This window comes from Heloderma suspectum, chromosome 5 (assembly GCF_057233095.1).
Source record: "Heloderma suspectum isolate Gila_16-S chromosome 5, 16-S_ref, whole genome shotgun sequence".
NCBI classification, from domain to species: Eukaryota; Metazoa; Chordata; class Lepidosauria; order Squamata; family Helodermatidae; genus Heloderma; species Heloderma suspectum.
In genome coordinates, this window is record NC_139462.1 from 64,142,697 (window position 1) to 64,431,054 (window position 288,358).

The 288,358-nt window shown below is 43.1% G+C and overlaps 2 protein-coding genes and 1 pseudogene across 4 annotated transcripts in view; 1 reads left to right on the forward strand and 2 right to left on the reverse strand.

Annotated features, from left to right (window-relative positions):
* Positions 1-56,320: 56,320 nt before the first annotated feature.
* On the reverse strand, positions 56,321-189,751 carry IQCM (IQ motif containing M). Its single transcript, XM_084859766.1, has 11 exons — positions 189,475-189,751; positions 181,836-181,926; positions 174,466-174,536; positions 161,664-161,788; positions 150,876-150,949; positions 132,419-132,608; positions 131,194-131,338; positions 127,376-127,510; positions 90,264-90,422; positions 57,918-58,031; positions 56,321-56,451 (listed from the first exon to the last, which is right to left on the reverse strand). Exons 1-11 carry the CDS (start codon positions 189,749-189,751, stop codon positions 56,321-56,323), a joined length of 1,512 nt encoding a protein of 503 aa, XP_084715892.1.
* On the reverse strand, positions 177,867-181,027 carry LOC146343953 (uncharacterized; annotated as a pseudogene).
* Positions 189,752-275,884: 86,133 nt separating the features above from the next.
* DCLK2 (doublecortin like kinase 2) overlaps positions 275,885-288,358 on the forward strand; it is a 126,938-nt gene continuing 114,464 nt past the window's right edge. For 2 of the 3 annotated variants that reach the window (XM_084856256.1, XM_084856254.1), the window contains exon 1: positions 276,011-277,391. In XM_084856256.1, the coding sequence (XP_084712382.1) occupies positions 276,968-277,391 (424 nt within the window). In that variant the 5' untranslated portion in view covers positions 276,011-276,967. Of the gene's footprint in view, positions 277,392-288,358 lie in introns of all 3 variants that reach the window. The other variant, XM_084856253.1, reaches the window with a different exon arrangement.

The window sequence follows — 288,358 nt, forward strand, 5'->3', positions numbered from 1 at the left end:
AAGATGAGTCACGCAGTGCTATCCCTAAACTATAAATCTATAGTTTACCATATGGGAAGGGATTGCTCATTCTTTTCCAGCTTGAAATGTGGATGGGGAACACACATTCCTTCTTGGTGTTAGGCTAATGTTCATGCACAACATTTCGTTGAATATGTTATCTCTGTATTGGATTGAATAAAAGGACAAAGAAAGAAAGGGGGACTAAGATGCATCTTGTGATCAGAACAAGTGACCTGATTCCCTTGTTTAGGGGCCAGGTAGACCACAGTTAATTTATTTTCTTAATTCAGTAGCTCCATATTTGTGTCCAGACAACCCTGACCTTGTCCATTAAATGGCAAACCCAGGTTGCTTTAAAATTGTGGCATTTTGCTATATAATCAGTAGAGAATTCATGGAAATTCTATGACTGATGGAGATAGATTATGACATAGGACCAGTTGTATCTGGAAGAGGTTGCCATTAAGGACATTTGGAAGAAGAGAAGAGTGTCCTTGTGATTGGCATTGCTGCAAACTGGATTTGGCTGCTTTAGGACAGAAGCACTTTGCAATAGTGACAAATTGCTTTGCAGCAATTTGGGAAATGTTGAAATATGGGCTTGCTAAAATATAACCTTGGGATAAGAAATGTGAAAATCCTAGATAATGCATCTGTATTTTTCCTTTTGCAGTCAAAAGCTAAAGGATCTGTCAACCCATGCTCACTCATACTAGAAGATCTTAGTCATTCAAGCAGCTTACGAACAGCTTTCTTCATGTCAGTGAGATTGCTTGCGAAAGTCTGTGGGAGGGGACAATATGGCCATGTAATGATATGCTAACTCACTGGCTTAAATATGTAACAGACGGATAGTCTGGAAAGCAGCAGGAAAAAAATGCTCCTTGCAGAAGATATAAATTTGAAATTCAAAGTCAAATATAATCATTTCAGAATTTTAATTCAAATATCGTGAATCTGTTCATGTCAACTGTGAAATATACACCCACAATACAATGTTAGAAGGTGACTCTGGAGGGGCTTCCTGTCCAACAGGATCCTAAAAGCACGGATAGGGTAGATCCCTGTGGTCCACCTCAGCTTACGCTTTCAAGGCTTATTACACAGCACTAAAGTACAGCACTAACTTTTCTGAAAATACATTGGTTCAAATTGTCCCTGACAATTTCCATGTGCTTAAGCACTTTGCCACCAATATAAACCATTTTCCATTTGTGCAGCAGTTCCCCTGGATTTTGGCTGAAATAAATCCCAGATCATCACAACACAAGACAGTTAGAGGGCTTCTCTTCCAAGCTATGTAATCATATAGTAAATGTACTACAATATTGTAGCAGCTACAGGTGTTAGCTAGGATATTACACAGATGCTCAGTCCAGACTATGTTTGCCTACACCCATCGGTGTCTCCATCGTGCCTGTGGTCATGATTGCATTACAGATGATGGAAAATTGGCTCCAATTTGAGGCCAGATTTTGGTGGTGTACTTAGTTCCCATGCCGGCTCCAGGTTTTTGAGGGCCTTTGGGCAAGACGCCCCCAAGGGCCCCCCTCCCCCAGGGAGTCTCCCTTCTTACCAGCTGCTATTGTGCCTCATCCTTATTCTTATCATTGCAACCACTTGTTTGCTTGACAGGCAGGCAGCCAGTGAGGCAGCAGGCTGTGGCATCTACCGTTCCTCCTTCTCACCACTACTGTGGTCCAGGCCAGAGCAAGAGGCAGGTGAACAAGCAAGTTGCAATGGTGAAGAGGAGAGGAGACACAAGTCCAGGGGGGCTCTTGTCAGAGGGCTCCTGCTGGGGTGCGGGCCTTTGGAGGATGTCCAGCCACGTCTACCCTTGATGTCAGCTTCATTTAATTCCCATCAAAATCAATGGGACTTAAGAGCAATTGAAATAGTATAGATCCAAACCACCACTTTCAATTGAGAGCTGTATGTTTCCTTGGTCATGAACAGCTGCAAAATCCCATTGATTCTAACCTCATCCTTGTGAACACAGGAAGCAGCCTTAAACTGTGTCCTGCTATGGCTGGATCAGGTTCAGGTTAAACTAAAGGGCAACCCAAAAGCAAGTCAATCAACAGGAAAGGGTCAAATGCACAGTTTTATCAGGCAAGAGGGAGCAATCCAAAAGAGAGGTCTCAAGAGCAGCCAAGGTCAAACCACAGATAAACAGTCAGATACCATATGCAATCCAAGAAGCAGAGTCAAGCAGGAGTCCAAGGCCAGTAGGCCAGTAAAGCCTTCAACTGAAGGCTTTACTGAGCCCCAGCCAGGACTCAGCTGCAGAACCTCAGAGCTGTCTGGTCAGAGCCCTACTCATGAGAAGTCACTTTCTCCTATCCTTCCTTGGGCGAGCGCTCCTTCTCATGGGAGCCCTACTGGCCTGTCGCTTGAGGTGACAATGCTCCTGGGGGCCAGGGGGATGCTAAGCCTCTGCCTCTGTCTCAGAGGCAGAGTCCCCTCCCCCTGCAGGGATGGACCTGCAGCCATCTCCCCCAAGGGCCCAGGCTCCCCCTGGTCTGGTGACAGTGACTGATCTGGGCTGCCCTTGGTTTCTGGGAGCTCCACGTCTTCTTCTGAGGAGGATTCCTCTAGTGGGAGCATGACATACTGAGTCAGACGATTGGTCCATCTAGCCCTGTAGTGTCTAGTGTCTGGCAGCAGCTCTCCTAGGCTTTAGACAGGAGTCTTTCCCAGCACTACCTGGTGGGACTTTTTGTATGCAAAGCATTTGTTTTACTACTAAGTTATAGTTCCTCCTCCTCCTCCTCCTCCTCCTCCTCCTCCTCCTCCTTCTTCTTTGTGTATTTGGCACTATTTGTAAAGCCCTGGAAAGAAGAACACAGGCAATCTTCAGTTCATATTGCTAAATATAAATATATGCTTACCTGGAAAGGCTACAACATGGAGCACACAATGGCCTGGTTCACACACAACATCTAACGCTGCCTCCCATGCGCTCATTGCTTCCAGTTTACATGTGGCTTTGGGTTGTTGTTATGATAGCAAAACCTGGTGCTCTGGGCTGTTAGGGTGAAACAACCCAGAGTTTTAACCCAACAACAAACCAAGTGGAAGTGGGTGCGCTGGTGGGAGCCAGCATGCTCGCTCACTCCCACATGCTCACAAACAACCCAATGCTGGATGTTAATGCTGGATTGATTGATTGATTGATTGATTGTGCAAACTGGGCCAATGGAGTTCAGTCCTCATGCAGCACTTTTACAGTTAATCTTCCAACTGCAGATGGACTTTTCAGGCTTAGTAACAGTTTCAGCTAAAATGAAGCAACAAGGAGATTAGATAAAGCATCAGAAATTATGGTGGCCTACCCCTCCAAGGCCTTCTTCCCTTCAAATCTTAAACGTAATTCATTTGTGAGCAAAAGACAGGGCATATATTATCCAGTTTACAAGATTTTTTAAAGTAATGGCTATATCCAGCATCTCTAATCCAGATGGAAACCTGCTATACTGATTAGAGCTAATGCTCATGCTGTAACACCAGAAACAAGTTTCAAAAATTAAGTTGGGAAGCACATAAATCAAACCTAAAATGTCCAGTCCAAAGACCTTCATTTTTCATGAAATATAGATTAAAATCACTGAGCAAATAAGTTCCCTGCATGCTGGGCAATGACAGGAAAAAAAGTTTAAACTGTCAAAAAGTTTTACTGTTAGCACTGTATAAATATGCTTTCTTATCAGACGGTCTGGTAATAAAAGGAAAAATGCCACTCTGTCAATTGGTTTCACTCGCATGAGATTACCAAGAGATTAAAGATAGATAGATAGATAGATAGATAGATAGATAGATAGACAGACAGACAGACAGACAGACAGACAGACAGACAAAGATTTTTTTTGGTCTATCCAAGAGTTAATATGATTGAATGTTCCTCTGTTCAAAATGTATATAACCATTACCAATAATTTCCATGTACTTAACCTCAGATCTATTAGATGTAATTCATCAGCAGCCACAGCAAATGGGTTTGCTGTATTTTAAGGCTCTGGGTTTCAATCTAAATTGCTTTCTGAATAAGTTAGTGTGAATGTTTTCAAACAGTATTAGACATTCTGGGGGGGAAAAAGCATTACTTTTTAAAGAAGAAGCTTCAAGTATGTGATCACACCTGAAAATAGAAACTTCTATTAAGAAATTTATTTTAAAAGGCTTCAGAGAAACACCATTGTACAGCAAACATATAAAAGGATTTCAAGGAATGGTTAGATGGAGTAATAAACTCACAATCTAAGGGCCAAAGAAAGATGAGATGTGGGATCCATGATTGGGTCTCTCAATATGTACATCTATCCCAGGGGTGTTGCACTTCTTTCAGCCCATGGGCCAGATTCAATTTCGGACAAGCTCTCGGGCTGCATTCCAGTGGTAGGTAAGGCCAGTGGCAAAGGGGGAAGGGTCAAAATATCAAAACTACAAAAAATGCCACCAATAGCTGGAGCTCTCTGGGCAGTTCACAACAATTAAAATCATAAAAGATCACAGAATAAAATATAGATGATAAAACACAAAATAAAGTTTCAAAGTTTAAAACTACAATATACAAATCAAAATAACCAAATAGAAGCTACCAGCAGTGCAAACATTTAAAATGCAATACCAGAAGAAAGCAAACTGAAAAACTAAAGTACCTGGGAGAATAAAAAGGGTCTTTACAATAAATAAATAAATAAATAAATATTGAATAAATAAATAAATAATTAAATAAATGTAACATTAAATAACATTGACTCAATATTAATAAATATTAAATTGAACATTAAATAAATAGATATTAGGAGGAGAAAACAAACGTGCACAAGCCCAGAAGCCACCAAATGATCATTGGGTGAAGGAAAGAATGCATTCAGGGGAAAAAGCCATGGCTATCTGGGGAAGGCCGGCGGGCCCATTTGAGATTCAGCACCCCTGGCCTAGCCCAACGCATGCTTTCAGAGCTCAACTGGTGGCGTGGTTTGATGGTCAGCAAGCAAGCCTTGACCCCCAACATCCCTGTGTGTGTGTGGGCAGTTTTAAAGGCCTTGGCATGTTTAGCGGTAACATCTCCAGCATTATAAAACTGAAGGGTGGTGTAGCAAAGAAATTGAGTATTTTAGCTCGGGGGGGGGAGGGGTTGTCTGAGATTGATTCCCCTTTTCTACTGCTAAAACAACCCTCCCCCAGAACCACTGCTGTAAAATCAGAGCTCCACCATCACTTTCATGTTCTTTTTTTTTTTAAATCAGGAGATCTGACCATGGATCTCTTGTGCGACATCACTTTTGGCCCTAAAAGGAATCGCTCATCTAATTTAATTATTGCTTATCCTTGATTTCTTGCAATGCCATCTAGTTATTTTACTTATATATTTTTCTGTCTGGATAAAGATGATTCAAATCTTAAAGAATGAATAAACAAAGAAATAAATTTACTTAGCTATATTTCCCCTAGTTCATGAAATGGGGAAACAGACCATGATCACTTTACAGATTGACTTTGCTTTACATTCTGATTTTACTTTCTGATTCAAGTACTCTAATTCCTAGTGTAGCAAGGGATGGGGCTATAAAATTATTTTCATTCCTAAAGCTTTAGATAGTCTGCAGAGATGACATTGAACTGTCCATTATATTTCAGATAGATGGATTAATCCTGTTATAGCAGTATGCTTCTTTTGCCATCTCTTCTACAAATTTGGTGGGTCAATTTGCACATCAGATGAGGGGAGAGCTATTAAGTGATAAATACATTATTTGGAATTGTGCTCTTTAATTTGTTTTATTTTTAATATTACCCAGAGAACTATTGTCACTGAGTGACTGATAAATGTAACAAATAAATAAGAAGAAAAGCTTAGGGGTTTGAGACCCCAGACATTCACATTTGAAAAATGAAACATTGTAGAGAGGACTATATGATAAACAGAGGGTTGATTCATGCAATTATAAGGCCCATGGTAGACAGTTGAAAACCCAGTGTGAGCATTAGTTGCCTGTTTATTGTCATTGGCTTGTGTGTAGCTGCTGCCTCATACACGATTCAGCTTTTTGCTCACCATTGCAAAAGTTGTTATTTGCGCACTGCGGCAAAGTATGTTCGATTCTGCATGCCTCCTGTTCCCATCACCACCACCACTGCTGGGTGGCTTAAATCTGCCTCATACCAGAGTTGTTGGGGAGCTGTCCAACAGGTCAGGAAGTAAGATCTCCTCAAGAGCGAGGGACCTGTCCAACAGGTTACAGGGAGCTGAGCTAGATTGGATCAACAGTCACTAGGCATTAACTGAGGGGTGTTATAGCTGGCCCTGCTGGCCCACCCCTTCCTGGAGCATCATCAGGTCCCTGATCCATTGGTTGTGATTTCTTTCTCCCAAGTATGGCTCATAGAAAGGAGGCCTTGTGCTGCCAAACTGGCCCTGCCCCTCCTGGTCTGTACCTCCAGTTGAGCCTACCACTATATCTCCTCCTGGCATCCTGGGACTAAATTGGAGGATCTAAAAATGAAAGGTGGGGCCAATCAGAATGTAAATCTGTGTCCTTCCTGAATGGGCCACCTTTCTGAGTAGTAATCTCAGCTGGTTCATTTCCACTGACACCTCTTGAGCCTCAGATGTGCTTGGGCCAGCAATGGTGTCATCCTCCTCCTCTGAGGATGTCTCATCTGGTTCTGGAACAGGAAGCGGGTGTGGCATAACAACATGGTTGTGCATAACTGGTTGAACATTGGTAGGGCACTGGAGCCCTACTTAAAGCAGTTTTCTCAGATGCTACCATATGCAAAGTGGTCTTATGAATTAGCCAGTAGCAGTGTGGCACTGGAAATGTGACTTTCCAACACTTGAATACCAGCATGCCGGTATTCAACACTTGAATACCGGTATTCAACATTTGAATACCAGCATGTAACATCTACTGTTAATATAGTTTACCAGCAGGTGTTGCTGGTTCATGTGCTTACTAGCAGCTGTCTGTTACTTTGAGGGAATGCAGAAAGGGAGTGGGTTGGGGCTTCATAGTCCAGCTGCCATCTGGGAGTGACCAATAATGCCCAGTATGGGTGAAGACGGATGAGATCATTGGTCCACACTGGGTTCGCTGACTCCTGCCCAGGACATCTGCAGCATGCAGCCCCAGTCTACCTCCACTTCTTCTACTGGTGACCAGAAGCATCCACAGTGACCGTATTTCTGGCCACTATTCAGTGGCAACAGACATGTGGTACACCAGGCATGGGCAGCTTGGGGTCTTCCAGATATATTGGCCTATAGCTCCCATCAATCGTAGCCAGCATAGCCAATGGTGAGGAATCATGGGCATTATAGGCCAAAACATCTAGAGGCCCACAGGTTACCCACCCCTGTTGTACACTCTACCTCACACCCACATGAACATACCACCACTGTAATCACCCCAGAGAAATGAGACATCAGAGAGGAGCAGCACTAGGACATGTCAATGTGAATGTTACTGAAGTAGGTCTCGCTCTCTCTAACACAATGCAATTCATTCAAACCAGGTACGTTGGTGAAAGCTTGCCCACTTTACTAAGATGGATAGCTAAACTATAAGGGCTTCTGCAGGAACAAAATGTGACTGTTGTCAGAGTTGTGTAAATGAATGTACCATTTTTGCCCAAATTTCAGTTAATCTTTCAACACATTTCCAGGTGATGATGATGATGTTCCAGAAACAGACATTCCCCCCGTCCCCACCTTTCCTTATGTCCTAAGTGGGCGGTCAGCTGCATACACAAAAAGTAGTTGTAACACACAGTGCAATTAGAATGTGGTGTGGAGAAACCTATTTGACTTCGTGATGAAACAGCTGATGTGAGGGGGGAAATATTGCTACATTTATTTTAGCTGGATTTGAAGTTGACATTAATCACTGGTACTTTGAGTAAAGTGCAGAGCGCACAGCCGGCATGAGGAGTATATTAATAGACAGTACAGACAAAAATCAGTTTATTTTTCATCTGTAAACAAAGGTTCTCATCTTGGCCAACCCAAATACCATTTGGCAGTGGAGTGTGAATGTCTGTACGAAACATTGTTCCCTATATTAAAATAACCCTATTCTCCCATTTTGATCACACCCCTAGCTTTTCTGTATTCTTTCCTTCCTTTGCCAGATTTATGTACTCCTGTGAGGAATTGTTCTCTGAAGTCTGTTTTGACAGCAAACATGCATAGGAAATGCACAGGGTCCCTCTTCATGCCTGCCATCCACTCACACATACTCACGTTCCACCTCTCCTTCAACATGTGCCAAAGGAAAAACATGTTTTATTTGCAAAAGCACTCCAAACCATAGTTTTTGTACCATCAGAGATAATAATTCCTTTCCTGAATAAGGTGTTCCTTTGTGTTTTGGGACAGCCTTTCCTAACAACTGCAAATTTGAGTGTGTTGTTTATGAATAAAACATACTTTTTCTTTAGCACTTCTTGAGCTTCACCTCCTTTTTGGGGTTGGAAGTGGCACTGCCTCCCCCTCCCCCTTACTTTATTTTCCCCACCTTCTAGCCCAGGGATGGGCAAATTGTAGCCCTCCAGTTGTTTTGATCTACAACTCATATCAGCCATAGATAGCATGGACAGTGATGAGGGATGATGGGAGTTGTAGGCCCACTGCTGGTTTCTCTCCTCCACTTGCAAAACTGAGGGTTTGTTTTGCTTGCAAAGGGGGAGAGGGTCCTATGCCATATTTTGCTAGCAGCTCTTGTGAGTCCTTGCAAAATGCCTCAAGATTTTCTGGGCATTTACGAGGATTGCTTACGAAGCCCAGGTAGTTTTTGAGTCCATCCCAAGTACTGGATTGCCGACTGCTGTTATAAAACGGCATCCCTGGGCTGCATTTTGAGGGAGAGAGGGAAATTTCAATTTGTTCCCTTTTCAAACGCCCCTCATAATCAGAATGTTTTAGGCTGCACACATACCAAATGTCAGCTTTCTGTCAGTTGTGGAAAATACCTTAATGCTTTTGAATCTGATACCTCCATCAGGGAGTCGGTCAGTCACTTCGTCCGTGAGTCACTAAGGCTTGTCCTCAGATTTATGATCTGGAGACAACTGTATGGGACAAAGCATCACCATCCTTTAATGTATGTGACTCTGACTACAGAACGGACATGCTTGTTTGTGTTTCAAAATACTATTCTCCATTTATGCCACCAAATCCTACATATGTTTACTCAGAAATAAGCTCCGCTGCATTCAGTGTGGCTTACTCCCGGGAAAATATTGGAGCTTCTGAATATCTAGCACAGTTCTGGCTTTTGTTAGGAACTGCAAAACTATGAAAGCAGCATAGGAAGCTGCTTTATAATGAGTCAGACCATCGGGCTATGGAGCTCTGCATTGTCTACACTGACTGGCACCAGCTCTCCAGGGTTTCAGCCAGAGGTCATTCCTAGTCCTACTTGGTGATGCTAGGGATTGAACCTGAGACCTTTTGCATGGAAAGTATGTGCTCTACCGCTGAACTATGTCACTTCATGGGGGTGGGGGGGTAGTGTTTGAAAGTTCACCTCAACATACTCATCAGACATTTTCTTTTACTAAAATGCTTTCCACTCTCTGTCTATCTGTCTGTCTGTCTTTTTTACTAAAAAGCTCCAGTGGAGTATATTCCTGACACTAAATGGTTTAACTAAAATATAGACATTTCTGCGAGTGGTTAAGTTTGTTATCTCTGGCTACAAACCCAGATTATAGAAACCTCAGTGGGCTTGTCATACATCCAAAGAATGAAAATCTTAAACTCCACTTGTCATTAAATCCAGATGTTGGTTAGCTGAAAGTGCATAAACTGATTATTCTCTTTTCCTTGTGGTGCATAATATATTAAATCCTCACTGTTGTTTTTAACAAATGGGCATAGCTGCAATGCAACAGTGAATGAAACATCTTGAAAAGAAAGTGCTTTGAAGTTCCCATGCAATTGTGCAAAATGGAAGGCCAAACCTCATTGTGTTTAATGGGATATAACAATGAGGAATCTTTGAGTATAATCAGCGCTGCATTTTGAGCTGCATAAAGGATTGCCATATAGCTGAGGAAGAAAAGGTACTTATTTGGGCGAGAGACATGGTGGGAAAAGGAGACCACCAGCTAGGGATGCTGCAGACATCTGCAAAAACAGATATCCCTGGTAAACTTTGGGGGTTTGCTGCATCAGGGATTTTCTCTGCAACGCCCACCACGTTAGAAATTAGCTAGATTTTTGTTTTGAAGAAGTGACCCGGAACCTAACAAGACATGATATTAAATGTGTCACATGAAGTTGCATTTATTTTTTCTTTTTATTATTAATAGCTGCTGGGGGGGAGGGGACAACTTTGCCCTGGTCCCAATGAAAATAATGCATTCTGAAGCTTCTTGTTTAACACCAGAAGGGAAACTTCCACTGGTGCCAATGGGAGGTTCCCTCTCAGGACTAATTGCAGCTTTGGGAGGGGGGTGATTTTCATTGGGACCTTGGTAGGGGAGGAAAGGGTCAATCACCCCTTCCCCATGTGCTGTCCTCCCGCAGCTTTAACAATAAAAAACACAAACACAACTTCAAGTGACATGTTTAGCATCATGTCTAATTTGTCCCAGTTGTAATATCCTCATCCCCAGCTTAAATGAAATTTAAGTATAGCTGCATTTCCATTCTTCATTTGCTCTCTTGTTCCTTCCCTCCTTCTGTTTTATTATTCTTGTCTTTCCCATTCCTCTCCTCCCTATGTTATCTTCCTCCCTTATGGTTAATATTTAGACAGTAAGCTCCTTGGGACAGACCTTTGATTATAAAGCTCTGTAAAGTACCATTTAAATTGATAGATATTTGTGTATATTTGTATACATAAGGTTGGATCCAAGATCTGCCTTCCACAAGAGAAAAGGAAGGTTTTCTGCCTTCCTGCCCACTTATGGGGGATCCCCCCTCTCCACACACTCACCACAGCTTACCCCTTTCAGCAGGGTCTCCTTACTCTTTGTGCAGCATTTTCAGATGGATGGAAGGGCTACCATGGGAAGGAAGGGGTGGGGAAGTCCATTTCCATCAGCACAGTTGATCCAGCATAAATCCAGACCCAACTCATAATATTTGATGTAGCTTATTCTCTCTCTCTCTCTCTCTCTCTCTCTCTCTCTATATATATATATATATATATGTATTGAAGATGCAGCATACTGTGTACGTATTTAGACCCATGCAAACATTTGATCCATGTATCACCTGTCTTAGCAATTACAACAAAATAAATGTAATGGAACTGACAGCATTTTCAAGTCCTTGCCAATCTCTACAGCTCTTGAAAACCGCCAAAAAAGCTAAAACTAAAGACATTGTAAAACTAGGGGCAGCAATGGGCTGGAAGCAAAGGCTTTGGGGCTTCTTGAGAAAACATCAGGAGAATATTTGAAATGTAGACCATTGCTACAAATAAAATCTCTGAGCAACTCAGTTGTGTTTTAACAACTCGATTGACTGAGTCAAATTTGTGCATTGGTTCTGTCCTCATCTCCAGACTCACAGTAGAGGATAGTTTGCAATCAGTGATTTACATGAAAAAAATGTAGGACAGGTGGTGAGCCAGGAGCTGATGTGATTCAATACATGTCCATGTGGATTCAACCAAGAGATTTCAAGATGTCATAGCTGCTGAAACTCTTTGGCCATGCAGTAGCATACCAGCCAGTTCAAACTTCCAATAAACTGTTGCAAAAAATACGGAGAGTACTTTGTATTCCTCTATAGTTCAGAATGGAGGAAAAAAATATTTCTGTTTCTTTCTGCAGACATGACTCAAATCTAAAGTCTGGTCAGTGTTAAAACCTATCATTTCTTTGTTCAGTAATAGCATCCAGTTACTATAGTATTGAAGGAATAAGATCAAAAAAGTAGCATTAAATGCAACTATCAAGTTACAAAATATATTTTAATTAGGGATGTATGAATGTGTTTCATTTTCTACAAGTTCATTTTGGATTTTTCAGTATCAGTTTGCCATTTGGGGGAGAAAAAGTCCACGTGAAAATTCATGCAGATTTTTGTATTCTAGGAGAACTGCATACAAAATGGCGTACATTAGGAGAAATATGTATACACATTCAATACTTTTTTGCATGCATTTCTCCTAATGTATGCATTTTTGATATGCATTTTTGAATTGGAGAACTTCACCACAAAATCTGGAGAAGTCTGAAAATTGCAGGATAATTGTGTTCAGGTAGGCATTTTAATCTGGGAACTGCAAATTAGGTTGGTTGATATTAACATGTGAACCAGACAAATTTCTACCCATCCCTAATTTTAATAGCCTTAGGCTTAAGCAAAGTTGCTTACCAAGTTACTTATACATATCTTGTGTGCTGTACTTCACCGCATCTGTGAAGTGGTATATCAACACCTTTTGTCATCAGCATACTCAGTGCCAGCAAAAAGAAGCACAAAAGGCAACGATTAGTGTTATCATACATAGGAATGCTTAACTACCACAGAAGTAAATATTCCAGGAAGTCTCCTAACCAAACTGGCTGCAAGTAATGTATTTTCTTGCCTTGAATATATCAACACAGATATTGGGGGTGGGAGATATGATCCTTCACACAACCTCAGAACATAAGGCTGGTGCACAGTAACTATGAAATAGCTGCCAAAACCAGCTTCCCTGTGGTGACTGCTATAATATGTAGAATGGCTTATGATATGAATCACCAGCATTATATGGCCTATTGGCTGGACTATTATAATGTGCTCATCCTTGAAAAGAGTCTTGAAACTTCAATTGGTTCAAAATGCCACTGCCCAACTACTAACTGGGGCTGTTCAGATAGACCATATTACTCCAGTATGGCTTCTTCTAAGGTTCATTCTGTCTTACTAAGCTTTTAAAGTTCTTTGAGAGTGCCAACAAGCATGTGTATGGGAATGATTCAGTAGACATTGTATACTTGGACTTCTGAAAAGCTTATTACAAAGTCGCTCACCAAAGGCTCCTGAACAAACTTAGCAGGCATGGGATAAGAGGGTAAGTCCTCCTATAGGCTGGTAGTTGGTTAAAGGACAGGAAGCATTTTTAATTCTGTGATTGTTATATTTTTATTGTATTTTAATGTATTGTTTTGTTATTCTAGCAAATTCTAATTGTCCTTGTAAACTGCCCTGAGTGCCATTTTTTGGTAGAAAGGCAGGGTACAAATCAAATAAATAAGTATAGAGCAGGAATAAATGGACACTTTTCACAATGGAGGGATGTAAGAAATGGGATCCCCCAAGATCTGTATTGGGATTGGCACTTTTTAACATTCAATAAATTATTTGGAGTTGTAAGTGAGCAGTGAGGTTGCCAAGTTTTCAAATGACACCAAATTATTCAGGGTGGCAACAACAAAAAAGGGACTGCTAAGAGCTCCAAAAGGATCTCTCGAAGCCAGATGAATGGGCAACAAAATGGCAAAATGATCCAATGTAAGTGGGAAGTGATGCACATCGGGGCAGGGGGGAATCTAACTTCAGGCAATGATGGGGGGCTGAGCTTGTGGTGACTGGGAAAGAGAACTTGGGGTCATGGAGCATAGTGTAATTAAAACATCAACCCAGTGTGCAGCAGCTGTGTGAAAAGGGCATATTCCATTCTAGGGATGATTAGGAATGGGAAACTGCCAATATTATAATGTCTTTATATAAATTGATGGGGTGACCACACTTAGAATACTCTCTGTGCACAGTTCTGGTGGTCACCATATCGCAAAAAGGGTATTGTATTGCTGGAAAAGGTTCAGAAAAGTGCAGCCAGAATGATCAGGGGGCTGGAGCAACTTCCCCATGAAGAATGATTACAAAGCCTGGGGATTTTAAGTTTAGAAAAAGTCATGTAAGAAAAGACATGATAGAAGTTTATAAAAGTATGCATGGTGTAAAGAAAGTGGATAGGGAGCAGATTTTCTTCCTCTCTCATAATACTATAACCCGGGGTCATCCCATGAAGCTGAATGGTGGGAGTTTCAGGACAAATAAAAAGAACATACTTCTTCATGAAGCACATAGTTAAACTATGAAATTGGCTACCACAAGATGTAGTGGTGGCCATCAGCTTGGGAGGTTTTAAAAGGGATTAGACTAATTCATGGAGGAAAAGGCTATCAGTGGCTGCTAGACCTGATGGCTATATATTACTTCCAAATTCAGAGGCAGCATGTGCCTCTGAAAGCTCGCTGCTGTGAAACATGAGCAGGAGGGTGCTATTGCACTCACATCCTCCTTGTAGGCTTCCCAGAGGCACGTGACTGGCCACCGTTCTGGACTAGACAGGCCTTTGGTCTGATCCAGCAGGGTTGCTCTTATGTGCTTATGACAGTGCCACACCCTGACCACTTACAGTGATCAGTGTTCTGCTGAGTAAGAAGAGTATGTGATGAAATGAACTGTTCATAGATATTGGGTGTGTTTTGAAAAGTTGTGTATGGTTATATAAATGGATATATTACTGTTTGGGAAGTAATTTGGAATCCTGCATCTGACTGACAAACGTAACCAGTGTGTGAAGGGAAATCTCTTCTAGAATCTTAGGAGGGAAAGCAGGTATTGATGGTTTGGAAAGTCAGTTGGGAAATGACAACTGAATAGTAGAAGAGGGTTATTAGGAAGACTAGAGCCTGATTTGGGCATTCCCCGTCACATGATTACAGTCTCATGCCCGGTTCATGTGGTCAAGCACCACATTTAACGACCTTATAAAGCCTTACAACATTCAGTCCCAACTCCCACCAGCCAGAGTGGCTTCTGTCAGGCCATGATCACTGGCAGTCCCAAAGCCAGCCTAAAAGTTGGAGGGGTCAGAAAAGTAGGGGGGCAGTTCATCTGTTTTGCAGGCCTTTTAAACACCAAACCGTACACTGTTTTTTAATTGTTTGTTAAAAAAAAAATAGAGGGGCAGAGAAAGTTTTGGGGGAACCAGCCCACCAACACACACACCCCAGCCCACCCCTGGCTACAGGCCCAAACACTGGTAAGTGACTGCTGCACAGAGGTCAGTGCATGGGTTAAGAACTTACTCATCAAAAATGATGTTGGGCTGCTTGGAAGTCCATTTTGTGAACCCAGTGTCTTGTTTACATTGGCTATGATTCTTCTTGTTTTACTGTTTCCATGGTCTTTCCATTGAGAGTGGAAAACCAGCTGTGAATAGAGAGAACATTAATTTTAGTGGGAAAATGTGAATTCGAATTCCCAACCCTCTAAAGTATGTATACAATCCAAAATCCAGTATGAACACTACATTTTAAAACCCAGTGTTTTGAATTTTAGGTGGATTTAAGCTCATCATATGTTTTTAAGTGTCAGTGCTCAGGTTTTGGTGACCTTATTTAGTTCAAGCAAAACAGGTAGAATTGGAATTTAATTCACAAAAATTGATAGCCTGGGCTTTTAAAATGTAATAGACTTTCTGCTTATGTTGAGAGTGTTGTTATCATTATCATCAATGATCATCATCGAGTTGGAAGGTACCTCAAAGGTCATCTAGTCCAGCCCGATGCCAATTCAGGAAATCCACTGCTACAGCCTCCCTGTTAGGTGGCCATACAACTTCTGCTTAACAGTCTCTAACAAGTGAGAATCTACCACCTTCTGAGGTAGTCTCTTCCACTGTTGAACAGTTCATACTATTAGGAAGTTCTTCCTAATATTGGGAGGACAAACTTTTGAACTTGTTTACTCAGTGTGCTAAAATGTGTTAAATATATGGAAAATAAATACATAAGACCATTTGGTGTAGAAGATGGGAGCCCATATACAGAAAGTGACTAAACTGGCAGTTGAATCTAGTGCACTGGTGACAGGACAGCACCTACCACTGCACTCAAGGGAAGCAGATTAGTTTAGGGGGTGCAGGCAGACCACATGGTGTACACAGCTCTTTCCGCCAACACCTTGTTGCCTGAGGCAGCCATCTCATTCTGCGTAGTGGTAGGGCTGTCGCTGAACGTTAATGGCAGCTGGTGAAGTGATGTACTGGGGAGGAAGAAAATCCCACCATTAAGAATGGGGTGGGTGGGAAGGGTCCTGACATTCTTTCCAATGGGCATCACAAGGTGGCAGCACAAGTATGGGAGCTGCTCAGTCAGCACCATGAAGGCTCATGGGTAGGGTTGGTGCGGGCACCCAATTCCATCCGGGAATCCGGCGGACCCCCTCCCCACCCACACCCCTGAGCCATGCTTGCCAAGCCCCTGCTTGCCCCCTGCCTGTGCTCGCCGAGCCACCTGGACGCACCTGGGTAGCCTTGTCAAGCTCCGCAATTGCCATTTTTTTAAAAAAAATGGTGATCGTGAAAATGTGCATATTTGCATATATGCAAAATGAAGGCGTGAATTGTCCATATATGCAAGGTTACAGGCATTTGCTTCCCTGTAATCTTGTGTACATGGGCCATTTGTGGCCCCATTTTGCATATACGTGAAAATGCACATGTTCAGTATATGCAAAATGGGGCCATGAATGGCCCATACACACAAGATTACAGGCAAGCAAATGCCTGTAATCTTGCATATGCGGGCAATTCATGGCCCCATTTTGCATCTGTTTGTTTATTTATTTATAACATTTGTATCCCATCCTATATCGTTAAGATTTCAGGGCAGCATCCAGATAAAATCAGTTTAAACAGTGTAAAACAATAAGTAATTTGAATAGCTAAAAATCTACTAAATCATTAAGCTAGCCAATACCAATTTAAAATCTAAAACAATAAAACAGTTCAAACAGTGTGCAAACTCAGGGAATCCAATTAACTCTTTTAAAAACTCTTTTTAAACTCTTGGTAAAAAGCCATATTTTAACTTGATGTCGAAGTGAAACCAGTGTCTGCACCAATCGGGCCTCCAAAGGGAGGGCATTCCACAACTGGGGTGCCACAGCAGAAAAAGCCCTCTCCCACATCCCAGAGTAGTATATTCACATCTGCACATTTTCACCATCCCCTTCCCCCCCCCCCCAAAATGGCAATCGCAGAGCTCGACGAGGCTGCCGAGGTGAGTGAGGGCGGCTTGGTGAGTGGCGGGGAGCTCGAGCACAGGTCCGGGTGTGTGTGAGTGGGGTAGGGTCTGAGCAAATGTCCAGAGAACCTGGAGGGGGGGTGCCATCCCTTCTCATGGATGCCCACTGGCTAACATGGCCTGCACCTGTGCTAAACACTGCTAGCCAGTCACTAGCGATGCACCTACACGGTGCTAACCTATCAGTCCTCATTCATCTGCCACCTCATGATTCCATCACTAAGGGCATCCTCTTCAGTCACTGCTCAGCAATGGGGGATACTTACTTTGTAGAACACCATTTCACTGGCCGCTGCTTCTCACAAATACTTACTAACCGGGCCTTCGTTAATGAAGCCTTAGACTAGGGTTGTCCATCACAAGGAAATCCGGCTCCATTTTGGGCCCGACCTATGCATGTGACACCCCTGGCTCAGCTTGCACTTGCAAGCCAAACCAGGGTTACTTCCTGAAAGCCGGAAACAAAAAAACACCTGAAAATCCATGTGCTGGCCCAAGCTGCCAGGCGCCAAGCCGGGCCACCTCGCAGGTGAGTGAGCCAGAGTCCAGGAGGCCGAGCTGGTGAAGACTCACCGAGCTCCACCCTCCCAGATTTCTCCAGCATCCCTAGCCTAGACTTATGTAATGAGTAACAAGGATGGTACTAGGGATGGCGGAGAATTCCACCACTGACACCAATGAGGCTGGATTTTTAGAATCCACCCCCCCCCGGAGTCTGTGGCAGAACGGACCGCTCCCCTCCACCACCCTGTGGAGTTCGCGCTGGCCGGATCCTACCTGCCGCCACCAGGTCCGGGTCCGTCCGCTGCCAGACTGCAGACGCCAATAGCATCCGCTATGCCATTTGCGTCCCTGCTCTTTGCTGTGATAGGCTACCTAAATCTTTACGTAGCCTATCGCGCGAAGGAACAGGGATGCAAATGGTGTATTTGCATCCCTGTTCCTTTGCGCGATAGGCTACATAAAGATTTACATGGCCTATCGCAGCAAAGAGCAGGGACACAAATGGCGTCCGCTACGCCGGATGCCATTTGCGTCCACAATCTGGCAGTCCAGCAGCGGACGGACCCGGCCAGTGGCTCTGCGGACTCGCCGCGGAGCCGGCCATGGAGGATTGTGCGGGGGAGGAACAGATCGCCTCCCCCCCCCCGTGGACCCCCTGGCAGACTCGGGTAGGTGGGGTTCATACACCCCTAGATGGTACAAAGAACAAAAGGTATAATTAAACAAGAAAAAAGGAAGTTGAACCATCTAGAAAGAGTTATATCTTATCTATTTCCACATGGCAAACAATCCCCACTATGGTGGTTATTATTTTATTTATTCATTTTATTACATTTCTATACCACCCTATATCTGAAGCTCTCTAGGTGGTTCACAGAACAAAACTTAAAACCATAACATACAATAACATAGTTATTTCACTCCAAAAAACGGTATCCCTTTTTGGTTAGGCACATTGTCATAATCATATGTTTAGCGCACCAGGAATGAAGGTGTATTTATTATTCCTATCATGTTTTCTTTTATTATTTACCATATTGAGCCTCCAGTATAGCTATAGCTATACAGTCCTGACATTTTTCTTAGCCCACCTGATCTGCCTGTTTCTCATGAAGCCTCACTCCTCAGTCCATGTCTCTGATGTAGCACAGCATAATGTTGCCTTGTATTGCAGAGCATAAAACTCAGGTAGGGACGCTGTGTATACAATGTGTGTGAGAGGAATCAAAATAAGGCAAATCAATGGATTAATGAAGATGAAATGACAGCTGCTCTACTTGGCATGATACTTCTGTGCCTCCCAGTTAGTTCAAGCACGTAAAAGTAGTCTGCAAGGACCTTTTTTTCCCTGTAATGTTATACAGGGTATAGAAACTTCACTCCGGAGATAATTTCCCCAATTAAATTAAGCATATAATTTTTTTTAACCAATGACTTGACTTTCAGTCATATGGCATCTGCGTTAGATTACTACAGTATTCCAGATATTAAATCAAAGACAGTGTTAGGAACAAGAGCAGATTATATCTGAGCCTAAGTTGAAAACCAAGGTGCCCCAGTGGCTTCCTTATGCCAAATGGAAACCAGTTGCTGCACTCATTTTGACACAATGAGATTTTCCTCCTAAAAAATTTGCATGGCTGGTATGTGTGTTGGGGGACAAATCCTGGCACAACTGAAATTATTCTTCAGAACTGTAAATGGAGAAAAAATATCCTGCCCTCTTCAGATTAACCAAATGGGCATGTTACATAGAAGCATCCAGAGGTTTCCACCCACTTTGTGTCATGTGACCTTAAGTCCAGACTGATGAGTTTAAGCTGTGGCCAAAGAACATGTGCCTTTGCTCAGGGCTGTCCTTTGATGACCAGTGGTCAAATGCGGCACTGAACTACTGAAAAGAGACAGAGCACAAAACTAGTGGTATGCGTCAACCACAGGTTTTGATTCATACCCTACTTCAGCAGTTTAGAAAGCAGCTTCAGTTGGTGTGGACCGGTACAGAGGCTGCCCAATTTGACCCAGTTTAAAGGCAATTAGCCTTTAAATCTTCATGTTTAAAAAAGGGAACTGCTAAAAACATTTTTGTCATAATTGGATGAAATTTGCAGGCACAATTACTAGGGATGTATGAAACCCCCCTTACCTGGCTCCACCAGGTTCCTCTGGGGGGGGGAGGTGCTCCGTCCCTCCCCTCGGAATCCTCGCCGGGGTGGAGGCACTCCGCACTTCCCCCCCGGAATCCTGGCCAGCCGGCTCCGCTCCGTGGGGATTCCGCAGAGCCACCGGCCGGCTCCGCCAGCAGCCGGACATCCGGCCGCTGGCTAGCAGGGACGCAAATGGCGGCGGCCGTAGCCACCGCCGTTTGCGTCCCTGTATTCAGCTGTGATAGGCTACGTAAAGACTTACGTAGCCTATCACGTCTGGGTTAAAACAAAAAAAAAACAATGCGTACGCAAATGGCAGCGGCTACGGCCGCCGCCATTTGCGTTCCTTATTTTTGGCCATCTTAGTCTACGTAAATATTTACGTAGACTAAGACAGTGAAACTAAGCGGGACTGCAAATAGCGTAGCGGACGCTATTTGCGTTCCCCTTTATTTTCACCGTCTTAGTCTACATAAATATTTACGTAGACTAAGACAACCAAAAATAGGGAATGCAAATGGCAGCGGCCATAGCCGCTGCCATTTGCATACACATTTTGTTGTTGTTGTTGTTTTAACCCAGACATGATAGGCTACGTAAGTCTTTACGTAGCCTATCACGAATGGGGGGGGGGGAGACTGCAAATGTACGCGTAAGTACGCGTTTTTGTTTTTTTTAACCCAGACATGATAGGCTACGTAAGTCTTTACATAGCCTATCATGAATGGGGGGGGGCTGCAAATGGCAGCGGCGGCAGCTGGTCAGAAGACCAGCCGCTGCTGCCGCCGCCGAAGCTGCCGCTGGAGCCGCTGCCACCCAGAACATCCGCCCCAGGTAAGTCTCGTCCCGGGGGGGATCCACGGGGGGGCGGGGTGGTGGCAGGCCGTTCCGCCATGGAGTTCGGGGGGCCGAATGCACTGGCATTCGGCCTAGCCGAGATCTGTGGCAAAATTCTCTGACATCCCTACAATTACCCCCTCTGAGGGGAGGAAGCTTGCCAAATTCCATACAGATAGGTGTAGGGAAGCTTGCCAAATTCCATACAGATAGGTATAGGGACTTTTGTGCAAGAGTAACCTTTACAATTTGAGGGTTTGTTTGTTTTTTAACGGGGGGGGGGAATTGGTATGAAAACAATATCATAGAAGAGGCCCTAGAGAAAAAACCTGCAAAATTTCAGAAGGGTCACTTCGGGGATTTGTGTTAGGTGCATGGGTTAAAATGGGATTGACTTCCCCATCTCCTGTGGTTTTGTGGGCAATTTGCATGCATAAATTGTACAGGTGCTTCTAAGTACATAACCTGTAAAATTTCAGAAGGATAAATGCAGGGTGTGTGTGTGCAAGAGCAGCTGTTATATTTGGGGGATTTTTTAAAAACAAGATTTGCTTACCCCTCCCCTGACTTTTTAGGGGCAATTTCTAGGAAAATGACATACATACATCATAGTGGTGCACCTAGGGAAGAAACCTACAAAATTCCAAAAGGATAAGTGCAGCAAAGGTCGTGAAAATGGAGTCATTAAAATTGCGGGGGGAGAAGGGGATTTGATTCTCTCTCTCTCTCTCTCTCACACACACACACGCACGCACGCACGCACTCACAGCAAACAGTTTTAGGATTTTGTTTTGTTTTCTGCTAATTTGACAGCACCAAAGTCAAACAAACTTAAAGTCCTTCATCCTTGATGGAATGGATGGATGACACTTTATTGAGAAAATATATTAAAGTGTACATGGTAGAGCTGGTAAAAATACAGGAACAACCTCTGAGGTAATTTCCCTCCCAAAAGCAATGTGATAGGAAGTAAAAAGGTGAGCCCTGACAAAGTTTATTCCCTGGTTGGAAACTAGAGCTGCCAGTCACAAAACTACATGCCCTTCTCTCCATCCTAACATTTTCCTCATAGGGAAAGGTTTGAGGAGAAATTATCAATTTTTGCAGATACACTGTATTAGGGATGTCAGAGAATTCCGCCACGGATCTTGGGGAGGCCGAATGCCAAAGCATTCGGCCCCCCAAAATCGGTGGCGGAACAGTCTGCCACCCCCCCGCCCACCCCCCGGGACAAGACTTACCTGGGGCGGATCTTCCAGGCGGCGGCTCCAGCGGCTCCAGCGGCGGTTCGGCAGTGGCAGCTGCTGCGGCCGGTCTTCCAACCGGCTGCCGCTGCTGCCATTTCCAGTTTAAAAAAAAAAAAAAAGACGTGATAGGCTACGTAAAGATTTACGTAGCCTATCACAGCTAGGTTTAAAAAAAAAAAACCGTGATAGGCTACGTAAATGTTTACGTAGCCTATCACGGCTGACTTAAAAAAAAAAAAAAAAAAAACAAGGCACATACGCAAATCATTTGCGTTCCTTATTTTGGCACGTCTTAGTTTACGTCAAGATTTACGTAGACTAAGACGGCGAAAATAAGGGGAACGGAAATAGCGTAGCATCCACTACGCTATTTGCGTTCCCCTTATTTTCACCGTCTTAGTCTACGTAAATCTTGACGTAGACTAAGACGTGCCAAAATAAGGAACGCAAATGGCGGTGGCCGTGGCCACTGCCATTTGCGTACGCGCGTTGTTTTTTTGGTTTTATAAGTCAGCCGTGATAGGCTACGTAAACATTTACGTAGCCTATCACGGCTGACTGCAGGGACGCAAACGGCGGCGGCTATGGCCACTGCCATTTGCGTCCCTGCTAGCCAGCGGCCGGATGTCTGGCTGCTGGTGGAGCCGGCCAGCGGCTCCGCAGAATCCCTGCGGAGCACAGCCGGCTGGCCAGGATTCCAGGGGGGGAGGAATGGAGCGCCTCCCCCCCGTCCAGGATTCCAGGGGGAGGGACGGAGCTCCTCCCCCCCCCACCATCAACATAATCCATGAAAGGTAAGTGACTTTCATACATCCCTACACTGTATATGTCTCTGACTGAGTTTGGACAATAATGTAGAGGGAAGAAGCCATTGTGGCTTCTCCCCCTTCCCCCGTATGTCCTACACGTGCAACCACCATTGAATAATTCCCCACGCTGTAGCATGGGTTGTAACTGGCAAATAGAGGGAGAAAACGTGGAGGCAGTGACAGACTTTGTCTTTCTAGGCGCAAAGATTACTGCAGACGCTGACTGCAGCCAGGAAATCAGAAGACGTTTACTTCTTGGGAGGAGAGCAATGACAAATCTTGATAAAATAGTGAAGAGCAGAGACATCACACTGACAACAAAGGTCCGCATAGTGAAAGCAATGGTCTTCCCCGTAGTAACCTATGGCTGCGAGAGCTGGACCATAAGGAAGGCTGAGCGAATGAAGATAGATGCTTTTAAACTGTGGTAATGGAGGAAAATTCTGAGAGTGCCTTGGACTGCAAGAAGATCAAACCAGTCCATACTCCAGGAAATAAAGCCAGACTGCTCACTTGAGGTAAGGATATTCAAGGCAAAACTGAAGTACTTTGGCCACATCATGAGAAGACAGGATACCCTGGAGAAGATGCTGATGCTAGGGAAAGTGGAAGGCAAAAGGAAGAGGGGCCGACCAAGGGCAAGATGGATGGATGATATTCTGGAGGTGACGGACTCGACCTTGGGGGAGCTGGGGGTGGCGACGGCCGACAGGAAGCTCTGGCGTGGGCTGGTCCATGAAGTCACGAAGAGTCAGAAGCGACTGAACGAATAAACAACAAGCATGGGTTGGTGTGTCATCCCCAGCATGCAGCACGGCAGGGTTAGCTTTGCACCCACCCTTCAATCCATGATGTGCAGTAAAGGTTGTAGGGTGAGTACGAAGCTAACCCACCACACCGCGTGCCGGGTTCAGACAACACGCCAACCCGTGCTGCTGTGTGGGGAATGATGCAAATGGTGGTCACATGCAGAGTACGCATTTGGATGTGGGAAGCCATAATGGCTTCTTCCCCCTACACAATCATCCAGACACCCTGTCTGTGTCCCTCTGAATCACTCCTGAAGCTTTGGAATGACCCAGATGCCCTTTGGGGCAATTTAAAGGACCAAATCTATCCAAAACAGCTCGAAGGGATGCTTCTGGATTCGTCCGAATCTAGTACACATCTCTACATAACAGTGGGAACAACTGAACCTCTTGTGTGCACCACAAAGGTCAGTGTCATAATGCCCCCAGGGCATTTCATTATTGTTAGGATTGCCAGGTCTTCTCGCCAAGTCTCCAAACTTGCAAGTAGCTGTTGAAGAGAGATGAAGACTTCTCTTCTTTCAACCATTTTGTCATGGCTGTGCATTTGTAAGAAGCAGCTTTTCTCGACTCTTCTCCATTCTCAAAAAGATCTCAAGATTCCTGAAATTAATATTGCAGGGTTAGTGAGGAGACCACAGTCACCTACCCTTTAGATGCTGAGTTCCTTCAATCCTGATGCTGCAGTAGAGTATTTTAGAAAATTCACCATGTGAGCAGTACATTTTGTCATTTCTTCTTGACAGCCCCAGACCATTCCAAAATTGATGATGATGATGATATTACACTCATTTCTCAGTTTTGCATTTCAGAGGCCCAATTTGAACATAATGCTGGACATGTAAGGAAAACATACCGGTGCAGCATTCCACACAGCTGGTGTCTTATTTAAAATAGACTGTCTTATCTGTTTTTGCATTCTTAACACACCAAGATCCATGCCCCAGGAGACCACCACATTGGTATGCTAACATGGCATATATAGCAGCTGAAGGCCTGGATTAAACAAGATAATAGTTGCATGTACTGTAGGACAGGTCCGCCTCAAGAAATATTTCAATTGGGCCAAAGATGCTCTCAATGATATACATCTAAGTCTCTCTTACTGTGAGAGCCCTGAAGAACATGAAGGGCTACATACACACCAACCATATTTCAGTTTCACCCAAATCCCAGTTTTGCAACATCCCTATTTAAATTTTAAACTACTGAGCAAGTGAAGCAAAAAAGGGTTGTTGTTTTTTTAGTTCTTTGGACATTCTGCTGTAAAGCAGCAGTAGTTTCTTATTAGCCATATAAAAAAACCCTCACAGGTTCTCTCTGAAATTAGCATAGTTCAGTATGGACAGGAAAAAAATCATTAATATAAGTTACAGACATAAAAATAAAGAGCAGTAAACAATCAGCTTGCCCAATTATGGATTGGGTACTCTGTCTAACAAAGGACTCACGAAGATCACACAATGAAAAATATCAGAGCTAAGAGATTTCTTAAAGGAGAACTGTAAACAGTCTGCTCACAAAAGCAGGCATCAAAGGTGTACAATAATAGCAGCTGCACAATTTTTATGGAAGATTTTTTAATAATAAGGTGCCATGTGTTTTCTACAAACAAGATCTACTTAAATAAACATGTTACAAACCCAGCAGGACCACTCTGAGGATAAGTGGAATGTAAACAGAAGGGGAGGTGTTCCCTGATGGACATTCAAATGGTCAGATTAGAAGAACCAGAGAACTATGACATTTCAGGGATGCCTGAAATGTTAATTTTATGCTTCATTTTCTGATATCTCTGTTACTAGAGTTTATGTAGCATCACTCACCATCAATTAAAGCACAGCTTTAAGTTGGTAGGAATGTGTGGGTATGTCCCTCCATAGTTGAAAAGATTTTATTGGAAATAAAACAGAGAAAGACAGGGGGAAGAAAACAGGGTTAAGAGCAAAGACAGAAGAACTAACATAACAGCACTTTTAAATTTAATTCCCAGTTTGAACATGGGGACTATTTAACTTGTTTTGAAATACTTTTCTTTGGAAAACTACTAATAGTCTTTTGCCTTCCAAATTAGAGCCAGAAAGGGTGGGGGGAACCACTTGGCCTTTTTCCTTGTGCTGCACTGTCAATACCCATTTGCCAATAGCCAAGTAAGGCTGCAATCCTATACTCACTTATCTGGGGGTAACACTGAACTCAGTGGGACTTACTTTTGAGTAGAGATGTATAAAATTCCACTTTTTGAGACCTACAATGTGCATGAAGCCCCCTGCCTTTGATCCACCATTTTGGAATCACTAATCTAGATTACATGACATGCATGGAGGTCAATGGAGCTTTCCTACTCCTAGTGGCTGGCAAATAACAATGGCCACAATCCACCAGAGTTACATGTGCTTATGTCCATTTTAACTAATAGATTTCCAGGGCGGTCCTATGCATGTCTACTTGGACATAAGCCCCACTATGTTTAATGGGGCTTGCTCCCAGGTTAAACAGACTTAAGTGCATTTAACTCCAAGTTTTTTCACTGAGGTTGTGCCAAATGGTTCCCTAGTTCAGTTTTCAGATCAAAGGTGGTGATTTCCAGGAGGCAGAAGGATGGACGGATTGTGTGCCACTCACCAGATTCCACTGGCCAGCTGCCCCTGCTCGCCACTTGCAACAGGTTGCCAGGACCAATCCCTCGCGGAGCCGCCATTTTGCATAAAATTGTATAAAATGGCCATTTATGCCTGTGATCTTGCATAAATGTTCACTTTACGGCTACCATTTGCATAAAATCGGCCTTTACCAAAGGGGCCAAGCCACCATTTTGTGGTTAAGCAAGGGACCGGGGATCCCCATGCTTGCCCAACTTGGGGTGTACCGAGTCAAACAAATGCAGGGATCCATGAACTGGTGTCTGGGGGGCCAAGCCAGAGATTTCTCGCTGGGCCTCGAGCCCCAGCTGGACACCCGCGACATCCCTAGAAATATTCTCCCTCCTTTTGTTGTTGTTGTTTATTCGGTCAGTCGCTTCCGACTCTTTGTGACTTCATGGACCAGCCCATGGAAAACTTCCCAAAGAAAAAGAAAACCAAGAAGGCGTTTTCAAACTTCTGTCCATAGTTCTTCCAGGACCCTATCTACTAAATCTAGTCCCTTAAATCTATTCTTCACCTCCACTGCATATTCATGAGGAATATTAGTGAGCTCATATCTAACTGATCTGTGGGTCTTCCCTATTCTCTTTAGTCTGATTCTAAACTGTGCAATAAGAAGTTCGTGAACTGAACTACAATCAGCTCCAGGTCTTGTTTTTACCAACTGCATAGATGTCCGCCACCTTTGGCTACAAAGGATGTAGTCAATCTGATTTCGGTGTCGACCGTCTGGTGAAGTCCATGTATAAAGTCGTCTCTTAGGTTGTTGGAAGAGAGTGTTTGTTATGCACAGTAAGTTGTCTTGGCAAAATTCTATCAGCCTATGTCCTACTTCATTTTGTTCTCCCAAACCATGCTTGTCTGTAATTCCAGGTGTCGTTTGACTACCTACCTTAGCATTCCAGTCTCCTGTAATGAAAATAACATCTTTGTTTGGCGTATTATCCAGTAGGTGCTGCAGATCCTCATAGAACTGATCTACTTCTGCTTCTTCAGCATCTGTGGTTGGGGCGTATATTTGGAGCACTGTGATGTTAAATGGCTTTCCCTGAATTCGAATTGAGATCATTCTGTCATTTTTTGGATTGTATCCAAGCACTGTTTTAGCCACTTAATTATTAATTATGAAGGCTACTCCATTTCTTCTGTGGTCCTCTTGTCCACAGTAGTAGATCTGGTGGTCATTTGATGTGAAGTGGCCCATTCCAGTCCATTTCAGTTCACTGACACCCCAAATGTCAATATTTAATCTTGACATCTCCCCAATAACCACATCCCATTTGCCCTGGCTCATAGATCTTACATTCCAGGTTCCTATGGTGTGTTGATCTTTAGAACATCAGATTCGTCATTCACCACCAGCACCATCGGCTGCTAGCCGTCCTTTCGGCTTTGAGCTAGCTGCATCATCACATCTGGGGCTAGTTGAACTAATCCTCTGTTCCTCCTCAGTAGCATTTTGACCATCTTCCGACCTGGGAGTCTCATCTTCCGATGGTATACCGACATATCTCTGGTTGTACTGATCCATTTAGTTTTCATGGCAAGAATACTGGGGTGGGTTGCCATTTCCTTCCCCAGGGATCGTATTTAGTCTGACCTCTCCGCCATGACCTTCCCGTCTTTGGTGTCCCTTCACGGTTTAGCTCATGACGTCATTGAGGTGCTCAAGCTCCAGCACCACGACAAGGTAACGCTCTCCTTTGCTGGAGATTCTCCCTCCTTCCCACCACCATTTTTGTGAGCATGTCTACATTTTCTTCAATCCTGGTTACTCCTATTATTGTCGCCTCCCTGTTTTTGCTTTAGCACAATTTTCCCTTTAATTCTTATATAGTCTTCTTCTAGGGTTAGTCACATGGGTAATCCCAGCTATTTGGGGATCTCATAGTGAATGGGGTGGTAGTGTGACTATGGAGCTAGATTTGGCTACATTATTACTTTACTGAGAGCAAAAGAAGCCAACTGAGAGTGTAGGGCAGGGCTAGGCAACATGGTGCCCCTGTGCTCCAGCGTGCCCCCAGACACTTTACTTGGCTCCCACCAAGGTGCTCTACCCCACCTGCTTTTTAAAAAATGAACTCATTTTTCTTACTAGCAGCTGGGATTGCTGTGAAATAGGTTTTTGTTGGTGCTAAAAACTGTGGGTTCAAAGTATGTTGGGGCTCAGACCCCACCTCTGCCCCACTTCAGTCTTCTGGGCTGTTTATTTGTTGTTTGCCATGCCTCCCATGGCAGCCATTTTGTGGTGGCTGGACAGTTTCTGAATTGCCAGATGTGCCCATGGACCAAAAAGGTTGCCTACTTCTGGTGTAGGGAATGCTTCATGCACCAGTGTCATGATTTATCCCAAGGTTCAGCAACCTGGTGCTTTCCAGATGTTTTGGTCTACACCTCCCATAATTCCTGACCATTGGCCATTCTGGCTGAGGCTGGTGGGAGATGTAGTCCAAAACATCCTAAGGGCACCAGGTTGCTTACCCCCCATGTATCCCAACCAATCAAGGATGAAGTCATAGTATTATGTTGCCAATCACAGTTGGCTATGTGCTGACATCACTGATAGCAAATAAAGCTAATTTGGAAAGAGAGCAATGCCTCCTGAATTGGTAAACACAATCACTGAAAAATCACCAAAAACGGGGCACCATTCAAACTGCCAAAAATGTTCATGTAAAGCAGTTCATTCTTGAAAAACAGTGAGTTGGTGAAAAACAAGTTTTCACAGAAGAAGGTAAGCTTCCCACAATGCAATGGTCAAAATAACATTGGCCAGAACTCATAACTGCATTATCATCCCCATTGTCTTCCATATTAAAAACAATCACATCTGACATGACAGAAGAAGACTCAAGTGTGCTTTTAAACATCTTATGTGAAAGCAGAATCCCCTGAAATGGCTTGTGGTGATTGATTTCAATGGCTTTAAATGTTCTTAACTGAGGGTTTGATTGTGGCCTGTATTTTAGTAAATTAGCCTTTTCTAGGAGTTGCCACATTTTTCTGTTAGATCTTTTGACACCTGTTTCTTCTGTGCTGGGATATTTTCAACAAGTACTGATAATTGCAAAACAAAGAAAGGCTCATGTTGCAGAAAAACTATGAAGAAGATTTATAAATGAATTATTTGTATTTGTTTGTTCAGTCATAATCTCAGGCTCATGGCAGATAACATAGATTTTTAAAAATAATGTATTTATACATTATGACAAAGGGCCCCAAATGCAACTGTAGTTGTACATCTGGTCATGTATGCAACACTTAGTGCCCCCAGAATAGGACTGTAATCCATCCATTTCAATGAGTCCTGAATGAGCCTAGTGACCACATGCATAATACATCCACATTGGTTCTGCATACAGAAAGACTGCAGGTTTCCTTTGCTGGATTGTGGTGAAAGGATTTTTGAAAGTTACAGAAAAATGACTGCAGTTGTAATTACTTTCCTTGGTATAAACTGAAAGTCACCTTGGGGACCTTATTTGGGCCAAAAGGCAACTCATACATTGAGAAATCAGTCAATCAATCATACACAAACTTAGGGCACCATATTATCAGGATGTCCGTCAGCCTCCTAACTCAGAGGCTGATGGGCATCCTATGCAGAGTGGGAGGAGCGCGGAGGCAGTCTTCACCTCCGCACTCCTCCCACTCTGAATTTTCACTAGACGGGCTCTTTTGCCAGTCTAGCTGCAGCTTGGCTGAATAGGACGGAAGGAGGCTGAAGGATCTTTCATAAGCCCACCTCCCCAGTTGCCTCCCATCCCCACCCACAGAATCGCCTCCTTTCCCATCTCTCCAAGGTCGCTTTTGTGACCTTGGAGATGCAGCCCGCCGGCTGTGAGAGGGAGGGGAGCTAAGACTCCTGGGTCCAAGGTTGAGCACTGACTCCAACCTCGGATCCAGGAATCCAAAATATCCTAGACACTGTCTAGGATTGCTCCCTAAAAAGGAAAATCAGCATTCAACATTGCACAGAAATGTTCTAGAAATACAGGAGGCTTTCCCCTTCAGAAAGTCACCATCCAAATGTAGAGCGAGACAGAAATGATGACAAATGGGGTGGGGCCGGCATGCTTCCCGTCATCATGTGTTTAGGATGTATACTTTCCTAATATCAGAAAAGGGTTAAAGTTTTTATGTATTTCTGGAAATGCAATATTTCAAAATGCTGTTTTCTGCCTAAAATGCTGTTATTGGTAAACATGTAGCTCTGTGTACATACCTCAAAACAGAATATAATATGGTAGGCTGGGCACCTTTCACCCATACCTTTGTGCATTCAAAACATTTAGTCTTTTCTCACCTTGCAATGGAACAACGTACATGTTTTCCTAAGAAATGCTGACCTGGATTAATTAACAAACAGAGGGATATCTTTCACTTTTGCTTATCCTTAGAAGCTCTGGTGCAACTGAATATGAACATTAAGCTTTTGGACAGAGTACAGTCTGTGAATGGAGGAACTGTAGAATAGGTAGTTTTTGCATGTACAGTACTTCCATTGACAACCAATCTGGAAGTTGATCAGATATGAATGGAAGACTCAGAGTAAATCAGGTTTTCATGTCCTCAGTTGAGTCTGGATTGGCTCCAGGAGCTAATCTGATGTCAATGAAAGGACTATACTGTGTTCACTTAGAGATACTGTTGCTGTAAAGGCTGCCTGTCTGGATTTTAACTGGGGAACTAAGAACAACGTGGAATGATTATATGTTAATGCATCTACGGAAGCTTCTGTCTGTTTTGTAACCATGAAAGATCAGAGGTTAAAATGAACACGAACACACACACACACGTACGTACATACATACATACATATATATTCTGGCCTTTGCCTTTCAGACAAATACTTTACTTTCAGACATGACTCAACATTTATAGGGTTTTAAGTCATACTCAAAACCCAAAGAAGTTTCCCATCGTACAAGAAGCATTGCTGGTTGAGCTACAAATCAATATTTTGCACCCACATAGGGGAAAAGGAGAGTATAAGAAAGGAGACTCACCACACGGAAGAAAAATGGAGAACTTCCAACATCTTGTGTTTTGGCAGGAGCCTTGGCTCACCTGATGGGGGAGCCTGGGAGGACGAATGGTGCTGACAGAGCCCTGTTACAGATAGCTAACATTACCCTTAGTCATTCCCCTGGGGAAAGGTGCAGCTCTACATATGCAGGGCTCTTCCTAGGGATGTACAAAAGTCACTTACCTTTCTGCGGATTCTGTTCATGGTGGGGGGGGAGGCGTTCCATCCCTCCCCCCGGAATCCTCGACGGGGGGGGAGGCGATCCGGTTCTCCCCCCCGGAATCCTTGACGGCCGGCTGTGCTCCGCGGCAGCTCTGAGGAGCAGCTGGCCAGGGCCGTCCGCAGCCGGATTTCCAGCCGCGGAGGGCTTTGGGTAAAAAAAAAAAAACGCGTATACAAATGGCGGCGGCTATGGCCGCCGCCATCTGCGTTCCTTATTTTTCTTCGTCTTAGTCAATATTTTTCTTCGTCTTAGTCAATATTTACGTAGACTAAGACGAAGAAAAGAAAGGGGAATGCAAATAGCGTAGTGGGCGCTATTTGCGTTCCCCTCTCTTTTCTTCATCTTAGTCTACGTAAATATTGACATAGACTAAGACGAAGAAAAATAAGGAACGCAAATGGCAGCAGCCGTAGCCGCCACCATTTGCATACGCGGGATTTTTTTGTTTTTTGTTTTTACCCAGACGTGATAGGCTTCATAAATCTTTACGTAGCCTATCATGTCTATGGGGAAAAAACAAAAAACGAAACACAGACTGCAAATGGCAGTGGCGGCAGCCAGTCGGAAGACCACTGGAGCTGCCGCCATCCGGAACATCTGCCCCAGGTAAGTCTTGTCCCGGGTGCGGGGGGGTGGCAGGCCGTTCCGCGATGGATTTCGGGGGGCCGAATGCACTGGCATTCGGCCTCACCGAGATCTGTCGCGGAATTCTCTGACATCCCTAGCTCTTCCTCATGACTGGTGACCCTGGCTGGCTCAAGGAAGATCTCAAAGAAGAGCGTTATGTGGATACAGCTGTACATGTGTGTGCAGGGCCCTTAATGCCAAATGTGTGGTGTGGCTAGTGGCCATGTTGGCATTTGAAGGTCTGGCCAATGAGTTATCCTGCTCCCCTCTCATGCATTTGGTGAACACAGGAGGGGCAGATTCTTGAACACTCCTTTACTCTCTTTCCTTCACTGTGTTATTCCATCTCAGTATTCTCATATCTTGTCCAAGACCTTTTTTCTATGCCAAAGAAGCCAACCACTTTTTATCCACTGCATGTCTCAATTCCTGTGATCATTTTAGTTGCTCATATTTGCAATCTTTAAAAAAAAAAAAAATCAACAAGGAGGGGGAACCTTGCAACCATAAATTCCCTCTTTAGAGAATACATACAAACAAAATAACTGGTTGTCATAATTTATATTTTAACAGTGCAGCATACTGTGGTATAAGACACTCTGCCACATCTGGGGAGATGGGTTCTATATAAATATGCAAATAAAGACCTAGCAAGGTGAACCACACAGGCATGTCCCAGTTCAGAGGGAGATTGCGGAAGCCTTCCGGTCATGGATTTCTCTTTTTAAACTTTGTTAAATACGAAGCATGCAGCTGATCTTCATCCTTTTGTTACCTTGATGTAAACATGTGGGGCTGTGATCCAGACTGGGAGGTTAAAGCCTTCCTACCCTGTCACTCCCCCCCCAATTCAATTCTTTTAGAAAGGAAAAACCATGCCATTGGTGCCAATTGAGGGTGTTTTTTTTTTCTTTTTTTAGTCCTTCCCCAGGGTTGGAGGGTGAATTTAGGGGGAAAGTTAACCCTCCCTTACTCAAGCCAACGGTCCCAATCTGGATCAAGGGCCTATGTGCTTACTTCAAGGTTAAACATGCTGAGGATCAGCCGTATGCTGTATATTTAATAGCAATGTGCCAAAATTTTATCCCACATTGTTTTCAACCATTCTCATTCAATTTGATAGAAAAGAAATTGCTTTCAAAAATAAATTCAATGGTGAAGAAAATTTCGTAAAAAATCGCATGGGTTGAGTTCAGGATTCTTGTGCTTCCCTTACTTAGGAGTAAGGGCAGAGAAGTGTGCACAAGTGTCCTGTATTTCCTTGTACAATCATCTCTCTGGCGGCCAGTAGCCTCCTCAGCTTCCCACGCCTCAGTTAAAGCCTGGAGAAGACATCATGAGGTGATTCCTCCCACAGGTGTTTTTTTTCACATCAGGAAACACAGGCAACCTGGGAGGTTGCAAAGCAATGGAGAGCTGTGTAATAGACAGAAAACACACACAGCAGCCACGCCTGCCTTGCAGTGATTAAGTAAACTCAAAAACATCACAAAAATAAATGATAAAACATCCTGAGAATGAGGCAGAACAATGGAAGCCTTTTTAAGGGGGAAAGAAACCTTTCAGGGAAGTAGAGGACAGATTTAGGCACAGCACTCTTCCTTAGAGCTAGACAGAACACTGGTCCCCTCACACCTGCATGGTGGTGGATGCAAAATGGGGCCAGCCTGACACTGTTGTGTTATAGTGGCTACACACACACAAAACTCTTACAAAAAGTTAAAAAGTTGTGCCAGAACTCTTGCCAGTAGTGAGACCTACCTGTGAGAAACTGTTGAGAATTTCTCCTCTCTCTGAAGAAATTCAGTGAAATTGTCCCCGCGATTTCTCTGCCCGCAAATAAGGTGGAGAACTTCGAGAGGCCATTTCTGTACAGCTCTAGTATTTAACGTAGTGACTAGTTTAGCCCTCCTAGGAAGGAGAGAATGCCGCCATCTTCCATAGGTATAATAGTTAATTCTTGTCAGCTGTCACTGCATTTTCCTTCAAGAAAATTTGTGTTTGATTGCATGTATATTCCACCCTTTCTTGAAAGGAGCAAGGAATAAATTCATTCTTAGCTGTTCTTTTGTTCTGAGCTTACATTTTACATGTCAGTGACCTTCAAAACTTTCAGAATAAACACAACTTTAAATGTCTTGCTCGGTTTGCACACATAGCCATGCTTCGTTGTTATTGGATACATATCTTTAAATTAATCAGTTTTATGTGAACAGGCACCATTTTTAGCTCTCAAAAATCTGGCATAGGGTAATCAACTGTGCAGAAAAAAACAAGCCAGGCTTGCTGCTCTTGTGCTGCAGCTTGATATGTTTGATGTGTGGGGATTAGCAGTCATAAACATACTTCTGGAAATGTGTGGACAGAAAAAGTACTTCGAAGCTGTGATCTGAGGCAGAGTTGTGACAGGCGGGGAAGAAATGCTTACCTCCGTCACTTACCCTCCATCACTTCTCTGCTCTGAATTCCTCTCCTACCGAACTGCTTTTAGAAGAGCAGGCTTCTGAAAAGCAGTCTCAGCAGGCTCGGTTACATATGCCTAACGTCATTAAACCCTGAAACGAAGCCTAAATGCATGTAACTATATTTGCTGGCATACTTGCTTATTTCCCCATTTGCTTTGCTCCTTTTCATTTCCCCACTACCCAAAGTGAGATTGAAAACGTTTTTGCTTATGTTGCTCAGTAAAGTTCAACATATTCTGTTATATTGACGGTGCAATATGAATCATAATTATTTGTCATGTTAAAAGTTGTCAGCGTTTTCCCTTACAGTAAAAGAGTCCTCAGAATGCAGAGCATATTTTAAGTCTGGTCATCAGCACACAATATATATCTCAGCACTTAAATCCAAGTACAGTTCTTTGCAAGCACCTTTGTTATACAGGGCTGGATTTTTATGGGAACGGAAGAGAGTGGGGCCCTCTGGTGTTTCTGATCTGTGAATATTTATACAACTTAAACTTTTCCACTGTCAACATGTAGACTGTATTCCACTTTAAAACGATATTTCAGTGAGGGATGTAATATAATGCTGGGTAGAAGTCTACTGGATAAACCTTTAGCTTTCAAACTGTGCATACATCCTGGAAAATCCCAATACAGAATACAGATTTCCTATCCACCCATCTCCAATATCTGGCACTGTGGTTATCTTAATCTGTGTGACTAAATCCCTAATGGCCTGATTCTGATTTGCTGCACCAACATGTCACCTGCCCCATTAACCAAAACAGCATTATAAATAGAATTCATTTACAGACTGAAACTCCTTAAAGTAGTGGCTACCAAACATTTTAGGCTGGGTCGCTCTCTTTTTGCAAATACCTAACATGTGTTCTCTGTGGAGTATAGCCCGGTTCTGTTAAACAGTGCTGCTGTGTTCTCAAGGGACTGTACTTGATGTAAGTTGTATGTGTGTGCAGCTAACAGGGAGTGGGGCTGCTGTGTGGTGTTCATTGCTTCTTTGTTCTCATACTGTTATCCTTTGGTGTCAGGGGTGTGGTGGTGGGGGGTCTCACCAGGACGAAAACCCGGGACTTTTTTGGGAGCCAGGTCTCAGCCGGGGCCCTCGCACTCCCAGCCTACCACTGTGGGGCAGGCGGCTGGAAGAGCCTGAGATGCTGTTGTGAGTGGGCACTGCTGCTGCTGCTGGCGACGGCAGCTGGAGCAGCTCCCTGTGGCCGTGGGCACCAGGTTGGCACAAGGCTACAAAGCAAGAGAGCCGTTGTCACTGTGGGAAGAAGAAAGGGAGATGGGGGCTTGCGTGGTATGTTTGTTTCCCTCCTTCGTCTTGGCTGTCTGCATGGAGAGCACGCCCGACTTTGCACACTCCCTTTCCTCCGTTCCCCTCCTTGCCCTCCTCTTGATCCTGCCTTTCTCCCCTCCCCCCATGTGGAACTAGAGAGCTTGGAAGAAAAACAAAAGCTCCAGCCAGGAGGAGAAAGAGAGGAGGAGGAGGCTGGGCCTTGAAAGCTCCTTCAGCCTTTCTGTGTTTTTCCTTCTGCTTTTCCCTGTGTGCCTAGTGGGAGGGAAATTGGGGAAGGTGGAGTCTGTCTCTGTTGTGCCACTGCACAGTACATGGTCTTGAGGAGGTTACATTTAAAAAAAAGGCAGGAGCAGGCCCCTAGAAGTTAAAAACTCATGGATTCCCGACAGGCCTCTTTGATTTCTATAATAACAAAACAGCCTGTTTGGCTGTTGCATCTGAAAGAGGCAGTGAGTCAGTTTATATCTCTTTCTTGAGTGTGTGTGTGTGTGCGTATGAGAGAGTGCATCAATGTGTGTTTGTTTTCTGTGTCTGTGCACTGTATTTTGTAAAAGGAGAAGCTTGTGTCTGTATTTGAGTTTTCTACCATGGAAGAGATATATGTCTTTTGCTTCCAGGAAAGCATGGAAGATGATTTCCAGGAAAGCATGTAGTGAAAAATGTTTTTGCATTATTATTGTACATTGCTGACTCTGTCATGTGTATGTATGTGTGTATGTTGTGTGTGAGTTCAGTACTGGGGGCAGAGTAGGAGGCTCACTGGAGACAGCAACTCTGGGGCCCATCATGGACTTAAGCTGGCCCTTTCTGTGTGGCTTTGAGGATATCATCATTAGCAGTGGCAGTAGCCATTGTTTCTCGAACAAGAGAATGTGGGTCCAGAGGAGTGCTTTTGTGTACTGTGATTTCCCCAAGGTTGAGACATTGCTCAGAAGGCCACATAAAGAGTTGGATACAGACTTAGTCTTGCTTAGAATAGACTCACTGAAATCAATGGGGAAAGTTAGTCATGACTTATGACTATCTTAAGGTCCTCTGATTTTAGTGAGTCTACTCTAAGCATGACTAAGTCTGGATCCAGCTAAAACACCACAAGAGATGACTGAACTATGGATTCTGGACTCAGGAGAAAAAATCACCCTATGAAGTCAGTGGTCATAGAGACTACAGAATGTTGAAAGAAACCGAAACAGTGATCAACAATCCAGACTGCTGCTTTAGGGAGAATATAGCAAGATGTGTTTCTGGCACTGTGGGTGATCAGTTGGAACTTCTGGAAGCTATTACTGCCTTCTTCTTGCTGAATCTCGAAAAGACATGCCCTCATCCTGAATTCATTGCTCAACAGAACTCCAAAATGACTAAAATATCATTTTTATTGTATAACCTTACAAAGTTGTATACTCTTAGAAGGGGGCATGGCTGTGAGGGGGCATGGCTGTGACAATCATGAAGGGATCTTGCACTTCTGAATTTGCCACTACACTACTGTTGGGTGTCCAAATAAAGTTAGTGGAGACCGTATGCTGTCTTGGTGTGAAGCCTATGCTTAATAGAAATTGTTCAGTTCACGTTTGTATGAGAACTTGCCAAATTTGTACTACCTGGATCTGTTCCCAAACGGAAACACAATTAAATGTCGGCATCTGCACTTTCCCGAAGTTTGTGATCGAAAAGTTGCACATCAAAAAGACACATAAATGTATATAGTACTGAAAAGTGCAAGCTTATGTGGAAAGGGGACAGAACAAACTTAACTTTGGAAAAATGAGCAAAGGGGGCAAAATTGAGCTTGACAGATTCATCCATCCGTAATACTTGCCTACCTTCACCCCACAATCCCACTTTGCATCAACACAAACTGCAGGCAGGCCCCCTCCCTTCAATATCCCAGCTTCCCCCTCTTGATGTTGCCACAAACACCAGGCTGCTGCAGCTCCAGTTCTTCGCCGCTCAGCCCCATCAGTACCAATTGCTCCAAACTGCAGTTACGTGACCCTAGTAGTCCCCTACAAACCTATACACATTTGCTTCTGGCTTCAGGACAGCAAGGCTGGCCCAAGACATTTTGCTGCCTGAGGCAAAGAACAAGGTTGTGCCCCCTCCCATTCTGTCTATAAAAGCTAACTGGACAGGCAGTTGAATCTTCCTTCAACACTGGTGATGGGACAGTGTCCTATGCCACATCTGAAGACACCAGGCTAGCTTAGGGAGTGCAGGCCAGTCTGCATGGCACACAGTTCTCTCCTCCAATGCCTTGCTGCTGTCTCCCAGGATCTGCCACTTGAGGCAGTCACCTCACCCTGCCTAATGGTAGGGCCAGGCCTGCTGGGCAGTCTTCACACTCATCTTCCTCAAGTCTTGAAACCTGTATTTGGTCAAGCAGACTAATTTCAGCATCACACTGCAAACTACACTTTTTCTTTTATGTACAGACAGCTAAATCCTATCTTATTTTCTGGAGGAGGAACACCATAAATAAAGAAATGGAATGATTTGCCCACTCCACCACACTTATACACACACTGTGCACCAATTCAAAGAGCAGTAGGGATGGCGGAGAAATCTGCCACGGACTCCACTGAGGCTGGATTCTTTAGAATCCGGCCCCCTGGAGTCAGTGGCGGAACAGACTACCCCCCCACCCCGCGGAATCCCCCCCCCCGGACAGATCTTACCTGGTCGTTGGCTATCCAGTCCGTCTTCAGCTGCCTCAGCCAGCCACTGCCCCTTCTGCGGATGCAAATGGTGGCTGGCATAGTGGCCACCATTTGCATCCCTGCTCTTTGCTGTGATAGGCTACATAAATACTTATGTAGCCTATCACGGCCTAAGGCAGGGACACAAATGGCGGCCGCTATGCTGGCTGCCAATTGCAGCCGCAGCCCAGCAGCGGCTGGAAGTCCGGCTGCGGCTGGCTCCGGCTGGAGGCTCCATGGCCTTGCTGCAGAGCGGAGCCAGCTGGGGAGGATTCTGGGGGGGAGGGATGGATCGCCTCCCCCCCCAAGTGGACACCCCCCAGCGGATTGGTGAGTGGGGTTCGTACACCCCTAAAGAGCAGTCAGGATATGGTTCTCCACACTGGAGATCACGAGGAACGTATTATAAAATATTAATATCCTCAGAAATTTCTTTCCCAGGTAAGGGGGGATAGAGAGGTAGAGGAGAGCAGAGTATCACTCAAGGCACAGGAACCTGAGCATTGACTGTGCCCTATGGTTTTCCCTGAAAAAACATTAGATAGATTAGATAGATAGATAGATAGATAGATAGATAGATAGATAGATAGATCCAATCTACACTTATGGTTTTTTTCGCTTCCAATGAGGTTTCACCGCTCATCTTTCACACTTCGCAGGCCCTGCCTCGAATTGGGACCGGAATTTCCCACTTCTGTGCTACCGCTTTCAATACCATGATATCCTGGTATTTCCCATTCATGTGCTCTGCTCTTCTGTGTTCATTACCTTATATGGTTGTAGTCCCCTCCCACGCCTGTCCATATACGGCGGTGTTTGTATTCCCTCCTATTCAGTCACAGCTCTAGATGCCCTCATCCGGTCTTCCGGCTACTGATAGCATAGCTTCCTTAACACTGGAAGTTTTATCACCAACCAGCAGAGGGCTAGAGGTACAGGCTCTTGTCTGATCTGGGAAGCTCAGCCAGGTCAGCCCTGGTCAGAATTTTGGGTGGGCAACCACCAGGAAATTAGGCTTCAGGGGGTTGTTCTCTCCCTCCAAATAACACTATCTTTTACCTCCTTCTATCCCCTGCTTTGGCTTTTTTAAAAAAAAATTAAGGATCACAACTGAGTGCCTTTAGACACTCTGCCTTCCCCCATCCTAGCTTAACTGGTGCTGTAATGTTTTCTCGAGGCCCCAATCCTGGGCACTCACTTACTCGGGAGTAAGCCACACTGAACTCAATAGAACTTACTACTGAGTAGACATAAGATCACCCTGTAAGTGATCTTTAAAAAAAAAAAATTAAGGCATTATCTTCAAATCTTCAGAACTTCAAATCTTCGAAGAGTAGGGCTTTTCCAGCCTGATGTCCCCATGCACAAGCATAAATTTCTTCTCTGGGCAGTCTTCGAAGACACAAGCAGCCCCCCCCCCCGACCTGAGTGTCTCCTGCCTCTGCATTTCTCAATCAGAGCATTTCTCAATTGCATTTCTCAATCAGAGGGAGCAGAGGGTAAAATGCCTCCCTTCAAAACCCACCCTATCAAGCTCAGAAGTAACGTCCTCTTTTGTTCCAGAGCACCCTATGGGGCTCAATGGGGCTTACTCAAGGCTTGCAGACTTACAGAGTGATCTTATGTGTACTCAGTAGCAAGTTCCATTGAGTTAAATGTGGCTTACTCCCGAATACATGAGTACCCAGGATTGGGGCTGCAAGAAAACATTACAGCACCAGTTAAGCTACCGGGAGAAGGTGGGGGGAAGGGTGGGGGAAGGCAGTGTGTGTAAAGGCACTCAGTTGTGGCCCTTAATTTTTTTTTTTTTTAAGCCAAAGCAGGGGATAGAAGGAGGTAAAAGTCAATGTCATTTGAAGGGAGAGAACAACCCCTTGCTCAGTGCAGGAAGCCTGATTCCCAGGCGGTGGCCCATCCAAAATTCTGACCAGGGCCGACCATGCTGAGCTTCCAAGATCAGACAAGAGCATGCACCTCAAGCTATTTCCTTGCTGGTGATAAAGCTTTGAGTGCTGAGGGACCTATGCAATGTCAACTCACGGTCTTCGAAGCTGCGCAGCTTTGAAGCTTTGAAGATGCTAGCAGCCCCCCCCCCAAAGCTGAGCACTGGGTGCCGTCGCCGCTGCCCCTCTTCCTCGCACTGGCTGCAAAGGGCTGGTGTGGGGAAAAGAGCATCAGCAAACACCCCCCAGCCTCTCGCCCTGGCCTCCAGCAGGTGGGGGGAGAGAAGAAGATAGGTGCCTCCTTCTTCCCTCCACCCCCACCTGCTACAGCGGCGGCAGCAAGGGACAAGCTCTCACTGGGCTTTGAGCCTCAACAGGATGCTCACACCATCCCTACACACACACAAACACACACACGGATAGAGGAAGAAAGGGATGGTGGGCGGGGAATCAGCAAAAACAGGGAGAGTTTCTGCTCCTCCAATGAGAGCCGCTGTCTTTAAGAGCAGGAAAACAGCACAGCTCGTGCATTCGATCAAGAACCTCAATGGGGAAAATGGGTGAGTGTGGATAATCACATTTTAATGCAAGTACGTTTAACCCGACAACACCCCGACTTCGTTGTGATGGAGGGCACAATGTAGATCGGCCCATAGATAGATGATACACACACAGAGAGAGGTGCATTGAACACCAGGCTGAACTGTCTGGATGGTCAGGACCTCCTTGAGTGAAAGATGTCAAAAATAAAATGACTTTTTTTTCCACAACAGAAAACTCACCAAAGAGGTGTGAACATGGGCCAGTTTTTCTGAGAACAGAAACAAGTGAGATTTCAGTGAAGCCAAAAGCAATTTTATATATGGAGAAAAAGGGGCTCTGTCCTCTGAATCATTACTCAAGCACAAGCAATACCATAGATGTAGCCCACAACAATAGTTTAATGGATGATATGGCTTTCCAGTTTCATAAGTCACACAGGAGTCTTAAACAGTATTAAGTTATTAACTGCAGTAGAGTGGTGCACTTTAATACTCTTAGAGAGCAATCCTATGACCGCTAGTCAGTGGCTAGATGGCCATAGGATATCTGGTTTTCCAGGAAGTGACCTCAGAGCGTGTGCTCCAAGGTCGGTTCCCAGAGAACTGACCTTTCCTCACTTCCGCGCTGCCTCCGGGGCAGCACGGAACAGCCCTGTCCTCCATGCTTGCAAGAGGAGCACAGAGCAGCTGAGAAGGGGCATTCCCACAGGGCGTTCCAGGGTGGGGAGGGCGGAAATGCCTGTATGACACATCCAATGTATGACACATCCAATGTGTCATACAGCAGCCTCCTTCCCCACTCGGCCCTCCTGTGGCTAGACAGCCAAAATTGGCTGTCTAGCCGAAAATTCAGGGCACAAGGAGCACGGAGGGAATGATCTCCTCTGTGCTTCTCCTGCCCTGCATTGGATAGGCGGTCGGAGGCCGCCACCTATCTGAATAGGATTGTGCCCTTAAACACAGAGAACGATCAGAAACTTATTAAAATGATCTAACTTGTGGATAACATTGTTACTTTTTCTTTGTTAATGGTTTTAGGAGCTTTTGGGAGGCCACTGTGAGAAAGTGATAAGGAGAAGAGTTAGATCCAGACATCAGACCTCATAACAATGTGCTTTCACAGTTGCTTAAAAGTCATGGAGCAGCTGCACTGAAATTGTAAAATCTGCAGTTTTGGTATGCCAATGATTTTCAGTTGGCCTTAGTCATAAAACAACACACTTTTTATGGAAGTTCTCTGCAAGCTAGAAAAACACATCCAGACTGATGAAAATCCAAACCAGAGAAGCAGAGAGTTCTGCTGAGATGATTAGAGAACTATTTACAAAATAATTCATTTTAACAATCCTCCTTGTTATGATTTATCTGATGAATCCATTTTCCCCACAGATGCAAAACTAGATGGAAAAGTAGCTGTCAAGTAAAATATTACTTTTTAGTATACCATATCTGTTAGTGAAAACTCTTCTTGACTATTATAAACATTGACCATTAAAAACAATATTCTTAATCTAAGGCCTGCTTCACACAAAAATGGCTGACCGTGGTAGCTACTTGAAATTGCATCCATGTGATGGCTGCTCCACACAGCAAGACACTTGAGTGCAGCAAGTGGCCTGCAACTGATTGCAGCAACATTGCCTGTCTCTGTGCTGCGGCTGCCATATAAGAGTCCATGTTGATTGGTTTGGGGGGCAGCATGAAGATAACCCCATGGTGAATAATAGCCTTCTTTCTGAGGATATTAAGCTTTAACATTTGGCATAATTTTAACATGAGAGTACTTGCAAAGAAGCAACAACCAAGTAAATTCTGATATAGTATTGTCATGTGGGAGGACTATACCACATTGGTTTCTGAATTGGTCCTATTTGGGGTTCCAGATAAGCATTTCCCTTCCCATTCAAAATATAATAGTTCTGTGAAAAAGCAAAGAGTAGGGGCTATAAAGTTCCTTGATTACTGAATTCCTTTAAGGGTGCAATCGTATGCATGTTTAGACAGAAAAACAGTCCTACAACTCCCGGCCAGGAACATTTTTTGCCTAAACATGCATAGGATTGTGCCCTAAATCACTTAAGCTGCAGTGCTGTGCACATTACTTCGGATAGTAAGTCCTATTGAACGTCTTTGTGGGCCTGACTTCTGAGTAAACATGCATATGATTCAGCTGCACGTTGCAGTTGATTCCCACCACTTGGCAACTGCAAATAATCACTCGGGGGGAGGGGGATATTCATTGTACCCACCTGTTCAGGTGTTCATTTGTATCCAAATGAACACATGGATGGGGTTGATCAGTCACACTTACCAGCCCTGCCTCTGACCTACACATGTTCAGGGGGTATGTTTTCATGGAGCCTGCACATGTGCATATAGGCTCTTATATGCACCATCAATGGAGGGTCCAAGATCACCCATATATAGCACCTACAAGAAGCTATACATATTCAGGTGTATGTAAACAGACTCCAGGCAAATGTGACTCTTGAATGTGTGGAAGTGTGTGATGTAGTACAGATGAACACTGAACAGTTGATAAGAGCATTTTGCATGGTCCCAAGACTTGTAGTATCAAGAAATATGTGCTTAGGGTGGGCTGTAGTACTGACTATACTAGACTAATGTTGCAAATGATTATAGGCATATTTACGCACAAGAAACCTGACTCTTATTTTACTGTGAGGTTAGTTTGCATTATCTGCAACATACAAGTTTCTGCTTCTTCCACTCTAATATTAGAAGCATTTTCTATGGCTGGACTGTTCGGAGGCAACCAAAGACGAATGACAGTGTTTTGCTTTCTGCCACCCATCAAATACTGTAGTTCCCTTTCCTCTAAAACTGCAGTTTCCCATTTGATGGTAGTGACTATGCAACTTTGTATATAAGGGTCATTAAGAAACTGACCAAGCAAACCTAAACCTTTTGAACAATGGAGGGGAACCAGAAACAAAAGCAAGAATATAGCAAGCACAGCCAACAGTAATAATTGCCAATTTCTATAAGGAGGATTTATGTCCGTATGTATGTTCATAGCGCAGTACGTCAGAGTGAAGAAATACAAAATAGACAAGTTGACTTTCAGAACTGTGCTTTCATGCAACACCAGTTCCCAGGCAGTTTGTCAGTACAGACAACGGAGCTCCCTGTGCACATTAAACAGGAGGTCTGAGTAAGTCAGCTGAGTAAAATCAGCACAGAAAACTAATACATACACTGCAAATTGCCAAGTACAAGCAGAGTACAAAGTATATCCATCAGGACATATTTTTATTTCAATACATTCAATGTGTTAATTAATACATTTGCGGATAAACTGAGCTGCTGTACAAGTTAACCACTTCATAATGCTTTAAAGATCCAGCACCTAAGTAATTTCAGTTGATTTCTTTTTGTTTCTGTAGCATGTACATAAAGGACACATTAAGGTCTAGTATATTCTGCACTTAGAGCAGAGTGAAAATAGGTTCTAAATATAGTGCCTACTTGAACACAAGATAGATGTTGCAGAACAGCGTAGAGCCTGGAGGCACAGTGTCAAGGAATCAGTGGGAAAATCTCTTGATGCAATTTTTCTGACAACAAATTATAATGTTAAAGGTACCGAGATAGGATTCTAAATTGAAACGTGTGTCGTTATTCATGCAGGTTCACCTTCTTATGTCATACAGAACTGAAATGATACAAATCTGCTTTCCCGACACTTATTTTAAATTTAAAAAATATAGAGTGCTCTGTGCATGTTTTCTGGGGAGAGGGGGCACAAAGGGGGCCATCCTGATCTACTGAGATTACGAGAGCATTTGCCATTTTTATCAAAATTGCTGCTGGTGAAATGGCATGTAGCTATGAGGAGTGTAAAAAGCATCCATGACACGATAAATAATATATAACAATCTGCATCAAAGAAGCACTTTTCACTAGATTATGAGCCTGATCAGAGAATAGGAGGGCTTAACAGTAAGGGTGCAATCCTATGCATGTTTAGACAGAAAAAGGTCCTACAGCACACAGCTTTCTCCAGCTGGCTGGGGAATGGTGGAAGTGGTAGGACTTTTTTCTGTCTAAACATGCATAGGATTGTGCTCTAAGTGCAGGGCTGATCGTTGCCAGGAAATCTGGCACTTTTGGGGCTCACCGGATTTCTGCAGCGCCCCCAACTCTGCTTGCATTCACAAGCCAAGCTGCCAATTTCTTCCCAAAATCCAGGAACATTGTGGGGGGGGGGGGCAGTTAAAAACGTAAATAGCAATTTGCACAACCTGCAGCCTCAATTTGCGTAGTTTGTGCAAATTTTGGCTGTAATTTTGTGCAAATTTTGGCCATAAATTGTGCAAATTATGCAGATCGCAGCCACAATTTGTGCAAATTATGCAATTTACAGCTGTAATTTGTGCAAATTGCTATTTACATTTCCAGCCCCCCCGCCCCCCAAAAAACATGATTTGGCCCAACTCGATGCAGAGCCAAAGTCCAGGGGGCCGAGCTGATGGAAAACTTGGCACGCTCCACCATCACCCTGAAAGATTCCTCTGGCATCCCTACCTAAGCCTCTCAGTATCAGTTGTGTGGAGGCAACAACAGAAGACACCTGTGGCCTCCATGTTCTACTTCTGCACTTCCCAGAGGCATCTGGTAGGCTATTCTAGTAAACAGGATGCTGGATTAGATGAATCTTTCACCTGATCCAGTAGAGCAGTTCTTATATCCTTATGTTATGCCTGCCATGACCCCAGAGAGTGGATGCTAGTTCACATTCCTATCTGCATTACAAAATGGATAGGAATACACATCCCCATCCATGCTGTGCTGTGCTGATGGGGAGCACATTTATTCGATACACATTGCATTAAAGATGGCCATCTAATCAGCCTAATTATTTGTTGAGCGCTGTACATGCAGTTTCAAATCCAGTGTTAGGAACCAAATGCAGAGCCACAGGGTAGTATCCAACTGTGTCCCAGTGCAAGCACTAATGAAGCTGCGCTAGTATAAACTAATGCTTGTGCAATGTAACTAGTGCTTGCTAGGGCAATGGGAAAAAGCTGCAATTTGCCCTAGCAAAAGCTAGTTACATTGTGCAAATATTGGTTTATGCTTATACGACATCATTAGTGCTAGCACTGAGACAGTTGGATACTACCCATGACTTCTAGTTATGTGCTTCAGGAAATCCATAGATGCAGCACCCTATTAGGAGCATATAGATCCCAAACTAGGAAGGCGATTCATCCATTCTACACACAGTTCTACAATGCTGAATTAGGGATGGGATGTGTTTATTTTGCATTTTCACTAGTTTCATGTGATCAACGAAACTATAAATAGACATCAAAATGCTATGATATGATAGCAAAAGTCTTCATAAAAGAAAATTCGCACTGAGTTGCTATTAATATGCCACATATAATACATGGTTGAAGAACATTTTTGAAACTTGACAATACCATGATTTTTGAGAATAGCATGTATTTTTACACTTTTAGCACATATTTCTACTAAAGACTATTTTCTACGTAAGTACACAAGGATGAATTTTATGTTATATAATGATATAGTTCTCAGTAGAACAATCTGCTAAGAACTTCGTTCACATTACTAATAATATGGACTACTTGCCTTTATATGGCACACAGAAAATGTGTATATCACAAGCCATTTCTAATTGATGTGATAAACTCACAGTGGTATCCTAAGCATGTTTACTAAGAAGTAAGTCCCATTAAGCCCAATAGGGCTTACTCCCTAATAAATGTGCTTAGGATTGTAGCCTCAAGGAGGTCCACATGACATTTGGGACCATCGGCTGCATTCTTGTTTTATGATTGGGGATTTCAGCTTTGACAATGAGGGATGTGCAGTGGGGGGGGGGGTGCCTGGAATCACTATTGCTTTGTTTCTGGCAGCCCCATTCATGTTGTTCTTCATTCGTTTTAGAGAAAAGAATGCACACCCCTAATGGCAACTTCCTTGCCCATCAAAGCTTCAAAATTACTTATGTAAAGTTAGTATAGTTGGTATTCATGGATGCTGGACTCACAGGTGAGAGGGGAAAGTGGCAAAATGTTATGGCAGAGCAAATTACCTCCTGTCACAAAGCAATCAGGTCAAACATACCATTTCCCTGGCGGGCTGAGCCATCCCTGAGTGAAAGGCCAAAAAGGACACCACACAGGCTTTGTATTATGGAAATGAGGTGGGAGAAATAATCAGGGGCCCAGAAGACTTTCTGTAATGAGGAGAGCAGATTTAACACTTTGCCAGTGGTACCAAATAAATTAAATATGAATAGGGTGATTTGCATAAACTTGTTTCAGATCATGCAGTAAACTCATTTTGTGAGGACTTTTGCCTCACTCATAGTATAGATATTTATACCACTAGCAACATCCAATATAATGATATAGTCACATTTCTCTCAGCTATAGGGGTAAATGTTGAACAGTTCCACTATAAAAACAAGCCCAGGAGTTCCTCTGTTGGTATAGTTCATGGAATCTTAAGCTAAAAATAGCTTAAAGGAATCATTGTTGGTTTTGTTTCGTTTTTAAGACTGTTTGAGTCCTTCACAGCAGAAAAATAACAGCTTTTGCTGAGAAACTAAACAATGGGCAACTGAGGAGAATATTGGGAGATGATATCTTGCAAAAAAAAAATAGACTTACATCTGCACAGAAAAGCAAACAGCTCAAGGAATATCTCAAAATAAGGATACCATCTGCACAGGAGAGTATAAATAGCTCAAGGGGTATCTCAAAACAAGGACAGACTTCTGAAACAGGCAGTTTGGAAGAAAATGTCTTTTATAGCTTTTTTTACAAAAGGATAATGTACTGCCACAGAACATGAGCATGTACAACTCTTTGCAATAGAGGAGAGGCAAGGCTTGAAAGCATTGAAAGATTAAACTGGATTTCTGCCCCACAGGCTGAAATAAACTAACAGCATTCAGTAAATTTATGTAAGGTGGACCTTATGGCTGTTTCTCATTTCCTGAGCTGGAATACCTGTAGAAAGCACTAACAAGAGGCACATTTTGAAGGAGAGAACTGCAAGATACATGAAACGTATCGTTTCCATTACTGTAATTCATGCTAGTGTAGCAGAATGAACCAAAATTTCTATGAACAGACTTCTGCTGATTTCCAGTGGGTAGACAAAGATAATGTTTAATATGAAGGCATCACAGGAAGGACTAGTTTTCATGGTATATTACTGGTGCTCAGTAGTATGTTGTAGGCAGATGTCCATGCTGGTAGAACTGAGCAGAATCACTAGAAGCTTTTAATCATTCATGCGCTGCAAACCTGCACCCTCTTTCATCAATGCTGCATAGAGCGTTGAAGATGGACAGAGTTCATCCATTCTGCTGGGGATAGAGAGAAAGGAACACGTCCCCATGTTGCCTAGCAACAATGGGATGCTTCCCTCCTTCCATCACAGTGCTGGAAGAGAGGAGGAGTCACCCACTTGCCTATGCAGTATGGAGGGATACCTCCCTCTCTTCCTGCACTATACAGCAGTCTTGTGAGCCACCATGGCACAGCACAGAAAGATAGAGATAGTTGTCTTGGTGCCTAGGGAACTGGGTGATTCTCCCTTGTCTTCCAGCTCTGTTTGTCTTCCAAGATGACTCGCGTCTTCCATGGCTGTGACTTTTGTAGACACCACTGAAACAAATGTTAGAAGTTTACAAAAGTCACAGCTGCAGGAGACACGGGGAGCAAGGGTGTTCAGGAGGAATTTTGTGCCTGTCCATTTTGCTCTGAAATATCACAATTCACCTCAGTACTACAGGCCAATGAAATGGTGGGGGTGGGGGGCAAAGTGCCCATCTGAATCCACCCTTTGATTTACTATCATTTAAGGCATTTTACTTTTAACTGGCTTTTTTAAAATACATGTATGCAACAAATTCAAATAACAGCAGTCAACATGGTCTCGACCAAAGGGAGATAAGCAAACATTTCTCTCAGAAAACTAAATAAATCTCTGTCATGTCCATTTATCAAGGACGTTTATCAAACATTAAACATGAGCTCTTGTCATATTTTCTATACCAAGATCTCATCCAAATCTTCTGGTCTTTCTAAAAGTCCAGTTAAGAAGCTTCCTCTCTAAATCTAACATAGTATATTTATTTAGATAATAGTAAGTAACTCTCAAACTTTGGAGAGGCAATGGAGAGGGAATCAGTATTTTTCCAAAATGAAGCATTCAAGATTTTCGCTGCTGGAATTAAATTTAAATCCACAGCTGAGGGGCCATAGGATTTGATGAAGCCCTGCAATGCTGGCAGAACTCAAGATATGCCTCCAGAACAAAAGATATGCCAATGGAACTGCCCAGATACATCAGCGGAGCTGTTCCACCAGTGAAGAGATTGCCAGCAGAACAGTAAAAGTGAATAGTGTCTTGGGCAGGGGCGGGGCATGGGGCAAGAGCAGAATTATGCCATATACTATGCTCCTCCAGACCATGGTCATGGCCCTGCTGAATGCAGAACTTTACAACAGCCCTAGACCTGGCACAAAGGGTTTCTTCCCACTGACTTCAATGGGAGGGATTTCAAAAATAATAATAGACAAATATGCCTCACATCAATGACCATCCCATCCACATCACCACAACAGAGCATACAGTACAGTGTAATTCAGAATCCAGTCATAGCTAGGGATGTCAGAGAATTTTGCCTCGGATCTTGGTGAGGCCGAATGCCAGTGCATTCGACCCCCCGAAATCTGTGGCAGAATGGCCTGCCACCCCCCCACCCGCCCACGGATTCCCCCTGGGATGAGACTTACCTGGGGCGGATGTTCCGGGTGGCGGTGGCTGCGGCGGCTCCAGCGGCTGGTCTTCCGACCAGCTGCCACCACCACCATTTGCAGTCTAAAGGTGTTTTTTTGTTTTTTTTTACAGGGACGTGATAGGCTACGTAAAGATTTACGTAGCCTATCATGGCTGGGTTAAAAAAAAAAAGTACGCAAATGGCGGCGGCTACAGCCGCCGCCATTTGCATTCCTTATTTTTCGCCATCTTAGTCTACGTAAATATTTACATAGACTATTACGGCGAAAACAAAGGGGAATGCAAATAGCGTAGCGGGCGCTATTTGCGTTCCTTTTTGATTCGCCATTTTAGCCTACATAAATATTTACATAGTCTAAAATGGCGAATCAAAAAGGGATGCAAATAGTGCCCGCTACGCTATTTGCGTTCCCCTTTGTTTTCACCGTAATAGTCTATGTAAATATTTACGTAGACTAAGATGGAGAAAAATAAGGAACACAAATGGCCGCGGCCGTAGCCGCCGCCATTTGCGTACGCAGTTTTTTGTTTTTGTTTTACCCAGAGCCCTCCACGGCCGGAAATCCGGCTGCGGATGGCTCTGGCCTGGGCTAGGCCTGGCTGGCTGCTCCGCGGAGCCGCCGCGGAGCACAGCCGGCCATCGAGGATTCTGGGGGGGAGGAACGGATCGCCTCTCCCCCGGTCGAGGATTCCGGGGGGAGGGACAGAACGCCTCCTCCCCATAAACATAATCCGCGGAAAGGTAAGTGACTTTCGTACATCCCTAGTCATAGCACCCTGATGTATCAAGCTGATACAGGAAGACTTAGATAACTAAAATGACAGGGCTATATATCTCTGGGCCCAGGTCTCGCACACCAAGAGCTCATAAGGGTAAATTTTAAGTGATCAGAAACACTCCCAAGAACACTACCAGAAACCCCTACCTCAGTATTCCAGAAACAAATACCTAACACCACTACACTTCAACAACTAGGGAAATGAAAATTTTCTTCCAAAAAGGGGGATTAAGAGTTGAGGAAAGGGAGGGGGAGCAGGAGGTGGGTATCAGGCTGGGAAGGCGAACAAGGTATATATACAACAAGAGGGGGCAGCAGGGTAGGAAGGAGGCAAATGGCCCTTCCACACAAAGCACAACCAAGACAGCCAGCTGGACTGCCTACACACATACTGGCAGCGCAGGATAAGGTCCATCTGCCTCTGCACTGCTGCACAATCATCCAGTGTGGAAGGATGCCTATCTTGGTTGAGGGTCTGCTGGAGATGGTCCCCCAGGTGATGCAGGCTTCACAGATAGTCATCAATGTCAGACAGGTGCCACTGGATCTCTGTCCTCCTGCCCAAGGTGGTCCAGAGGAGAGACAGGATTTGGGGCTGCCCTGCCCAGATCCCCTACTGAGAAGCCAGCTGGCCAGGGCAATCCATATTGTCTTCTCAGTGGGGAGAATACAATCAAGGCCTCAACCCTATGCATCAAGCAGTGCACCTCATGTCTCTTCTGAGCCCTGGTTCCTGGGGGTGGGGGGAGAAAGGGTGCCCTCCCCATGCTCTGTGGGGATGTCTACCATTTTTCCCATTTGGGGGGATTTTCCGAGCAGTGTTTGTTTACCCTCAACTCCCAGATAGGGTGAGTATAGGATATGGCAGCTGTTCCACCAGTTTAATAGGGTGTACCTCCCCACCCCTGACATAGAGTATAGGATTGCTCTGTCCATATCTTTTCAGCTTGTGCACTCGTTCAAATGTTTTTAGGTTATACAAGTAAGAATTTGGGTTGATTATAGATAACCAGCTTATCAAGAGGAAAATGTGGGGACATTTATAATCAATCAATCAATCAATCTGCTCATTTCTTGAATGGGTTCAATGCAGATAACCATAATTGGCTTTGTACTATTCAGTCTCTCATTACTTACTTGTTTTGTTGCAATTGAGTGAAGGTGTTAGTTCAACAAACCCCCATCCCACCCCAATGCATTGACTCAGCATTTTGTCACTATTTCCTGGTTGTTTGTTTATGGAGATATTTATTCAGTTCTTGCTGTGTTAGAAGTTAATTCATACTGATAATACAGTTGTTTGCATAGGTTTCCAAATATAATACGCTATGTTTTCCATAAAAAATATCCTCATTTGGTGGGGGCGGGGAGCTGAAGTTGTTCTGGTTAAATATAGTTTTTGGGGGGAAAGCTCTGGTTTAAATAAATGTTTTGTATTAAATTGATTGTACACCTGTGAGGGAGGGGTGTGTTTAAACAATTCCTATTGTGCAAAACTGAAATCATCCACACGCGTTCCTTTTGCAAATGCAAATGGAAGAGTAGATTTCCCCCCATTTGTTCTTCCTTTAAAAAATGTTGGACCGACTAGTAGGGACGTATGGATTGTGTAAAATCCATTTCATTGGTGTTTCATGGAGTGTCATGCACCTTTCGTTCCATCATCCACTCATCAATAGAACTGAAATATTTTTGTTTCTGAATTTGCGCAAATTGGCATGTGTGCAAATTCGCATGTGCAAAAATGTGCAAATCCCCCCAAAATGCACATTTTCATGCTTAGGCATGGGGGGAAATGCGCATTTTTGGCCGGGGTTTTTTATTTTGCACATTTTTCAATGACAAAATTTGCGTAAAATTCTGGAAAGTTAGAAAACCAATCTGCAAATCCATGGAATCCACCCAACAGGGGAAAAGCCAGTCCACTGCAGAATCCATGGGTCAGATTCATGCAAATCCAAACTCATCTGGTTCCATTGCAGATTTCTCAGACATCCCTACCTATAGGTAGGTCCTATGGGGGTGGGGGTGGGGGGTTGTTAAAAAAACAACAATTTTTAAAGCTGCAACCTGGGAGAAAGCCCCATTGAACTCAAGTGGACTTACTTCTAAGTAGATGTGTACAGAACTGACTGTAAACATTAAAAAAAGAGATTAATGACATACACAAACACATACTGCTTAATTTCTCCTCACACAACACATACATAACAAACATAACTTCAGAGATACTAGAGACTACCGATTCCTAGTTTTAAAAAGTCACATGCGCCAAAAATAAAATAGAAAAATTAAAGTATCTTATGAAAACTAAGTATTTAATACTAAGATTATTTTTTTAAAAAAATTGACCTTGCAAGTATTCAAACTGGAATTGTGGAAAACAGAGAAAAAAACTGGAAAAACATGCCATTCCTAAATAAGACAATTCTAGACATGAAAATTTATAGCTTGGGGTATTAGCATTCCCAGTCAAAGCCACCAGTCGTGGATTGTGTGGGGAGCACTTAATTGGGTCTGGTTGGAAAGAGAACAAATTAGACACGCAGACTTAGCTGGGATAATAAATTGGCCACAACTTTATTGGCTTTCACTTGAATAGGCTTGGTGGCAGCATAGGGCATGGATCCTGTCATCGGTCAGCCCACCTGCTCTCTGATTCCCCCTTCCTGGCCCGCATGCCAGGAGTGCTAGTGGCCAGTGGCACACCACAGCATAGACCGCTAATGTGAACCCCTTTCCACCTCCCCAGACATGGCCAGTTTGCAGCTCCCATACCAGTCTGGTCTTGGTGCCACGTCCCCTAGGTCCTTTACAGGAATCACCACCATGGGGGAGCAGGGAGCCCAATCCTTCTCTCCCTCACCAATGGATCCAGCCTAATGCCCATCATGCCCACATTGTTATGACAAATGTTATAAAATGAAGCACCCACAAAGAATGTACTGATAGTCCAGATCAACTTATTTACAATGGAATTAAGCTTGCAATGGGGAAGGCGAAAAACCCTGCACTGTCTTTGCCAATTGGTATCCAGGTAAAATTCCTTCCCAGCCCTATTAACTGGTGACTACTTCTGCCACTGCAAGACATCTTACTACCCGGAGCAGGTGGGTGGGGAAGTCAGCAACTGAAATCCTGCAGCTGCATGGGAGGGCTGCTTTTTGGGCCTCAGGTTGAACTGGAGTGAGAACAAAGGAGATCTCATTCTGGCGGGTCTACCCTTTGGCCCCACCCCCACCAAGCACATTGGAGTGCTGATTGGCTCAGCAGTCTTCTCCCTGGGAAGGCACTGATGTTGCGGCTGTGCAGCTGCTCCTCACCAGCCTTTCCTCCCCTCATTGCCAGTCCATGTGCTCCCACAAATCATGGCTCCCTGGTAAGAAGGGAACTTGGCTTACTAATGCATATGACCATCCAACAAGGAAAATGTGAGGAAGCCTTCTAATTTTGTATATACCACAACATTCATGCATTCTTGTGTATTGTGTGGAGGGGCAGGGGGATGATTACATCACACTGCAGAATATGCTGCTATATCTGTTTCCACACAAAAATTAGCACAATTCTAATAATCTCCACTACAGTATTTTCTACTTTTTCCAAAAAAGCTCCATATCATTAAATGTGGAGAGAATTTATTTTGAGGATCAGTATTCTCCATGAATCAGAGTGTGTTTGTGCTCAGCATATCCTAATGGGTAGAAGGATGCGTGGAAAGGGACTATAGTGCTATGGCAGGGCATGCTACATGCATGCTTTGCATGTAGAAGGTCCTGTGGTCAATTCTTGACATCTCCACATACTAGGATCTCAGCAGGGCTAGCTAGACTCCTGTCTGGATCCTGATGAGACACTCCATATAGTACTGGAATGGATGAACCAATGATCTCCCACGTAGCTTCATGTTTTCTAGATCCAGTCTCCATGCAGGCTGTGTGCCTACTTGGTAGAGAGTGGAGGCAGTGGGGAGTAGCAGAGAGGGCCCAGTCTGCACTGATCAAACTGTAGAGGCCTCCAGATGCTGGCACAGGCCAATGACATCAAAGACCGATGTCAGTGCTTGAGCCTTCTGACCAGGTGTAGCAAGACTGAACATAGTGGTTGGAACCTGCCATAGATTCCCAGTGAGTCCCGATAAAAATCTGCTTCCATTTCCACCAAGGTATCCCAAATGTATTGCCAGATTTTTCTTTGGGCAGAATTAAGTAGTGTCTTCTGCCAAGAAGACTTACAAGTCTTGGCAGAGATAAATAATGGCAATACCTGAAATAAGAATATTTTTGCCAAGAGCAGTATCATCAGAAGGGCAAATCTGCCAAATCACAACATGCCAATTTGTGATCTGATTCCAGATCCTTATGACTTCTTTTTTAATGAATGAGGCAGATCCTTTTTTTTTTTGTAATGAATGGGTTAATCCTAATAAGATTACTTACGTTAGGTAATAATTTAACTGTAGACAACTTAATGAGTTCTTTTTTCCATTTTCTGTTAAAGAGCTTAGCTAAGGCACATACATTTCTGTGTCAATGGAATTTGATTCAGCATGTTTTCTTTCTTTTTTTCTTTTGTCAGATGTAACTACTTGTAGAAAAGTGGAGGGATCTTAAGATTCTTTTAAAAATCAGCCATCTATGACAATGTGGAATTATTTTTATGTTAAGATAGCTTCCCTTTTAATATTGAGCAGGAACACTATTGATGAGATGGTACAAAATTTGGGAAACTCCAGAAAATATAATAAACCTAAATGGTGACTTTGAAACCTTGAACAGAATTCTTTTTATTATTTTGCATTTGGAGGGGATTGTTTATGAACCTAATATGGGTTTAAGTATTGAAAAAAGATCAGTCAGAAACAGTGCTTTTGAACTCAGTCGGGTCACAGGAACTTTCTCCATACTCCATTCTAATTTGCAGTTTTGCTATAATAAAAGCCCCAGATATATTGCTACTGTCTAGACATTTTATCTGAAACAAGTGTCCTTCGTAATCCCAGAGGACTTTTCTATTTTATTTCCAGTAAATCAAAGTCCGTGAAGAGCTTTGGTTCTTATTAAGACATACCCTTCACAGTCCAGTGATTGCCAACAGTGGCAAACCACTGACAGTTCATTTACATATAAGTGATGACTTCCATCAGGTAGTTGGCTCAAAAAACTACAATGGACATTCAGAGAGCATATCCAATATTTCTTGCTCTTTGATGAGGATCAAGTGCCAATTTATTTATAGAAAACTGACTATTGAAAGGTAAAGGCTTCTCTTTACTGACCTTACACTGTCTTTTTACAGCTTTAGACTGCAATCCCATACACAGTAGAGCTCAGTGCAGTTACTTCTGAGTAGACATGCATAGGACTGTGCTGGAAGGGTATATATTGTTAGAGAACTAAATGGAAGGGTGGGGGGGTTAATTTTAAAAAACACACAGAGCAATGTTGAAATCAAAAGGCAGAAATAGTGCTGTAACATTTCATGGGCAAAACATGGGCACATTTATTTGGTAGTATACATTACCATAGAGTAAGCCAAAAACAAAATAGTAGGGTCTACTGCTGATCCAAATGAATAAGCACTGGATGTTCTACAAAGTAGGTTTCTAAATCATACCAATATTGTTTCTAACAATATAGGAATTCTGTGGATGGGATGGACACAAGAGTGGTGTTTCCTTTTCTTCTGTTTCTACAGCACGCTCTCTAACAATGAAACACTTTCCATTGTATACTGGGGAAATTTCCTCAGATAAACTGAAGTTAGAACTAAGGTTGCAATCCAGTATAATTATAATCAACCAGATATTGCCATTTATTTCAACTGGGTATGAACAGCATCCTGTATTAGTCACTGTCTCCTGAAAAAACTGATTTGTCAGCCTCACATTCTTTCCTCTTCCTCTCACGAATTGATGCAGCTACTAAAGCTCCAGCGATTCGAATATCAGCTGCTTTTAATGCTGGATGTCCATTCACTGTAACACAGAATCAACAGATTTATTGGTAAGTGAAGAGTGTACAAATAATGATCCATCTAAGCTGAACTCATTGTGGACAAAGGCAACTGTGGTGATAGATTATTTATATGAAGTGCTGTGGAAGTTCTATAGATTTCATCTTTACAAAGCTAATGGTTTTTATTGCAACAAAATCTGTCATAAGCCTAATCAACATAAAATATATGTATTTTTAATAAAAGATTGTTTCTGCATCTTTTATCCACTCACAAAAATATTCACTTTGCTGATGTCAAAGTATGTTTGACTGTTACAAAAATGTTACTATGGCCTTGAACCCCACTTTGCCACGGGGTTTTCAAAGGCCCTAGAATGTGACAGGAATCTTAGTATGGCTTATATATGCCATCATTTCTAAAAGGAAGTGATATCACTCCTTGGGGGGAGGTGTGCACACATACGCCTATATGAGTGAGAGAGCGTTATGTATAAGCCTTCATTCCCCAAGACAAGGTAAACTATGCATTTTAAAATAGTTTGCTATCCTTGATTTTTTCCATGACCTTTTTAGGACACCTGAGAAAGTAAAAAAGCAAAACAAAGTACAAATGTTATTTCAGCAATGGCAGAAAAGTAACCGTGAGCAGCTTAATAATGCTTAGCAAATGGTACAAACTATTAGATGCAGGACAAGAAAAAAAAGATGATGCAGCAGAAAGGCAGGCAACTAAGTGGTTGACCCTATCTTCCTCTAGAGGGCAGGAGAGATTCTCCAGACATAGAAAACTTGTGAGCCGGTGTTGTGACAGCAAGTTCTCTATAATTAAAACTGACCTGAGCCTAAAAGCAAAAACCCTGCACAAGTGTAGGCTGAGCAGAACTTGAGGTTTAGCTGTCCTTTCTTCAAACCCACCAGATAATACACTAGCCCACACGGCAGTTAGGCAGGACAGGAGTGGAAGTGCTAGAACAATCCTGCAACAATTTAAATCTGGTTCTCCATCATAAAAGGAAAGATTTCATCTAAATGTTATGAGACCTCACATCCTTTACCTTGGTGTGGAAGTAATAACCTCTGCAGAAATGAAGACATGGCAACACAAAATTGAAGCGGTTCATACTCTGTATGGCTGTGACTGTTCTCCCCTATGCAGGCAAAGCTCTTGAATAAAAGCAGAGCTGAACTGTGGATATATAAGCATGCATGTTGCATAGCCAATTCTTTTCTTTGCCCAAGTAAAATGGTTCTAATAACTTCACTGTCTGAACATGTCCAGATGAGAGAAGTTTTCCAGTACACTTCAGCAGACCTTTCATGAACACTCCAAGAATCTGCACTGCGTGTTAGGGCTATGAGCTGAAGTTAAGATGGGAGATGCAGGTGTTGGGCCATATGAACCACAGTGGTGATGCACCAGTATAGAAGAACAAGCCTTGCTGAGGAACAATCAGCATGGCATCTGCAAATGGGAATCTTGCCTCACCAACTTTTGAGAATTCTTTGATGTCAATAAACATGTAGATAGGGCTGAGCAAGTAGAGTTTCCATTCTGAGAAGTGAGCAGGAGGTTCCCCAAGGTTCTGTACTGGGGTTGGTGCTATTTAACATAAATACATTATACGGAGTCAGGGATGAACAATAGCCAAATTTGCCGATGGCACCAGTTTATGCAAGATAAATCTCCATTCCCCAGTCAGACTACAAAACATTCCAAAAGGATTTCTCCAGCCTGGTTGAATATATCACGAAATGGCGATGAAAATCAACGTAAGGAAATGCAGTTGCCAAGTGACTGAGACAAATTAATTCTTATTTCACAAATATGTCAGTGGGGTTTGCACAGCCTACAATAGTTCACTAAAGAAACCTTTGGAAACATAGTAGAAAACTCACTAAAAACATCTGGTCATTATGCTATAGCTGAGAAAGATACATACTTATTGTCTGTGACTATTGGGAAAGGGAATGTAAATAAAACAACAAGTACCATAATATTGTTACACAAACCTCTGTGTGTCTACATTTGGAAAACTGTGCTCAGTTTGGTTACCAGATCTCAGAAAGCATATTGCAGAAAAGTATTTTCTGTTTCTGTAGAAAATATACAAAAAGGGCTATAAGATCCAAAGGATGGAGTGTCTTTCCTTCAAAAGGCTTAAGAGGCTGAGAATTTTTTTCTTTAAGGGGCAAAGACAACTCAATGAAGACATGGCAGACATGTTAAAAACAGGAGTGATGTGGAACAAGTGAATAAAGGGAAATCAATGTTCAGGGCCTCTAACACTACTTATCAGGGCCATCCAATGAAATTGATTAGTAGTACATTTAGGTCAAACAAAAAGAAGCATTTCTTCATGCAGTGCCTGAATAACACAGGATTAATTTTCACAAAATGTGATGGCTACTAGCTGAGATGGCTTTTCAAAAGGGCCTGAACACATTCACGAAGGAGAGGTCTATCAGTTACCATCCAAAAATGGAACCTCCGCATTCTGGGGCAATCCTTCTCCATTTAGCAGATGCTGGTGAAAAATAACAGGAGGTATCTATCTCCATTGTGTCCTGTTTTTGAAATTCCAGGCTCATCTGTCTGGCTACTGCTAGAGGCAACATGTTGGACTACCATATAATCTAGGAGATTTTTTAAAAAATTAAATCTATGTAAAAATCAGCCCAAACCAAAAGGGGGTACTGGAAAATCAGAATGATGAAAGAATAAAGGAACGGAAACAGATGGAAGACATAACTGCAAGAAGCCATGGACTAAAAACTCTTTTGGCAGTATGTGTGGGAAATTAAAGATAATTCTATAAAAGATTCTAGTAGCAATTATGAGGATATAATCTGTTACCAAAATGTGGCTTGAGATGTTTGAGAAAAATAACGTATATTGTGGGGGGGGGGGAAATAGTTAAAATTCTTACATGGTATTTAAGGTTCTTTTGAATAACTTGTTTGTGAGACGTTGTTAGTGACAGATGAATGAACACACACATGGTTCAATTTGTAATCAGGGTCAAAAAATTTATCTGTTTTGCCAGTGAATTGGAAAATAGCTCAAGCCCTATGTAGGCTTTGAATAGAGTTGTATAAGAAATTCATTTCAATTCATTTTTGATCAGGATTTACCCAGTTCATAGCTTCCAGACTGAACATGGAGTCAGACACAATCTGCAGTCAAAGTCCGTACATTTCCAAGCTTGCAATGTGATTTGTGGACCAGAAAATTGCATTCAACAGCATGTGTACATTTGAAAAATGTGCATGAAAAATGCACCCAAATAGACTTTAATCAATAGGAAGAGAATGCATACATTTCAAAGCTGCATCCAAATTATGTGTAAATTTAGAAAAATATGCATGAAAATACACACAGATTTTCATGCAAAAACAAAAAAACAAAACTTGCAATCTGATATGGACTTGGGTTGGAACGAGCTTCAAGATGGAATTCAGAGAATTTCAGTGAGCTCAAGTTTTGCTGATTCACACATCCCTAGCATTGAGCTGCTCACATCAAGGGCTAAAAGTGGGAAGGGCATGTGGGTGCCCACACAACCCACAACCCCCAATAGCCCTGTCCCCTCCTGCTATTTGGAAGGAAGGCTGAAGGGGGCTTGGGTGCAAACTTGCATCCCCTCCCCTGCAGAGGGCTTTAGTCCAGTCCAATCCCTTCCCCAAGCCCCCTGCCCCTCTCCACCCCCTTCACCTAGAATCAACCACTGCTCCAGCAGTGGTGGGAGATAGGGAGGCATACTCCCCCTCTCGGACACCTGGAAGGGCTGCATTAACCAACCCCCCTTCTTTTGCTTTGCAGTCTTGGGTGTCAGGGGCCTACATCCACAACCATTGCCAGCCCTTACAGGGGCACCTACTCACAGAGGCAACCAAATGGGCCCTTTTCCATGTCCCAAGAGAGCCCAGCCTCAGCAGGTATTCTCTCACTCCAGTTGACAGGAAGCTACCCCCAAGCTCTAGTGCAATGACCATGCTTGGCCATTCTTTTCCCATCAGCCCTGCAAGGGAAGCTCCAGCCCTGTAATGCACTATGCCAAACCCATTTACAAGATGACCCTTAGCCAGCGAACATCAGCATAGGGGGTATAAGTCAATGCTAGCCAGATGCCCAACCATCCTTGGTGCAAATCACAGCCACCCATTCTCTCGATGGTGGGATTCTCTTTCACTGCTGGATTCCTGAGGCTCTGAGCTCAAACCATCTCTATCAGATGTGATGTCATCTGAGACTGTCCTCACCATCAGCTACCTGCTGTACCACTTAGTTACACTGCAGCCCATGTCTCTGTGCTGTGGCTCCCCACTGCCCAGAAGTCTTGTTTCCCAATGCAACTGCCACCACTGTTCACACTGGGCTGAGCAGCCCCACAGCTCACAGCTCCTGAGATGACCTGAAACGTCTGCTGGGGGCTGCTCAGTTTAAATGCCAGTCAGTGTCTGCCACCGGTTCGCCAAGATCATGCAAGGCAGACACAGCCAAACAGAGTCTCCCCATGCTATCATGCATGAGGCAGGCATGGCCAGCTATCAGGACTGCTGTTTGCCTCCCTCCTCTTGGCCCACCCACCACAGAGGGGAAAGGAATCATATTTGTATGCTTCTGGATTTACTTACTATGCTGCAAAAAACTAACTTTTATTTATTTTTAAAGTCCATATCTTGCCACATGGTTCCAAGGAAGCTTATGCCACATATTCAGCATCTTAACTTCATCATCTTATATAATCAATCAATTTATACATAAACAAATTTCCTGTTTAAGAACAGCAATGGAACAAATGTACAGGTTTCAAGTAGTGAAGTTAAAAAACACACATACAAGTTCTCACACAGTCAAGTTTACATTTTAGGTATTGTGAATTGATCCTTAAGCTACAAAACTAGCTGTTTTATATGGCTGGATATATAATCCCCTTGAATATGTATTAAGGAATAATGCTAAAATTCTATTAACCTTAATAGGAACTTTACAAGGGAATTCACACTTAATGTGGATTCAACACAGCATTTAAAATGCATTAGCAAGAGGAAAAAGAAGCAAATACTCATTATTCTTTAGGCAGCTGAGATGCAAGATAAGATAACTATTTATCAAGAAGTGAGATGACATTTGTGCAGGACCAATAAGTAAATATTTGGGAATAGAATAGTTTTAGCACAACTGCAGTTGTTATGGCTAAGTATGTTATAAATATTACTGATTGTGTTGGTACAACGTTAACAAAAGTCAGATTAGTTAAGACACATATGCATGTGAATACATATCTATTTCCCATACAATAGAATACATATCTATTTCCCATATTTCTATATTTTCCAGTGAAATATACTGAGGGTGGATGGATAATGAATTCTATGTCAGTTTTTTTAAAGTACTGAATTGATATGTCTCAATCTCTGACTAAGCTGCTATTTAGAAGAAAAATGCAAAACGTAACTATCTGCTTGCTTTGATTCTTTCTAAAAAAAATTTGGATGACAAGATTCTGATGCCATCCAATAGAAAGAACAGCAAATTCAAGAGTATGGCTAATTTCAAAGGCCAGTTTTAGCATCTAAGTGTGGTTTGTCCCTACATAGTTCTCATATATCAGTACCACCCCATGTTGCCATGGTGTCAGTAGTAGGGATGGCAGTAAAATTTGTTTGATTTGTATTTTAATATAAACCAACCTAGAGTGCAATTCTATTCATGTTTAGACAGACAAAAGTCCTACAACTCCCAGCATTCCCCAGCCAGCCGTGCTGGGAGTTGTCGGGGAATGCTGGGAGTTGTTGCATGTCTGTCTGTCTGAACATGCATAGCATTACAGCTCTAATTCGCATGTCCTGTCCTAATACGCAAACCAGAATGCAATTATCCTTTCATTTTCATACTTCTCCAACTGTTGCAATGCAGTTCTCCAATCAAAAATGCATACAAAAATGTGTACTTCAGGAAAAATTGCATTAAAATGCATATATTAGAGAAAATTGCATACAAAGAGGCATATATTAAGAGAAACTGCTTCAAAAATACACATAGTAGGAAAAATTACAGACAAAAATGAATACTTTAAAAAACACATTTGCAAACCAATGCACAACCAGGTCAGAATGAATTTGTGTTTGGAAAAATGTGAACAGTATAGAAAGCGAAACAGGCAGATTTGTCCATTCCAAGTTTCTACTACTTCCACAACCTGCAAAACAGCTAGCCAATGGGCTCTTCCCATCCTTGTCTTTTGGCCACTCTGCAGCTCAGGCTGGTCACAGGATGGTATCAGCATTCCACCCAGGATCAGTGAAGACCCAGAGGGGTGGTGAGCATCATAACCTAGTGTACTAGAAGAACATGGAAAGACCACTTGCCCTCCCAAACCATTTATTAACAGGCTTTATCCAAACCTATATAAAGCCTGTTGCAAAGACAACTTTCAGTTGCCAAAAAAGAGTATGCAATTAGTATTTGAAATAATTGTGATTACATTTAGTGCTAATATTAGCACTTCTAAAAAGAACAATAATCCCAAACTGCATTATTGTCAAGGCCACTCAGCTGGTGATACAAAGCAGTGGATGACTGATCTTGATTGTTCCTTACATTATGATGCTCTGCACAAACAGCACTCTGTCACCCTTATATAAATGTAAAGTGCATCAGAATTAGTATTTATATAGTAGCATTGATAAGAATTTCATGCTTCTTTTGGGCTGCCTTGTTGTAACAGAAACAAGCTACTGCAATATTTTCAGTACATATCCATTAACACAAACTTTTAGCTAATGAGACTCTTTTGTTACATGCACTGATGATGTGAAGATTACATTCTCCTCTCAGTAGTTTAAACGCTTCCCTTAAAGTTTCAGTCAGAAATGTTCTTAATTAAGAAAGTGCCAGTGTTGGTTCAAGAAAATAAAAATGACACTCATCCATTTGCACTGACACTATTAGGACTTTGTCGACACTAGAATTAATAACTATGCACCATATATGTAAACCTGTGAGCTTCATGTGATAAAAAATATATATGGTGAGTGAGAGTTATGATCTTTAAAATGTCAATCATGACATGTTTATGCTACGAAGTGTACAAATTCACATAGAAGGTATGGAAACTTTAATTAATACTACCTATGCCTTCCATAAGCAAATCATATAATCCCCAGATTGATTTGAAGCCCAAATTGAGGGGCACATCTCAGAAAATTGGTGCACTGGTACAGAATACTAGAAACATATGAAGCTTCCTTATACAGGTCAGACTATTTGTCCATCTAGTACAGCCCAATACTGTTTACTTTGACTGGCATCTGACAGCAGACCTCTAGGGTCTCAGGCAGAAGTGTTTTCCTGCGATGCCAGGAATTGAACCTGAGAACTTCTGCGTGCAAACTGTATGTTCTACCCCTTGGTTATGGCTGCTCCCAAATACTTGTGGGGAAAGTAACATTCATAAATAATTGAGCTAATTACAAGAAGAGCAGGGAGGGACTCACCCATCATGACCTCTGATATATATTCTTTCTTAAGCCTGGATACATTCTTTCCCAGGGCTGGCCCAAGACATTTTGCTGTCTGAGGCAGAGAGCAACATGGTGCCCTCTCCTGTTCCATGTACAAAAGCTGACTGGGCTGTTTCTTCAACACTGACAATGGGACAGCATCCTCCACAGCACCTGAAGGAAGCAGGCTAGCTTAGGGGTCACAGGGCACACTGCATGGCCCACAGCTCTCTCCTCCAACACCTTGCTGCCACCTCCCAGCATCGTCTTCCTGAGGAGACTGCTTCACTCTGCCTAATGGTAGGGCCAGCCCTGTTCTTTCCTAAACCTCCTAGTGATTTGGTAGCATTACCAGGTGATCTGGCAGGTTTGATAGCTGGGCCTGAGAAGTTGTCAGTAATGAGCAGGGCTGCAGCACAACCTGCACGCAGCCCTTTTAACAGCCTCCCCCCAAGGGTGCCCTGACCACTGCCAAATCCCCTTCCCCCACCAATTTCCCCACTTCCTCTACTCTGTACTCCCTCCACCAGAGATCCTGATACAGATAATTCTTTCCTCACCACTGTTAGCAGTGAGGAAAGAACCATCTGTATTAGGATCATGTGTGTGTGTGCTCATGGGCATGCAGCCCCTGACCCCCAAACCAGCATCATATGTGGTCCTTGGGGCTGAAAAGGTTGTGCACCCCTGGTCAAGAGGGAGGCCCCTCCTCCATAATAGAATCAGGCTGGAGAGAGCACAGCTTCCCTGACAGTTGGGACATCAGTTTCAGAATGACAATCTGCATGAATAGGGGTAGAGAATTCACCAGCTTCTTTCTTTCATGCTTTCTCCTCATGAGTAAGCACTACACATGAAGAGGGCGAGTGTGGATACGTGCATTAGCTCCGTCTCCCTCCCTCCCCATTCTTGTCACCCTCTACACATGGAGAGTGACTGACTGCAAAGGACAGCTTCTTTCCTGATTTTCCAGCATTCTAAAATCTCGGGGAGAGCCTCCACAGATAGAGGAAACTACCTTTGTAGACAGTTAACAAGAGCAGTGATGGAGGAGGCAGAGGTATCACACTCCTCTCCCTCCCCCCTTCTTGCATTTAGAATTAAATTACATTTCTTTATGCAAACACAAATGCTAAGGAATGGTGGCAATAGCCAAATTACAGGGCTATTTTTACAAGATAGTTATATGATGAAACAGACTGTGTCCCAGACCAAAGAACTGGAAGCTTAGCGGGAGGATGTTATTTATCCAGAGAGCTCATAGCATTCTTCTAGCTTTAAAATAGAGCTCCTTTTTTCCAGCTCCCATCCTTTAAAACTAAATCCCATCATTCTGGAGAGAACAAATAAAGACTAGTTTTCCTTGGCCAAACTGAGCATTAAAGTAACAAGAATAAATTCATTCATGGGTTTACAATAAAGCATCTCTGAATTGTGTTCTGGGTTTGTTTGTTTTTCACCCAGGAAAACGCCCTTGTAAATGCAATTCATTATATTTGCTTAGGAATCACTGCAGTTTTTATTTCTTCGACAGAAATATCAGATGTAACCTTAAAATCAGAGTCACTCGAGTATCTATTTCTGCCACACATATATCTTAATGTAAAAGGTCTGCCATTCCTATTTTTTTCAACTCACCTTTTAAAATACTGTATAATTCAGCTTGTATAATGAGATCACATTTTCCATTCAACCCATGCAGGAACAAATACCATACCATATTGCAGATTTTATCATTAAGTTTCCAATGTTAAAAAAAGATGTTAGTGTAAAATTCTTTATTTAGGCATCAGTTACTGACTCAAGGCCCTATTCATTATGCAATATATTTGAATTTCTAAAGCCATACAAAGCAGTATTCTACCATATGTTCATGAATTCAGTCATTGCAACTACATATATATATAATCAGTCAGGACCAGCCCTACCATCAGGCAGACTGAGGCAACCACCTCAGGCAGCTGATTTTGAGTGTCATGAAGAGGCAGCAAAAGCATGCGGAAGAATAACCCGCATGCCCCCTCCTCTGAGTGCCCCCTCAATGTGAAGCTCAAAGAAGCTTTTTCAGTGGAGGCCCCACAGATGTGGAATACTCTCCCTAGCGAAGCTCACTTGATGCCCACACTACTGTCCTTCCAGCGTAGGCTAAGATTTTTTTTGTTATCCTGTGCCTTTTAAGGTCCTTACCTTACCACAAAGGTAAGTCCTGTCTCACTAACCTTTTAGAGTTCTTTGAGAGTATCAATAAACATGTGGACAGGGGTGATCTGGTAGACATTGTTTACTTGGACTTCCAAAAGACTTTTGACAAAGTCACTCACCAAAGACTCCTGAGCAAACTTAGCAGTCATGGAATAAGAGGACAGATCCTCTTATGGATCAGTAACTGATTAAAGAACAGACAGCAGAGAGTAGGAATAAATGGTAAATTCTCCCAATGGAGGGAAGTAAATAGTGGGGTCCCACAGGGATCTGTATTAGGACCAATGCTTTTCAACCTGTTCATAACTGATCTAGAATTAGGAGTGAGCAGTGAAGTGGCCAAGTCTGCGAATGATACCACATTATTTAGCATGGTTAAAACAAAAAGGGATTGTGAAGAGCTCCAGAAGGATATCTCCAAACTGGGAGAATGGGCATCTGAATGGCAAATGTGGTTCAGTGTAAGCAAGTGTAAAGTGATGCACGTTGGGGCAAAAAATCCCAACTTCAAGTATAGCCTGATGGGATCTGAGTTAGCAGTTACTGACCATGAAAGAAATCTTGGGTTGTGGTGGACAGCTCAATGAAGATGTCAACCCAGTGTGAGGCTGCTGTAAAAAAACGGCAAACTCCATGTTAGGCATAATTAGAAAAGGGATTGAGAATAAAACTGCCAACATCATACTGCCCCTATACAAATCTATGGTGCGACCACGCTTGGGCCATGTTTCCACGAAAATGGAAGGGCAAAGCAAACAAAGGTTAACTGGAGTTTTCATGAAATTGGCATGGCTCCATGAAGGACTGCACCACTCCATTATAGATCCCTGACAGAAACATACTTCCAGGTGGGGTGGGGGGATTGGAAGTGAACGTCACCAGACTGGTAGGGGCTGCTCAACCAATAGGAGAGGCTCCCCCCTCCAGGCTTTACTCCCCTTAATGGCAATCTCAGGAACAAGCCTCACTGACCACAATGGGATTTACTTCTCAGTAGACTTCCCAGACGAATGCCCCATTCCACCCATTTTTTCCCCTTTCCCTCTAAATAACAGGCTACCACATTAGCAGGCACCCCAGAATAAATGTGCTATAGCGTGATAGCATAAATGCGTGTTAGTGCCATTTCATGATAGAGCGATGGCAAGATACTGACCTGGAGGGTATGCACCTTGGCATGTAATATAAAAAGGCTGAACTATGAAGCTTGGAAAAGGGGACCAAAGGACACAAAGGAATATTAGCCATGGATCCTCCCCAAGTGTAGTTCTGGGGAAGCGACCTGAGATAAATTTTATTTTCAGGCTGTAGTGGGAGTACTAGCTTGCCCACGATAGCATGTTTATATGCACTAGTGATCTTGCACTTATTTTCAATGTATTTTGCTGCTCCAAAACAGGGTTGAAAGTTCCAGAAAACAGAGCGGGAAAGGGTTGGGTCAGTGAGGTCACAGGCAGGTCAGTGACACGCCCCCATGGGCAGGGCTACACGCCCCCACGGGCAGGACTATGATACCGATTCAAGTGCGGGTGATGGAACACACCCCAACAGGACTGTAACCGAGCTGAAGTAAAGAGGAAAAGTTGGACTATAACCAGTCTCCGAAGAACCAGTTTTTCCACGATAAACTCCGGGATGCCTGCTGGATGGCCATGACATCATGTAAACCACATGACCTCAACACACAGCCAGGCTGGAGTAAATTGCCATTAGAAACACACCCTTGGAATGCTGTGTCCAGTTCTGGTCACCACACCTCAAAAAAGATATTGTAGAGCTGGAAAAAGCGCAGAAAAGGGCAACTAAAATGATCAAAAGGCTGGAGCATCTCCCCTATGAGAAAAGGTTACGACAGGTGGGATTATTTAGCTTGGAAAAAAGGAGGGTAGGGTAAGGAGAGACATGATAGAGGTCTACAAAATTATGCATGGTGTGGAGAATGTGGATAAGGAGACATTTTTCTCCCTCTCTCAAAATACTAGAAACTGGGGTCATCCTATGAAACTGATTGGTGGGAGATTCAGGACAAATAAAAGGAAGTACTTCTTCACACAGCATATAGCTAAACTATGGAACTTGCTACCACAAGATGTAGTGTTGGCCACCAGTTAGGATGGCTTTAAAAGGGGGCTGGAGAAATTCCTGGAGGAAAAGGCTATCAATGGCTACTAGTCTTGATGGCTATGTGCTACCTCCAGGACCAGAGGCAGTGAGCCTACCTACACCAGTTCCTGGGGAACATGGGCAGGAGGGTGCTGATGCACTTGTGTCCTGCTTGTGGGTTCCTGGTTGACAGCTGGTTGGCTACTGTGGGAACAGAATGCTGGACTAGATGGGCTCTTGGTCTGATCCAGCATGGCTCTTCTTATGTTCTTATATCCTGTTATTTCAGCCCGCTTGACACTGATGGTGGTTTTAGCTCCTTAGCTACTGGCTGTTTTTATCTCCTGCAATTAGTATTATATTATTTTTTGTTGGTATTTATGTAGTTGGGTGTTTATGCTGGGTAGGATTTTAAGGATTTATTCTGAGATTTTTAAAAATGCATTATTCTAATTCTAATGTACAAACTGAAAATTTTCCTATGCAAATGACCCTATGCAAATTAACATAATTTACACTGGAAGTTTTTCCCATTCAAAATTTTCCAGAAAACCCACATCAATGACCACATATCCCAGAATTCCTGACAATTATCCATGCTGACTGGGGCTGATGGGAACTGAAGTAAAAAAACATCTGGAGGGCACCAGGTTGGAGAAGACTGACCAAAACTCCACATACAAATAGAGCAGAAGACAAGGTCCTTCTTTTACCAGAGGTTAATCCAGGGGTGGACATATTCAGGAGATCTGGGGGCCATTTTGTCCTCCATGCTCCTTTCCCTGTGGGCCACAGTCCACGGGGTGCCCTCCCCCTGACAAAAAGAGCTAAATCGCAATTTGGGGGGGGGTAGGTCTGGCATGCATGCGCCCGAGGAATGTGAGCACTGGCCACAATCAAGAAATGTTTAAGCATGGCTGCATCTTATTCTAATGGATATAATTTATTTAGGTATTTAACTATGCACTGAAAAGCACACAGAGCTTTCAGTGGCTCATATGCCTAATGTGCAAAACAGAGGAAATTAAGCAGACCTAGATTCTATTTAAATCAATGGGGCTTAAGCAGTTAATGGTGGACTGGTGTCACATTGATTTCAATGGTGCTCAAAGATGCTTACATTTTTCCCAGCTTGTGCATAATGTGTTGGTTTCTGATGAGAAGAACATCTATAGATCTCAAAATGAAAATTTTACATTCAACAGCTTTGGAACTAGAAAGAAACATCCTGTTAGATGCAAGTATGGTGGTATATATTATCAGTCAAATCCACAAGGTGAACTATTAAACAAGTTGGTGTATTAAAGGGATATTTTGTACATAAGGCAATTACTATTTACTTTGGCGTTTTCAAAAGAATGCTTGCTGACACTTCTTGAGGACACAAGAGACACTGTTGCTAATACAAGCTTCTTAATGATTTCTTTTACCTTAGGCCAAATCCCGTAAACCTCCACCCCACCCCAGGCAAATTTACCCACAGCCAGGTTCATTTCTTGGGTACAGTATTCCTCTACATTGGAGTTCCTCCTGTTGTACCAGTGGCTGCTTGGAACTAGGGATGTCAGAGAATTTCGCCACGATTCTCGGGGAGGCCGAATGCCAGCGCATTCGGCCCCCCGAAATCGGTGGCGAAACGGTCTGCGCCCCCGCCCCCCCCGGGACAGGACTTATCTTGGGCGAATCTCCCTGGCGCCGGCGGCTCCGGCGGCGGTTCGGCAGTGGCGGCTGCGGCAGCCAGTCTTCCGACCGGCTGCCACCGCCACCATTTCCAGTAAAACAAAAAACAAAAACAAAAAAACGTGATCTTTACGTAGCCTATCACGGCTAGATTTTTTAAAAATACCGTGATAGGCTACGTAAATGTTTACGTAGCCTATCACAGCTGAGTAAAACAAAAAACCGCGCGTACGCAAATGGCGGCGCCCATGGGCGCCCCCATTTGCGTTCCTTATTTTGGCACGTCTAGTCTACGTAAACATTTACGTAGACTATGGCGAAAATAAGGGGAACGCAAATAGTGTAGACGTTTAAATGTTTACGTAGACTAGACGTGCCAAAATAAGGAACGCAAATGGCGGCGCCCTTGGGCGCTGCCATTTGCGTACGCGCGGTTTTTTGTTTTTTGTTTTACTCAACCGTGATAGGCTACGTAAACATTTATGTAGCCTATCATGGCTGACTGCAGGGACGCAAACGGCGGCGGCTACGGCCGCTGCCATTTGCAGACCCGGCCGGCCAGGATTCGCGGCGGGAGGGACGGGGCGCCTCCTCCCCAGCCAGAATTTCGGGGGGGAGGGACGGAGCACCTCCCCCCCACCGCGAATCAATTTCGTCATAAGGTAAGTGACTTTCATACATCCCTAGTTGGAACACAGGTCTTTAACATATTAACAATGCTGGGCCTCAAGTTTATACAGATACATTATAGCCTCACAGAGGCCTCACAAAGCTCCCAAACTTTAATGAACAACAGTTTTTTAACATGGCATTTCTTCACACAGTCAGACTGGGATGATATTGATTTAGCAGAGTTTATTTCCAAACACAGGCTTGGATCAAATGCTCCCCTTGCGCGGGTGGCCCAGGCCCACCGGTGGCACTGCACACCCAGCCCCTACCAGTGGTGGCCATGATGTAGCTCTTCTGGGGACAAGCACCGAAACAAGCGGAAATGCTCATTTCTGGAAGGAGCAGGTTTCATCCCTTCCAGAAACAAGAGTTTCCACTCATTTCGTCATTTGCCCCCAGGAGCACTACATCATAGCCACCAGTGGTAGGGGCCACACGCGCGCGCTATTGGCAGGCCTGGAACACCCATGCAAGGGCAGCATTGGATCCAACCCACAATGTTTAGCATGGTGGTTTAAAAGTTAAGAAATGATGTTAAAAACAGAAATGCATCAATATACTGAAAAACATATTTTACAGGTGATGATACTACTGGTACTAATTTGTGCTGAAATTTAGGAAGGATCAATCAACAACTGTGCAGGGGGGCTAAGAACATATTGATTCTCTGAGAAAGGGGCTTAGAACAGAGAATGAGAGGCATGGGAAATTATCCATGGTGCCACAAATCTAATCTGCATCTCTTTTTCTGGAATACACAGGGTTATTTGAGTGTTTCCACCTGAGGAAGAATGAAGAGGCAAGGATGCGGCAGTATAATATTTATAGAGGTGTTTATCAAGTGCAAGGAACCTAGTAACTTATTCTATTCAGATATATAGTCTATCATTATATAGTCTTGCAATAAATACTAAATATGTTTCCAAGCTCAAATTAAAAGGCAGCAATGAATAGCGTACTGGTGAATCTTCTGGAAATCAATCTTGTCACTTGTTTTTACATTCCAGAGACTACAAGTATGAATCACAGATTTGACATTCCTAAATTTATTGAATTGACTGCAGATTTGAAGCTGTTCTTCTGTCTGATTCGTCAGGAAACAGTTGTCTCAGAAGGGGGGAAAACATACTACTGCTACTTTCACCAAAACTGTAATTGCATACTGTCACAAATGGATATGTTATGCTCACTACTTTTTTAAAAAGCATATTGTTTTGGTTAAAATATCAGTATAATTTGCTTGAGTTTGCCATTTTCAATAGCTATCCCCATTGTTCTAATTCTTCAGAACTTTCCTTCAGAACTTTCTGGATACAAAACTAACCATTTCAGTATTATTCATAGTGTATGAATACTAGTGTCCAGTGCACAAAAAATACTGTAATTCTGTACAGAATGCAGCAACCATACTATTGGCTGAGGCCTGTTTTTTTAATCATATAACTCTGCTGTTATGCCATCTTCATTGGCTCCCAGTTTGTTTCCAAGCCCACTTCTTTGTCATGGTTTGACCTTTAAAACCCTAAGTGGTTTGGGAAAGGGCTGAGCCAAAATGCCTCCCCTTTCTGCCACTCAAAAATAGAGGGATATTTCCAGTGGTGACACAACAGTGAAAGCAGTGATCTTCTTGGTAGCTACTGGCTGCCACTGTACCCCCAAATCACCCCCTCTGAGCCACAGAGCATCACAAAGCATCATTACAAAGAAGGTTCTGGGAGGAATCCAGTTGCTGTGCTAGGTCATCACATAGCATCACTTGGAGTCGGGTAGGTTGGCCATGTGTCCTACTTTGCTGAGCACAGTCCTCTATTTGAAGGTGTCCTTTCTTTGAAAGGTTGTCCTGTCCAATTCCAGTTTAATGATAAAGAACCATAAGAACTGTTGGCCATCTCCACTCTTTTAAATTTTCTTTTTTTAATGTGCTGGTTTTTATTGTTGCTTGTTTGTTTTTATTGTGCTTAATGTAATTGTTAGTCACCCCCAGGGTCCCATGTGTGAGTGAAAAAATAAAGTGGGATAAAATACTGAAAAAATAAATAATACAATTCCTTTGTCACATTAATGAATGTTTTGAGGTTATTGCACTAGCACCTATTTAAAGGACAGCTGTCTTTGACAGTTATTACAAAGGAGTCCAAGGTTACTGATTTGGAATAAAACTTAATGGACTCGATGCAATCCTATTCAAAGGGAGCCCCATAGGACATAACAGCACCCTGTCCAAGCCACCCCCATCCTCCATGACATGCCCAGATACTGAGCTAAGCTGTTATTGGGAATAGGAGACCTGTGTACATCTCCCATAGCCCTAACCTATTCAACCCTTTCCTGGTTGAATAGACCATTCCTGATTAGGGAATGCTAGCTTCAAGTTTGTTGAAATAAATAGGATCATAGCAGAGGCAATGGTTTGAAAACTGTAGTTTACATTTTGCACTTTAAATATTTTAGAGAACAAATAGTAATGCCATGTTTCTTTTAAGCATGCAGAATGCAAATTATGTTAAAATAATATTCAGGGGCTGAGAAAGTGATTTTGGCTATATTCTTCCCTGAATGCATATATTGAGCGAGAGAGATACACACTCTTCAGCTATCAAGATACTACTAGACTAGTGCAAATATATCTTATTCCATCCACTGTCTTTGTATAAGTCACAAATGTTTCCCTTTCTGCTATCAGACCACTGTATTCCTCTTAACCTTTTCATTTTTTTAATTTATTTACAATATTTATATAACACACCACATCTAATCAGATTCCAGAGCAGTGAACAATAAAAGATAAAAGGAATAAAACCACATATTAAACATTTTTAAAAAACAGAATACCAATAAAAACTGTGGCTGGTCAATCAAGGAAGGCTTGTTGAAATAAAGATGTCTTCAGCACATGCCAAAAACAACACAATGTTGGTGCCTGCCTGACCTCCAGAGGCAGAGAGTTCCACAGAAAGAGAGCCACCACACTGAAGCCTCTGCTCCTGGTGGTCCATGCAGAACCACCAGGAGCATCCCATCTGATGACCTTAGTGACCTAGCAGGTTGATAAAGGAGAAGACGCTCTCTCAAGTATCCTGGTCCCAAATTGTTCAGGGCTTTATACACTAGTGGCAGAACCTTAAAGCTGGCCTAATAGCAGTTAGGCAGCCAGTGCAGTTCCCTCAGCAAAGGAGTTACATGCTGAAAAGGGGCAGCTCCTGCCAACAGCCCAACAACTGCATTCTGCACAACCTCCAGCGTCCAGAAAGCCTTAAGGGCAGCCCCACATAGAGCACATTCAGTAATCCAGGCTTGAGATTAATAGTGCCTGTACCACTGTGGCCAAGCTATCCCTGTCCAGGAGAGGCTATAGCTGGCATACCACCTGAAACTGGTAAAAGGTTGACCAGTTGGGCTTCCAGCAACAGTGATGGATCTAGAAGTAACTATGAACCTGAACTTTCAAAGGTAGTGCAACCCATCCAGAACAACCAATAAGCCTATCTCCCAGATGCAGGAACCACTCATCCACAGGGCTTCTATCTTGCCAGGATTCAGCTTCAGTTTATTGGCCCTAATCCAGCACATCACTGAGTCTAGGCACTGATCCAGGGCTTGCACAGCCTCACCTGATTCAGAAGTCACAGAGGCTGAATCTACACATAGCAGTTTTACTGTTATCATACTGCAATGATAACTATTGGTGCACATGACACCAATGGACACCAATAGTTACCACTGCAGTATGATAATGGTATAACCACTATGTGTAGATTCAGCCAGGGAGACAGAGCTGTGTCTCATCAGCATACTAATGGCACTTGGCTCCAAATCCCACAATGACCACCCCCAGTGGCTTCATATAGATGTTAAACAACACTGGGGGCAAGATAGCCTCTTGTGGAACCCGACAGCTCAAGGGGCAAGGAATGATCATCCAATGTTTTATGAATTACATACAGCAAAATAAACATTATTAAAATGCCAAATCTGATGAATTTACAGTTAAATACATTTTATTCTCCTAAAATACAGAAATGCAGCAGCACCTATAATAATTTTGAATATTGTGTATGTATGGAAGATGAGGTAGAATTATATTAGGAGAGTATCAATTCATATATTTGCAAGCAAATTCGAATGAGGGGGAAATGCTTGACTTTCTCTTCTCTGCAAACTAATTTCAGCCGTTCTGCACACAGAACATGTATGTGTTGGGATGGGTGGAAATTTGTAGAAGGACTTTTGTGAAATGCAAAAGATCTCAAGTGAGTGGAAAGGTAATTTTGCAATATAATGAGAAATCAACCTAGTGAGTCAGTTACCAAACACTTCAGAAAATATAAAGTGAATACTTAAAACACATCCTAAAACTGTATACATGCATATCCTCTAAAGCAGGCATGGGGAACCTGTTGTCCTCCAGATGTTGTTGGACTGCAACTTCCCTCATCACTGGCTATGCTGGCTAGTGCTGATGGGAATTGCAATCCACCAACATCTGGAGGCCTACACATCCCCCACTCTTCTCTAAAGCCATCTATCTCGCACACAACTACCCTGAATGATCTACTTCAACTTTTGCCAAAGTTTTCTGGATCAGAGCCTAGCTGTGTAGATCTGTACTCTCTCCCCTCCCAACCCTCTGTCCGCGACTACAAGAAGCAAAACTGGCATGCATTACAAGAACAAGATTAAAATTCAGAACACTGAAGTCTGTCTGCCTGACATAGTTCTACAGCAATACTAACAAAAACATAAGCAGACAGTCACACTGATTTAGAGAACTATGTGGGCAACAGAAGGCTGCCTACTCTCACCATCTCACCATACCCGGACCCTGAACCTGAGGTCTACATGGAAAAGAAAGTGCAGGGGGACAAGAAATGCCAACAAGGCAGCATGGGGAAACCACTGTTACTCCAGCACCTTCAGACCCCAATGTTCTAGCTGCAGCACTGGTGGACTCCACACCATTGCCTAGTCTCCCAACTGCATTCTGGACCCTGCCTTGTCATCCCCAGAGCAGAGGAAGCAGAGGTGATGATGAGCCAGTTTGGAACTCCAAGGCTGCTGGTGGAGTGCCCAGCTAGCTGCATGAGATGAGATTCCTCAGGAGGAGGGGGAAGCTCATTTAAGTACCTGCCTGGAAGGGGTGGAGCCTCTAGCTCCTATATAGGCTGTCAGACTAAATAAGGTCATTAAGGTCATTGATGCAGACCCTCCTTTGGGTCTTTCTGCCAGGCCTCAAGTTCCTCCTTGTGATCAGTCAGCTACAGGGTTTGTATCCTCTAACCCTTCCGGAACGGGGGATAGACACCTTGCATGCTTTTCCACCCATGGAGTGCCTAATAATGCCCACATTGTCTAAGAATGTGTCTTTATTGGGATACCTTTGGAGAAAGACATACAATTAGATATACTGTTTTGCCAGATTGCACATTTAAAAATGCAAATAGCAGTCACTGGGGATGGGGGCGGTCAAATAATTATTGGGATTGCATCAGGTGGGGAGGGGGAGTTTAACCCTTTCCTCCCCTGCTGTGATCCTGACAAAAATAACTCCACCCAAGCTGCTATTTGCATTGGGAGCAAAGCTCCCATTGATGCCACTGGCATCACAGAACTGCATTTAAAAGGTCATTTATGCGCATGTTCATGAATTCACCACCACAACTGGAGTTTAACACTGTGAGGTATCTTTTCAGCACGTGGCACCCAAACCAGTTAGCCATCATGAGAGGAATATATTTTCTCCTCATCTGAATGTCACGGAAAATGTAATCTGGCATGATGTAAACAAGATTTATAGAATATTGTTAAAATAAACACATACCCTAGTTGTGAGTACTTTAATTGCCGGAGATCATTTTAAATATGATAAAAAGGCTTTCATGAGTCGCTACAGAGACCACGTACTGCTTCAGTTCTGCTCCTTAAAACATCTTGTAAAGATTAAGAGGCTCTATTGCGCTCATTTCACACGCCAGCAAGGTTATGCTCAAAATCCTACAAGCTAGGCTTCAGCACTATGCGAACCGAGAACTACCGGAAGTACAAGCTAGGTTTCGAAGAGGCAGAAGAACTAGAGATCAAATCGTCAACTTTCGCTGGATCATGGAGAAAGCAACAGAATTCCAGAAAAACGTCTATTTCTGCTTCATTGACTACGCTAAAGCCTTTGATTGTGATTGTGTGGATCACAACAAACTGTGGCAAATTCTGAAAGAGATGAGAGTACCAGACCACCTTACCTGTCTCCTGAGAAACCTGTACGAGGGTCAAGAAGCAACAGACATGGAACAACCAATTGGTTCAAAATTGGGAAAGGAGTACGACAAGGCTGCATATTGTCGCCCTGCTTATTTAACTTATATGCAGAATACATCATGAGAAACGCTGGGTTGGATGAATCACAGGTCGGAATTAAGATTGCCGGGAGAATTATCAACAACCTCAGATACGCAGATGATACCACCCTAATGGCAGAAAGCAAAGAGGATCTAAAGAGCCTCTTGTTGAGGGTGAAAGAGGAGAGTGCAAAAGCTGGTTTGAAACTCAGCATGAAAAAAACAAAGATCATGGCATCTGGCCCCATCACTTCCTGGCATATGGAAGGGGAAGAAATGGAAGCAGTGACAGATTTTATTTTCTTGGGCTCCAAGATCACCGCAGATGGTGACTGTAGCCATGAAATTAAAAAGACGCTTGCTCCTTGGGGGGGAAAGCTATGGCAAACCTAGACAGCATAGTAAGAAGCAGAGACATCACCTTGCTGACAAAGGTCTGTCTAATCAAAGCTATGGTTTTCCCAGTAGTAATGTAGGGCTGTGACAGCTGGACTATAAGGAAGGCTGAGCGCCGAAGAATTGATGCTTTCGAACTGTGGTGCTGGAGAAGACTCTTACGAGTCCCCTGGACTGCAAGGAGGTCAAACCAGTCCATACTAAAGGAAATCAACCCTGAGTGCTCATTGGAAGGACAGATACTGAAGCTGAAGCTCCAATATTTTGGCCACCTAATGCGAAGAGAAAACTCTCTGGAAAAGACCCTGATGCTGGGAAAGACTGAAGGCCAAAGGAGAAGGGGACGGCAGAGGATGAGATGGCTAGATAGCATCACTGATGCAATGAATATGGACTTGAGCACGCTCCGGGAGAGAGCGCAGTACAGGAAGGCCTGTCGTGCTATGGTCCATGGGGTCACGAAGAGTCGGACACGACTGAACAACTGAACAACAGCAACACTGTGTTCCTTTAATGTGTGTCCTTATGTCTGAGATTCCATCTTGTAACAAAAACAGCACAATTATCAGAATATTTATATGGTAAGCACTCTCCACTTCTTCCCCTGAAAAGAACTCGCAGGCCCAGTGTCAGCATTCAACAAGGTTGGGCAAGTGTTGGGGCCCCAAGCTCCCAGAGGGCTCAGCTCAGTTGATGCTGGCACCACTTTCTAAATATATATATATATATATATATATATATATATATATATATTTAAGGGCCTAGAGCTGAGAGAAATGCTAAGCTGGGCAGCTGCTATGGCAGCCACTTTCCTTCCCCCTGAGGCCTGTGGGCCTTGTCCCTGATGTTCTGTGATGCTACATCAGGGCCCAGTTGCATTGTCGAGGAATGAAAATGGTAGCTCCTTCTCTCAGCAACCTGACCCTAAAATTAAAAAAATAATAAAGTTAAGGAGGTGCCAGCATCATCACCCATTGGGACTGCTGCTTGTCTTGCCACTGCCCACCCCTACCACTCAGTAAGCTTGCTAGGAGGTACACAAGGGTGGCACTAGGGGGGCAGAGGCTGGAGGGCACAGTGCCAGGGCCTTCACAAAGGTGGTGCTAGCTATGTGTCCAGGTGTATCACAACAGGACTTACAGTGCAATTTTATGCATGTTTACTCAGAAGTAAGCCCCAATATGTTCAATGGGGCTTACTCCCAGCCTATAGGATTACAGCTTGAGTGTCCTTGGGATGAAAAAGGACACTGGAAATATATGATGTCTTTCTAATATTTACAAATATTAACAAGCAGATTCTTAAAATTAAGCAGGACCACCTCGGATATTACATTAGCAACTGCACGCCTAGAATGCCTGTTTCAGCCACCTCCAACTAAATACTCTTGAGCTCCCTGTCTCTGCCCACATTCAAACTCCAAAACTGCTTTTCTTCTTTAAATTTGTATTTATTATTAAATTTAGAGGGAAAGCTCTACAACATTTAGTTATGATGTATAATTCATTTTGAAAAGAATAGCCCAATTATTTTTCTAATCTTATTCTAACAGTAATTCTACTTCTCTCCCCCAACAAAATAATCAATATTTGACTTTACCAGTCAGTCTGTACCAGGCAAGCCAGGAAACGGAGGAACTAATATTTTGCCCGCCTGCGGTTCTACCTATAAAACTAATTATTACTAATTTTCATCTACTAATGAAAATTAGTCACAGCCAATTGCTCTAAAATGTAGTGTGCAATTGACATTGAGAAGATCCACATATTACAAATAAAAAGTAACAAATTTAGACAGAAATGACATCTTAATGGACAGAGTAAATATAAGTACAGATCATCCCCTTTCAAGTAACGAGAGGCAATTCTGAATGTACACAAGTGGCGTACATGCTGAAGTCAAGACAAGACTTTATAGGCTGCCACCAAAAGCAGCCACCTCATGTTTGCTTTTCATCTTTCTCCTTTTTTTCTTTTTTTTTTACAAAGCCCCACCTCCCACAAGTGGCAGCCAATGGAGTGCAATAGGGCAAGAAAACACAGGGTTGGATCCAGAGTTTCCGTAAACTGATCTCTGTTCATGGGATATTCCCAATGGAGGAAATGGGGACAGGATTTTCACCAGTTCCTCCTTCCTCCTCCAGCCCCCTCTGCCTCCCAAGAACCTGCTCTGGAGGGTTGTGGGAGACTGCATAATGCTGTAGAGGGAATGGGGAACTGGCAAAAAATCACTTCTGACATCCTTCCTCTAGCAGGAGCCTCCACTGGATCCAAGTCCCTTCTGCAAATGGAGGGAGCCCTGCCAGTGACAGAAGAGCACCTCTGGATCCAACCCACACCATCGTGAAAGTACATTACCTACTTTGTAGTACTAGATAGAGGAGGGAGGAAGAAGAAATATGGGCATCCATTTCAGGCAACAGCCACACAGCTCTTGCAATGTCTAATTCTAGTCTAAGTCTTGAATTTTATCTGACCAAATGATCTCTAAAAGTGCCATTCAATGTATGTTCACTCCAATATAAGTCCCATTGATTTCAGTGACGCTCCCAGGTACATGGGTATGGGTATAGGTATACAGTATAAAACTACTACAAAATATAAAATCTGTAAATAAGTGTCCAGTTCTTTCCTGTACAAACTACTGAGAGTTTATAGAAGTCACTGAAGCAGAATCAAGAAACAAAGGAAGTCTGGGACTTGCGTCGGTATTTTCAGAATTAATAGTAAAACATATAAGAAATATTCAGGGCTATCTTTCCAGCAATGTTTACAGGAAGAGAAGCTGCTGTGCCACAGAAGAATTTTCTTTAATAGACTAATCTCTTTTCAAGGCAACTGCTGCAATTCTCTTGTCAAGTAGTTTAATAACCACTGTAACTCAGAAAGATACAATATTCAGTCGTGTAGGGTAGAAAATCCAGAAAGACTTCCTGAAGAAGACCTTGCTGTCTACAAACAATGCTAGCAAACACCCACCATTCCAGGTTTAAGGGTAGGAGAAGACAAGTAAAGGTCTCCAGTTCCTGCTTGAGAGAAGACAGTTCATCCTCATAATCTCTTACCTTGGTCCTTTCCCTTGGAATCCAGGGGGCTGTTGACAATCCCCAAGGACTAACTGGAACCAGCCACAGGCTGAATCCCACACTAAAGTTCCAAATGTATTCCAGATTACCAATGCATCTCTAGTCTTCCTCTTGCCCAAAGCTCCAGCTGGCAAGGAGTCAGGGCCGAAGCATGATTGGAGGGGGTACGCTTTATGGGGGCCCAGCCCAGGCTGCAATCCCATTACCATGAGAGGGGGAAATGAGACTAAATTGTAGATCACACTTGAAGATATTTGTGGAAACTTACGTCCCTGTATCTGTGTACCTGTTATCCAGTTTTGTGAGATTTCCTGACACCAACCAGAAGCAGTGTTAGAGCAGGACAAGCAACATTCTGAGTTGCTGGCCCAGGCCCCTAGAAAGACTGTGTTTATGCAGTTAAACTAGGGCCTGTTGTTTCAGAGAGAGATTTGTGCTTCCCTATGTGCCGTGCTCTCCCAGAAACTACCAGTCCCAGAGCTCCTTGTGCAAACAGGAGAGAAGAACAGTTTATAGGCGGGACAAAGCATCATAACAGTCAGGGATACTGATCCGAGGGGCAGTGAGAGCCAGTGCTGCCAGTAGGACTTACAGCCCAAAATATCTGTGAGTAAATGTTGTGTGTGTGTGTGTGTGTGTGTGTATCCAAAGCCTCCTTGTTGCTTTGCTGTTGTGCTGCTTTACACCTCTCTCTCTCTCCACACAGTGGTGAGAAAAGGTCTGTGAACCCTTTAGGACTGTCACAGATTCCCAACCTAAAATGTTATTAGATCTTAATCTAACCCCATAATCTTAAAGAACAATAGATAACCTGAGTAAACAAATGACACACAAACAGATGCCTTTTCAACACTTATTTATCTACAACTGATTCAACATTCAATATCCATGTGTGAAAATGTATGTGAACCTTTAGATTCAGTACCTGGTGGCACCCCCTTGAGCAGCAATGACTTCAAGTAAGCATTTCCTGTAACAGTTGGTCAGTTTCTCACATCAGTTTTGAGGCATTTTGGCCCATTCCTCCTCACAGAACTGCTTCAACTCCGTGTCATTTCAGGGCTTCCCTGCATGAACAGCTCTCTTCAGGTCCCACCACAACATTTTAATGGGGTTTAGTTCCAGACTTTTACTAGGCCATTTTAAACATGGAATTTCTTCTTCTACAGCCATTCTTTTGTAGATCTGTATGTTTAGGATCATTGTCTTGTTGCATGACCCACTTTTGGTTCAGCTTCAGCCATGGATGGATGGCTTGACATTCTCCTCTAGAATCTTCTGCTACACTGCAGCATTCATAGTTGTGTCAATGTTAGCAGGTCCTGAGGCAGCAAAGCAGGCCCAAACCATCACATTGCCACCACCATGCTTTACTGTTGGGATGAGGTTCTTCTATTCGAACTTGGTATTTTGTGTGTGTGTGTTTTGCCAAACATAACATTTCTCATTGACACCAAAAAGTTCTACCTTTGACTCATCTGTCTAGAGAACATTGATCCAGAAGTCTTGGGGATCATTGATGTGATTTTTAGTGAACTTCAGACCGGCAGCAATGTTCTTTTAAGAGAGCAGTGGTTTCCTCCTGGCTATCCTCCCATGAACACCATTCTTGTTCAGTCTTTTTCTGATTGTTGAGTCATGAACACTCATATTAGCCAAGGCAAAAGTGGCCTGCAGATCCTTCGATGTTACTCTGGGGTTCTTTTTGACTTCCTGGATGATGCACCAGTTTGTTCTTGGGGAGATTTTGGTAGGATGACCACTCTTGGGTAGAGTCACTGTGGTCTTGAACCATGTCCATTTGTAGATGTACAGTGGATTGGTAGAGCCCCAAATCCTGAGAAATCGTTTTGTGACCCTTTCTAGACTGATGAGCAGCAATAACTGCTTTTCTGAGGTAATCAGAGATGTCTTTTCATCGTGGAATGACGTGTTTCCACAGAACCATATGGTGAAGAGCAAACTCACAAAGTTTCTGATCCTTTTATAGGGTGGGGCCTCCCAAAATCACTCCTGAAGATCTAATTAATTACTTAAACACCTGATTCTAATTATTACCTTTAACTGAGCTGAAGCAACCAGGGGTTCACTTACTGTACTTTTGCACATACTTGGACTCTTAAGTAATCATTGTTTGCCTAATTTATACATCCTTTTATTTCATAAGACATGGAATTGGTTAATATAAACCTGATTGGATATTTAGAAAAGCACTGATTTTGACTCAAGGCTATCATGATAAAATTTCCATAATTATCATGTTTCTCGCCACTGGGGGTGGGGGCGTAAAGCAACACAACAGCAAAGCAACAAGGAGGCTCTGGATCCACTGTGGATGCCATCAGTCTTAAGGTAGAATGTATAAGAAAGATTGATAGACTAAGGGCCGATCTTCATTGCACCCGCCATCACAATGAATTCGGTGTCCCATTGTGTTAAACGCTCTTGCATTAAAACATGATTATTCACACTCACCCATTTTCCCCGTTGCAGTGCTTCATCGAATGCACAAGCTCAGTTCACACTCAAGCACTGTGCTGTTTTCCTGCTATTTTCCTGCATGCACTTGTCTGATCTCGGATGCTAAGCGGGGTCGGCCCCGGTCAGTAGTTGGATGGGAGACTGCCTGGGAATCAGGTTTCCTGCATTGAGCAGGGGGTTGTTGTATCCCTTCAAATGAGACTAAGTTTTACCCCCTCCTATCCCCTGCTCCGGATGTTTTTTTAAAAATTAAGGCGTTATCCTCGCAGAATCAGGGCTTCTCCGAGATTTTTTTTTTCTAATTCAGGCATGATCTTCGAAGCTTCGAAGTTTGGAAGCCGAAACATTTAGTACCAGATATATTTAAAATTACTCTGTTGTTAGTCTATCTTTCAGAGACAAAGAGAGAGGGAGGGAGGGAGGGAGAGAGAGAGAGTACTATGCCTGGCTATAAATACAAATCATGAGATTATATGTATGGGATGGGATGATGGTATATGAGTGGGAAGGAACATCTGTTACGCGGGTCCCCAGAAATGATACCTGAGCCCAGAATGGAGCATTGCTGGGTATTCTTTGTTTTTTAAAAAGAAAGATTTGCAACCATTTAACAAGTTAAAATACATCCAGATGCAACATTTTAAATTGGTGCTAAATGAAACAATCAAATAATAATTTCACTGCACCAATTATTGCATTATTTCCCAATTGTTTAAATAGAGAGATATTCATCTGGGTTAACTGCAAACCCAGCAAAATACATTTGGTGACATATTCAATGTAAGTTAAACAAGGATTATAAGTTAAAAAGAAGATTACTGATTAGCAAGCAGACAGACAAAAGTTCAGTTCTCAATAATCTTGGGAGAGCAAAAGGGCCTGAATTTCTGCCTCGAACTCCTCATGAACCCCTTACCTAGCTGCTTCAGTAGTTCTGTGAAGGCAACAGCAGTGAAAGGAAGGAAACCACATCTCGCCCTGCCCCCTTTTTCCCTAGTGCTTGGAACTGTGCAGCAAGAAATGGTCCTAGGGACCTTGGAGAACTTAATTTTCTCAGAGTGCCTGGCTTCCACACTAAGGAACCAGAGAAGAACTACCAGGAGGATCATACCCATTTCAGAATATTGGCACGCTTTACAAATGCATCAGATTTGTATTTAGAGCCAGGCAATTATGAGGTTCAGCAATATCACTAGTGAGGAATCATTTTATAATGGTGTGATATTCAGTTGTGGGGCAGCATTCTTTGTTTAAATTGTATAAAGAAAATAAAGCCAACATTTTCCAGGGAATTAGCTGCATGAAATTTACTGTAGTACCTATCCCCCGTTCACCCACCCAAGTTTAACCCACATCACAGGGCAACAACTCTGTAACTGCCACATAATCATTCTTATGAAACCATTTGTTTTTCAGTCGTTCAGTCGTGTCCGACTCTTCGTGACCCCATGGACCATAGCACGACAGGCCTTCCTGTCCTCCGCTCTCTTCCAGAGTGTGCTCAAGTTCATATTCATTGCATTGGTGATGCTATCTAGCCATCTCATCCTCTGCCGTCCCCTTCTCCTTTTGCCTTCAATCTTTCCTAGCACCAGGGTCTTTTCCAGAGAGTTTTCTCTTCGCATTAGGTGGCCAAAATATTTGAGCTTCAGCTTCAGTATCTGTCCTTCCAATGAGCAGTCAGGGTTGATTTCCTTTAGGATTGACTGATTTGAACTCCTTGCAGTCCAGGGGACTCGTAAGAGTCTTCTCCGGCACCACAGTTCGAAAGCATCAATTCTTCGGCGCTCAGCCTTCCTTATAGTCCAGCTCTCACAACCATACGTTGCTACTGGGAAAACCATAGGTTTGATTAGACGGACCTTTGTCAGCAAGGTGAAGTCTCTGCTTCTTACTATGCTGTCTATGTTTGCCATAGCTTTCCCCCCAAGGAGCAAGCGTCTTTTTAATTTCATGGCTACAGTCACCGTCTGCGGTGATCTTGGAGCCCAAGAAAATAAAATCTGTCACTGCTTCCATTTCTTCCCCTTCTATATGCCAGGAAGTGATGGAGCCAGATGCCATGATCTTCTTTTTTTAATGTTGAGTTTCAAACCAGCTTTTGCACTCTCCACTTTCACCCTCAACAAGAGGCTCTTTAGATCCTCTTTGCTTTCTGCCATTAGGGTGGTATCGTCTGCGTATCTGAGATTGTTGATAATTCTCCCGGCAATCTTAATCCTGACCTGTGATTCATCCAACCCGGCGTTTCGCATGATGTACTCTGCATATAAGTTAAATAAGCAGGGGGACAATACACAGCCTTGTCGTACTCCTTTCCCAATTTTGAACCAATCGGTTGTTCCATGTCCGGTTCTTACTGTTGCTTCTTGACCCTCATACAGGTTTCTCAGGAGACAGGTAAGGTGGTCTGGTACTCCCATGTCTTTCAGAATTTGCCATAGTTTGTTGTGATCCACACAATCAAAGGCTTTAGCATAGTCAATGAAGCAGAAATAGACATTTTTCTGGAATTCTCTTGCTTTCTCCATGATGCAGCGAATGTTGGCTATTTGATCTCTAGTTCTTCTGCCTCTTCAAAACCCAGCTTGTACTTCTGGTAGTTCTCAGTTCACATGCTGCTGAAGCCTAGCTTGTAGGATTTTGAGCATCACCTTGCTGGCATGTGAAATGAGCGCAATTGTACAGTAGTTTGAACACTCTTTGGCATTGCCCTTCTTTGGAATTGGGATGTAAACTGACCTTTTCCAGTCTTGTGGCCACTGTTGAGTGTTCCAAATTTGTTGGCATATTGAGTGCAGCACTTTAACAGCATCATCTTTTAGGATCTTAAATAGCTCAGCTGGAATACTGTCATCTCCACTAGCTTTGTTGTTAGTAATGCTTCCTAAGGCCCACTTGACTTCACCCTCGAGGATGTCCAGCTCAAGTTCAGCGACCGCACTATCATGGCTATCAGGGACATTCAGGTCTTTCCTGTATAGTTCTTCTGTGTATTCTTTCCACCTCTTCTTAATCTCATCTGCTTCTGTTAGGTCCCTGCCTTCTTTGTCCTTTATCATACCCGTCTTTACACAAAATGTTCCCTTGAGATCTCCGATTTTCTTGAAAAGATCTCTAGTCCTTCCCATTCTATTGTTTTCCTCGATTTCTTTGCATTGTTCATTTAAGAAGGCCTTCTTGTCTCTCCTTGCTATTCTCTGGAACTCTGCATTCAGTTGGATATATCTTTCCCTTTCTCCCTTGCTTTTCACTTCCCTTCTTTCCTCAGCTACTTGTAAATAGGGATGTACAAAACCCCCCTTACCTGGCTCCGCCGGGTTCCGCTGGGGGGGTGGAGGCGCTCCGTCCCTCCCCCCGGAATCCTGGCTGGCCGGCTCCACTCCGCGGGGATTCCATGGAGCCGCTGGCCGGCTCCGCCAGCAGCTGGACATCAGGCCGCTGGCTAGCAGGGACGCAAATGGTGGCGGCCGTAGCCGCCGCCGTTTGCGTCCCTGTATTCAGCTGTGATAGGCTACGTAAAGACTTACATAGCCTATCATGTCTGGGTTAAAACAACAACAACGCGTACGCAAATGGCGGCGGCTAAGGCTGCCGCCATTTGCTTTCCTTATTTTTGGCCATCTTAGTCTACGTAAATATTTACGTAGACTAAGACGGTGAAAATAAGGCGGAATGCAAATAGCGTCCACTACGCTATTTGCGTTCCCCCTTAGTTTCGCTGTCTTAGTCTACATAAATATTTACGTAGACTAAGACAACCAAAAATAGGGAACGCAAATGGTGGCGGCCATAGCCGCCGCCATTTGCGTACATGTGTTGTTTTTTTTAACCCAGACGTGATAGGCTACGTAAGTCTTTACGTAGCCTATCACGAATGGGAGGGGGAGACTGCAAATGGTAGCAGCAGCGGTGGCGGTGGCAGCAGCTGGTCAGAAGACCAGCCACCGCCACCGAGGCTGCCGCTGGACCCGCCGCCGTCCAGAACATCCGCCCCAGGTAAGTCTCGTCCTGGGGGTGATCCGCGGGGGTGCAGGGGGGTGGCAGGCCGTTCCGCCACGGAGTTCGGGGGGCCGAATGCACTGGCATTCGGCCTCACCGAGATCCGTGGCGGAATTCTCTGACATCCCTACTTGTAAAGCCTCATCAGACAGCCACTTTGCTTTCTTGCATTTCTTTTTCTTTGGGATGAATTGAGTTGCTGCCTCCTGAACAATGTTACGGACCTCCTTCCATAGTTCCTCAGGCACTCTGTCTATCAGGTCTAATCCCTTAAATCTATTGCTCTCCTCCACTGTATATTCATAAGGGATATGATTTAGGTCATACCTGAATGGTTTAGTAGTTTTCCCTACGTTCTTCAATGTAAGCCAAAATGTTGCAAGAAGCAGCTCATGATCTGAGCCACAGTCAGCTCCAGGTCTTGTTTTTACTGGCTGTATAGAGCTTCTCCATCTTTGGCTGCAAAGGACATAATCAATCTGATTTCGATATTGACCATCTGGTGATGTCCATGTGTAGTCGCCTCTTGTGCTGTTGGAAAAGAGTGTTTGCCATGATCAGCGTGTTCTCTTGGCAAAACTCTATTAGCCTTTGTTCTGCTTCATTTTGTACACCAAGGCCATGCTTGCCTGTTATCCCGGTGATTTCTTGACTTCCTACTTTAGCATTTCAATCCCCTATGATGAAGAGGACATCTTTTTTTGGTGTTAGCTCTAGAAGGTGTGGTAGGTCTTCATAGAACTGATCAACCTCAGCTTCTTCAGCATCAGTGGTTGGGGCATAGACTTGAATTACTGTGATGTTGAATGGTTTGCCTTGGATTCGTACTGAGATCATTCTTTTGTTTTTGAGATTGTACCCCAGTACTGCTTCTCTCACCCTTTTGTTGACTATGAGTGCTACTCCATTTCTTCTATGGCATTCTTGCCCACAGTAGTAGATAAGATGGTCACCTGAATTAAATTCGCCCATTCTTATCCATTTTAGTTCACTGATTCCCAAGATGTTGATGTTCAATCTTGCCATCTCATGTTTGACCACCTCCAGCTTACCTTGATTCATTGATCTTACATTCCAGGTTCCTAAACAATATTGTTCTTTACAACATCAGACTTTCTTTTCACTACCAGACACATCCACAGCTGAGTGTCCTTTCAGCTTTGGCCCAGCCGCTTCACTCTTTCTGGCGCTACTTGGAAATTCCCTCTGCTCTTCCCCAGTAGTATATTGGACACCTTCCGACCTGAGGGGCTCATCTTCCGGCATCATATCTTTTAGCCTTGTGATACGTTCCATGGGGTTTTCTTGGCAAGAATGCTGGAGTGGGTTGCCATTTCCTTCTCCAGTGGACCACATTTTGTCAGAATTCTCCACCATGACCTGTTCATCTTGGGTGGCCCTGCATGGCATAGCTTATGGTTCACTGAGTTACGCAAGCCTCTTCGCCACAACAAGGCAGTGATCCATGAAGGGGTATGAAACAATATATAGACATTAAATTAGAAGAATGTATCATGGGGTGAACACTTACTAAGTTAATGACTTGACTGAGATATGAAGTTATTTTCACAATAATCGGATTTACTTATTTTTGCATCAGCTTGACTGTCAGTAGGAATTTGGTGGTAACAAGGCAATAATAAAGGGAGACATTTATATTGCTCCTATGCTGTCTTAATGCAAATCTAAATTCCAATTTGCCTTTTTTATTTGAAGGCAGAGGGGAAGTCTAGAGGGAGATGATTGCAAAGATGAGAGGTGGCTCTATTTCCACTTTTTCCTCTGTCAATCTAATATTTCATGCAAACATCCTTTGTAATGCCTTTATTGCCAGTCCATTAGCAGGGGGGAAGGCAAAAGGGGGAAGACTTGAATATCTATGGAAGGGAAAAGTGTGTGGGCATGAGGTCCAGAAGAAATTGTTCAGCATTCAGTTGCATGCAGCTGGGTACATTAAGAGGACATGAAATAACAGGGATGTGCCATACCTCTGACCACTACCAAACACACATCTGGGTTGGACAACTGCATCAGTCTCTAATGTGGGGTGGGAGAGCTGCCTTTGAAGAATTATTAGAAACTACAACTGGTTCAAAATGTTGCTGCTGAATTGCTGATGGGTCATATATTTTGGCCTACAACTTCCATCTGCTATTCAGATGATGTGCCTGTGGTTATTCAGCTGCAGGGCCTCCCAGTATATTTCCAAACTCAATTCAAAGTGCTTGTTGTCACTTTAAAGTCCTAAATGATTTGGCCCCAGGGACTTCTGCTCCCTTTGAGATCTTCAGGGCAGGCATCCCACCACCACTGGAGGTGTGACAGATGAATATGTGAGACAGGGTGCTCTCAGCAGTGGTGCCTAGGTGCCCAACTCTGGGAGGCCCATCTGGCCTATTCCCTCCCAACTCTCAGAAAGACTGTAAAACGACCATCCTTTCTAGGTGTGCTTTTGATGTGGACTCCCCTGAGTGGATTGTTTTATTATACAGACTTTGTTCTAGATCAGGGGGAACTCAACAGCCTGACAGTAGTATTCCAAACCAGCTAGTTTCAGAGGAGTTTTCAAAGGCAGCCCCATCACGAACATATTTCAATAGTCCAACTTGGATTATCATGTCCAGGGGAGGGCAACTTGTGGTCCTCCATATATTTTGGCCTAAAACTTCCATCAGCCAGCCTAGCCAATGGTGAAGGATGATGGGTGTTGTAGGCCAAAACATCTAGAGGGCCACAAGTTGCCCACCCCTGATGTAACCAAAGCATGTGTAATAATGCCCCGATCTCCCTGCTATGGCACACACCTACTGAAAGCAATGTTTTTATCTGGTTGTCTTTGTTTTTGCATAAATAAATAACAATAACAGCTCACCCATTGCATGTATTAGACCACTAATTCATATTACACTGACAAGGTAGCCACAAGCCACTAGCCACAATAGTGGTATACTCTTTATGTAACCAATCCTCTTTCTACAACTCCATGCAACAGCTTTACAGATAATGCACAGGTAGCGTTGAGTTCTTCAAAACAAACTTTCATCTGCCTGATTCCTTCACATGGCAAAAATCTACGTTTGTCCCTGCTCACTGAAATTAACATTTTTGAGATACTATCTTTTAAACAAACTTGAGAAATGGCTCTTCCTATCAAATTTCCAAGAAGTGATTATGCTGAAATATCTGAATAATACTAGCTGTATCTAAACAGAATGAATCAATTTCTAATTGCTGAACAGATGTAAATACAGATGTATAGAGCAATACACGTTCAGTACTACCCAAGGCTGGTTTGTTTGTTTTTTAAAGTCTCAGACACCTTTTAATATTCAGAGTCTGCTAAATAATAACAACAACAACAACAACAACTTACTTAAATATCTGTAACCATCTTCCCCATCAATGATTGGTCTCAGCCAAGTTGACTTAGCAGTAGCTGCAGTTATTAGGTTGAGACCACGAGGGGGATACAACATGAACACCAATTCCACTGCTTGAGTCTTATTGATGCTTATTATTTTCAAATCAGAATCTGAAAAGACAAAAGGCCTACTCTGTGAAAAACAACATTTCAAGCGTTCAGTGCTTAATAAATTTATGGAACTCACTGCCACAAGATGTGGTAATGGCCACTAACTAAAACAGCTATCAAAGGGAGATAAGATAAGCATGGCTGGCTGGGGAATGCTGGGAGCTCTAGTGGCTAGATGGGACTTCCCAGTTGGGAGGTAACATGCAACTTGAATACCACTTGCTGGGGGGCAACAGCAGAAGAGGGCTGTTGTCATTTTATTTATTTTATTTGGAAAATTTAACACAAAGTTTTCATTCTGTATGTTTATTATAGAGGAGCATGGCAACAATTCAAGATTAAAGGACAGGATGGGGGGAGAGAGTGACAGAGAAAGACATATGTCACTGACAGCCAAAGCCCCATCCCCATAGCCCACCCAGCTCCATCTCTGACAACACAAAACGTGCATCTCAGGTAAGGGAGATTTTATGTATGTATTTAGGGGAGATTTTATGTATATATGCATGTATGTATGTATTTTTATTGCTTATTTATTTTATGTCATTCATTACATTTCTATACCACCCAATAGCTGAAGCTCTGCGGGCAGTTCACAAAACTAAACTTAAAACCACAACATGCAAAACATAATGTAAAAATCTTAAAAGTTTAACCCAACGGAAAAAAGCCAAAGTAAAAGCCAGCAGCGAAAGGTCGAAAAGCCCACTAAGGGTGCAATCCTATGCATGCTTGGACAGAAAAAAGTCCTGCAGCTCCCAACATGCGTCAGCCAGCCTGTGGCTTGAGAGTTTTTAAAACTGAAAGACCAAGAAGCCTGGTAGAAGAAAAATGTATTCGCCTGGCGCCGAAAAGACTACATCAAAGGCAAGCCTCTCTGAGGAGGGCATTCCACAACTGGGATGCCACCACTGAAAAGGTCTTGTCCTTAGTAGCCACCCATCCCACCTCATTTGGCAGTGGCATACAAAATCTATTTAAGGGTGCAATCCTAAGTAGTTAGGCGGCCACCTCTGACTTCAGAGGCAACCACCTATCCAAAGCAAGGCAGGAGAGGCACGGGGGGACCGTTCCCTCCGTGCCTCTCCTGCCTTGCTCTTTTTCACTAGTCAGTTGTTTTCGGCTGTCTAGCAGCAGGGGGGCCAACCGGGAGAGGAAGTTGCCGTACGACACATAGGGTGTGTCGTACACACAGCTCTGCTCTCCCCGCCCGGAACACCCCCCAGCCCTGCCCCTTTTTAGTTGCTCCACATCCGAGCACGGAGGATGGGGCTTCTCTGCGCTGCCTCCGAGGCAGTGCAGACAAGTGGGGAGGTTGGATTTCTGGGAGCCGACCTCAAAGCACGGGCTCCGAGGTCGATTCCTGGAAAGGAGCATATCCTTTCTAGACAGTGTGCCCTCTAGTGTGCCTTTCTGCCCTCTAGACAGTGTGTAGTGGCCATAGGATTGCTCCCTTAGTGATTTATTAGCCTTTACCCCCTAACAACAATACTTGAAACGATAATTATAAAACATAAGAGTATCACTGCTCAGCATATAGCAACATAGGAAGGAAACAAAAATTTCATTGCCCTAAAGGGAAAAAAAAAAAGCTAGGCTGACTTTGGGGGAAAGCAGGATGAAATCTCTATAGATAAATAAATAAGGCTTCTTATCTACCAGTAGCTGTTTTAATACTCAGAGCTAGACAGCTGGGCTCTACCTGGGTCAAGAGTCTATGCAATTTTGTAACTGATGTCTCCATGTGTGAAGACATGAGCCAGAGGTAGAAGTCTCACAAAACCACAGAGTTAGAAGAAATCTTGGAAGTCATCTAGTCCAACCGCCTTCTCAATGTAAAATCTGCAATGCAGCATGCAAAGCAGCATGCAACAACAGTGAAGAATACACAGTGAAGGAGAGCCCATCACATCCCAAGGCAGTTTTTTCTACTACTGAGCAGCTCTCATTGTTAAGAAGATTCTCCTAATGTTTCGCCAGAATCTGCTTCCCTGCAATTTTCACTCATTGGTTCTAGTCCTGCCCTCTGGAGCAACAGAGAACAGGCCTGCTCTATCTTCTGCATGGCAGCCCTTTATATATTTGAAGACCACTACCAGTGGGTCAACTGGGACAGGCCGTTCTGTAATTCTGATTTGTGATTCTGATCCTTGTGTCATCCAAGACACAATCTAGAAATGTGTTCCAAGCAATTTCCCCTGAGTCTGATGCTTTTGCCTCACACAAAAGTTTGGAGTCCTAGACACTTGTTTAGAATGTGCCAGAGGCATAATGGCAGGAGTCATTCACGTGAACTGGCAGGATGAGATGACCAAGTTGAGATGAAAGTTTGCAACCCTTGCTTCTGTATAGATGCCAGATTATTATAATAGCCATTAACAATATCCCATGCAGCTTTATAGATCAAACAGTTAATAAAAGGAGCCTTTCCCACTCCACTATGTATAATCAGAGTTGCCTAAGTAACATTTCCAAAGACAAGAAATATTTTTATCCGATATGCCAAACACAATTGACTCTGCTCTCTAAAGGCAAAAGAAATATATAAATGTGACCGTCTGCCCTATCCATGCTATTACATATCTCTTCTGTTTTCACTAAACCAGCCTTCCTCAACCTGTTGTCCTTTAGATGTGTTGGACTACAACTCTTCTCATACCCAGCTAACATGGCCTTATGATCAAAGTTGTAGTCAAATCCATCTAGACGGCACCATTTGGGGAAAGGCTGAATTAAACTAAGCTACACTGGAACTTGAGACCAAAGGCTCTGGTCCCAACTAGTTGTCAAACTAGTTTAAAGAGCTCCCAAATATAAACTTTGAGAATATTATCCCTGAAACCACTTCAGCAATAGGGTTCATTTACTTCAACATGAAATAAGTGAATGTCATACATTTTTGTCATGTCATTTTTATTGAACACTTCTGTTCATTAGTAATAAAAATTATAAACAGAGCAACCCATTCATCAAAGTGAAAAATGTTGTGCTCGTATACCAAGAAAAGGGGAGCCAAAATAGACTGTCCTTATTCCTAAATTGATGGAGCATCTGTTGCCTTAGTTACAATGTTTTCTCCTTAAGCAGGAATGTAACTGTAAGCTCATTAATGAAGACTCAGAAGGTCAAGATTTTAACAGCTTAAAGGTGAAATTGCAAAAAGAAAAGAAAAAAGGATTTCAAAGGCAGGGCAGGGAGGGTTTGTAATTTAGGGAAATAAATAAAAAGATGTTAGAACTACTGGTGTGGGAACACCAGTCATTCAGGCCCATTCTTCTGCCAAAATATAATACCCCTTATGATTCCGTAACAGAAGGAAAGGAATGGTACAGCAATATGTGAGCATGTTATGCAAGAGCTAACAATTCCCCCAAAATCCTGTTAACTGTTAATGGGGCTGCTGCATTGCCATACACTGCAACTTGGGCTGCGTTGGATACTTGAGGGATTGTCCAGCTGCAGCATGTGAAGGTAGGTTCAGTACTGCCATAACATGTCATAATAAATACTGCAAAGGAATAAAAGACAAACACACACACACACCAAAAACCAACCTTTGAAAAATATGAGCACAGTCTTAAATAAGAACACCTGTACAAAAAAGCCCCAGAGGACTTTGCAGGGGGAAAGGAAGTTTCCATTTACACTGATTATCAAATATAATACATAACAACTCAGCATATAGTCAAGGCCATCTTTATTTATGGCTTTCTCCGTTGTTAATATACTTGACGCATGGGTCACACAACAACTAGGAGTATTGTAAGCACCTGAGGTGCTTCGCTATGGAAAAGCCCTTGTTCAGATGTTAAAGTGCAAGCCCAATTGATGGGAGCACAGCTACCCCACCACCACCAAGCCCTCCATACACACATGCATTAATTGATTGGTCTCACACTGACCTGCACCCCATCTCTTGTCCATCTGTACAGCCTCCCCACTTCCTAAAGGATAACCAAAAGAAGACTCACTTCGGGGAAGGAGAGATGATAGCAAGCAGAGGAAGTCAACCTGAAGATGGAAAGTGGCTGGTGGCATAAGAGCATTTTTTTCCCCAGTGGGGAATCAAAGGCTGGACTACAAGTCCCATGATTCTGCAGGAAGAAATGAAATACAGAGCCCATTTGCAGCCATAAAGAACCTTGCTCGCCATCTTCAGGGAGGCTTCCTTTGCTTGCTATCATCTCTCCTTCCTCAAAGTGGCCCTGTTCAGATGTGAGAGGGAAGAGGGTGGTTAGGGTAACTACGGACTGGGGAGGGTTAGGCTAACCATGACGCACATGCCTGTCATATGACCAAGAACCATGCAGCACACCATGTTTCCTTACACATCCCTGGTCCATGGTTACTGCATTGCCGACACTGATTATCCAGTCACTCCATTCGTTGCTGTCCGATGTCCAGCTATGCTGCCTAGAGCATCACCAGAAATGGTGGATGGTCTAGGTTTCCATCTCTGTGGTCACCAGTTTTTCACACAGAGAGGACATCTTTAATGACGGAAATCCCGCCACACAACATGGTAAGCCACCCCGGGCCCACTTAACCCCACTGCAGAGGGATGGTTAGCCGGGGTGGTTACCTAGCCATCATGGTTAGAATTTTGACCATACACATGACACGCTAAGCCACCATGTGTCACTCAAAAATACAAAACCACGGTGGCTTAGCATGACATCTGAACAGGCCCAGTGAGACTTTTTTTGGTCATCCTTTGGTTATCCTTCACCTACTATCTTCCCCCATTTCCCAACATGTGTCTTTGTCATCTTAGAGAAATGGGAGTAGCTGGGAAGGGGGCACACCCACACACCCACAAAATCCTTTAGGTTTTGTGGGTGTGCAGAGAAGTGTGCTTGCACAACCCCGATGGGTTTGGGAGCCAAGCAGTATGGCATTTGTTCAAACGTACATATGAAAGGAGCATTATTTGAAGTGGAAAGAAAAATGATGTCAACTGATTGAGCAGGGAGAAGAGGCTGTTCGTTTGTTGCATGAGGTCCTGATTCAGTCTCAAGGATTCCAAGATCTCTATGGATGATGCACAACAGATTTGATGCCTTGTCCCTTGCATCTAATTTTCTATGATACTCCTAAGCTAAAAGGAGAGGGGGGTAAAGTAGAACCAGAGGATAATATGGCACTTGGAGGGAGACAGCCTATATCACATCAGTCTTGGATGGCAGTAGATCCATGTAATTTGCTATTACAAATTATTGCCTTCCTTCTGCAAGACTGAATAAAAAAAGGATAGTTGCTCATACACAGTATTAGTGCAGGGAAAGTGTTATCCATCCCATACTATGAGACTCTTTATTTTCTAAGTCATGGCATACAATGGATGTGAGTGACCTATGTGTAGAAGGCTTTAATCACTCTTAAAGTAATAGTGATAATATATTAGCATTCTAGTCTGTGCTTCCCATCACCTTTGTTAGCATTCATATTGCATTACCTCAGCTAATCAATGCAAAATGTTGGGTCCAATCCAGATGATCAATTTTCAATTCTCTCCAAATTACACAGATTTATTTTAAGATATGAGTAAAAACAGAATTATCTTGCCATGGCTGAGTAAATCATATGACAGCTAGCAGAAAACTGACAAAATCCAGGGGAAATTAATTCTAAGAACTAGAGCAGCAATACTCCTAAAATCACTAGCTAAAAAAATTAAATACTAATAAATCACAGCTAAAAGCCCAAGAGATAGCAAAAAGATAGATTACTTTTTTAAAAAAAGACAAAAACAGGAAACAGGCTATCTAGTAAACTGGAAAATGGGATATAGGAATTATGACATCAAAAGTAAGGATTGTCAGGGACAAAAAATGCTTTTCTAATAGCTCATTCTCACAACTCTGTCTCTACATGGCAGGTAGGAATTTATCCTCATATCAACTTAAGGACTTCTAAAATTTGTGGATACTGCTCATACACATAGGGACCCAGATCCAAGAGTGTATGCGCACCACAGCTGGAACTGTGCATGTGTAGCTCTTTTTACAATGCTAGAATCCCACTGATCAGCTCATTTTAGCTATATAATCTGTGGTAATATAAGGTCTTCCCAAAATTATGATAATTAACACATTCCCCTAGGAACATTGGGGGGGGGGGTCGTTTACTTCTTGGTACCCTACGCTGTATAGTCAAATGTGTTCAAAGGCATTATTGTTAAGGCATGTGTGCGCTCATGTGGTGTTGTTTCTACTGCTTGGAAATGACGTGGGCAAAGAGAACTGTGTGAGTTGTCTGAAGACACATTCCGAGTACAGGGCTTCTCTGTAGGAATCTGATGTGAGGTAGCAGATCTGCTTCCTTGTAGTAATGCCTGCTCTTTGCCTCCACATCTGCTCTACTTCAGGGATGGGCAACTCCAGATATTTTGGCCTACCGCTCTCATGATCCTTTACCATTAGCTATGCTGGCTAGTGCTAATTGGAAGTGTAGGCCAAAACATCTGGAGGGCCACAAGTTGCCCACTCCTGCTCAACTTGTATATTTGCAACTAAAGCATGTATTACAAAAATGTCATAAATCTTCAGTGCTCTCTCATTCAAAGGAAATCAAACTTGGGTAGCATTGCCCCAGAAAGTCTAATTACTCAGGTAAGTGGGGAAAGAGTGTAATATTCTGTGTAACAGAAAAGGCTATTACAGATATTTGGTTACAGCAGAGCTACTGATCCCATCAATACTTTCCTATAACTTATTTTATAATGACATTGGTAATTTATTAAGCTTAGAAGCTACACAAGTTTTATGACTGCATGTTTGGTGATATATCAAATGACCAGTATATTTTTCCTCCAATTGTTTTGACTGCAACAAAAGATGAATGACATGAAGTTGGTTTTTTCATTCCTCTGAAAGCTGTTGCTTAGGGGTATCTGTTAGTCTTCCAGTTATGCAAAAGATTAATAGATCATGATTCTTACTGTGGAGAAACAAAACATAGACAGGATGGAAGCATAAGAGAATCTTTGACTGAATGACTTTTTAAATGGTTGCCTCAGTTAGGGATGAATGTGAAATAGAAGCTGAAAAATCTGCATAAAGATAATAAAACTCCATGAATCTTATTCTTTGGATATGTATATCCTTTGATAAAAGAATGTATTACATTCACTAGGATTCACTGAAAGATATTGGAAAACAGGATACTGTAATTTGGGGGGGGGGTGTCCCTGCCCCCCCCCCCAATCACTTCCAAAATAATTTCAATACAAAGAGCTACTCTGGGACTGCTCACAGAGGGAGTATTATTGGCGTGTAGGCCAGAAACCAAGAAATACCCAAAGACCTTTAAAGATAATTTTTTAAAAAGTATTGGTAGCACTACTGTAGTTGAATAGCAACAGAAAGCAAGACTGATAATAAAAGAGAAAACCTTTTGCTAATGATTGAGAGGTCACTACATGAAAAATTTAACATGTTATATCTTAGGTGACTGGTTACTTTTAGACCAGTAGTACATTATTATTTCTTATGGCAATCCAACGTATGCCTAACTACCAGACAGCTGGTCATTTATTTATTTATTTATTTAAACTCTTTTGCCATGCATTTATGGAATGTATGAGCATTTTTGGAATCCAAGATTACCATGGGAACCAAAAAATTTGAGTCCCTAAGGGTTGGAGGGTAAAAAAAAAAAATGGTTATGAAATATGGACGGCTAAGTAACAAGATTGCAAGGACTATTATGGCTTTAGTTATGAAAAGGTTGGAAATAATCTCTGTAGTACAGTGTTCTCTTTAGCTATGTTTGTAACAATGTATTGTGGCCTTGGTAGCCTACAAAAATTAAAGTGCTCCAAAACAATGACCACAAACTCATGGGTGAAGCATCACCAGTCCCATTACTAGTGCTGTTGTTGGTAACCCTTAAGGCTAAACCAGAAACACTAGTGATTTTTAGTTTTGTTTTACACACACACACACACACACACACACAGTTATATTTGTGCTGAAGTTTGATTCTAGAAGTATCTTCAGTGAGAGTCCCTTCAGCTTAACTTGAAAAGAATTTGAATCAGATACACTGCTATTCAAGATAGATATAGCAAATTGCTACTTTATCAAAAGATGAATGTTCTCTCCATTTTCTTGTACCCAACTTATAAATGAGTATGACCCTTCACTGAAACTTATACTTTGTAAAATAAATATATTTGCTCTTTATAGCATGTGTTATATTTCTGACAGCAGAAAACAGCATCGAAATACATGGGATGGAAAATTCCTCTATTTTAATATTTAGACTGTATATTTACACTGTACACACAAACATTTCCAGTGGGAATGGATAAAAGAATGGGCTCCCAAATTATGAGGCATATATATTTTGTATTTATTTTAGATATTTATGTACCGCCTTTAAGGGCTATATAGCCGTATCAAGGCAGCTTATATAGTAATGTAATTCACAATAAAATCATATAAACATATATTAAAAATAGTACAAAATCAATATAAATGATCACAAGATTATCTCAAATCATCTAAAATCAACAATAAGACAATGGAAGCAGTAACAGCTTTCAAATGCCTATTTTAAAAGCCTGAGCCAATTTCAAATCAATCAGTAAAAGCTGATGGATCTTTAGCCCTGTTTTTAAAAACACACAGGGGAGCACATGAATTCCTCATGACAGGAAGTTCCACAGTGATGAGGCCACCATTGAAAAGGCCGTGTCCTTTGTGCTTATCAGCCTGATGGAACTTACTGGTGGGCCAAAGAGCACAGCCTGAGAGTCTGATCTTAATGGCTGGGCAGGCTCATATGGGTGCAGGCAGACTTTCAAATAAGCTGGTCCCAAGCCATTTAGGACTTTAAAGATAACAATCAGCGCTTTGAATTTGTGTAGTTCCAGCTGATACAAATTGATATTATGTGCTCTGGTCACCTGGCCACCACAAGCAACTGGGGAGCTGCATTCTTTGTAATTGTGGCAAGGTCTGCTTTCTAGAGGCTTAGCTCATGAAGCAGCCAAAACTGATACAAGGCACTCATGGCCACCCATGCCACCTGCCCCTCCCTCAATAGCATCAAGTCCAGGAGAACGTTCAAGTTGTGCATCCTTCAGGAGGATGCAATCCCATCCAACGTCGGTTGCACCCCTCTATCCAGATTGGCTGATTTCCCTACTAACAGAACCTCTGAAGGTGATGCAATAGGAAACCATAGAAACAGATGTGAAAATATGTTTCCACTTCACTTCTGATATACAGGTTCCTACCATAATGTCCCTCCTAGTTTTAAAATTGTTACCTAAGGATCAATGTGTTTCCAACAGGATCCTAAATATTTCCGAAACAAAACCTTTTGAATTATATTTCAAATATAATTTGAAATTCAAATATAAGGCAAGAGGACATGGAGGTGCCAAATATATCAATTTGAGAGAGCTCCGGCCACCAGGAGAGGCAGGGGAAGGGGATACGAGGGAGGGAGGGAGGGAGGGAGGGAGGGAGCTTTGCTGTGAGTCAGCCTCCATTTGCTCATTGTGAGAGAGGTGGTGTCACTGGGGACTGGGTAAAATGAGGATCCATAAAATCAAAAAGAGATCCTCATGATTCCATACAATTTTTTCAGATAAAATCCCCAAAACCACCATCATATCACAGAGCACATCTACCTGCATTGATTGAACCAAGAAAATCATGGATCCACCACTTGTGGGCATAGCAAAGGTGCAAAAACATGGATCCTTGGCAGGGATATTCTTGATTTCATATGATTTTTTCAGACCAAATCCCCCAAACCACCACATCACAGAGCACATCTGCCTCTGTGGACTGAACCAGAAAAATCACGGATCCGCCACTCGCAGGCACAGCCACGGTGCAAAAACAGGAGAAAATGGCTCCCCCCATTTCCCGGAACAAGACAGCTGTCGGCGCACATCCAGAGGGCCTAGGAGCTGGTGGTGGCAGCCTGCCCTCATTGGCAGGAGTTGTCCTCCAACCAGGCGCCCTCCCCTCCTTCCAAGGAAGGGAGAGAGCACAGTTGGAGGGCAACTCCTGCCCTTGTGTCTGTTGGCGGTTGGTGGGCTGCAAGGGGCAGCACTTTCCCCGGCAGCGCCTTCCCCAGCAGTGCCGGCAGCAGCTTCCCCAGCAGCAGTGGCAGCAGAGACTCCCCTCGCAGCTCCCCCCACCCCCCAGGAACAAGGGCCCAGGTAAGGAGCTGGGGGCTGGGTGGTATGTTGGGGCAGGGCGAAGCAGGATTTCAATGTCCAAATCCCACTTTGGCTTCATAGGACAAGGCATGCCAGGGGCCAAATTGGGCCCGCCTTGGAAGCCCCAAAGTGGCTTCTGAGTTGGATCAGGGGGTCCATGCACAGCCCTATTTTCTATATTGCAGGGTTGCAGTTAACATACAAAATACAACTCTGTTTCATTCACCATAACAGAAACAGCTAAATATTTAATTTGTTCTTTGCATGGAAAGGCAAACTCTCGAATTATATTTTCATTCATTCAAATATTAAAAGTTCTTTAAATGAAGACATTACTAGTTTAAAAGGACTAATTCCTCTGTCATTTGGTTTTGTGGAGTCTGAGTGAAATTCCTCATCCTTTGTTCTGCAAAGAAAGCATCATACACAGGTTCTTGGCACGGGGGTCCTCTTGGGTTTTACTTCCCTCGGGGATATTCAGGTGGTCATGGCAAGGAATTCTTTAACCAGGCTGAAGCTGCATCCATTACTTGACACATTGGACCAGCCACAATAACAGATGCCATACTTATATCAAGACTGGATTATTGCAATGGGCTCTATGTTGGGGGGCGTTTGAAAAGTGACTAGACACTTCAGCTGGTTCAGAACAAGCAGCAAGAATTTTGACCAGAGCCAGTTTAGGGGAGCAGGTGATTCCCCTTTTATAACATGACACTGACTTCCATTCCATTTCCAGGCCCAATTCAAAGTTCTTGTCATCAACCAGAACCATTTTAATACCAGTATACATAATGTACAGTGTCCTCTCATAATAAGGCTACCTGCTCATTAAGATAATTTGGAGACACTCTCCTTCACATCCTGGCAACATTTGAGGTGCTGTTGGTGGAAACATGGAAGAGAGCCTTCTCAGTTGCTATGTCTGTGCTTTGGAACTTCCTGCCTAGAAGGTCTATCTTGTCCCTTCTTTGATGGCTTTTTGCCATGTGAACACCTTACTTTTCCAGCAAGTGTTTGGCCCCTCGAGCTGAGACTGGAGAATGAGTTTCATGCTGGTTGTATCTGATACACTGGACTCCTATCTTTTCTAATCTTTTAACTTCTTCATTTTTTTATTATGGCCTATTGTTTGTTTTTAAATTGTAAGCCACCTTGATAAAAAAAAATGTTAAGGTGGGATATAATGTTGTAATAAATAAAACAAAAAATAAAACATGCCCCTTTGCTGTATCAGAGGACTATAATATATGGATGTGACACAGGGACCTCACATAGACCCCACACAGGGAAGGGTGAGAATGTTGTTTCAGTTGAGTTTTGATAAGAATTTACTGAAATTTGGAAAGTTCTCTATATTTTGGGACAAAAAGAACTCGAGATTTGAAAAATTCAAATGTGGGAGAGACCAAAACTGATATACCCATCCAGGCCCAGGTCTTTGAGTGCTTTGGTCATAAAGGTCTGGGTTTGAATCCCTGTGTATTCAACCACGTTAGTGTACTTTTTTTTTATTCATCTTTAAAAGCTATATGGCAGGCAGGCACATCATCATCCTCTGCATGCTTGGAATAACTGCACCTATTGAATATGGCTGGTGCAAATGGAGGATAATTTTGTTTTTGATAAGAATTTACCAGATTTCTTCACATTCAGGAGAGAAAGAACTTGAGACTTGGAAAATTCGAATGCGGGAGAAAGTGAAACTGTTTGCCCATCCTTATCTTCACTTCACTTTCCAATAACCGTCTGTCACTGCAGCTGTGAAGGGACTACATTATCCTGGAATACAGAGTGACTATCCTGAGGATACAGTACAAAAGGGGCTCTGTAATGCAGTGAGGAGTCATATCAGAAGGTCACTGAGGTGCTAGGCTGGCAACTAGCCTAGTCCCCTGGCTGCTGCAGACCCCCGCCTTACCTGCCCCAAGGCCTTCAAGGTAGTGATGCAGACGTATCTGTTTCTGAAATGGGTCCAAAGCCTGAAAGCAGCAGGTCCTGGGCTTATCTGGAAATGCTTCCATCCCCACTAGATGCCATGGCTGTGACCCAAATTCCAGTGGGGGAAGAACCAAATTCCAGTGGGACTTTCTTCGTTATAAGACTTGGGAGTGTAGTCATTGTATGATTACTTTACATTCCTGACAAACAAAGTGCCTGATATATACTTAGATCAAATAAATCCTGATTAAAATGAGTGCTGTGTAAATTCTCACAGTACACAACCTAAATCCTTTGCAATGACTTTTTACATGGCATTTGGCACTTAATATCATACTGCTGTTCCAAGCCGCTTTATGGATATTAACTAAGCAATCCTCAACTTCCCGATGAAGTAGGCAAGCTGCTAAAATACATCACATTTTATAGCACCGTGTGGACCTATAACTCTGCACACAGTTTATAATCTCCTCTTCTCATATTTATTAATGAACCCAAACATGTGCATATTGGCAGGATATGGAAGACATCAACCAACACCACTGGTTACATTTCTGACTTTTTCTGCAGATCAAACAGCACTGAGCATGAATGAAATAAATAACAGCAAGAAAATAGATGAACTGGATTACTAGTTTACTCTACATATTCAAAATACATTCAAAGTAAATGAATACATCATGCAGATTAAATAGATCTCAAAGTCTGATATCCAGATCTGTGATGTATATACTTGTGCAGCCTCTTGGATCATGGCTAGTTTAATTGTATGGGAAGGATCCAACAGTGAGCTCCCGCTAGAGCTATCGATGGTGTGATTGTGGAAACCGATACTTGCACAACATCTGTAGCACTTGCTAGCTTGACAAGTTTCCTGGGACATTGCACAAGCAGTGGTTTCCACTAGCACAATATCAACAGCACTAGAGGCAGAGCACTGCTGGATCTTTCTCTATGTTTGTAGTGTTGTATATTTATTTAATTGATGGAAGTAGTGAATGGACAGAAAAATAAAGAAGTGTTTTCCAGGCTTGAGGTTCATCAAACCCCTGGCCAGCAATGACACATTACTGATGGGCTGCATTCAACTTAGTGGCTCTCAGATTAATGGAGCCATGCTCAGAGATAGCATTTCTTCCAATCTATTAATTGTAAAGATACAGAAGTAAACTAGATTCCAGCCAACTGAGCAGACAGATCCCTTCTGCTGATTCATCAGAAATTTATTTATTTGTTTGTTTGTTTGTTTGTTTATATATATATATATATGGGGGAGAGAGAGAGAGAGAGAGAGAAAGAGAGATCATATATATGAGCAATTGTAAAAAAAAATGATATGATATGCTTTCCCCTTCCTCCACATACTTTTTTCATTTTTCAAATATGGAAAAACAACTTTAGACAAGAATTCATCATTTCCAAGTCAGTCACTCTTCTCTAATTATTAGCCCCCACCCCCATACTCTCATTCCTAGCTGCTAGGACAATATATTCTACTTAAATACACAAAAAGGGTGTGTGTGTGTGTGTGTGTGTATGTGTGTGTGTGTGTTTAAAAAAAGGCAAGGGGAAACCACGTGGGAAGTATTTGGAGGAAGGGAACAGAGAAAGAATCAAGAGTCAGGAAAACAACAGCAAATTTCCTCTCTGACATCTGCTTAGTTACAATAAGGAGGAGACACTGATGGTGTTATCCATAAAACAAAGAAACATTTGAAGCAAGCATTTAGAACATCCTGTGTCACTTCTGGTTCTGCAGTCCTAGGATTATCAGCATTTATCCAGCCTTGCACCTAATCGAATGCATTATAAGAGGCCCTGCCCTGATAGGAATCAGAGCTCAATCAACTCAACAGTTTGATTCACCGTAGCACCATGTAGGGATCCTATTTCCCTGCCTTTTGCTGCAGCTTAACTTGAGTCTAAAATGTCCCACAGAACTATTATTTGTCTTTGACTGTGTTGGGAAGCGGGACACCATACCAGTGCATTGCAATTCCTTATTTCATGACATAATAAAGTACTTCAAAAGCAACGCATTGGGAGCTGTTAGGCATTTATTTACCATGGTGGGTTAATCTTGTTCAGGGAGGTATAGAAGCTCCACAATGAGCGCTACAGTATATAAGTTAATTGCAAGGATAAAACCAAATGAATAATTACTTAACTCCAGAATGGGGCCTGAGGGATTTTTTCTTTCTTTAATAAAGGTTTAACTCACCAGTGATAATGAATGCAATCTCACATACTACTGAATAACACTATTAGCATAATGGCTGAGATACAAGGACTATAATTAGAACTTAACAGAAATGGTAATTACCCACCAGTAGTGTACTGAATGGAAAGGGAATTTTTTGCCCCTACCCATAAAATGGACATAAAAGAGACTAGATTTATGAATTTATACCATGTTTCTCTTCAACGCAACCAAAATATTAGTAGGCAAATAAACAAAAAAAAATAAAAATAAACAAAAAACCATTCAAGGAAAATTTCCTTGAATGGTTGATACTGGGCACCATTGAGGCCTCAATAGCTTGTAGCCAAAGTAAGGTTCTATGCCTGGACTGGATCCAGACTAACTTAGTCACATTTTAGTCGCACTGAAATCAGCTGTGAGCATCTTAGTCTTCTGGATCCAACCCTATATCTTTAGGAACAAATTTCATTGAAAATGTGCCCAAAATTTCACAGGATTTCAAGTCAACTCTTCAAAGCGAACAGTCTCTCCATTGTTTCAGGGATCAAAGAACTCATAAGCATTATTGTATGTCTTGTTGATGATTTTGCCATTTATGCAGAAAGCTGAGACTGCATAAATAAGCAGGTAATTGTCTCTAGAAATATAGACATTAGGTAAATAGAATCACACACATTTTCCTAGTCATTGTTTCTACTAACAAGTAACCTTACAACAAATGAAATTATATATGCACTTTGTCATATCTAGATAAAATTATATATGCATTTTATTACAGCTGGATAATGATGATGGATATTTATAAGCCACTTTTCAAAATAAAAGTTCTGGCTGCATCCATCTCTGAGAAAACTGTGGTGTCCAATTCAGAATGAAAGAGAACAAATGATCAACATAATCATTTCATTATCTGCAGCTCTCCAGAAAATCAGGGGCCTGATAACTCTACATTTAGCTCAAGGACAATTCCGTGTGATTGTACTGATGGCTCTCTAGTCATTTCCTATGGTAGGCAGGGCTTCAACGAGACTGCTGTCTCAATCTGCAGGAACCCCCCGCAGAGAGGAAAGGAAACCCTCTGGATTCTTCAGCCTCAGCGGATAGGCTGTGGCAATAGGTCCTCCATCCCTGCAGGGACTACAGCTGGTCACCAGATCAATCTAAATATAATAGAGTCATTACAAGGTCCCTTACCTAGAGATCATTATCCTCTAAACCAGTACAAAAAACAAGGCCTAATGTGTGACTTGCTATATGTTGGGCCAGGTATAAGCTGAGACAGGTCCAGGTCCATAGTCGTCATGGAAGCCGTAAAGTCCCCAGCTGCTCCCAACACGACAGACCCCCATAACAGATCCCCTGGGGTCCTCAATATCACCTCCAAGACCACCTCAGACAGGGAGAATGTTAGGCAGTGGAGTGGACAGTACAGTAACAGAATCCCTATCCTGCCTCCAATCTCAGTTCCCCAGTACCTGATGCAAACCCTCAAATCCTGTTGACTGCTGGATAGGGTACTCAAGCAGGGAAATGTAATCCTTGTAGATCATGGCCACTCTACACACACCCCACCTCTTAAGCCGTACTCGGTGCTGGTACCCTGTTGGACATAACTGGGAAAGATTCACACATGCCCGTTGTCCAACCAGGTTTCGGTTATGGAGCATGATGCTTTTGAATAAGATCAGATGTAATTCATGCCTTCACTTTAACTAACTGGAATTCACCAGCAGCAACTTCAGGCCCAAGGGGACTGCTGCCAAGTGACCATAGCTAGCAAATATATCTTGTTATCCACCAGGAAACAGTAAATTATCTGGAGTGGAAACAGTCACTATACAGGGTTGGGTTTGGGTTTTTGTTTTCTGCATGAAGCATAATTTGCTCAGTTTAAGCATAAAGGAAGAAACATAAGATGTGTTATGTGTTATAAGATGTGTCTCCTTAACATTAGAAGTGCTAGTCAGGATAAGATTTGGTTCATCTTAACTCTTTGAAGCTCTGGTTCACCGTTTCTGTGACCTGGTTTGTTTGTGCACTCGTTCTGTTCATGTGCTGACCTTCTGTTTTTGAATGGATGTTTGCATGGTCTTCCATTCATGGGAATGGAATTCTATGGGCTAAGAGCTTCTGTGGACATCATTGGACTTGAGTGATGCATGTCCATGTTTTAGACACATGGCTCCCTACCTCCACCTCCTTCCAACTGGCCGCCCTAACAGACCTTGAGTGACATTATTCTCAGGTGCCCTTGGCTGCAGAGGAGCTCAGGGACCTCTGAGGGGTCAGAATCCTCTCATTATCTTTACCTACATTTCACTGTACATTTTTCCCTAAAATAGCACATCTTTAACTTAGCTTTAGAAGAGATAGCATGACTTCCTCCATACAAGCTCAGCACTGGGTTGGTTTTCTGGGCACTGAAGAAGCCTAATGTATATATTATTTTAGAAGATACCTGTGACCAACCAAAATTTTCCCCACCCCCATCTTCCTGGAAAGATTTTTTAACAACGAATATAGCTGGGCAGATGTAGACCCCAATCTGTATTGGTATGCTTCCAGACTCAGTTTTTTTTTGCAAAAGAGGTTCTGTAGAAAACACCAGCATGACCAAGCCCTTTCAGGCTATTGATTGGTCAATTTGAATTTCCCTCTCTGGGAGCTGCACAGTCCCATAGAAATACCTGTATTGTGAAATCTTTTCTTTGCCTCTCATGTTGTTGACGAACAGACAAGACAAAACTCTTCCACGCTCTGGAGTCTCAGGGGGATCCTCTCCCCCCACCCCACTCCCATAGCTGCTTTGTGGAGTTACTGTTAGAATCCTGAAGAGAATTAGTGAATTGGTTAGATCTTTCAACTATTTCTGAACTTCCCTCTGCTTGGTTCTTTAATCAATATATTGGATTGGAACTTGGAGATGATTTTATTGTCTTCCCTAGCTTGGAGTTGGCCTTATTCATGCACTGGAGTGCTTGGGAAACACATTAACCTGGTTCTTAAGGAGACTCTGAAACAGAGGTCTACCTTTCTCCACATATAAAAGGCATACATCTGTCTTCTCATCTGGGCAGACTAAAGGACATTTGAAAAAAAAAATGTTGAGTGGTTGCAGTGCTCTGAGGTATATAGACAAAAGGGTGTCTTCTAGCCTGTCCTACCTCACAGGGTTAGAGATGCAGATACACCATTGTCTCAATGCCACAGAGCAATCTGACTCTTTCATAAGAATATAACATAAGAACATAAGAAGAGCCATGCTGGAACAGACCACGGGTCCATCTCGCCCTCCATTCTGTTCACACAGTGGCCAACCAGCTGTTGACTGGGAGCCCACAAGCAGGACACAAGTGCAACAGCACCCTCCTGCCCATGTTCCCCAGCAACTGGTGTACATAGGCTTACTGCCTCTGATACTGGAGGTAACATACAGCCATCAGGACTAATAGCCACTGATAGCGTTCTTCTCCAGGAATTTAACCCCCTTTTAAAGCCATCCAAATTGGTGGCCATCACTTCATCTTGTGGTAGCGAGTTCCATAGTTGACTACGTGCTGTGTGAAGAAGTACTTTCTTTTATCTGTCCTGAATCTCCCACCAATCAGCTTCAGGGATGAGCCTGGGTTGTAGTATTATGAAAGAGGGAGAAAAATGCTGCCTTATCTACATTCTCCACTCTGTGCATAATTTTGTACACCTCTTATCCTGTCTCCCCTTACTCTCCTTTTTTCCATGCTAAACAATCCCAGCTGTTGTAACCTTCCCTCATAGGGGAGTTGTTCCAGCCCCTTGATCATTTTAGTCACCCTTTTCTGCACTTTTTCCAGCTCTAATATATATATATATATATATATATATATATGTATGTGTGTGTGTGTGTGTGTGTGTGCAGTGACCAGAACTGGACACAGAATTCCAAGTGTGGTCACACCATACATTTGTGTAAAGGCAGTGTGATATTGGCAGTTTTATTCTCAATCCTTTTTCTAATTATGCCTAACATGGAGTTTGCCTTTTTTACAGCAGCCGCACACTGGACTCACATTTTCATTGAGCTGTCCACCACAACCCCAAGATCTCTTTCTTGGTTCACCGCTAGCTCAGTTCCCATCAGGTTATACTTGAAGTTGTGATTTTTTTGCCCGAACATGCATCACTTAACACTTGCTTACATTGAACCACATTTGCCATTTGGATGCCCATTCTCCCAGTTTGGATAGATCCTTTTGGAGCTCCTCACAATCCCTTTTTGTTTTAGTCACTCTAAACAATTTGGGTCATTGGCAAACTTGGCCACTTCACTGCTCACTCCGAATTCTAGGTCATTTATGAACAGGCTGAAAAGCATTGGTCCTAATACAGATCCCTGTAGGACTCCACTATTTACATCCCTCCATTAGGAGAATGTACCATTGCTTTCTGTTTTTAACCAGCTCATGATCCATAAGAGGACCTCTCCTCTTATTCCATGACTGCTAAGTTTGCTCAGGAGTCTTTGGTGAGTGTCAAGACTTTGTTAAAAGACTTCTGAAATTCAAGTAAACAATGTCAAATGGATCACCCCTGTCTACATGTTTATTGACACTCTCAAATAACTCTAAAAGGTTAGTGAGACAGGACTTACCTGTGGGAAGAAACCTGTGGGAGAAACGTGCTGTGGATTCAAATCAGGCTGGATTCTCAAGAATCCGACCTGCGGAATCCACAGTGGACCACCCCCACTCATCTCCAGGCCCATCAGATTTCCCACAGGGTGGCTCTCCAGTGCTGTCGGTGCTGCTGAGGCTGTTCCTCCCCATGCCAGCTGTCAAGGGCTTCCTTAACAGCCAGCATGGGGAGGAAAGGCCTCGGCAGCACCCCAAGCACTCTTGCCCTGGTCTCCTCTCAGGTAGACCAGGAAGAGAGAGCTGGGGTGCCACCGAGGCCCTTCTTCCCTGCAATGGCTGTCAAGGGCTTCCTTAACAGCCGGCGCAGGGAAGAAGGGTTGTGGTGCAGCTAGCCCCCAATGCTCTCTCCCTGGCCTCCTCTCAAGGAGACCTGGCAGAGAGCACTGGGGTGCCGCTGAGGCCCTTCTTCCCTGTGCTGGTTGTCAAAGCCTTCCTTAATAGCCTGTGTGGGGAAGAAGGGTCCTGCTGTGGCCAGGAGGAGAGCCCCCCCCCCCAAGAAATCTGACAGATGCAGTAAGGCTCTAGGGAAATCCATGGGGCCCCAAGAGGCCCAGATTTCCCTGCTGCAGACCGCGCCCCAGACCAGAAGTTGCGGGGTTTGTACATTTGCAGAAGCCATGTTGATTCTTTTTCAGCAGGGCTTGTCCTTCTATATGTTACTAATTTTATCATTAATAATTCTTTCAACCAATTTACCCGGAACAGACATTAAGCTAACCGGCCTGTAATCTCCCGGATCCCCCCTGGATCCCTTCTTAAAAATTGGTGCTACATTGGCTATATTCCAGTCCTCTGTTAATATGTTTGTTATATGTTATTTCCTCCCCCATCCAGTAGGCATCCTATCAATACAGAAACACATTCGAAAACAGGATTTAAGTTGCCTCAACCTTTACCTCCTCCCATCCATTCAATTGTCCCTCTGTTTTAGCTCTTAGCCCTCTTTTAAAAAATTTTGGATTCATTACTTTGACCATACTGGGAAGGAGAAGTAGTCCAGCTATAGCGAGTTTGAATTAAATGTCTTGTAAAGACTAAACTGCTGTCAAGGTTGCTTTTGCTTTGGGCCTCTCTGAGTAACAATGAATGAAATGACCTATTTGATTAGCTTGCACATTCCATTTAAATATAACGCAGCCCTTGGTAGTTCTGACATAATTATCAACAAAGTGAAGTTATATTTTATGAAATTGTCCTTCAGGCTGAACATGCATTTTAAATCTCAGAAAATACTCTAGATAAAAGAAAGCACAAGAAACCTATTAATCAAGGATTTCTATTCTAGCATAGTGTTAAATTCACTCCTAGGCTAGATCTACACTCACCGCCTTTTTTCTCTTCCAATGAGTTTTCACCGCCCGCCTTTCACACTACGCAGTACCTGCCTCGAATTGGAAGCGGAATTTCCCACTTCTGTGCTCCCGCTTTCAGTAACCTAATATCCCGGTATTTCCCCTTAATGTGCCCTGATTTTCCACCTTCGCTGCCATATCCGGTCGTAGTCCCCTCCCCCGCCTGTCCATATACGGCAGTGTTTGTATTTACCTCCTGTCCAATCACAGCTCTCGACAGCCCCATGTCTTCTTCCGGCTACTGATTGCATAGCTTCCTCAGCAGCCCCCATTTCCTCAGCAACAAGCAAAGGGCTGGATGTGCGCACGCTTGTCTGATCTCGGAAGCTAAGGGGGGTCAGTCCCAGTCAGTGCCTGGATGGGAGACTGCCTGGGAATCGGGCTTCCTGCACTGAGCAGGGGGTTGTTGTATCCCTTCAAATGAGATTAAATTTTACCCCCTCCTATCCCCTGCTCCAGATGTTTTTTTAAAAAAATTAAGGCGTTATCCTCGCAGAATTGGGGCTTCTCCATGTTGTTGTTTTTTTTCTAATTCAGGCATGATCTTCGAAGCTTTGAAGTTGTGCAGCTTCACAACTTCAAAGCCTCAAAGATCATGCCTGAATTAGAAAAAAAACAACAACATGGAGAAGCCCCAATCCTGCGAGGATAACGCCTTAATTTTTTAAAAAAAACATCTGGAGCAGGGGATAGGAGGGGGTAAAACTTAGTCTCATTTGAAGGGATACAACAACCCCCTGCTCAATGCAGGAAGCCTGATTCCCAGGCAGTCTCCCATCCAATTACTGACTGGGGCCGACCCCGCTTAGCATCCGAGATCAGACAAGCGTGCGCAGGAAAACAGCACAGCGCTCGAGTGTGAATCGAGCTTGCGCATTCGATGAAGGACTGCAACGGGGAAAATGGGTGAGTGTGAATAATCACGTTTTAATGCGAGAGCATTTAACCCGACGGGACACCGAATTCATTGTGATGGCGGGTGCAATGTAGATCGGCCCCTAGGGCCCGTAATGAACTCAGATTCTACTCTTAAGGTTTTCAGTTAATTCATTGTCCCTTATTTAAAATGAGTCACACTTAGGGAACACACAGCATTAATCCAAAAACGTAGCTGAATCCTAACATGTGTATGTGATTTTATTGATACAACAATCTTGTGCAGCAGGTTAAGCTGAGAGATGCAAGTTCACCCAGCATGCTTCATGGATGAGTAAGGATTTAAACCCAGGTCTCCCCAGTTCAAATCTGACATGCTAGCCACTACTACAGGAGCGGGTAACCTTATTACCACCAAGGGTCACATTCCCTAGGCAGAAATTTGTCAAGGGCCATGCTCTGGGCAGAGTAGGCCATGTTCTGGGCCATGCTCTGGGCAGAGTAGGTGGGCTAGAGCAAGCAACCATGCATCCATTCCCATATCCCACACCCCCATCCTTCCATTCACTCACCCCACCCCACCCCCATGCTTCCATTCGCGTTCACACTCACACATGCATGAATGAGAACGGTGCACAAATAGCCTCTCAAAATTTTCCAGCCTGTTTGTGGGCAGAGAAATGGGGGGGGGACAATTTCACTGAATTTCTCTCAGAGGGGGAGAAATTCTCCAGCAGTCTCTCACAGATAGGGCTCACTATTGGCAGCGGTTGTCGCTCAGGTGCTTTCTTTTTTCCCCAAAGGGTTTTTGGTTTATTGCACTGCTTCTGTAGGTGATAATAGCATCAACTGTGTTGAGGCTTCCACTTTTTTGAGACAGAATACTGAATTTCTTTGGGTGGTATTTTTGAGCTTACCTAATCGCTGCGAGGTGGCCGAGGGTGCTGTGTGTGTTTTCTCTCTCTATTACACATCTTTCCATTGCTCTGCAGCCTCCCAGGCCACCTGCACTTCCCGAACTGAAAAAGCCACATGGGAGAAATTGTCTCACGTTGTCTTCCTCATAATGGCTTTAGCTGAAGTGTGGGAAGCCGTGGAGGCTACAGGCTGCCACAGAGAATATTGTACAATGACTAGGGTTGGCGGAGAATTTCTCCCCGAAACTTTGGGCGGCCGAGCGCCAACATGTTCGGCCCCCCGAACAAGTTTCGGGGAGAAATCCTCCGAACCCCCCCCGCCCCCCCTGGGATGGGACTTACCTTCGCCGAATGTCCCTCCCGGCGGCGGGTCCGGCTGGCGGTTTGGTGGGTGTTCGAGCGGGGCGGGAGTGGCAGCCGATCTTTCGACCGGCTGCTGCCGCCGCCATTGCAATCAAAGAAAAAAACAAACAAACGCCCCCTGATAGGCTACGTGACGATTCACGTAGCCTATCACGGCTAGATTTGCAAAGTCAGCCGTGATAGGCTACGTCAATCGTCACGTAGCCTATCACGGGTGACTTAAAAAAAAAAAAAAAGTGTGTACGGATAATGGCCGCCCCCATAGGGAGCCGCCATTCCCGTTCCTTATTTGGTCGCTGTAGTCTACGTAAATCTTTACGTAGACTACGGCGAAAATAAGGGCAACGCTATTTGCGTTGCCCTTATTTTCGCCGTAGTCTACGTAAACATTTACGTAGACTACAGCGACTAAATAAGGAACGCGAATGGCGGCTCCCTATGGGGGCCACCATTAGCGTACGCGCTTTTTTTTTTTTTTAAGTCACCCGTGATAGGCTACGTGACGATTGACGTAGCCTATCACGGCTGACTTTGCAGATCTAGCCGTGATAGGCTACGTGAATCGTCACGTAGCCTATCAGGGGGCGTTTTTGTTTTTTGTTTTTTTTAACTTTCGCGTTCGCGGCCGGGCGAGACGGGAAGCCTCCTCCCCGGCCTGAATTTCGGCCGGGGCGAGGCGGGAAGCCTCCCCCCCGGCCTGAATTTCGGCTGGGCCAAGGCGGGAAGCCTCCCCCCCCCGGCCTGAACTTCGCGGGGGGAGCAGCGAAGCACCTCCCCCCCACCGCGAACGTCCTTCGAGGACAGGTAAGGGACTTTCGTCCACCCCTAACAATGACAGGGCACTCGTGCACACTCCTCAACCACTTCATAGGTAAGGTAAGCACAAGAACCTCAAACCTAGCACATGAGTATTTCTTCGAAATTTCTCCTCCTTTGGATTTCTTTTCAAAGGCCATTTCTTTTCCATCAAATTGAAATTTTCAGTACAGCACTAGCACAAACACAGACTCATTCATTCTCCTTCATGTGTGCGCTCTCTCACATGCGCTCTCTCTCTCTCTCTCTCTGTCACACACACACACACACACACACACACACAGAGTCAATGATACTGAAGCCCTTCTCCCAGCTCTGCAGGGGAAGGAAGGAAGGGAGGGAGGGAGAGAGAGAGAGAGAGTGCACAAGCCTAAATGCAGACACACACATTCCAATATTTAAAAATGGTGATGCATCAGATCATTGGATCAGGTACTAGAGGCCCAGCACTAGTTCACCAGGCTAATTTGTTCCTTTCAGTAGCACTGAAAACCAATACATGAGGAGGTATTAGTAGTGCTGCTGCAGCAGAGTTCCTAGCCCTTGGCCTGCACTATGTGATACCACGGTTGCCACACTAGGGACTTGCGCTGCTCTAGCAGGAGAGGAGCAGAGCTGCAGCAGACCAGACTACTCCTCAACAGTACAGCTCCAAAAAAGCAGCACCTTCCCTCTGTAGTCTGCAGTACAATGCTTTCCTTAGGGCAGCTTCCTTAGGGAAGCTTAGCCCTGGGAGCCAAAGGCAGCCAGCCCCAAGGGCCAAATCCGGCCCACCTGAGATCCTCAAATGGCCACAGCCCCTTCCCCTGTCCCCAGCCACTGAGCGTGTACTGCTTTCCTGGCTTTTGTGCAGTTTTTTCCCCATCCCAAAAGATTGAAATGCCTCTCCTAAGACTTAGTAATTGGCAGTAAGCGCTTTAAGCTAAAATAGGCGAGTAAGAGCACAATCCTATGCATGTTTAGACAGAGAGATGGACTATAATTCCCAGCATGCCCCAGCCAGCTATGCTATGCTATGCTATGCTGACTGGGGCATGCTGGGAGTTGTAGGTCTTTTCTCCGTCTAAACATGCATAGGATTGCACCTTAAGTTTGGTATTTTAGCCCCACCTCTTTGGCTTTCGGCCCCATCCACCACTGGAATGTGGGCCCCGGAGCTCTTCCAAAAAGGAATGCAGCCCTTGGGCTGAAGGAGGTTCAGCACCTCTGCTTAAGGGGACAGTACTGCCAAAGGAGGAGGAGGAAGCAATCCTATGGGGATAGTTGGTCACCTCCAAACTCAGAGGTGGCCAACTCAACTGTCCAATGCAGGGCAGGCACAGCATGGAGGGGATCCTCTCCTCTCTGCTCCAGCTGCCCTGCATTTGTGGCTAGACAGCCAATTTCGGATCCCTAGCTGGGGCACATCAGAGCAGGTGAGGAGGCCAGATAGCGAAAATGAAGCGTCGTAATGGCACTTCTGCAGTCTCTTTCCCTCCCCTGAGAACACTCCCCTTTCACCCACTCCACGCTGCTCTTACGAGTGCAGAGACAGTGATGAACTGCACTGCCCATGAGGTGGCAGGTGAAGGGGCGGGGAGTGCGGTTTCTGGGAACCGAGCTCAGATCCCTGGCTCCAAGCTCCATTCCCAGAAACAGAAAAATCCTATGGCACTGTCTAGCAGCCATAGGATTGTGCCCATAGTTGCATGGATCCATTTTTTGCCATTTTTAGGATGTTACTTTAACTGCAATAGCAAAAAATGTCTGGTTACTGCAGCTAAAGTTGATCCATGGGATCAACTGTTGAAGATGTTGCACCCCTTTATGCCATTATTAGGGCTAGATCAAATTTTGATTATGCACATCAGTCAATTGCCGTTTTCTAGAACATAATTTTGTATTCCGGAATTGCCTTCCTCATTACAAGTGCTGTAGCTGGTTTATTTTATTTATCTTGCAGTAACTTGCAGCCATATACACTGGCATTGTGTGGTTCTGGTATGATACAGAGCAGATATTTATTGACTAGTCAAATCTGCAGTAAAAAGTGAGAGACACAGCAATATTTAAGATCCAGCTGATTATCCTTTGGAGGCAGATGACTAATAGCTTACCTCAGCAATACAAAAAAAAAAAGCACTACCAAAGATTCCTTCATGGAAATAATCTTTATTTATTATCCAAGTTCACAGCTGTGTACACTGCAGGCAGTAACTAATGAAACACTTAAAATGCATATCTTCGCACACTCCAAAAGCATATGATATGATGAGCCACATGGAAGGTCCAATTTTGCCTTTGTCACAGAGAACGTTCTCTTTCTTTCCCCTTTAGGAGTTGGTGCAAACTTACTATAGTGTGTTTGCTTTTACCCTTTTCCCAAGAATAGTGATTGCAGATCATGGTAATATCACTGGCAGCTGCTTTGCTTCTCTTTCATGTCCACACTTTTATGTTACTCCTCATGCAATTAATGAGTTTTTCACAGTAGTGCATATAGGGAATGACCTGCTCAGACTACATTGCAGAGAATAAAGATGATAGAGTATTTCCTAAGGACACTCTAGGCCATCTATTTCCATCAGGGGAACAGAAAGAATCACCATCTATGGGCCGCTTATTGTCCTTTTAATGCCATTCCACAAGCAATGCTTGTAACTACATTACAACTGGATTTTCCTTGGCTAGTAAAATTGGGTTTAACAGAGAACTACCACGAGAAGTATATGAGCCTTACCAGTGGTAATGGCACTTCCAAGCCATATTACATGCACTGGACTGTGGGCAATTACTGAAATCAAACTAACTAATTCAGCACATGTTTGGACCATTCAGTCAGCTCAGATGGCATCTATGTACAGCTCACACCAATCCCTTCCCTTCGTGTTCATAGAAGTGGTGAATCCTGAGCTGTGCAGTGGCAGTGCAAAACCCCACACTCTTCATAGTAACATGCTTTTCCAGACACTATTTTTTGCTCTTCTTCCTTTATTCTAGAGTATGGAACAAGGAAGTGTCAGGGTTGGATTGGAGCCCAGAGAGCCCCAAAACAGTTCTGAATCTGAGGAAGAGATAGAAACCATGGCAGAGGAACCTATGCGCTCTTCAGAGCTCCCTGCTCACATTCCTGAGAGTGACAGTGACCCTGGCAGGGAGAGGGAGGTACAACTAGTGCTTCTGGACGCGAGGCGCTGGTGCAGGGACAAGTGAGAGGTTGTGGGCGCCAAGAGGAGGTGCTCAGCCCGCTCGGCACGATAACAGCTGCACCCCGATGCCCCACGGGAAAGGGGTGGGCTTTCTCCTCCTAGCCCTTAAGTTCAGAGCCTTCCCGCCTTTTCCCTCCAAATGGAGATCAACTGACTCCCCAAGGCTAGAACCCCCTTGTAGGCTGCTCCCTCTTAAGTTTTCCTCTTAGGCTAAGGCAATTAGCATCTGTAAGCGTCATTAGGTTGAATGGAAATAAAGCCTTGGAAAAGAGCCCTTTTGTCTGCGTGTTGATTCTGGGCTACTTGAGGATTTCAGAAAGCAGTAAGGGCGCTCCTGACACCAAGTACCCCTCCCCCATCCCATTGCAGCAGTAAACAGAGAGACATGTATTCATATAGGGATGGCAACTCAGCCTACATCTGACAATAAGGAGCTAGGCTCAAGCCAGCAGTTACATAAGGCCAGATGGAGCCCTGTTCACTCCTTGGGTCACCTGATCCCCACAGGCTGAACGATACACTACACCCTCTAGTCTTCCACAAAGATTAAGGTAGAGATATTCCCTATGCTACAGGCTGACCTGGTGATGCTGGAAATAAGATGCCTGGGTCCCAATGCTAGACTTCTTGCTTCAAGACTACCACTGCCTTGTCTTACACTCTGTGTGTCAGGATTGATTCTGAGCATATGGAGATAGTTAGCAGTAGGGATGTACGAAAGTGACTTACCTTTTCGCAGATTCTGTTCGGGGGGGGAGGCGTTCCGTCCCTCCCCCCGGAATCCTCGATGGGGGGGAGGCGATCCAGTCCTCCCCCCCAGAATCCTTGATGGCCAGCTGTGCTCCATGGCAGCTCTGCGGAGTGGCCGGCCAGGCCCAGGCCAGGGCCGTCCGCAGCCAGATTTCTGGCCACGGAGGGCTCTGGGTAACAAAAAAAAAATGCGTACGCAAATGGCGGCGGCTACAGCCGCCATTTGCGTTCCTTATTTTTTGCCATCTTAGTCTACGTCAATATTTACGTAGACTAAGACAAAAGAAAGGGGAACGCAAATAGCATAGTGGGCGCTATTTGCGTTCCCCTTTCTTTTCTTCATCTTTGTCTACGTAAATACTGACGTAGACTAAGACGGTGAAAAATAAGGAATGCAAATGGCGGCGGCCGTAGCCGCCGCCATTTGCATACGCGGTGTTTTTTTTTTAAACCCAGACATGATAGGCTCCGTAAGTCTTTACGTAGCCTATCACATCTATGGGGGGGGGGAAAGACACAGACTGCAAATGGCGGCGGCAGCGGCCATTCGGAAGACCAGCCGCCGCCACTGCTGCTGGAGCCGCCACCGTCCAGAACATCCGCCCCAGGTAAGTCTCGTCCCAGGGGGGGATCCGCGGGGGGCGGGGGGGTGGCAGGCCATTCCGCGATGGATTTTGGGCAGCCGAATGCACTGGCATTCGGCCTCACCGAGATCCGTCACGGAATTCTCTGACATCCCTAGTTAGCAGTTCAGATTCAGAAAGGGAACAGCAAGAACTGGGGGAGGCATCTTCCCCAGCCAGTTCAGATATGGTTAGACGGGCTTCTCAGGATGCTAGCACCCAGATGGCTGGGCCTGGGCCCCCCCTCTCTCCTCCATAAAAATCCAGGAGGAAGAGGAGGAGGAGAGCGTAGGGTGTGACCTGAGGGATGCTAGACTATGGCGCAGAACAAAGCAGGAAAAGTTAGAGGTGGAGCTCAGACGGTCGATCCGGTTGGCAATGCGTGAGGGTCAACGTAGGGGAGCATCACTGGATGGGAGAGATTTTCCTCCCTAAGTTATTCTAGCCAGCAAGTCCCTGTTCAAACTGCTAGCAACATCACAGCTCCCATTTGGATTCCCTGCTGTTATTCCTTTGTCGCCTGAGTGTCTTCAGGGATTTGCATCTGTAATGAACCTGTTGATGGTGAATTAAAGATGTGAGACTGAAGCCTGTGTGTGTGTGTGTGTGTGTGTGTGTGTGTGCGTGCGCGCGCGCACGCACACACACATGAGGCAGGTGGGGACCAAGGGAATGTGACACTATGGAAGAAAATGTTAAATTCAAAACATCCCTTTTTTCTTCCCCTTTTTAAGTTAAACATGTTTCTCCTCTGTCATAAGCTGAGAAAGTGCTAAATAGATGTAGGTGGGCTTAAGCTGCAGAAAATTTTCTCGCTGGCAATAATATGACAGGAAATGCTAAAGGCCAATCTTTGTCGAAGTGACAGTCCATGCCCAGTCAACACACAGAAGCACAGCTGTCAGAACCTAGCACTGTGGAGGTGCTTGGAGCTGTTCAGACAGCTTTCATTCTTTTCTAGCACTCTCCTTTCTTTGTAAGCATTATGCAATTGAGTATAAATAGAGAGAAGGTGGGGAGAGGGGGAGATCAGACAGACAGATGAATTCTGTTATACTAAGTATACATAACATGGATATACTTTTGTTCTTTGTTTAGCCATTTAGAAAAAAAATATTTCAGAATAGCTTTTTGACGAGCCCTAATCTTTCTGCTAAAATAAGATTCTGTTTGAGGATGTGTAATGTACTACCAAACCACATCCCTTAATTGAATGAAACAAGCAACCCATTTAGGCACTGTGCTCTATCAACTGATAAAAACCATTTGTTGTAATCCAGCATGGAAGAGACATCTGTGCATCCAGGGGCCTGTTTCCATGAGCAATTTACTCCGAACTGGCTGCATGTGGAGGTCGTTAGGGATACATGACATTATGGCCATCCAGCAGCCACCCGGAGCTTATCGCGGAAAAACCAGACTTCCTGAGACTGCTTAAAGTCCAATTCTTTTCGTCAAGTCAGGTTCTCTCCGGTATAGTTGCTGTGTGCCCCAACCCTTGCATTGACCTTGGGTATGCTATCCCTGCCCAGGGGTGTGCCTTTCACCATGACCCTGGTCAAGGGGTGTTTCCCCAGTATTTTTGCCATTTCCCTGCTGGCCACCCCTTCATTTTTTTAAAAGTAAAAGATTAAACCGAAACAGCACTTTAACGCTATGCTGCAAACCAAAAGCAAGCACTCCCCATTCTCCAGCCACCAACTGTATCGATGTTGGACATTTAAAGTCATTACTCTATCGGGGCTAAAGCTTACACTACTAAAAGAGCAGTGGGGTGAGGTGTACATATCGAAATTCCCAGCCAGATCACAATTCTACAGCTTGAGGTAGTTACTGCTGAATCCTCAGTTGCGCATTTATTTTATTATTTTATTATTATTACATTTATATCCCGCCTTTTTTCCTCCTTACGGAACTCCAGACGGTGTACATAATCCTCCTCCTCTCCATTTTATCCTCACAACAACAACTCTTTGAGGTAGGTTGGGCTGAGAGTCTGTGACTGGCCCAAAGTCACCCAGTGAGCTTCCATGGCTGAGTGGGGACTAGAACCCAGATCTCCCATCTCCCAGTCCAACACTCTAGCCACTATACCACACTGGCTCTCATTTAGAAGGCATCGCTATCACTCCACAGGGAAAAAAGCCCCAGTTCACCAGTAGCACGTCCACCCACCCTCTTGCTATCTCATTACAACAGTATTGTGCATTTTTGCCATCAATAAACATACCCCCAACTCAGTATTTCTCTATCGCTCTATTGCGAAATAGTGCTAACACGCATTTGCGCTATCGTGTGATAGCACATTACTTCATGGGTTCTCTCTGACTCCTGTTGTGCTTAGTGAGGCTTGTTCCCAAAATTGCACTATCACGCATTTGCACTATTTCACGATAGCACATTTATTCGGGGGTTCCTGCTAATGCAGTAGTGAAGGTTTAGAGGAAAAAGAAAAAAAAATGGCAGAATCAGGCATAGGTTGGGGAAGAAGACCAGTAAGTAGACCCAAGGTACATCATGTATTCGTTGGGTGAAAGGCAAACTAGCTCCCCTAATGGCTGTGAAGCGCTATTTCAAAAGCTGCGTGTCTCTGATGTTTGGTTCAAGGCTTTTGGGGAGTAATTAATGCCAGTTTCAATCCTTTGCACCATCACCTAACCAGAGTTTCAGGGTGCAGGAGAAAGGGGGAAGAGCCTGGGTGGGCCGCTCTGACTGGTTGAGCAGCCCCTGCCAGTCTGATGATGTTCACTTCCAATCCCCCCACTCCACCTAGAAGTAGTGGCTTATAATGTCAGTTTCTGTCAGCGGCTTATAATGGTGCAGGAACTCATTAGTGGAGCCCTGTGCGGAGCCATGCCAATTCCATGAAAAATATTCCTCCATCTGCGTCACCCTTCCATCATCATGGAAACATGGCCCAGGCTTCATCAAACTGGTTCGATGACTTTTGCCAACACAAATGCGGATGTGAACCCCATCCACAGCCACCAGTTGTTATGGGACACTAGATACCCAACATAAAGGTAGTTAAGTAGTTAATGTTATGCTCCCTAGATTAGGTTTCTCAGTGACATTATGGATAACTGAAAAATCTGAAAAGCATAACAGTATTAGAAACCAAAACGCTATGGATAGTGTTGTTAACTTTTTATTCTTTCAGAGCTCCAGAACCTTTAATAGCCTCCTTGCGTAGGCAGAAATTTAGTACATTAAGCTTTCCCCATTACTCTGTCTCCATGCCTTCAGAGTTTCACTGGCAAAACTTTTACATGTCAGACAGCTATTAAAGGTATAGGAGTCCTGCAGAAGAAGAAGAAGAAGAAAGAATGACTCAAGCTGTGGCTTTTTCCCAGCCCAATTTTCTTCACATAAATTATCTCCCTGATATAGTATGCTTGGGAGGATACATTTGCTTAGAAAGAATTTTAAGTATGAAGTTCTAGATAGTAGTTATGAAGATCTACATCTTCATTTGCATGTTTACCTGGCTGCATAATTCTTTTCCTGAGGAGTTGAAGGCATGCTCCCCCTCTCTACAATGACTAAAATGTAATACACATCCTCTATATAGAGGCCCAATTTGCACAATTATTGCCCATAAAAAAGGGGGGGAAAGAAAATTCTTTTTTCATAAAAAAGAAAAAAAATAGGAAAATAGAATGTGTATGGGCCTCCCCATAGGCATAAGTTGGATGAATATCCACGTGTGCATCTAATGTAAATCTGCACTCAGATGTACATTAGGTGCATATCTGGGAATTTTTCTAAATGAGATTTTTATTGTGCACTCGTCATTCCTCACCGTCCAGTTTCGCTTCCAGTTTGGTCTCCTCTCATCTAGACTACTGTAATGCATTCTATGTGGGGTTACCCTTGAAGACGGTTCAGAAGCTGCAGCTGGTGCAGAATGTGGCGGCTCGCCTGATTAAAGGCAGCCGCCAGCATGATCACATCACTCCAGTGCTGAAGGAGTTGCACTGACTTCCAGTTGTTTTCCAGGCCAAATTCAAGGTGTTGGTTTTGACCTTTAAAACCCTATATGGCTCTGGCCCAGCCTATCTCAAGGAGTGCCTCCAGCAACACCAGGCAAGCCGCTCAGCAAGATCAGCCTCGGATAGCCTTCTCTCTGTCCCATCAGCCAGGACAGCTAGGCTGGTGAGGACTAGGGAGAGGGCCTTCTCTGTGGTGGTCCCACTCTGTTGAACTCCCTCTCTAGGGAACTCCACCATGCCCCCTCTTTAATAAGCTTTGGCCACACATTGAAAGCTTGGTTGTTCAGGCAGGCATTTGGGGTGGGTTAGTGTATTTTAGACAATGACAGCCAGTGTAGTGTAGTGGTGAGAGTGACGGACTGGGAGCCGGGAGATCCGGGTTCTAGTCCCCACTTGGCCATGGAAGCTCACTGGGTGACTTTGGGCCAGTCACAGACTCTCAGCCCAACCTACCTCACAGGGTTGTTGTTGTGAGGATACAACGGTGAGAAGGAGGATAATGTAAGCCGCCTTGAGTTCCTTGCGAGAGGGAAAAAGGCGGGGTATAAATGCAATAAATAAATAAATAAATAAAATGTTTTAATGTGTGATTTTACTGCTTTAAATTGTATTGTTGTGCATCGCCCAGAGTGGCTGGCCAGATAGATGATTAAGAAATTTAATTAATTAAATAAATAAACAATTTCATGCGGGGGGAGTGTGCAAAGAAAATCCGGTATTATTTGTGGAAGTGAAACAAGGTGCCAATCCCCACCAGTGTACCTGTGTTATTCCGCTATACCACAGCACTACCTAGAGATTATGTAGCAGAAAGTAGAAAGGCAGGAAAAGGAAAGAATCTATGTACAGCATTCATTCTGCAATGAAAGTGGAAGTAGAAATCGTGGCTTAAACGGCCTTGTCTAGAAAGCCTCTGGATATTTACCTAATTTAGGCCTGTGGACTCTGATCCAGCAAGTGGAATGCACACAGAAGCTTGATTACACCCACAGAGCTTCTTAGTAAGATCAGGCATTCATTTTTAATATCCCAGTGATTGAAACCTCTATTAACACAGAAAGATTTCCTGCCAATGCCGCAGAAAATAAATTATGTAGCAGCCACACTCTTTTATACATGATATTGAAATCAGTTCCTAGATTTTCCTTACTAGCGATGTGTCAAGGGCAAGAATGGCTGAAGAACTTGGGTGGATATTGATTTTAGGTGTAGATGGAAAATCACCTCAAGGCAATTTTATGCTTTTATGATTTATTTATTACTTTACGTTTGTCCATACTATTGATGTTAATAGCTACATCAATGATGTTAATAGCTACATCAATGTACCTTGAGCTACATAGTATTTTCTATGTTTATTTTGGTGGTGTGAAAGATAATTTTGGAAGCCAAATTAGTATACAATTATCTCAGTTCCTAGAGTTTCTCTTGTATTCTAGCAATATGTAACCAAGGACATTTGGCTTTCAATGTTTTATTGTAGCCTTATCATTAGTATTTTTATTGTTGGTTTACAAAAAGGCAACTGTTAAATTTCCAATAGACTGACTGACTGAAGCATGTCTTCTTTCTCGCTATGCATATATAATACACAGAAGATCAGGGGAAGATGGCATGGTGCTTCAGAGGGGAACAGTCCCTGAAAATGAGAATGATCGTGTTGGGCTGACATCTCTAGGCCAGCTTTACAGTCCATAGTTTTAAATACATGCTCTCCCGCTAACTACATTTCAAAGAGGCACCGCCCTGCCCAAGTACAAGATCAGAGGGAGAGGCAATCTGACAATTGCAGCCTGCCAGGAGACATTGGAGGTCTGTGAAAAGATATTTGGGATTATGCTGGGAAAAGCAGGAAGCCTATGGTTAAGGCAAAACTTGAACTCGGGTCTCACAGGTTTGCAACCCACACTATATCCATTAGACAATTCCGCCTACCTACAGCATTTGCTTAAATGATTAAAAACAAATGATATACAAGTGGGATTCTAAAAAGCCACGTTTACCCATTCAGTTATAATAAAGGATGCAGTGTTTCCCAATAGAACCTGTGGGATAATTAAACTAATTTTCCAAAATTATTCTAGTGTATTCAATTACAGATTTTAATTATTTTAGAAAAAATAATTCACAATGTTAATGAAGGAGACAGTAGTAGGAATCATGGCAGAGGATGAGTTTCCTGTTCCTGCATTGCAAAAGCCTCATTAGAAAATGTAAATCAAATATTTGATGAATACTAAGAGCCTTTGGGATGTTACAATTAACATTACCATTGTGACACCAAGAATAAGGCTGAAATATAACAGAAGTCAGTTAAGGTAAGTGATTTTAGGGAACATTAGCTCTTTTAAAGGACATCCAGAGAGTTACCTGGCATTAAAAATATTTTAACAACCCATCAGTTGTTATTTAAACAAAACAAACTACTAGAAATTCATGTTGCAGTTCATCTATAGCCTTAAAAGCCATGGTTGGAAAACACACACACAAACAAAACCATATTAAAAAACATTTAAATGGGGGTGCACACACATACCCATATTAAAACACTCTCCAAACAAGCCAACCACATTGAAACACTCTCCAAAGAGGCAGATGAGCATTTGAATTGACTTCCCTTTGTCCAACTCGTTCTTTCCATTAATAGCCCCTCAAAAAAAAAAAAAGAAAGGACAAGAAAAGAACCAAAACCTTAAAAATCATATAGTTTACCCAATTGTTTTTGTTTTGTTTCAAAGTGCTGCTAACATTGATGTAACTAAAATTAAATATGTTTTAAGAATGCAGTCCTATGCACTTATTTAGGAGAAATGGAATTAAATGGAACTTATTTCTGAATAAATGTGACTAGGACTGGACTGTGTATCTCATGGATTTCAATGGAAGACTTAAGTGCATGTGGCCAAAGTAATAGCACTCTGTTAAAGCTATACATTTTAGGCCAGTTTCCCCAACAAAAAGACCTTGAAGTGACATACATGACAAAAACATAAGATCAAAGATCCAAATTTAGAACAATATGCATATTCCAAGTAAATAAAACAAAAGCAGCAAACAGGATCATGGCAACAAAAATGTCAGTAAAAATCAGGTAAACAAAAAATCACCCTAAACCAAAGACATGAAGCTTCTCTACATTATGGAAAAATCCCGCAGCCTTACCAGGGCTTTCTGGTTCCATTACCCTGGCACAATTAGGATGGGTTCCTTTAGACAACAAACATGTCAGGTGGAATTGAAAACATCCTTTCTCCCCAGCTTTACCAGGAGCAGGACTTTCTATATTTTCAATGAAACAGCACCATCTAGTGGCCAAATTATAGTGCTATGCCAGCATTATACACTGGCAATAACCCACGGGTTTTTAAAACTTCCAGCTTATCTCCCATCTTTTTGAAAGTGGGATAAACGGGGAAAAGCACAGGAGACGTCCTGAAGGTTGACGACATCATGTAAAGGACCCGCAACTTCCATGAGTGGCCAGTCACAAGCATGCAATAAATCCCCCATGTAGAGATGCCCATGGCAAAAAACATAGTTTTCAAGGATAGTCAGAATGCCAGTAATTTGGCAGTCATATTAACCTCCTCGGGGACAGATGTTCCCTAGCCTAGGTGCCACTTCTGAAAATTGCCTATCTCATGTCACAGCCAATCATTTCCCAGATGGTAGTGTACACATAGCAGAATCTCCACTGATTATCTCAATGGGCGGGCAGGTATACTAGCAAAAGGTAGTCCTTTAGTTATCCTGGTCTTATAATATTTCTTCTTTTTCTGTTGCCCCAGGGGTGGAGTACCTGCTCAGGCATACATGCCCCAATAGATTCTGCTCTCAAGTGCCCCAGCAGCTTCTGCTGTCAGGTCAGCACTCAGCCGAGACAGGTAGCTAGGTTCATAAATCGCTTCCTTTTTATTAGAAAGAAAGAACACAGAAACACCACTATCTTGCAGCAAGGCACAGCAGCTCATGCAGAAAGCTCATTGCTTTCGCTCTGACATACATTGAGAGAGAGAGAGAGAGAGAGAGAGAGAGAGAGAGAGAGAGAACGAGAACACAAACACCCAGTGGAACTAAACCACCCCAGGCAAGTATCAAAGGGAAATCCAGACTGCTCCATTACAGGCCCCTTAAGGTTACAGTCAATATACCGCAGATCCCATGTAGGGTATTAAACATCATAACTAGCGTTTTCATTGAGCTCAGAAACAAATGAATTACCTGTTTTGGTGATCACTGTGCATGTATTTTCTGAGCCCATGAATTTATAAATAAGGAGATTTTCACAAAATACAGAAAGATTGCACTGAAGAAATGACCTTGGACTTTCCATGCTTGCGGAAACCCTCACACTGTATCATGTGGAAATTGCTTCACATGAGAATGAATTCTCTGTAGTCCTCTGAGTTTGTTTTGCGTGGGTTAATTGTATTGCTATTAAAAATGTCAATCGTTTTTTGTTGTTGTTGTGTGTTTTTTAAGGAATTGCTTCCCCCATAACCATCATGAATGGTGCCATGCCCCGCACCCTTATGGGAGACGGGGCTGCATAGGAACAGATGGGAGAATGACAAGGCCTAAATCAATAAAAGAAAAGGCCTAAAGCAATTTTTAAAAAAGGTGTGACAGGGCCCTTCTGTTTGTGGCAGAAGGATTGCTTCCAAAATTCTCATCATCCAAATTTCTCTCCAGATTTTAGAGTTCTGAATGCTGTTAATATGTGTTTTTATTTTATGTGTTTTAACTGTTTTTCTATTGATTGATCGTGTGATCTGCCCTCACAGTGCGTCGAAGAGCAGAATATAAATATCAAATAAAAAATAAAGTTTTTTTTTAAAAAAAAAACTTTAAGTATTCTTCACCATTTGTCCTGTTTAATGAGCTTCCCTTTGAAAAGGATGGATGGGTAGTAACCACTAGCTCCTCTGAATTACTCAATAGCAAAATGTAGGATCTGTACACCAACTAAAAAAAAGAAGTAATAAAGCATGTATTTCTTTGATAAATTAAACACTATTTTCACATCTTTCTTTGCCCTCTGTCCTGCCTCTGAACAAAAATATTCCAAAAATCTCTTACCTGCCAAGACCAGTTTCATGACATTGTTTATTTCATTTTGGGATGGGAAACGGCCGCAATCCCTGAAAAACCTAGGAATATCGTTTCTATCCATCTCTTTCAAGTACTCCCTCTTTGCAAACATGGTTTCATAAACTAGGAGGCAAAAATGATTCATAGGTTAAGCAGGCTTTGGTTTTGTGTTTTAATTGCATGAGAACTTCCACAAATCTTGAATCATCTATAACATTTTAGATCAGGATTTTAAAAAATAATTAAACACATAATAGATTCCTAAATACCAAACTCTATTATTATGTTGCCTTTTGAAATTCAAACAAATTGTACAAAGCAAAGTATTACTGGAAAACAAGTTATATTATGGAAAACAAGTGTCACCTCTACTAATAGCATGACAAGGTGCAATGTACTATGGGAAAGGCTCTAGAAACTTCAGGAGCCCCTGAAAGAACCATCCCTCTCAGAGTACATGGTGATCCATCACTTAGATAGGATAATGGAAGGGTGAGAAAGAGAGATGGGCAGAGCTTCGATTTCCCCTCCTCCGTTGTCACCAATGCTGCTCCTGTGCCCAACAAATGGACAAGGGAAGGAAGAGTGAGTATTGGGGGTAGGAGAGTGGCTTTGGGAGCCAGAAGAATGGTGCTGTTGGTCCAAGCAAGGAGAGAAGTTCTGGGCACTGGAAATCTCACCTCCCATTTTGAGGCAGGTTTCTTACATTTGTATCCAAGCCAACCTCAGGCAAACTCCCATAACATCTCTAATTAAAACTGTGGTAGCAGCACCAGTTATGGTGATAATATCTCTGTTGCCCACCTGTTTCTTCAATCCTCTTTCCACTAATGCTAGCAGCTGGTTAAAGGAAGTTACAGTAGCAGCTTCCCACTTAGGCAAAGGATCTGGTAGTACTGTTGCTTGGTGATACCAGGCTTTCATGATCCCCACCTGTAAAATGGAGGTATTAATTGGCTGCCTGGTTGCCTATAAGCAGGCACTTACACAGCTCTCTTGTTGCATTTTTAGGGTTTAAAGTTAGAATTCTTTTTCTGTGTTAACCCAGAGGTGGACTTGGATAATATATTTTCAAAGAAATAATAATTCATTTCTACAACAAAATGGTGCCTACTCCCATGTAAGAGCATTTCTATATGAGGCATTTATTGTGTGTTCATCTGTAAATAACCTTACTCATGGTTATTTACAGATTATTTAGACAACATCATGGTGACCCTCTAGTTTTGCTTGTTTTTTAAGAGCACTTTCCCAGGTTGGGGGCAGGGGGCAGTTAGAACAGGGAGTATTATTTCTGAAAGCAAAACACCCCACATATTTTTCTACTTATATAATTGCATTATTCTGCTATAGCACAGTGCCATCTAGAGGTTATGTAGTGGAAAAGCAGAAAAGGAAAAGCTCTTTATGTAGACCTCGGATCTCAATTCTGAGACAAAACCAAAAGTAGATCTGGCAGATTAACAGCCTTGTGTAGAAAATGTTTAGGCTCAGAACAGCAGAAACAAACTCCATTTTATTCCTGGTGTTATGATTTGAGTTTAAAATGCAAAACTGCACATGCTCAGACTATTCCTTTTTTTTTTAATCAGAGTTGTCAAACTGGGGAGAGGTGTTGGGAGGTTTTTGGTTTGCTCTAACATAACCAGGAGTATAGAAGCAGTTGTAAAGCATGGAATGGTGGTTGGGGGCAAGGAAAAGAGAAATGTTACTTGTGTGCTTTACAACTGAAGTAATACACATGGCCGTCTAAAGGCGTGAGGTGGGGGCATAAAACCTTTTAAGTCCAGGCTCTAAAATCACCTAGATGCACCACTGAACAGTGAATACTTTGAATACATTGAACAGTATATAATCACTGGCAGTGTTGGGTGGTATAATCGCTACTACCTACTCTTCAGTTACTTTACTAATGCTACTGCTTAACCTCTAAGTACTTCATACTTAACTGCTACCGCTTCTTAACGTTTAGCATCACTAGCATGATAGATGGTGCAGCATCAGGAAGAGACTGTTGCTTTGCCATGCTGCCCCTATGCACGCTCCATATCCTGTGCCTAAGTATGTCTGCCAGTATAGTCTTCCTCTGTAGATGGCCCTGCCTGTTTCTCAAACTCTCTCACTAGGAATACTCAGGTTGTGACCCACTTGCCAGTGGGCTCCATCACTTCTGATCTCAGGGTCTGTTTAAACATTACAGCTGCCACACGGAGGCTGCCAAAAAGCCTTTGGCAGCACAGCGCAAGGCACGTTTGCTGATGCACGCGCCTCCTCCGTCCCTGCTGGTTCCATGTGCCAGTGCCACTGCTGCCAAGGATGTGCAGTGCTGGCATGCAAACATTGCATGCCGCTAGGACCGTGCACTCCATAATGTGCTTTTAAATGTTGTGCCCCTCATATGCCACTGTGGAAAGGCCTTCTGGCAGCTTCCACATGGAAGACATTAGCATTTAAATGAGAGCTCAGTTAGCATGAGAACTATAGGTGACCATGGCAGACCCATCTCTCTGGATGCTGCCAAACAGCAGCGCAGTGATTTCCAGTGGAGGAGCTGAGGGCAGATGTAGACTGGCAGTGGAGACTGGTGGCTCTGATTCCAGTGGGGCTGTGAATCCATTCAGGTTTCAGCCTGAACTCTAAAGGAGCTATCCAAGGTGCTGAACCCTATCCCCAAAATGGGTCCAGCACCTTGGATAGCTCCTTTGGGATTCTGACTGAAACCCAAAATGGATTCACAGCCCAACCGAAATAGGAGCCACTAGCCCCCACTGGATGCAGGATCCTTCCTCTGCCGGCCACTCCCTACCCCTGCTTCCACTTTCCTCCCAGCTGGGCTCATTTCCCATTCTGAAAAGCATCTGTGGGAAGGAGGTACAGGTGAACAGGGCTTTCATCACTCAGTGGTCACACATTTGGAAATGCAGGTGTCATCCTGACTCTCCCCGTAGCCACAACCCCCAAGCAGAGTCCAGCTGCATGGATCCAGATCTACAAACCAGTTCCAGGAGTTTTCATCTCCACCAGAAGCATGTCCTTTGTAAAGCTAATGGATCTTAATTTCCCATTCAGGACTGAGCCACCCCAAGGTACTTTGAAAAACAACAGAGAATAATACATTGTTGTGGGGAAAATTCATTTCCTCCTAGCTACTGTGAGGATTGCAGCTAAGCTCACAGGAAACACGGAAGTCAGGGGGTGGGGTTGGCAGGTGAGCCAGCATCCCTGCTGATGGAAAAGTGCTGGTGCTGCATTCCTGTGAGCCCTGACTCCACTACACCACTGGTCACACTGCCCTTCCTTCCTGCTGCTGGAAATGCAGACACACACACACCCCAACACAGAGACCACCACTTTACTGCTGTTTGGTGGTGACCTGCATTGGATGATATGAGACTGCCACCATCGCATGTAGTTCCAACCTTAGAAACCTGGCACAACACAGTACTATAGCTGAAAGCTCCAAAAATGAGGATGCTGCCTTATACCACTATGTTTCCATCAAGCCCAGTATTGTCTACTCCAGGGTGGGCAGAAAGCAGATCTCCAGATGATTTGGACTTCAACTCCCAGCATTCCTGATCATTAGCCATGCTGGCAGAGGCTTCTGGGAGCTGAAGTGCAAAACATCTGGAGAGCTACCTTCTGCTCCAAGCAGAGTCCCAGAATTAGGTCTTTTCCATCACCTGATACCTGATCCATTTAATTGGAAATGCTAGGGACTGAACTTGGGGGTGACTGCATGCAAACCAGATGCACTGTAACTATTATTTCAATTAGGAATTGCTCTGAAAAATACCAACACATACATTTTTTCCGGTCAAGCCAGTCTTCTAGCTGGTCAAATATTAATGGTGTAGTTGGGTCCATAATTCCACATCGGCGCTTAATTCGAAACATCATTTTACGGTATTCCTTTATAACAGATAGCAAATTTGGCCCGTGGCTCTTAGCCTGTAATTGCAGACATATTTCATTTCAATTTATTTTAAAAATAAGGAAAGGATGACCAGAAAAAGCACACGAGGAGTAAAAATAATAGATGTGTAAAGTACAAAAATCGTTGAGATGGTGAAAAGGGATGAATCCCTTGCAGTAATGCACAACTGCTGTCACCCCAACACACTGAAGAAATCTGATGTGGCAAAGATCAAAGGCCTGACCAAATTACTGTAGGAATTCTACACATCAAAAGTGGAAAATAGAATGAAGAGCAGCAGGCATTAGTTTTGGGAGAGAAAAAATACAGCTAGGAGGATGCAAGAGTAGCCATCAAGACACATGAGAACTGATGGAGGATTAGAAGTGACTGCAACCTGAGTTGGGAGATTACACATGATACACTTATTACAGAGTGTAAATAAAGGCCATAGCACACCAAGTCCCACTGAAATCTATGGTACTTCGATATATTTAACTTAGTTTTGAGCTGCAGGAAATATACCTTAGGTATCTGCCTTATACTGGGCAGTATATCTAGCTCAGTATTCTCTGTTTTGACTGCCAGAGGCTTTCCAGGTTCTCAGGCAGGCATCTTTCCCATCTCCCACTAGATGATCCTTTTACTGGAGATTCCAGGAATTGATCCTGGAACCAAGTGGCAGCTGGAGGCTCTGATTTCGGTGGGGCTGTGAACCCATTCTGGGTTCAGAACTATCCAAGGTGCTGAACCCTATCCCCAAAATGGGTTCAGAACCTTGGATAGCTCCTTTAGAGTTCTGGCTGGTTCTGACTAAAACCCAAAATGGATGAACAGCCCCACTGAAATTGGAGCCACCAGCCTCCACTGCTTCTGTAAACAAAGCATGTGCTCTGGGGAAGCGGAAGATGGAGAATGGGAATGGGAATAGAAACGAGTCCACTTCCCCAATCAATCAGCTCCCTACTGTCAAATTGCTGGGCTAATATAAATCCATAAGAATCATCATTGTTGTCCAAGCTGCTTAAGGAACTGCCTAATATGCAATGGTTTCACAGAGAATCTAAGCATAGTGTCCCTCATTGCTGCATCTTACTCAAATCCTAACATGTTACCTTCATCCTTATTCTGCCCATTCTGGTACGATCAAGCCATCCTCTGATAAGTTTCTGAATACAAGTGGCAGCTGAAACAGCTTTATCCTTTTTAGGTACCCTTCGATTTTTATTAAAAGCTTCAAAGACTTCTAAGTGTGGCCCGATCCTTTTGACTTTCTCATTAATTATAGTCATAGCACGTTTTTTTCTAAAATAAGAAAAACAGAAAAAATATTTGTTTTAAACTAGATACAATGCTTAGCAAAAAAAAAAAAGTTTAACATATTATGAAAACAATGCAAATTAAAATTTTCACACAAAAACTATAAATGTTTTAATTGAAAACCATAATTAAGGTTTCTAAAGCTGCAATTTATACCCTTTTGCTCCAACGCAATCTTACTAAAGTCAATGAGATGCACTCTGATTTAGCAGCATTCAAAATATTAATCAGGTAATGTGGCTAAATTTGAATACATGAGCTATCCTTCAATCAATGTTACTTTTTATGTATTGGTTTATATGAGCTCATTTAGTGAATGCATGATAATACATACACACACATGCTTAAAAATTGTTGTAGATCGGCAGCTCAGGAAAAGAGATGGGTAAGAGATTTTTCACAGTAAATGAAGTTATTCCAAATTCTGAGCCCCTCCGCCACAATCTAAACACATCACTGGCTTCCTCTGAGTACAATACAATTAGTATTGTTTTTGTACCTTTAAAGCTTGGGATCCAGGTACCTGAAGGGCTGCTTGCTCTCATATGAACCTGCCCAACTGTTAAGATCTCCTTTGGGAGCCCTTCTCAGGGCCCACCCAACTTTGGAGATGAAGTCAGCTGTGCCTGTGACTAGGGATGTGCCAATCAGCAAATCCGAGCTCAGATGGAAATTCTCCAAATTCCATCTCGAAGCTCGTTCCAACTCAAATCCATATCAGATTGCAAGCTTTGTGTCTTTGTTTTATCTGCATATTTTCCCATTCATATTTTTCTAAATATATGCATCAATTGTGCGCATCTTTGAAATGTATGCATTCTTCTCCTATCGATTTAACGCATATTTGTGCACATTTTTCAAGAGTACACTTTTTTTCATGCGTATTTTTCAAGTGCACTCATGTTGTCGAATGCATTTGGGAGGGGTCTGCAAATCACATTGCAAACTTGGAAATGTACAGACGTTGACCGCAGATTGCATCTAAGTCCATATTTGGTCTGGAAGGTGTAAAATGTGTAAATCCTGATCAAAAACAAACTGAAACAAATTTCTCATACATCTCTAGTGGTGACTGAGAGCCTTTTCTGTTTCAGCACCCTGGTTTTGGAACATCATCTCTAATAATGTGTACCTGGAACATACCCTGTTAAGTTTTAGGGAAAAGACAACCATTTTATGTGCCTGGGCATTTTATGAACAGTGATGCTGATCTGATTGTTGTTTTGACCTTTTACTGCTCTGTGGTTTTATTTTTTTTATTTCAGTTCTATTGATCTTTTTTTCATTTTTATATTTATATTGTGTATTAAAATGATTTTTAAATCATAGTTGGGCCTCATGGAGTGGGGATGTTCTTTGGAAGCAGCCTTATATTAATTTATTTTTTGGAATAGTAGAATTCAAATATTCTAAATAAATCAATATAAATCAAGTTTGCTGTGATGTTATGAAAAATGACACAGTGACAGTATCAAGAAACCCTGCTTTGTACTATCCTGACACATTCAATGCAAGTATGGAACACACGAAAGTTTCAAAGATAGCCACACTGAAGGCAGAATGGCAAGTGAGAGTGACAAGGGCTACCAGCCTTTTTCACACATCATCTGGATGATATAGCCCAATATATAGGGATGCATAGATCGGGAGGATGCTATCTCAACATAGAGAATTATAATAAGTTACTTTCATGCCCAATTCGGTGTCCCACCAAATTTTCCTTTCCATCATGCCTATGACTCCACTCTGTTGAAGCTATTCCACCAGGGCATCTTGGCCAATACAACAGCTCCACCAATCGCTTGTTCCACCAGTATATTGGGGTGCTTCACCAGTGTATCTGTCATGGTGGTGGCATATCTAGTGTTCCACTGACATAGCAGACCTTCCACCAAATCTTATAGCCTCTCAGCCAGAAGGTCTTTCATATAGCATTGCACCCTTAATGTAGGAAAGAAGCAAACACAAATTAGAATTTCTTCAGCTACATGCATAGTAAAAGACAGAGGAAAGAAATGGTGGTTCAGCTATTGAATAAGGATGGCAGGTGGAGAAAGTGGAGAAGGAACTAGAGGATCAGCTATCCTTGACTTGATCCTAACCAACAGAGATGACTTAGTGAGTAAAAAAGCAGTTACAGGAACTCTGGGGGAAAGCGACCATGTTATACTTGAGTTCTTGGTTCTAAAGGAAGCAAAAGGTGAGTGTGGCCAAACGCATACCCTGGGTTTTAGGAAAGCCAGTTTTAATAAACTCAGAACAATGATAAGTAAGGTCCCATGGCAAGTGACTCTAATGAGAAAAGGAGTCCAAGATGGGTGGGAGTTTTTAAAAAGGAAACTCTAAAGGCACAATTACAAACCATTCCAACAAGAAAAAAGGTGGAAGACAACAGAAGAAGCCAATGTGGCTTCACAAAAAAACGTAGAGACGACCTGAAAACAAAAAAAGGACACATATAGGAAATGGAAGGAAGGCTAAGCTACAAAGGAAGAGTATCTTTGAGCAAACTAGCTCAAAGCGGACTTGATGAAACAACAATCAGGTGGATCCACAGTTGGCTACAGAATCACACTCAAAGAGTGCTGATCAATGGGATCTTCTCAAACTGGGGAGAGGTAATGAGTGGGGTACCGCAGGGCTCAGTCCTGGGCCCAGTCAGTGCTCTTCAACATTTTTATTAATGACTTGGAGGAGGAGGCGCAGGGAATGCTGATCAAATTTGCAGATGACACAAAATTGGGCAGGATAGCTAATGCCCTGGAACACAAAAACAAAATTCAAAGTGATCTTGATAGGCTGGAGCACTGGGCAGAAAACAACAGAATGACATTTAACAGGGATAAATGCCAAGTTCTGCACCTAGGAAAAACACCAAATGCACAGTTCAAGATGGGGAATACGTGGCTCAACAACACTACAAGCGAGAAGGATTTTGGTATTGTTGTCGATCACAAGCTGAATATGAGCCAACAATGTGATGGGGCTGCAAAAAAGGCAAATGCTATTTGGGTCTGCATTAATAGAAGCATAGCTTCCAAATCCCGGGAAGTACTAGTTCCCCTCTACTCAGCACTGCTTAGGCCTCATCGGGAGTACTGTGTCCAGTTCTGGGCATCGCACTTTAAGAAGGAAGCAGACAAGCTGGAGAGGGTTCAGAGGAGGGCAACAAAGATGATCAGGGGAGTGGAAACAAAGCCCTATGAAGAGAGACTGGAAGAACTGTGCATGTTTAGCCTTGAGAAGAGAAGACTGAGGGGAGATAGGATAGCATTCTTCAAGTACTTGAAAGTTTGTCACAGAGAGGAAGGCCAGGATCTCTTCTCGATCATCCCAGAATGCAGGACATGGAATAATGGGCTCAAGTGACAGGAAGCCAGATTCCCGCTGAACATCAGGAAAAACTTCCTGACTGTTACAGCAATGCGACAATGGAACCAATTCCCTAGGGAGGTAGTGGGCTCTTCCACACTGGAGGCATTCAAAATGAGGCTGGACAGCCATCTGTCGGGGATGCTCTGACTTGGATTCCTGCATTGAGTAGGGGGTTGGACTCGATGGTCTTGTAGGCCCCCTCCAACCCTACTATTCTATGATTCTATGAATCTAATTCTGTATTCCTCAACTTTAAATGAAACCCATCATGACTTTTTAAAGTATATTATTTGAAAGGATTTTTAAAAAATTGATCATACTTTTATCTGCATTAATATATATTACTTGAATTATACATCTTTGGTTCAGCTATTGCCACTAATTAGTTTTGGCTGATATTGAAGTATTTTGTATGCCCCATTTATAAAAGCTGTTTACCCATCTGTTAATAGGTTGGAAGTGATTAAGGGACATTTATTTTGGCTGTTGTAAAGGCCAAATAGATTTTGAGCTGAAAATATGTGACTAAACCAGCTGGAGGGGTTGCCAAGTTCAAGATCAGATGTCTGTCTCCTCCCTATCCAATCACCTACCAACCCACATTCTCTCAAAGCAAATATTCTGCCTCCTTTAACAGGCCCAGCCTTCCTATTTTGTCCAAATGTAATTTCTAGTGTAATTGCCATTTGCTTTGAGTTGGCCGATGTACTGTTAAACTGAGCCAAGAGGCTGCCACGTGCTGCATAGTGACCTTGAAGCAGAACTTCTGTTATGTGTGTTGATACCGCGAGGGCCTACACATATGAATTGCATATCTACTGCATACAGTTGCAATTCTGAAATTCATTTTCTCTTTTAAAAAGGAACATTTGGAGCAGTGTACAAAGAATACTAGGTCAAGGTTTATGAAAAACTAGCAACAGAAAACAGTGTAATATTCAGAAGCAGTTAACCATCCTCGCCTAACCTGGTACTCTCCAAATGTGTTGGAATATACTTCCCATCATCCCCAGCAAGCATGTTGGCTTTTGTTCTGTAGCTGAGAATTGACTGGTGTTTTTTAGGTTATATTACTGGCACACATTACTTCCATAATATGGTTACAATTCTAATTCTAGACCCCAGTCCCTCATATGTTGTTGATCTGAGAGAGGAAGCTGAAACTGAAAGGCAAGAAAATTATAAGTTTTCCTCAGATTTTTTGTTAATTGGTAAAATAGATGTAGAAACAGGAGTGGTTGGTGCCTCAAAAATTAGTGGTTCTAACAGCCCTATTCACCCAACCAAGCCATTGCTCACTTCAACTTTCCTCAGCTTCACCCACCAAAGATCCTCCTATCTGCTCCACCTGAGCTCCTCCAGTGATATCTTAATGGAAAACTCAGTGGGTTGGATCCAGACTAACTTGGTCACGCTTTAGTCCCATTGAAATCAATGGGACTTGTTAATAACAACTTGTCCCACTGATTTCAATGGGACTAAAGCATCTGGCTCCAATCCACTTATCAAAGCAGCATATTTTAGGACTGAGCCCAGATGCACCAATTTCGAAAGAGGAAGCATTTCATTGACTTTTCAAGAGGTCAGCAAACTAACTTTTTTAAAAAAGATGGATAAAACAACTGCAGCACTCACACCACCACCGCCCCACCCAAATCCAGTGGTAAATTCCCACCCATCCCCATAAATACACACACTCATGAAATTTGCTGAAATGCTACGCTTCACCACTTACGTACGTCTCAGTCTAGTAGGTCAGATGCCACTGCCCTCATGCCCTGCTCATAAGCTTCCCAGAGGCATCTGACTGGTCACTGTTGGAAGCAAAGTCCATAACTAGATGGAGACAATAGACTTGCAGACTGGGGTTGTGCCCAAGCCCAAACAGCAAACCACTCCTTTGACTCCGCAACATCTATTTTACAGAAGGTAAAGGAACAAGTGACTTGCCCAAGGCCATATATTCACTTCAAGGCAAAAGTGAGATCTGAACTACAAACTTCAAACCCTCAGAATAATTTCACCTTCATTTAGTTTCCTTCAAAAATTATTTTCTCACCCATAATAAAACCTCTTTCAAATAAGTTAAGCCAAAAAATTCACTTCTGAGAGCCCTCAAATCAATTCCCCTTCAATGAATGTACCCTCAAACACTCATTGCCCCCCACTCTAAAAGAAGAAAAATCCCAGTTTTTCTCTCACCCATGCCTGTGAAGAGCTCTGGCCCATTATAGCCACGCCCTCTGTATCCGCTTCCAGCTTAAAGGAGTGGGGCTCTGAGTAAAGAAGGCACAAAACTTAAACAGGCAACTACTGTGCCACCAGTAGCCACCTGACGTACCAGCTAGCCCAACCCTAGCCTGTCTCCACTACACACTCTCCATCAAATAATTATGGTGGTACCAATATGGTGCTCTGGCTTCCACTGTAGGAACAAGCAGGTGGGAACACTGCAAATCCTTGTGGTGCACCTGCTCTGGCACTCTGGTGGTGTTGGGACGGGAGCATGGGAGCCCAGAGAAAGCTCATACTGCTGACGTTAGAGCTAAAAAAAGGGAGCTGCATTTCCCCCCTTAAAATGGCAATTTTGCATGCTGTATGTTCTGTATAAGGAGCCAGAAGTGCATTGAAGGCTACAGCTTGATTCGTAATGCTAACCCATGGTCTATATTCCCTAGGGAGGTGGTGGGCTCTCCCACGCTGGAGGCATTCAAGACAAAGCTGGACAGCGATCTGTCGGAGATGCTCTGACTCGGATTCCTGCATTGAGCAGGGGGTTGGACTTGATGGCCTTGTAGGCCCCTTCCAACCTTACGATTCTATGATTCTATGATTCTATGATTCTATGATTCTATGATTCTATGATTCTATGAACCTGTGGCTGTTAAATTCTAGATTGTTGCGATGAGAACCCAGCCATGCTAACAAACCAATTACCTAGGCAGGTGGTGGGCTCTCCCACACTGGAGGCATTCAAGACGAGGCTGGACAGCCATCTTTCAGGGATGCTCTGACTTGAATTCCTGCATTGAGCAGGAGGTTGGACTCGATGGCCTTGTAGGCCCCTTCCAACCTTACGATTCTATGATTCTATGATTCTATGATTCTATGATTCTATGATTCTATGATTCTATGATTCTATGATTCTATGAACCTGTGGCTGTTAAATTCTAGATTGTTGCGATGAGAACCCAGCCATGCTAACAAACCATGGTTTATTAACCACAAACAACCCGGAAATAGAATCCATGGTTTATTGTTGGGTTGTGAACTCTTGAGTTGTTTAAACCATGGGTTGTAATTATATATGAACCCACAATTGTGGGTTGTTTCATCAGCAAGAGTGGTCAAACCACCACCACCACCACCCAGTACATGCCAGTACTACAATGCCACAAAGGCATTTGGGATACGAGGAGGGAGCAGGTGAAGGAGGAGGGAAACCAACAGCCCAGGGATTGAGAAAACAACCCACAGTTTGTTTGTTTGTTGTCTGCCAGACAAACACTGGGTAGGTTTGCCTGCCAGACAAACCCTGGGCAATAAAACATAGGTTAGCATCACATGCGAACCAGGTGTACCTCTGTAATCCTATGCACACTTGCATGGCAGTAAATCCCACTGGAAACAGTGGGACTTACTTTTGAGTAAACATGTATAGGTTTGCACTGCACATCTCTCCCTAACCCTACAAATACACACACTTTCAATATCCACATTACTTTACACTTAATCTGTTTTTTTTCAAATTAAGTGTGATGGGGGTGGGGGATTGATACTACAAGGAAGATTGGTCATTTTCTTAGTTTTACACTATATTTCTCTCCTTTTTGTACTACACCTTACTTTTTCCCCCTTTTTCCTTTGGAGACTGACTAAAGCACCCAACAATGGGGAGAAAAGGGTTATGTGGCTCTCCAGGAATCCACAAAAAGACATGGACAGCCGACATAAGATGACATCATACGCATTAATTAAATTGCTCTAAAATCTTTCACAAGTATTGAAGTGGTGTATTGAAGCTACACTACCCGAGGCGATTTGGATGCATTACATCACTGACGGCCAACCTCTTTTCCAAGTGTGTTGTTGTTGTTGTTGTTGTTCAGTCGTTCAGTCGTGTCCGACTCTTCGTGACCCCATGGACCATAGCACGCCAGGCCTTCCTGTCCTGTGCTCTCTCCCGGAGCATGCTCAAGTTCATATTCATTGCATCCGTGATGCTATCTAGCCATCTCATCCTCTGCCGTCCCCTTCTCCTTTTGCCTTCAGTCTTTCCCAGCATCAGGGTCTTTTCCAGGGAGTTTTCTCTTCTCATTAGGTGGCCAAAATATTGGAGCTTCAGCTTCATTATCTGTCCTTCCAATGAGCAGTCAGGGTTGATTTCCTTTAGGATGGACTGATTTGACCTCCTTGCAGTCCAGGGCACTCGTAAGAGTCTTCTCCAGCACCACAGTTCGAAAGCATCAATTCTTCGGCGCTCAGCCTTCCTTATAGTCCAGCTCTCACAGCCATACATTACTACTGGGAAAACCATAGCTTTGATTAGACGGACCTTTGTCAGCAAGGTGATGTCTCTGCTTCTTACTATGCTGTCTAGGTTTGCCATAGCTTTCCTCCCAAGGAGCAAGCGTCTTTTAATTTCATGGCTACAGTCACCGTCTGCGGTGATCTTGGAGCCCAAGAAAGTAAAATCTGTCACTGCTTCCATTTCTTCCCCTTCTATATGCCAGGAAGTGATAGGGCCAGATGACATGATCTTAGTTTTTTTAATGTTGAGTTTCAAACCAGCTTTTGCACTTTCCTCTTTCACCCTCAACAAGAGGCTCTTGAGATCCTCTTCGCTTTCTGCCATTAGGGTGGTATCGTCTGCATATCGGAGGTTGTTGATAATTCTCCCGGCAATCTTAATTCCGACCTCTGATTCATCCAACCCGGCATTTCTCATGATGTACTCTGCATATAAGTTAAATAAGCAGGGTGACAATATGCAGCCTTGTCGTACTCCTTTCCCAATTTTGAACCAATCGGTTGTTCCATGTCTGGTTCTTACTGTTGCTTCTTGACCCTCGTACAGGTTTCTCAGGAGATGGATAAGGTGGTCTGGTACTCCCATCACTTTCAGAATTTGCCACAGTTTGTTGTGATCCACACAATCAAAGGCTTTAGCGTAGTCAATGAAGCAGAAATAGACGTTTTTCTGGAATTCTCTTGCTTTCTCCATGATGCAGCGAATGTTGGCGATTTGATCTCTAGTTCCTCTGCCTCTTCGAAACCCAGCTTGTACTTCCGGTAGTTCTCGGTTCGCATACTGCTGAAGCCTAGCTTGTAGGATTTTGAGCATCACCTTGCTGGCATGTGAAATGAGCGCAATTGTGCGGTAGTTTGAACACTCTTTGGCATTGCCCTTCTTTGGAATTGGAATGTAAACTGACCTTTTCCAGTCTTGTGGCCACAGTTGAGTGTTCCAGATTTGTTGGCATATTGAATGCAGCACTTTAACAGCATCATCTTTTAGGATTTTAAATAGCTCGGCTGGAATACTGTCATCTCCGCTAGCTTTGTTGTTACTAATGCTTCCTAAGGCCTACTTGACTTCACTCTCTAGGATGTCCGGCTCAAGTTCAGTGACCGCACTATCATGGCTATCAGAGACATTCAGATCTTTCCTGTATAGTTCTTCTGTGTATTCTTGCCACCTCTTCTTAATCTCATCTGCTTCTGTTAGGTCCCTGCCTTCTTTGTCCTTTATCATGCCCGTCTTTGCACAAAATGTTCCCTTGAGATCTCCAATTTTCTTGAAGAGATCTCTAGTCTTTCCCATTCTGTTGTTTTCCTCGATTTCTTTGCATTGTGCCACAAGTCAAATCCAAAGTATGAGAGAGTATCACCGCAAGGCACAGTACAATAGATGTGCCATTCCTGGCCTCACCCTGCCCCAAGGTCACAGTGCCTTGATGTGATTTTTCTGTCTAGCCTAATGACCTGAATAATTGGCAGCAGTGCAGCAGGGGAGTGGGCAGGCTCGAACTCTGTTATCACAAGGCCTGTGATTCTTCCTGTTTCTCCAGGCACAGTCTCAAATCCCTGCTGTCCATGCCATCAGGGGCGCATGCCCCAGGCATTGACATCTCATGCAGTATATTGCCCATCACGCATATACATCACTTGGTATAAGATCTTATGACTACAGACAGAACAGGTTGCCATTAGCCCAGATGTAAAGCTATTAGGAGGCAGACAAACAGTAAAGAATATTTAAACTGTTCCATCAGAGATGAAAGGCGGTACCATTTTACTGGAAATTCTGTCAGGCACTATCTTTAGCGATTAAGCATCTTTGAACTTTGGCAGATGAAAGGATTATCGCTGAAAGCATATTAATCTTCTGAGGATTAGCAGCAAACTGTTGGAGGACTTGCTGGAGAAAAGGTGATTTATTTATGAACTGCAATAGGATAGCAATAAGATTTTTTTTAACAAAAAAGATCGCATAATTTGTGCTGAACAAGGATGCAATATTTGGAGCAGTAAAGCTGAAACAGACAAAATATTTTTTAGAAAAAATTATGTGAAATATACCATATATCTTTTTGCTGGACCCATGTAGCCTAACCGTTTTGTACAGGAATATATGTCTTCCCAGATGGTTGTAAAGCCCACACTTTCGACATCTGTCTCCCATTGGCCCACTCCCTCCTGCTGCCTTCTTCTAAAGTTTAGAAGAAGAAAAAATGCTGCTGAATTCAGCAGCACAGCTGGGTGCACGACACATGACGCATGCAGCCACAGGACAGGTGTTGCCCATACCTGTTCTAAAACATATAGGCAAACACTCTTCCTGCCCCAACCATCAGTAATTTCTGTTGAGAACAGTGATTCAACAAGCAAATCCTTGGGTGCACAGGGAAGTTGGGGACCCAAACAAACAAAATTAAAACATGGTGTGGGGAACCTGGATTTGAAGGTCTAATATCAGTTTATGAACTTATTCCAGTGCTCTTAAACAGGGTAGAAAAGGAGCTGCCCCCTTTCAGCATGCAGCACCTTTGCTGAGGGAACTGCACTGGCTTCCTATACACTACAGGGCCAGGCTTAAGGTTCTAGTACTAGTGTACAAAGCCCAAAACAACTTGGGACCAGGATACCTGAAAGAGCACCTTCTTCTTTACCAACCTACCCAGTCACTGAGGTCATCAGAAGGCATGTCCCTGGTGGTTCCACATGGACCCATGGCCTGGTTGGAGTCCACCAGGAAAAAAGCCTTCAGGGTGGTGGCCCCCTTCCTGTGGAACTCCCTGCCTCTGGAAGTCAGGCAGGCGGCAATGTTGTGTTGCTTTTGGCGCCTCCTGAAGACATTATTATTTTGAGAGGCCATCCTTGAGTGACCAGCCATGGTTTATTAAGTTTGGAATCTGTTTCTTTTAAAATGTTTTAATTGTTTTAATATCATGTTGTTGTTGTTTTTAATCTGTTGTTCACTGCTCCAGAATCTTTGATGTGAAGCAGTGTATAAATATTGTAAATTAAAAAAAATTAAAGTTCAGAAGGTGGCTGTTTTAGGGCAAAATACATATTATGTTAGTAGTGTGCTTAAATAGTATACCAGGGACTAGGCAGACCTTTAGGGTGACCAGGTGTCCTACTTTACAGTAGACAGTCCATTATTTGAAGGCATCTTCTATTTCAGGTGTGAGCAACTTTGGATGGTCAGGGGGGCAATTTTTAAGCAGTATTGTATTATTGTTAACTCCCTTGAGTGTCATTTTTGGCAGAACGGTGGGATATAAATTAAATGAATGAACAAACATTGAGGGGAGATGTCAATCTGGATTAGGACTGTAGTGTGGAGGGAAGGATGAACTTGAGCACACTCCAGGAGAGAGCGGAGGACAGGAAGGGGGAAGGGCAGCAAATGCCACTTCAGGGACAAATAGCAGCTTCGGGCAGCAACATTTTTGTTAAGGAAGATACATATCTAGTCTGAAACATGCTATTTAAACATGCTCCTAGTATATAATCAGCAGTGAAGCAGCTGTCCAAAAATAATAGGCTGCATTAACAGAAGCATAGCGTCCAGAGCATGAGAGGCAATAGTTCCACTCTATCCTGCGCTGATCAGACTACATCTGGAGTACAGTGTCTCATTCTTCTGAGCACGACATTTTAAGAAGGACATTGACAAACTAGATTGCATCCAGAGGAGGGCAATCAAAATGGTGAGAAGTCTGGAAACCAATTCCTCTGAGGAATGATTGAAAGAGCTGGGTATATATATCCTGGGGAAGGGAAGATTGAGAGGAGACATGATAGCTGTCTTTAAATATCTAAAGGGCTGCTTCATAAAACATGGAACAGACTTGTTTTCTGTTGCTCCAGAGGGCAGGATGACAACCAGTCAGTAGAAATTGCAGGGAAGCAGATTTTGGATAAACATTAGGAGAAACTTCCTAATGGTAAGAGCTGCTTGACAGTGGGAGGTAGACAGTTCCCCTTCACCAGAGATATTTAAACAGAGGCTGGATGACCATCTGTCAGGGATGCTGCAGTTAGAAGATGGCTCAGTCTTCTCCCAAAAGAGGCTCTATGACCCCCCCCCCCAAAAAATGGCAAAGTACAGGCTGAAAGGACAGGATTGCAGCTTGAGCTTGCTAGGCATATGGTCAAGGAACACCTAATTACTTTGAATGAGTTCAATCTCCAGGGCCAGATAAACTACATCCTAGAATAATAAAGGAAGTGGCAGAAGAACTCTCAGAACCACTGTCTATTATCTTTGAGAAATCATGGAGGACAGGTGAAATGCCAGATGCCTGGAGGAGGGCTAATGTTGTCCCTATTTTCAAAAAGCACAAGAAGGAAGAACCTGGGAACTACAGACCAGTCAGTCTGACACCAATCCCTGGGAAAATTCTGGAGCAGATTATCAAGCAATCCATGTGTAAGTACCTTGAAAACAATGCAGTGATTACTTGAAGCCAACATGGATTCGTCAAGAACAAATCCTGCCAGACAAATCTGATCTCATTTTTTGATCAGGTAACCTCCCTTGTGGACTGTGGGAATGTTGTGGACATCATATACCTCAATTTCAGCATAGCTTTTGACAAAGTGCCCCATGATATCCTGATTAGCAAACTAGCTCAAAGTGGGCTAGATGAAACAACTATCAGGTGGATCCACAGCTGGCTACAGAATCGGACTCAGAGTCCGATTATCAATGGGATCTTCTCAAACTGGGGAGAGGCAACGAGCAGCGTACTGCAGAGCTCAGTCCTGGGCCCAGTGCTCTTCAACATTTTTATTAATGACTTGGAAAAGGAGGTGCAGGGAATGCTGATCAAATTTGCAGATGACACAAAATTGGGCAGGATAGCTAATATCCTGGAAGACAGAAACAAAATTCAAAGTGATCTTGATAGGCTGGAGCGCTGGGCAGAAAACAACAGAATGACATTTAATAGGGATAAATGCCAAGTTCTGCACCTAGGAAAAAGAAACCAAAAGAAAAAGAAAAAGCACAGTTACAAGATGGGTGATACGTGGCTCAACAGCACTACAAGCAAGAGGGATCTTGGAATTGTTGTAGATCACAAGCTGAATATGAGCCAACGATGTGATGTGGCTGCAAAAAAGGCCAATGCTCTTTTGGGCTGCATTCATAGAAGCATCGCTTCCAAATCCCGGGAAGTACTAGTTCCCCTCTACTCAGCACTGGTTAGGCCTCATCTGGAGGACTGTGTCCAGTTCTGGGCACCATACTTTAAGAAGGAAGCAGACAAGCTGGAGAGGGTTCAGTGGAGGGCAACGAAGATGATCAGGGGAGTGGAAACAAAGCCCTATGAGAAGAGACCGAAAGAACTGGGCATGTTTAGCCTTGAGAAGAGAAGACTGAGGGGAGATAGGATAGTGCTCTTCAAGTACTTGAAAGGTTGTCACAGAGAGGAAGGCCAGGATCTCTTCTTGATCATCCCAGAGTGCAGGACACGGAATAATATGCTCAAATTACAGGAAGCCAGATTCTGGCTGAAGATCAGGAAAAACTGATGTTAGACCGTTAGAGCAATATGACAATTTCTGTTCTATGATTCTAAGAACTACCCTAGGGAGGTAGTGGGCTCTCCCATACTGGAGGCATTCAAGATGAGGCTGGCCAACTACCTGTCAGGGATGCTTTGACATGGATTCCTGCACTGAGCAAGGTGTTGGACTCAATGGTCTTATAGGCCCCTTCCAACCCTACTGTTCTATGATTCTAAGATTCCTGGATTGAGCAAGAGGTTTGACTAGATCCAGTGGAGGCTGGTGGCTCCGATGTCAGTGGGGTAGTGAATTTGCTCCGAGTTTCAGTCAGGACCATTCAGAACTCTAAAGCAGCTATCCAAGGTGCAGAGCTCCTTTAGTTCTCACTGAAACCCACAGCAGATTTACTGTCCCACTGACATTGGAGCCACCAGCCTCCACTGACTAGACAACCCCTAAGGTGCCTTCCAGCTGGTTTTATCATTCTAAGCTAGAGTTTGGCTCTTATTGCCTAGGTGTGAAGAAGACCTCACCACATTAACGTATTACAGTTTTTCGTATACTGTATATTAAATACTATATACTATACAAATAGTACCATACAATTGTGCTCATTTCACATGCCAGCAAGGTTATGCTCAAAATCCTACAAGCTAGGCTTCAGCAGTATGCGAACCGAGAACTACCCGAAGTACAAGCGGGGTTTCAAAAAGGCAGAGGAACTAGAGATCAAATCGCCAACATTCGCTGGATCATGGAGAAAGCAAGAGAATTCCAGAAAAATGCCTATTTCTGCTTCATTGACTACGCTAAAGCCTTTGATTGTGTGGATCACAACAAACTGTGGCAAATTCTGAAAGAGATGGGAGTACCAGACCACCTTACCTGTCTCCTGAGAAACCTGTACGAGGGTCAAGAAGCAACAGTAAGAACCAGACATGGAACAACCGATTGGTTCAAAATTGGGAAAGGAGTACGACAAGGCTGTATATTGTCGCCCTGCTTATTTAATTTATATGCAGAGTACATAATGAGAAACGCTGGGTTGGATGAATCACAGGTCGGAATTAAGATTGCCGGGAGAATTATTAACAACCTCAGATACACAGACAATACCACCCTAATGGCAGAAAGCAAAGAGGATCTAAAGAGCCTCTTGTTGAGGGTGAAAGTGGAGAGTGCAAAAGCTGGTTTGAAACTCAACATTAAAAAAATGAAGATCATGGCATCTGGCCCCATCACTTCCTGGCATATAGAAGGGGAAGAAATGGAAGCAGTGACAGATTTTACTTTCTTGGGCTCCAAGATCACCGCAGACAGTGACTGTAGCCATGAAATTAAAAGACACTTGCTCCATGGGAGGAAAGCTGTGGCAACACACAGCATAATAAGAAGCAGTGACATCAACTTGCTGACAAAGGTCCATCTAATCAAAGCTATGGTTTTCCCAGTAGTAACGTATGGCTGTGAGAGCTGGACTATAGGGAAGGCTGAGCACCGAAGAATTGATGCTTTCGAACTGTGGTGCTGGAGAAGACTCTTACGAGTGCCCTGGACTGCAAGGAGGTCAAATCAGTCAATCCCAAAGGAAATCAACCCTGACTGCTCATTGGAAGGACAGACACTGAAGCTGAAGCTCAAATATTTTGGCCACCTAATGCGAAGAGAAAACTCTCTGGAAAAGACCCTGATGCTGGGAAAGATTGAAGGCAAAAGGAGAAGGGGACGGCAGAGGATGAGATGGCTAGATAGCATCACCGATGCAATGAATATGAACTTGAGAGCACACTCCGGGAGAGAGTGCAGGACAGGAAGGCCTGGCGTGCTATGGTCCATGGGGTCACGAAGAGTCGGACACGACTTAATGACTGAACAACAGCAATATACAAATATACTAATAAACTAGGACCACAGGGGTTGTATCATATGGGAAAGGGTAGAATGAGTTGAAAGGCTATTTTTGTTTAGCTGAAGTTGCCACGAAGATGCATTAACATCACATTCTATATCTTCTGGGATTGAACCCTAGTATTATCAGTACTTTTCAGAGCTTAGTCATGGTGAGGCCTGGCTAAAATTAAGCTTTAAAATGTTTGTGCTTTTTACAATAGTGATAGGTTTGATCACATAAATAAATACTTCAGTAAATGGGATATCAAGACAGAGTATTAAATGCAGGGATAAAATTTAATTTTGGAATACAAAAATTGGGGTTTGTGTACATCAAACAGACATAAAGGCACATGGGAGGAGTATGTTTCCCTTGGTTTTCATGTACACATGAGAAAATTTGTAATGCATCCCTAAACTGTAGGAGAATTATATATTAAAAAAAAAAAAAGAGGAGGAGGGGTAAAAAGCGAGCTCCAACTTTTCTGATAAGACATACATAATGTTTCATAAGACTGGATGAAAAGCTTGACATTTCAGTTTAATACCACCAGCTCACAAATGTTAATGGGGCAATATAGCCCAGCGCATGATCATACTGAACACCAGTCATCTCACCTCTGAATGGGAACTGTAAAGAACAGGTGCCTGGCACTCTACCTGGCCTGCATGCCTTGTGATCATCCCACCCCAGAGTGGAGTCCTGCACACCACCCTGGTGGTCCCATATCTTTCCTTGACACTGTTTTATTCATTGGAGAGGTTAGCACTATAGGACCTCCTATGTCATAGGACCTATGAATAGGGATGTCAGAGAAATCTGCAACAGATTCAAATGAGATCAGATTTCTTTGAATCTGGCCTGTGGATTCCACAGCAGAGCAGCATTTTTGAAGTCACGTGGACAAGTGGACAGGTGGGGGTTTTTACATTGGGGGGATTTGTGCAAATGCATGCTTGCACTAATGCAATGATACTGTGTATCAGCGCAAGTGCAAATTTGCAAACAAACAAAATTGTCATACAAAAGATCAGATTCCATCAATGAGCAGACGACAGAACAAAAGCCACCCAACAATCCGTGAAACACAGACAGATTTAACAAAATCTGTACAGCCCTACCTATGAGACCCTTGCATCAATGCCTTTCCTGGGATTTGCTTGCTTCTTCCAACCCCCAGGACGCAGCCTAAAATACCTCTGAGGTGGACTAATTAACCCTGGGGATTGCTACTGGACTTTCCTCCCAGCCTTACTCATGGACACACTAGGCATGATGTTAAACGTGTCTTTGCACGCAGGATTCTTAGAATGCATAAACATGAGTGATTTGCATCTTTAAGTATCAGCTTGTGTTGACTTATCATTATCAGGGTTGCAGCAGGCATAGAGGGGATTCAACTCTTTCATCCCCTGCTGTGGAAAATCCCTTGTGCAGAGTTGTTATTTGCACTGGGAGGAAATCTTCCATGGGCAGTATCCTATACTGCTGTCGCTGTCGCACCTCTGCCAGTTCTGTTGCACAGGCAGAATGGACCACTAGCACAATAGGAGCTAGAGGTTCCTGAAACAACCCTGAAAATGAGCGGAAACGCTAATTTCCAGAGCTTTGCTGCCCTGCCTCATTCCTGAAATGAGGACCATTTCCACTCATCTCCAGTTGTTTCAGGAACCACTAGTCCCTGTTATACTAGCGGTCCATTGCACAGGGGCAGCACAAGATATTGCCCCATACCTGCAGGGTTACTGGTAATTATCAGCTTACCTGCCCCCAGCTGATGCCATTAGCAAATTTCAAAGCTCATATGTTTATTTATTTATTTCATTTTATAGCCTACCTTTTTTCATCTTGCAAGGAACCCAAGGCAGCATACATGATCCTCCTCCTCTCCATTTTATCCTCACAACACCAACCCTGTGAGGTAGGTTGGGCTGAGAGTCTGTGACTGGCCCAAAGTCACCCAGTGAGCTTCCATGGCCAAGTGGGGACTAGAACCCGGATCTCCCGGCTCCCAGTCCAACACTCTTGCCACTACACCACACTGGCTCCAAACCGGCTTTGTATGTTAAATGCAAAGATGCCACGGCTAGCTTGTCCCTCAGGCATTCCACAGATCCTGCGAATCTTCTGACAGAATCGTCTGCTGGGAGGGGCAGAGGGCTTGCCGTTGTTGCTCATTGTTTATTCCTCCAGGCACAGCTTCCATCTGTAAGCTGGACCCTGTGGCTTGATCCCAATGCAGAGAACCTCTGTATTCTGCAGTCTTCCAAAATACCTGGTTGATTTACCAAATATTAAAAGGAGGGCAGCCTTCACTTGGACAAGATTAAATGTTGTCCCTCTGGCCGATTGGATGCGTCGGCATAAGAGGGTCCCTAAGAAGGACGGGGATGTGGTTGCAATTCTGTATCAACTGAAGATATTATTCATGTACTTCTAGAATGCTCTATTTATAATGATCTTAGAATCAAATGTATTTATCTGTTGTTAAAATCTTTGATGGGAAGGTCATCTCTTGTAAAGGTTTGGTTTTTATTGTCTAATGCTGAGAAATATGTATCTTTCATTGTATGTATCTTGTCAATGCTCTACAGATGCGTGTCACAAAGGTTAAAGGCTGTATGGAAAATGATTCAACTTCTGATGGTTCATTAGTAGAGTTTGAATTCTATAACGATTTTTCTTTCACTGTGTATAATGGCAATTCGGTAAGATACAATACATTCTTTGGTTGATATCCTGCAGAATTGAATTGTGCCCTAAAGCCTCATCGAAAACACTCTCAATTTATTCCTTTTGTTTTACAAATTTAGTGCTGTTTTGCACATTTTAAAAGAATTTTTAAAAAAATTGTTTTGCACTTTTTAAAAGAAGGGGGGGAGGGGGGAGGGGGACGAAGAGCAAAGCAATCCAACAACAAAGCAGAGTGCTGCAATCTGCTTCAGAAAAATAACTGAGAGCACCTGTAAGGCTTCCTTCCACTCTTCTTAGAATCTTGCCGGCGCTTTTCCAATTTGCCACTCTGCATAAGCAACATCTAGGGAAAAGGGAGTTGATTAAGTTTGGGACAAATGCATAATTATTCACCTTGATAGATCCTCCATGGAACTAAATGGTCAGAAAAGGAAGGGATCACATTAACAGATCAACATTATCCCATAGATAGTTAGGATTACAGTGGGGTTATGTGTGTGTGCAGGGGGAAGCAACTGGTTGTATGTGAACCAGCCCTTGATCTTCCAAACTGTCACCATATTTCTCCAACAGCTTGGGGACAATTCACATATCCACTTTTTTTCCTGCCAAAAGATTCCATGCAACTGTCTCTTGGTACAAGTATGTGTGCCAGCGTGAAGCTGAATGGACATGGAAAAGTCAGCAGTGACCACCAGTGATTCCTTTGATCATGGAAATTGTGACAATTGCATCCACACTGAGATGTTCTTCCTTTAAATCTTACCCTGCTTTGCCATTGTACCTCCTGTTTGACTTTCAGATCAGTACAATGAAATTTACCATGACTGTAGGGACCTCTATGAGTTATTTTCTGCGAGGGCGCTTCCAGATTTCAGGTGGCCCAGGTGAGGAGGTACCCACCCTATCTGGCCCACTGTTGTTGTTTTTAATCATTTGGGGGGCTTCTCACTCTCTCCCTGCCTGCCACCACTGCCCTGCTTCCCCACCCCCATATACATACCCTTTTTTGCAGCGGCAAGGGCATTTTCCTTTCTCCCTGGCAAGCAGCCAGACAAGGCTGCAGGCTTCTGGTTTGCACTATGAAGTGCTACACTCACAAATTCAGAGACTGCAGCCATGCACCATTTTAATTTAATATATTTTATTAATTTGATTTGTTTTCCCCAGAGTGAGAGTGGTAGCAGCCTCAGCCAATCAGGAGCCACAGGCAGGATCTACACCTCATGTCACATTGATACATTCCCATCAGGATGACACTATATCCCTCTCGCGCATTTATACCACATAGCACACACAATCTGTTGTGGTATTTTGGATAATACGGAATAAAAAGTGGGAAATAATGCTAGGAAGGTGGTATATGGAATACGTAATGTGCTCTGACCGTTATTGGTGTACTTCAATACTGATAAAAAGCACTAGTGTAGATCTAGCCACCATTTGGGGTGGGTAGCCAATGAGGGCACTAGGGCCACGAGAATGGGCAAGGGGCTGAAGGACTCGTCCCACCTCCTTGATGCTCCAGTGCACTCATTGGCCATGTGAGTCAAAGGTGGCTACTGATTCACTGAAGTCACACTGCAGTGCTTGGTGCCGCAGCAGGTGCTGAGTAGAGGGTTGCCCCAGTGACATCAGTAACCAGCACCATGTCAGAATGACCATCCACTCAGCAAGTATGTTTCCACCACCACCTTCTGGTGCCTACAGGGAACAGCAGGAAGGCCCCTCCATGCTGCTGTGACCAGCAGTTTCAGCTGAGAGTATTTCTGATGGTTTCACCAACTTCATCTGCTGGGGTTGAAGAAAACAACGCTGAGCACCCAGGGTGTCAAGAGTAGTGAAGGGAAGCTAGCCAAACCAACCTTTTAAGGCCAGGAGGCTCTAAGGAACCTTGAGCAGGGAGCCACGCCTTGGGCTCTGAAAGCCTCATTGACTTCAGTGCTTCCAGGCTAGGGGTTGATGATGCCACTGCCTCCTCCACACACTTTTACAGTGCAAGGACTATGAAAAGCAAGGACCAATTGTATGACTGATCCAACATTTGGAGCCCAGGTAGGGTCACCTGTCCAAGGTGATTTGCAGGAAACATGATTCCCAACTCTCACCTGGCAACAAGCATGTCCCCACTGAGGGAGGGAGGGGAATTTAACTGGTATACTGCAGGTCAAATCTTTTAAATGAAGTTGTGGCCCATTTCATGTGTCCTGTGCATTCATTCCAAATGTACAGGCTCTGCACTTTTTCAAAACCATCTTTGGTCATCTTCAGCTAATATCAAAAGGATATTTAGTACAGCTCATAGGAACTGATGACAGGTTATCCACTTATTCTTCTTAACCTGTATACTGTTAGTTCAATTAAGTGTACAATCTCTGATTGTACAAGGTTATGGTAAAAAAAATTAAAAGAACATAAAAACATAAGAAAAGCTGTGCTGGATCAGACCAAGGGTCCACCTAGTCCAGCATTCTGTTCACACAGTGGTCAATCAGCTGTCGACCGGGAACCTACAACCAGGGCATGAGCTCAACAGCACCCTCCCACCCATGTTCCCCAGCAACTGGTGTACATGGGCTCACTGCCTCTGGAACTGGAGGTAGCACATAGCCATCAAGACTAGTAGCCATTGATAGCCTTTTCCTCCAGGAATTTGTCCAACCCCCTTTTAAAGCCACCCCAACTGGTGGCCATCACTACTTCCTGTGGTAGCAAATTCCATAGTTTAACTATGAGCTGTGTGAAGAAGTACTTCCTTTTGTCTGTCCTGAATCTCCCACCAATGAGCTTCATAGGATGACCCTGGGTTCTAGTATTTTGAGAGAGGGAGAAAAATGTCTTGCTCTCCACATTCTCCACACCATGCATAATTTTGCAGACCTCTATCATGTCTCCCCTTACCCTCCTTTTTTTCCAAGCTAAACTATCCCAGCTGTTGTAATCTTCTCTCATAGGGGAGTTGCTCCAGCCCCTTGACCATTTTAGTTGCCCTTTTCTGCACCTTTTCTAGCTCTACAATATCTTTTTTTAGGTGAATTGCTGGAAGAAAAAAGTATGTATTTCTAAGAGGGGAAAAAACATACTGTAAGCTCCATTTGCAATATTTATGCAAGTTCCCCCTCTAATAATTGCTAGGGCAGAATATGATTGCAGCATATTGCACTGTATAATAAATCAATTTGCCCATTTAGAGCTTGCTTCTGAAATGAAGCTATATACGGTACTTATGTAAATAAACTTGAGTGAATAGCCCTTTGCAGCTGAATGATTAGGTCCTATTTTCACAAATTCAGCCAGAGAGATAACAGCCTCAGAGAGATAACATGTTAAATGCTCAGTAGCAAAGTCCAGTAAATGAATTGACTTTATTTCTACATGAGATATGCTGTTATCTCTTAAACTGAGTTCGTTTAAATAATTACTTAAGAACTCAAAAGTTAACTATCCAGTCTAAATTAGGTGCATCTCTCAATTAAACACTGTAGGATTGGCAATGTGCTTCTCTACTCCTTTTTATGAGTTTAACAGAAGGAATACAGTATTCCAGTTTTTCTTCCAGTAAAATGGTGAGCCCTTTAGCTAGTGTTGGTTGCATAAAGTTGCACTAATATTTAACAATCTCAGATTCTAAAACAATCTAATCTCATTGTAGAATTAGCTAATTTAGTATCATGCAAGAATGGGTACTTCCCCTTCATGGATCACTGCCTTATTGTGGCAAAGGGGCTTGCATAACTCAGTGAAGCCATAAGCTATGCCATGCAGGGCCACCCAAGATGAACAGGTCATGGTGGAGAGTTCTGACAAAATGTGGTCCACTGGAGAAGGAAATGGCAACCCACTCCAGCATTCTTGCCAAGAAAACCCCATGGAACGTATCACAAGGCTAAAAGATATGACGCCGGAAGATGAGCCCCTCAGGTCGGAAGGTGTCCAATATGCTACTGGGGAAGAGCAGAGGCAATTTCCAAGTAGCGCCAGAAAGAGTGAAGCGCCTGGGCCAAAGCCAAAAGGACACTCAGCTGTGGATGTGTCTGGTGGTGAAAAGAAAGTCCGATGCTGTAAAGAACAATATTGTTTAGGAACCTGGAATGTCAGATCAATGAATCAAGGTAAGCTGGAGGTGGTCAAACATGAGATGGCAAGATTGAACATCGACATCTTGGGAATCAGCGAACTAAAATGGACAAGCATGGGCGAATTTAATTCAGGTGACCATCATATCTATTACTGTGGGCAAGAATCTATTAGAAGAAATGGAGTAGCACTCATAGTCAACAAAAGGGTGGAAAAAGCAGTACTGGGGTACAACCTCAAAAACAATAGAATGATCTCAGGACAAATCCAAGGCAAACCATTCAACATCACAGTAATTCAAGTCTATGCCCCAACCATTGATGCTGAAGAAGCTGAGGTTGATCGGTTCTATGAAGACCTACCACACCTTCTAGAACTAGCACCAAAAAAAGATGTCCTCTTCATCATAGGGGATTGGAATGCTAAAGTAGGAAGTCAAGAAATCACCGGGATAACAGGCAAGCATGGCCTTGGTGTACAAAATGAAGCAGGACAAAGGCTAATAGAGTTTTGCCAAGAGAACACGCTTATCATGGCAAACCCTCTTTTCCAACAGCACAAGAGGCGACTCTACACATGGACATCACCAGATGGTCAATATCGAAATCAGATTGATTATGTCCTTTGCAGCCAAAGATGGAGAAGCTCTATACAGTCAGTAAAAACAAGACCTGGAGCTGACTGTGGCTCAGATCATGAGCTTCTTCTTGCAAAATTTCAGCTTAAATTGAAGAACGTAGGGAAAACCACTAAACCATTCAGGTATGACCTAAATCATATCCCTTATGAATACACAGTGGAGGTGAGGAATAGATTTCAGGGTTTAGACCTGATAGACAGAGTGCCTGAGGAACTATGGACGGAGGTCCGTAACATTGTTCAGGAGGCAGCAACTCAATCCATCCCAAAGAAAAAGAAATGCAGGAAAGCAAAGTGGCTGTCTGATGAGGCTTTACAAGTAGTTGAGGAAAGAAGGGAAGTGAAAAGCAAGGGAGAAAGGGGAAGATATACCCAACTGAATGCAGATTTCCAGAGAATAGCAAGGAGAGACAAGAAGGTCTTCTTAAAGGAATAATGCAAAGAAATCAAGGAAAACAATAGAATTGGAAAGACTAGAGATCTCTTCAAGAAAATCGGAGATCTCAAGGGAACGTTTTGTGCAAAGATGGGCATGATAAAGGACAAAGAAGGCAGGGACCTAACAGAAGCAGATGAGATTAAGAAGAGGTGGAAAGAATACACAGAAGAACTATACAGGAAAGATCTTCATGTCCCTGATAGCCATGATAGTGCGGTCACTGAACTTGAGCTGGACAGCCTAGAGAATGAAGTCAAGTGGGCCTTAGGAATAGGGATGGCGGAGAATTTCTCCCTGAAACTTCGGGGGGCCGAGCGCCAACGTGTTCGGCCCCACGAACAAGTTTCAGGGAGAAATTCTCTGCACCCCCCCGCCCCCCGCACCCCCCCCCCAGGACGGGACTTACCTTTGCCGAATGTCCCTCCCGGCGGCGGGTCCAGCCAGCGGTTCGGTGGGTGTTCGTGCGGGGCGGGAGCGGCAGCCAGTCTTTCGACCGGCTGCCACCGCCGCCATTCCAATAAAAAAAAAAACGCCCCCGTGATAGGCTACGTGACGATTAACGTAGCCTATCATGGCTAGATCTGCAAAGTCAGCCGTGATAGGCTACGTAAATCGTCATGTAGCCTATCACGGGTGACTTAAAAAAAAAAAAAAAAGGCGCGTACGGATAATGGCGGCCCCCATAGGGAGCCGCCATTCGCGTTCCTTATTTGGTCGCTGTAGTCTACGTAAATCTTTACGTAGAGTACGGCGAAAATAAGGGCAACGCTATTTGTGTTGCCCTTATTTTCGCCGTAGTCTACGTAAAGATTTACGTAGACTACAGCGACCAAATAAGGAACGCGAATGGCGGCTCCCTATGGGGGCCGCCATTAGCGTACGTGCTTTTTTTTTTTTTTTTTAAGTCACCCGTGATAGGCTACGTGACGATTAACATAGCCTATCACGGCTGACTTTGCAGATCTAGCCGTGATAGGCTACGTTAATCATCACGTAGCCTATCACGGGGGCGTTTTTTTTAAAAAAAAAAACTTTGGAGTTCGCGGCCGGGCGAGGCGGGAAGCCTCCTCCCCGGCCTGAACTTCGGCCGGGTGAGGCGGGAAGCCTCCCCCCCGGCCTGAACTTTGGCTGGGCGAGGCGGGAAGCCTCCCCCCCGGCCTGAACTTCGGCCGGGGCGAGGTGGGAAGCCTCCCCCCCTGGCCTGAACTTCGCGGGGGGAGCAGCGAAGCACCTCCCCCCCACCACGAACAAGCTTCGACAACAGGTAAGTGACTTTCGTCCACCCCTACTTAGGAAGCATTACTATCAACAAAGCTAGAGGAGATGACAGTATTCCAGCTGAGCTATTTAAGATCCTAAAAGATGATGCTGTTAAAGTGCTGCACTCAATATGCCAACAAATTTGGAACACTCAACAGTGGCCACAAGACTGGAAAAGGTCAGTTTACATTCCAATTCCAAAGAAGGGCAACGCCAAAGAGTGTTCAAACTACCGTACAATTGTGTTCATTTCACATGCCAGCAAGGTTATGCTCAAAATCCTACAAGCTAGGCTTCAGCAGCATGTGAACCAAGAATTATCAGAAGTACAAGCTGGGTTTCGAAGAGGCAGAGGAACTAGAGATCAGATCGCCAACATTCACTGGATCATGGAGAAAGGAAGAGAATTCCAGAAAAATGCCTATTTCTGCTTCATTGACTACGCTAAAGCCTTTGATTGTGTGGATCACAACAAACTGTGGCAAATTCTTAAAGAGATGGGAGTACCAGACCACCTTACCTGTCTCCTGAGAAACCTGTACAAGGGTCAAGAAGCAACAGTAAGAACCAGACATGGAACAACCGATTGGTTCAAAATTGGAAAGGAGTAAGACAAGGCTGTATATTGTCGCCCTGCTTATTTAATTTATATGCAGAGTACATAATGAGAAACCCTGGGTTGGATGAATCATGGCATCTGGCCCCATCACTTCCTGGCATATAGAAATGGAAGCAGTGACAGATTTTATTTTCTTGGGCTCCAAGATCACCGCAGACAGTGACTGTAGCCATGAAATTAAAAGACGCTTGCTCCTTGGGAGGAAAGCTATGGCAAACCTAGACAGCATAATAAGAAGCAGAGACATCACCTTGCCAACAAAGGTCCGTCTAATCAAAGCTATGGTTTTCCCAGTAGCAATGTATGGCTGTGAGAGCTGGACTATAAGGAAGGCTGAGCGCCGTAGAATCGATGCTTTTGAACTGTGGTGCTGGAGAAGACTCTTTCAAGTCCCCTGGACTGCAAGGAGGTCAAATCAGTCCATCCTAAAGGAAATCAACCCTGAGTGCTCATTGGAAGGACAGATACTGAAGCTGAAGCTCAAATATTTTGGCCACCTAATGCGAAGAGAAAAGTCACTGGAGAAGACCCTGATGCTGGGAAAGATTGAAGGCAAAAGGAGAAGGGGACGGCAGAGGATGAGATGGCTAGATAGCATCACTGATGCAATGAATATGGACTTGAGCACGCTCCGGGAGACAACGCAGGACAGGAAGGCCTGGCGTGCTATGGTCCATGGGGTCACTAAGAGACGGACACGCCTGAACGACTGAACAACAACAACAAGAATGGGTACTTAGCTATATTGTATCTAATTAAGAGGTAGACCATAGTACAGAGGAGTTAATATGTGTGAATCTCATGTTTCTCCGTTTCAGCCATATAATTCCCAAAATCTCAGAATAAACACAAGAAATGGCTAACCCCTGTTACTGAATAGCAGGGGTGTGGAACCTCTTTCAGCCTAAGGGCTGAACACCATTTTGAAGGAGTTCTCAGGGGCCACATTCCAGTGGTCAGTGGGGCCGAAGTCAAAAGGGGTAGGGGGAGAAAAAACTACCCCATTTTAAGCTTAGGTTCTCAATGCCAGTAACTAAACCTTAGCGGAGCCATTTCAACCTTTTAGAATGGGGGTGGGGGACTCCACAAAAGATAGGAAACCAAATAATTGGTTGTTGTCAAAGGAAAGGGGCTGTGGCCATCTGGGAAACACTGAAGGGCCAGATTGGAATCCCAGGATGGCTGGACTGGGACCCCAGGACCCTGTTTAATACATTGGCTGTATACATACAACACTATGATTTTGTATATGAATCCAGTGTTTGATGTGTACAGTCTACTGAACAAGTTTTGCATTAATCACATCAGAAGGAGCCTTTTCAGGGTGCCATGTGCTCCTGAGATTTGCCTCAGGAGCATTTGCAGTAGAACATTTAGTGTTGCAGCACCCACCCTTGGCAACACTTTGCCAGCTGATGTTAGACAGGCCCCCACAGTACTGACAGGCTTTCTGAGAAGTGTGGCTAGGCAGCTTTTGTTTGTAGCACACAGTACAGCATGCAGTTTTACTGCTGATTAATTTTGTATCATGTTGTTTTATTGTTATATTGTTGTTCTGATGCTATTGCATTTTAAGTTCACCTCTGTGGAAGGTGGCATATAAATGTGAGTAATAAATGGATAAAATAAGTATCTTGTTAAATAACTGCAAAAACCGCTCTTCAGAATGTAACGCAATGGCTGATTATTTTCTGAAGTTTGGCTGGCTAATCAAACTAACCTATTCATACTTAAATTACAATCTCAGAAACTCAGTTATTAATTTGTTTTAGCCTTAAATAAATTACCACACTATTACTATATCAACCTTCCCCCGACTGGTGCCCTCTAGATATTTTAGACAACAACTAGGGATGTACAGATTTTGTGAAATCCATTCCATCTGCACTTTGTGGATGGTCAGGTACCTTCCTTCCATCGTCCACTTGTTGATGGAATTTGATTTTTCCCCAGTTTCACAAATTTGCACAAATTTGCACTTGCACAAATGCATAAATCCTCCCCAAAATGCGCAAATCCCTCCCAAATGAACATTTTCATGTTTTAGCTTATGGAGGAAATGCACATTTTCGGCTGGTGTTTTTTATTTTATGTATTTTTCTATGACTAAATTTGCATAAAATTCTGGAAAGTTTAAAGAAATGATCCACAGGTCCACGGAATCCGTGTGACTCAGGAAAAGCTGATCCACTGAAGAATCCATAGGTCCAATTCATAGAAATCCAAACTCATTTGATTCCATTGCAGATCTCTCCGACATCCCTAACTACAACCCCCAGCATTCCTGACCATTCATGATGTCAGCTTAGGCTGATGGGAGTTGAAATCCAAAATACCTAGAAGGTACCAGGTTGGAGAAGGCTGTCCTATATTTTGAATATATGAAGCTACCTTATACTTATATCGTTGGCCTACAAAGCCCGGTATTGTATACTGTGACTGATAGCTGCTCTCCAAGGTTTCAAACAGAAAGGTTTCCCAGCACCCACTACCTGAAGACCAAAGATGTGACTTTGGAGATGCATGAATAGCTCTCCAGTTGCTTTGAACTCCTGCAAATACAAGCCGCACTGGGGGTAGGCAGCAATCCAAAATTGAACCGCAGCGCAACAAGGGAGAATTAACACACACACACACGCACACACACACACACACACCATTTTCCTTAAGCAAATCCTCATCCTTGAAGCTGCTGTTTTCTCCCATAATGAAAAACGCACATACACACTACTTTTACTTTGAGATCTTTTTCTGGTACCACATCATGCTTGTCCTGAAATCATTTAACTAGAGATACTGAATATCGAACCTGGAACCTTCTGTGTTCTGCCACTGAGCAATGGCCTCTCCCCTGCTATAGCTTTGTGGCCTTCTTGTGTATATTCCCAGATTTTTGAAATTATACAGGTAGAGCTAAGATTCACTAAGCTCACACAAATATGAACTCTTCATTTCTTTAAGATGAATTCCCAAGACTTGGGAACTATGTAACAGGAAAATGGACAGACCACACAGCAAGATCTCTCAACAGTTTTAATGCATTATTGTATTGTGAAGTATTATGATTAATTTAATCAATTTCTACACCTAGGAAAAAGAAACCAAGTGCACAGTTACAAGATGGGTGATACTTGGCTCAACAATACTACAAGAGAGAAGGATCTTGGAATTGTTGTAGATCACAAGCTGAATATGAGCCAACGATGTGATGTGGCTGCAAAAAAGGCAAAGGCTATTTGAATGCTTCTGCATTCATAGAAGTATAGCTTCTAAATCACGTGAAGTACTAGTTTCCCTCTACTCAGCACTGGTTAGGCCTCATCTGGAGTACTGTGTCCAGTTCTGGGCACCACACTTTAGGAAGGATGCAGACAAACTGGAGAGGGTACAGAGGAGGGCAACAAAGATAATCAGGGGACTGGAAACAAAGCCCCATGAGGAGAGACTGAAAGAACTAGGCACGTTTAGCCTGGAGAAGAGAAGACTGAGGGGAGATATGATAGCGCTGTTCAAGTACTTGAAAGGTCGTCACAAAGAGGAAGGCCAGGATCTCTTCTCGGCCATCCCAGAGTGCAGGACACGGAATAATGGGCTCAAGTTACAGGAAGCCAGATTCTGGGTAAACATCAGGAAAAACCTCCTGACTATCAGAGCAATACAACAATGGAACCAATTACCTAGGGAGGTGGTGGGCTCTCCCACACTGGAGGCATTCAAGACAAGGCTGGACAGCCGCCTGTCAGGGATGCTTTGACTTGGATCCCTGCATTGAGCAGGGGGTTGGACTCGATGGTCTTGTAGGCCCCTTCCAACCCTTCTGTTCTATGATTCTAAGTTTTAATTATGATTATAAGTTGCCTTGAGTGCCATTGCTCTTGTAGAGAACAAACAAGCAAATAAATAAATAAAACTTCTTCACTTATACAATTTTCAAGAGGCCCTGCTCTGCGGTCCATCCATTTTTTAATACTTCCTAACTCTTTGAGATACTTCAGTAAAGGGAAAAACCTCACTGTTACATACCATTTTGGACCTTGTCCTTCTTGTTATTCTCATTAATCTTTCTTTATGTTCCTCATTGCTGAGCATTGTGTAGGGAGCCATGGTCTCTGATAATATTACCCCTCTCCAATCTTGGTATATTCTTCCTGTTGGAAGTATCAATGCAGTTTACAACAATGCTATAATAATCAAGACCATCACAAAATGCAGCAACGATATCAAGGTGTGTATGGGCTAACAACGTCCACACCTTGCAAATTCAGCATGAGTCTTCCAAAGCTTTTACTTTAATGTGTTGTTGATGCTATTAGTTGAGCGACCAAAGAAGGACTGGAACATGTGGCTTTTCAAGAGCTCTGAAAGAGGATAATATTCAGCAGGAGACATTTTTTCCCATTACAGTTTTCCCCAGAACACCTATGGATTTTCTGTGTTCCTCCGAACTCTTTAAAAGAACAGATGCTCCTTTGGAATATGTTCCCCCTGCCAACTTTAAACAATCAAAACCCAGTGTCATCTTTCTCCACAGATTCTGTTCTCTGCTGGCTGTAGAAGGCAAAATCATTATACCCAGAACAATAGAAACCCAGTCTTGACAACTTATAAGTCTTGCAAGTAAAAGGCAATGGGGCCAAAAATGCAACACGAATTATAGCTATGCATTCAGAAAAGCTCACTCCAGAAGACAGAAGCTGGCTAATCAACAATCAGCTGACCCAGATTTCAATACAATTAAATACCGATTAGCACAGCTATTGGGAGAGACATCAGGTCCTATTCAAATGGTTTGTTACCCTAACAACCAGGAACATGTCATCAGCCTCAGGTTTGTTTACAATGGAAAATTAGACACTGAAGTGAGTTGGAACAGAACTCCCTTGGCCTTAGATGTTCAGTGAATCCATGGGGAGGGGACTGGAATTTCATCTGCTGTCCTCTCTCCCCAACTCCATGCATTCATCTGAAGGACTGAAAAGCGTCTATGTACTCTCTGGGACCCTGCCTTTTGCAGCTTCTCTCTCTTTAACCCAGCTAACAGTTACCTGGATTGGGCAGGGGGAGCTTCAGCCTCCTTCCCTGGCAGCAATCCTAATCAGGATTGCACAGCAGAAATCAGGCTCAGTTACCTTGACCAGGATTGCTGTAGGGCGGGGCAGAGGTTAAAGCTTCTCCCCACTCCCAGTGATCCAGATCAGGGCCCCATCTTCACCGGGCTTTTACTCCAGGGTAGGTGCGAGGCAAGGTCCCTCGTGATAGATGACGCAGTCATGACTTTGCAGCCAGCCATGGTTTTCACCCAGAAAAAGTGGAGTTCCAAGTGGAGTTGTGGGCTGTCTGTTCCTTCCCCGATCTGACTTTGCATCTTACAGTGGGCATGTTGTAGGCATGCGTAGTGCCTGCATCACTCCGTGATGCCCCTTTGCTCCCCCAACCTTCACAGGTGCGCAGTTACAGAGGCGCATTTTCATTTATTTAATCACGCTTCTGCACATTTTTGCAGCTTCCTATCTTCGCAATGGTTGCTTTGGGACTCAGTGCTCAAGGGCTGGGGAGGGTCTTGGGGGAGGAACAACATCACTCTGGGGCTGGGCATCATTTCAGAGCAATGGCTAGGCATGTAGTGCTCACGCTTGTGAGTGCGAACCATCACAAGTCTCAGGCTGGGGAACTGACAAACTCATGGTGCAGAAATGGAGGAGCACAAAACACCCAATTATTACCTAAAACAGGGTCAGAAAGACACAGCAGAGCCCCTCAAATATAAAACAGCCACTGAAGTGTCGCACCCCCACACTCACAGGACTGCACAGCTGCACATTTCAGTATAATGGCAAAAAAGGGGGGCACAGCGAGTCTCTTAGGGAAGCGCACAGTACATCACGAGTGTACCGCAGGGCATGCCGGCTCGAAGCCACATTGCTGTGCAGTTGCGACAGGGTGGGGGGGTCAAAGCGGTGTCATATAGATGGGGCCCTGGATTGCTGGGGGGAGATGCTTTAACCAACACCCCCCCTAGAGATCCTGATCAAGATCACTGGAGAAGTGTGTGGATGGGTGTGAATGAATGCATTTGTCTGTGTATGTGTGTAAAAAAAAAATCATGTCAAAACGACCAACAATAAATCAGATTCAGTAGCAACAATCCCAGACAGAAAGGTCAAGGCAGCAAAACCAGCAGCAGCAAAGAAAACCAGGAGGCAGGAACAGTACTTCAGAAAGCACATCGACACACAGCCATTTAAACTTGCTGCCTAAGTGCACCAAATGGAAGGTGATTGCTGAGCATCCCCCCAGTAGAGGCTGGTGGCTCCAATGGCGAATGCGCTCCAGGTTTCAGCCAGAACCAGCCAGAACTCTAAAGGAGCTACACAAGGTGCAGAGCAGATTCACCGCCTCACTGACATCAGAGCCACCAGCTTTCACTGACTCCAACTACAGTCAGCCTCACCCAGAATAGCCAATGAGCCAGAGGTGACAGGCATCAAGCAACAACCAAAGGGCCACAGGTTGCCTACCTCTGATGGAAACCTTAGTTGGATGGAGGTCACAGGTCCTTAGATCTGGGGTGGGCAGTTTGTGGCCCTTCAGATGTTGTTGGATTACAACTCCCATCAGCCCTAGCCAGCAGAGCCAATGGTGAGGGATGATGGGAGTTGCAATCCAACAACATCTCGAGGGCTACAAGTTGCCCACCCCTGCCTTAGATGAAGGCACCTGTAAATGACCCAGGATAATCAGCAAGGGTGTGGGAGTGTGGTGTGCTGTAGGAGTGTCTGAAAGACCTTGGGATTCTTTGTGCAGAATCAGAAAATGACAGCGTCTAGATCTTGTACATGCCCAGTAAGTCCTTCATCTGTCTTCCTGCCAAGAATTTATCTAAAAGAAAAAAATGTTGTGGGGAGGAGTTGATGAAGCTATAAACCTTTCCTCTCAAACCAAGACACTTGGAAATGAACATTACATTAGTCATAAGTGTTCCCTGTTTTTACATGACTATTGGGTGTGCAGAATATACATCTCACATTTCATAATAAATGCAAGGACCTGGCATATTGTGATGTGTGTTTTTGTCTATTTCTCATCCCCCCTCCTCCCATCCCAAACTGTTCGTGGTTCACCTAACCAAGTGCTGAGTAGATTTTCAACCAACGTCCTGGTCCTCCTATCACGGCATTCAGGGAACTCCTCACTCTTAGCTTTCCTTGCCTGAACAAGCTTGCCATTCCACCCTAATGTATTGCGTAATTATAAGCCTGTCTCTAATCACTGAACAGTGCCATGCAGATTTAGAGGGCTTTATAAATATTACATAACCAACTGTGGATAAATAATTTGCACTTCCTCTTGCTATCGAATGCCTGCCTACCCTTGTGTTTAAATGCTATTCTATAGAAAAATTTCAGTTCCTCTGAGCTCCCTGGTTTTATTCAGGGTTAAATTCAGTTTGATTTCTTGGATAGGCCCTTGACCTGTGAATGTCACATAATGGTAGTAGGCTTCTTGGGATGGGGTGGGGGAGAGGAACTGGCATGTGGGAAACGTGGTGTGCAGCGCCTAGGAAGCACAACAGTTTGCAAAACAAAATTGGAATTTAACAGCTCCCTTGAAATTCTACAGTCTGTTCGGAGACCAGTGGTCCAGTATATCCCTGCTATTTTTGCTGGTGCTGGATAAAAACTCGTTGCTATTAACCTCTTCAACTTTGCTACTTTCATCATTGCTATTACACACATAGCAACTCCAGAATTGCAGCAATAATCCACAACACTTATCTCAACATCACTTCTGCCCTCAGCAGTCAAGCACTTTTGTTCTGTTTCAGTTTCATCATTTGCAAAATGTACCAGATTGACGACCGAGCCATTTTCCCACGTAAACTCTGCATTTCATATCTTATGCAACAAGAAAAAAAAAACGATAGGATACACCAAACAAATACAACATTCTGTTGTCCTGATTCACTCTGTGCTGGGCTTTCAGTGGTGCCATTAGGGCTGAACTTTGGGAGATAGGGCTGTGGGCTGTGGGCCCATGAGCCATGGCTCAGCCATAATAGGCCAAGACCCAGCTCCCCGACTGCCTAGGCAGCCTGGAGTTGACGGAGAGGGTGTATGTAGGTATAAGCAAGACAGTGCCAATACCCATGATGCAGTGAGTTACATCCACCACTAGATGTCTGCAGGCTCTGGGCCTCCCTTCTCTGCCTTCGCCTCCTTCCTGTTTTGCAATTCAGTCTTCCTCTCCAAAAAGACTGTTTATAGTGTAACTTACCAGAGTATTGCGAAGAGAAAACTCTCTGGAAAAGACCCTTATGCTGGGAAAGACTGAAGGCAAATGGAGAAGGGGACAGCAGAGGATGAGATGGCTAGATAGCATCACTGATGCAATGAGTATGGACTTGAGCACACTCCGGGAGAGAGCACAGGACAGGAAGACCTGGCGTGCTATGGTCCATGGGGTCACGAAGAGTCGGACACGACTGAACAACAACAACCAGAGTCTAGCAAAATGCAAACAGCCTGTGGCAAGTAAGAAACTTCATTGGGGACCCAGTGAAGTGTAAAAAATTGGAGTGGGAGAGCCCAGAGAGTCATGGGGTTTGAAGCTGCACGAAGCACTGGAAAAAGCAGAAAAAACAGTGCGAGGGAAAAAAAATAGAAAGCACAGAGGGAAGAAAGGGGTAAAAGTGAAGGTTTCTTATCTTGATACTAGCTGTATTTTTTTCATTTGCTAGGAGGAGGAGACAGCACTGACAAAAGAGGTGGGTAGGGCCAGTTCTACCCTGGAAAACTGCAGCAGCAAATCATGGGTTAATTAACCCATGATTTGCTGTGGTGTGTGCAGGACATATTCTGCAGCCTATTTAAATATTCAGCCCCCAATTGGGCCGATTACTATGCGACATCCAAACCTGGATGCCATACATTAATTGTGGATTAAGTAACTCACAGTTAACCTAACTACTTATTGAAGGTTAAGTGTAGATTGTTTAACCCATGGTTAACCTATAGTTTCCAGGTTCAGACATCACATAGCAACCCCCAGTTGGGGACTGAATATTTAAAATGGCTGCTGAACACACTCAGCATGCGATACAGCAAAACATGGGTTAATTAACCCATGATTTGCCCTCATTACATGCAAACCAGGTCACTGTGAAGCAACAGCATTGGTATGTATGTGTGATAGATGAAGGCAGGAATTATGTGTGAAAGGTGCAGCGAGACCTTTTTTATGTGTTGACCCTATGCGGGGATGGGTGAGCATTTGGGGCTCTGCTTCAGACAGAAAAAAGTGTATTGGGTCTGCACAAAGTAATGCAGTTGGCAGGTGCTGCTCCACTACTCATGCCTGCCATGGTGTAGTCAACTGTTCACTTTGAGACGTGTGTGTCCACATCACCTTCCTCTATACTGGCATTTCCAATAAGCCAACGCAGATGGTAGAGCTGAAGCTCCTGACCTTCATCCTTTAAAAGAACCCAGCAATTTAACATTTGTCTTTTAAAGTGTTTGAGCACATGAATTCTGAGACTGCCCCATTCTCCGTCCTTAAATTATTCCAGGAATGTCAGATGCTCTATTAAAACTAGAAATTATATGGTTGTTGCATGCATGGCTGGGTTAAATTGCGTGACCTATGACCTTCAGGATGTCAGAGTGAAAATGTGTGGTTTCCTTGCCATTTTTTAAAAGTACAATTAATCCCTATCTTGCTGTTGCCTGTCAAAAGCTCCACTGCAGTCTTCCCATGCTTGTTTAATTCCTTTCCCCACATTAAAAGCCTGCATGGTTATAACTGTAACCCTTGAGAGTGCTACATCAGGTAAAGCAATAAAGAATTGGGAAGAGCCAACTGATTTCTGCAGTACTGTATTCCTCAGTGACTATTTAATTCAAAATTTGTGTTATCTTTCTATAAACTCTCACAATAGTTTAATGCCTTTTTAATTGGACATTTAGCTTTAATCTTTAAGCACTTACAAACAATTAGGTGCTGGAAGATAGAATTAGCAGCTACCAGATTATATGTATAATTAGAAAACCAAGGAGGAAGGATCTTATGTCAGTTCAAATCCTATTTATTTGAATAGTTATGCTCTCAGGGGTTGAGTTGGGCAGTTTAGATTTCAACTGACTGGTTTAAAAACTAAAGAATAAAATTGAATAGGTGAAAATACTACCTTTCTAAATATCTTGTATTTAGGGCTGCAATTTTGTTCATTATTCTTAAGAACTGTTAAAATTGAGGAAAATAATCCCAGGTTTCTGAAAAACATGACTGTGATGTCAGATCGAGCCATAAAAAAGCACAACCATATTCTGCATGTTGTTTCTAATAAATTCTAGCAAAACAAAGGGCTCCTTCACACCAGGCTTTTATCCTGTGATTGAGATGGCTCCTTCATGGAAGTTTGCAGGCTCTTTACATGAGGCCCTGGAGGGTGACGACATCATGCAAAGGACCCGTAAACTTCTGTGAGTAACCAATTTCTCCTTCAGTCAGCCACCCAAGGAGCCCAGAGGATAAAAAAAAACCCATGTGGAGAAACCCCTTCTCATTACAGGTCATGAGGAGAAAGCCAGATGAAGTTGCAGCTGATGTGCGAGGAGGAAGGGTCCAGGGAAGACAAGACATATCCTACACTCAGTCCCATGCATGTTTTCTCTGATGTGGGGCTTATTCCCTCATAAGTAAAGTGTGGGTGGGTGAAACAGGATTTGTAACTGATTGATTAAGGGCATAATCCTATGCATGTTTAGACAGGAAAGTGTCTTACAACTCCCAGCATTTTTCTGTCTAAACATGGATAGGATTGTGCCCTTAACCTGTGTAAATTGTATATAAATAAAACAATAGTTCTAAAGCGAGGGGGGTCTTGATTTTAAAAAAGGTGAGAGCATCTCAGAAGAATTTCTGGAGTGGCTGGCATGTTAGTCTGTTGCAGCAAAAACAAGGAAGAGTCTTGCAGCATCTTAAAAGACTAACAAATTTACTCTGGCATAAGCATTCATGGACTGCAGCCCACTTCGTCAAATATTCCCTCCTGTGTGAGCAAGGAGCAATGCCTGTTTCTGTTGCAGCCATTGTTTATTGCAAAAATCTCACCAACATTTCAATGAACTAATCCCCCCCTTCCTAATTATAGAGGTGGTGATACAAGCCTCCTTTACCATGGTTTCTTCCTCCCAAGTTACTGACACACATTAGGTTCTGCATCATACATACTAAAAAAATTACAGTTGTAGCTTGCACATATGCTGCTTAGCCTGTTCTGGTAATATATATATTTTAAGTGAAGAAAGATAAAAAAGAAAAGGGGTGGCTTTTTAAAAGGAAGTAAACATGTGTCAAGGGATAGATACTGTAATAAGGAATTTCTCTTCTACTTCTCAGTCATCACAGAAACCTAAGAAATTCTGCCAGGTATTTTGCCATTTATCTGCTAATTTATTTCGCAATTTAATGTAAACTGCTAGGTCTAAGAGGTCTTTCACCAGCTGATCCACAACAGGGGACCAGGCCAGCTAGCTTTCTACCTCTGCAGTATGTTCGGCCATGAGGGAAATGCTTCTTTTAAGAAGGGCTCTGCCACTTATGAATTTGTTAAGTACTTACATGAAAAATAATTAACACTAAAAAAAATTAAAAAACAATCTACTGCCTGAATAATTGGGGGCATCTTTTTCATCAATCAAAAAATTAATTGCTTAATCAACTAAGGCAGTAATCCTATAACACTTTCCTGGGAGTATGCCCCATTGAACTTAGTGAGGCTTACTTCTGAGTAAACATGCATAAGATTGTGCAATAAATTTTTGCAGTGATAGGATATTCATCCACATACACATAAACTTTTCAAGAAATTCTTGACCCACAAAAGAGGATTCTTTATATTCAACCTTGTCTAACCCTAAGACCTGCCAACGTGTGCTAGACTCCTAGTGAGTCATGGCACTGGAAAAAAACAACAGGTCACCAAATCCAGCTCACTTTGCCAAGGAGGTTGTCCAACTTAGGCTGCATCAGGCTCAGCATTAAGGCAATTGGGGGACAAATCTGATGGCAAATAGCCAAGCACAGAGGTATCAGTCCAGTATGGAATCAATTTAAGGCAGGAGTAAGGATATAGGCAATGGTCAAGACACAGCATTACCAGGCAACTGGGTGGTTTTGAGAAGGAAGGCCTGAGACACAGCCAAGGTCCAAACACAGGTGAATAGTAGGGATGTACAAAATGACTTACCTGGTTTGTTTTGTACATCCATGGGGGGGGGGAGGCACTCCATCTCTCCCTCCGAAATCCTCAACGGCCAGCTCTGCTCCGCGGCGACTCCGTAGACCCGCCAGCCGGGGCAGCCCGCAGCAACATCTGGCTGCTGCTGGGCTGCACAGGGACACAAATGGCAGCCTCCACCATTTGCGTCCCTTTTCTTTTTGCGGTGACAGGCTACGTAAGTATTTATGTAGCCTATCACGGCTAAAATGGTGAAGCGAATGGCCACCGCAGATGTGGCCGCCATTCGCAGAGCAGCACGAACGGCAGCAGGTGAGTGCTCCGTTTCGCACACCTTTCGTGGGGGGGGCGGGGTACTTCGTTCCGCCATGGGTTTCAGGGGGCCGAATGCACTGGCATTCGGCCTCACCAAGATCTGTGGCAGAATTCTCCGCCATCCCTAGTGAATAGTCATACAGAAACCTAGTCCAAAAAGCAGGGGTCCAGAGATAAGTAGCATGAAGATTCAGTCAGAGAAACTAGGCTTCAAGGCACTAGAAGCTGATATAAAGTACTGTTTTCAAAAGCTCTCAAGTTCTGACTGAAGGCTTATATAGCCAAAGCTTCAACAGCCCCACCCAGGGCTCAGCTGCAGTTCATTACAGGCCCTCTGGCAGAAGTCATACTTGAGGGCCTTGTTCATGAGGAGTCCTTTACTCCTGAGAAGCCCAGTTATTGTAGTTCTTGAGATACATATTTCACCTCTGTGTAGTGGCCCCTGGCACACTTTAGGGCTGGGCAGATGTTTGGCCTCCTCTTCAGACTCTATGGGGGATGTATGGTCCTCAGGAGCCTCCTCCAGGGGTTCCTCAGAGTCCACCAATAGCTTCCCTGAAGCTGCTAGGGGTATCAGTATCAGGATGATGCACAGGGTTGTTGGACTCCATGGTCTCTGAATCATCAACCGATGAGTCATCCTGGCCTGGGTCAGGCATGACAGCCAGGAACCTGACACTAGTATCCAGTAAACGCCACCTTCAGAATTACCTGAATAATCCAGTGTGCCACAAGCAGAGAAGAAGAGCAATTAAGGTGCACAACACCAAGGTGTGTAAAGGCAGATATCCGAATATAAGAAGCTGCCTTATACTGAGTCATACCATTGGTCCATCTAGGCCAGTATTGTTGACACTGACTGGCTGCAGCTGTCCAGGGTTTCACAAAGGAGTTTTTCCTTCCTTACCTGGAGATGCCGGGGATCAAACCACTCAAAATAATTCAGGCAAGCGAGCCAAGGCCTTTTGTATAATGAAAGGGGCTAAACCCATGGCAATCAATATAATCAATCCACTGCCATGGAAAACTCTTTCTACTTTTAAGTATATTGATACATCATCTTTGTGCATGAAAAGAAAACCCTAGGGATGTCGGAGAATTTCTCCACGAATCTCCGGGAGGCCGAATGCCAATGCATCCGGCCCCCCGAAATTGGTGGGGAAATTCTCCAACACCCCCCTGCCCCCCCCCAGGATGGGACTTACCTCGTGCGAATGTCCCTCGCAGCGGCGGGTCCTGGCGGCGGTTCGGCGGCGGCGGCAGTGGCCGGTCTTCCGACTGGCTGCCGCCGCCGCCATTACAAAGTAAAAAAAAAACAAAAACCGTGATAGGCTACGTAAAGATTTACGCCTATTTGGTTTGGGCACGGGTAGTCTACGAAAGGTTTTCGCCTCCCCACCCGCCAAGAATTTCGGGGGGAGAAACGGAGCGCCTCCCCCCCCAAAAAAAAAGCTGCGGGACCTGGTAAGGGACTTTCGTCCATCCCTAGAAAACCCACCCAAGTCTGTCCAAGGAAATTTAAATAACTGAAAGTCAATTATCCTAAAAGAAATGAGAATATATTGAACAGAGTGAAGTCCTTTCCATCAATTCCTTTCAACAGAAGATATCACTCCATTTCCATCTTGTTCTCTTAATTTGGCTGATATCATCATAACTGAGGTATTTCCCCAAAACAAAACCAGATGCCAAACTGCTGTGCCTCCAATGGCATACAATGCCTAAAACAATTGTTATATGAATCTCACTTCTGGGCCCAGTGACTGAGTAACCCACATTATGAGAGATATGGTACTTCTGATATTGATAGGTACTTTTCATATCCCCAAAACTAGCCCAACTTCAGAACTCATTGTACTAATTTATGGCACATGGAAGCAATTTTGTCTAATGCAATAACCCTCAAGAAGCTACAGATAGGTCACAGTAAGAGATTCAGGAGTAATCAGCTGCATCTCTGTGACCTTTGTTCATAAAGGAACAAATACTACATAGTCTCAGAAAACCCTCATGCCTCAGGCCAGTTTGGGGCTGCTAGAACATTGATCCTATACAAGCACAGTTTTATTTACCCAAGCTTCTCCATGTTCAGAAGCAGTATACCACTGAACATCAGTTGCTGGGGGAACAACAGCAAGGAAGAACTATTGCTTTCATGTCCTGTTTGTGGGATTCTCAGAGGTATCTGGGTGGACACAGTAAGAAACAAGATGTTGGACTAGATGGACCTTTGGTTATTGCTCATCCATCTCAGCAGACAAACCAAGTGAATATGAAGAACCAACTATTCCCCTCACCCATTAACCTGACTCGGGTTATACAGTATTGATGATGAATGATAGTATCTGTCTTAGAATATTAATTTCACCAAATTAATGTTAAAGCATTTGATTAATTTAGAGTGGATGCACCATTTTTTATTCCCAAGGAAAAAATGTCCTTAAATGCACCAGCCAGCCTTACATTTTTAGCAAGTGGTGCTGTATCAAAGGTAAATCTTGTTTGTTTATTCTCTGCAAAATGTACCAGACAGACAGAACAGAGAAAAATAAAGCTTCTGAAAGATCACTCACAAAAGGTTTGCTTTTCAGGGTTGATATTACAAGCAATTAGCGTGACATTTAATAAATGACATTTCTAAGAACTGCTAAAGCAGACTTAACAGGCAAACAGAACAACCTTGTTTTGTTTTTAGAAGGCAGTTGCATTGTAGCACATTTTATGCAAAACGTCTCTGCCAACTCATGTTTAAAACATTTATGTGCATGAAATATTTGGAATAAACAGCCTTTGTATACATCCAAATCACTGTACTCTCTACTTAGTGGAAGTGTTGAAGACATGACTTGCTATAAAACAGGAAATATATTTCCATATCCAAATTGATATGCACATACTATAAGTAACCGGCTCGCTGAGTCATAATAAATTGCGTCTTGCTTAAATTAATGTATTTTTTTCACAGCATAGATCAAGTAATAAAGTGTGATAATGCAATAATATTTTTATAACTTTCTTACATATAGAATATTTACATTGGGGGAGGCACAATAGACAACTTTGCTTTAGCATCGAAAATATGAGGATCATATCAGTTGGGACAATATGGATTTGTTGATGCCTGTAACTAATGGATCTCCAGGTGCTGAAGATCTGATATGCATCCAACTAGTATGAACCACATGTACTAAGGTGATGGGTTTCATTCCTCATATTCTGTGTCAAGGATGGCCAAGTTCTGTATTGTCAGGACCCAGAACTATTCTCCAAACAGTGTGCTGGGACCCTGAAGTATTTTGCAACACAAATAGTCAGGCTTATTAAAAATTTGACACCATTGAGCTGTAAGGGCTTCCCAAATATCGAATACATGTGCTCGGAAATAATTTTACATACAAATGTATATATTTGAGTGAGTGAGTGAGTGAGTGAGTGAGTGAGTGTGTATGACATACAAAATAAAAAGAGAAATATAACTCCAGGGGTGGGAAGAAGGTGCACCTCATGTTGTGTTCCTCCATGCTGTTTCCACCTCCAACTGAGTGTATGAACCTGTCATGCTCAGTGTTTGAACAGCCAATGTTATCATTCACCTTCATGCTAATTTTTCCACTCCTAACTATAAAATCAGAACATGTAGAACACTCAAGAGGTCTGCCGACTTGCTGTTTGTGGTATGACATTTAAGATCCATTAATGTTTTGAATCTGTGAAGAGTTACAGCAAAAGTAAAGCAAACGTTTGGAAGGGTCATTAAAAAAAAAACCTATCAGTTGAGGATTAGTGCAGATCTGGCATGCAGTGAGAATCTGTAAACTATCAACTATTATTTGGTCATACCTTTACAGAAGTAGAGCTATACTTTTTCCTTTGAAGAATTGAAAACTTTTGTATCATAAGCCTCAAGAATGTTTATGCTCACCAATATTAGTAAAGCTATACTTCACAATCTAAAAGTATAGCATGGCTAGCTTATGAATATTTTACTGTGTATATACATATACAATGGTGGTGTATAATGGAGAATGGATATATTAATTTTTTTTCAGTGAAATAATTAAAATACTTTTTGAAAAAGAACACTTTCCCCTAAAAAGTCACAAGACATAATGAGATAACGAGAGTCATTTCGTCACAAAGATATTTTTACCCTAGAGCTAGAAATATTCTTAAATGGATGAATACAGTATAATAATTTAATATTAAATAACAATTTTAAAATATTTTATTTTAAATTAAATGTAACTATTAAAAATAATGAAGATTTACCGTGGTGATTTTTTGGAAGCCAGGCATTCTCAATATGTTTGCTTGGGGTTAATCCAAGTAAATTGGTACTGCTGTTCAAAAAAATGCACAAAACAAATATCCATTATTTCTTTTTCATTTTTTAATGATTTTTCTACGGAAATTACTGATGTACACTATGAAAAAAAGAAAAAGTAATGCAGCAGTGTATTTGGGGAAAATATCAGCACAAAGTATATGCTTTTTATTTCATGGACAATGAGGAATCATTTGAAAAAGCCATTGCCCTGCAACCGTGTTCAGAATCAGTGCTTGAATGGGGTTGAAAGGCAGGCTGAACATTTTAAAAGTAAAATAAACTTAGTATTGATTCTTGTAAGCATGCCACGTTTTGAGGCTGAGCTACAGCTTAAGAGCATCTGTCCATTCTCCTTTGCACGAGCTATCTGTAACACAGAAAACTTTGCAAGAAGGGAAGCCGTCTGAGCCGTCTTTGACATTCCCTTCTGTACAAGTGGGTGGAATTGGGCTAAGCCCCATAACCACCACAGTGCCAATCTGCTTTGTGATCTGTTCCAGAAACAGCACATCAACACTTTCTCGTTTGCTTAGGATTCAAGGCAAAAGCCAGAGTTGAAACATGGCAGCAGCTTCACAGGAGAATGCTGTCTGGGTAGGGGTGGGGGGAGAGCTAAATGTCAGAGTAAAGCACTTCTGTTTTCATGAAAGATTAATTTTTCATTCAGATTCTCCTGCTAGTGAAGTTCATGAGATGTCATGAAGGGTGTATTGAGAAAGAAAAATGGGGGGGCCCCCCTCAGGAGGGACCTGATTCATTTTGAGAATTATGTGAGAGACTTACACTTCTATAGAATCAATTATGAAGTACTAATTTGTTTCACAATAATAATCTTATACACACTGGACACAATCCAGCCACAGTTAAGTCCAATTGATTTCAGTGGAAGACCAAAGCATGCACTTAAGTCTCTCCCATTTAAACCAATGGACTACAAAAGTGATTCACTTTGACTAATTTGTTCCAACTTTATTACAATTTCTTTTGGTTATCATTTAGCTCAGGGGTGTGAGCCTGGGGCCAAATCCAGCCCTCCTAGAGTTCCTATCTGACACTCCAGGGTTACCCAGATGGCCCCTCCCCCTGGCCCCACCCCCTTCCACCCAACCACCAATCCTTTAGTAGTTTTCTGGCTTTTGTGCAGTTTTCCCCCCATTCTAAACAGTTGAAATGCCTCCCCTAAAGCTTACTTACTGGCAGCAAGAGATACATTATTTATTTATTTATTCGTTCGTTCGTTCGTTCATTTCATTTCTATACCATCCAATAGCCAAAGCTCTCTGGGTGGTTCAAAAAATTAAAACCAAAAAGCACACAGTAAAACAATATAAAATATAAAAACATTAAAATATAAAAACATTAAAATATAAAAACATTAAAACCACAATATAACAATACAACCAGAATAAAACCAGAATAAAACCTAGCAGCAACGCAGAGATTTAAAATACAGATTTAAAACAGCAAAGCTAAAAGTCTAGAAAGCTGAAATGCTAAAATGCCTGGGAAAATAAAAAGGTCTTCACCTGGCGCCGGAAGGAATACAATGTAGGTGCCAGGCGAACCTCACTAGGGAGCTCATTCCACAGCCGGGGTGCCACAGCAGAAAAGACCCTCCTCCTAGTAGCTATCCGCCTCACTTCCTTTGGCAGGGGCTCGCTGAGGATGATCTTAAGGTCCAGGCAGGCACATATGGAAGGAGGTGATCCTTCAGATAACCTGGCCCCAAGCCGTTAAGGGCTTTGAATGTTAATACCAGCACTTTGAATCAGGCCGGAAATGGACTGGCAGCCAGTGCAGCTGGAAAAGTACTGGTGCAATATGAGCTCGCAGGCCAGTCCCTGTTAACAATCTTGCTGCCCTATTTTGGACCAGCTGAAGTTTCCAGACCGTTTTCAAAGGCAGCCCCACATATAACGCATTGCAGTAATCCAGACGAGAGGTTATCAGAGCATGGATAACTGTAGCTAGGCTATCTCTGTCCAGATAAGGGCGTAGTTGGTATACCAGCCTAAGCTGATAAAAATTAAAAAGTGCTCTGTGCCACTGAGTTCACCTGTGCCTCAAGTGACAGTTCTGGGTCCAAGAGCACCCCCAAACTATGAATGTGTTTGGGAACCCCCTCCAGTACAGGTTGAATATCACCTAGCCAGGCAGACGAACCACCCTCTAACAGTACCTCCGTCTTGTCTGGATTGAGTTTCAGTATATTGGCCCTCATCCAGTCCATTACCGTGCCCAGACACTGATTCAGAACAGCCACTGCCTCACCTGGGTTTGATGAGAAAGAGAGGTAGAGCTGGGTGCCATCCTCATATTGATGGCACCTCAGCCCACATCTCCAGATAACCTCCCCCAGCAGTTTCATGTAAATGTTAAACAGCATGGGGGATAAAATAGAGCCCTGTGGACCCCATGGCATAATTGCCATGGCACAGAGCAGTAATCCCCCAGCACCACCTTCTAGAATTGGCCATCCAAGTAGGAGCAGAACCACTGTAGTGCAGTGCCTCCAACTCCCAACCCATACAACCTATCTGGAAGGATACCATGGTCAATGGTATCGAAAGCCGCTGAGAGGTCCAGGAGAATCAACAGGGTCACACTCCCCCTGTCCCTCTCCTGGCAGAGGTCATACCACAGGGCAACCAAGGCAATTTCCATTCCAAAACCATGCCTGAAGCCCGACTGAAATGGATCTAGATAATCTGTTTCATTCAAGAGTGCCTGGAGCTGTCCTGCAACCATCCGCTCAAGCACCTTGCCCAAGAAGGGGATGTTGGCCACTGGCCTATAATTGTTAACATCCTCCAGGTCCAGGTTAGGCTTTTTCAGGAGTGGTCTGTTTACTGCCTCTGTTAAAGCAGCAGGCACCACTCCCTCTCTCAAGGAGGAATTTACAACCTCCTGGACCCAGCCAGACATCCCCTCCTTGTTTGATGTAATAAGCCATGAAGGGCAAGGTTCAAGCACACAAGTGGTCGATCGGACTTGGCCAAGTAACTTGTCCGCATCCTCAGGCCTCAATAACCTGAAACTCATCCAATAAAACTGGACCAGACAGTACTCTGAATGCCTCTACCAATGGAACTGTGGTAATCATGTTGTCCAATTCATGACGAATCTGAGCGACTTTGTCTTCAAAGTGCTGTGCAAACTTGTCACAGCATGCAACCGAGGGTTCCACAGCCTCTCTCCCTGGCCCAGAATGAAACAGGCCGTGAACCACTTGGAAAAGCTCCACTGGATGACTCTGAGAAGATGCAATGCTGGTGGAAAAGAACTGTCTCTTTGCCACCCTCACCACCACAGAGTAGGCTCGATAATGAGCTCTAACCTGTGTTCAGTCAGACTCAGCACGGGTTTTCCTCCACCTGCGTTCTAGCCGTCTCCCCTCTTGCTTCATTGCCCTCAGCTCAGGTGTATACCAAGGAGCTGGCTGGGCTCTGCTCAGAGGGTGCTTGGGCACGATCATGTCAACTGCTCAACTCATCTCTGCATTCCACAGAGCGACCTGGGCTTTGACAGAAGCACCTGCCATACCAGCAGGAAAATCCCCCAGAGCCCTCCAGAATCCATCAGAATTGATTAGCCTCTGGGGGACGGACCATTTTAATAGGTCCCCCACCCTTGCAGAGGGGGAAGGCTGCCAAGAGTCTAAACCTCAGCAGGAAGTGATCTGACCATGACAGAGGGACAGATGTTAATTCCTCCACTTTCAGATCACCACCCTCCTGCCCAGTCAAGAAAACCAGATCATGTGTGTGTCCTTCTACATGTGTTGGGCCAATGACATGTTGGGAAAGCCCCATAGTTGTCATGGTGGCCATGAAGTCCTGAGCTGCCCTGGATACAGCAGCCTCGGCATGGAAGTTGAGATCCCCCAGGACCATCATCCTAGGGGTCCTCAACACCAAGTCCGAGACCACCTCCGTCAGCTCAGGCAGGGAGTCTCATGGGCAGTGGGGTGGGCGGTACACCAGCAGAATCCCTAATCTGGCCCGGGTACCCAACACAAGGTACAAGCACTCAAGATCTGTGCTCGAATGAGCAGAAAGCCTAGAGAGAGGGATTGAATTCTTATAGATCATGGCAACCCCCCCTCCCTGCCCCTTGAGTCGGTGTTGGTGCTGCACTGAGTACCCAGGAGGGCACAGCTGGGAGAGGGTAACCCCTCCCAGTTCCCCCACCCATGTCTCAGCAATACATACCAGGTCAGCCCTCTCATCCACAATCAAGTCATGGATAAGGGAGATTTTATTTTGGACCAAACTGGCATTCAGCAGCAGCAGCACCAAACCCTAGGGCAAGCTAGTAAGGCTGCCAGGAACCATCAGGTTGGGGAAAGATCCAGAAGAGGGGATAGCTGTAAGGTGTCTAGCCCCTCTTCTCCTCAGCTGGCCTCTTAATTCCCCAATGCCATAACTCCCCCTACCCGTGACCACAGCTATGGTGGCACCTCCCCGACTCCCTGAGTTGCTCAATGGGCTTCCCAGGCACATATTAAAATGTTAAGATGTAAAATATAAAACAATATAAAAAAGATAGCAACAGCTAAGAAGGGGCAGATAAGATCTGCATTTGCCCCTTTCTTCCTGGTCTTTAAAGCTGCTGCCCTCTGTTGCTGCCAGTTGCTGCTAGTAACTGGTTGCTGGTATCTCTGGGGAGTGGGGGGCGGGTCTTCATGTGCTTCTCCATGTGTCTCCAAGTGCGATGCTAAGTGCGCACTTAGCGTTGCACTTTGCGCGACGCAGGGGTGAACGCAGAGGCCCCGCTCTGGCAGCCCTCGCTCTGAAATACCTGTAAGGACAGGAGTGGCTGGTCAGCTGATGGTAGTAGCAGCCAGTGGGAGAGCTCCCAGCAAACAGGCTTCTGATGACAGCTACATTTTAGCTGCCGACTTAGACAAACTATAAACAATAGAACCAAGCAGGTAGTTCTACACACCCAAGATGGCTTTGGGCTTGCTCCTCTCCACCGTTCCACATAGCAAGTCTCTTTTGAAACAGAAGGAAGTTTCAAACATAGTTTGTGATCTGATGTATGGGTTTGCTGCTCAAAGAAAAACGTCAGAAATACCACTGGACACATCTAAAGCCATTGCTAAGGTAATTCTTTGGATCCTAGCCAACAGCTGTATGAATTGTCTAGCAACTCAGAGCCAAGTTACTCAGTTAGTGGAATCATGCTAATTGCTGGCCCTAGCAGTGTTCTGTTGTTCTTTTGGGATTTGTAGTATATTTATGTTGGTGCATTTATTTGAAAATAAAAATGCTTATTGAAAATAAAAAATAGAAGTGCAATTCAAGAAAATGCATTTATCTTTCTATATCCCACCAATTTTCAATGAACCACGAAAGACATTGTTAAAATTGCTACAGTGTACCATAAAGGTGATTCCATTATCAGCCAGTTTTAGCCACTGATAAAGAGATATGTTTGAAACAAAACAGTGGTTTGAAACTACTGAGAAACCTTATTAATGTATTAACAGAATTTTGAAATGTCTTAAACTGTTGGAAGTTTAGCATCTCTAAATATCATCCAAAATCATGCATTAAAAGTTGTAATAAACTGCAGTATCTCTATGACATTTCAAATGATGGAATACAAATTCTGAGATGATACCCATATGTGAGACCTCAAGCAGAGACAGAAACAATAAAGCAAAACTGAGATTGCCAATGGCAATATAACCTCATTGGATGGAACTATGCAGTGACCTGTGATGTAACTGGTGGTACTGAATAACTAACGTCGTCATCATAAGAACTAGAGTAGCCTACAGGTTAACAGCATGAGCTACATATCACACTTTAAATATCTATACCAATCTAAATCCACTGATATTGAGGCCTTAGGGATGCCTCTATATCATTTCTTCACCACCATCACCCTGAAATATGGAGATAATATTTGCATAACTAATTTGGATGGCTTTAAAAGGGGATTAGACATATTCATGGTGAGAAAGCTATCAATGGCCGCTAGTCATGCAGGCTATATACTACCTCCAGTATCAGAGGAAGGATGCCTCTGTATACCTGTTGCTGGGGAACATGAGCAGGATGGTGTGTGTGTGGATTTCCCACAAGCAGGTGGTCGGGCACTGTGTGAACAGAATGCTGGATTAGATAGACCCTTTGTCTGATCCAGCATGGCTCTTCCTATGTTCTCATGTTAAAATGGCTGCTCATGGGAATCATTTTGGTAATGAGGCAATGAGCTTTGAAAACTTAGGAATTTAGCTATATATATATATACAATGGCTTTACTCCTATACAAACTTTTCTGGGGAGTAAGTCCCTTGGAGCTCAATGGGCCAGGACAAATGATACCAAATAGGTTTATCCTTGATTTAAAGAGAGTCCTTAATCTTTGTAAACTGCCCAGAGAGCTTTGGCTATTGGGCAGTATAGAAATGAAATGAAATGAAATGAAGACATTAATATAGGAATTCCACGACAGATAGAATTTTACATTAATAACCTGACAATCCAACATGCTTCAACTGGTTCAGAACACAGTATCTAGGTTGTTACTGGGACCTGTAGAACTTATCACATCACATCTGATTATCTGGAAGACCATCCGCTCCCATGTGGACCTCTCTGTATGTTAAAACTTCTCCTGAGGACCTGCTGCAGCCACCTCCACTTCAGAGATGGATAGCTGGTGGTATCAAGTCCTTTGCTGTGATGGTACCCATCTATGGAACACCCTCCCTAGACACTTTCATCATCATACTAGTATATTTTAGGCACCAACCAAAAGCTTTTCTTATTTGCCCAAGCTTTTGGCAGCTTTTAATGTCTGATAGTTTCAATTTGTGATTGTGGGTTTTACTGACTGCTGTTTCTGTTTTGTTGTTGTTTGCATTGCAATGGATGGTGTTTATTTATCTTTTGTAAGCTGCTGAGGGCAGGGGGGACCAGTACTGGTGGAAATATGGTTATATATAAATGTTTTAGGCTTACCCACTTACCTGGGAGTAAGCCCCATTGAGTTCAATAGCATTTATTTCCGAGTACACATATAGGATCACACTCTTTAAAAAAAAAAAAAAAACCACTCATGCCATCAGAATAGTTTCAGTAAAATGATGGTTACATATCAAGTGAAGTTTCATTTTGTATAGAATTCTATTGTCAAAAAATTAAAAAAGATACATTGTTTATATAAAATTATAATATTAAATTATAACTTGTCATACATCACAGTCAGATCTTAAGATTGTTTTCAAAGAATAAAAATAATAAATGGCAGTGAAGATTACATATAAATTGCTGTTCCAACAATTTAGATACATTACCCAATGGATAGCTTTTGTTTATTTTTCTCCTGTTCCATAGCTCTGCTCAGTGATCCAACCCTGGTAAATATATCACTTAGCCATGTTTTCTCTATTAAAAATAGAAAGGGGGGAGTATTTTTTAAAAAATAATTAACAATAATAGGAGGGCTACATATACTACTTACACCAAAAGCAATGACATATATATTTTTATTCTGCTTCAGGAAGATATTTCATAAAGAAGCCGCTAATAGATGAACAGGTCAATGCAAGTAATTCAGATATGTAATTTTGGATTCAGATCACTAGTCAAGTAGTAGGCCACACACACATGCACATACACAATGTATTACATTTGTTTTAACTGTAAAAAGTTTTCGAAGCAGGGTTTACAAGGGATGTATCCACAAAGTCCTTGTTTATAAAGATGCAAGACTGTGGAAAAAATCCTGGAGACTTCAGCAACATGCATACATGAAAAGAACTCCTTCTGTTCTCTTCCCACACAGAAAGGAAAGAATTCTGGATGGAAAATCACACCAAAACTACCATGTACTTCTGTTTCAGTATATTTATGGTATTCATTGCAAATGAACATACCATGTATTCAAGCCACATCTAAAAAGCTTATTACTGGAATTCTCTCTGTCCTTTTCACAGTGAAAGGGATATTGCAACCTAATTCTAGCCATGTTTCCTCAGAAGTCCCACTAAATTCAATGGGTCTCATTTCCAAGTAATTGTGTACAGCGAGGTGCACAGCCTTTTCAGCCCTGAGGGCTACACCCAGTATCTGCTTGGGGGCCAGGGCCAAACACAGAGGGAGCCTATCAACTCATGACAACAGGAATACACCCCCAGCACACATATCTACATCACAACACACACAACCCAGAAGATCATGCCACAGTGCCCCATGTTCATGAGTCCCAGTGGCACAGCCAGCCATGATCCCAATACAGCCAGTCAACTACCTAAAGGGTTGTCACACAGAAGAGGGCTGCAGCCTGTTCTCTGTCATCCAGCACTGTAGGAAACAAAATAATGGGCTTAAGGTACAGGAAGGCAGGTTTCCATTGAACATCTTCATGGCCAGAGCAGCCTGACAGTAGCGTCAACTGCCTAGAGAGGAGGCAGGCTCTCTGTCACTGGAGGTATTCAAGCAGAGACTGGGCAGCCATCAGTCGGGGATGCTTTAAACTGGATTCCTGCACTGAGCAGGAGTTTGGACTCGATGGCCTAACTGGCCCCTTCCAATTCTATGATTCTATGTTTCTATGATCAGTCCCCAGATATCCCTGCAAAACTTCCGCTCTTCACAAGCTCCATTTTCGAGCACAACAGGGGAGGAAGGAAAGCCACACAACACATGATCCACAATGTTCCGTGGGCAGGAGGAGCACACACAGTCCTGCTGGGGGAAGGCTTCAAGTAGGGATGCATGGATTTTGTTAAATCCATCCCATCTCTGTTTTGTGGATTGTCAGGTGTCTCTCATTCTGTCATCTGCAGATTAACAGAGCTGAATTTTTTGTATGAGAATTTCATTCATTTGCAAGTGTGCACTTGCGCTAACGTGCATCAGTTCATGTGCATATGAACAAAATTGTGCAAATCCCCCACGAACGTTTTTACAAAGTGGTCCACAGAATCCATGCCATTGAGAAAAAGCCAATCCACTGTGAAATCCGCTAGTCAGATTTATAGAATTCCGCACTTATTTGAATCCACTGCGGATCTCTGACATCCCTCGTTTCACGTCTCACCCATGGAGAGGAAGACACTTTTGCCAGGCAGCCAAGTGAGGGTGAGGAGCCAGGACGTGTGACAAGAGCAGCCACAGAGACATACTGACAGCAGCAACCTGTAGTGGCTCGCTCCACAGGGCAGGATGTCAGGAAGCAGGAGTTCGAGCCCCACCAGGGGAAGGGGAGAAACGCCCCCATTCATATTTGGCATGCCTGGCCAAAAACAGTCATGTCAGGGGCAAAAGAGAAGCAGCTCCTGGGACTCAAACCCACGCTGCGAACAGCATAGAGCTGTTCCCTAGCCACTCAATCACAGCAGCAGACAGGCATTAATAGGGATGTATGAATCCCTTACCTGGCTCCGCGCAGGGGCATCCGCGGTGGGGGGGAGGCGCTCTGCCCCTCCCCCCGGAATCCTGCCCAGCCGGCTCCGCTCCGTGGCTAAGCCGCGGAGCCGCCGGCCAGCTCCGGCCGCCCACAGCCGGACATCCGGCAGCTGGGCAGCCCTGCAGGGACATAAATGGTGGCTGTCGTAGCCGCCACCATTTGCGTCCCTGTATTGAGCCATGATAGGCTACGTAAATATTTACGTAGCCTATCATGGCAGGGGGAAAAAACCCAGTGTACGCAAATGGTGGTAGCCGCCGCCATTTGTGTACGCTGGGGTTTCCCCCCCCCCACCGTGATAGGCTACATAAATACTTATGTAGCCTATCGCAGCCTCTGCAGGGACACTAATGGCGTCCCTGCGCTAGCCGTGATAGGCTACATAAGTATTTATGTAGCCTATCACAGCTAGGAAGAGGAGGAAGCGAATGGCGGCCAGGACGGCGGCCATTTGCACAGCACCGTGGACGGGAGCAGGTAAGTGCTCTGTTTCACATGCCTTTCATGGGGTGGGGGCAGCGGGCACTTCGTCCCGCGTGCCCTTCGTGGGTTGGGGGGGCGGGGGCTTCGTTCCGCGATGGATTTCGGGGGCCCAAATGCACCGGCATTCGGCCTCACCGAGATCTGTCGCGGAATTCTCTGACATCCCTAGGCATTAAGCACATCATGGGGCAGTTGTCTTCCCCTCTCCCAGACCCCCAGAGTGTGCTTACACACACACACACATACACACACACACCCCTAAACACTCCTCAGCCAATCAAAAGATAACCTGACTCCTATATGGGACAACCAGCCCCTTGGGCTCAGCCCCTCCACCTGGCAACCCATGTGACCAATCCCCCTCTTCAATGCTGTCTGATAGACTAGCCCTGCCAGGTAGCATCCCGGCAAGTCGTTGCCCCTCCCTTTCCTCCTCCCTCCTCCCTCCCGCCCCAGCTGACTGCCTCCTAAATGCTGGCAGCAGCAGCAGCACCTGTTCCTCTCGTGCATCAGGAGAGGCCTGGCCTCGCACAGTGCAGGCAACGTGAATGAGCAGACAGTGGAGGGGCACTGCCTCTGGGCCCTTCAGGCACTCTGACCACCCTCCTCAATTTGGAAAATGGGATATCTATCACAGCCCCTAACTATACCTCAACCCACAGAAAGGGAACTATAATGTTCATTTCCTGGTCTTGTTACTATATTTAAGGTGCCCAGTGAATGAATACACAGGTTGTAAACTGGTAATTTTCCATAATGGAGAAAAGCCTTCGGTCATTTCACAATCTCTGTTTAGCAAGATTTTTAAACACTTGCATACAGATTCAATCAGTGGAGGCCGGTGGCTCTGGCTCCGATGTCAGTGGGGTGGTGAATCTACTCCGGGTTTCAGTCAGAACCAGTCAGAACTCTAAAGGAGCCATCCAAGGTGCAAATAACCCACTCCACCGACATTGGAGCTACCAGCTTCCACTGACTAGGTGACCTCCAAGGTGCCTTCCAGCTCTAAAGTTGTATGGTTTTATGATTCTAACTTATACTTTGGCTCTTATTGCCTAGGTGTGAAGAAGACCTCACCACAGTAACGTATTACAGTATTTAGTATACTGTATATTAAATACTATATACTATACAAATGTACTTCACACCTTGGATAGCTCCTTTAGAGTTCTGACTAGTTATGACTGAAACCTGGAGCAGATCTACTGCCCCACTGACATCGGAGCCACCAGCCTCCACTGGAGTCAGTAGAAGTATAGCAATCTTTTAGTGCTATCAGGAACTGCATGGACTTCAAAGAGGTCAGGCTTTTGTATTAATAAATAATTAAAAGGGTTTTATTTGTTGAAATATAAAGACAGGATGAAGAGCAGCAAGAGCCGGGAAGCCTTTACAGAACATTATTATGTATGTCAACTCTTTTTTTTTTTTTCAGTTCTGTATTTGAGTTTAAAGAATTATGCATACTCTAGGATTAAAAAAAATCTGTGCAAACACACATACCCTTTCTCAGCTATTCATAGCCAGTCTTTTTCATTTTGTCATACAGATTTTCAGTTTCCACACCTGTGACTATAGAGCCTGTTGGGGTAGACATCAACTGAATTTCTCACATGTACAGCAAGAAGATAAAAACTTCTCTCTTTGACCTAAAGCTCTAATATCTTTTCCATATATCACAAAGAGAAAAAGGCTTTACGGATCATTTTTAACAGTACCCAGTCTTAGCAAGTATCTTTCCGTGATGAAAGCCTTAGCAAGAGACGGTTTTAAAAGAATATAAATTAGGAGTCCTACTCATGCAGCTTCTCCCTGAAATATTGTTCTTTCTTCAACATTTAGTAATTTGTGGTCTCTTTCATTCTGGTATTTTTATTCCATATACCAGTATTGCTGGTACTTGAACCTTTGAAGAACAGCAGTAATTTGTTATGTTTGTATGACACAAAATGTAGAATATATCACTGAAGACACCTGAGACAGGTTGGTTTGTACAAATATATGAACCTTCTTTCTGTGGCTGGTTATATGGGATTAGGAAGCCAACTTCAGTTTGACCAGCTGGTTGCACTCTTATTCTCCTGTTTGTTACTGTGTTTTTAACATATGCAATTGATGCCTGTGCTTGTCCAAATCTGATGGATGAGCTTTAGTTTGTTCAGCCTGTGGATGTGGACAAATTACTTGGAGGGGTGAGGCCAATCACCTGCTTGTTGGACATACGTCCATCCTGACTAGTAAAAACTGGCGGAAGAAGGCTGACCAGATGGACTGTGGTGCTGATAATAAATGCTTCCTTACACATAGGTTTTGTCCCTGTTTCATTAATGGAAGCAGTTGTAAGATCATTTTTAAAGAAATCACCTTTGGATTCTACCACCCTAGATGATTATTGACTAGTTTCTTTTTTTGAATACAGTCATAGAGCAGGTGGTGGCAACTCAGCTCTAGGCTTCCTTGGAGTATTTGGATCATTTACAATCTGGATTTAGGCCTGGCTTTGCAATGGAAACAGCCTTAGTGTATGACCTACACCAAGAACCAGATAGAAGGAGTACATCAACTTCTCAGGACCTGTGGCATGTCATACCACCCAGAGAGGCTTGGTTGGTGGGAACACAGGACAGGGTCCTTTCTGTGGCAGCACCCCACTTATGGAACTTCCTCTCAAGAGGAAACCTCTTGACGCTGCTCTGAGCTAGGCTGGCCATGTGTCCTCTTTTCCAGAAGACAGTCCTCTCTTTGAAGGGCTGCCAGAGGACTGTCCTCTACTTGAAGATATTGTCTTTTTGAAAGGCTGACTTGTCCAACTCCAGTATGAATATAAAGAACCTTAAGAACTGTTGCCTGTCACCTGTGAGCACTCGGACAGCAGTCTGGAGAGGCAGGCACACAGCTCACCTCATCACAGCCTTCCACCCCCTGGTGAGATGTACTGTATTTCTATTTAAACTACAGTAATTATGTCTAGACGTACATCTATATATATAAATTAGCATATGCAGTTTTCCTGCAAATTGCTATCCTCCTTTGTCCTCTATTCTTTTGGTGATGCATTTCTTCCTTTGGGGGGGATACATAACTGGCCACCCTACTCTGAGCTCCTGGAAGATAAATGGTTAACATACATTCATACTGTTAGGAATGCAAGTCTGTCCATAGCTTTTGTCAGGCAAATTTATTGGTAACACTCAGGATGAGCAAATTTATTGGTAACACTCAGGATCTCTGCACATCTCCCTTTATGGGAGATGTGCAGAGATCCTCACTGGAATACTTGGAATGTGAATGCCATTGTATTTGTTTAAAATTATTTTTAGGCTGCCTTTAAGAGTAGAACTGCCCCATCAACTTGAGAAGATGACCTCCCTCCCCTGACTGAGGGGACAGGCTGAGAGACCACCTGGATGTATACAAATAACAATAAAGACAGTTTTGAAGAAAAACAGGCAAGGCTAGCAGAGAGCTAGCTTTGAGCTCTGGAACTACTTTGGGGTGCAGGTATCTCTGTGGACCTGATACAGAGACAGCAGGACAGGTATGCTGCCCTGCTAGGAGTGTGACAGCTGTTTGCCTCCACCTATGCTCTACTCATATATTTATAAATGGGGGGAGGGCAGATGTCAGGCTTGCTGGATCTGGTAGTGTTGTTCTTTACTACAGCATTAGCAGGAGCAAAATAGTAGCTCAAAGAGGGGGGATGGAGGATGCACAGTTAAAATTAATGAACAGGGTGCCTCTGATTATATGTTCAGCCCAAGTTTGTGTTTAAGTACCAAAACTGAGCTTGCAGTCCTTTCACATACAAATCTACTCCTGGTTTCCCCAGAAACTTTCTGCATTGCAGCTTCCTGGTTGGGGGCGGGGGGGGGGGGAGACTACCTTTTTGTTGTTGCTCTTGTTAAAACGTTCTTGCCAATCTACTGCAAATCACCCAGAGGCCTAGAGTATCTCTTTTGTTGTTGTTTATTCATTCAGTCGCTTCCGACTCTTCGGGACTTCATGGACAGAGCTTCCTGTCGGCCGTCGCCACCCCCAGCTCCCCCAAGGTCGAGTCTGTCACCTCCAGAATAGCATCCATCCACCTTGCCCTTGGTCGGCCCCTCTTCCTTTTGCCTTCCACTTTCCCTAGCATCAGCATCTTCTCCAGGGTGTCCTGTCTTCTCATTATGTGGCCAAAGTACTTCAGTTTTGCCTTTAATATCATTCCCTCAAGTGAGCAGTCTGGCTTTATTTCTTGGACTATGGACTGATTTGATCTTCTTGCAGTCCAAGGCACTCTCAGAATTTTCCTCCACACCAGCCTAAAATCCCACATTTAAAACAGGGCTTTCTGCTTCTGTTTTAAATTCAGGATCACACAGACTCCTTTTATACATGCTTCCTTACCCCTGTTTTACCCCTCCTTTCCCCCCTTATCTGAGTCTTCCATGTGTTTCATTATACAGCCACTAGATGATGCTGTGGTCTAGCGCCTCTTATTGTGGGTTTTCCTCTTTTCACGAGGGAACTCAAGCAGAACACAAGTGATGTAATTTGATATCTCTTTATCTCTGATCTTTTTAAAAATGGGAGAAAAGTCATTTAGTATGGGAGATGCCCTGAAAGTTAATGACATCATCTAAATGGCCTGCAAACATCCATGAGTAACCCATCTCAGTAGCAGGATAAAAGCTCCATGTGAAGAAGCCCCTACTAATAGATCTTGATCTAGGTCTCCAGTGATTTCTCCCTCCAAAAGAAACCAAACCTGGGTAAGCGATAATCCTGGAACATAATACCACTTGGAGAAGTGGAGAGACCTAACAATACATCCACACTTAAACTTATTAAATAGGCTGGGCAAAGTGTGATGGTCAGAGTTCAGGTATACCGACTGTGGCTATAAATTAAGACAGTGCTATTGACTTCCACTGAGGATTCTAATTCATTCCAGCTGAATTATCTAACATTGGGAGAGCATCAAACCTAGGTCAAAAGCTATATTTTATATTGTATAAAAACACATTATATATGTGCTCCTATAAATATTATAGTACCTTTTCTCTTTCCATATTGCAGTAATGGTGATACATCAGATTTCATCACCTTAGAACATGATTTTGTGCTTCTTGGAAACTGCCATGTATCAGAGTATGGCCTCACTGGCAATTTGTCCTGTATTTCATCTAAAGTGATCTTGTTCAGTTCACTTGCTGTCTGGGTGGCTTCATGGTGCTCAATGTCCTCATAAGTCACTAAAATAGGTGGAGCACTAGTAGATGTTCTTCTTGCCGGCTCCCCATGGATTTTGCTAAGAGAAATCTGATCCATCATGTTTTCTGTTTACAAAGCAAATAAATATAACCATCACTACTTTCAATCTGAAAATATCTCTACTGCTCTGTGCTACTATGATCACTGTTGCCCTTCCATTAAGCCTTAGTTGCAAGACAATATCATACTTAAGGGAAACACGTGCCATTAGATTACAACTTCCTGAAGAAATACCATGTATTATAAAGTCACCGTGTTACGATGGACACCAGTTTATACCTCCATTATGGCTCTGCCCATATGCTACTTCCCCCTTGCATACACTTCCTTATTAACTTCTACAGCTCAAGGTCCACTCCCAATTTTATCTAGGAAATCATCATTTGAAGAAGACAATGACTTCTCAATGCCCAGTTAATTTGCCAGAGTCACCAACAACTAGATGGGAAGCAAGAAACCAACAAAAGCAATAATAACTATTTTCTCATAACCACCGAGGAAGAGAACCCATAGTTTGTTCTTCAGTTGTGAACTCTGGGTTGTTCATGGTTAACAATCAATAGTTAAACCATGGTGCAGAGTTCACCTGTAATGACAACTCCCAATTCGACACAACCCATACTCAACCCATACTCTGGGTTGTTCTTACATGAACCAGGTCTGTCCCTACTTTTCCTCCCAAGGTGCTTTCAGCGAGTAGAGATGGATCTCCTTCTCCCTTTGTGCCTGCTCCCTATATCATCACTGCCACAATAGGAGAAGGAATAATTTGAAGCGATTGGGAGAAGGGGACAGTTGCCTTTCCCAGCTCAAAAGCAGCAGTGAAGACTTCCCATAGCTCCCTTTCTATTTAGCACTTTCATTCTCAGACAAAGGTCTACTGCTGAGGGGAATAAAGAGTGTGAGAAGAGGAGCAAAGACAGCAAATGAGCACAAGAAAGGCAAGCAGGGTGGGGTGGTTAACTAATGCCAGTTATCTGGAGTCCATATTGCAAACTTAGGATGCCTGTTTCAGTCTTCTGGCTTATTCTATGAACTTGTAACTGGGGATGGGGGTACAGCACAAAAGAACTAAGCAGGCTGGAGTATAATGTTCACATTTCCCTTAATTTTGCAAAATGCAAATGGTAAGGAAAGCAATCCTTTGGCCTCTTTTCTCCTCGAATTGTAGGTTGCAGTGCAGCCTGTAAATGCTCATATTTTAAACCTTCAGCAGCAGTTCTAAACACACTTACTTCAATTTCATTGAAATAAATGGGGTTTTCTTCTGAATCAATCTGTTAAGGGATGAGGGCTGCAGAGGGCAAAATCTTCAGATAAAAGACATTGCACAAATGATTACTTGTAGTTTAGGGGGTACTCGTGGATCCAACAGTTCTCCTGGATGATCAGGTATCCCAGAGTGCCTATTAACAATTGGTTTGCCAGTTGTCTCTCTTTTGGAAAATAGAGCTACTTCCATTCCCGTCTTTGTGGCTTCCAGATTCAATTATCATAATGTGCTGTGTGGGGGACTGCCCTTAACCCTGCTACAACAAGGTGATCTAAAAGGCTGCCCTAAATTCACATGTCACTGTAGAATTTACATAGAAGTAGACCTATAAGATAAGATTCCCATAACTTTGTTGTTTTCTGTCACCTGCATAATGTCCCCAAATTTCAGCCTCTTACCACTTATCATTTTCTATCTGGAAATAAGTTCAATGTGGGGAATAAAATATCCTCAGAATCTATTGGTTTTGCCACTGAGGTGTCTTTATGTCCCCCAAACCAGGCAAATTGGTCTAGGGAAGCAGGCTTAAGTACTTTGGGTATAAGTAGTTTGGCACAAACCATGGGATTTCATTGGGGAACATTTACCTCATAGAGACAGATTTGTTATGGGATTAGAAAATACCCCACAACATCCAAAAATGTTAATTCATAGTAATAATGAAGTTTTACCATGACCGTTTGTTATTTTTCTAATATTTTGAGTTTATAACATACTTATTCTGACACTCCAGACACTTATTTGCTTGTGGGCGCATTCTACCATCCCAGGATACACTGGAAAATGGCTCAGTAAAATATCCCATGAACATGTTTATGTATATATTTTTTTACAATCACCGCAGATGGGTGGTCATATATTATGCCTATTTTAAAACAACTTTCTTGGCTTTCAGTTTGTTTCCAGACCAATTAAAAATACTGGTTTTGACATGTGAAGTTCTAAGCAGTCTGAGTCATGAATGTCTCAAGGAGCACCTTCTTCCTTATGAACATCTGGGGTTGGTGAGGTGATTTGCTAAATGAAACTGCCACTGGCTGCTGGGTGGCAATACAGGGGAGGGGAACTCCTGCCCTTATCTTTCATTATTTTATGTTTGTGAGCTGCCCAGAGAACATTGCTCTTGGGTGGCCCATATGAATGCCTTAAATAAATAAATCTTTAGGCACTGCAAAGTGCCAATCAGTGGAGCTGGGGTGTGCCACAGCCAGTACCATACTAGTTGCTGAGAGGAGAGTCACCTCTGCTGAAGGCAGTAGCCTGACCCCATGCCAGGCAACAATCCACTGAACAACCTTACACTTCCACTGTGTTGGCTGCAGTACCCCAAACATAAACCCCTCCACCGTTGCCTTCCTGAAGCATGCCCCGTCTCTCCTCACACAGTGGCCAATAGCAGTTCCCCCTCGCAAACCACTTTACTAGCTGCTGCTCCTTATGATCCCTGCCCCCAGGATTTAAGATTAGTCAGTGTAACTCCGCTCCTTTTTTGAATACTAGATTATCATCAGCTAGCACCTGGGCTTTCTTTGTAGTGGCCCCAGAGCTGTGGCATACTCTCACTTAGGAGATCTGCTCATCTACCACACTTACATTGTATTTTAATTTTGGAAGCAGGTACTGAGTTTTTTATTCATCCAAGTGTTTACGAACGAAGCTCTTAAACTTTCAGTGACTGTTGTTGCTACTTTGTTCTTGTATGTTTTTAGCTTTTATTTTTTATGATGTTTTAATTTATTTTAAAAAAATTAATATAAATTTGAGAACCCCTATTTGGAAAAGCAGTATTTAAGTATCATGGGCAGTATCCTATACTGCTGTTGCATTCCCATTCCTTCTTTTCTGCCAGTGGGAGCAACTGCTAGCACAATGGGGCTTTTGCCATTCTAAAACCCCAGAAATAAACCAGAATATTCCCTTCTGAAAGCTCCACTGACATGCCCTGTTCCAGAAATAAGGATTTCCACTCAATTTGGGTTGCGTGTAGAACCACAAAAGCCCTGTCATGCAAAGAGTCACCCCCAGTGGCTCACAGGCATAACAGGATACTGCCCCATTGTATTGGCCCTACAGTAGGCTTCAAACTCCTAATTTAGAGTTGCCAAGGTAGTGATAAATCAGATCCAGGTTTACTTAAAAGGAGATACTTTATTGAGTACAATCAGCACACAGGCATATGCAATGGTTGGATCAGAAAGCATCTCTGAACCCAGAGCCTTGGGGTAAAATGGGTTTTCTACTATACAAGTTGGAAGTGAGGCAGCATGACAACAGCAAATGCCAACTAGCATTCATTCCCAGCATAGACAAGCAGTGCTTGGTTCTCAGCACAGACACCTGCAGATCAGCATAAACACATAGCTTCACTTCCCAGGCATGGCCTGATAAGACACTCCACTCATTAGTATGGAATGTGCTTGACCATCACCCTTTGACTCATCCTGGTAAATCAAGATGCCTGTTAGGGAAAACAGCAGCCTTCTGAACCAAAGTCAGAGAGCATTATGGGGCATCTAAGTCCCTCTAAAACTACTAATAGCTTGGTTCAGGCCTGGGGCCTTACACCCATAAATGCATATTCCTATACAGATATATAAACAAGTAGAAAGGGTTTAAATGAATTCTAATTCACAGTCATCTGACACCCTGTTTGTGTCACGATTCTCTTAGCCCCCACTTCACTTCAGTGCCCAAACATACACAGAAGAGAGGCTTCAGTCTACAGCTTTTAATCCATTACTTCACAGGGTCATGCAGATGCAAATTCTCAGAGAAACTCTCCATCTACAAGGAATGCCTTCAGGGGATCCAAAACGGAATTTACGAGAGTTGCCCACCATTTGAAGAGGGAGGTCTTGTAGCCTAACTTAAGCAGGGGAAGTCCCTCTCTTCTCGTGAAGCCTCTAAGCGCAGCTTCTCATGCAAGGCCAATTGGGTAGACCGTCTAAGTTCCGCCCCTCCCTTCTCTCTCTTTGCTCTGAGTCTGCACCTAGCATCTATTAAGTAAGCCTCCTGTTCGCTGCCTCTCATGGGGGGGGGGGGTTGAGGAGGGACCCTCAAGTTCTGCCATCTGTATGTTTGTAACATGAGAAGCAGGCCTACTCATATCTGGACTAGCCTGGGAAAACGCCTCCCCCATGTCTGATGGTACTCCATCAGAATCTGAACTGCTATCCCACTCCCTGTGCTCAGAAACACCCCTGACAGTTTGTATGCTAGAATTTGATGTAGAGGTGACAGCTATTTCCATATTTCTGTTTTTCTGTTACATTAATTCCCAATGTACAAAAATGATTGTCAAATGCTTTCTAACTCTAATAATCCCCTTGTATTCATTTTAATCCCCTTCAAGGCTTTCTAGAAAGCAATCATCATTTATCTGCTTTCTTCCTAACTACAAGGGGCTTATCTCTGTATTTCTTGAACAGTATTTCTCCAAAGAACTATGCAGGCATTCTAGTTTACAGGCTTACCCACACTCTAACACTGAACCTCAGTGTCATAAATAAATATGTCTCATAACTTCATATATTTATCAAATATATTTGGTGGCCAGTTATATTATTTGGGCTATTACTTCTGCCATAACAATGAGATAAAAACATAACAATGAGATAAAAGGAACATAGCGGTCAGAGTCTACTATTGGCCACCCAATCAAGGAGAAGATGAGGATGAAACTTTTGAAAAGCAAATTGCCAACGTTTCAAGGAAGCATGATGTAGTAGTAATGGGGACTTCAGTTTCCCTGATATTTGTTGGGAGACAAATTCTGCAAAACATGGCCCCTCCAAGAAATTCCTGACTTGTGTTGCTGATAACTTCCTCCTATAGAAAGTGGAGGAAGGAACTAGAGGATCGGCTATCCTTGACTTGATCCTAACCAACAGAGATGAGTTAGTGAGTAAAGAAGCAGTTACAGGAACTCTGGGGGAAAGCGATCATGTTATACTTGAGTTTTTGGTTCTAAAGGAAGCAAAAAGTGAGTGTAGCCAAATGCATACCCTGGATTTTAGGAAAGCCAGTTTTAATAAACTCAGAACAATGATAAGTAAGGTCCTGTGGCAAGCGACTCTAATGAGAAAAGGAGTCCAAGATGGGTGGGAGTTTTTAAAAAGGAAATTCTCAAGTCACAATCACAAACGATTCCAACAAGAAAAAAAGTGGAAGACAACAGAAGAAGCCAATGTGGCTTCACAAAAAATGTAGAGATGACCTGAAAACAAAAAAGGACACATATAGGAAGTGGAAGGAAGGCCAAACTACCAAGGAAGAGTATCAGCAGGTAGCACACAGTTGCAGGGATGGCGTCAGGAAGGCTAAAGCTGAGAATGAGCTGACATTAGCGAGGGATACTAAAGGCAACAAAAAGTCTTCAGATACGTGCATAGTAAAAGAAAGAGGAAAGAAATGGTGGTTCAACTATTAAATAAAGACGGTGAAATGATAACAGATGACAAAGAAAAGGCAGAAGTGCTCAGTTCCTACTTTGGCTCAGTCTTCTCCCAAAAGAGGGTCTATGACCCCCCTGGCAAAGGTGAAATACAGGCTGAAGGGGCTGGATTGCAGCTTGAGATCGATAGGCATATGGTCAAGCAACACCTAATTACTATGAATGAGTTCAAATCTCCAGGGCCAGATGAACTGCACCCTAGAGTAATAAAGGAACTGGCAGAAGAGCTCTCAGAACCACTGTCTATTATCTTTGAGCAATCATGGAGGACGGGTGAAGTGCCAGATGACTGAAGGAGGGCTAATATTGGCCCTATCTTCAAAAAGGGTAAAAAGGAGGAACCTGGGAACTACGGACCAGTCAGTCTGACATCCATCCCTGGGAACATTCTGGAGCAGATGATAAAGCAATCCATCTGTATGCGCCTTGAAAACAATGCAGTGATTACTCGAAGCCAACATGGATTTGTCAAGAACAAATCCTGCCAGACTAATCTGATCTCATTTTTTGATCAGGTAACCTCCCTTGTGGACTGTGGGAATGTTGTGGACATCATATACCTCGACTTCAGCAAAGCTTTCAACAAAGTGCCCCATGATATCCTGATTAGCAAACTAGCTAAGAGGGGGCTAGATGAAACAACTATTAGGTGGATCCACAGTTGGCTACAGAATCATACTCAAAGAGTGCTGATCAACGGGATCTTCTCAAACTGGGGAGAGGTAATGAGTGGGGTACCGCAGGGCTCAGTCCTGGGCCCAGTGCTCTTCAACATTTTTATTAATGACTTGGAGGAAGTGGTGCAGGGAATGCTGATCAGATTTGCAGATGACACAAAATTGGGCAGGATAGCTAATAACCTGGAAGACAAAAACAAAATTCAAAGTGATCTTGATAGGCTTTAGCACTGGGCAGAAAACAACAGAATGACATTTAACAGAGATAAATGCCAAGTTCTGCACCTAGGAAAAAGAAACCAAATGCACAGTTACAAGATGGGAGATATGTGGCTCAACAACACTACAAGTGAGAAGGATTTTGGTATTGTTGTAGATCACAAGCTGAATATGAGCCAACAATGTGATGTGGCTGCAAAAAAAGACAAATGCTATTTGGGTCTGCATTCATAGAAGTATAGCTTCCAAATCCTGGGAAGTACTAGTTTCCCTCTACTCAGCACTGGTTAGGCCTCATGTGGAGTACTGTGTCCAGTTCTGGGCACCACACTTGAAGAAGGATGCAGACAAACTGGAGAGGGTTCAGTGGAGGGCAACAAAGATGATCAGGGGACTGGAAACAAAGCCCTATGAGGAGAGACTGAAAGAACTAGGCATGTTTAGCCTTGAGAAGAGAAGACTGAGGGGAGATAAGATAGTGCTCTTCAAGTACTTGAAAGGTCACAGAGAGGAAGGCCAGGATCTCTTCTCAATCATCCCAGAGTGCAGGAGATGGAATAATGGGCTCAAGTTACAGGAAGCCACATTCTGGCTGAACATCAGGAAAAACGTCCTGACTGTTAGAGAAGACGAGAATGGAACCAATGATCTAGGGAGGTGGTGGGCTCTCCCACACTGGAGGCGTTCAAGACGAGGCTGGACAGCCATCTATCGGGGATGCCCTGATTTGGATTCCTGCACTGAGCAGGGGGTTGGACTCGATGATTTGTAGGCCCCTTCCTACTGTTCTATGATTCTACATAGGGTAGTCTCTAACAGTGTGCCAACACTAGTGCTAATGACATTGCAGTAGCCTAAACCAATGCTCACATGACATAACTAGTGCTTGCTAGAACAGGAAAAAGCAGTGATTTGCTGCTGAAATATGGTGATGTGACAACAAAAAGATGGCAATTTTTTTGCCATACCACTCCTGAGTTTTGGCAGCAAATCAACATCTCCCCCCACCCCCACTGAGCCAGCAATCAGTAGTTACATTTAGCAAGCACTGGTTTCTCCTAGAACAACATAATTAGTGATAGCCCTGGGTACTGCCAGATACTACCCTTAAGAGACATGCTGGATCAGATGGAGGATCCATCTGATCCTGCATCCCAAAGTGGCAGGTCAGGCTCTACAACACAGGCAGCCCGAGTGGCTTCCTAGGATGCCATTCAAGAGGCACTGTGTGGGTGGCCATAACTCAACTTACCTCAAAAGGCCTGTAAGGGCCTAATGGCAGCTGTAGCTGTGACATGGCCAAGGACAGGCCCCCAAATGGCCGGGTGGTAGATCCAGACACTAACAGATAGATCTGTACATCACTCTCCATTACACACTTCCATGAGTCTCCAGCAAGTCCTTTTAAGGGAGATCTACACTTCCCCCTTTGGGGGGCTCTGGATACTGTGAATGGGAGCCACAAAAGGGGGAGTTGTTGTTGTTGTTGTTGTTCAGTCGTTCAGTCGTGTCCGACTCTTCGTGACCCCATGGACCATAGCACGCCAGGCCTTCCTGTCCTGCGCTCTCTCCCAGAGTGTGCTCAAGTTCATATTCATTGCATCGGTGATGCTATCTAGCCATCTCATCCTCTGCCATCCCCTTCTCCTTTTGCCTTCAGTCTTTCCCAGCATCAGGGTCTTTTCCAGAGAGTTTTCTCTTCGCATTAGGTGGCCAAAATATTTGAGCTTCAGCTTCAGTATCTGTCCTTCCAATGAGCACTCAGGGTTGATTTCCTTTAGGATGGACTGATTGGACCTCCTTGCAGTCCAGGGGACTCGTAAGAGTCTTCTCCAGCACCACAGTTCGAAAGCATCAATTCTTCGGCGCTCAGCCTTCCTTATAGTCCAGCTCTCACAGCCATACATTACTACTGGGAAAACCATAGCTTTGATTAGACGGACCTTTGTCGGCAAGGTGATGTCTCTGCTTCTTACTATGCTGCCTAGGTTTGCCATAGCTTTCCTCCCAAGGAGCAAGCATCTTTTAATTTCATGGCTACAGTCACCATCTGCGGTGATCTTGGAGCCCAAGAAAGTAAAATCTGTCACTGCTTCCATTTCTTCCCCTTCTATATGCCAGGAAGTGATGGGGCCAGATGCCATGATCTTCGTTTTTTTAATGTTGAGTTTCAAACCAGCTTTTGCACTTTCCTCTTTCACCCTCAACAAGAGGCTCTTTAGATCCTCTTTGCTTTCTGCCATTAGGGTGGTATCGTCTGCATATCAGAGGTTGTTGATAATTCTCCCGGCAATCTTAATTCCGACCTCTGATTCATCCAACCCGGCGTTTCTCATGATGTACTCTGCATATAAGTTAAATATGCAGGGTGACAATATGCAGCCTTGTCGTACTCCTTTCCCAATTTTGAACCACTCGGTTGTTCCATGTCTGGTTCTTACTGTTGCTTCTTGACCCTCGTAAAGGTTTCTCAGGAGACAGGTAAGGTGGTCTGGTACTCCCATCACTTTAAGAATTTGCCACAGTTTGTTGTGATCCACACAATCAAAGGCTTTAGCATAGTCGATGAAGCAGAAATAGACGTTTTTCTGGGATTCTCTTGCTTTCTCCATGATGCAGCGAAAGTTGGCGATTTGATCTCTAGTTCCTCTGCCTCTTCTAAACCCAGCTTGTACTTCCGGTAGTTCTCGGTTCGCATACTGCTGAAGCCTAGCTTGTAGGATTTTGAGCATCACCTTGCTGGCATGTGAAATGAGCGCAATTGTGCGGTAGTTTGAACACTCTTTGGCATTGCCCTTCTTTGGAATTGGAATGTAAACTGACCTTTTCCAGTCTTGTGGCCACTGCTGAGTGTTCCAGATTTGCTGGCATATTGAATGCAGCACTTTAACAGCATCATCTTTTAGGATTTTAAATAGCTCAGCTGGAAGACTGTCATCTCCGCTAGCTTTGTTGTTACTAATGCTTCCTAAGGCCCACTTGACTTCACTCTCTAGGATGTCTGGCTCAAGTTCAGTGACCGCACTATCATGGCTATCAGGGACATGAAGATCTTTCCTGTATAGTTCTTCTGTGTATTCTTTCCACCTCTTCTTAATCTCATCTGCTTCTGTTAGGTCCCTGCCTTCTTTGTCCTTTATCGTGCCCATCTTTGCACAAAACGTTCCCTTGAGATCTCCAATTTTCTTGAAGAGATCTCTAGCCTTTCCCATTCTGTTGTTTTCCTTGATTTCTTTGCATTGTTCATTTAAGAAGGCCTTCTTGTCTCTCCTTGCTATTCTCTGGAACTCTGCATTCAGTTGGCTATATCTTCCCCTTTCTCCCTTGCTTTTCACTTCCCTTCTTTCCTCAGCTACTTGTAAAGCCTCCTCAGACAGCCACTTGGCTTTCTTGCATTTCTTTTTTCTTTGGGATGGATTGAGTTGCTGCCTCCTGAACAATGTTACAGACCTCCGCCCATAGTTCCTCAGGCACTCTGTCTATCAAGTCTAATCCCTAAAATCTATTCCTCACCTCCACTGTATATTCATAAGGGATATGATTTAGGTCATACCTGAATGGTTTAGTGGTTTTCCCTACGTTCTTCAATTTAAGCTGAAATTTTGCAACAAGAAGCTCATGATCTGAGCCACAGTCAGCTCCAGGTCTTGTTTTTACTGACTGTATAGAGCTTCTCCATCTTTGGCTTCAAAGGACATAATCAATCTGATTTCGATATTGACCATCTGGTGATGTCCATGTGTAGAGTCATCTCTTGTGCTGTTGGAAAAGAGTGTTTGCTATGATCAGCGTGTTCTCTTGGCAAAACTCGATTAGCCTTTGTCCTGCTTCATTTTGTACACCAAAGCCATGCTTGCCTGTTATCCCGGTGATTTCTTGACTTCCTACTTTAGCATTCCAATCCCCTATGATGAAGAGGACATCTTTTTTTGGTGTTAGTTCTAGAAGGTGTTGTAGGTCTTCATAGAACCAATCAACCTCAGCTTCTTCGGCCTCAGTGGTTGGGGCATAGACCTGAATTACTGTGATGTTGAATGGTTTGCCTTGGATTCATCCTGAGATCATTCTATCGTTTTTGAGATTGTACCCCAGTACTGCTTTTCCCACCCTTTTGTTGACTATGAGTGCTACTCCATTTCTTCTAAGGGATTCTTGCCCACAGTAGTAGATATGATGGTCACCTGAATTAAATTCACCCATGCCTGTCCATTTGAGTTCACTGATTCCCAAGATGTCGATGTTCAGTCTTGCCATCTCATGTTTGACCACCTCCAGCTTACCTTGATTCATTGATCTTACATTCCAGGTTCCTAAACAAAATTGTTCTTTACAGCATCGGATTTTCTTTTCACCACCAGACACATCCACAGCTGAGTGTCCTTTCGGCTTTGGCCCAGCCGCTTCACTCTTTCTGGCGCTACTTGGAAATACCCTCTGCTCTTCCCCAGTAGTATATTGGACACCTTCCGACCTGAGGGGCTCATCTTCCGGCTTCATATCTTTTAGCCTTGTGATACGTTCCATGGGGTTTTCTTGGCAAGAATACTGGAGTGGGTTGCCTTCTCCAGTGGACCACATTTTGTCAGAACTCTCTGCCATGACCTGTCTGTCTTGGGTGGCCCTGCACGGCATCTACCAAAGTGGCAGATCAGGCTCTACAACACAGGCAGCCCGAGTGGCTTCCTAGGATGCCATTCAAGAGGCACTGTGTGGGTGGCCATAACTCAACTTACCTCAAAAGGCCTGTAAGGGCCTAATGGCAGCTGTAGCTGTGACATGGCCAAGGACAGGCCCCCAAATGGCCGGGTGGTAGATCCAGACACTAACAGATAGATCTGTACATCACTCTCCATTACACACTTCCATGAGTCTCCAGCAAGTCCTTTTAAGGGAGATCTACACTTCCCCCTTTGGGGGGCTCTGGATACTGTGAATGGGAGCCACAAAAGGGGGAGTAGATCTCACTTAAAAGGACTCTCTGGAGACTCAGGAAGCATAAAATGGAAGCAGGGCACCCCCAAGTGTCAGTTCAACACTGAAAACCCTGGGGATCACCTTACTAAGGGGACAATCTGGTCCCCTTTTGCCAACCTATCAATGGCTGTCAAATTAGCCTATATGCAGTCTCATCTTGTCAATTACCTTGTAGGTTTCATACTGCTGTTCATTCTCTTTCACAGCTGAAATATACAAGGCAATAGGTAAGGCAAGGCTATATACATATTTTTGACAGCCACAAGTATGCACTTGTGCAACTGCAAAAAGCCAACAACAACAATAATAACGACAGTTGTGCAAATTCCTGGGGCCTGAAAAGAAAGCCGAGAAGCGAAAACAGGGTTGTGACCAGAGTGGGGAGGGGGAGGGGCAGGCAGATAAGATGGGTTCTGCTGCAAAGTCCCCTAGCTAGGATACATGCTGGAGCCAGCTGGAGGAACGAGGGGGAAGGAGCGGGGGAACAACCCATCATAAGCCTGATCATCTATTGGGCTCACTGTGGGTTGTTCCATGAATGACCCACACTGCATAGCTTGTTTGTCAGGGTAGGTTGTTGTTTTGTGCAAACTTACCCAGTATCTCCGGCAGTATGCTGTCCAAGGTCCTGACAGTTCTTTGCATTGTTGTGACCTTGCTTTCCCAATGTGATACAAAACTACCCCTGAGTGCTTTTGCTGTAGGACTCTTCCCCATGCCAGACGAGCCTATCCAGGACACCTTTTTATTTTATTTTCCCAGGCCATTTAAATGTTGGATAAGATTTTTTTTATTCTACTGTTTAAATGTGTTTTAATTGGTTGTTGTGAAATGGTTTTTTTATTATTTATTTTATTGCTTTAATATTATTTGTGAGCTACTCCAGGAGTGGCAATACTGAGGGGATAAATTCATAGATAGATAGATAGATAGATAGATAGATAGATAGATAGATAGATAGATAGACAGACAGCACTATTAAATGCTACATACATTTAGTTTACAGATGGGTAATCCAAATGTTCCAGAATAGTTTCACTATGGTCAGTGCACCTTTTCCAGACAAATCCCAAGCTGTGTCCATTGAGGATTATATTACTTTATAAGCTACAGTTACAGGATTCACAATTACCTTAGATTGTTTAATAAGCTCCAATTACACTTTTTGGAATCTACATATGTAAGAAGCAAGGTCCATTAAACATCATTAAGAATTCTGCTAGTGTCTGTAAGCTATAAATACCTGTGTGATGTATTATATTTCCTTCTGCATGCTTATCTTTATTCATCTGTCCTCATGTAATAATTATAAATGTAAAAAATAAATTATAACTTTACACAGCAACAGAAATGTTAAAAATGAATAAGTATTCATCATCCTTTCTTTAAAATACAACTGGTGGAACCAGTTGGAAGCAGAAACCCTACACTGAAAACTGCATGGCAGGAATAACCGTTCTTTCTCCTGAAAGCTACAAGTGCACAGATCTGTTAATAATGAGCACCTGCAAAGAACCTTGAGGATTCAATTTGAAATCTTACCTTGAGAAGACTGAACAACAACAAACCCTCAATGAATTCCTGTGTCACGTTATGTACATTTTGTTTACTGTTTTATGAATTTGTATATAAAAAGCCATTTTAAAAATTAAAAAACCCAAAAGTGCAAAATCTGGTTTTGCACCATCAACCTTCTGTTTCACCAATTTTTCATCATGAACCTTCTGCTAATACTTCATATTTGAACTCAGCACAAACAAAACTTCTGACCTTTTTACTTAAAACTCTAGAATCATAGAGTTGGAAGGTCATTTAGCCCAACCCCCTCCTGTTGCAGTTTGTTCCACTGTCAAGCTGTTCCTACCATCAGGAAATTCTTCCTAATTTTTAGCCTAAATCCTTTTCCATATCATTTGGACCCATGGGCCTGGGTCCTATCCTCTGGAGCAAATGTATTCCATCATCTATGTGACAGGCATTCAAATATTTCAAGATGGATATCATATTGCCCCTTAACCATCCTTTCTCCAAGCTAAACATACCCAGCACCTTCAACCTTTCCTCATAGGATTTGCTCTCCAGACCCCTCACCATCATTGTTACCCTCCTCCAGACATGTTCCAGTGTGTTGATATCCTCCTTAAGATGCAATGACCAGAACTTGATACAATACTCCAGGTAAGGTCTGACTAAGCCAGAATATAACAGTACCTATTCTCATTGTACATTTCTGTTACATCCAGGGGCATTTTTTTTTTGTCTCCTATCTCTCATAAAAGCAACTTCATAGTACTCGTCTTCCATGGTCCCTTCACCATGTATACCAAAGCCATTGCCAGCCCTGTAGCTGTTCCTTTCTCCTTTTCATGACAAACCCTTCTAGTATGGTCCTACTACCAAAACATTTCTCAGCCCTCTGCTTATGACTCATCTTGAAATCTTTACCCTTCTCCATAGCTTTCATTGCAACCATCTTTTGTCTCCTCAGTCCATTTGAAATACCTTAACTAAAATCATGTCTCTTATGCCCTCTTTTTCACTAGGTGTCAGGATGGAACTTCCTGGTTTTGTTTCAGATTCTGAGTCAGGTTCAGAGTCAGAACTAGAAGAAGCCCAGTCAAGACAGATAGTAAATTCCCCAAGACTCTCCAGGAGTCAGGGATGAACCTTCCCAGGAGCTTATCAAACAGGAGGCCCAGGTTCAGAGACCATCTCCACCCCACCCACCCCCCAGGAACTCAGCCTTTGTTGGAGTGGGAGGGAGCACCAGAACTGACAGACTCCAGAGGCCACAGCTGGGTTAAGTGGGCAGAGTTGAGGAGAGTTGGGAGGCAGTCGGCCTGCTTAGCTGCATGTCAGAAGTTGGGTCAAGAGGACCCTCCCTGAAGGAGGAGCCCTGTAAAACCCCTTTGAGCAGGATGGAAACCATTCATTTAGTACATACGCAACCGCCTTGCTTTGTTTGGCTAATTAGGCTTAGAGGACAGCTCTTAGCTTTCACAGATGATACAGGTGTGAAGATGTGTTTAAACTGAATAAAGACTTTGAAGATTGCACAGAAAGTGTCTGCTGCCTCCCTACTCAGAGGGAGGGCTTGGAACCTTGACGTTAAGTCTCTGCACTTGTTACTTATTATTTTCTGCATCAACATCATACTCTTTGTTATTGTATTTAAGGCTCTTCACTTCTCTGACCCCAACTATCATCTCCATATGTCAAGTTATCCTTCCTCCATTTTTTTTTCTGCTCTTCACAAGCTCCTCTGCTATTGTTGTTATTACATTTATATCCTGCCTTTCTCCAAAAAGCTCCCTTCCCCCTTTTAATCCCACAACTACCCTGTGAGATATGTTATGCAGAGAGAGTGGCCCATGCTCAGCCAGTGAGCTTCATGGTTGAGTAGAAATTTGAACCTGGGCCTCCCCAAGTCTGGTCCAACACTCTACCCTCAAAAAACAGTGCTATCTCAAGACATCTTGCTGCATGGAGTCCAAACGGCACTGCCGCCACCACACTAGCATGGCAGGGCTGGCTCAGACTCTTATTTCAGAGGCTGAATGTTTACTAAACTAGAGCTGGCATAATGGGTAGGCATAGCCGGGCACCTGTGAAGGGCCCACACCCCAGCAGGGGCCCATAGACAAGAGCCCCCCTACAGCTACTCCTCCTCTTCACCATTACAACCTACTTGTTCATCTGCCTCACACTCTGGCCCAGGCAATGGCGGTGGTGAGGAGAAGCAGTAGATGTCACTGCCCACTTTCTCAGTGGCTTTCTGCCTATCAAGCCAGCACTAGCAATGATGAGAAAGAGGCTGAGGAGCAAGAGCAGCGGGTGACCATGGCAGTGAGAAGGTGGACTTACCAAGGGAGGCGGCCCAATGAGGGTGTCTTGCCCAAGGAGCCTCAAAAACCTAGAGCTGGCACTGTTCTAAACATATTTTTAAATGATCATTGATAATTCATCACTGATATATAATAACACAATTAAACCTTTGACCAAATACTCTTGAAGAAAAAAAAATCAGTTGTATAACTTTTTCTTCAATTAGATCATTTTTATCAGGCTCTGATAAAAAATGTCAGGGGCTGTCACCTTGCAAAAATGAATGCCTTCCTGTACTTGTCTACTCAGAAGTACTCATTCCCAGGCAAAGTGTGTAGGATTGTAGCTAAGGCTGCAGTCCTATAGGTACTTCCTGGGAGTATAGGCTCATTGTGGTGTAAGTAATGAAGGGTGCAATCCTATGCATTTTAGACAGGAAGAAGTCCTACAGCATTCTCCAGCCTGCCATTTTTCTGTCTAAACATGCATAGGATTGCCCCTTAAATTGAAAGTAACCTAGCAAGAGCCATCAGTCCCAATGACATTATTGATTTGATCACTGTAAAAAAAACAGCACCGCTATGAGTCAACAGCTGAAACATCGGAATTTTGAGCATTTAATGTCTCCATTTCTTTTTTTATTACACTGCAGCTGCCAGTGCTGTCTTTGTTTGTAGTAAGCATGCGTGTTTCAAATTCCTAATGTCATTTGCTTGGAGTGGACTCATAAACTGAATTTGTGAGTTTGTTCACTTTGGACACATTATCCTTTTTGTTATGCCTCGAGAACACTAGGTGGTAGGCACCTTGTATCCAGATCTTCCGCTTTTTCTGACAGAAGTATCTCTGCAGGAAAATCTCTTGTCCAAATACAGGTCACCTCTGGGTAGCTCCTCACTAGATTTTAACTGCCCAGCACCATCTTTTGCATCCCCATTCCTGTAAGAGAATCTGCATTGCCTTATTTGAAAATTCAAAGACCAAGATGCTTGGCATAAGTCTTTTAGCATCTTGGCAGAGCTTTCTTGGTTTCTTGAAATGGGAGCTGGCTGCAACAGAGCTACTGTTGTTTGTCACAAGTCAGGTTTAATTCTGTTCTCTTTTTCTTTCAGAAAATACGAAACATATGCTTCACAACTTGATTGCTTTAACAATTATTTTTCTAATAACTTTTAAAGTAACAACAGGTTCAATACTATTATTCAGCTCTATGGTTACATTCTATCTTAACTAAGCTTTTTCACAATATCTAAAATAATTACCTCTTCCGAGATCACCTTAAGTGGAGTTTGGCACACTACAGCATGGCAATACCTACATCTTGTTCTAGAAATGAGGTGGGAATAGATTAAAATTACTCCCTTTTATACTAGTCAGAACACAGATCTTTCAGATTTAAGGTGCAATCCTATGCATGTTTAGACAGAAAAAGTACAACTTTTTTTGTCTAAATATGCATAGGACTGCACCTTAATGATGGATTTTCTTTTGCATTTGGAATGTCAAGGTTAACAGAGGAAAATAGCCTCAAGTAGAAACACCTTTATTCTTCAGGTTAGAAAGTAGGTTTTCACCAACTGATGACCAAACTTTTATTATTGTTGTTGTTTTTAGGGGTGCATATTGCACAAGAATTGCATTGATCATACAACATCATGGTGGTTTGATGCTCCCATCCCTTGTTAGTTCATTTGAATAATCAGTAGCTATTATTTCCATTTCACACATCCATTTTTGTAGGAAATGTCCTGCTAATGGGCAGGCTACCCACAAGGAGAAGGCCCATGTTCCTATCCTCCCTCAACCGCTGCTTCCAATGAAGGAAGGGGGTGGGGGTGGGGTGTTCTGCATTGCTAGATTCTGTCTCTGATACTGCTAAACTTGGATCTGACCCTTTTCATGTCCCCACATTTCTAATAGGGAAGAGATAAAATATACATTAGCCCTATCCAAATGCCTCCTATTCACACAGCTCTTTCCTTTTCTCCTCGTCTCCATTTTTAAGGGAGGTGAAGGGTGAAAGAAAAGTTATCCAGTTATTTGAGCAACAATCTTTAATGGATTAATCAATGTTAGCTTTAATTAATCAATGTTAGTGGAGCTCCTGTTCTAATCAGTGAGACAAATTTCAATCAATAAGACTGATTTTTTTGGTTTAGGGTGGAATTAAGATTGTTTTCCTTCTAAAAATCAGTGAGAGTTTTTGTTTATTAAATTGTACACTACCTTATACTTCTTTCTTAAATAGGTACTGGTTTTTGGTAGAATGCAAATATATCAACTAGGTTAAAAATAGATCAATCAACTAAACATTATTTAATTGTCTGATAGTCCTAATGCCTTCCGTCTTCCCTCAGCATGCCCCAGTGGAGCCACATGCCAAAGCAGGCTCACTCTTCCAGCCTTTATCAGAGGTGGGAAGTGCAGGAGACTTTTAAATGGGGTAGCCTGATGGATCACGGGACAATTCATGTGGGTGGGATTGAAGGGTCACAAATGTTAGAGCAGAAGCATAATTTTAGAGGCTTAGGAGGGAGACTGAAGCATATGTGTGTTTTGGGGTCTTGTGGGCTAAGGTGAGGTTCTGATGGGCAATGCTCATGTCTGTACCATCTGTACCTCACCAGATACTGTGTCCACCAGCCACCATTCATTTTGCAATCCAAAACAACACAAAAGTTGAAACAGGTATTGCCACTATGAGTCTGTTCTACCACACTGGTTACTCTTTCATGTCAGTTTTCCAGCATGCTACAAGAAACTGCTTCATACCTCATTAGCCAGGGAAGAGCATTATCTCAAGCAATGGATCATCTTCTGCTGACTATCTACAAAAGAGATCATTTGGATATCATGGAAGGCTCTCCCCTCTATGGAAATAGAACATTGATCCACCATCTCCACCACCCCTGTTTTAAAACACCAAACTTACTATCTTCAATTCTCGGTATTCTTGGCCCATAGCATGAGACTCTACCAGATCAAAGGGAACATTCTGCTCAAGTGAAATGGTGTAATAAAGTCCTGTCACTATAAATAAAAGTGCTTTTTAATAAGAGATTGAGTGTCACTAATAATTATGCTTTGAGAGAATCAGCATCCTAAATGTTACTGAGTGAAATGATAATAACCCTCTGTGATCTGGGAAACTGAGGGATGACTTGCATTTTTTGAGTAGGCATTCAAGGAAAAAAAACTTCTTCTATTGTCACATTTCTGCAAGGCATAGCAATAGATCACCAAGAAAGAAGAGTTTGCTCCTTCAAAGGTACAAAATCCCAGTGCAATCAAGTCATGTTGAATGATTTCACAGCCTACTGCTAGAAATTCAGTTCCTGTTGTTTGAACTGAAATATTGTGGTCCTTAGAGACCTTGATCAGAACTGGGACTCTGTCACATTACGTACATGACATGCCTGATACAAAAGTATGAACGACATACAGTTACTAAAATCCTTTATTCTCAAGGGGCCAACATTATTCTAAATTAACCTAAACCCACAAAACATACCAGATAGTGCTTATTTAAGAACCTGCATAGAGGTTCCACAAAGTAGCGAACACAGCATAAATGTACTTTACTTAAAGAATTTTGTGGATGAATTTATTTATAAATTTACCTACAAAAACATAGATATAGAGATTTCAAATTTAGGGAAGGAAACCATCCAGAGAGCTTCGGCTATTGGGCAGTATAAAAATGTCCAAAATAAATAAATATTTTTTAAATGTACTTGAACCTTTTGCAAATGGGTGATTTTTCTTAAGGCTAAAAGTTGTCTTGATTTTTCTTTGTTTCAGATAAAGCTGTTTATATCAGAACTACAATAACAGCTCAGAGTAGCTGCCCTTAAGACTTCCAGGTGGTCGTATGTGGATGAAAATTACTTGATTTCCCATTGCTTGATTGCTTAATGCTGGAGTGCTGTTCACTCATGCCCTCCATATGTTTACTGAACACACAGAGGGAAGAGAAGCACATGCCCACTGACTCCACCTGTCTCAAATCTCCGCATGGTCAGCAGATGTGTAAAAAGGGTTCTCAGCATTCAAGTTCCTCCACACAATCAGGAACCCTGTACAATCAAAGGTTTTGCCCAAATGGAGACTACATACATGCAGAGATATGAGCATAGATGCCCTTTTTACACTTCTGCTCAATGTGCAGAGCAGGTCCAGTGTCAAGTCACCTGCCAAAGGCCCACCGACAAAGCCCCCCTGGACTTGCTCCTTCTCTTCACCCTGGTAACCTGCCTGTTCACCTACATTTCACTCTGGCCAAGACAATGGTGATGGTGGTGGTAAGGGGGAGAAGTATATACCACTGCCGGCTTGCCCACTGGCACTCTGCCTATCAAGCAAGCAAGCGGTAGGAATGATAAGTGGGTGAGGAGCAACAGCACCCAGTGACAATGGTGCTGAGAAGGTAGGATCATTGAGGGAGGAGGCCCATGGATGGTGCCTTGCTCAAGGGCCCTCACAAACCTCAGGTGCAGAGTCCAGTAGCAGGGATAGTGGATATGATCCCCCCTCTCCTGTCCACACTTTCTTTATACACAGGAAGGAAATGAATGAAAAACCCTTTAGGCTACCATCCTAAACGCACTTATTAAGAGTTAGTCCCACTGAACTCAAAGGGATTTTCTTCTGAGTAAACAGGCATACAGTCTCATTGACTCACAGCTGAATGAATGAACAGCTGTGCTTTGGAGTCAATATGAAAGTTCTATCTGTGCTGTTTGTTCTGTATCAAAATTGGAGTGGATGTGATCCTGAGCCACTTAGCAGGAAATAAGTTTAGATAAACATAACTTCAAGTTAATATGCTTTGGATGGTACTTTCATTCAGAGCCCAAAGGCTGATATTAAAAATGGACGACAGGCTGAAGTTCCCATTCATAAAAATTCAACATACAAAATATAAGGCTATAGACCTAAAACCATTTAAAACATATGACAAATGCCAAAAATGTATTGACACACACTCACATTTGGATACTCTACAAGCCCTTCCTAGTGTTCTAGAAACAAGAAATGACTGGGAACCTTTTGTGCTCTGTGACATCATCAGAACAGCAGTAAAATGAGAACCTTCCTTCAATATTGATGGAATGTGGGCAATGGCATCTCACTGAATCAATGACAGAAGAGCAGAGGTATTCAAGGAAAGGATTTCAGGCCATGAGCTGGTCATTAAAAAAAAAAATACAATTACATTCACTCTTGACCGCCTTCTAAATTGCTTTAACTTTAGAAAATTGGAGCTAAATGAGAGGTCATGTTATGCTAATTGAAACCTCTGTTCTATTATGTGAAGGTAGAAGCATATGATTCATATGTTTTACTACACTATGCTGCTCCAGAGATGGATGGGGGATAGATTTGGATCTACTGGTAAATCCCTGGGTGATTTGCAGTAGATCAGCAAGGATTTCTGGCTCCCAAATATTTAACAGTAGCAGCAACAAAATGACTCTCCCCATCCCCTAAATTATACTGCTGAAATGAAGAATATTTGGAGTAACCCGGAGTGGATTTTTGTGTGAAAGGACTGTGACCTTCAGTTCTGGCACTCAAAACAAATTCCTGGCTCAGAATGCTTCCATTCTAAGTGTATGTCCTTTGCAACAGGCTCCAGTTGGTGGGTCTTGGGGTTCTAGTAAAAGACAAAGTAGATCCTGCAAGCCTGAACTCTGCCCAACGCTACACCACACATCACAGTTTCTCTCTCAGGCTTTAAACAAGTTGGGAGGTTTCCCTGTGTGCACATAGACACAGCCTTCCCCTACACACATAACACAAGGACACCCACTTCCCTCCACATATCCCCACTCATCCTTTCTCCCATCATGCATCTTTTCCTGCTCCCCAGTTGCTTGGTACTGGGAACAGCTGAGAAGTGCTAGGGAGGCATGAAATGCCATTGTCATGCCCTCTCTGGAAGATTCCTGTTCAGAAGGTGACATGGATACCCCCACCCCCATGAGCCAAACAGTAGGGTGGAGCTACCTGTGCTGCAGGACCTGAGGCAGATCAGGGGGTTCTTGGGCCCTGGGGGAGACCGCCATTGCACCTTCCACTCAAGACACACCTAGCCCCCTGACCTGCCCTTGGACTCAAGAGGCAGATGCCAGATGGACTCAACAACTGGCTACCAGATGCAGGAGTGCCTGCCTGAAAGAAAAGGACTTCCCGTGAGTAGAGGTATACTTGTGTAGACCACAAGTAAACCATTGCTCAGGTGGCAGTGATGGCCTTCAACTGTACTCTGTACACACACCCACATCTGGGTGGGGGAATGCTCTGAAGGCTCAGATTTAAAAGCTTTCCCGTACAGAGACTAGGTGCTGGAACGTTGTTTATCCACTTTGCCCTCTTCTGGACCTCCCTGCGTTTGGGCCTTGGACTGCATATTGCCCTTGCCTTTGAAACTGACCCTGGCTAAATCCCTGGAGCTCTGTCTCTGCACCATCATAAGCAGGACAGCAATGAGATAGCAGAGATCTCATCATTGCCTCCCACCACTGCCCAATTGATTGGTGTTTGGAAGTGCTGATGAACACCCTGATAGATGCACTCCTCCACTCTTTCTAGCACCAATCCACTGGAAAGCAGGGAAGCAATCAACCAGGAAGTGGGGAGGTGGCCCATATGTGATGCAAAGAATTATCCATGCTTGAACAGATCTCTATAGATGTCTTCTTTGACCAAAAGCTTGTATAGGCTGAATCTCTGCCTAACATACTTTAGGTTGCTAGTTCAAGATCCACCAAAGGCTTAAGCTCTGAATCAAATCTCAGGATTGCACATAATGTATTCCTTAATTAATTTACTGCATGAAAAAGTAAGCGATATGCTGTAAATTTCTTAGCGATTAAATCCTATAACAAATTTACTTTGTGCATGCTTGCACCTCATCCATTTTGAATGAAGGTTTCACCCATTGCAATAAATTATTTCCCCCCCCCACTGAACAATAGAGTATTTGTCAGACTGACATATTGCTTTAGAAGTTGCACAGATAACTGTAAGATAAAGTTATTTAATGTTGGATCAAAGTCAGCACCTATCAACTTTAATGTATCTGTGATGACAAAATATATCACTGAGTTAACCCTATCAGAATTATGTACCTGGCAAATTGATGAATCATCATATAAATGATATGGATTATGCATAATACAGTATTTATTAAAATAGGTCAGTGATTAATTTAAACACACATAGAATCTGTTTATCTGAAGATGCATATGGAAGTGTCAGAAGTAAACAAGTTATCATTTTAGTTTGTTGGGGCTTTTTAAATGGAAAAATACTGAACTGGATTATATTTTGTAAAGCGCTTGAAGGATGACTTACTCCCTGGGTTCTGGCTTTATTTAAAATATATAACATACAAAATAAAGATATGGAGACTTACTATTACAGCTACTACTATTGTTGCTGTAGCTGTAATGAAGAGGTATCAAAGAATAAAAAATGTAAAAAGAAATAAAATAATAAATAAGTGGAATTGAGTCACATTCTTGAATTAATTACATTACTACATCGCAACTAATCTAAGAGAAAACCACTGTGAAGTGTTGTACAAGTGGCACCTTATCTTGTGTAGACAGAGTGAATATAATGGAAATACATCAGCCGTGTTCTACACCCAGTGTGAATACATACACGCACATGCACACACACATTTGTGTGAGGATTATAACAAGATCAAGGGCTTTTCCAGATGAAGATTTATTGAGGAATCACCATGGCTCATTCACTCACATTTCACAGGTGATCCAGATGACACTGTTGTCCTTTTGTAATCCACCCATGTTTTTCCAGCAGTTCTCCCAATATTTTTGCTTAACTGAGAAAATCCATTAAGGGGGGAAAGAGCAGAACAGCTGCACAATTTCTTTGGTGTGGACAGAAAAATGCAGAATGGAAGCTGGGTGAGGCAAGTTGTCCCTGAGAAGGTGAATGATGTGCTTGAGATGTCCACCCTTTTCTGATTGCTTATGGCGTATTTCCTGTTGGAGAGCAGTGTCCTGCAGCTCCTTTGAGCTCTTCAAAACAGCATCAGCAGCCACTTAATTAATACATTGTTGTTGTTTTGCTGCTTTACTCCTGGAAGGCAATGTGTTTAGCACCAGTACTGAAATTGCCTGCTTAACTTCGTAGTTTGCTTTGCTTGGTGTTTCTTTGTCTCTGTGTGCTTTTAAGTATGTTACTGGTATTCCAGAAGAACAGACTTGCACAAGGACTATAAATAAGAAAAAAAAAATTGTGTGTGATTGGGGAGGGCAGGGTGCTGAGGCTATCTTTTTAAAAAGCAGGGAGAGGGAAATCTGCTCAGTCAGCTGCCTGCAGGTAGGGCCCCTTTCTAGCAGCCATTTGTCGGGAAACCAAGCAGGAAGTTAACAGACACAGGAGAGCTGTGAGCTCCATATTTCTAAATTAAGGAATTCTGAAATACCAGTAAAACAGGGTTTTAGAAAAGTGGTGTGTGCTGGCAAGTGACCCTCACCAACATGCATGCCCAGTATGGGGAAAGGGTACTGTGGGAAAGGGACAGAACAAGGTGAAGGACAGGGAAACGACCACCCTCCCTTGTGTGGATGCAAAACCTTGCTATATCCACGAAGAAAACAGGGCTTGAAACTTGAAGTTTCAAGGGAAAGTTAAGCCATATGATACAGATGTTTTAGATGACACCAACAAAGGTGGCCAAGTGCTTTGTAAATTATAGCATTCATTTTAGAACTTACTCCTCTGCTGGTCATTATTCATTATAATAAAACACAGCATACCGCTATGCAGAATCCTAAAACAGAATTGGTTTCAACAATGTCTAGCTTCCTGTTATTTCTTTATAAAAAAAAATGCACATAAGCAAAAACATTGACCATGGAGTTCTCCTTAATGCTTCTGTAGCTGGAATGGCTGCAATCAGAGCAGATGAAGTGACCTTGCCAAGTTTACAGTGTGTGCCAGTAACAGAGCTGGGATTAGAAAACCATCTGATTAAAATTTTGCTCACTAAGATAAAAGACTTGAAATGAATCATCTCAATTTCCAGAGTGTCCTCAGGTTGCTACAGGCATAATAAATTACAATCACATAACAGCAAACTATTATTTTAAGAATTAGGACTTAAAACATTAGATCTGACAGTGAAGCAATGTGCTCTGCATTTGAAAATGCTCTCTCCACTTACGTTGTTTATAGATTATTACATATATAATATTGTGATCTGTTTGGGTAACATTTTCAATTGAAAATATGTCTATTGGGTTTTTTTTCTTTCTTCTTTTAGGTGAAACTACCTAGAGTTATATGCAGGGCATTACACTTTTTATACTAACAATGCAGGTAGAACTAGTGTCATGCCCCCACTGGAGGAATTCTCCTCAAAGCAGGAGGAGCTACAGCTCCCAGAGATAGTTGACATCATGGAACCACCCATGACAAGAGACCTGGGGAGCCCAAGCCCTTGGGGAGATGATCGCAGGTCCATCCCCACAGGAGGAGAGGAGGCAGAGGCTGGGTGACCACCAAGCCCCTGAGAGCACTGTCATTTCAAGAGGCAGGATGGTAGGGTTCCTTTGAAAAGGAGTGCTCAGTTACAAGGAGACCTCCTCAAGAGAAAAGGACTCAGCAGGAACAAGGCCCTCCTTATGAGTAAGACTGTTGCCAGAGGGCTTGTAATGAACTGTAGCTGAGCCCTGGGTGGGGCTATGGAAACTCTGGCTATAAAAGCCTTTAGTCAGAACTTGCTACCTGAAGTAATGTCTTACTTTCAGCTCTAGTATCCCTGAATGTCTGTGCTATGGATCTCTGGACTGCTACTTGACTCTGCTTTTGGACTACCTTCCCCTGTTTGGACCTCGGCTATGTCTCAGAACTTTCTTCTGGAAACCACCTATTTGCCTGGTAATACTGTCCCTGTATCCTGACTACTCCTGCCTTAAACTGAATCCCATACTGGGCTGATATCTAGGGATGGGTGAACGTACTGCAGTCCAGGTCATGTGCCATGAGCCAGACCCCTACCAGCTGCTCACCCTTGCTTGCCACATGGTCTGCAAGTGCTTGCTGAGCAGCCCGATCCTCGGTGAGCTGCCATTTTGTATAGCAATGGCAGCTCAGCCTTTTTTGTAAAGGTGGATTTAATACAAGTGGTGGCCATATATCATCATCATCATCCCGCCTTTTTCCCAATACTGGGACTCAGGGTGGCTTTACAACATTAAAACTTGTACAATTAAAATCTATAAATAGAAGTATACAAAAGTTAAGAATGTAACTAAATCATCAATAATATTAGAATTGTATAAAATATCAAAACGTTAAAAGACAACAAGAAATATAGTATCCATCTGTCATATTCTCACAGGTCCAGACTAGCTGTCCCCAAAGGCCTGCCAGAACAAAAAAGTTTTCACATGCCTGCGAAAGCATATCGAGGAGGGTGCCACTCTCGCCTCCCTGAGAAGGGAGTTCCAGAGCCTTGGGGCAGTCACTGAGAAGGCCCTTTTATGCAAGATTATAGGCATAGATGGCCAATTACGCCTGTAATCTTGCATAAATGGCCATTTTATGGCTGCCATTTGCATAAAACCAGCCTTTATGAAAAAGGTCAAACCACCACTTTGTGGCTCAGTGAAGGATCGGGAGTCCTCATGTCTGCCTGACTTGGCACATACCAAAGTGGGCAAACATGGGGATCTGCAGACTAGCTTCCAGGGGGCCAAGCCCCAGCCAGACGCTCACTTTCCTGTTGGATTTGCCCCTTTTTTTGCCTAATGCAGAGTCTGACCCAGCCAGAGCAGAATAACTAGGCAAGAAGTCATTCACACAACCAGCATTTATGTGAATGGCTTTGAAAAAGCAAATAGCAAACGGGAGGGTTGGCCCACATTGGGATGCTGGAGTGGGGGGAGGGGGCTCTAACACTTTTCCCTTTGCTATGTTCCCGATCTAGATCGGGGGTGGACATGTGTGTTATGTACACCAGCAGGAAAGTTCCCCTACCATCCCCCATTCCCCCATGTTTGTTTCCTGATCCAGATTGGCCCCTGGGCTTTCACTAGAGAATATATATATCCCCAATATTGCTATTCCCTAACCAATTCTGCTGCCACCATAAAACATAACCCTCTTATTTATTAAGCCCTTTTTTATACCTAAGTGTGGGATAAAATAAACTAGAGTTTTGTGTAGTTTTAAACAAAGATACAGTACATTTTTATTAAGAATGGAATGATATGACTTTCCAGTTTATTGTTACTGCCTCTTTAAAAGGCTTAATGAATCATAGGATATATTTATTATGAGAGAATAGTTACATGGGGAAAAGAAAGGATGTGGAACGATTACATAGCAAAATGCACATCCTTTAAACTTTCCATCTCTCACATTTTAATTGTCCCTGGAGTCCTTTTAGTTTCCTTTCTGTAAATTTCTGCTGCCAAGCTAGTTCCATCAATGCAACCTAGTCTCACCACACACACACACACACACACACATGCACACACACTTACACCAATACATCTTTTATCCTTCCACAGAGTGAAACCAAACATATAGTTAACCTGGCCTTTAGACATACGTGCTTTCCCTGGAATGGTCAAGCAATGGGGTTTCTCAGGTAAAAAGGCAATAATTTGCATAATTTATAGCTAACATTTGGCTTCAATTTCTTTGAAGAATATAGATTTTTGGCATAAATTATGCCCAACTCTGGAAATACAGAACTGTCGCTATCTGGACCATTGGTTATTGATATTAGGGGTGTCCTACTCATGTTCCTCCAACCTATACTACCTTTTAGCTCTTCTATTCATCCAAACACATTCTTTACACAAATGTTTTGGATGCCCTTTGGAACATCTGATAAACAAGGCTGTAGCAATATAAACTACTGAATACTTTTTTAACAAGTGTGCGCCCAGCATCCATCAAGAAGGAAAGGACTGACTAGCCAAAGACTGGAGTGATGTACAGTAAATGCCAAGAAAAATTGTCTTCTCCTGCCAAACGTTTTCCCCAAGAGGTGAATATCATTTTCCATAAGTCTTTAGAAATAACTGAATTAGTTTGGTAATGAAATAACCCTAGCTAATTTCTATGTATGATTCAACATGTTGGTGCTCTTCAGAATAGTTTGGTTCCACTAATTACATAAGAGAAAACCCATATTTATTCTTCAGTAAGAAGATTAACACAGACTAAAATACAATATTAAAATTACTAGCGATAATATTAATTCACCAGAGGATAATTGTAATGTTTAAAACAGCAGATTTGTATATCTTAACCTACTTATGATATTGAAAAACTATTCATATTGCACCATAATTCTTCAAAATTTGAATTAAATATGAAGTACACTGGGCATGTTCTGTCTTAAGATGTAGTAATTATACAGTGACTGTCTTGCCATAAAAAATAAAGCTAGCATAACTTTTATGAAGCTCTCTCTATATGGACAGTTTAGCATGAAAATGCATACAGCAGTTATGATTTGATGTAGGCACATAATATATTAATGGATTCTTTTCCAAAGATGACTAACCCCAAATAGCTGACAATATACAATACAGAGTTCACTGTTAATATTTTATCAGATGTGACTAGTCTGTCTTTGTGTCAAGAGGAATGATTTGGATCCAAGGGCTGTATGAGTGGAAGGCCACTCATATTACAGCTGATCTTTATATACATACATACCTACCTACATACATGCATACTTATCATTTATATCCCACCTTTTTTCCTCTTGCAAGGAACCCAAGGCAGCTTACATTATCCTCATCCTCTCCATTTTATCCTCACAGCAACAACCCTTGAGGTAGGTTGGGCTGAGAGTCTGCGACTGGCCCAAAGTCACCCAGTGAGCTTCCATGGCTGAGTGGGGACTAGAACCTGGATCTCCTGGCTCCGAATCCAACACTCTCACCACTACATCATGCTGGCTCTCAATATATATACACACAAACACACACACACTACTCCTCTCCATAGCCTTTTGTGCCCACCGGAAAGCCGGTTCAGTAGGTTGGCAGCTCCCTTGAACAGCATGGACTGTGTTATGGGGGCTCTAGTGGGAAGGAGAATCTCCCCAAACTTGGCAGAGGAAATGTGCAGAAATGGAGCAAGGGGGAGAAAGGTAGGGGAAAGATTAGTTGTGCAAGCAGCCTGCTACTTTTGCAACTTTTGGATCCAGTACCTATGTAAAGGCCATAATAAGAAAATCAACTTGACCCTTTGTGTTCAAAAAGGATATTTGTTGGCCATTGTTACTACTCAAGATACATCTTCAGTGGAATAAGAAGTTGTGAACATTCAAGCTATTCTTTTCATTTCCAGGAGGAATCAAAGAACAGAGTTCAATCAGCAAATTGCTGCAGAGCTAAAATGTAGCTTTCTATTGCACACCAGGAGATATCGTTTCCACTTTTAATATTAAAGTTTCCCATAGGGCTGAGCAGCAACAAAAAAAATGGGGGAGAGCTTTCATGAACATACCTATCAGCATTTTTTTAAAAAACAAGTATTCCCTCTATCAGTGATTTTTTCAATGAGTGTTCTAAAGGCAGGAGGAGGGGCAAAATGCTTTGCCTGTTCATGATTCATTGCCCTCCCTCTGAATGGTGCTTTACTTTCAGTGAACTCAGTACATAGCCTAATCTGGTTGGCTTGGCTCTGTAGCATCACACTTCAATAGATTGATCCCAGACAATCAGGGATCATGTAAGAAGGCAAAAGAAATCCTAATAAGGGAAATGAATTGTGCCAGAGCAACAGCAGATAAGAGAAACAATCAAACAAATGGCAGCAAAGAGTATTGAAAAAAGCTGACTATTTCCACAATACAAGGGGCTTGGGGGGCATATTCCCTCCTCACCCAACAGCAGTACTTCTAACCCAAAAATAAAATGGGAGACCATTTGGTACAGTCCTAAATGTAGCCTAAATGGAATATGATCTTGTCATCCATCAAGTTGAGGCATCATCCTAGAATTGTGTTAATTTCATTTTAATTTTTTTTAAGAGGACAGTATCCCAAATAGAAATATCAAAAGCATTATTCTATAGGACTGCCTTCACACATGATATATGAAACACACTAAGTAACTTGCAGCAATGCCTCAAATTTATGTGCTGAAAGCTATTCAAATCTAAAATAAGCACTAACCAACGGGCAACCTTGTCAGTCGCATAGTTAATAAATCAAATTCACCAAGGTAAGCTGTATTTTACTTCAAGTGGATCTATCATCAAAGGCCATTGATAATGATACAGCTACAAGAAAAATAAATGTGCTTTTTCTGACCTTGACTATAATTCAGTAACAGCTTGCCTTAAATTTTGCACTGAGCACATCATCAGGTCTTATCTTTAAAAAGGTTTATATACCTGGGGATGGATTTTTTTAACATTTGTGTCATCACCATGCTATTGACCTTCCTGTGGGGAATTCAAGAACAGAATGCAAACCAGTACTTTATAGGACAATAGCACAACTGCATTTACTAGAGAAGTAGATTTCTATGGAGATGCATTTGTGGACTGATCCAGTAAGATTGTTTTATTGCTTAAAATAGCCCCTGGTTGGACTGTATTCCCTGATCTGTTGCTACCCCAGTCTCCAACAGCCTCCCTCAACCTGGTGCCCTTCAGATGTGTTGGACAACAACTCCCATCATTCCTAGCCAGCATGGCTGTTTGTAGTTAATACATCTGAAGGAGACCAGGTTGAAAAAGGTTAGTCTACAACCACTTCAGGGTAGAAAGAAAATGTTTTTTTCCATTATAAACTTGGGCTATCCAGTGAAAAATTATGGTTTAAAATCAAACTAGGGGTTGCATCCAATGTTAGTCTAACTTAAGACCATTCATTTCAGTGCATCTACTCTAAGGAGGACTAATACTGGCTACAACCAACATTGTATTGGTTTCCAGGCTCCTTCCAGTATTTCCAGGCTCCTTGAGGGTTTTGTCTAAGTAAAATGTATATTTCTTTCTTATTGGTATGTAAGATGTTATGGAAGATTCTCTCTCTCTCTCTCTCTCTCTCTGTGTGTGTGTTTCTCTCTGGAGAGAGAGAGAGAGAGAGAATGTGAACCTTTCCTGCCCTGGCACCAAGTCTGTTACTTTTTTTTTTTTTACTCCTGGAGAAACTCTTTTTATTTTCCCAAGGCTTTTAGAACCATTGATTTTAACTCTGTTTTTCTTGGGTTTGCTGTAAATTATAATCGTATTGTTGATTTGATTATAATGTTTCATTGCTCTTATTGTCAACCACTCTGGGAATCCTAGGACTGAAGAATAGAATAATAAATGTTAGAAAAAGATAAATGCCCAAAGAGCTTCTTCATAAGCTTCGGAACAAGGCATAAACAGCCTATGAGAGCCACGCCGCTCCAATAGTCCACTTTAAGGAATCCAGCAATTTGATATGTTTGGTTCTATAATTGCATTCCCTGGGGCTCCAATCCAGCACTGTGAGAATGGGGCAGCTGGATTTATGCACACAGATCCCTTCTTAAAAATCTAAAATACAACCAATCAGCTGTTTGGCCTGGAAGGGGAAGACTGTTCCAGCCACACACACACCACAGTCACTGAGATTATAGCTTTTCAGTGGGGCGGGCATTTCTTTCACAACCCCACCGATTGGATTTGGGAGAAGAGCCCCATAGGCAGAATCCATCTGCACATGTGGTGCTTTGCCCAGCTAGTCTGCTTCTCCCTAGCAGGACTGGGGTACAAGTCATGCATGACTGTAGATGTGGTGTAAGCATGCAGTCATCCCTACACCATATTAGAAAACTCTCCTCCTAGGGTGGCCATGTGCCCTCGTTTGAAGGGGACAGTCCTCTGTATGAAGGGCTGGCAGAGGGCTGTCCTGTATTTTGAAAGCATCCTCCAATTGAAGACCTGTCCAGTCCACTAGTATAAAGATAAAGAACCATCAGAAGGAGAAGCTGGGCTTTGAAGTTGCCCATCAACAGTACCTGGACAGCAGGTAGAGCAAGCCACGCAGGTCACTCGGCCACAGTCTTCAACACTATGGTGAGATGTGCAGGATATTGAGGATGAAGCTAGCAATGGCTACTAGTCCTGATGGCTATATCCTTCCTCCAGTATCAGAGGCAGTATGCCTATGTACATCAGTTGCTGGGGAACATGGGTGGGAGGGAGATGTTGCCCTCATGTCCTAGTTGTGGGGTTTCCATGGGCAGCTGGTTGGCCACTATTGTAAACTGAATGCAGGACGAGATGGACCTTTGGTCTGATCCAGCATGGTTTTTGTTCTTATGTACGGTGTTTCTATTTAAATTATATCAAATTATTTCTAAATCCATGCATGTGTGTGTATATTATGTGTGTATGTATGTGTATGAATATGAGAGCATATGCAAATTTTATGTAAATCAGTGTTCTCTTTCTTGGTGATGTATGGCCTCTTTTTTTGGAGACTCATAAGAGGTTGCAAGTGGCTTCCGTCCTGTGGGCAGAATGAAGCACAGACCAAAATCCGGCTATTTTTCTGGCATTGAAATGAATGGGGCACTCCATACCCACATCTCTGCTCTATGGGGCTTTGGATCAAAACCATTGTTCTTAGAATTGTGATGTTAGGCATAGTTTTTCATTAACATGATCCTTATGGAAATCATAATTGACTTACCCTAATAATGTGTCTGTGAAGCAAGGAAAAAACATTTTTTCCATTTTACAGATTGGCACTGAGGCGCACATTGATTAAGTGAGCTGCCAAATTCCTAGCAAAGGGAATAAAATTACAAAAATTAGATAATATTTTTGTTTCTACATCCTAACTGCACCTGTTATGAGCAGATGGAGATGTGCACAGCAGTTTTTAAAAAATTGAGATTTGGGGCCTGACTTTGGAAAATGATAAGGTGCCCCCTGAGGAAATGACTCATTTGAAAGCTGATGCCTTTTAATGCTTTACTTGTCTTATCCCTTTCTTCATGGCACTGGATCCCACTCTTCCATTCTGCAATATATTTTTCCTTAATATGTTGCTGGTGCGATGTGCTTCCAATAAACCATCTGTAATTCATCTGCATTTGTCAGTGATTAGATGCCTAATTCCTATAACCTGTATTAGTATTCACTGTTGCCACCATCTTTCTATCCATAATGAACTTCATTCCTGAAAAACTGAAGCCAGCTTGAAGGGGGGCATGTGAAAAGGGATCCATGTCAGGGGGCAAGGAGAGGCAGTCACATGACCTTGGGATGGGGTCAAGGTTCAATCTTGTGGAGAACATGGATAACTTCTTTTGTACTGCACTAGGTAGTAATACTTTCCATTCTTCCATACTGGTATATTTTTTCTATGATATAGAAAAATCATAGATTTATATTCTTCCATAGATAATATCAAATATCAAGGAAAAATATGTCAGAAGGAAGGCATTGGATCCAGCACAATGAGTGTTGAAAACGGCTGGAAATGAAAGTGTGAAATACATATTTATAAAGAGAGCCTGCAGGAGAGAATGTGGATGCCTGGATAGTGAGAAGATCCTTTTCCCAAGTAAATATTCTACTGCCAATTTTTTAAAATCCATGTATTATACCTTCTCAGCTTTCTAACTAGCCAAAATGTGAAACACATTGCATCTAAAGGACATTTAAAATGTGACACAATAATTATGAAATAACATTTTTTACACTTCTTTTCCCTATTTTAATTAAATAGATAAGGCAAATTTGACAAATCTCATGTATCTTCAAGGGTGAAGGGAGGAAATATTTACCTTACAGGGACTGTAGTGACCCTTTTCATCTAACTCTAGACAAAGTTCAGTGTACTTAGTCTAACTCTAGATAAATGGTAGGGAAAATGAGACACTTTTCTGCACTAGTGCCTGCTGCCACATGATAACATGTTGATCATGATTGGCGCTACAATGGAAAAGAGGAATAATTCCCAATTCATAGGATTATTATTTCTGTGTTTGTAGTTTATCACACCTTTCCTTCAAATGGTACTCAAGGCAGCTAAAGGTAAAATACAAAATATCAAGAACATAAAAACAAGGCAGATAAACCCATCGATAAATTCAATAAAACTGATAAAAACAACAACCAGTTCAATCAGCTGCAACATATTTATAATGACCGTAACAATAGCCTGTCTGAATAGCAGCTTCTTTGCCAGCCAGCAGAAGGTTGTCAGAGACAGGGTGAGATGGGCCTCCATGGCAGAGGAGTTCCAACACCTGGGAGGGGCCACTGAGAAAGCCCTCTCTTGAATGCACACCAAGCATGCTTCAGCTGTTGGCAGGACAGAAAGGACAGCCTCTCCCATCAATCTTGACACCTAGGCAGGCTTGTATGCGAGAATATGGACTTTCAGATAACCGAGTCCTAAATCATGTTGGGCTTTGTAAGTCATAACAACCAGCACTTTGAATTGTGTCCAGAAATGGACTGGTGCCACATGCTCCCTATAACAAGCCCAGGGCTATAGTCTGGCAGCAGCATTGTGAACCAGCTAAAGCATCTGAACAATCTTCAAACACAGACACAGCCCCATGCAGAGTGTATTACAATAATCCAAATGATATGTAGCTGTGGGCACATCTCACCTTTCCAGGAGCAGGTACACTAGCGTTCCAGGAGCAGGAACAAAGTGCTCCTAGACACCACTGCAATCTGGGCATCCAGGTTCAGGGCTGAATCCAGGCGTATAACCAAACTGTGAATCTGAATCTTCAAGGGGAGTGCAATCCCACCCAAGACAGCTTGAACCTCTATTTCCTGATCTACCCTACTCCTGACCAGGAGTACCTCTTGTCTTGTCTTAAGTTTCAATTTGTTTGCCTTTATCCATTCTATGACTGACATCAATGATTCAGAACTTAAACAGTTTCCTTGGAGAGAAGTTGACAGAGCTGGGCGTCATCAGCACATTGGTGACACAGAACCCCCAAACCCCAAATGATCTTACCCAGCAGTTTCATGTCAATATTAAATGTGATTTTTCAAAAAGGTTAAACCTGCATTTTGTAAAACTCTTGAGAAAACTGGATACTCCAAAGAAAACTATCTTCTTTCAAAAGCAAGATAAGCAGGATCTTGTGAAGTTTTGGTGGCAACTGGACCTGTTCTTCAGCTATTCACATACTATTAATAGTGACAGCTAGCTCTAAAGTTTGATGCATGATAACTTCTGGTATTTTTATGAAGTATAATAATATCTATTAGCATTTGTATAGCTTTTTCAGAGTTCAAAATTTAGCTGTCTGTGCCTGTTCTCAGTCTGCCTCCCACTACAATCTGCCCATCTATTGTTCTCTTCACACACACATCCATCTACACTAGCATTTTATCTTGGTACTGTAACATCTGGCTCTCTCGCATGGCACATGATGCATTCTTCAACCCGTTGTCCTGTGTACTGACCCCCATGAAGGAATTCTATCTGAGATAATGTAAGGAGTTTGATTAATCATGTATTGTCCCATTCACATGGCACAATGTTAAAGTCATCAACTCATGAACATGCATGTCTGAAAAAGCCCTTAATAATACACTGTACCATAATAATCATTTGTACTGATATCGATAGAACACCAAGTCCTCAGTGAGAGCTCTGAATGTTTTCTGCTAATGCCACATATAAAGAAGAAAATCACAAGCTTCACCGATAACTTCAGCTGCAAGCCCAAGTTACACTTACCCGGGAATAAATCAAATTGAACTCAGTGGGGTGTACTTCTGAGTAGATATGCATAGAATTGTGCTGTCAGTAGAGTAAAACATCACAAAACAAATGAAATTGTAAACAGTTTAATTTAGAGAGCAATCCTATGGTTCCTACACAGCATCTGGGAGGGCCATAGGACACTTGAGATTCCTGGATCTGAGGCCAGAGCCGCACTGGCTGCCTCTCCGAGGTCACAAAGGTGACCTCAAAGAGGACAGAAAGGGGGTGTTCCCATGGGTGGAGCAGGGAAGAGACAGAGGAAGCAGGGATACAAGCTATTCCCAGGCTCCTCCAGCCTCATTCCCTCCCCCTTCTTGGCAGGTCAGCTAGGTGTCACTCCTCCCATTCTATATTGGATGGCCATAAGCCTCTGAGTTCGGAGGCTTATGGCCATCCACATAGGATTGCACCCTTAGTCATTCAAAAGTTATTTTTCAACCCATACATCCCCCAACCTATTCCCCATATATGGCTACTCTGCGATTTGCAGTTTGCCAACTCTAATGTAGTGACGTAAAATCTGAATCATTTAGTTTCTTTTAGGCAAGCAAATATTTACACACACACCCCAAAAAAAACCTTTTTCATACCATACAGCACAATCTTATACATGTATGTTCAGAAGTCAGCCCCAGTGAGTACAATGGGGCTTACTCCCACATCAGTGGTTATAAGATTGCAACTTCAGAGTCCATAATAACCACTTAAAATGACACTATCATGCTCTGCTAAGATTATAAACTCAATATCTGAAGGAAATCCATACAAATCTAATCAGACACATACAAGAGCCATTCAAAATGAAAAGCCAAGTATTTAAAATTGTTTGAAAATAATTTATTCCAAATGCTGAATGCTACCAGTGCACCTAATTCCTACAGAAATTTCATTGTCAAAGTCTGTTACTGATTCTGAATTAACAATGCTGTATGACAAAGAGCATTTCAGCTCTCCCTTGGATTGAGTACAGAAGATGGTCTAGATAAGCAAGCCAAACTCAAGTTCGTGGAAATAGGAAGTTTAAGAGCTTATTGGTTGGAAGCTGTCCATAATGAACTATTGTACAATGCTGGATCTTCCAAAACATTACCAGATACCTGGTCTAAGAAGTTCTGAGACTCAACGCTCCATATTCAGCACACTGTCAAAATGGAATCATCTGCCAAAGAAGAAAACAGTAATAGAGCAGATTTGTCACTTATGCCACCATAAGAATTCTGCTAGGCCACAAATAACTAGCTTAATGGGCATAATCACCTGCTGTTACTCATACCTAATGAATAAAAATACACATTTTCTTCTCTGCACTTTACTCAAAATAAGGCTTACATGGGTCTAGATATATGGAGCATTTATCCCCCATACCATATGAGTTTTTCTGCTTGAGGCATTAATTATGCACTCATCATTCCCCACTCACAGTTTTTATGGGTTCTTGAGATGATTTTGTGACCCTCCAGTTTTACTTTTGTTTTTAAAGAGAATTTCCCCCCCCCGAGGGTGGGGGCTTTAGAGAGGGGCAAATGCAGTATTATTTCTGAAAGCAAAACAAGACACATTTTCCCACTTGTGTAGTTATATTCTTCTGCTATAACACACCACCTAGAGATTATGTAGTGGAAAAGGAGGAAAGGAAAAGCTGTTTGTGTAGAGCTCAGATCTCAATTCTGTAACGAAACTGAAAGTAGATACAGTGGATTAACAGCCTCATGTAGAAAAGGACGATAGCCTGAGAAGTCTTTGCAATGGCATGCTACAACTTCTCATTTTGGCCCCCTCGTCCAATAAGCTATGGCCACATGATCCACAGAATTCTGGGATCTCAAGCTTGTCAACCCTCTCTGCCAGAACTGTAATGAAGGATTAGTTAAGTGTCATGACTGGAGGAGAAGAAGAAGAGCAGAGAGGGAACATTCTAATGTAAAAAGAGGGGTGTATGGCCCTCCAATTGGTGTTAGACTGCAACTCCCTTCATCCCTCACCATTGGCTATGATGGTGGGAGCTACAGTCCACCAACATCTGGAGAGCCACCCATTCCCCACCCATTCTAATGGTCCAAATGCATAGCAGGAGTGCAACAAGGCACTAAGAAGTTCTAAATCCCCACTCAGCTACCAGCCTTACAATGAATGCTGCAGGCAGGTCACCTTTATTCCAGTAGTAATGGGCAGGGGGAGGTTTGGTATTAGGGTCTGGTCTGGCCAAGTAAGAGCAAGATCTGCAAGACTATTAAGACCCATCTCCCTTCCGGTACGTTCTCCAGCCTTAATGACCTGGGTAATCCTGCCAAATTGCCCTTAAACCAGCCATGCAGAACATGTGTATCTTCAGATATTGTTGCACTGCATTCTTCACCATTGGCTATGTTGGCGATGGCTGATGGGGGTTGCATTCCAGTAACATCTGATGCTGTTGCTAAATGCTTGGTCAGTCCATAATAAAACATCAGTGATCCATGACTTAATTCTGGAAGAGGGAGCCAGCCTAGTATGCATCATTGAGACTTGGGTGGTTGGGAAGAGAAGCTCTCACCTCTGTCATCCTAGGTTCTTAGCATAAGTCCTAGGCTTGAGGGGTGAGGAGGGAGAGTTACTGTAGTCTATAAGGATTCCCTCTCTCATAGTGGTCTGTAATTTCTCCTGTTGAGGACTTTTGCAGTTTTTCATTGTGGTTATGTCATCGTTTCATGATTGCCTTTATTGTTCTGTTTTACTGTTCTCTGCTTTGAGAATTTCTTGATCAAAAAGTGGATTATAAATTTTCTAAATAAATAACGAAGAGAAAACATACCATCTGCTCAGGAGATGTTGGGAATAACTGAAGAGGTTTTGTTAATTATAAATATGTTTAAAAAATCAACTCTGGTCCTTTTGAAGCCTGCAATAAAACTGTTGACAAGATCACAGCCTCAAATTCTATTTAGACAGGAAACAAAGTTTGGAGTTTAGTTCTCTCACCATTTTGAATAGTAGGCACATAAAAATGTACTGGAAGGCCTGTTGGGTATATATTTCCAGCAGATAAGAAATTAAAGAATGGTAGGGCAGTCTGAAAGGGCTCCAAGATATGAGCAGTCAATGAATAAGGCAAGGAACAGATCATCTGGATATAGAGAGGAGAAAAGGTGGAGCAACTCCATGAAGAATGTTGATAACCAGCAGAGCAAAGGAGAATTGGATTTAGCAATAGAGAAGAAACCAATCAAACTGATTAAAGAAGCTGTTTGATAGCAGTTTAAAATTAAGGGAGATTACAGAAAGAATATTAGATGGAATTGTTGAGACAAGAATACACTTAAAGCACGAAGGCAATCTTTTCACATCAAATAGCCCCGCAGTTTAGATAGCATCAAGAACATTCAACCAATATTTCACAGAGGACAGCAAGGAGAGTTAGAAGGAGAGAGCCTGGGAAGAAAATGGTGGAGGTCAAGGACATTTTGTCGACCAGCTATGAAGAGAGAGGCTGCAATCCCATACAGTTAGGTGGCTTAAATCCCATTCAGTGGGATTTTAGCAGGCTACATGTTAACGATACAAAAAAACGATACACACACACACCCCAAACCATAGCTGTGCTAATACTTTTCTCCAGCACGGGCAATTTCTGGCTTGCAAGTCCTAAAGCACAACAACAACAACAACAGAGTATATATTTTTTATCATTGGATGTCCGGTTTGGGCTGCAGGCTCAGGTAAATCAATCTCCATAATCCAAAATTCAAATTAAAGGCCATGTTCTAGAATGAAAGCCAAGATCCAAGTTCAAAGATGCTGAAGGGAATGATAAAGTAGAATAGGAAAAAAAACAGCTGGGCAGAAGCAAGGCTGTAGCAACCAGGAGTTTAGAAGTTCAAGTAGTCTATTTCTGATCGGTTGATAAGGACATAGGGAACAGCAAGAAGGAAAATATAAGAATCAGACTGTGGGGAGGAAATCAGGGAAGTTACATGACCAACTAGTGGGAAACTTGGGAAGGTACATCCAAGCAAAATTAAGCCCCTGTTTTCCAAAGGTCCTTTCCAGATCCTTATAAAAGAAATAGATTTAGCACTAAACCTGTTTTAGCCTGAGCCCAGAACTAGTAGCACATCTCATACCCACACTGGAGGCGTGGGTGGAGGGTGGGGGAATGTTGCAGCTGCTCACAACAGTTTTGTTTGATTCTGAGCTGGACTTGTGGTCCCAAAATTAGAGGAGGGAATGTTGCATCTCTCTTCATTAGTGATGTCACAGGAGCTGTTGAATAGGTGCTTCTGACACTGCATAATCCCAGTTCCCACAGCACCCACAATGTTATTGGATGCATTTAGTTGGCAGAAGACTGAAATTTTCCCAGCAACATAATATTGTGTCAGTGCTGGGAAAATGTGGTATCTTCATAACATCAGTGCTTTCTTGAGAGTCCCACTGGAAATATTTTATAAGCTCGATGGTGCTATTAATTTGTATGTTTGCATTAAGTAGTTTACATATTTTCTATATCATTTTAATGAACATGATGATGATACCTAGCAGGAATATTATACTTGCTTTACAATAATCTCATTTCAACATTGTTGCTCACAAATATGAAAGACTTATTTGAGAGGGGAGAGTTTTTGGATTTAGCAATGTTCAAAATTTTAAAATGCTCTTTACTTTTTTATTTAGAGAATGTGTAGAGGTTTTGCCACTGGAGTCGCAGAATTATTTCTAATGAAGTCCATAAACATTTGGTTTTAATTGCAAACTGTAGTTCTCAATATTTAATGAGAATCTACAAGTCTTGTATTGCCCATGTAAAGTCCTATATTGCCTCATGTAAAGAGAATGCCTGCTTTCAATTGTATAGAATTTATTACATGAATGGGAAGTTTGCCTGGTTAAGAATTCTATTTAACTGGAATGCTCACAGACTCCTACACCAACAAATACTGTTGAACAGTTTGTAAGGCGGAGAAATACTGCATTATTTTATATCTCAATATGATCCTGATGTCCAACATTAAATTTACATAAAGAAATAGAACATGCAATAATAAATAAGAAAACATCTACATATGCACACAATTTGACTAAACTAAGAATTATATTATTCTTATTTACAATTTGACTAAACTAAGAATTATATTATTCTTATTTACAATTTGACTAAACTAAGAATTATATTATTGTTAGTTTAGATTATTATCACTACAGTATGGTTAAAATTTTGGAAACTTGATGCCTCCTGGAACTATTAGTCCAGTGCTGAGGCAGTTACCATCAGTTACCTTCCACATTTTACTAGAATGCTGCAGTTAGAGAAATGGATTCTCCTTACCTTTAGGCACTCTTTTAAGGTAAACTCACAGCTTCCTAGGGGTAAATTATATAGTTATTGATTAGTACACCACTTCATACATAGGTATTGTACTGAAGTCCTGAAAATTACACACATGTATTATACAAAGATATCTGTGCAAAAACATATTTTGTGAAGTTTGTTGTTGCATTGATCATCCATTTGCTCCTTCCAAAATTCCTTTATCTCTTGTATGTTTTTACTTCTCACTGTGTCTGTGGACACTGGACTATGCCAAGGTAAACTGTACCATATTTTGAGGAGTTTGCTACTCTGACACACTCCTAAATAAACCTTTTGGGTTTCCTTTAAAACTTTTTGCAACTTAACAATTGAAATCCTGCACAAGCATGAAACAGTGGAACAGCACAATCACACAACAAATGAATGTGCGAGGGCTACAAATAAGAAATGGTAGTGCATATTTTCTGCCCATGTGCAAAAGCATTATAGTAGAGTTCAGAGTTTCATTTAAAATTCCTATCCTCCAGACACATTTTATTCTGCTATGGTACTGATGTAATGTAATGTAAACTTTCTTCAGTTTTGTTCCACCACTTGCTAAACGTCATGTAGACATCACAGATCAGATGCAAGTTAAATCTGTATTCATTCAACCACACCATTGCTCCTTAAAAACTAACAGATTTCTTACGGCATGAGCTTTCATATGCTAGAGTCCTTTATCAGATGCAGTTTTGGATTGTTAGAGTTGCAGAGAAATGTATAAGTATGACTTCCAAAGCTGAAGTGGTCATATATGTGATGGGGTGGGGGGGACATTACATTTTTTAAAGCTGTGAAAAAGTAGTATGTTCAAGGTGCTTTCCATATCATGAACCAACAAGTACTAAAAGTAGCATAGACCATTTCCTGATAATGGAACAACCCAGAAGGGCTCAAGCAGGTTCCCAATGTGCTATTCATCACATTCCAAGGAGCATTTCTGACATGACATTCACTGGTGCCAATGCAATATGGCATCTAGCATGAAAGGGCAAGGGATCAACCGTGCTTTCTGAAAAGTACTGTAAAACATTCTCAGGATAGCTTCATGTAAATGCCCAAATATGGTGTCCTGAGCAAACATGCAGTAATTTAGCTTAGGTTTCATCACAAGGTTGAGGATGATGGTGCTTAGTCATATATTTTTCAGCTTGCAAAGCGAGTATAAGTCAGGGTGGACACATCAGTCTATTCCTGGTCTGTGTCACTTTTGCATGTGTCACCCATAAATCCATTTGATTGCATTTCTACATTAACCTGCGTGCGTTAATCTACACAATAATTTGCACTTACATATGTCTTTCAATACGAACATCTAATATATTTCCTCTCAAATCATGCATTCCTAAACCATTTTTGATATGGTTTTTCAGCTAAGAACTGAGCCAGAATATTCAGGAAGTGCGAAAGCTGGTGGATAACTAGGTTCTGATCTGCACATTAGTCTAAGTCTGTACTGGAATTCGTTAAGATTGAATTCCTCAAGCATCCATAGATATAAACCCAAGAAAATGAATCTTGACCATATATGAGACATCTGTGTTGATAGATCACATATAAATAATCATTCAGCCCTCGAGGAGTGGGGAGAGAGACAAAATATAGCTTCTTCAGCATGGCATGTTCACCAAGGTCCTCTAACTGTAGCTGTAATATAATATAATTTAACTTGTTTTCCTTAACAATACTGCCACCTTCTGGAAGATACAAACTTTGACTTCAGCTCTCTGTAATAAAAGCACAAGCAAATAAATGTACATAATCATAAAAAATGCTATCCTAGAAATAAAACCTACACATTTTCACTCTCGTGAAAAGTTCTATCCATTTCTATGATTTTAACAGAAATCAAATTTCATTTGACTTCAAGGCTTGAGAGTAAAAGCTTACCAAGGTACTGTATGTTTGTAAAAATGCCCATGTTAAATAGAAACACTGTTAAAGGCCATGATTAATCTATCTTTTTATCATGGCATTGACACTGTGAAAGCTGGCTGTCTATCCAGAATTCTACAGCCAGGCTGCTAACTGTGGCCTGTTCTTAGAAGCATGCAACCTCATTGATACAACAGCTTGGCTGCTAGTATATTTCTAGGCACAGTTCAAAGTGCTGATGATGGCCTGTAAAGCACTAAACAGCTTGGGACTAAGTTACCAGAAGGATCGTTTTGTCCAGTGGTAACCTATTCAAGCTTCAAGGTGTATGTGAGAGGCCCTTCTCTATGGTCAGGTTAATAAGCCAACATACCTTCCCTTATGACTCTAACTTGTCAGGGAAAAGACAAGCCTGGGTTCACATGTAACACTAAACACTGTGGTTTGTTTAGATGCACTCGCTTATGGCAGGAGCAATTGGGTAGCATTTATAAGCATGTTATGCATAAACAAGGTGTCAGGGTTCCCCTGGAACCCTGGCTTTTCATTACATGTGAACCGGGCCTATGTCCCACCAATATCTGAGGCACATTTGGTCAGGATATCAGAAAAGGCCTTCTCAGTGGCTGCACCTAGCCTTTAGAATTCCCTTCTGAGGGAGGCCCATTCAACACTGTCTCTGTTGACCTTCTACCAGCAAAGTGAAGGCCTTCTTGTTTGAACAAGTTTTAGTCTTCCGAGGTGATTTTTCCCACCGGCTGCTGTTATTTTGTTGGGTGCTTTTAATTTGCTCTGCTATTTTTAATCTGTTCTTCCTTTTATTTAGAGTTTTTAATTGTGTTTTTATTTTTATTTTATATTTGCTTTTATACTGTAATTATATAGCTACCTAGAAGGAAAGTTAGTAGGCCATTTATGAACTGCCCAAAAAGAGGAAATGCACCACCAAAAAAGTGGACAGGAGTTTACATAAAATGTGCATACACTAAAGTATGTGTGTTTGTGTGTGTATGTATGAGTGTGTGTGTGTGTGTTTGTGTGTAATTATTATAATCTAAATAGAAATGTTGTACATCTCACCGTAGTGTGGGAGACTGAGCAGATAACCTATGTGCTTGGCTGTTCTGTCTGCTGTCCAAGTGTTAACTGGTGATGGGCAACAGGTCTTATGGATCTTTATCTTTAAAATGGAATTAAACAGGACAGCCCATCAAATAGCAGATGCCTACAGGATGGTCCTCCGGCAGCCCATTAAATGGGGCTTTTTTACATAAGGCATTTATCATGCCCTCATCATTCCCTACTCATGGTTGTTTATGGATTTGTTAAATGATATGACCCTCCAGTTTTGCTTCTGTATCTAACCAGCACTTCCAGCGAGTTTTTTTTTAAAGCAGGGAAAATGTGGCATTTAATTTTGAAAGTGAAAGAAAGCATGATTTCCTCTTGTGTATTTGTGCTATTCCACTATACCACAGTGCCACCTGGAGGTTATATAGCAGAAAAGCTGCAAAGGAAACACTCCTCATCTAGTGCTTGGATCTCAACTCTGTGACAAAACCGAAAGTAGATACAGCACATTAACAGCCGATTAACAGCCTCCTGTAGAAAAGCTCATAGAGGAGTCCTCTGTAAGAGTGGACACATGGCCACCCTAAAAGGCAAGGTGTAAATTAAATAATAATAAAATGTATCTTTAAATTATTTTATAACTAGTACTCCCTCTCTTCCTAAGTTCTCAGTGTTGCTTAGTTTTCTCTGTTAGTGGAAATGTGTGGGTGAGAATACTGCGTTCCATCTGTGTGAAAGGGCCTTACTAATGACAACTAGTGGAGAAAATGTTTTCATTTCATTCTGAAACAGGAGTATTCTTTATTGTGGGAGTAAATACTTTAGTCTTGGTTAGCTTTACAAGTCTGTGTTTCTGTTTCCCTTCAGTGTAACTGTTTCAGTTCTGGCACATTCAGAGATATTGACTGGAGCCCAGAGGGTAGTGAGGAGAACCCAATCTTTCCTGTTAGCTAGCCCTCTCAGAAATGTCCCCACAGACCCTCCAGACAGCTTTTTAGACTTGGTTTGCAATTAAAGCTTCTAAAGGGGGAAACTGGGAGGAAATAGCTCCCTTTGCTCAGGGTCCCAGTCAGTATTCACATGGGCTTCCAAAATGTTAATGTCCCTCATCAGACACAAGCCAAGAATTGGCGTTTATATACCTCTGATAATCCATAAGGCCATATATATTCTGTTAACTACGTACATAACATTTTAGAAGATCTAGTCTTAAGATAATCTTAGCATGTAAGTATTGTAGAGAGCCACTCAATATGGACAGAGCATTGGCTTCTGGGAAGCTTCTTAATGCAAATAGCAAAAAGCATAAGCAAAATATTTTGTTACAGGCTCTGCTAGCTATACTCCTGGCCCATGTTTTCATGACCTCTTGAGATTATAATGCAGGGGTGCTGAACATGTGGCCCTCCAGATGTTGTTGGACTGCTACTCCCATCAGCCCTAACCATCATAGCCATTAGTAAGGGATGATGGGACTTCCAGTCCAACAATCTTTGGATGGCTACACTTTTCCCATCTCTATTATAGTGAGAGAAAACACACACACACAGTTCGGTGCTAAACTGAAGGGAGTTCACCCATCAGCAGCCTCAATTAATTCACTTGTCTTTAAAGCCCATAGTATTAGATAGATAGATAGATAGATAGATAGATAGATAGATAGACAGACAGACAGACAGACAGACACTTGATAACAGACTAACATAGGGTAGAAGCAGTACTCAGTGGAAAATGACTAGAACTATGTTCACTCCGAACAACAGACCAGGCCTGAACTGATTTTGCAACAGAGGTGGCATGAACTAAATAGATGGCTGCTTCCCATCATTTTCCCACATGTAAAGGAATAAACAGTTTTCACAGATACATTTCAGACCTGACAGAAAATGACCACAAAAAAGGTTACTAAAATTCTCTTTAGCTGCATATAATTAATACTTACAGTGATGAGGAAATAAAGAGGCAGCAGTTGGGATTAAACTGGCCAGAAATTTATTAGAGCATAATACACTGGTATTAAGACCAGTGTGAAAAGGGTGATGAGAACCCTCCCTTTTGCATGCCTTGGGAGACTTGGGGGACAGCTAGCTAAGATATCTGCTTGACATGTCAGCATGCCCCATGAGCTACACTGGTGAATTACCCATTCTCTTTGTGGTGAGAGATGGCTGTGAGATAGGTCCCTGTTGTTGTCACATGTAACCCCTGTCAGTTGTACTATACCTGCACTACCACAGACAGCAATGAGCTGCTTCACCTTATGAATATCCTGTCATTTCTCACCTCAGCCAAGATGGCACATCGGGAACTTCCCCGTGCTCCCCTTCTGCTATTTGTCCACGTCAACACTGGTTTTTCAAACATGAAAAGGGCCAGTCTAGATGGCTACAACCACCTCCTGTCCTTTTTTTTGTGCCTGTTTCCTTGTACCTTTGCTGCCTCAGTGCAACATGTATGCATGCTGATTCAGCAAACAATCCTCCTCCCTAGGAAGATCTGAACTGGCAAGAATGTAAGAGCCCTACTGGATCTGACCACAGGCTGATCCTGTCCAGTATCCTGTCTCCAACTCCAGACTAGCACCAAAGGAAGCACCATAAAACAGTAACGGCCAGCAGCAGCCATTCATAGGCCTATCTTCCATGAATTTGTCCAAATCCTTCATAAAGCGAAATAGTGCTAGCAGGACCAGCCACTAATGCAATGGGAATTTAGCAGTTCCTAAAGCAATCTGAAACAATAAGAAATGCTCATTTTCAGAAGGGCGGAGATCAGCAGAGTTCCCAGAAGGGAACTTTGCTGACCTTTCTTGTTCCGGAAGTGAATGTTTCAGTTCATTTCCAAGGTTAATTTTACAACCACGAAATCCCTGTTGCACAAGCGATGAGTCCTGTGAGCGCAACAGAACCGGCGGAGGATGAGCAGCAGTACAGTGGATACTGCCCCAAGTCAGCAACCAGCACCACTTCTTGTGGCAACAAAAATACTTACTGTGCAATCCTGTACAATGTCTCCTGAGAAGTAAGTCCTACTGAGGCATTTCTGAGGTAAATGAGTACAGGAATGATTGACAAGTGAGTGAGGAGGGAATCAGGCCAAAACACTCAGTCACAAGACCTCTTGGCCAAACCTCAAGTCTCTTGGGACAAATGCAGGGCTTAAATTTGATGCTTCTAACCCCCTGCTCCTCCCAACAATCTCCCTCAGACTCTCACTATGCCAGCTTGCCAAAGTGGACAGGAGGTAATTCGTTTAACACACTGACACAATAATCAAGCCAGTTGACCTGCAGATCCATAGGTCCTGTGCTAGTCTGTCCTGGGATTTGAGAACAGGACTCCAACCCTACATTCCCATTATAAGCAAACTCCCTTTGGTGTTAACCTGTAAATTTCATCTTGCAACTACATTGCTTCCAAAAATGCAGTGAATGGGCCACAAGCCTGTTCCTGTTCCTTGCCCTTCACACTCCACCCCATCACTGATCGGGCTCACCAGCGTTTATTCAGTAGTCACAAATATGGCGAAAGAATGTGGTAATTTATATTACATGTCCTTTTTGGTTGTTAATTTCAATACAGCTGCACTGTCGCAAACTTCATCTGATATTAAGACACTAATATTTTGAAACAGACATTTATATTGTTGAATTTTTGTTCATAGTTATTTGAAATGACTTCTCAGCAGGGTTGGCATCCACAGTAAGCATGAACAGGCACTTGCCAAGGGCCTGCACCCCAGCAGGGGCCCACTGACAAGAGCCCTTGAAGTTGCTCCTCTTCTGCACCTGCTTGCTCACCTGCCTCTTGCTCTGGTTCAGGCAACACTGGTGGTGAGAAGGAGGAGCAGTGGATCGATGCCACTGCCCACTTGCTCATTGGCTTTCTCCCTGTCATGCAAGCTAGTGGTAACAATGGTGAAAAAGAGGAGGCGGAGCTGGTCACAATGGTGGTGAGACTCAGTGAAAGATGGAACCCATTGAGGGGGCTGGCATTCCTTCTCTCTCTCTCTCTCTCTCACACACACACACACCACCACCACCACCACCACCATCAACAGCACTTTGAGAAATACTTTTGAAAAAGTATAAGGCTGCCTGTCTCCCAACACAAAAATATAAAGCTGCCTGTCTCTCAACACAAAAGTATAAAGCTGCCTGTCTCTCAACACATCTTACTTGCTTCCAAAACCATCTACTCCGCCAACAGCAAGGATCCAAAACGTGAACACTTTAAAAACAAACTAAAATACCAGCCTTTAAAAGCAAACATAAATACCAAACCACAAAAGTTCAAAATTCAGCCACTGAGGAGAGTTTTTGTTACTACATCTTAAAATCTATACAGAGAATGTTGTCTTCCTCTCAAAACTTCAATTTCACTTGTCAGGAAATAAAGATTTCTCTCTAGCAAGTCCCCCTGCCTTTCCTCCCCCTTCTATTGCTGGAGCACACTCATCTGGTTCTCAGCTTGGACTTCAAATACTAATCTGATCTCCTGGGATGCTTTCTGGGTGATTGACAGGCAAGCTCTTAGTAGCTTCTGCTGTTGTGGCAAGGGAAAAAGGAAGCAGCCTGAGAAACTTGAAAAGATGAGGAATAGGTATTTGAGGAAGTCTAAAGGGAGAATTGTTTGATAAGCTCTGAAGGAAGAAGTGTTTCAGAATTTTTAAGGGGCGTGATGAAATGGGCGAACATCAAAGAGATAGCTGGGCTGAGTTTTCCACTTGCTACTCACAGTGCAGGAACAGGGAGCATAGTACATCCAACAAACAGCAAGCTCTTGGTGAATGTGTCTGTTTCATATGTGCTCAGAGGGAAAAAAGGATCTTCCTGATGTCTTATGAATCACAGCATCTAGAAAAATGATATAACTGTTCCAAATACACATAATTTGCACTACCATCAATGGTAGTTTTGCATTCACCTGTGACAATAAAATATAATGCAGGAGTTTGATAACTGATCCAATTATGATGCCCCAGATAGCACATTGGAGTCTGTATGTAAAGCATGGAAGGGTGACTTAGGGTGGTTTCCATGGTGCTGAGGATTAAACCCATAGCAGAAAGTCTGAGACATGCCCAGGGTCACAGCCAATGAAAGGAAAAGGTTAGAATTTGCATAGTGTGTGTGGGGGAGGGGAAGCTCAGTGGAAGAACACCTGCTTTGCATGCAGAAGGTCCCACATTCAATCCCTAGTATCTCCAGGTAGGGCTGGGAAAGGCTCCTGTCTGAAACCCTGAGGAGCTGCTTCCAGTCAATACTGAGCCAGGTAGACCAAAGTCAGTACTGAGCCAGGTAACGGAGGCTGGTGGCTCCGATTTTAGTGGGGCTGTGCATCCATTCTATTTCAGTCAGAACCAGCCAGAACTCTAAAGGAGCTATCCAAAGTGCTGAATTCATTCCCCAAAACAGTTCAGTACTTTAGAGTTCTGGCTGGTTCTCACTGAAACCTAGAATGGATCACAGTCCCGCCGAAATCAGAGCCACCAGCCTCAACTGAGAACAATGGGCTGATTTATTATAGGGCATCTCTACTCCAGCCTAAAATTCTGCTTTTAAAATGGGGCTTTCTGGTTCCGTTTTAAATGCAGGATCATGACAACTCCCTTTTTCACCCACTTCCTTTCCCCCTCCTTCTCCTCGTATTTGAGTCTTCTATTATGTTTCATTGATCTCTCTCCTCTTCTTGCCGCTTTTCCTCTTTTCACAGAGGGAACTCAAGCAGAACACAACGGGGTAATTTGACAGCTCATATCAGCGATCTATTTAAAAACAGAACAAAGGGCATTTAGTGCAGGAGACACCTTGGAGGTTTACGGCATCATCTAAAGAGCCTGCCAACTTCCATGAAGGAGCCATCTCAATAGCAGGATAAAAGCTCTGTGTGAAGAAAGCCATAAAGCAGCTTCTGATGTTCCCGGATAAGGCTGGGACTTCAATCTGGCTTTCCCAAAGCCAAATCTGGTGCCTGTCTACTAGACTACAGTGCCACTCACCTAAGCCAGTTTTTATAAATAAAGTTTAGAGAGCACTTGTGCATTTAGAGAGCATTTTTTGAGCATTCACATACATTAGGCCAGTGATCCTTAGAAAATCTCTCTAAGAAAAATCCTCTTTTAATGCACATTGCAGAGGAGGATCAGTGGCTGAGAGATCAGGCCTTGCCCAACAGTCAAACTAAATGTGATACAGGAGATGCATGAATGCATCTCCCAGTGTCTTTCTCTGCTGCTAAAAGCAGCCACGGGAACAGGCAATTTAGACTAGGGCTGCAGTGAAGGGTAGGTAGTCCAAACCTTTTCCTACCCCACTATAGTGCCAATGCAAATTGCCCACCTAAAGCCATCATGAGCCACACAAAGGAAAACATAGTGTGATCACAGCAGCTTCAGGATTGAGTTATTTGTACCAGGGCCATAGCACGGGGGGGAAAGGATTAGATCCAGTGGTGCCACTAGGACTAGACCATGGGAAACAAGACTGGGGGGGATCCAAACAGCCCCTTGACAGGCACTGACAGCTCACTCATGGGCTGCAAAGGAAAGGGCTGCAATGGCACTCTGCAGCACGTCCAATGAGGTTACCAGAGTGGTCAGAAGACTGCCGCCTCACTGCTACAGTTCTCTCATTGGCTGCACGCCCCCAAAGGCAGTCACTGATTGGCTAAGTGCACTGCCTGCTTCTCATATTTAGGAAAATGCTTAAATTTAAAAAGGCACCACTGCCACCAGCAGCAGCACTTGCCACTAGGTAAAAAAAAACAGGGCTACCAGGACAGCACGGAGAAGAGCCCCACAGGAAAGCACCTTCCTCAGGGTCCTGTCAAACTGGATGGCATCTCTAGTCAGACTTCCCCGGCACCACAGCACCATCCAAATGGGGCTGTTGTGATTGCTTTTGGTAAAAGGAAAACCACAGGAGATGCATTCAGCCGTCCCCAACTTGGTTACCCCCCAGATGTGTTGGACTGCACCTCCCATCATGGGAATTATGGGAGTTACAATCTATCACATCTGGAGGGTATCAGGTTGGGGAAGGCTGTGTTAATGCATCTTCCATATCATGTTTAAGTTGAACATAAGCCTATCCAGTGAGTTAATGGATGAGGACAGATTTTAACTTTGGACTTCTTGGCCCACACATCACACTGCAGCTACTCAGTTTCACCAGCTCTCCGAAAAGGCCAGCTCCTTAAAGCTGGAAACCTGATACCCATTTTACATATGACTCTCTAAGAAGGCTATAACCTAAGCGATATTTATGACACAAAACCAGCTCAAACTGTCATTAAAACCAGGCCAGCCACTAAACTCTATGGCGAGCTATGATCAAAGTGCTTCAAACACCTTCAAAACTTTTCAGCAGGGCCATCTGTGCTGCAGAGCAGAGCAAGCCAGCTACTCCAGCAGATCAGTTAACAGTGAGCATTACAGTGACATTTCAAATCTCATCTTGCACTTCAACCATGAATCACCTTCCTGAATGAGTGGGATTACATTAGATATGCCAATAGGTTGGAGCCAAAACTAACAAGATCTTTGAAGGTCTCAAGCAGAGCATTTCCAGCAAAGTCTAGTGTCTCCCAGACTTGTTGCCTGGCACAGTTACTTATACCATCAGCTCTCATTAACAGATTGTGAAATTTGCAATTTCCTCTGAAGATTCTTGTATTGTAACCTACCCTGAGTGTTTTTTGTGTGTCTGATCAGGCTGCTCACTTCTCATACCAGCTGCTCCACCCACCTGTTTCCCTGCATATATTTTTTTCCCATCTGATACAAATTTATAGCACATTTAAACCATGTATACTTTTAATACAACCTTAAAGCAAATACATGTTCAGGAGAAACAAAATACCTGGAAGCAGAAAGACCAGGATTCAGGAAAGAGAAGCAGTTTAAAATCCCGAGCTTCCTTGTTGATTCTCTTAGTCCTCTCAGAGGTGTTCGATGCCATCAACAATAGTATCCTTCTGAAGCAGCTGTCTGGGCTGGGTACTGGAGGTTTCACTCCAGTGGTTCCACTCCTGCTTAGATGGCTGATTCCAGAAGATGATGCTGGGAAATTATTGCTCTGTCCTTTGGCAGTTATGCTATGGGGTTCTACAGAGAGCTTCAGGTATAAGGCGGTATAGAAATGAAATGAAATGAAATGAAATGAAATGAATGAATGCATGCATGAATTCTACAGGGCTGTGTTTTATCTTGCATGCTGTTCAACAACTACATGAAACCACTGCAGGAGGTTATCCAGAAATGTAGACAGAGGTGTTACCAATATGACACCCAGTTCTATCTCTCTTTTTCATCAAATCCAGCTGATCCACTGGGAGCTCTGAATCAGTGTCTGGGTGCAGTAATAGATTAGGGCCAATAAATTGAGACTCAATCCAGACAAGATGGAGGTACTGTTAGAGGGTAGTTTGTCACCCAGCTGAGTGCTTTTCAGCCTGTTCTGGAGGGGGTGACACCCTCCCTAAAGAAGTAGGTTCATAGTTTGGGGGTGCATTTGGAACCAAAATTATCACTGGTTGTACAGATGAGCATCTTTTATCATCTTAGGCTGATATACTAACCACAACCCTATCTGGACAGATATAGCCAAGCTACCGTTCTCCATGCTCTGGTAACCTCATGGAAGGCTTAAGAGTGGACCCCAACATCAAATTCCATGAATGAGGCAGAGCAGTTGCACATTAAAGCCTCGTCTAAAAGCACCCATACACTTGCACATACAAAACGAGCTTGTATATGTACACAGAAAACTAGTACATCTAGGCCAGACACCGTACTGACATCTAGTTTTCTAAGTGGTGATGTTTTTTGTTTTGTTTTTTTATATGGATGAGCATTCAGTCATGCAATTCCCCCCAGCCCAGACCCAGCCCTACCTGCAGCCTGATCTGTTTATCACAGTCACAGGCTTACCACAACAGTGAGAACTCAGCCAGGGTGCCAAGTTAATGGTTGGGTGAGAGAAAGCCCTCCTGACACTATGAGTATTTTCTTTCTCTGTCTCACAAGAAGGTCCCATAGGTCAAAGAAACGGAGAGCAAAGCTACTGTGTGGATATGTCACTTCAAAGAACAAAGGGAAGCCTTTCAAATATGTCATCCATATTGTCTCTATTAATTATTGTTGTTGTTATTAATATCCCACCTTTTTCCCAATACTGGGACGTATTTAAAAACATAGGTATTTCAAGTTGATGTACATGAATCCCCTGAGATACGCTATGTCCAATAAATGGATATACTTATCAAATGCATCTCTGACAATAGAACATGCAGCCCAAGGGCACAGGTGAAGAGCAGTTGTGGGTTAATGACTATTAGATGTGTTGAAAGATACTTTGATGTAGTTTTTTAATAAAGAATTAATGTTTCATTCACAGGAAGGAGATGGTTGCTGTTACAGGCAATGGGAGATAGAATACCCCATCCTTCTGTAGCTGCCCTCCCAAACCTAGTGCTGACCAGATGTTTTTGGACTACAACTCCAATAATCTCCAACATGCTGACAGGGGCTGATGGGAATTGTAGTCCAAAACATCTGGAGGGCACCAAGTTGGGGAAGGTTGTTCTACAGAAACAATAATGAGGCATTAGAAATTAATTATAGTGAGAAATATAGACATTCAACGTACCTTAAAAGTATACATGTAAAGCACAGTCCCATGCATGTTTAGACAGGAAAAGGCCTACAACTCCCAGGCTGCTCCAGCCAGCAATGCTGGTTGGGGCAGGCTGGAAGTTGCAGGCTTTTTCTCTGTTTAAACATGCATAGGATTGCACCCTTAATGTTTTCCTCAAAACACTCACAGTTTCCAGCACACTTCCCTTCCTTTCCTCCACAATAAAGCTAATGCAGCTGAACTTTCTCCGTCTTCCTCATACCACATCCTGCAGTTGAACTGGCTCCAGTTCACATCACACTGCATGCAGGGAAGGGAAACGGATGAGCAGATGGTTCACACCAACACAATGGGAGAGATTTACAGGTTAGAATTTACATTCTAACCTCCTTGTGCTTCCTTAGGGTGCTGGAAACCTGTCCAGAAAAAGAGTATGGTACACTTTAAATGCAAGCAAATCTTATATTAAGATTGGCAGTTCTTTAAAAACAACATCTTACTATGCCTTTATTATTGCTTTAAAACATAAACTGAAAACATCTAATGTGTACAACTATACATATCAAGAGGGAAGATTTCAAGACATAATGAATAAGGTTTAGCAATTATCAAAAAGGAAATACATATAGATTTTATATAGATTTTAATATCAATTAATATAGGCTGCTTTTCATTGTTAGATTGATTTTCCCTCAACCCAATAGACCAGCTAATCCCAACCTGGCTCCCTCCAGATGTGTTGGATTACAATTCCCATCATCCTTAGCCCTTTAGCCACAGATGACAGGAGTTGTAGTCTAACACATTTGGAAGGAGCCATGTTGGTGACGGCTTCAGTGGATAGCATTTTTACTCAACCCAGGAAGATAAAGATTAAATCCAGCTGCAATTGTTTTACATTTCCTAAGAGGACAATAATTGGATCAAAGGGTTGTAAGTTCACAGGCAGGGCCAGACCAGTCAGATTCTGTATATGGATTGATGTGGGACAGGTACCATCTTGTCCTTCACCTCAGGCAGCAGCATGACATGGGCCAGCCCTAATCATAGGAATATCATAAAAACCACTTCCTCAGTACCCTAGCCTCCAATATCTGCAATACTATATCACTTAAAATGTGTCCATGTCATAGAAGTCCACCACATTCAAATTCTTAAATGGTTTTCTAACAGTGTAATACACAGTAATATTATCATCCCTGTTTTCTCATCATTGCTACCACTTCCTTGCTGACAGGCAGAGAGCCGGTGAGCGAGTAGGCAGGGGCATCTACCGTTCCTCCTTCTCACCACCACCATTGTCCGGGACAGATCAAGAAGATAAACAAGCAGGTTGCGATGGTGAGGAGGATGAGCAACTCCAGGGGGCTCTTTTCAGTGTGCCCCTGCTGGGGCGTGGGCCCTTGGCAGGTGCCCAACCATGCCTACCTTTGATGCCAGCCCTGATTCCTTATCTTTTCTTTAACAAAAAGTTTATATACTGTATATACACATTGCAATCAAGCATAGTATTTTCTTTTTGAAAGAAAATCTGTAGCAAAACCTGAAAATATTGTAAGATTCTGTTTTGAAATAAAATTCCAGCACTGGACCAAGTGGAAACATGAATCAATTACAAACAAAGGCAATCATCTTTTACTTCTCAATAGAAGTAAACACGAACTAACATGAACAGAAGGAATAAACATGAACCAATTACAAACAAAGGCAATCTTCTTTGGTTTCTCAACAGATCACCAGTTAATAACAGTACTTAAAGTAACAGTATTTTCCTGGCTAATACACTACTACTCAGTCTGGCCCATTTTAATCCAAGTGACCTACAGCTGACAGGAAACAAGAAAAAGGAAAATTGCCAGGTGCTGGGATTATATGCCACTTCAATGTTGTAGTATGAGGGAAATGCCCTTACTCTACTGATCATATTTATTTTCAAATGTTTATACTATCTAAAAAAAACCATTCAAGGTGTCTTACAAAATGTGAATACAATATAAAAAGCAAAAAAGAATAATTTATGAAGTCCATTTAAAACCACATACACAGGCATATGCACTAAATCCCATGTATACAAGCAAAGGTTGTTTAGTATAATGTCAAGTTTGCCAGAAAAAGTAGAGGAACAATGTCTCAGAACAGGTAGTCTGAGAGCACTCATTGCCACCTTCGAAGTGGGTGTGCAACCCAGTGGGAAACCACTGGAAGCCCTATAGAAATACTCTGAGGTTTCTAAAGGAAAAGAAGGTATATATTGTAAAATTAATGCAAGTGAAATCATTTTTAAAAATTTATTATAAAAACTAAGAAACAAATTACAACTGAAGTACAACATTACACAATCGCAATTCGGCAACAGAAAAAAAACTTGTCTAAACTACTATATAGATCTAATCCATAATATTAAAAATAAAAACATAAACTTTTAACCATCCGTGTCAAGTTAAATCATTTTAACTTTAAAAAAAAGATGGAGAAATCATGTGGTATAGGAGTACGACAAGGCTGAATATTGTCGCCCTGCTTATTTAATTTATATACAGAGTGCATCATGAGAAACACCGGGTTGGGTGAATCACAGGTCGGAATTAAGATTGCCAGGAGAATTATTAACAACCTCAGATACGCAGACGATACCACCCTAATGGCAGAAAGCAAAGAGGATCTAAAGAGCCTCTTGTTGAGGGTGAAACTGGAAAGTGCAAAAGCTGGTTTGAAACTCAACATTAAAAAAACTAAAATCATGGCATCTGGCCCCATCACTTCCTGGCATATAGAAGGGGAAGAAATGGAAGCAGTGACAAATTTTATTTTCCTGGGCTCCAAGATCACCGCAGATGGTGACTGTAGCCAAGACGCTTGCTCCTTGGGAGGAAAGCTATGGCAAACCTAGACAGCATAGTAAAAAGCAGAGACATCACCTTGCCGACAAAGGTCCATCTAATCAAAGCTATGGTTTTCCCAGTAGCAACGTATGGCTGTGAGAGCTGGACTATAAGGAAGGCTGAGCGCCGAAGAATCGATGCTTTCGAACTGTGGTCTTACGAGTCCCCTGGTCTGCAAGGAGGTCAGATCAGTCCATCCTAAAGGAAATCAACCCTGAGTGCTCATTGGAAGGACAGATACTGAAGCTGAAGCTCAAATATTTTGGCCACCTAATGCGAAGAGAAAACTCCCTGGAAAAGACCCTGATGCTGGGAAAGATTGAAGGGAAAAGGAGAAGGGGACGGCAGAGGATGAGATGGCTAGATAGCATCACCGATGCAATGAATATGGACTTGAGCACACTCCGGAAGAGAGCGCAGGACAGGAAGGCCTGGCGTGCTATGGTCCATGGGGTCACGAAGAGTAGGACACGACTGAACGACTGAACAACAACAAATAGTCATGCAATTATGTTTTAAATCAGCCATGCCCAATCTGGTTCCCTCCAGATGTTTTGGACTTCTACTCCTATCAGGCCATGGCCAATGGTCAGGATTGCTAGGAATCCAAAACATCTGAAGGGTACCAGGTTGCGGAAGGCTGCCTTAAACATTCAGCACCATTTTTATGGTTGTGTCTCTCATCAAGGATCATGTCCCATTTATCTTTTCCCTTTTCATCCTCCCAAACACATCCTTGCCCATATGTACAGTCCCCTGTCATTCTTTGCTGCCATACTCAATTTTTCTTCTTTTACTGAATCTAACTAGCCCCACTATCAGTGGAAGGGGGGGAAATCCTTACTCATCAAGACCAATAGGCCAGTACCCAATGCTAAATTTATGGGGGAAATGGTGAAATTCATAATGAAATTAACAAGCTCCACCCATGGCCATGGCCCAATTTTAGCCAAATCCTACACACACACACACACACACACAGCCTTCTAAAAGCAGTAAGTCCCAGGAGCAAGTCCCACTGATTTCAAGGAGGCTTTCGCCCAAGTAAGTGAGCACAGGAATGTAGGTGAGTGACCAAATCATATTCATCTTTATTCAGAAGTAAGTCCTATTGACTTGAGTGAGGCTTACTCCCAGGTATGTGTAATTATGGCTGGGATCACAGCCATAATCTACTATCATCTGTTAAATTTATACTGATTAATTCACTTATACTTTTCACCATAGAAAGAACGTGTGAAATAGAATTTCATATAATATTGGCAAAATCTCCATACACACACACAGAGTCAGGGGCAGAAATATTGGAACAAGGATAACTGTTTTGGCAGTTGGCCTCTGTACACCACCACACTGAAGTTGAAAGGAAACACACCCAGATGGGAGCGAAGTCAGGACTTTCAGCTGTAATTCAAGGGGTGTAACAAAAGTGGGGCACTAACCATTCAGGAAGAACAGCCAGTGGCATACACACACGCCCATCTTTGGTGGCTCATAAGTAATGGAACGAATGGCTGACAAGCAGCTGCATGGCCAGGTGTGGCCTGTTTCCTGGGCCAATCATGACCAATCAAGCAGATAAAAGGCCTGGAGGTGGTTCTGGGTGTTACATTTGCATTTGGTAGCTGTTCAGTGGAATTCACTGAACATGAGGTCCAAACTCAGTGAACATGAGGTCCCTGTGAGTGAAGGAGGCCATCATTTGGCTGAGGAAACAAAATAAACCCATCAGAGAGATAGCAAAACAGTGAGAGTGGCCAACACAACAGTTTGGAACATTCTAAAAAAGAAGGAATTAACTGGCAAGCTCAGCAACAGCAAAAGGCCTGGAAGATCACAGAAGACAACTAAAGTGGATGACAGCAGAATTCTGCTCATGGTGAAGAGGAACCCTTTCATAACATCTAGCCAGGTCAAGAATGCTCTTGAGGAAGTAGACACGTCATTGTCAACATCTACAGTCAAGAGACGGCTTTATGAATGTAAATACAGAGGCTTCACAACAAGGTGAAAACCACTGGTAACACTCAAGAACAGACAGGCCAGATTAGCCTTTGCCAGCAAACACCTAAAAAACCCTGCCCCGTTCTGGAATAAGATTTTTTGGGCTGATGAAACCAAGTTTAACTTGTACCAGAATGATGGGAAGAGAAAAGTATGGAGAAGGAAAGGAACAGCTCATGATCCAAAGTATACCACATCATCTGTCAAACATGGTGGAGGCAGTGTTATGGCATGGGCATGTATGGCTGCCAATGGAGCTGGGTAACTGGTGTTTACTGGTGACCTGACCTGATAAAAGCAGCAAGATGAATTCTGAAGTGTATAGGGCTATACTTTCTGCTCAGATTCAGCCAAATGCTGCCAAACTGATGGGATGCCGCTTCATATTGCAGATGGATCATGACCCAAAACATACAGCAAAAGCTACCCAAGAGTTTCTCCAGGCAAAGAAGTGGGATGTTCTTCAATGGCCAAGTCAGTCACCTGATCTCAATCCAATAGAGCATGCTTTTCACTTACTGATGACAAGACTGAAGGCAGAAAGACCCACAAACAAGCAGCAACTGAAGGCAGCTGCAGTGAAGGCCTGGCAAAGCATCTCGAGGGAGGAAACTCAGCATTTGGTCATGTCCATGGGTTCCAGACTTCAGGCACTCATTGACTGCAGAGGATCTTCATCCAGTTATGAAAGGCGATCCTTAAGTTTGAAATGATGTTGGTTTGTTCCATTACTTATGAGCCACCAACGATGGGTGTGTGTGTATGCCACTGGCTGTCCTTCCGGAATGGTTAGTGCCCCACTTTTGTCAATCCCCTTGGATTACAGCTGAAAGTCTTGACTTCCTTGTTCCAATATTTCTGGCCCTGACTTTATATATAATCTTGCTTGTGGTCCTCTTGGCTTATAATTACTTTCTACTGGCTACTTCCCTAGCTCACTCCTCCATGCAGCTCTACACATGAACACATCAGTTCCTGTTATGACAGCCACATGAAGAGTTCTTTCTCAGATTTACAGATATAAAGGATCAGTAGGGCAAGTGTAAAGCATAACGCTATGAAGTCACTGCTCTTCATTTCTGTGGTTTGTTTTCCTTCAAGTCTCTCTGTTAGCTTTATTTTAATTTATTTTGCCAAGGTAATTGTGGATTCCAATCTCAGACTTAGAATTTTGGAAGACCTGCACAAGATTATAGAACTGATCTGAAGTCATAGCCTTTGTTGTCTATTTAAGTCTCTGTAGCTCATTATAGTGTGTTTGTGGTTTCTGTTTGTCTGTTGTCCCTCAAAAAGCAATGTATATCAATTTAATCCTTTAATCTGATGAATTGCTAATTTACCCTGGGGAACTCATATAGGGTCCTTCTAGGTCAGCCATTAGAAACTGAAGCCTGTAAAAATATGTTCTCTGATCCAAGCTTTAGTATGTGTTCTTAAGATTTGCCTGATACTGAAATCAAACTGTTTCATAGCTCTCTAAGACTGAAAAAATAACAATATGATGATCACATGCACACAAGGACTTCAAATTCTCTTTTCTCCCAACACCAGCATCCAGAACAGTTGGCGAGATGCTTTAGAAACTTGGGGTTTTAAATATGGTTTCTGATGTAGCATGAAGAACTGCTGTTAGAAAAAGAAAAATCAGAAGTCCAATGTGCATTCTCAAATCATTGTACGCTCCCAAAATGGCCCCCTGAATTACAGTCTGAAAACACTTCTGCTCATGCTAGTCAGCATACAATTTTTTAACAATATCTCTACCCACTTAAGCCTCCTGCCCACCCCATAAAGCTGCTCCTGAGGGTTGAAAGACCTCTGGAACAGAATAAGGTACAATGCAGAGAGCTGCAGCAAGTAGGGAATATCAGCAAAAAATGGGTGCTCTGAGACAAGAGCAGAAGCACTTTCTGCTATGGCAAAGACACCATTGGACACAATCCTATGTCTTCATTATGATGCAGTATCATCTGTCTTCTTAGAGCTTCTTCACACGGAGCTTTTATTGTGCTATTGAGATTAGTTACTCATGGAAGTTTGTGTGTCCTTTAGATTACATCATTAACCTCCAGGGCATCTCCTGTGCTAAATGGCCTTTATTCCATTTTTTAAAAGATCAGAGATAATGAGCTATCAAATTACAGCGCTTGAGTTCCGCTTGAGTTCCTTGGTGAAGAGAGGAAAACAAGCAATAATAGGAGCTTGACCATAGCACCCTCTAGTGGCTGTATACTGAAACATATGGAAGACTCAGATAAGGGGAGAAAGGAGGGGGAAAGCGGCGGGAGGAAGCTTGTTTAAAGGAAGTCCATCATGATCCTGCATTTACAATGGAAGCAGAAAGCCCTGTTTTAAATGTGGGATTTTAGGCTTATGTAGAGATGCTCTCAGAGTTCTCAAAAATAATTAATATAATATATGTTAATAGTTTATTTTTTTCATAGAGACTAGTTAGTTTCTGTTATTATTTTTAACATTAAAATTATAGATGCATCCAGAAAAAGTTCAGACATGTTGGAGATGGAGAAGAACAGGAAGTGCAAATCTCATGCTTCCTGTTCCTACGCATCTCTGTAATATCTAAAGTTGGACTTCTACCCCTGCTCCCCAACCTGGTGCCCTCAGATGTTTTAGACTATAACTCTCAGGTTTCTTGACCATTGGCTATTCTGGCTGGCTCTGACGGGAACTGAAGTCCAAAACATCTGGAGGGCACCAGGTTGGGGACGGCCGTCTCACCCCTTCCACCAATGCATAACACATGCCTGCATCAGGAGTTTTCACACTGAATACAAAACAAGTATACAATAGAAAGAAGAGATCATCTGGTAAGTAGTACTGCCAGAACAATTTGAAACCTACAGTAGCTCACAAGCTGAATATATGTTGATAATGTGATCATGAGAATGAAGATCTAAAATTCATATATAGTGAACACGGCTGAAAAAATAAGTAAAACTGCTATTAGTCCCAATTCTTACAGCCCTTTGCCCATGAATCTGCCTACTTGTAATATTACTACAAAAATATGCCATTACACCATGTTATTTATGTATTACTGCTTATTTATAATACTTATATACCACTTAAATATATGTTTTGGGGCGCTAATGCACTAGCACAACAGCTCTTAGCATCTATACTTCAAGGGAGGATATGAATACAATAATTTGGTCATTTCCATTTGTGTGTGAGTGTGTGATATTGATTTTTTTAATAGTTTCAAACACCTTAGGGGGAGGGTGTGCATAATTCCCATTTTATAGATAGGAAAGTGAGCCTGTATGAGAAATTATTTATTTATGGAGTTTATTAATTACCTTTCTGCCACAAGTTGCTCAATGCGAAATCTCAGAGCCTGCATGGCTTTGGTGGCATTTTAACCCATGTCCAAATCCACCGGCTCTCAATAATGCAATATATTTCACCGAGAACAGCCTTCCCCTGATCTCATCTGATCTTGGAAGCTAAGCAGGGTCAGCCCTGGTTAGTACTTGGATGGGAGACCGCCAGGGAATCAGGCTTCCTGCACCGAGCAGGGGTTGGACTCGATGGTCTTGTAGGCCCCTTCCAACTAGGGATATACGAAAGTGCCCTTACCTGGCTCCGCCGGGTTCTGCTGGGGGGGGGGAGGCGCTCTGTCCCTCCCCCCCCCCCCCAGAATCCTGGCCGGCCAGCTCCGCTCCTTGGGGATTCCGCAGAGCCACCGGCCGGCTCCGCCAGCAGCTGGACATCCAGCCGCTGGCTAGCAGGGACACAAATGGCAGTGGCCGTAGCCGCCGTTTGCGTCCCTGTAGTGAGCCGTGATAGGCTACATAAATCTTTATGTAGCCTATCACGTCTGACTTAAAAAAAAAAAAAACCAACAACGCGCGTATGCAAATGGCGGCAGCTACGGCCGCGGCCTTTGCGTTCCTTATTTTGGGCCGTCTTAGTCTACGTAAATATTTTTACGTAGCAAATGTTCTACGTAGCAAAATTTGCAAAAAGCAAATGTTCCTTTTTTTTTAAAGTCAGCCGCCATTTCCAGTGTTGTAAAAAAAAAAAAAAAGACGTGATAGGCTACGTAAAGATTTACGTAGCCTATCATGGCTAGGCTTAAAAAAAAAAATGACGGGATAGGCTACGTAAATCTTTACGTAGCCTATCACGTCTGATTTTTTTAAAAAAACACAACGCATGTATGCAAATGGAGGCGGCTACAGCCGCCGCCATTTGCGTTCCTTATTTTGGGCCGTCTTAATCTAAGTAAATATTTACGTAGACTAAGACGGCCCAAAAAAAGGAACGCAAATGGCGGCGGCCGTAGCTGCCGCCATTTGCGTATGCACGTTGTTGTTGTTTTTTTAAAGTCAGACGTGATAGGCTACGTAAATCTTTACGTAGCCTATCACGTCTTTTTTTTTTTTTTTACAATACTGGAAATGGTGTCGGCAGCAGCCAGTCAGAAGACCAGCCACCACAGCTGCCACCGCCGCCCGGAATATCCGCCCCAGGTAAGTTTCGTCCCGAGGGGGATCCGTGGGGGGGTAGGGGGTGGCAGGCCGTTCCACCACCGAGTTTGGGGGGCCGAATGCACTGGCATTTGGCCTCACCGAGATCTGTGGCGGAATTCTCTGCCATCCCTACTTCCAACCCTATGATTCTATGATTTTATGAGATATCTATATAGATATTTTTTAAAATACATTAATGTTTACCTATTTTCAAGTCATTTGAATTTTCCTTTTTCTTGCTCACCTTTATTTCATTTGACCAATAAAATTTATAATGAAGATACAATTAACGAATAGGAATAATTTTTCACCTGTTAAGTTTTTAGAGAGACCCAATGGTGAGGATATGTCCCATATAACTTAAGATACCAACAGAAAAATAAGATGAAAACATTGAAAACCTTTTAATTTTTTTTGATTGGCACTCCAGAAGGTTGTTGAATATCTTACTTCAAGGGAGAAAAGAATTTTTAAAATATGGAATAATAAGATGGGTCAAGGATTTGAGAGGGATTTTTTTTTTAAGCTGTAAAGGAAATTGAGGATAGGCAAGCAATAAAAATATACGCTGTGGAGTGTGAATTAATGCTGCAGGTAAAAGAAGAAGGGCAGCCAAAGGCAGAGTGAATTGTTCTGCCAAAGTTATTAAGGAGATGGGCTATAATAAATATATCAGAAGGGAGGAAATGGACATAAAGGCAAACCTTTAATAAATTTAGAAACTAGTGAAACCAACAAGGCATATTCAATAGAATGGAGGATGTGTTCAACTGAGAATCTGAACTACTTTTTTTTTTTAATGGCTTCAGTGAAGGAAATTAAGAAGCAGGTCACATAGAAAGCAATAAAGACATTGTCAGAATATACATTGATTTATAATTGAAATAATTGTGAGCCCAATCCACCCCTTTTGCATGGGGGCTGGGAATAAATGTGCCATCATCCCAACCCACTACAGACAGGGGGATTGTCATCTCAGGGTTGAGGGATTCCAAGCACTCTTATCAAGTGGTTTGCAGACACCTAGCCCTCATTCCAGGGGCTTGAAGGGAATTAGGTTAGATTAAACCCATTTCATTCCTTTAGCATGGCCAGCATCAAGAACAGGCATGGTCAGGCACCTGCCAAGGGCCCACACCCAAGCAGGGGTCCACTGACAAGATCCCACTGGAGTTGTTCCTTCTCTTTGCCATTGCACCCTACTTGTTCTCCTGCCTCTCACTCTGGCCCAAACAGTGGTGTTGGTGAGAAGGATGAGCAGCAGATGCCCCTGCCTACTTGCTCACTGTCTCTCTGCCTGTCAAGCAAGCAAGTGGTAGTAATAATGAGGATGAGGAGTAATAGAAGCTGGTGACACTGGTGGTGAGAAGGTAGACTCACTGAGAGAGAGGGCCCATAAAAACTTGGAGCTGACATCGTTCCTAAGTCAGATTTGGTGTTTGGTCTAAGGATTCAGTTTGCTTGTGTTCTCTTCACAGTCTTGCATCACCCTCACTACTCACCTTGTCATGACAAGCTATGATATCTCAAACACCACCACAGACCTGGCAGGAACTAGGGGCTTCTCCACAACAGGATTTTTTATCCCACAACTTTACCAGGGCTTCTGCTTCCATATTCGTTGCAAGATTGAGATTGTCTCCTTCCTACGCACGTCCTCCCCTGCCCGGCCCCGCCCCCCACCAGGAATTGCCTTTTTCTGCAAGTTCTATATGTTTAATTTTACAGCCATTTCATTTTGGATGGTGCCTGTTATAGTGCAACACCATCATTACACACTTAGATCCAAATTGATTCAAACCGCCATTTTTTAATAGGTCATTATTCCCCTTCCAAATAAAGCCACGGAAATGGTCACAAAGCATGGGAGAGACTCTGGTGGGTGACGACATCATGTGAAGAAACCGCAAACTTCTGTGAATAACCAATCTCCATTACAGAATAAAAGCCTTGATGAAGAAGCCATTTGTCTGAGAACATCCCACCTTTTCTAAAATTCTAGTACAGATAACATTTGAATAACAACAAATAAAACTATAAATTAATTATCTCTCTAAAATCAGACTGTTTCTAAACTGTATTCAAGTTTTCTGTATTTAAGAGATTTTTATTTCACTGTTTAATTCCACTTGTCTATTTTTAAATGGATCACTGCCTTGTTGTGGCGAAGAGGCTTGCACAACTCAGTGAAGCCATAAGCTATGCCGTGCAGGGCCACCCAAGACGGACAGGTCATGGCAGAGAGTTCTGACAAAATGTGGTCCACTGGAGAAGGAAATGGCAACCCACTCCAGTATTCTTGCCAAGAAAACCCCATGGAACTTATCACAAGGCTAAAAGAGATGACACCGGAAGATGAGCCCCTCAGGTCGGAAGGTGTCCAATATACTACTGGGGAAGAGCAGAGGGTATTTCCAAGTAGTGCCAGAAAGAGTGAAGCAGCTGGGCCAAAGCCAAAAGGACACTCAACTGTGGATGTGTCTGGTGGTGAAAAGAAAATCCGATGCTGTAAAGAACAATATTGTTTAGGAACCTGGAATGTAAGATCAATGAATCAAGGTAAGCTGGAGGTGGTCAAACATGAGATGGCAAGATTGAAGATTGACATCTTGGGAATCAGCGAACTCAAATGGACAGGCATGGGTGAATTTAATTCAGGTGGCCATCATATCTACTACTGTGGGCAAGAATCCCTTAGAAGAAATGGAGTAGCACTCATAGTCAACAAAAGGGTGGGAAAAGCAGTACTGGGGTACAATCTCAAAAACGATAGAATGATCTCAGGACGAATCCAAGGCAAACCATTCAACATCACAGTAATTCAAGTCTATGTCCCAACCATTGATGCCAAAGAAGCTGAGGTTGATCGGTTCTATGAAGACCTACAACACCTTCTGGAACTAACACCAAAAAAAGATGTCCTCTTCATCATACGGGATTGGAATGCTAAAGTAGGAAGTCAAGAAATCACCGGGATAACAGGCAGGCATGGCCTTGGTGTACAAAATGAAGCAGGACAAAAGCTAATCGAGTTTTGCCAAGAGAACACGCTGATCATAGCAAACACTCTTTTCCAACAGCACAAGAGATGACTCTACACATGGACATCACCAGATGGTCAATATCGAAATCAGATTGATTATGTCCTTTGCAGCCAAAGATGGAGAAGCTCTATACAGTCAGTAAAAACAAGACCTGGAGCTGACTGTGGCTCAGATCATGAGCTTCTTCTTGCAAAATTTCAGCTTAAATTGAAGAACGTAGGGAAAACCACTAAACCCTTCAGGTATGACCTAAATCCTATCCCTTATGAATATACAGTGGAGGTGAGGAATAGATTTCAGGGATTACACCTGATAGACAGAGTGCCTGAGGAACTATGGACGGAGGTCCGTAACATTGTTCAGGAGGCAGCAATGAAATCCTTCCCAAAGAAAAAGAAATGCAAGAAAGCCAAGTGGCTGTCTGATGAGGCTTTACAAGTAGCCAAGGAAAGAAGGGAAGCGAAAAGCAAGGGAGAAAGGGGAAGATATATCCAACTGAATGCAGAGTTCCAGAGAATAGCAAGGAGAGACAAGAAGGCCTTCTTAAATGAACAATGCAAAGAAATTGAGGAAAACAACAGAATGGGAAAGACTAGAGATCTCTTCAAGAAAATCAGAGATCTCATGGGAACGTTTTGTGCAAAGACGGGCATGATAAAGGACAAAGAAGGCAGGGACCTAACAGAAGCAGATGAGATTAAGAAGAGGTGGAAAGAATACACAGAAGAACTATCCAGGAAAGATCTGAATGTCCCTGATAGCCATGATAGTGCGGTCACTGAACTTGAGCCGGACATCCTAGAGAGTGAAGTCAAGTGGGCCTTAGGAAGCATTCCTAACAACAAAGCTAGCGGAGATGACAGTATTCCAGCTGAGCTATTTAAAATCCTAAAAGATGATGCTGTTAAAGTGCTGCACTCAATATGCCAACAAATTTGGAACACTCAACAGTGGCCGCAAGACTGGAAAAGGTCAGTTTACATTCCAATTCCAAAGAAGGGCAACGCCAAAGAGTGTTCAAACTACCGCACAATTATGCTCATTTCACATGCCAGCAAGGTTATGCTCAAAATCCTACAAGCTAGGCTTCAGCAGTATGCGAACTGAGAACTACTGGAAGTACAAGCTGGGTTTCGAAGAGGCAGAGGAACTAGAGATCAGATCGCCAACATTCGCTGGATCATGGAGAACACAAGAGAATTCCAGAAAAACATCTATTTCTTCTTCATTGACTATGCTAAAGCCTTTGATTGTGTGGATCACAACAAACTGTGCCAAATTCTTAAAGTGATGGGAGTACCAGACCACCTTACCTGTCTCCTGAGAAACCTGTACAAGGGTCAAGAAGCAACAGTAAGAACCAGACATGGAACAACCGAGTGGTTCAAAATTGGGAAAGGAGTACGACAAGGCTGCATATTGTCACCCTGCTTATTTAACTTATATGCAGAGTACATCATGAGAAACGCCGGGTTGGATGAATCACAGGTCGGAATTAAGATTGCCGGGAGAATTATCAACAACCTCTGATATGCAGACGATACCACCCTAATGGCAGAAAGCGAAGAGGATCTAAAGAGCCTCTTGTTGAGGGTGAAACTGGAAAGTGCAAAAGCTGGTTTGAAACTCAACATTAAAAAAACGAAGATCATGGCATCTTGCCCCATCACTTCCTGGCATATAGAAGGGGAAGAAATGGAAGCAGTGACAGATTTTACTTTCTTGGGCTCCAAGATCACCGCAGATGGTGACTGTAGCCATGAAATTAAAAGACGCTTGCTCCTTGGGAGGAAAGCTATGGCAAACCTAGGCAGCATAGTAAGAAGCAGAGACATCACCTTGCCGACAAAGGTCCGTCTAATCAAAGCTATGGTTTTCCCAGTAGCAACGTATGGCTGTGAGAGCTGGACTATAAGGAAGGCTGAGCGCCGAAGAATTGATGCTTTCGAACTGTGGTGCTGGAGAAGACTCTTATGAGTCCCCTGGACTGCAAGGAGGTCAAATCAGTCCATCCTAAAGGAAATCAACCCTGAGTGCTCATTGGAAGGACAGATACTGAAGCTGAAGCTCAAATATTTTGGCTACCTAATGCGAAGAGAAAACTCTCTGGAAAAGACCCTGATGCTGGGAAAGACTGAAGGCAAAAGGAGAAGGGGACAGCAGAGGATGAGATGGCTAGATAGCATCACCGATGCAATGAATATGAACTTGAGCACGCTCCGGGAGAGAGCACAGGACAGGAAGGCCTGGCGTGCTATGGCCCATGGGGTCACGAAGAGTCGGACATGACTGAACGACTGAACAACAAAACAATTTTTAAAACGTTCATGATGGCTTACAAAAGCTATTAAAAACAATCAAAAATTCCAATAGAACAATCGGTGTGCTGGATGGGGTTACACTTCCCCTGGAGACTCAGTCTCACAGTTTGGATGTCCACCTGGATTCAGTCCTGAACCTGCATGCTCAAGTCTCAGTGGTGGCAGTGGATTGATAAAATCTGGGAGATTATGAATATGTATAAACTTACTCAGCAAGTGCAGCGATCTAGGAATCCTAACTTGAAGAATGATATTATGCACCATGGTTTCCATTTATTTCCCACGTTCTCTTAAAATGTTTGATAAAATTTCAACCAAGTACAGTTCTTCATAGTTTTTTCTGATTAATACACACATACACACAAGATGACATACACTTGTCCACACTCCTTTTATATGTTGTATAACTTGTATTTTTTACTTCCATTTGGTATTGAGCTCTGCCTTAGGCTGTTTTATTGTACATATTCCATAAGCATATCAATAATAGACTAAGGGAGCAATCCTATGGCCACTAGACACTGTCTAGAGGGCCATAGGATATGCTCATTTCTGGGAACCAACCTCAGATCCCGCACTTGGAGGTTGGTTCCCGGAAAACCGACCTCCCCCGTCGTCCACACTGCCTTGGAGGCAGCATGGAGAAGCCCCATCCTCTGCACTCAGAAGAGGAGCACGGAGCGACTGAAAAGGGGCGGGGCTGGGGGCGTTCCAGGGCAGGGAGAGCAGAGCTGCACGTACGACACATCCTATGTGTCATATGGCAGCTTCCTCTCCCAGTCACCCCACCCACCCACCCCCACCGCTTGACTGCCAGAAATTGCTGTCTAGTGAAAAATAGCAAGGCAAGAGAGGCATGAAAGGAATTACCCCCCACCCCGTGCCTCTCCTGCCTTGCTTTGGATAGGTGGTCACCTCCGAGTTTGGAGGCGGCCACCTATCTTGATAGGATTGCACCCTAAGTTTTATAATTAGTGAATCCCTCTGTTTCTTTAGTGGTTTTGATTTATGATGATGTCTGTCATTCATCTTTTTGTAGCTTTTATTTTGTTAATTTTACTTTAAAATAAAATAAAATTTTCATGAGGAGTACATGAGGAGCACAGCTGACTCTAGATGGCTAGTGCGCCAACTGCACCCATCCCTAAAGGTGTCCAATCTGGCCATAATCATGCATGCCTTAGTTACATCCCATTTGGGCTACTGTAACAGGTCTCCTGAGAAACCTGTACGACGGTCAAGAAGCAGACGGTAACTGTAGCCATGAAATTAAAAGACGCTTACACCTTGGGAGGAAAGCTATGGCAAACCTAGACAGCATAGTAAGAAGCAGAGACATCACCTTGCCGACAAAGGTCCGCATAATCAAAGCTATGGTTTTCCCAGTAGCAACGTATGGCTGTGAGAGCTGGACTATAAGGAAGGCTGAGCGCCGAAGAATTGATGCTTTCGAACTGTGGTGCTGGAGAAGACTCTTACGAGTCCCCTGGACTGCAAGGAGGTCAAATCAGTCAATCCTAAAGGAAATCAACCCTGAGTGCTCATTGGAAGGACAGATAGCTGAAGCTCAAATATTTTGGCCACCTAATGCGAAGAGAAAAGTCACTGGAAAAGTCACTGATGCTGGGAAAGATTGAAGGCAAAAGGAGAAGGGAACGGCAGCGGATGAGATGGCTAGATAGCATCACCGATGCAATGAATATGAATTTGAGCATGCTCCAGGAGAGAACGGAGGACAGGAAGGCCTGGCGTGCTATGGCCCATGGGGTCACGAAGAGTCGGACATGACTTAACGACTGAACAACAACAACAGGCTGTACATGAGGTTGCCTTTGAAAACTATTCAGAAACTTCAGCTGGTCAAGAGTGCTACAGCCAGGCTATTAACCAGGGCTGGTTAAAGGGAGCGTGTGCCTCCTTTGTTACTGTAGCTTCACTGGGTACCAAATCTCCTTTCTTTCTTTTTCTGCTCTAGCATTCTGTCCATTTTTGCTGATGTATGCCATTCATGTCTCCTTATTTTGACATTGTCTCAAAGACAGTGCAGCTTAATTCAGCACAAAGAGTGTATGACCTTTCGTTTTTGTTTACATAAATATCTCTGCTCTGTCAGAAAAATTAAAGTCTTGCTTCCTCTAGAAACACATGCAGTTTTAAGAAAGCAAATGGATTTTAGATGTTTTTTCACCGCATGACTCATCCCCAGATGTCTTATCTGCTACAATAAGCAGAAAATGAAACCAAATAATAATTGTTAGCAAGAACCCCAGAGCAGTAAATCAACCCTATATCAAAAGAAAGAATCAGAAAGAGCATTGCAGTTACACTTGAATTAATTAGGTTTAGGCTGCAATCCTATACTCACTTACCCAGGAGTAAATCCAATTGAACTCAATGAGACTTACTTCTGAGTAGACATGCATAGGATTGTCTACTCAGAGGTAAGCCCCGTTACGTATGTACAGCTAAGTGTGTACGTAAGTCCCAGGTAAGTATGTATTTAATTGTGTAGTGGAAATGTGGAACACCGTTGTATTTTGAAGAGTTAGTGGTGCACCAGTTCCCTTGCCCATGTCTAGAGTGCTGTTTAGGCCTGTTTATGGAGCTGGATGCCTTTTCATTAGTTCCCAGAGAATTATTCTGTTGATGTTATATTCAGTGCTTGTAGATAAGCTTCTGGCAGGACCTCAAGGTTAGCGACTTGTGGTTTGGAATGGCTGAAAAGAATGTTATCTTCTGGGCTGGCAGCCTGGCCATTATTAAGGCTAATGTTTTCCCCCTGCAGGATGGATCAAGTCATGGGACCATGTCCAGAATAGGAGGGATCCAGGGAATGGTATATCCTTCCTTGGGACCCACCCAAGGCAGAACCTCACCATAGGCTGAACCGAACAGGTGCTGCAGGGCTGGGCTATTATGGAATCACGTTTGCTGCTGATCTTATCTTGATAAGATATCGGGGTTCCCAGTAGCTGAAAGGACGTATGCTTTATGGTTTTAATGTATTGCCTTACTTTTTCTTGCTTTATTAGCCTGTTTCAGAAAAATCAACTTCTTTCCTTCACCCATTGCTGTGTTCATTGCCTCTGAATAGCCAAAAAGAACCATGGCTTATTGACAAAATTATTGGCAAAGCAGATTGCAGTCTTATTTGCTTGCAACTGTAAACCATCACAAAATAGATTCCACACAGAATAAAATATAGTAAAGTCATAGAAGGAAAACTCACTGATAAAAAACGGGACATAATACCTTTAGGTATTAAAGGTATTATGTCTGCAATCCTATGGGGATAGGCGGCTGCCTCCAAACTCGGAGGTGACTGCCTATCCAATGCAGGGCAGGAGAAGCATGGAGGGGATCGTTCCCTTCGCCCTTCTCCTGCCCTGCATTTGTGGAGAGACAGCCGATTTCAGCTGTCTAGCTGCGGGAAGGCAGAGTGGGGGAGGAAGCTGCTGGATGACCCATAGGATTTGTCATATCGGCATTTCCGCCTTCCCCGCCCCAGAACGCCCCTCGGAACATCCCATTTTGGCCGCTCTGTGCTCCTCTTCCAAGCACAGAGCTTGGGATTGTTCTGTGCTGCCTACATGGCAGCACGGAAGAGGGGAAAAGTCAGTTCCAGGAAAACCAGATATCCTATGGCCGTCTAGCCACTGACTAGTGGCCATAGGATTGCTCCCTTATTAAACTAAACCTATAGGACAATACAAACATTAGTTCAGTTCACTTAATTCAAATGGTTCCCAAAGTTAGGTACCACATTTTCCTGTTCACATTTTCACCTAATTTTCTGGTGAAAGACACGTACACATACACCATGTTGTAGGTCACATATCTTTCATTGTTTCATAAAAATAGCAACACTTTTCAAAATCAGTCATAGTTAGAATACTTGAGAGAAGCCTAAAATTAAGAGATGCCTCATTTAGTGAATTATACAGTAGACAATATAATATATAATAAACAACACCTTTTACATTTATTAACAATAATTTTAGTATGGGCTCCATTCAGACAAGTCAAAGTTATGGTCTGAAAATGGAAGACAGTAAAGATCTTCTGCAAGGCGCAAGTTGTTAAATTATGCAGATATGTCTCTAAAGCATGGATGATTTTTAGAACTCAATACATTAAGAACATTGCCTTTTTTTTTCATTTTATAAGGTTACATGAAAGCAAAGTGGATATATGATATACACTATCCTTTCTCATACTAAAAACATCATTTAGAACAAAGCCTTGAAAACATTCCCATATTGCCAAACAGGGCATGGTGGGCAAAAGATGGTGTGTTATGTCATTGATACTATCCACTAGGTGTCTGCAATTGTCACACCAAAGCATCCACTGTTGTATGGTAACCTAGCCTGTAACTACTGTATAAGCCTGAGCAGGTGCAACTGAAATAACTGCATACTGCTTCCCTGTTTACCCCTGCCTCCCCTTTCCTCCCTTTCTACTCTTGTTTCCCCTGTGTTGAATTTTAGATTGTAAGTTCCTCAGGGCAGGGACCTGCCCTCTTGTACTCTGTAAAGCACCATACACACTGATATTGATATAAAGATGTCCTGCAGATCCCATATCACAGATTAAAGTGGTTTGACCAGAACCCAGGGAGGGGCAAAAATAAAAATGAACATATATACATACTATGGGTGATGTCAGCCCTACACTACTGCCTTCAAGTTTCTGAAACTATCACCTGTACATCATTCAGGCATATTTTAACTGTACAGTTCCCAAATGATCTTTAAGGCTAAAAAGCTAATGCTGTGAATTGGAGGCATCTTCCCACAGAACTTGATTTGACAACCTGCTCTTCTCCAGCTACTTCATCTTGATAATGCTAGTGATGCTGGCAATTGCAAGAGACCTCTTGATAGTAAGGGCTTGCTGATAAGGTAGAACTGGTGCTTGCTTTCCACACATACCTAACTGCACCTCAATTATTCAGAACTGGTGGAGTTTAAATGGAAAAGCGAAAGGAATGGTGATACTTTGCTACAGTTTTGAAATTGGATACAGGTAATCTAGTTTCTAATCCTGCCTTTGCAGTTTATTATTCCATACTCCTCAATTTCTAGGTAAAAGGGGAAGTTATCGACCTCAACCCCTTCTAATCTAGCTCACAGCCACCACATGAAGTTGTGCGACACACACACACACCCAAATGCCATATTGCATGATGTCTTTGAAACTCCTCACAGCTTCAAGAGTATGGATGTGAGTGGCAGCTGTCTGGGGGAAGGGGAAGTATAAAGCCTTCTCGGACTCACACAACTAGTTCCACACTTCTTCCAGTCCTGTGGTCTATGTATGTTGGTGCTAACTGAAGCCTCGGTTTTACTTTGTCCCCTTGTAAGAGCAGCACCAATAAATTGCCCCTCTGTATCCACCAGAGGGCAGTGCTTGCATCTGATAGCATAGTCTCACAGAAAATGTTTCAAGTCCTTATTTCTGTTTTAAATCCATCTTTGTCTGTCTGGACAGCAGAAATCTTAAGCCACACACTGCAGGGATCACAGCTTTCTACTGGCTCCAAAGCTGGCTCAACCTAGGAGTTATCCCCTTATCTCCGAGGAAGCAAAGGCCTAAACAGTAAATGCCCCAACATTGCATAAGAACATGCAACCTATAGCTGCCTGCCAACTTCTGCCACAGGAAGAAATAACCAGAAATAGCCAATAACCAAAAATTCATAAGAAGAGTCCTGCTGGATCAGAACAAAAGCCCACTGTTATATTCTAATAGTTATAAGCACTTTCTTGTTTTGAGCTATGAAAGGCTTTGTCCCTAGAGGGCCCCAGTCTAGTCCATCATCCTGTGTCCCACAGCGGCCAACCAGATGCCTCTGGGAAGTCCGCAAGCAGGACATGAGGGCAGCACCCTTCTCCTGGTATTGCTCCTCAGCAAGTGCTATTCAGAGGAATCGTCTCCTCATCCCACTCCCACACTGACCAAGCTTTATTTTGCACCTTGCCAATTCACCTGGAATTTTTTGGGCAGCTTCAAATAACCACTTCCCGCTGTACACATAATACAAGCGCCCATAAGCATACATTGATTGCATAGTGGCAGCATCTGAGTTCTGCTCTTATGGTTGGAATAGCCTTGGCTTGGTGGTTTACTCAATGCAAGGCACAGGAGCTTCTCGTCCTCATAACCTCCCCATGGCATATAAAGTCTTTAGTGTGAACTAGGGCCTCCACATGTACCAGATAAGTAGGTCCTGCTCTTGTGATCTTTCCTATGTCAGATGGATTGTATGAGTGCCGCCTACTCATTCACATACACTCTTGTTCATGTTACATGTACTACGCATGGGGCGGGGGGAACCAAACCAGCCCAAGGCATGCTATTCTATCGCACCACCTGTACATCAAACAAGGTGGGCCCATGTTTGGGCAAGGGATGGGTGGATTCCCTACCTGCCAGTCAGTGGGGAATCCGCCCATCCGTCAGTGGGGAATCCGCCATTTGCAGCCATAAAGGTCTTAGTTTAAGCTAAATGCAGCCATTTACGGCTGAATTTACCTCAAACTGAGACCTTTACGGCCGCATATGGTGTCCTGGACACCATTTGCGTCCGCAGTCAGTCCCCTTCAGCCAGCAATATGGCATAGCGGCCGTTTCACTGGCAATCCAGAGCCGGAGAATCTGGCCAAAGAGGATTCCATGGGGGAATTCTCTGCCATCCCTAGTTTGAGCCAGTCTTAGTCTTTCAATGACTGGATTCGGACGACACGTTAGCCCGCAATGGTTTATTTTCCTGAGTAACCTATGGTGGGTTAGTGTGTCATCTACACGCTGTTTTTGTCACCCATAGTGGCTTATTTACCCAAAATAAGCCACCCTGGGAACCCACGGTATGCAGAGTGGGTTATTTTACCCACGATGGTTTGACGTGTAGCCTTTCAGCCCATCATGGGTAAAGGGCATTAGCCAGCAAGCCACTTGGCAAGAGCGGCAGAAACCCTCACTGCTCTTCCCCAGCAAGCTGCAATTGCCATTCATGATCATGACCCATCCCATCACCTTGAAAATCGAATTGAATCCAATGCAGATCTTTCCCCACTGGATTCAACTCGATTTTCAAACTGACCCTCCTGAAAATCAGATAAGGGGGGAAACCCATGAATAAAGCCCAAGGATTAAATGGAGAGGAGGAGGATAATGTACGCTGCCTTGGGTTCCTTGAAGGAGGAAAAAAGGCAGGATATAAATGCGATTAAATAAATAAATGAATGAATAAAATAAATGTAGGTGCATCTGGACTTTCAGGGGAAAGGAGAAAGCAGGGAGGTGGGGAAAGACTGTCTTACTGGTTGAGCAGCCCCTGACAGTCAGATGATGTTCACTCCAAGCCCCACAGGAAGTATGTTCTGTGAAGTGATTTTTACTGGTGCAGAGAACCTGCTCATGGAGCCCTGCATGGACCACACTGCAGCAAAGCTGATTCCTTTTCAATTAAAATCCAGTACTGCTCCATCAGCTTCTCCTTCCATTGTCATGGAAACATGGCCATAGACAGCCAAGCAGGCAGAAAGCGGTGGCAGCGTGACACTGAGAGGTATAGCTCTTTGCTTTGAGAGTTTTTGTGCAAAAACTCAAAGTTCAGCTGCAACTAGCACAAAACGTACTGGGCCAAACTGTCTGACATTTGGCAGATGGGATCCCCTCCATGTCAGCAGAGAGGACCCCAAGTTTCATTTATTTATCATGAAAACTGAAAACGTTATGGCCATTTGTGTTTTCCCATGCAAGTCAATGGGGAAATGCCCAAACCGAGTGGTCCAGATATCCAAATCTCACTTCGGATCTGGAACCGAGTCGAAGCAGAGGGGATCCGAATCGGTCCAAGTGAAGCGGGGCTGATTAGGAGGGTCTGAAGTGGCATCCAAAGAGAAATGGGGAGGCCAAGCACAGCCCTACCAAGGACCCATGGAGGTATGGGGGCTCCCCCTCATCCAATTTTTGGGAGGACCACCTTTTCTTATTTCCACAGACTCATTTTTGCACACAACACAAATTGCAATTGGAGCCAGGAAAGGGGATTTGGCGGCAGACAAGCAGGGTCTGCTGCCAAGTCCCCTGGGATGCAGGCGGGAGGACTGAGGGGGCGGGAGGGGCAAGTGGGTAGCTACTGTGTGTAGCTTATAAGCAACCATGGCTTAAAGTGGCATGCAAACCTGGCCAATATCACAATAAGTTTAAGGAGGTATATATTTTAAAAATTAGGATGCAAGCCTGCTGTGTGTTTTTCTGACTAAGGCTGCAGCCTGCAATCTTATATTCACTCACTTGGGAGCAGTAGTGCCTGTTTGCCAGCCCTGTTATTTTTTCTTTGTTGGTTTAAAAATGGATACTGGATCATTACTGTATTCAAATCTTTGTAAACTGCCCAGAAAACTTCAGTTATGGGATAGAAATGTAAAGAAGAAGAAGCAGCAGCAGCAGCCTTGTCTGGCACCCTAATTACCCCTCCCTCCCTCTGTCCCTAGCTCCCACTCTTCCAAAACTGCAAACTGCTGTTTTGCACATGAGGGCAGACACATACATCTGCTCTCTCCCCTTATTTGGGGTTGGGTCACTTTCTCCAAGCCCTGATGGCCATGTCATTAAAACACAGGGAGATTTTTTAGTTTCTCCTAACCATTAGCCTGCATCAGCTGATCATTCTGGGCTATTAACCAGCAGTGTGCCTAACAAAGGTGCTAATCTTTTCCTGTCTAGCCACAATTGTTCATTATCAGTACAAGTCTATGACTCGGTTCCTATGACAGGAAGCCCACCTTGGCTTAATTTACCTGGAGGGGCTGTTGTGTTATGCCGGGTGCCATTTTTGCATGGCGCCCAGCTTGTTGTGTCATGCAGACCCAGGTGGCAAGGGTTGTTTGAGGGTTAGACAACCCTCCTCCAGGAAGGGCATGACACTGTTCTGGAATAGAGGGGACTCTCCAGAACAGTATGGAAGTTGGTGTAGGGGGCTGCAGGAAGGTGGGGAAATTGGTGAAGATCATCCCACTCTTCTTTCAGAGGAATCCACTGGAACAAAAGTTGTTCTGCAAGTGAAATGACAACATTAGATTCCATGCCTAGTTTACACTTGGCTATTTTTCCTTAATTTTCTGAATATGGAGCCAGGGCAAAAGCCATTTTTATATAGCAGAATCAAAGGGTTTTGTTTTTTTGGGGGTCCCTGTTGCCACAATACCCAGGAGCAACTGTCAGGGGAATATCTTCTGTTCCTCCAGGAGAACTTTCAATTTTCAAAGTCAGAACTGAATTCTAAATGTGAAAAGTCAGTATTTTAAATATATATATTTAAAGCAGGATTTTCCCTTCTAATGTTACATTAGTTCTCACAGATAGATGAAAGTTGCTTAGGATCCTTGTAGTTCTATATTAATGTTATATGTACCAAATAAACAAACTGAAATGGCTAAAAGTTGTTCATGCCTAGAAACAAATATGCAAGGAGCAAAATGTGCCACCTCATCATACATAAACAAATCTAATAAATAAGAACATATATCACATGCAGAGGAAGTCATGTTTTTCCCACAAGACTAACACAGGGAGGGGGAAGCAATTGTAGTAAAGCTTTCACAAGCATCATGTAAGTGCAGTAATTGCCACCAGAGAGGCCATTTCCAGGCAATTAGTGCCTTTCCGAGATGGCCACAGGGCCTGTGTGTGCTGCTTAGGGGGCCTTAACCCAGTCATGAAATTATCTAACTGCCAGAAAACACCTGATCCAGTGCTGAGTTTTCCCAATAAAATGCCAATGCTTTTAGGGGAAAATCATTACTATTTTATTATTATTTATTTTCACTGAAAGTTGTGTGACAAGCCCCATAAAAGTATCAGGAAGGTGGCACATTTGACGATACAGCCAACATCGGTCTAGAGATATTACCTTTCAAGTCAGTATTTTGACATTTCTACAAATACTGATCACAATCCAAACATGTCAGATGAACTCACAAGGGAGACCCACATTCACAGCTGGAGTTCCATTTGATGTCAACATGGTAGGCCCTGTTACCAAAGAGGCCAGTTATTGTTTTTAGACTGAATCATTTCTTTTTCAGCAGTGGAACTGCTCTAATGACAACGTCAAACAAATATATAGCTGCATGTGTGCGTCTTCCCTGAACAAACACTCTCACACGCACACACACATCAGTTTTGAGGGTTTGCAGCAATTATTCTGGCAGATGTTGGAGTCCATAGACACATTCACTAACCAGAAACACTGATCAGGATTTGGACCAGTCCCACAGGGACTTCTAAGATTATTTTGTGGTAAATAAAAAGCGTAAATCAGTGGTATAGTGGTAAATGTTGAAGTACAGGCACCCATCATGACAAGCTCCATCACCATGACCCCAAGGAAAGTCAAAAAATGCAAGCAGGCCCATTGATCCATCTGTTTCTCTCTGTATTAAATCTGTCTTTTGTAAACCAATAGGTCTTTCTTACCCATTCAAGACTAAGCCACCCCAAATACTTTGCATTACAATAGAGAGTGCTCGCAACAAAATATTGTTCCTGGAAAAATCCATTTTCCCACCAGCAACTATGAGTACTGCAGCTAAACTCAGAGGGAAGAGAGAGCTGGTTGCCCGGGGTGGGGGGTGGGGGGAGATCATCCCTGCTAAACAAAGAGTCCTGGTGCTTTGACACTGTGAGTTCTGGCTCCACTACACTACAGGTATAAACAGAGAACAAAATAGTGAAGAAGTGGCTTGACAGGTAGAGAGGCTGCTACAAGCACAGTGAACTGCTGTAGCAAAGAGCACAAAAGATGGAATGGAAAGAGAGGTGAATTTAGACACATAGCTTGTCCTTACTGCATGTTGACTCTCTAGTCACCAAGTGAAATAGGTTTTCTGAAACAGTCTAACATTATCACAATTTCAACAAATTTCAAATATCTTTCTATTTGGAATGCAAGTTATGATGGACTCCTGCAGACAACCAAATTATATATAGATGCTGAGTATCTATAAAGGTAAAGGTGTCCCCAACCAGTCATGTCCGACTCTAGGGTGCGGTGCTCATCCCCGTTTCTAAGCCGAAGAGCCAGCGCTGTCTGAAGACGCTTCCGTGGTCATGTGGCCGGCATGACTGAACACCGAGGTGCACGGAACGCTGTTACCTTTCCCGCCGAGGCGGTACCTATTTATCTACTTGCAATTTCTTGCTTTCGAACTGCTAGGTTGGCAGAAGCTGGGACTGAAGACGAGAGCTCACTCCGTCATGCAGCACTCGGGTCTTGAACTGCTGACCTGCCGACCTTCTGGTCTGCAGTTCAGCATCTTAACCACTAAGCCACCGCGGCCCCGCTGAGTATCTATACTCCACTACAGAACTCACCCTGCATTGAGCAGCAGCGGGGAGATGGAGGGAATAGGTAGCTGGATCCAGACTGCATACCAGCACTCTGTAGCTGCCTGGCCTAATATCTTACAAATTGCTACCTGTATCATTATTCGGTCTCTAGCTACCAAATTCTCCATACTTTCTAACCTGGAATATCTGGACTAGCTTCCTTCACACTCACTCCTTAACAGACACTGCTGTTGTTTCTAGCTGGCTCTAGATTTGTACCTCTCTGGTGCTGCTGAACAAGTAAACACTCTTTGTGTTTATATATATCAGCAGCTCCACTGTCTAATCAGAGAATTAATGGTCCTGGAAGCAAAAGTAGTCTGAATAAACTCCAGTGAATGGACCTAGATTTTTTATACAGTTCTTACAGACACATATACTATAGGCATCTACTAATTGATTACTTTTATATCCTGCTATCATGTAGGGTAGAGGTGGGGAACATATTGCTGGGGGAGATGCCCCCCCCACTCAGCCTTCCATGGGACACATCATTTGGTTCCTGAAACCAAGGGGGTATGCAGAACCAAGGGGGAAATTCCTCTCCTATATTAGCAAATTAATTCAGGATATTAGAGTGGAACTTGTGTGTGATGATCAACACTTTGTCAGTTGCAGGGTCGCCCTATTTTCTATGGTTGCAAGGAAATTAGCAGCTGTTTTGTGAAGAATAAGTGTTTAGCTCAACCTCTTTCCCTTATTTTATTCACAATTTTAACTGTGATTTTATTGTGATGGCCTATAGCTAAGTACAAACTATTACTACCTGAGAACACCTGATATTGCTAAAGGTAAGTAGGCATGGAGCAGGTTAGTTCCTTGGATGATAGAATATTGCAACCCTCCTGTAAGAGCAGGATAGGAGGTTAATGAATAATTTAAAACTGTTCAAATAATGACTCTGGTCTGTTTAAAACTTTATAGTATACAAAGCTCACAGGAGTTAAGACTGTGCAAGCTCAATAATGGCATATGAAGGTAGTGTCAGGAGCGATCAAAGCATTTCAGTTCAAGTAAAATAAAGCACATATATAATAGGGTATTGTCCATTATATTGTAAATGGCATGTGTCTATCCAAAGATACATATCTCAGCCAATTCTGTGTCTATATGAAGGGTTCAGAAGTTGAGAGGACACCTGACTTTCTTGCATTAATAAATAAAATCCTGCTTCTGAAATGTGATGCTCCATACACCTTCTGCTTCCAAAAAAAGTTGAAGCACTTTTTTCTTTGCAGTCACTGCAAAAAAGAAAAAAAGAACACATTCCTTCTCTCCAATAAATGTTTGCTTGTTCCTAATGCTTGCAGAAATAGCAAAATAGTTAGACATCTTCCCTTGTCATTCTGACATTTTGTTCAGTTAATATGAGAGACTCACGAATAACATGTGTTGAATCCTGGATGTCAAAAAATCCATCAGGTTATCAATGCCTGATTTGTACTTAATACACCCCACATACAAACTAAATATAAGTGTGAAAGCATCCTAGTAACACTAGCAAACATAAACAGAACCAGAAATATAACCAATAATAAAAGCACAAATGGAAGCAAAATTGGAAACTTGACATTGCAGGGCCTATAAAGAGGTTTTGGACTATATTTATGTATTCTCTGTATAGCTGCAAAATACTTGTGGAGTTTTAAATAGTGCACAAGGAGTTGAAATTAACTGAGGATCACACCCATTTTTATAAAGCCAAACTACGAGCTCCTCTCTCTTTCTTCCTCACAGAGCCAGAGAGCTTAGCCTTTCCCAACCTGGTTTTGGACTATAACTCCAATAATTCCTGAATATTGGCCATGCTAGGTGCAGATGATGTAAGCTGAAGTTCAAAACATCTGGAGGCCACTAGGTTGGGGAAGATTGGATCAGATGTTTGGATCAGATGTACTTTTCGATGAAAGTACTCCTTATATGTTCAGTTCTGAAAAATAATAATAATTACAGACCTTAAGGGTCCAATCCTAAAACAGCTAAGCAGGCTGGGGAACGCTGGAAATAGTAGCACTTCTCCTGTCTAGACAGGCATAGGATTGAGCCCTAACTTGATTTTTGTTTGTTGCCCTATTCAGTTCAGCCAGATTGATTAGGGCTGGCCCAAGGCAAACAATATGTTTGTGCTCTGTCCTTCATTATACGTACAGAAGCCAACCAGGCTGGCAGTTGAACATTACTTAAATCATGACAATGAGACATCGTCTTCCACTGCACCTGAAGGCAGGCTACCTTAAGGGGCACAGGGGAATCCATGTGGCATACACAGTTCTGTTTTCCAACATCTAATTACCACTTCCCACTGCCTGAGACAGCCACCTTACTCTGCCTAAATGTGTAAGTCTGTCTCTGAGAGATTGTATTGTTAACCAGTCATGCGTAACTCTTAAGAATTAGGTCCATTAAACCTTCAAATTTAAAGCAATTTTTTGTCATTGTAATTTTCTGTACACCCTTCTTAACCAAAGAAAGGAAAGAATGAAACGTAATGCTGATTGAACTATATTTATCGCTCACATTTCTAAAAGAAACGTATGTGCTTTTTAAAATTAATAACCAATATCTGATGTTTAAAAAAATGCAGCAAACCCCTAACGGTACTGTGTACTGCGGAGTATGGGGACAGAGAGACATTTTTCCCCTGTCTCATAATACTAGAACCCGGGGTCATCCCCTGAAGCTGACTGGTAGAAGATTCAGGATAGATAAAAGAAAGTACCTCTTCACACAGCACATAGTTAAATTGTGTAATTTACTACCACAAGATGTAGTGATAACAAATAATCCATATTGAGCTGGTTACCTCCAAGGTTATCTTCTCATCATGTCCTGCATCCCAGATCTGCCTGAACATTCTAGTACAAACTTGTGATGGGAGGTGCTTACCATTTTATCTGTCTTGCAGGACTGTCAGAAGAATCATGTATTCAGTAGCTCCCAGTCCTCTCACTTAGGGAATGAATTTTTTTTTGCAGACCTGTCAAATTAGCTTAAGCACAGTGCAGTCCTATTTTTTAAAAACCATAAAAATGTGAACACAGATGGCAACCCTGGGCTCCCTGAACTTCCCCAGTACAAACGCAGAAAAATGCAAGCAACTTTACCAATGTACATTCATGCAAAAGGAAAGAAAATATGTACGGTAAGTGTATTTTTAACAGAATTCTGCTTGTGCAAGTTGTGGGTCCAATTTTCACTATCTAAACAATTAATCGGCACAGGTGTGACATCAGAACATGATACACTGTTGCTCTGACTCAGCACAGGATATTTTAACTAAAATAGATGGGGGGAAGGTAAAAGTTATATAATGCAAGGTTATAACACAAATAAGAGCAACAGAAAATAGCTAAAGATAGATGTAGCTAAAGGGTAAATTGAAGACAACAGGGAAAAATGTGAAGGTTGTTTAAAGAAATGCAGTGCAGTCATTGGATTCTAGAATGATGGTTCAGGTCCCATTCTGGGGACTTAGTGTAGTTAAGTTACAGTGCAATCCTTTGGATGCTTACCCAGAAACAAATCCCACTGTACTCAATGGGACTTACTGTCAGATAAATGTGCCTAGGATTGCAGGTTTAGAATGTCTCTCTGTGTGTGTTTTTTTAAAAAGCTAACAAGGTGCTGATTCCTCATCAGGGAAATGATAACAGAGATTAGAAAAGAATGGAGTAACAGTGGTGGAATATGTATGTATTTGTTACATTTATATTCCACCTTTTTGGCTCATCAGAGTCCCTCAAGGTGGTTCATTTTATACACACACAAACCCTTAAAACAACATAATAATCCCTGTAACACAGCAAAAACAAAAAACCTCCCACAACATTAGCAGCACAGCATATTATTTACAGCATCCCCAAGTGCCTGGTGGCACAAAAACATTTATTTCACTCATCTTCTAAACATTCTCATGTAAACTGCCTGCCAGGTCTCAGTTGGAAGGAAGTTCCACAAATAAGGCTCTCCCACAGGGGAAACTACTCTGCTCCTGGTGGCAATCAGCTTCTCCCCCAATTGTCTTATTCAAAGATCTTAACACATGGAGAGTTTCACATGGGAAGAAGCACTTCTGAAGATATACTGTGCCTAGATCATTTAAAGCTTTCAATCTCAAAGCAAGCACCTCGAAATGGCTGCTACATTCCAGATCATCTGAAGTTTCCAAATAGCATTTAAGTCTTACATAAAACATATTGTGATAATAATAAAGTATAGAGATTATCAGGAAATCCACTGCAACATCTGGATCCATGAAGAAGGAAAAATAAAGCCGGATGTCATCAGCATCTTGACATTGTACTCTGAACGTCTGGACAACCTCTCCTAGTTAAGTGGTTTCATGTAGAGGTTAAACAGAAAGGCATATAGGATTGAACCTTATGGCAGGATAATTGACATAGAACTTATCTTTCCAGCACTCTTTTACAGGGCCTAGCTGGATGGTAGAAGCAGAAATACAACAGGGAGAAAAGCACCACATTCCCAAAAAGTTATTGTGGTTGATAGTAGCAAAAGACGTCTGAGGAAATTAGCAGGATCACAATCCTTCTGTCCTTCTCCCAATCTAATTGCCTAGTGAGATGAACAAGGCAGTTTTGTTCCCCAAACCCAGAAGAAAGTCACAGATTGACATGGGTTTGAATAATTAGTTTAATCCTGAAGTAATTGTCTAACTTCAATAGCTATCCCATGTTCAATCACTTGCTCCACCAGAACTGATAAATTAGAGGTGAGTCTATAATTCTCCAAGCAGCATATGCCAAGGAGGTTTTTAAAGAGTAATCTAACCACCATTTCCTTTAGTGGAGCAGGAACCACACCTTCCCACAAGGGAATCTTTAACACTTCCCTTAGCAGTTTAACCAGTCTCCCTCAGTTTGCTGTCATCAACCATGATGGGCAAGAGTAAGGGGCACAAGTAGTCAGCCAAACTCTCCAGCCGCTCCTTCCATATCTTCAAATGACATCAACCAAAATGCCAACCAACAGGAATATAACACATACTTAATCTAGGCTTTTATAACCAGGTCAGGGCTAAACTATACATGACATAGGAGACTGTGATCTCCCGATGTCTTTTAAAAAAAACTTAAAAGCTGCCTTAGGGCCCCTGAACTGGACTAGGAGCACAGCAACAAAGGAGGGGATGTTTAACCCATATTTACCCATTTGACAGTTTAACCCAATTTACCCCTCCCCAAAGCTGCTTTTAGCCTCACTGGGGGAAAATACTAGATTCTGCCTGTCTTTCCCCCCAGCAAAGCTATTAGCAATTGACATCGGACATGGCATGGGATGAAAGAGCTGCTGCTCCAAGCCAATTCTCTCTTTCCCTCCCTCACCCTCTCTCCCTCCCACACACACACAGAGCTGTTTTAAGCTTTTTCTAATATATGTGTTGTTTGGCCCTCAGTTGCACAGTCAAAACTGCAAAGGCCCATGTCAGAAATTGCTTCAGAAGGCAGTGTCAGACCTCTCGCATGCAGCTGGCTAGACGACTGCCTTTGAACATGCAGATGCAAAGTGCCTTTCCCATCTAGCACTTTGTTCCCAGAGCCAATCTACCCAAATCTGGGGATGGCATGTGATCCCTATTTATCTGTCATGAGTTAGCAATGCTAGCATTCCATTCTTGTTATGCTACCAAGGGTCACTGGTTGTAAGGGGGACCGTTATCCCATTCTCATTCTATGTGCAGCCTGATCCTTTGTAGTAAATCCTACTGAGTTCAATGGGCTTACTGCCAAGTTATTATGCCAAATAGATTGCCATTTGTAGTATTTTTAAGATTCAGGCCTGTGGTCACTGTGATAGAGGGTTAGATCTTGGTTCATGATATCTAATGATATCTAATGTTTTTGTATGCTTGAATTTTTGTTGTAAGATGCCTTGAATCTTTTCTGAGAAAGGCACCTAAGTAATGTATAATAATAATAACAACAACAACAACAGCCATGATACACCCATTTTCCTTTGGCAAGCTGCTGTCTCTCAGCCTCTTTTTCTTCCTTCTAAAATGGGAACAATAATGACATACATCATAGGGCTAAAGTAAGAAATCTTGGAGTGCAATAGGTAGCTTGTGGTCTGAGCATAGAAAACTCTAGTTGTGATGCCAAAATGAGACAGGGGTATAGCTAGGGTGGGCGGAGATATTAAACAAATTCTGTACATTAAAAAATACCTGATATAAATCCTGAATATGTATATAAGGGCAGCATTCAGTAGCAAGGCCAACTCAAGACATTTTGCTGCCAGAGACAGAACAGTAAATGCTCCCCCTCCCCCCAAGATAAGGTGCATAGCTAGTACCTCAGGCTGGCCAAGTTATTTTGGCACCTGATACAGAAAGTTCCACAAGACCTCTCCCTGGGAGTAAAAATACAACAATAATAATAATAATGACAGCTTCCCTGTAATACTTATATGGGAGTAACTTCCATTGAGCTCAGTGGGACTTAGTTCTGAGTAGACATGTGCAGGATTGCATTTTAAATAACTAATAATGTCCTGTTCTTTCATGACACCCAAAATCACTTTGCCTAATAGGAGGAGGTAAGTCGGTTAGCAGGGAGTAAGGCTTGCTCAGATCACTGAATCTTTTCCAGAGGGGTGGCCATGTTAGTCTATTGCAGCAAAAACAACAGAGTCTTGTAGTGCCTGAAAGAATTTATTTTGGCGCAAGTATAGAGTATAAAGATGAAGTATAAAGACTAACGCATTGATTTTGGCGTAAATTTATTTTGATGCCAAAATAAATGTATTAGTCGTTAAGGTGCCACAAGACTCTTTTGTCGTTTTCACTTAATCTTGCTTATGATCGGGGATCTTAGTATAACGGTTTATTATATACAGCTTTGGCAGCCAGAGCCTCCAGAACGCCTCTCTTGGGAGTTCATCAAGGATAACACGAGTCCCTTTAGGACCCAGCAAGAACCTGTGCTTATCGCAGCTACACACTGCATTGCTATTAGTGCACACTGGCCGGGCCGCCGCCGTCGCCGCCTGCTCCTTCTGTTGGACTCTCTGCGCCTGCCTTCCGAAGAGGTTGCGGGCACACGCAGGAAAGGAAAGGGGGCGAGAGAGGAAGCCCATTTCCTTTCCTTGTATTCAAATACACAGCAGCTCTTTTAGGAGCGTTACGGTGCGTGTAGCGTTGCTAGCGGGGCTGCTATCGCCTGGGAGATCTGCCCGGCGGTAGGATTGTGCATGCGCCTGCGCGGGCGCCTTCGGAAGAGCAGGGATTTGGATAGCGTTGGCTCTGCGTCGTATGTGAGGCGAAAGATAACGCGGCGGGGGCAGAAAGAGGACGAGGCGACGTCCTTTCTGGGCTGGGTGGCTGTTACCATGGTTGTTCGTAGCGCGCTCTAGTCAATTGGGGTTTTGGCTGGGCTTCTCGGGGGGCGGGGACGCGCCGGCACCGGGCGGAACAGACGCGGCGTCCCCACCTCCCTCTCCTCAGTAGCGCCAAGCAGAGAATGGAATGACTGAGGGGGACGCTGCCAGCATCCCCCTCCTCCTCCTCTCCTCTGTCCTGTGCGCGCGCCTGAAGCTGGATGGAAGCAGCCTGGAGGCTTGGCCGTCCCCGAGCGGGTGCTCTGCGCGCTAAGTGCCCGTCGTTGCCTGCCAGCCGGGAGATGCCGAGCGGAGGCTCTGGGAGAGCGCGCGAGGGGCGCGTTTCGGTGCTTGCGCGTGCGTGACTGACTTAAAGAGGGCGACCGGCTATCCCCTGATGGACACGAAGTCCCGGGCGCAGCTTGGCGCCGCTGCTGATACTGTTATTGCTGCTGCTCCTTCTCGGAGGAACGGGCTTGGCCACGTTGAGCCTCTGAGGGACCGCGCTCTCCCGCCCTCGTTTTGGCGGGATGCTGAGCTAGGCATCCCCTCCAGGGCATCTCGCTGGGCAGGCTGCGCGACGAGGAGAGGCGGTTAGGCGGTGTCGGTTGTGGGAGATTTTTTCTTTTTAATCATTTAAAAACGTTATTTATTTATTTATTTATTCATCGGGGGGCGGGGGGGCTGCGGTGTAGGCGACCGGGCTCTTAAATGGCCAGCCCCCGGAGATGCATTGAGTTGGAGCATTTCGAAGAGAGGGACAAAAGGCAGCAGCGCTCGAGCTCCCGCCGGGGAGGGGGCAGCTCCACTTGCAGCAGCAGCTCGGGGCCCAAAGGGAACGGGCTCATCCCGAGCCCCGCGCACAGCGCCCACTGCAGCTTCTACCGCACGCGAACCCTGCAGGCCCTCAGCTCGGAGAAGAAGGCGAAAAAAGCGCGCTTCTACCGCAATGGGGACAAGTACTTCAAGGGCTTGGTCTATCCCATCTCCAGCGACCGCTTCCGCTCCTTCGATGCCCTCCTCATCGAGCTCACCAGGTCTCTCTCCGACAATGTTAACCTGCCCCAGGGCGTCCGTACCATCTATACCATTGACGGCAGCCGGAAGCTCTCCAACCTCGACGAACTAGTGGATGGTAAGGAAGGAAAACACCTGCGCCCGAATGGGCTGGGGAAGGCGAACAGTGCGATCTTGGAAAAGTCTACTCGGAAGTAAGCCCCGTTGAGTTCAGTGGGACTTACTCCCAGGTTAGTATGCATAGGATTGCAGCCTAAGCAGCTGTCAAGGGCATTTTCACAACAGTGGGGTTAAAGAGATCTTTGGCTGTTACCCAAAATTCTTAGATGATGTCACCCTGTTCTAGCTGATTCATATTGCCTCTGTTCATAACTGAGGCATCTCTCATTGAAGGTTTCCATACCCCCAGTTAAGCCTCAGAGGCACTCCGCCTTTTTCCCAGTCCATAAAGTATACGGTTTTATAGGGTGCTTCCGGACAAAGGTTTCATTGCGCAATCATTCTGACTCATTCAGAGAAGTTTACAGGGGTTCCAGACAAGTCAACTGCTGCTTGTGACACTCCTGAGTTTGCCTTTTTTTACTGCTTCCTCCATATTTTTCCTTATGCAGGAAATCTGTTATTGAGGAAAAGACAGAACAGCAGCACAATGCCTTCTGATTGCTAGCTCTAGGAGCCCTCTGTCTGGAAACACCCACAGTGATGTTCAGTAGGGAACCCTTGATGCGCCCATTATGTCATGAGAATGCTTGAAGGCTGAAATGTGGATATAAGCCTGCCAACCTATACAGCACACCACTGTTATAAAATTTGGATTCCTGCTTGTTCAAAATGTAATTGAAGTCACTCACATGTGCCTGCAAATAGTTCAAGAGAGAATAAAAGGTGCCTTGCTTGTGGAAAAAAGCCAGAGGATTGATAAAAAGGCCTAAAATATTATTAGTGTGTGGCATTTTCAATCCTTAGGTTTTCAAGGCTGTGACACTTGAGTTTTGTATGTTGCAGAATTTGTGATTGCAGATTCAAAATCAAATTTTGAAATGTTTATTTAACCTCTTAATCACAATGCTCATTTCCTCCCAGTTCCATAATGAATTGTTGTTCTTTGTATTTGTATACTGTGCATTGGACCTTTTAATGGACCCATGGAGAGCCAGTTTGGGAAAGCTTGTTGAACAGGAGTTTGGAAAACCATGTATGAGATTTTTTGAGGAACACACATGCTACACAAATGCTACATAGTACGAAGAATGAGAAACTGGTAGTTCGTGGGGCCATTCCTGGCTCAGTTCGTTGTATGTGGAACTTCATGGAAATGTATACGAAAACATAAGAATGTTACGTGGTCCTAGAGCACGTTAGGAAGCCAATGTCCAACTTGAATACTGAGACCAAAACAATACCCTTACATGTTAATCCTTATATTCAATATGATCCTCATATACAAAAAGGATCAATGTGTATGAAAATGGCATTAAAACTGACCATTATTTGACAAACTCTAAATATGCAAGCTTTAGGGCCGCGAAAGATTCTTCTACAGGCAAGTGTGCTCAAGATACACATTCTTCATGGAGAACAAAAGCACGCAGATTTAAAAAATGGAATAGGATGAATGAAAGGTCATCATCATCATGGCGATCACTCGTGACCGAGTAAGATTGTCTTCCAGAGATAGAGCCTTAGCAGTAGGTCTGCAGGTGGCTGTGAAGGCCAATTCTGGATCTACACAGCCTCCCACAGTGAGGACATAGGTTTCCAGGTGGAAGGCGGTCACGGTGAGGGTTTGCTTGACGTGCCTTCCGCTGAGCTCGTTTCTCCCCTTCGCTCTGTACTCATGCTTCTTCAAAGTCCATAGCACCTTTAATATAGGCTGACCTCCAGTTGGAGCGCTCATGGGTGAGAGCTTCCCAGTTCTCAATGCGTATGTTACATTTTTTTAGATTAGCTTTAAGAACATCTTTAAATCGTTTTTGCTGTCCACTAATATTCTGTTTTCCATTCATAAGTTGGGAATAGAGTAGCTGCTTTGGAAGATGATAATCAGGCATTTGAACAACATGGCCGATCCAGCGAAGTTGATGTTGGAGAATCATTGTTTCAACGCTGGTGGTCTTTGCTTCTTCCAGTACACTGTTATTCGTCCATCTGTCTTCCCAAGTAATTTGCAGAATTTTTCGGAGGCAGCGTTGGTGAAATCTTTCGAGAAGTTGGGAGTGGCGTTTATAGATGGTTCATGTTTCACAGGCGTACAGAATTATCTGGAAGTTTGGCATTGACCCCTATAAGTATGCTTCACGCAACTTCATGGCTGTCTATTACTTCAGATTACTTGATCCCCATGGTGTGCTCTACAGACCATATCTTGTATTTTACAGGCTATTAGGAAGATTGAGCTGCCACCATACCAGTGTTTTTAGGATTTGATGCAGAAAACCCCTTCACAATAAGAATACATTCATTCTTAATGGAGGGAGCAATCCTATGTGGAGAGGAGGCCACCTCTGAGCTGGGAGGCGACCGCCTATCCAATGCAGGGCGGGCAGAGCATGGAGGGGATCTTCTCCTCTGAGCTCCGGCTACCCTGCACTTGTGGCTAGACAGCTAATTTTGGCTGTCTAGCGGGGGGGGGGGGGAAGAGGCCAGACAACACATAGGAAGCATCCTACCGGCACTTCTGCACTCCTCATCCCTGGAAACATGCCTTTTGCCCCACTCCATGCTGCTTATTGCCAGAGCCTGGCAATGATCAACACTGCCTATGAGGTGGTGGGGGAGATGGCGGAGGCGGTTTTCTGGGAACCAAACAATCCTATAGCTGTCTAGCTGCTGTCTAGCGGCCATAGGATTGAGCCTTAAATGTATGTTCCTTGGTCCTTAACAATGAATAATGTTTGGCTAGATGGATGTGTGTTTTTTTTGTTACATTGTTGCCCATATAGCTACATTCTTATTACACTAGGATGACATTTAGCTGTTTTACACCAGCTGGTAGCCCTCAATGTGCAGGGCAGTTAGCCTAAAGACTGGGCAGCTCTCATGTACAGATACTGATGTGGCTCGCATATAATAGTAACCCATGGTTTATTTAACCCATGGTTTGTTGCCCTACCCAGGTTTTGTCTGGCAGATGAATGAACAAACCTTTTTTGTTTTGCTCCTCCTTCGCCAACACCCTCCCTATATCCCAACTGCCTTTGCAGCACTGTAATACTGGTACATACAGAGGCTGGCTTTTTCACCACTCTTGCCTGTCACCTCTGTAGCCTGGCTGAACAACCCATGGTTCTGTCATAATGACAACTCATGGTTTAAACAACCCAGAGTTCACAACCCAACAACACACTATGGGTTCTCTTTCTGGGTTGTTTGTGGTTAACAAACCATGGTTTGTTGGTGTGGCTGGGTTCGCACATCACAGTAACCCAGAATTCAATAAACCATGGGTTAGCTCTATGTGTCAACCAGGTCACTATTTGTGACCTGCCTCCATATACTGCCTGTTTTTTAAAAAAATTATTGCCAAAATCATGGGGGCTAAATAGACAGATCCCTAGTAGAAGTGTGTATACGTACATGTGCGTGCACACACACTGACAATCTGGAGTATGGGTTGCTGTTGAATTGTGGGTTCTTGTTACGTGCAAACCCTACACTGTGGTTTAACTATGGGTTATTAATCATGAACAACCCATGAAGAGAACCCATGCTTTGTTGTTGGGTTGTGAACTCTGGGTTGTTTGTGGTTAACAACACACAGACTGGATTCACACAACATGACAACCCACACTCAAGATTGAGTATGGTTTGAACTGTGGGTTGTAGTTGAACTGTAGGTTGTTGTGTTGTTTGAACCCAGCCACGCTAACAAACCATGGTTTGTTAACCACAAACAACCCACAGTTTACAACCCAACAACAAACCATGGGTTCTATTCCTAGGTCGAACATGGTTAACAAGCTATGGTTTGTTGGCATGCTGGGTTTACACAACACAACAAAGTCAAAGACAACCCATATTTCACCCATACTCAACCTTGAGCGTGGATTGTGAGATTGTGTGAACCCAGCCATTATTAAACCATAGTGCAAGGTTCGCACGTAACAGCATCCCCTGATGCAATGACTATCCATGCGCAACCCATACTCTAGATCATTGTTATGTGCAAACCAGGTTAGTGTCTCCATGTGAGAATGGCCCTGGCTGGGAGCCTGATGTTTACCTGTCTGCAAGGCTCTTGTGTGGGGGCAACTAGACAGTGTGATATAACTGAAAGGAGAACATTGATCTAAAGCTCTGTTACCCATTACGAACGATCTAAAGCAGCCTTCCCAACCTGGTACCCTTCAGGTGTATTGGAGTACAACTCCCCACATTCCTGACCATGGGCCATGTTGGCTGAGGCTTATGGGAGTTGAAGTCCAAAACATTTGGATGGCACAGGGTTGGGGAAGGCTGCTCCAAAGTAACTGAGTAGCCAGTCTGCGTAAGTATGGTGAAAAATGATGTATTTGTCAGTTTACAAAGGGGTGTCAGACCCAAGTGATACCTAATATCTGGAAAATCTTGTCTATACTTCAGTTCTTACTCTCCTACACCATCTTCCCTGCTTTGATGAGCTCTCCTCCTCCTGAAGGCTTGCTCCAGGAAACCTGAAGCAGTTATTTGTTGTTTGATTAGCTAATTATCTAATGAAACACTTTGTTTCAATTCTAAAATTGATAGTCAAGATTTAGATTGTGTTCCAAGAGCCTTTATACTTATTTATTGAAAAATATTTTAATTTAAGTTTTAGCATAAAACGGTGCATGTTTACTCTGAAGTAAGTCCCATTGTGATCAGTGTGACATACTTCCTAATAAGCGTGTTTAGGATTGCAGCTTTGATCTGCTATTAATTATAGATCTCCCCACCCAGGACTTTTCACTCATACTGATGAGAAGAGACAGCAAGGGGTCTTGTGTCACCTTAAAGACTAATTATGGCGCAAGCTTTCGGGGACTAGAGTCAGATGGATGAAGTATTATCCTCAGTTGACAGATATATGTTGTTACAGGGAAAAATGTAAATAGTCACTTCAAAGGGCCTGGAAATGCAAAAAATTCAATCTGTGAACATGTTATGTAAAGTTTATATATATATTCAAGATAAGCACAGTGTGCATTCACATCTTACATTCATTTAACCATTACAAAGAATTTTAACGCTGCCATTTTAATTAGGACATATTCTTTCCTGAGTTAAATGAATGGAGACCTGAGTTCACAAGGTGAAAAAAACCCTCATATACCTACCATGATTCAACAGCAAAACATTCTGATAACTTGAGCCTAATGCCAGTGTTCTGTAAACTTTTAATCCTAGCTTTGATGGAATTCTTGACTCTGAGGAAACAGAGGGCTTCTCCACACAGGGCTTTTATCCTGCTATTTAGATTGGTTACTTACAGAAGTTTGCAGGTCCTTTACATGACATCATCAACCTCCAGAACATCTCCCGTGCTAAATGACCTTTATCCTATTTTTTTAAAGATCAGAGATAATGAGCTATCAAATTACAGTGCATTGAGTTCCCTTGTGAAAAGAGGAAATCGTGCAATAACAGGCACTAGACCCCAGCGCCATCTAGTGGCTGTATAATGAAACATATAGAACAACACAGATAAAGGGGGGAAAGGGGAAATCCTGCATTTAAAATGGAAACAGAAAGCCCTGGTAAAGTTGTGGGATTTTAGTCTGGTGTAGAAATGGTCTAAAAATTAGGATGGAATTAAAACCACTGTCTACATGTAGAGCCCCGAAACATGTCCAACACTGAAGTAAGTGAATCATATGTCTGAACTTATATTGTATTTTCAAGTCTTTTAAAAAAATAAGTAAACAGTAAAGTGTGTAATCATCAGTGCAATACTTGATTCTAATTCTCCAAATGTTAAATAGACTACAGTAGTGACATCTAGCTTCTTCAGCCTGCAGGGCTGGACATTTCCCAAATAAACTGCTGTGGGTTGGAGCCTTCCTTCTGCCATGACATCATTGCTTCCCCATTTCTCTGAATTTCAGAAATGTAGTGCTGTAATTTACTACAGTATTTGAATGCCATGTAGTAAGGGGGGACATCTTATAGGCTGACAATTTATGTGAGTCAAAGATTTTATAGTTTCACATGAAACCAGCAAGGCAAATTTAAATAGCAGATATGCAATAAATGTACTCTCATTTATATATTATTTTAATGGTTGCGGTGGTATAACAATCCCATATTATTTTTCTCTATTAATTTCAACTTGTTGCAAATGGAAATGTGTTATAATACACCTACTAGTATAGAAAGGAACTTGCTATAATTCCTCATCATGCCAGATTCTGAGATCATAGTTTCCTATGTGGATTATCAGTGTTTTTCCAATCTTTATTTGTACATTTTGATTTAACCTTGATTCTTGGAACTAGGTAGATATTGAGTATGCTGCTCCCTAATTGTTCTTTAGGGCAAGGGTGTCTGCAGAACTCAGCAAAGTCTGCTGCCACAAATTCCCAAATGATCAGGTATCTCTGAGAAAAGAAACCAACACAGTATGTTTTAAGATATTCAGCCTTTATTCACTAGTTCTGTGATTTGCCAATATTCTTGGCATTAGTAGTGGCAGCAAATGCCTGGATGGATGCCATTTAAATAAGCATATTGATATGCCATATGGAAAAAATCCTTTGTTTAATTAAAAAAATGGTACTATGGAGCATTGTTTCATCTATTAAAAACAAAGAGTTGCACTGCTGCTCATTAGTCAAGAAGGAGGAGGAGAGAACTTTGAAACCAATTACATACTAACTGTAAGCCTGAGATATCTGGTCTCTTGTCACTGGTTGCCTATTTAAATGGAGTCAAATCATATTTGGATACAATGTTCACCAGTATATAGGTCACAAACATATTTTCCTCTTGTTAAAATAACCAGATACTACCATAAGCTATTGTGAATCTGTCTTCACAGTTTTACTGGTGAAATGGTATTTATGACCCTCATAAAAAGAAACCAGGAGTTGAATTGTATTTGAAACTGTGAAGAAGTGCCCTCACCCCGCGCCCGGCTTGCCTGGCCGCGGGGAGGGGCTGTTGTAGGTGGCGGGGGGAGGACAGGACAAAGGCGAAGGCCTGGGGTCTCCAAGGGGCGGGTCTAGCCGGCCACTATTTAGGCCGCGCTGCTCCGCAGCCTCCTCATTCCAGCTATTCCAGCTCCCTCCCTCCCGCCCTTACTGCAGTGTGGGTTGTTTACTGGTCGTCCTTTTTTGGGGGCCGAGTAGGAATTTTTGCTCCTAGCCGCATTGGTCAGGCTTTGGGTTTTTTTTGCCTACTTCGCACTGCAGTTCCGACATTGAGCTGCATACATTAAGCTAGCACTCAACGATATGAACTTCTGGTCACATAGCTGCACTGGCGGCTCTGGGCGGGCTCTCCACTGGGGGAGCGGCCAGGTGAGCATTCGTAGGCACCGTTTCAGGTGACTGGTAAGGCCCGAGGCTTCCGGCTCAGGGTTTTGTGGCCCCAGTTGGGAGATACGGCTTACCTTTGAGGCCAGCCCTCCTCACCCACTCGGGTTCTGTGGCTCGAGGGGGGGTGACAGGGGAAGGTCTCCCAGCCCAGAACTGGTATGTCCAATTGGTGGGCAAGGGCGGACGCCTCGCCACAGACAACGAATGCCTCACTCTACACCGTCATATTGGTCTTGTTGTGGTGTGCCCGCTGGTGCTTTCTTCGCAGATTGTAATCTATCAATAAATGTGGCCCTGTTTATCCCAAATTGATTGGTGTCGTCTCGTCATTTCTCCCCTGTCCACTCGCAATGTGATAGCAGTTTGTCTACTATATCATCTGAAAGTGTGAACTTAGTTTAAGTTTCATGCAGATTGTTGTTTTGGTGAAATCAATATAGAAATACATTTGATCAACATTAGTGTACTAAATTCTTGAAATGCCTCTTAATCACCAGTAAGTATTTCCTAGGTACAATTCATTCATTCATTCATTCATTCATTCCCATACCATCCAATCGCCAAAGCTCTCTGGACTGTTTACAACAATTGTGTAGTGAAGGTATGAAAGAATCTGGATGGGAGGTAAATATAATAAAATCATACTTAATTACAAACGTGTTTGTGCCATTTTGGTGCATGAGAGACACATTTTAACTCCATACCCTGCGTAAAAGTTTCAAATTCCTATCTGTCTTTTGTTCAGGTACCCAGGTAACTGGTGCTTTGGAAATTTCCAGTCATTTAGGTGACCCTACTATTGTGTCATATGTATACAGGAGACAAAAAATGGCCTTCTCAGCTGTGGCATCCTGGTTATGGAATGTCCACCCACTGGAGGCCTGGTTGGTAACAACATTGGTCTCATTTCAGTGCCAAGTTAAGACTTGGGTATTTAGCCTAGCTTTTCTTTCTTATTGACTATAGTGCGGTTGTTCATTTGTTTGCTTGGACTGCTGATTTTAATGGATTGATTTTATGTTGAAATTGTTTTTATTATTGTACTCCACCCTGAGATCAATTGATAATGGGCGGGCTGGGAATATTTTAATAAATGGATAGGCTTGATATCCTACGTCCTTAATTGCACTGTTAAGGCTATTCCAAAGTGTTAGTTTTCCTATCAGATGTGTAAAGAGAAGTGTCAAAAGGTGTAAGGTAAAAGCATAAATTGCTGTTTTCCAGAAGGGGCTGTACGTGACTGAGTGTAGCTAAGGTCTGCTCTGAGATTACATCCTGAGGGGGAGGGATTTGTATTTTTAGGAAAATTAAATTTCATAGTACATTTCAGTATATATATTTCTTAAGAGTCTGAAGACCTCTTAAGTAGGAATATTCTTTGAGTGCTCTATCTTACAGTTTCATTGCTCGGGCAGGTATGTCTTTTAGGTACTGAAAAAAGAAGGGAACTCCAAGAGCTGTGAAACTGGAACTACTGTAGCCAACACGGCAACAGTTTCAGGAATCAATAAAGAAATTTGTTGTAACTTCAGCTAGAAAAAATCCAGCGTTTGACTGTCTCACTGCCAGTAAGTCAGAAAAGCCCTTTGCTCTTCAAATCCACAACTGGGCAGTATCTTTATTGGGACCAATAACAATTCCACAAAAATGTGCAAGCTTTCAAGTTCTCTAGAACTCTTCATCAGGCTAGATGGTACGAAAAGGACATGGGGAAAGATACAGAAAAGTTCAAAAATTTAGCCTGATGTGGTCTCCATGAGGTCTGCAATTTAGATAGACCCAGCCTCAAAACGGAGATTGTAGACTGAATGATAAGTGTTGCAGTGATAAGTGTTGTAGATATCAGATTACACCTAGTAATGTTTTTGGGGAGAGACCAGCATGGCTATCTTTCCTCTATCTTTTTGTGTTCTTCAGTGTGGATCATGATTAAATGTGAAAGGACTTGCATTCTGCAGCTGGAATACACTTCATTTGATGCAATGGACTCTAGCCTATGAATGTTTAAGCCATAAAAATGTGCTAAGTCTTTAAGGTGCTACAAGACTCTTGTTTTTGTTAAGGGTTCTCTTAACCAGGACAAGCCTTTTGCAAGTACTGCACTTTCTCATCTTAAAAGCAGTCTACCTTATAGTGAGCAATAGAAGTATGCTGTACTCTGTAGGTGGAATTTGGATGGGGGAATATAAACATGCTGATAATACTTTAAGTGAGATGACAAAAAAAACACATTATAGCCTGGAGGGGGCAGTCCTATGGCATCTATACAGCATCTGGGGGGGGGGCATATTCTCTGGCTCTCTGACCTGGGGGGGGAACTGGAGATCTGACCCCCCAACCCCTCATAGCCGACTGGCCTCCAAGGTCAGGAACCTGACCTCAGAGAGGGGGGAAAGGGGGTGTTCTGGTGGGTAGGGAGGGGAGGAGACTGGAGAGGCCAGTAAGTGAGTGCCATTTAGGACTACAGTAATGCTGTCTGTTTATTTTTTTTATTTAACATTTTTATCCCACATTTCCTACAGGGACCTCAAAGTAGAGATGTACGAAAGTCAGTTACCTTTCGCGGATTATGTTGATGGTGGGGGGGGACGCGTTCCGTTCCTCCCCCCCCCCCCGGAATCCTCGAATGGCTGGCTGTGCTCCGTGGCAGCTCCGCGGAGCAGCTGGCTAGGCCCGGCCAGGCCAGAGCCATCCGCAGCCAGATTTCTGGCCACGGAGGGCTCTAGGTAAAAACAACAACAACGCGTACGCAAATGGTGGCGGCTACGGCCGCTGCCATTTGCATCCCTTCTTTTTACCGTCTTAATCTACGTAAATATTTACGTAGACCATGACAGCGAAAATCAAGGGGAATGCAAATAGCGTAGTGGGCGCCATTTGCGTCCCCTTTTGATTCCCCATTTTAGCCTATGTAAAGATTTACATAGGCTAAAACAATGAATGAAAAAGAGACACAAATAGCGCCGCTACGCTATTTACGTTCCCCTTGATTTTCGCCATCATAGTCTACGTAAATATTTACGTAGATTAGGATGGCCAAAAAGAAGGAACACAAATGGCGGCGGCCATAGCTGCTGCCATTTGCGTACGTGTTTTTTTTTAAAAAAACCCACCCCCAACCATGATAGGCTACGTAATGATTTATGTAGCCTGTCATGTCTTTTTTTTACTTTTTTTTTAAACCTAGCCATGATAGGCTACGTAAATCTTTACGTAGCCTATCACGTCTTTTTTTTTTCCCCCACAAGCCTGGAAATGGTGGCGGTGGCGGCCCGTCGGAAGACCAGCCACCGCCTTCGCTGGAGCCACCGCCGGATCCGCCCCAGGTAAATCTCGTCCCGGGGGGATCCGCGGGGGGGTGGGGGGGTGGCAGGCCGTTCCGCCACAGATTTCGGGGGGCCGAATGCACTGGCATTCGGCCTCACCGAGATCCGTGGCGGAATTCTCTGACATCCCTACCTCAAAGTAGTCTATATAGTTCTTCCCCTTCATTTTATCCTCACAGTAGCTCAGTGGGCTTCATGAAAGAGTGGGTTTTCAAAACTGGATCTACTTGGTCCTAGTCTGACACTCTTAAATACTACACACCTCT

What these genes read in the sequence shown, in the direction of transcription:
- IQCM (XM_084859766.1), bottom strand. Translation starts at nt 189,751, where the DNA reads ATGATGGATCAGATTTCTCTTAGCAAAATCCATGGGGAGCCGGCAAGA. An exon ending in GCAATATGGAAAGAGAAAAG is followed by an intron (nt 181,927 to 189,474) that starts GTACTATAATAT and finishes TATTTTTAATAG; the next exon opens with AGAAAACATGGCTAAGTGAT. An exon ending in CAAAGAATTCTCAAAAGTTG is followed by an intron (nt 56,452 to 57,917) that starts GTGAGGCAAGAT and finishes TCTGTGTTACAG; the next exon opens with TGAATGGACATCCAGCATTA.